This window comes from Somniosus microcephalus, chromosome 18 (genome assembly GCF_052327205.1).
Source record: "Somniosus microcephalus isolate GS21.2 chromosome 18, FLI_Smic_1.0, whole genome shotgun sequence".
Classification (NCBI taxonomy): Eukaryota; Metazoa; Chordata; class Chondrichthyes; order Squaliformes; family Somniosidae; genus Somniosus; species Somniosus microcephalus.
The window spans coordinates 46,945,282-47,206,651 of NC_141004.1; the positions used below are offsets into that span (position 1 = coordinate 46,945,282).

The following is a 261,370-nucleotide window of genomic DNA, read 5'->3' on the forward strand; positions in this document are numbered from 1 at the left end:
GCAATGCATTCACGATAACTAGAAATTTGATTAATTTCTGTAGATTTTGTCTCAGCAGAATACTGGAGCAAATACATGTGATTTTAAATAGTTGAGATGATACAAATAAAGTAAAAGCATTTAAGCTCACAGCAATTAATGTAGAAAACCTGTCAAAAATACACCTAAAGGAAATTAGCTGTACTTTCATTTCTCAGTAAGCACTTCTACAGTGCAGCAAATCCAGACATTGCTATTCAAAGTCACACTTGTATTACTGTCTTAATATTTACTAAACAAATTCAATTGCAGCAGGTGCAGGTGCAGCAGGCGGTTAAGAAGGCAAATGGTATGTTGGCCTTCGTAGCGAGAGGGTTCGAGTACAGGAACAAGGATGTCTTGCTGCAGTTGTACAGGGCCTTGGTGAGACCACATCTTGAGTATTGTGTGCAGTTTTGGTCGCCTTATCTGAGGAAGTATGTTCTTGCCATGGAAGGAGTTCAGCTAAGATTCACCAGACTGATACCTGGGATGGCAGGAATGATGTATGAGGAGAGATTGGGTCGATTGGGCTTATACTCGCTGGAGTTTAGAAGAATGAGAGGGGATCTCATTGAAACTTACAAAATTCTGACAGGACTGGACAGACTAGATGCAGGAAGGATGTTCCCGATGGCGGGGGAGTCCAGAACCAGGGGTCACAGTCTAAAGATAAGGGGTAAGCCATTTAGGACAGAAATGAGGAGGAATTTCTTCACCCAGAGAGTGGTGAACCTGTGGAATTCTCTACCACAGAAGGCAGTAGAGGCCAATTCATTAAATATATTCAAGAAGGAGTTGGATATATTTCTCAAGGGGCATGGGGAGAAAGCAGGGACCGGGTACTGAATTTGGATGATCAGCCATGATCTCATTAAATGGCAGAGCAGGCTCAAGGGGCCAAATGGCCTACTCCTGCTCCTATCTTCTATGTTTCTATGTTTCAATTACTGGAAAGCGATAATAAGTTCCTCGTCGGTCATGTGTAAAGACCTTGGGCTAGATTTTCAGTATAGACAGTTTTGGGGCGCTAACCTTAGCGCCCGCCCGAAGTTAGCGCCCGCCCCAAAGTAGCGCCCCGTTGCCGGAAATTCAGTGGCTTCACCCTAAGAGGTTGGTGGAGCGCTAAAAGAGGCGTTCCACTACTATCTTTAGGCGCTAAGCCGGCGGTACAGAGCGCAACACCCGAGCTCGGGCGCAGCGCACGGCAGACACTCTGGTGCCAGTGAGCTCTTAAAGGGGAAGGGTGCATGTGTTTTTTTCAAAAGAGAGGAGGAGGAGGAGGAGGAGGAGGAGGAGGTGGAGGTGGTGGTGGTGGTGGTGGTGGCCGGAAACATAGATACACCGTTCACAACTGGATCCTTCCGCACCGGCACATGCAGACTGCCTTGTATAGTGCCCTTTAATTTGCGCTCCCCAGGGTGTGTTGCGTTCCATTTTACAAACGCTCTGGATGCCAGCCGCACAATGGGGCGGTCCAACTGAAGTTTGGATTCGGGGCGGCCAAAGGGCGTTGCACGAGGATGTGATGTCATTTTTTCTGCGCGCGCATCCGGGCGGCCGCTAAACTTTGCGCCGGCGCTAACGGGCAACTTAATTTGGGGCGGGGCGCAAACTGCGCTGCGCCCGGGCGCTACACGCATAGCGCCCGAAAATCACTTCTCTTAAGGCGCTAACTGCTGGCGCAAGCAACTGAAAATCTAGCCCCTTAACCCCAGTGGGCAGTACTCCTGACTGCTGTACGAGTCGAAGACCAGCCTCCAGACATATTATCGAAGCAGTTTTGCCAGCACTCAGAGGTAGGTTCGGAAGTGGGTCCACTGTCAAAATTGAAATGATTGACCGCGGGTTGGGAGCCCGCTCTGAACGCGCCTCCATGTAAGTTTCCAGTGTCGATTCTGTGATTTCAGAACTGGCCCAACACCAAGCGGCGGGGGAGGCATTTAAGATAGTTAAATGCTTGTTAAACGCTTGTTACCTACTATTTTGCCAGCCTATTTCTATTTCCACACTTTTTTAACGGGCTTCACGTCATTCGGAGATCACGTCAGGGAAGTAGGTCGGGTTCTCTGTCTCCCCATTGCTGTGAATAGGTGACAGCTGCAAAAGTGTTATGAAAGCTATCATTTCACAGCTGGTCACTTTCCAATGTCAGTAGCTTGAGCCTTCAGGACTTGGAAGACACTTTTGAGCTGTATGCAGTTTGGAAGTGCTTGGAGTAAACTCTCTATCCACTGTCACCTCCTTGGAGCAAGCTCTCTCACCATTGACAGATCGCTTCTGTCATCTCAACTTCAGCTGACATCTATTCCAGCCCTTGAAAAAATCTCACCTTGGTCCTCCGAATCACTCCACGATCAGCCCCAGCACCAACATCGCCAGGCACACCAACATCAGTAACAACAATACCAACCTTCTCCGCAATCACCTGATGCTGCACAGGACACAGGGCATCAGCACCCGACAACATTGCTGCCTGAGAGGCCAGCGATGGCATCACCATGGCCAGATTTACTTCATTGACGCTGTACACCCTGGCTGTCACATGATGCGCCACCCCACACCAACACCACAAAGCATCCCTTTAATGTCCAAGCCATTCCTTTCACACTCATCATAATTGGGGTGGGGGGTGGAAATTATGTCTCAACATTCACTGGAACTCACTAAGACACTTCCAAAGGTGCGCACAGATCTGTCCAATAAGATAAAGTGTTAAAAATATAGATTTCAATGTTTGACAACGCATTAACAGAAACTTCACATGAACATTGGCTAAAACACCCAAGTGCCTACCTACCCTTGTGTGTTGTTAGTTCATACGCTTGCAGTAGGATGAGGGTGAGTGCGATGGATGGCTAGTGAGATGGGGAAGTGATAATGTAGATAGAGAGGAATGGGTGGAGGTGCAAGGTAAGTTGGTGTGAGTAAGGATATGCAGGAGTAGGGTCGGGAAGGCAGAGTGATAAGGATGTAGTGAGTGGCACAGCAGGATAAGGTTGAGTGTGGCTTTGCAGTAACATCTCATGATCTACTGAGATCATCGAAAGGTTTGCGCCACTGCAGCCTGGTCCTGCTGATGACATCCCTGCTTGTGTCCTCCTGTGCAATGTGCAACCAGGCTGCATTGGTCTTCTGGGGCGGTCTCTTCCGCCCATGGGAAGTGAAGAGAACCTCCCTGCGTATGCTTATGGAGGGAGTCATAGGAGAGCCTGGGTGCAGCCGTGCACCTTTGTGCAGTGCTTGTCAGTGTTTGCAGCACCTCAATGCTGTAGAACACTGACAGCACAAATGTCAAGATTAATTTGGACATGGCCCCTTTAAGGAAACCGGCTGATGACACATCATCAAATGGCGTCACCAGACCCGCTTCCTAGTAATTAGCCAGGAACCTTGCAGGGCAGGCTTAACAAGCCCAATCAACGTAAAATCGCTTGGAGAATGCGGGCTGGGACCGCGACACTGACCCCGGCTGCCCCAGACCCGCTTCGGTTGTCGAAATCACGGCCATCGTCTCAAAATAACTTTGCCTTAAATAACAAACACATTGGCCCAGAAATTCGGGTCGGGGGCTTCCCGCGGGTGCAAGCCCCCGACCTGCACTTACCTTGCGCGCCGGCCGTTGAGCTGTAGGGCCCCGTGGAATTTCGATCCGGGGCCTGGTCCAGCTGCCGGCGTGCAGTGCTTGCGTATCCCAGGGGCGCAGTTAGTTCGATGCGTCCCCTGGGATCACGTAGGCCATGGGCAGCCAATCAGAGCAGGGAATGTTCCATTCATAAGTCTTGACAGGAAGTGCTGTTAAGACTTATAAATACTACGGCCCCAAAATAGCACTAAACCTTCAAATAAATTTCTGGGTCGTAATTACACCTATTTTAATACTGATCATAAGTTTGTGTGTGTAATTTCTTCATTCTGGTGCCTCTGAATCATTATTTGAATCACTGCTTTCACCTGATGGATCCTGATTTAGTAATGAGTCATATGGTAGTTTAAACAATTAAATGTTTGACTCCCACTGAAAAACCATAAGTTTGAAACCCCTGCTTGTCTTTTAAACTTGCTGCTTCAGTTGGCTTGGTTTTCCACTGGACTATAAAATGAAACCTGATTTTTAATTATTTTTTGCATTTTTAGTGTTAGCACCAACAGAATCAGTACACATAACTGATGTGATTGTTGTAGAGTCCGCGCCTTAATAATACACAGACTGCGGGAGAACAATAAAACAGGTATTTTACTGAACAGAGAGTAAACATCAGACTGAAGTACAGAAGCCTGCTAGGGCTTTTTATACAGGTGTGGTCACTGCCGGTACTGCAGTATAAAATCAGTTCTTCTCTTAAAGGTACATACACAACAATTCCTCCCCTTTTAGATAAACAGTACATAACATTCATTTAACAACTAAATAATAACTAATTACAATTACAATTTTCTCGGTACTATATACATCAACTGAAATAATTATTTATAAGTTCAGTCTTTGAGGAGGCTTCCTGATCCTGACTGGATAGCACCTTTCTCGAGTATACTGTTCTTGCGGTGGAGTCGATTCTGGCTCATTGTCATTGGTTGGTTCGTCAGCTTCCAATACCACTGCTTCTAAGGTAGACGCAATCTGTACTTCGGGTTCATTACCAGGTGCACATGCTCATGGTATAGGTTTGGCTTGTTCCTGTGACTCTAGAATCTGGTCAGCATGGCATCTCACGATGCCCTCTCCAACGTCCACTGTGTGCATTAGTGGTCCCTGCTGTGTGCATATCGTTCCTGGCTGCCATTTTTCTGTTCGGTAGTCACAGGCCAAGACTGGTTGTCCTATCTTGAAGCTCCTGGTTGGCTTCTCGTTGATGTGCTGGAATTGCTTATCCTCAACATCTCGTCTTATGTTTGGTTTGAGCAAATCCAGGCGACATCTTAGCCTTCGGTTGAAGAACATTATGGCTGAAGCTTGGTTGGTGACTGCATGTGTCGCATTCCGGTAAGCAAACAAGAAATTATCTACCTTGTGTTGTAGTGGTATGTCGTCGTTATACATCGCCTTTATTGCCTTTTTAAAGGTCTGAACAAACCTCTCAGCCAATCCATTTGTGGCTGGATAATATGGGGCAGATGTGTAATATTTCACCCCATTATTCCTCAGAAACCTCCGGAAATCCTCGGACACAAACTGTGGCCCATTGTTGGAGCAAATCTGTTCTGCCAAGCCATTCCTGGTGAAGATGGTCCGTAGGACTGCAATAGTTTTCTCCGTGGTGGTGGAGGACATTTTGATGACCTCTGGCCATTTCGAATGGGCATTCACGGCGATTAGAAACATTGAGTCCATAAATGGACCAGCAAAATCAATGTGTACCCGTCGCCATGGAGATGAGGGCCACTCCCATGGGTGTAGAGGGGCCTGTGGTGGTGCATTTTGGACTTTCTGGCATCCTGAGCAGCTCTTGGTCAGGTCTTTGATTTGTTTATCGATTCCCGGCCACCACACATGAGCCCTGGCTAGGCTTTTCATTTTTACCCCTCCCAGATGACCCTCATGAAGCTCATTGAGCACTCTGTCTCTCAACTTGGGTGGAATTACCACTCGGGATCCACACATCAGGGTCCCCCGGCACACTGACAGCTGTGCTCGCCTTGGCGAGAATGCTGGCAACAGTGAGTCGCCATGTGCTGGCCATCCCTTCACCGTCAAATCATAGACCCGAGAGAGTGTCGGGTCATTTCGGGTTTCCTTCTCTATACTTGAGTTTGTAACAGGTAGACATTCGACTATGGTCGCATGGAATATCTCAACAGGGTCCACTGCAGGTGCTTCCTCTACCGTAGGCAACGGTAGGCGCGACAGCCCATCAGCGTTTCCATGCTGCTTCATACCCTTGTACTCTATGTCGTACTGATGTGTCTCTAGAAAAAGTGACCATCTTTGCAGCCATTGCGCCGTCATCACCGGAACGCCCTTCTTTGCGTTAAAAATGGAGACCAGGGGCTGATGATCAGTCAGTAGGGTGAATTTCTGCCCGTGCAGATAGTGATTGAACTTCTTCACCCCCCACACCAGGCTGAGGGCCTCCCTGTCAATCTGGGCGTAGTTACGCTCGGCTGAGGTTAACGAGCGTGACGCAAAGGCTATTGGCCTCTCTGAACCGTCAAGGAATTTGTGTGACAGCACCGCTCCAATGCCGTAGGGAGACGCATCACATGCCAACCGAATCGGTAGTGTTGGGTTGTAGTGGGCCAATACTTCTTTTGAAGTGATTAGGCATTTACATTTCTGAAAGGCACGCTTACACTCATCACTCCATTTCCATGTTACTCCAGTTTGCAGCAGGGTGTTCAGTGGGTGCAGAATTGTAGATAAATTCGGCAAGAATTATGGTAGTAGTTCACCAGCCCGAGAAACGACCTCAGTTGCGACACATTTTCCGGTGCTGGAGCCTTGACTACAGCCTCAATCTTGTCTGGCGACTTATGCAAACCTTCCTCATCAATCATGTGGCCACAATACGAGATTTGTTTCCTGAAGAACTCGCATTTGGGGCGGTTGGCTCGTAGCCCATATTCCTGCAATCTAGTGAGCACCTGCTCCAGGTTGGCAAGGTGTTCACTGTCATTTTCGCCTGTAACCAGGATGTCGTCCAAATAACACTGGGTCCCCGGGATCACTTGCAGGACTTGTTCCATCGCCCTCTGCCAAATAGCCGGGGCTGATGCTACCCCCGAATACCAGTCGATTGTACTGGTAAAGGCCTTCGTGAGTGTTTATCGTGAGGTATTTCCTAGATGCTTCTTCCACCTCCATTTGTAGATACGCTTGGGCCAGATCAATCTTCGTAAAGCGTTTCCCTCCAGATAGTGAGGCGAAAATATCTTCTATCCGTGGAAGTGGATATTGTACTGTGTGCAGGACTGGGTTCACAGTTACCTTGAAGTCCCCACAGATGCGGACCTTCTTCAGCTCCCCAGGCGTGCTGCTCAATGATTTCTTCATTACAGGAATGATGGGTGTGGCCCACTCACTCCAGTCCACCTTGGACAGCACACCCGAACGCTCCAGCCTCTCCAGTTCTGCTTCAACGGCTGGGCGGATCGCGTACGGCACCGGTCTGGCCTTAAAACATTTTGGGTTTGCATTATCTTCAATTTTTATCGTTGCCTTTACTCCTTTTAGAGTCCCAAGTCCTTGTTGGAACACCGCTTTCGCATCAGTTAGAATTTGTGACAGTCGTCCAGGTGTGACGTCATCATCCTTTTTGTCAGTCACAGTTAGCGCCTGAATGGAATGCCAATCCAATTGTATTTTTCGGATCCATTCACGTCCCAATAATGGTGGTCCTCCATCTTGTAGTATATATAGATACAGTTTCTGTGTTTCCTTGCCGTTGTATTTAACTGGCACCCTTATTTTTCCTCTGGGGTAGACTTTTTGCCCCGTGTATGTCTTCAATACAATGGATGTGTCCTTTAAGGGTATGTGTGAGAATAGCCGCTCATAGTCTCGTCGATTCATGACAGTTAGGGCTGATCCTGTATCCAATTCCATCTTTACTTGGGACCCTGCTATCATGAGGGTGACCCAAATGGTTCGGTGATCCTCTTTTGCGATCACGGTGTGTAACTTTAGACATCTTAGTCTCCTGCTCCCAGAGTCGTTATCACTCTCCTGATCTTCCGAACTACTGTCTGTCATTTTTTTTACTTTCTTGTACTTTTCCTTAGTAGTTCTTGTAGTGTTGGTTTTCTTTCCCGACCTGCAGACTCTTGCTATATGTCCCATTTTCCCGCATTGCCTGCATACTTTGTCCTTAAACCAGCAGTCCTTCTGATCATGGGTTGTTCTGCCGCAGCGATAGCACTTTTCTGCTCCATACGCCATTTCGTTAGTGCTGTATTCTTGTGGTTTCTGTTGTATTTCTGCAGCTCCCCGTGCTGCTGCTTCGTAGGATACTGCCACGCTGAAAGCTTGTTCTAGCGTCAGGTCCTTTTCCGAAAGTAGTCGTTTCTGGGTTCCTTCACTCTGGAGCCCGCAGACAAACTTATCCCGTAAGGTGTCTGCCAGTCCTGCTCCGAACTGGCAGTGCTTCAATAACTTGCGTAGTTCCGTAAGATAGTCAGCATTGTTCTCATCTCTGTGCTGGTTTCTTTTATGGAACTTGAATCTTTCTGCTATCAGCAGCGGTGTAGGGTTTAGGTGTTCCTGTAAGATATTAACAATCTCTTCAAAACTTTTCTCCATTGGTTTAGCTGGGGTAATTAAATTCCGCAATAGGCCGTACGTTCTCGCGCCCATTAAATTTAATAATACCGACGCCTTCTTTCCATTGGCCACCTCATTGGCATTGCAGTACACTTCAATTCTTTCCACATACATGGTCCAGTCTTCTACCTCTTTGTTGAAAGCAGTGATACTGCCACTCTTCGGCATCTTGGGTGATTTAAAATGGCGCCTCCCGCGCTTTTTCTTCTTCCCCAATGGAATAAAATGGCGCCTCCCGTGCTTTTCCTTTTTCCCCAATGGAATAAAATGGCGCCTCCCGCGCTTTTCCTTCTTCCCCTTGCTGCCACGCTGCTCCTAGCGTTCTACAGGGTAATGGTGGTGACCCGCGGCTTCGGCGCGTCTCACTTTTCCTTCCCCTCGTTTATTTTCTCTCCGCTGCCCGGCTCTTGAGCACCGACCGCGCCCTGTGCGCTCCACCCTCTCTCTCTCTCTTTCCTCCCGGCGACGCTGCGCGGCCCCTTTGCAGAGCCGCTCGATCGAGCTCGAGCCCGCCGCAGTCCGGAAGGGTCAGCGCACTACCTGCTACCAGCACGATTTGCTGGAACACCTTGACTGGGGAGCCAAGCCCAGCTCTCCACAGCCTCTCCCGCAATTCTCCGAACTCCGATGGATCCTTGGGCGGTTGCCCGCGGTCGACGCCCGTTGCTCTGACTTCGACCTCCAAGAAACTTCTTCTCAGGGAAAGATCCCCGTGAGGTGATGCAGTACTGCAGGTGAGTTCGAACCTGCTCTTCACCACTGTAGAGTCCGCACCTTAATAATACACGGACTGCGGGAGAACAATAAAACAGGTATTTTACTGAACAGAGAGTAAACGTCAGACTGAAGTACAGAAGCCTGCTAGGGCTTTTTATACAGGTGTGGTCACTGCCGGTGCTGCAGTATAAAATCAGTTCTTCTCTTAAAGGTACATACACAACAATTGTGAATTCAAGACATTACCTCCATTTCCTAATATCGCTTAAAACAAAGAAAATGGGAAAGAAGCTAAGAAGTACAATGGGACGTTCCAGGCTCATTTCATTTTCCCCTGTCAGAGAAATGAAATGTTCATCCCATCAGTCTGACTTTTCATTGGATCAACAGAGGAGGCAGTGAGGTAGACCTGGGTGTTCGCATGTAGAGGCTGGCATCATTTTGCCAGGTGATATTATCAAGATGTAATGAAGAATTGTAAATAAATAAGCAAGAACTAAGGATGTAACCCTATGACACACTGGTGCTGACCATATGGGCATAGGAAGAGAAGCTGTTGAAGATGATTAATCTTGCTTTGTCAATGGTATGAGCAGAAGGAAGGAGTGGTCCGTGATGTTGAAGGCAGTAGAGATTGAATCTTTATATATTTTTTTAATTTTCACTTCTGCACGCACATTATGGGCTGGATTTTGTCAGTGTGTGCGGGCTGGGGCGTGTCAGGTGGGAATCATGTCAGGACCCCGCCTCCTAAGTGAAGTGTTGAAAAAGTGGGATTTTCCCCTAATTGGGCAATTGTGGGAGCCACTGGCCCAATGAGACTTTTCATACAGAAAGTCACCTCCGATGATGTCATCAATGCTGCTGGATTTAAGACCTGCAAGCAGCCTTGCTTCTTCTGGAGGCTGCAAAGGCTCTGAAAATTGTATGAAGGGGGAGTTGATTTCCCGACAATGTCCACAATCAAACAAAAGTTGTTATCTGAACATTTGTGTTTGCTTTGACGTTTTATGCTAACTAAAATTATAAAAGCATTGATGCAGCCTGAAATGTAATTTAATGTCAAGTATCTCTTATGTTTACTGGTTTATTATTTCTTGATCGAGGACGATTCCCAAGTGGGGGATGGACAGGCAGGCGCATCGCAGCAAGCTGGTGACAGAATAGTTTGGCATCTCTTTCATTGACATTGCATGAGTCACTGATAATGAATCTGATGCTCTAACAGATTGACTTATGATCATCTGCACTATTCAATGTTCATGTAACCTTGACCTCACATCTCTAACTCTTTCCTTTACTCCCCCGCAGGACCATCGAGAGCCCCCATCCCCACTGTCGAGGGGGAAGAGCCTGAGCTTCCAGACTCCTCAGAGGGAGCTGCAACCTCTGAGGGCGCAGTGTCAGCAGAATTCAGAGCACCCAGCACCAGCGCAGACACTCACACCTCGGTGGGACCTTCGCGAGATAGAGGAGTGTTGTCACCTGGTGTATCACAGCTCACAAGTGAGCATCAGCAGATGCTGGAGACAGGGACAGCAGTGGAGAGTCCTCGTCGGAGGGCGCAGGACTCTGCCAGCTCAGCTCAGCTGCATGTCGACCCTGTGCCTCCGGCTCCATCCAGAAGGAGAGCGGTGCTGGAACTCCAGGAACAGGTGCAGGAGTCTCTGTCAGGTTTTGTCTCCAGGGTCGCTGCGAGTGTCGAGCGAATGGAGGAGTCCATCGCGAACATGAGCAGAGCCTTTGTGGAGGCATTGGCGCATGAACGCATCACCGCGGAAAGGATGGCAACCTCCGTGGAAAGGATGGCTACAGCAGAGGAGAGGATGGCTATGGCCATGGAGGAGCTAAGTCGCCAGAGTGTCGAAAACATGGTCATTGTTCAGAACAGACTGACATCTCTTGAGGAGCGATGGTCAACTATTGAGCATAGAAACCAGACCATCATGGAAGTCCTCTGGAGTAGGACTTCCAGTGCAGAAACGGGTCCTCATGGCCCCCCTGAAGTGCAGCAAGGTGCTGTCAAGCCACTTGCTAGCTCTGAAGTGGGGCTGACCCATGAGAGGGATGTTGGTGGCAGACAACAAGGAAGTGGGGGCTCCTCTCCAAGTGCTCACACGCCCATGCCACTGCAGAGCCCTCGGTCAGAGCCCTACCAGAGTCCTCACCCAACTGAGATCGGCGTCTCATCCCCTGCACAGCCGCAGGAGCAGCAGACTGTTGCCGAGCCCTCACAGGCTTGCTACCCCAGAGGACGCCCGCCAAAGGTGTCGAGACAGGAGCAGCAAGAAAGTGAGCAAGGGGCCTCCACATCTACTGAAGCCACAGGGGAAGCACCACATAGGAGCACGCATAAGAGGAAGATAATGCACAAGTAGTCACAAGGGTAGTCACTTGGGTGTTATATTGTGTTTATCTTTGAAATGCCACCAGTTGCTTGTTGTGATAAAAAAAATTCTGATGCTAAACTGTTGCAGTTATGGCCTGTGTCATTTCGCAAATGGGACTTCCACATTGAGGGCTTAGGACGACTTGCAATTATCATTATGGTGGTCAGAGTGATAGGAATCCGCAGGCTCTTGTCCATTGTTGATGCTCTGGTAAGAAGGTGCGAAGCAAAACTGTTTGATTGTACAGGCTAAGCAAATGTGACCAACATGAGTGTGTCCCTTGCATCTCGGGCAGCAATATGGTCGCGCTCTGGTGCCTTCTGGCCTGTGCATCTTCAGGTGGGTGAGCAGCAGCTTGGTGTTCCTGTTGATGCTCCTGCTGTTGGTGCTGCTGTTGTTCATGGTTCTGCTGCTGCCGCGGCTGGTCTTCATCCGAATCTGATGTCCAGGAGGAAAGGAATTAAATGGTCACCATGCTTCTGGTATATGCCTCCGTTGAAGAAGCGCTTAGTCAAGGTAGCAAGAGGGGTTTCCCAGGAGGTCACACTGGAGATGGGTGTCAGGCTCCAAACTTCCACAACAATGAGTAGGCCTGATAAAAGTTCCCCCAGACCTGAAACAACAAAGTTCTGCCACCTGCAAATGAACATTGGTGAAAACTCCTTTGTAATGGTGGAGCTGCAGCTGTTCGTAAGCAATCCACTAGTGAGGCCACCAGGATTACCTGGCGTGTTCCAGAGGAGGCGTTTAGGATGGGGGAAATGTGTTAAAATCGGAAAGGCCTCTCAAAACGGGATTATAGAGGCATTTTAAGTGGTTGTTAAGGGCCTTAAGGGCCTATCCCGCCTCTTGGAGGCAGGATGGAAAGTGGTTCAGAAAACACACATTTGGGAAAATTGCTTGGAGGCGAGATGGAGGCAGGATCAGGCCCGCCCGCCATTTTTGGCGACTTTAACAACTCACACGCCTCCAATCCCGCCTCCTCGGGCCTGGCAATATCGAGCCCTTTCTCTCTACAAAAGCTTACTTTCTGGTGGCATACTCCTGTGTCAACCTTTTCAATTATAAATGACCAGATTCACATTTAAAATGGAAAAAACCCTTTGCTCTTGTGGCTATGTAATTACAGATTCTGGCCACCAGATGGTGCCATATTATCTCTTCCCCATAAATCACTCAAAGTGCTTTCTGGAACGTTCTCACCTATAATTTTCAGTAAATAAAAAGTCTATGGCTTAGAAATGTTATTGCGCCTGAAAACCGATGCACAGTGGGTGGGGTGCGCGCACTGCACACGCCTATTCACGCGGGTGATCTCTGTAACCTCCTCCAGCCCGACAACCCGCCGAGATATCTGCGCGCCTCCAATTCTGGCCTCTTGAGCATCCCCGATTTTAATTGCTCCACCATTGGCGGCCGTGCCTTCAGCTGCAAAGACCCTAAGCTCCGGAATTCCCTCCGTAACCCTCTCCACCTCTCCATCTCTTTCCTCCTTCAAGACACTCCTTAAAACCTACCTCATCTGTTCTAATCTCTCCTTATGTGGTTCGGTGTCAAATTTTGTTTCAAAATGCTCCTGTGAAGTGCTTTGGAATGTTAAAGGCACTATATAAATAGCTTGGGGTGCTACCATTCAATTTTGGGCGTGGGGGCGCTAAGTTTTTCAGGGTGCTAAATGTAGCGCCAAAGGAGGTGCTAGCCAATTTTCCCCCCCAATCATTTTATTGAGCAGTGAGGACGAATTTTACATGCAGCCTAAAGCATTTGCACCTGGCACTAATTCTCCAACTTTTCTCCTTTAGGAGGATGCCAGGGTGGCTGAAAAATAGCCTGACCCAATTTTGGGTCGGACATTTTTCAAGTGACCTTGGGGCACAGGAATTTGGGCCCTAAAATTGGACCTCGCTGTGCCTGTTTTATGCCTGTGTACAATTTCTACCCCATCTCGTGGAAAAATCACCTAAACTAACAGAAAATGACTGGTTTTCTCTCCTTTCTTTTAAATGCTCTTGACACTTTCATGCTTGATGTCTGAAGTATATTAGGTGCACATCAGACACAAGACATATATAGATCCACATACAGAGGTTTATTGTATTTTTGTTTGATTCAATAATTACTGAGAAGTGGGGAAAATATTTTTGGTTAGCTTTTAAATGGAAAAATAAAGACTTCTATTATATGTTAATAAAGCATGTCTTACTGTGTTTCCATTAATACCTCCTAATTGTATTACAGTTTTGAAAATTATGAGGAAGTAATTTTTATGAGATTTCTGTCAATTTCTTTGTTAATCTAGACGAACTGAATAGCAACAAATATCTTAATGCTTAAAATCACCCATGCTTCTTTCAAAAGTGTAATTTTACATGAAACAATCCCTCTGATAACGCTACATTGATTAAAAAGTCAGTTTTTAAGTAGAGTTCACAGTGATTTGAAACTCTCTTTTAATTCTGGACCCTGTGTTAAAAATCCAGCCCAAACTAGTGCAAAGATTTTCTTTCCAGCTTATTCAATCTGTGTCAATCTACAACATCAGGTAACCCATAACAATACAACACCGGCTGCCATTTACCAGGTAATCTCCAGCAGATTGATCAAAAGACGGAAATGGAAATGTTATCCACTTTGGTAGGAAAAATAAAAAAGCAAATTATTATTTAAATGGGGAGAGATTACAAAATGCTGAGGTACAGAGGGATCTGGGGGTCCTTGTACATGAATCACAAAAAGTTAGCATGCAGGTACAGCAAGTAATTAGGAAGGCAAATGGAGTGTTGTCCTTTATTGCAAAGGAAATGGAGTATAAAAGTAGGGAAGTCCTGTTACAACTGTACAGGGCGTTGGTGAGACCACACCTGGAGTACTGCGTACAGTTTTGGTCTCCTTATTTAGGGAAGGATATACTTGCATTGCAGGCAGTTCAGAGAAGGTTCACGAGGTTGATTCCAGAGATGAAGGGGTTGTCTTATGAAGGAAGGTTGAGCAGGTTGGGCCTATACTCATTGGAGTTTAGGAGAATGAGAGGGGATCTTATTGAAACATATAAGATTCTGAAGGGGCTTGACAGGGTAGATGCAGAGAGGATGTTTCTCCTCGTGGGGGAATCTAGAACTCAGGGGCATAATTTCAGAATATAAGGGGGCACCCCTTTAAATCGGAAATGAGGAGGAATTTCTTCTCTCAGAGGGTCGTGAGTCTTTGGAATTCTCTTCCCCAGAGAGCTGTGGAGGCTGGGTCATTGAATATGTTTAAGGTGGAGATCGACAGATTTTTGAAATGTAAGGGAGTCAAGGGTTACAGGGAGCGGGCAGGGAAGTGGAATTGAGGCCAAGATCAGATCAGCCATGATCTTATTGAATGGCGGAGCAGGCTCGTGGGGCCAAATGACCTACTCCTGCTCCTACGTCTTATGTTCTTATTATGTTCTTCTGAGCAAGTAGTTATGGCACACTGTCAGGGCAGTGGTTAAGGCCTGAGCTGTGTATTCGAATCCCCAGGACCGACACCCCTTTGTTCAAGACTTCAAGAAAAAAAGTAAACCATCGATACATCTGAAACAAAGCATTCGCACATATATTTCCTCTTCAGATGTATTTGTACATATTCTACTGCGTCATAACTGATTGCTTTTGGTGTAATAATTCTTGAATGTTATGATCCGTGTAAGAGAACTTACAGAAATACTTTATGTAAATTAGAAACTTTTTTTTTTACTGTGCTTTAGGCTGTATTGGTTGATTCCACTGTTCATATTTAGAGCTTGGTCCCTCCTGTCCCATATCTATTAGCTAGAGATTTAGGGTTTAGTCATACTACCACTTTTGTGTAAATATAAAGTGGTTTTGGGGTGTGCATCGACTTGGCCCTGATTTTAACTCCAGGTGGATTCCCCTCTCAGGCCTAATTAAAATTACAGTCGAGTCCCAATGAGGTCATTAGGCCGCAACAAGCATATGTAAAGAAGGACCCTGTTGGCTCCAGGCGCGTGTCCTTGCTGCTTGCTCAGGAGAGCAGGTTAGAATTGCAGATGTTGCGATCATGGCGGCTTTCGGACAGGTAAGAACCAGGGCGATTTTAACTGCCCACCTGACAGGTTTCTGCTGAGTGAGTAGGGTTAAAGTCGCCCCCTAGTGATGGTACAACTTAGGTGTCAGTGCCCCATCTGAGACCCAAATTCATTTAAGTCAAGTGAGATCCCTTCTAGGAGACCTCTTATAAACCTACTTTTCATCAGTTACGTTATAACTCTGTTATTGGTCCCAAGCCACATTTCAAAAGTTTCCAGATGATCCACTAGACTGTCTGGGAACCTCTAAAACTTTGTATAGAATATTTTTAAGGAGAGTGTGCATGGGAGCATCCAAAACATTAAACATGATTTGGATGGGATTGGAGCTCTGTGTATGTATATCGAAACATACACGCTGCAGCCCCTTGGAGCCAGTCTCTTGGAGTTCGGTCTGGTGACAGTGCATCACCACTCTCATATCAGCAGCTGCAGTATACCTTTAGTCTGAGAGTGTTGAGGGAGTGACAAATATAAAATAGTCAGTATCCACTAATCGCTGGAGGTAATTTGATAAAGCTTGCTTCATATCTCTGACAGATTTGTTGGCAAGGTCCATGAAACGTTGGTATTTACTGAGGACTGAAGTGCGAAACCCTCAGGGATAAAGCACATTCATCCATTAAGAACCGAGCTGTGCACTTCAAATGGGAAAGGTACGTACGAGAGTATTAATGTATAATGAAAGCAATTGCATCTTTCAAACGCTACTGGTGGCAGAGTGAAGTAAAATAACATTGTGAGTTTAGCAAGTCGTTTGGTATATTGTAATCATTTCTAGTGGTATTTGGTTGTCAGTTCCAACGTAGGTCTTGGAAAGTTCCTTTAAGTGGCTTCCTTTAACAAATGATAGTTTCAGGTGATGGGTAAAATATTCTTTTACCAGAGCTGCAGTATTTATGTTACTGTTGCTATGGGTACAATTTGATTTTCTGCGATAATTTTTATCTTGAAGGAACATGAGCTTGTATGAGAAATAGGAGAAGAACAGCCATGAATCGGTTAATTATTGTAATCTAAATTGAAAATGTTTTAACTGTGCAAAATGATAGGATTGAGCAGGAGACCAAAGACACAGAGAAGAATCAGAAGGTAAGCTGCTCTTGCTCAGCCAGTTTATTTTCACAAAATATGATTTGTAAAAGATTGGTAACATTGGTGGTCAACAAATAAAAAGTTTCCTCTTTGGGCGCAATCGGCGATCCAGGCGCATATTACGCCCAAACTTGCTCTAGTTTTGAGAACTCACTTGCATATCGGCACACACAAAATCTGCCATGAACCAGCACAGATGGCAGTGTTTTAAAACATAATTTTAAAAAAAAGTTTGGCTTTAAGGAGTATTCCTTGATATATTTAAGAGTGGCAACCTGGTGCAGTTGGATTAATATCGCCGTAAATGGGTTTAATCACAAAAATAAACATTTTAATCAGTGTCTAATCCACCGCTTGTGAGTAACCCGATTTTAAATAACTGAAAATGACGTTTACAAACTATACAGAACCATTTGCTAGTTATATTGGGGCACAGTACAGGAAACTCTTTTTTATCCGGCACTGTGGCGTGGTGCCGGTTGATCAAAAAGTCCGGATTACAGAGAGGTATACTTACCAAGGTACGAGAGCCCCGTACATGGCCACAGGTACAGGAGCCCCGGTTACAGGGCACTTGTGCAGGAGTCCCGGTTACACGGCCACAGATGCAGGAGTCCCTGTTGCACGGCCACAGATCCAGGAACCCCGGTTACACGACCACTAATATATAGTAAAACTTACCTGAACCTACTCCTGAATTTTGCCGGTTAAGGGAGATTTCCGGATATTTTTTAAGTGCCAGTTAAGAGAGTTTCCTGTAGTCAGTTTCTTAGTAAATTTTAAAAATGCATATTCAATAGCTTTTAAAACATGCCTATTGGTGTCCTTGCACCTAAAAGAACCAGCTTAATTTTTAGAGCCTTCTCGAAAGCCTGCAAGCGAACGCATTTAGCAGAACCTCCCAATGGTGATTAATTCAATCTGAGGGCATGGGCAGATTTGTGGGCGGGGCCTGCTTCTAGCACGATGTTTTTTAAACTAGCGCAAAAGAAACTCTAAATGTAACTTGCGCTCAAAATTCCGTGATCTTTTCCGCTGGTTTTGCCAATTTCAGGCAAATTGCACAACTCCGGCCGACATATCAGTAATGTTAAATTTAAATGGCATAGCACTTGCTTAAAAAAAACATTTGCACCAATGGAAAGTCATTTCTGGCACTGAACATTTTGAAAAGTGGGGGAGCAACTGCGACCAGCTCCCGCCCAAATACGCAAGCTCAGTGAAGTCATTGTGAGACCCTCTTCCAGGAGACTGTCTCATATTGTTTCGAGGCTTGACCAGCTGCAGTATAACTCTGGTCGGGTGTCGAGCTGCATTCTAAAAGGTGCCTCAGTGAAGCTCCCAGGAACTTCCAAAGCTTTTTAAATGGTACAAAAAAAGTGGACAGTCCCATTCATTCTTCCGTAAGATTAAAGAAAATGAGCCACCTGACGAGACGAGCTCGCCATACCCGCTAAACACGTCTGCCATCACTGCTGTACCTTGACGATGGTCAGACTGCGGTCAGTCTGCAGTACAAGTCCAGTGGGCTGCCTGCACATTGCAGCTGGTAAATACACGATCTTAGATCAGTACTTGTAGTATAACTGTTTTCATATTGTGCTCCTGTTAAGTGATTTATCAGAATCGTTGGTTCTCAAAAAGAGATAAATTGCACTATTATGCAAAAAAATTAATCTCAGGAAAAAATATCATTTTATATTTACAATAAAACGACAGGTAACTACTTAAATCATCCTTGTACAGAGTAGACACCAGTTGGGAAATAAATAATGAACCGATTAACATTTGGAGTGTTGAGGATTGAGATATGGATAGTTATAGTTTCACAAGAAAATGACTGCACAGTTAAAAGCAGGATACTGTAGAAATTTCAATGAAGAAATTTGGGCTTAAAAGAAACATACTAGTGTGTACATGCCAGTAGAGTAGGCTCTGTTACCATTACCTCTAAGTAATCCATTTACAAAAGTGAAGAAAAACATAAAAGCAAATTATGTAAGTAATAATAAAACTGGACTGTGATTGAAAGGTGAAGATGATACACTGGAGTTTTGTACCTGTTTGCTGCCATCTAGTGGATAAAAGTTGATTTACATCTCACCCTCATAAAAAGCTATTGTATATACTGTAACTGTAATTGAGCCTCTATAATTCGGGTAAGTGAGTTAATCTTCTGAACTTTGTCTGGGCTCTGGTACCAGGTTACTGTTTTACTTTATACTAAAATGTATAGAAATAGTATTAGCCACAGATTCCAAAATAAGAGCACATCTTAATCTTCATACATCAATATAACAGGGGCACTGACCTTAAACAAAGACGTTTCAGGTGGTAAGCAATCGCTATCTGTGTGTGTCTCTGAATTTACACCTCTGTGTGACTGCCTGGGTTGTGGGTCTCCACTAATGTCATATTGACATAGAGCTCCAGAATGACTGGCTTGGTCAAAGAGCATCTGTTCTATAAATAGCTTGATGAATTATACTGCTACAGCACTTTAACAGTGATATATAGATAGACAGATAGATAGATATGATCCAGCTTGTCTGCAGTTTTATTACTTGCTTGACATCAAAAGATTCCTACCCTGTCCAAGCAAAATGTAATGAAATCTATCAATTTCCAACAAGGTTCACAGCTTAAAATATTTAGCGGCCCCATGCTGCTTAATATTTTTGGAATGCAGAAATGATTCTAGTTGAAGCGCAGGTCAAAATCATTCAATTATTTTAGTCATGGACATGAATAGAATCAACAGATCATTAAATGTTGTGGTAATGTGTGTCATTGCTTTGCAAGACCTCAAATTGTTAATTGTTAAATATGCTAATTCAATTCCTGGATTTTTAAGTTATTTTCTTATTGTGTAGATTGTTTTTCATTTGGCGTGCTTGTATTCAGCACAGGCACAATAGGCTGAATGGCCTCCTTCTGTGCAGTAAGATTCTATTCAATTTGGCCAACTCTGATTATTTTTATTGACAACAGCTAGAGCCTGTGCATGAAGAGATATTTACTAAACAGTAGAGCAATTTATCAACAGCTTTGTTTCTCAAAGATGCTTCATGAGTGTGCTGAAATTCCCACTAACTTACAATTACAACATACCACTTAGATTTAAATTTATTGTCATCATCCCACAAAATTCAAATATAATAATAACAATGGCCTAGAAATTCATTAAGGCGCTGCCAGCTTTGCGGCCAGTTACCGCCTAAAGAGGGCTTCTGCGCCAAAAATGAGTTTGCGCTGATATTCAGCGCAGCGGTATTGGCGGCGGTAGCCGTTAGCGCTGCGCCGGCACCGATGATGTCATCGGTGTGCGCAGTGCCCCGGTTCCGCCCCGATCCCCATATTTAGTAGCGGCCGCCTCCTCCGAAGCGGCCGCAAACAGCGACCAGAAAACGGGGCCGTGCTGTAGCCTTAGTGGGGCGCTTTAAAGGGGAAGGTGCGGCCGGCCGCTTCTTCGGCGGCCGCCTGCCCGCACCTCCTTCCCCGGCCTCCTCCACCCCCCCCCCCCGCAGCATTGCCGGCTGCTTTCCGCGAACCCAGCACTTCTCCGTGGTGCCGGGCTCATTTGCCGGCACTCTCCAGCGGCGATCTCCCCGTTGCAGGCAGCTCCCCCTTAAGAGGAGGAGGCCTGCAGTACCGCAGCCTGCCGCTCCGCAGCGGCTGGCGCAGCGGTGCCAAGAGCACTGAAATTCAGTGCCAGCGCCCCAAGTGGAGGCGGGCACACCCTGGTATAGCGCCCGGTTCCGAATTGGGGCGCAAACACTGAATATCTGACGATCGCTAATGGCTCCCCGCCCAGCGCTAACTTTTGGGCGCGAGCAAGCTGGCCGCCCCAAAGTGAATTTCTAGGCCAATATCTTTTAACAGATTCATATTTTCTTGGCACATTTCAGTGTCGTTTAATTCCCTACTTGCAAATCAAAATAATAAAATTAAATCAATTTAGTTGGTAGATTTTCTTTAAAAAAAATAATGTGGAAAGGTTGTATTTAGCTCCACTGAAAGTTTGAGAGAAAGGTTTCTGTGTTGCTGTCCTGCTGTTTGAACAGAGATGTAAGAGCTTTTACTAGTTTGTAAAAAGTAAGAGATTAGTGAAAGTAAACGTGGGTCCCTTAGAGGCAGAGACAGGAGAAAATATAATAAGAACATAAGAACATAAGAAATAGGAGCAGGAGTAGGCCAATTGGCCCCTCGAGCCTGCTCCACCATTCAATAAGATCATGGCTGATCTGATCCTAACCGCCAATCCACTGTCACAGAACCATCTCCTGAATCTAATAGAATTAGACACACGACATAGGAGCAGGATCAGGCTACACGGCCCCTGGGCCCGCTCCGCTACCCACAGGGCCATGACCGATCCGGACCTAGACTCATGTCCAAATTCCTGCCCGCTCCCTGTAACCCTTAATTCCCTTTACTTCTAGGAAACTGTCTATTTCTGTTTTAAATTTATGTAATGATGTAGCTTCTACAGCTTTTTGGGGCAGCATATTCCATGGACCTACCACCCTCTGAGTGAAGTAGTTCCTCCTCATCTCAGTTTTGAAAGAGCAGCCCCTTATTCTAAGACTATGCCCCCTAGTTCTAGTTTCACCCATTATCAGGAACATCCTCCCCGCATCCACCCGATCCAACCCCTTCACAATCTTATATGTTTCAATAAGATCGCCTCTCATTCTTCTGAACTCCAATGAGTAGAGTCCCAATCTACTCAACCTCTCCTCATATGTCCATCCCCTCATCCCCGGGATTAACCGAGTGAACCTTCTTTGTACTGACTCGAGAGCAAGTATGTCCTTTCTTAAGTAGGGACACCAAAACTGTACGCAGTATTCCAGGTGCGGTCTCACCAATACCTTGTACAACTGAAGCAATACCTCCTTATTTTGATATTCTATCCCCCTAGCAATGAAAGCCAACATTCCATTGGCCTTCTTAATCACTTGCTGCACCTGCATACTAACCTTTTGAGTTTCGTGCACCAGGACCCCCAGATCCCTTTGTACTTCAGTACTTTCCAGTTTCTTGCCATTAAGATAATAACTTGCTCTACGATTTTTCCTGCCAAAGTGCATAACCTCACACTTTCCAGTATTGTATTCCATCTGCCAAATCTCTGCCCACTTACTTAATGAGGGATAAGGAAATGGCAGTGATGTTAAACAAATATTTTGTGTCTATCTTCACAGTAGAAGATGCAAACATACCGGAAATTGTGGGAAACCAAGGGTTTAATGAGAGCGAGGAACTTAAAGTAATTAATATTAGTAAAGAAAAAGAACTGGAGAAATTAATGGAACTAAAAGCCAACAAATCCCCTGGACCTGATGGCCTACATCATTTTAAAAGAGGTGGCTGCAGAAATAGTGGATGCATTGGTTTTGATCTCCTAAAGTTCCCTAGATTCTAGAACGGTTCCTGTGGATTGGAAGGAAGCAAATGTAATGTTTAAGAAAGGAGGAAGAGAGAAAACAGGGATCTATAGGCCAATTAGCCTAACATCAGTAGTAGGGAAAAGACTATTATTAAGGACGTGGTAACAGGGCACTTGGAAAATCAAAATATGATTCGGTAGAGTCAACACAGTTTTATGAAAGGGAAATAGTGTTTGGCAAATCTATTAGAGTTTTTTGAGGGCATAACTAGCAGGGTAGATAAAGGGGAACCAGTGGATGTAATACATTTGGATTTTCAGAAGGCATTCGATAAGGTGCCACACAAGAGATTGTTACACAAGATTAGGACTCATGGGGTTATGGGTCATCTAGTAGCATGGATTGAGGCTTGATTAATGGAGAGGAAACAGAGTCGGACTAAACAGGTCATTTTCAGGATGGCAGGGTATAACTAGTGGAGTGCTGCAAGGATCAGTGCTTGAGCCTCAGCTATTTACAATCTACATCAGTAACTTAGATTGTTGTTGTTAGTTGAAGGGACCAAGTGTAATGTATCCAGGTTTGCTGATGATACAAAGTTAGGTGGGAAAGTAAGCTGTGAGGAGGATGTAAAGAGGCTGCAAAGGGATATAGACAGGTTAGATTTAATGAAGTAGATGCCCATGTCTTTCATTTTTATCAATAGTGTTTTTTTAATTTAATGTTTTAAATTTGTCATAGCATTTAAGAGGAAATTAGATAAGCACTTAAAGAAGAAAATGTTATGAGGAAGGAGCAGGTAAATAGGCTTTAATTAGATAGGTCTGTTGTGGAGCTGGAAAATGAGCAGAGTGATCTCCTTCTGTGCTGAAATTTCAATGTTTTAATCTGTGATTTTATATGGATTAACAAGAACACCCCATGCAAATGTATTGAGCAGCATGAAGTTCCTGTACTTGTACTGTAGATACAAAGTAAACGCACCACAGAAAGTTAAGTCAAGTCATTTCAAGCCTAAGTACCCTTTTAACGTGATAAGTGTTAATTACTGCCAGTCTGACACTGAAAATTAACTATTACATGTGGAGCCTCATTCCTTCAGGTTTTAGTTATTATTGGAACATAGGAACAGGAATAGGCCATTTAGCCTCATGGCTGATCTATGACCTAATTCCATATACCCGCCTTTGGCCCATGTCCCTTAATACCTTTGGTTAACAGAAGGCTATCAATCTCTGATTTAAAATTAACAATTGATCCAGCATCAATTGCCGTTTGTGGAAGAGAGTTCCAAACTTCTACCACCCTGTGTGTGTAGAAGTGTTTTCTAACTTCACTCCTGAAAGGCCTGGCTCTAATTTTTAGACTCTGCCCCCTAGTCCTAGACTCCCCAACCAGCTGAAATAGTTTCTCTCTATCTACCCTATCAGTTCCCCTTAATATCTTGAAAACTTTGATCAAATCACTGCTTAACCTTTTAAATTCCAGGGAATACAACCCTAGTTTGTGTAATCTCTCCTTGTAATTTAACCCTTGGAGTCCAGGTATCATTCTGGTAAACCTACGCTGCACACTATCCAAGGCCACTATATCCCTCCTGAGGTGTGCTGCCCATAACTGCTCACAGTGCTCTGTATATGGAGATTTTTAAAAATATATAGGCCCAGAAATTCAGGTCGGAGGCTTCCCGCGGGTGCAAGCCCCCGACCTGCACTTACCTAGCGCGTCGGCCGTTGAGCTGTGGGCCCCCGTGGATTTCCAATCCGGGGCCTGGTCCAGCTGCCGGCGATGCATCCCCTGGGATCACGTGGGCCATGGAGAGCCAATGGTAGCAGGGAATGCTCCATTCATAAGTCTGACAGGAAGTGCTGTCAAACTTATAAATACTACGGGCCCCAAAACATCACTAAATCCTCAAATACATTTTTTTTTAAATCACATGTTTTAAATAAACTATAAATTACATGAAATAACTATTTTAAACAATAATTTAAATTTTTGAAAAAAATAATGTTATTTTCTAATGGGGCTAAAAATAAACTTACCTTTCTTTAAAGTACTTAAAAATAATAAACCTGTGGAAAAAATGTTTTAATTTTAATTAATTCACCACTTACCTTGTAAAAAGCAGGCCTTACGCCTGCTTTTTACATGTCTAACTTCTGGAGACTTACCCTCCCGGGAAAACCTGTAAAAAAAATCGAACTTTGATGCGCACGCGCAGCCTCTCCCGCAAACGCGATCGACCTCTGAACCCCTGCTTTCAGGGGAATGGAAGTGCCGGTTTCCCGCACTTCCATTGGGCTTACGGGTGAGTACCCCGTGCGTACTCACCTGTGGAGACCCGAATTCCCTTTTTTCTCTCTCTCTTAGTCCAATATTCCTTTCCCTCTCTTTATTTCTCTTTCTGAACTTGATTTGACATTGAATTCACCCACTCTAAGTTACACTTCCTCTCAGTCCTTGCATTGTTAATTTCACAATCCTTCAATCTGATTGGTTGAGGAGATACACAGTTGCTGGCTCTGTTTACGCGCTGTAGAGGGCGCTGCGCCTTCTCCATCTCGCACTTCCAGGGCAAAATACCGTTGCCGTTAAATGGGCAAGGGCAAGTCTAACTAACGGCGGGCGCAGTTCGTTGACTGGTTACAGGAATTTTTGGTACAATACAAATGTACTAATAAATGTCCAAATGTCAGCACTTTCAGTATTAATTAAATAAAATGTAACATTGCCACTCCCTTTCACAGAGGCAGATGGTTAACCAAAGCTTTTCAGTACCTTGGTCCGACATGCTCAGTTGTCATGGTGCATTGCTGAGTTCCAGGTAACCGTGAGACTTTGGTACTTTAATGGACAGAATTAAACCATGTCTTGGCCTCTTTTGTGAGATAAATAGTAAATATTTCATTCGTGATGGAGTTCTGGCGGCTGCTTCACCAAGGCCCCAGATGTCGGGAGGTGTGGGTGTGTTATGTCATTTAACATGAAAAAGAAATGCTTGGAATCTTGCTGTCCCTTGTGAAATACTCTGTTTAGTCTCTGGGCACGTGGCTCCTAAAACAAGTTGAAGGACTGTTTAAATACTTCCAGGGCACCACACACTGCTGCTTACATTTCAGTGTAATTGTGTGTACATGTGTATTATGGGTTTGGATTTTCTTATGTTTGAAACAGCAGTCCTCTAGGTGGTGACCTTACTCATAGAATATTGTCAGTTAATGTTAAGATCCCCATGGTTATATATATTGCTTAACTTTAAGCACTAACTTCACTGGCACCAACTAGGAAGACATCTGATGAGTCTGGTATGGGAACAGACCTATGAACAACTGACTCCAGTGCGTGGCCTGGGATAACCAGGAAATGGGGAGAATTTAAAAAAAAGAGAAAGTCTTGCCCTCAAGCTAAATTTTAAAACATTTAACAAATCACTGAGTCAGTGGTTTTATCTGTACAGCAATGACTGGGGTAGAAGTGCAATGTGCTCTCAGACAGAGTAGTGCACAGTGATGATGGTGGATGCACTGAATTTATGAAGGCCATTAGTTATATAAGGTGATGTGCATTTCCACCTTGTAAACTGAAGAACTGCTCTCACTTACTCCCCATTAATGCTATGTACATTGCTGGGGAGTCCACAAGGGAGATTACATGGGGGGAAAATTTGGTTACTTTGCGCCTCCCGTTAGCGCCCTAAGAGGACGCTAATGGTCACAAAGCAACTAGCGCCCGGGCGCGGCGATGTATGCGCCGCTCGCGAAATTGACCAAACATTTTGCAGCAGCGCTAAACACGACTGCCACGATCTCCTGCGCACGCCAGTCAAGCGTGCAACGCCCCGGTTGCGCCCCGGACCAGATATTGAGTGGCGCCCCCTGCCTTACCACCTGCCGTTAGCAATGACAGGTTGAGGGGAGCGTTTTGCAGTCGGGAAGGGACTGGGGGAGCGCTATTTAAAGGCGACCGCTTCCTGCCTTTTTTTGTCAGTGACATTTTTGCACCATGCATTCTGAGAGAGAGAGAGAGACTTCTGGAGAGATTCAACGCTGTGTGAAGGAGTTTTGGGTACTGAGCAGCACTTTGCAGGTTTATTTTGATTTGACCTTTTTGCATCGATTTAGAAGAGACTATGGTGGCTGCACTCTGAGCTCTTTCCCTGGGCCTCTCCATTGTTTTTCCAGCAGATTTGATGTACAGGTCTCTCCAGGCCGAGATTCAAGGCTGCAATGAGCAGGGTGTGGATGGAGAGCAAGATCGACCGTCCCCTTTAAGAACTGGCCGGCGCCAGTGTGTCTGTGTTCCATTGCTGACTGGCATCACCATTGCTTCGCTAGCGCTCTGAGGTAGCGCCTCGCTCCTCAGTGTTAGTGCCTTAAGAGAGGTGTGTAGCACCTGATTTAGTGCTCCAATCTCCAGGGGGCGATCGAAGTCAAGTTTGCAGTCGGAGGCGATAATTAGCAGCAGGCGCTAAACTTTGCACCCGGCCGATAATTGCGCCCCAATCGGGGCGATACCAAATTTCTCCCCCCATATGTTTCACATTTTTTTATTCATTCAGGGTGTGAGCATCGCTGGTAAGGCCAGCATTTATCCTTAACAGCCCTTGGGAAGGTGGTGGTGAGCCACATTTTTGATAACTGAATGGTTTGCTAGGCCATTTCAGAGGGCAGTTAAAACTCAACCACATTGCTGTGGGTCTGGAGTCACATATAGGCCAGACCAGGTAAGGACGGCAGATTTCCTTCCCTAAAGGACATTAGTGAAGTAGGTGGGTTTTTACAACAAACTAGTAGTTACATGGTCACCATTACTGATGCTAGTTTTTTATTCCAGATTTATTTAACTGTATTTAAATTCTCTAGCTGCCGAGTTGGGATTTAAACCCTTGATCATTAGTTCTGGCCTTCTAGATTACTGGTCCAGTAACATAACCATTATGCTACCATTCCCTATCACATGTCTGAGATTACAAATTTTAGATCTCTATACATACATAGTGAGAAATTAATCATATTAGAAATGTATGTGCAATTATAAAAACAATTATATCTTCACTACAAACAGCGACCCATTTTAAGTTAACCTCAATGAATGACACTTCAAGGTTACATCAGAAACAGGTTCATAAGATGAAAAGCACAATATTAATCTGTATTATGTTCTTACAATTAACAGCTTTGACATCATAATCTTTTGAACAAGTGGAGAGTGAGAATCAAAACATGGATACGAAAGTGATCAATGAGCCAGTAAAAAGCTCCACACCAGGCAAGTCCTTTTTACATTTTTGGGAGCATGGGCAGGAATATCTGCTTTTTCTTCATCTTAAACAGATTGAACAACAAGTTTATAAAGTTTCCAGGAAGTACAATGTCACCCTTGGGCATTTTTAAAATGGAATTTTGCAACAGGCTGGAGTTACATTGAACAACAAGCAGTGGGACTACATACTGGAGACATTCTCCAATTTCTCAGAAGTCATAGGGCTGATCTGATTACAAAGTTATGCTGCCACCTTTGTAGACATTTTCACCTGAAACCGCTTTGCATCAGCACACGTGCTAGTATAACTCAGCCTTTATCATCTGACCTTCTTTCATAGACTATTAAATGGAAAAACATTGGCCCAGAATTTGCAGTGGGTAATAACAGTGAGCGAACAGCATTCGCCGTCATTCCCCCTTTGAAACTGACCGCAAGTTCAGGATTTTGTGTACGCGCGTCCTAATGCAAAAATCCTGAAGTTGCGGTCAGTCATTCACTGCTCCGACATTGGCTGCGCTGTGGCCCTCCCTACCCCCTCCCCCCCACCCGTAGCCAGCAATCAGTGTAATCAGGGAAATCAATGAAACTGATGAAAACTTGGCCTCTTCCATCGTAATATTGCTGTTAAATACCCCATTAAAAGTTAGACCCTTTTGGATTAGGTGTAACTTGGGTTTTAACAGCGTATTGACTGCTAAACAAAGGTTATGGCCCTGAAAAACTCATTTTAATTTAATTTTGTGGAGTGTCAAATTTATCCATTTTAATAAAATTTAAAATTAAGAAAAAAAAATGTTAAACTATTTTTATTAAAAAATTGTTCATCTTTCTTTCAAGTTTACCTTTTCCCCATGTGAGGGCCCCAATCTTTGTTTGGCTCTCTATAAAATTTTTATAAGTTAGAATAAAAGGAGCTCATTCAATCCCTGATTCCCTGTCTGTGAGAATTCTGCATTGTGATTGGCTGCTTAGACAGCTTTTTGACATCACAACAGCTCGCGTTAGGGATTCCCCATTAACTTACAATGATCGCAACTGAACTTCGGAAAAGCCGAACTTCTCGTCACAAAAATCATGAGAAGCTTACTTCGGCTCCAACAGCAAACGCCCTTTGCTTCGTCGCTGACCACAATTTACAGACCATCACCTTTCAAATACCTGATTTTCAGTAAATTCCATTTCAATAGATCGTAAGACAAATACAAATGAAGAAAACCATTCAGCCCCTCTTAGTAGATCCTTCCAGTAAAACTCTTATCACCCCATCTTGGTATCCAATTGTTTCTTAAATGATTCCATGGTTTTTGTCTACATTACCTTACCTGGAAGTCCATTCCATGTGTTTATCACTCTCTATGTGCAGAGCTTTTTGGCATCATTCCTAAATTTCCCTTTTGCTAACTGAAGCTGTGCCATTGTGGTTTAATTTGAAGATATTTTATCTTTCTATCTTTCCCACTCCATTCACTATTTTCTGAACTTCATAAAGTCACCTCTCAGTCGCCTCCTTTCTAGATTGAAAATCTCACGTTTCACCAGTCTCATCTCATAAGTGAGTCCTCTGACTGTGGGGGTCAGTATCATGGCTCTTTCCTGAACTAACTCCAGTGTTTGTGTTTCAGTGTCCTCACGGCTCCCCAGACACTATTGGGTCCAAGACAGAATTCCATGGCATCCACAAAGTCATCAGATTGTTGTATTTGTTGATTTACCAGCACTTTACTCCTGTTGCTATATACTAATGAAAAATGGTCTCTCCAATTAACAACATTTTCCTTTGGATAGCTGACAGTACCATTTGGAAATTAGGACAGGGATCCCAGAAGTACACCAATATTTGCAAAGGGGTTCCTGATAATTTGAAAATCACTGCCCTAAGGAAAGCAATTACAAGTGGAGCAAAAAATGACTGAAAGTCCTTTACTGAGACAAAGGGCAGGATTTTCATTGGGCCGTGGAGGCAGAATTGGAGGTGTGGGGGGGGGGGTTAAATCTTGAAATCGGGGGGCACGAACCCATCCCGCCCCCAACCTGCCTCCATGCCAGTTTCAAAGGAGATGGATACCCGACCTGTGCTGGGACCCGCCTCCCCGAGGCAGGAAGGAGATTAGTGCCAATTAACTGCCTGTTAACAAGTAGTTAACAGGCAGTTTTCAGCCTAATCATTATTTTTAGTCCTGAAGTGTGGGATTCCCGATGGCTCCAAACCACACCAAGTTAGCGAGGTGGACCGTTGGGCTAAAGGGCTTGGAGGGTTCGAGATGTCCAGTGTTCAGGTGAGTGATGGGTACATGAGTGCAGAGGTAAGTGTGTTTGGTGTGTGTAAAGTGTTTAAAGACATTTTACTTACATTTACTTACCTTTACAGCCTTCCTTCCTTCAGGTCTCGGGAGTCCCTCATCTCACCGGCACAGAAAGCAGAATGGCCGCGAGCTGTCAAAAATTGCAGCGTTCAGCTTTCTGTTCTGGAGAGATCTCTAAATCATCCTGAGAGGAAGGAATTAACTTGGAGTACAGATTGTCAGTGTTTGACAGCTTCAAACAGCTGTCAAACGCTGATATTTCATCTGTCAAAAGCTTTTGACAGATGAAATGTCAATCTGTAACGTCACCTGTTGCCGGGTGACCCTTAATTGGCCTGCTGAGCCCGCTGGGTGGGCAGAACAAGGTCAATCAAGTGAAAGTTGCGTGGATTGGCCACAACTCGATAGAGGCGGGACTACGACCCTGAAAGTTGTAGTCCCGCCTCCTACACGCCTCCTCAATGAAAACCTAGCCCCAAAACTCCATTTTACCTTCCTCTGTAGCAAAACTATTTTTGCTTTTATTAAAACAATCTAGGTGGCAAGGAAAAGAAATCATCAACTCCAGGAGTCAAAATAATAGAGTTCACAGAAAATATACCGCAAGGATGTAGTGGACCGGATATTGAACGCAGACCAATCCCACTGACCATCCAGGAGGGTAAGGAAATAAAAAGACGTCTTCTATCTCAACTGTACTTATATGCAATAGTAACCTTCAGAAAATCCTGCCCAAAATCTCTACTTACCTTAGAGTACGTTCACACTTCCAGTTTAGCGGTGGTGCAATGTGATTTGGAGATCATTACGATGTTAAACTGAGTATAAATCTGAATTTCTGGGCATCACCTGAAACCAGAGAGAAGTAGAGTGAGACTTTTCCGAGGAGGTAATCTCACACCACCTTCATCTGACGCTGCATAGAGTATGACAGACCATAGTGTATGGAGAGACTAGAGAAGTTGGGATTGTTCTCCTTACAGCAGAGAAGGTTAAGGGGAGATTTAATAAAGGTTTTCAAAATTATGAAGGGTTTTGAAAGAGTAAATAAGGAGAAACTGCTTCCACTGTTGGCGGGGGGAGGTGGTGGTTGGTAACCTGAGGACACGGATTTAAGATAATTAACAAAAGACCCAGAGGGGAGATGAGGTGACATTTTTTATGCAGTGAGTTGTTATGATCTGGAATGCATTGCCTGCAAGGGTGGTGGAAGCAGATTCAATAGTAACTTTCAAAAGGGAATTAGATATACACTTGAAATGGAAAAATGTACAGGGCTATATGGAAGGAGCGGAGGAATAGGATTAATTGGATATCTTTTTCAAAGAGCCGGCACAGGCACGATGGGCTGAATGGCCTCCTTCCGTGCTGTAAGGTTCTATAATTCTATAACACCAGTGCAGTGTCAAACCTGGATTGCAAAGTGATCAGGAGGTCTGTCACTAGCTGACCTCGTGGCTCTTACAAGTAGAGAGTCCCTTTATTGTCCAATGTCTAGCTAAGAATAGTGTGACCAGGCACCATAACAATGGGACCTCTTGTTGTATGTACTGGGTGCTGTGATCTCAGATGTGCCACCACATTAGTTCCCCTATCTTTCAGAAGGCGAAATGTAAAGCAGACAGAGCCAGTTGGAAACCAATAAGCCTGTTTGTTTTTACATGTAATATATGAATGCTTTCCATTGAAAGCAGCCTGGCACTGAAGGGGCTGATGAATTCATTATTTACACACTGTAATGAAACTTTAATAATCAATGTTTTTGTGGTTTGGAAATGGTTTAATTAACATTTATATGTTAATAATTCTTTAAAGGTAAACATGCTACTTTTAAAGCCGTTGTACGAGGGAATCCAAAGCCGACTGTGGTCTGGAGTTTTAAAGGGGAAAATCTCAGTAACGGTAACAGACGTAAGATCTGCTATGACATGATTATGGATGAATATATTTTGCAGGTATGCATAGTACTTCCTGTTTGGCATGTTCAACATCACGGTTTTTTATCAGCTTCTATTTTCCCAGTGTGACCCTTCCTGAAGAGTACTTCAGTAGAAAACAATTTGGGGGTGATTTTGTCACTGGGGAGCTTTTGGAGGTGCAACACCCACTTGTCGGGTTTCAGTCCTGCCTCCAACAACTTCTGGCCAACCCACACTATTTTCCCTTGATTTACCTTGTTAAGCCCGCCCAGTGGGCTTAGCAGGCCAATTAAGCGAAAGCCGATTGCAGAGAATGTCAACATATGATGTTTCATCTCTCAAAATTTTTTTACAGGTGAATTGTTATCATTTGACAGCTCTGTGAAGCTGTCAAACAGTGACTTTCTCTGTAGTTTGATGAGGTCTTGAATTCAAGACCTCATCAAACTTCTTTCTTTTACAGAAATGAGATGGTTGTTGCATCTGAGAATGCAACGGCCATCTGTCATCTCCAACACAGAGGTGCGAGACTCTCCGCATACACACCGACTGAAGCCTGCAGGAAGAAACAAAGGTAAGTACACTTTTACTAACACTTTGCACTTGCCTCAGATACTCACCTCGCCACTCTTGCACCCATCACTTACCTTCACAGCACACTTTTGCACCCCCCCCCCGACCCCCGCAGACGCCCTACTCGCCTCGCTGACCTGGCGGGTTTCGGAGCCTTCGGGAAGCCCGCACTTGTGAGGGCAAAAAGGGGATAATCCTATTTTCTGCCTGTTAACTACCTGTTAACAAGCAATTAATAGGCTTTAATCCCTTCCCATCTACAAGGAGATGAGACCCGGCGCTGGACAGCTACCCGCCTCCCGGGAAGATGGCATGGAAGCGGGTTGGGGGCGGGTGCCATTTTCCCAGCAGTCCCGCCTCCATACCCACCTCCCCAGGGCTGGCAAGATCATGCCCAAAGAGTAAACATTTCAGTCAGCCTAGAATGCTGATGTCTAACAGTAGTCCCTCTCATTGGGCATCCAGTAGCCAGCATTGATTTCTATTATAGTTGGTCTTTCAACAGGCTACGTATGCCCCTGTTGTGAGTCAGCAAAATAATCAACTATGGAAGTTAATTCTAGCTTACAAACACATATCTTTGGATACTGAAGCTCATTCAATCCCAGACAGTGTCTGTATTTTGGGTCCAAAAAGGGAAACTATCAACTAAGGAGCAATAGGAAAAAAAAGTTGTCAGGAAATAAGGATGGGAAACACAGCTGGATTTTGATACTGGAGGCGTGTAGGAGGCGGGACTACAACTTTTGGGTTTGTAGTCCCACCTCCATCGAGTTGTGGCCAACCCATGCGATTTTCACTTGATTGACCTTGTTGAGCTCGCCCAGTGGGCTCAGCAGGCCAATTAAGGGCCACCCGGCAACAGGTGACGTCACAGATTTACATTTAATCTGTCAAGAGCTTTTGACAGATGAAATATTAGCGTTTGACAGCTCTTTGAAGCTGTCAAACACTGACAATCTGTACACGAAGTTAATTCCTTCCTCTCAGGCTGATTTAGAGATCCCTCCAGAACAGAAAGCTGAATGCTGCAACTTTTGACAGTTCGCGGCCATTCTGCTTTCTGTGCCAATGAGATGAGGGACTCCCGAGACCTGAAGGAAGGAAGGCTGTAAAGGTAAGTAAAGGTAAGTAAAACTTATTTAAACATTTTACACACACTAAACACACTTACCTCTGCACTCATGCACACGTCGCTCACCTGAACACCGGACATCTCGACCCCTCCAAGCCCTTCAGCCCGACGGTCCGCCTCCTCTAACTTGCCGTGGTTTGGAGCCGTCAGGAATCCCACACTTCAGCAATAAAAATAGAGATTAGGCTAAAAACTGCCTGTTAACTACCTGTTAACAGGCAGTTAATTGGCACTAATCCCCTTCCTGCCTCAGGGAGGCGGGTCCCAGCACAGGTCGGGTATCCGCCTCCTTTGAAACTGGCATGGGGGCGGGATGGGTTCGTGCTCCCCAATTTCGCGATTTTAACCCCCCACACACCTCCAATCCCACCTCAACGGCCCAATGAAAATCGAGCCCATATAGTTTGTAAGTAGTTTAGATTAAAAGTAATTCATCCTACAGTTACATTCTTTTTTTGGTTCTGATTAACAGTATTGTTTCAAGGTATTCGGTTTGGTTCTTTCATTATGAAGATACATAAGGATGTTTCCGCTTGTAGAAACCTGGTTTAGTCTCCCCAGTTATTTGTTTATTTTAATAGCAACATGTAGAAATGTTAATTACTTCAGTTTTCTACTGGCTGAGTTTTGTTTTTTATAATTCATTAATAGGTACAGTAGCATAGTGGTTATGTTACTGGACTGGTAAACCAGAGACTTGGACTAATGATCCAGCAATATGAGTTCAAATTTTAATTCAGTTAATTAAATAAATCTGGAATAATCAGTAATGGTGACCATGAAACTACTGTCGTAAAAACTCATCCGGTTCACTAATGTCCTTTAGGGAAGGGAATCTGCCGTCCTTACCCGGTCTGGCCTATGTGTGACTCCAGATCCACAGCAATGTGGTTGACTCTTAACTGCCCTCTAGAACATAAGGACATAAGAAATAGGAGCAGGAGTCGGCCATTCGGCTCTTCGAGCCTGCTCCGCCATTCAATGAGCTCTTGGCTGATCTTCTGCCTTAACTCCATTCACCGGCCCAATCACCATTTCCCTTGATGCCCTTACTAGTCAGAAATCTGTCGACTTCTGTTTTGAATATACCCAATAACTGAGCCTCCACAGCCCTCTGGGGTAGAGAATTCCAAAGATTCACCACCCTCTGTGTGAAGAAATTTCTTCTCATCTCAGTCCTAAATGGCCTACCCTTTATCCTGAGGCTGTGGCCCCTGGTTCTAGACTCCCCAGCCCAGGGAAACATTCTCCCAGCATCCATCGTATCAAACCCTGTAATCATTTTGTATGCTTCAATGAGATCCCCTCTCATTCTTCTGAATTCAAGAGAATATAGGCCTAGTTTACTCAATCTCTTCTCATACGACAGTCCCGCCATCCCAGGAATCAATCTTGTGAACCTTTGTTGCATTCCTTCTATGGCAAATATATCCTTCCTTAGGTAAGGAGACCAAAATTGTACACAGTACTCCAGGTGTGGTCTCACCAGGGCCCTGTATAATTGGAGTAAGACTTCTTTACTCCTGTACTCAAATCCTCTTGTAATGAAGGCCAGCGTACCATTTGCCTTCCTAATGGCTTGCTGCACCTGCACATTCACTTTCAGTGACTCATGTACAAGGACACCCAGGCCCCTTTGAGCATCTGCATTCCCCAATTTTTCACCATTTAGGAAATACTCTGCCTTTCTGTTTTTTCTACCAAAGTGGATAACTTCGCATTTATCCACATTATATTCCATCTGCCATGTTCTCGCCCACTCACTGAGCCTGTCGAGATCCCCTTGAAGCCTCTTCACATCCTCTTCGCAACTGACACTGCCACCTAGCTTTGTATCATCAGCAAATTTGGAAATGTTACATTTAGTCCCCTCATCCAAATCATTGATATAGATTGTGAATAGCTGGGGCCCAAGCACCGATCCTTGCGGTACCCCACTAGTCACAGCCTGCCATTTGAAAAAGACCCGTTTATCCCTACTGTTAAGTATGTGTATTGTATTGAACAATTAACACAAAGACTTAAACGTATAACTCAAACAGGTCTTTACTGGTTGGAGGTAGGGACTATACATAGGTCTTTACTTCATGCCCACAGGCGGGAACTGAGGGGGATCAGTACCCACAGTACTATTTATACCCCTATGGCCAGGAGTGGTACTGCGTATCACTACGCCCAACAAGTAGTGCAGTCCTGTCCATAGGTTCAAAGTAGCACACATATTACATACACAACATTCCTCCCTTCCTAGCTTTACAGTCATCTCCCCATTTAACATAACGTAATAACATATATACATATATAACTTCAGGTTTACATAACAGAATAACATAGATACATAGATAACTTCATGTCAAAACAGATCACAGATTCAGTCTCTGCGGAAAACAGTTCACAGATTCAATCTCTGTGGTGTAGTCGGTTCACGTTGCTGGAGTGACTCATTCAATAGTCCTTCCATGGATTTAACAGTTTGAACTTCCGAACTGAATTGGCTCCGTTCGGAGGGACCACGTGTGTGATCTGGTAGAGGTGATAATGGTTCAGATGGGTCATCTTCTGTTTTTACTTTTCCTTTTCTGCTTCTTGGAGACTCTCTGGGCTCCATTGTCAGCTGCCACAGCTGCCAGCTGCATGCGCAGTTCCTCCTTCTCTTCCTCCTGTTTCCGTCGTAGAGCCAGCTTCTCCCGATGTTCCGTAGACTTTTGGTGCTCCTCCATGATTTCTGCACTTTGGGAGTTGAAGTTACAAGCTGGGCAGGACAGGACATCGTAATATTCGGTGTCGTCCTGAGCTAGACCAGTGAGAGGGTCGTCTATTTCCTCCATACCCAGCTGGACGTTAGCCAGCTCTTGTTCCAAATCCAGACATCTTTCCTGAAGAGACTTCTTCATGTGTACCTCTGCATCCAGCTTTTTCTGGGCTTTCAGCAAGTCGTTTACTAGTGACCTCATTTGTGATTTTAATACTTCGACTTCCTTTGGAGATTGATTGATCGGACTATGCAATCCCTCTACCGGAGCAGCTGTTTCAGCGGTCTGTTGTTCTACGTTGACGTGAGTCAGCGTACTTTTGGCATCCAAGGGCTGCTCTGTTGCAGTCATCTCAGTCTGTGTTGCCACCTCAGCTCTTCCAATAACCTTTGAGAGCTCCAAACCCCTTTCGTTTGAATATTGAAGTTCATGTTCAAGTTTTTCCCATTTCAGAGTCCTGTCCTTCAGCATATGCAGGAGTTGGCTGACCGTTAACTCCTCTGACATCAGACGTTTTGTGTGCTCCTGCTCCATTTTCTCCATCAGCTGCTTCTGTTGTCTTTCCAGATTCTCCAACTCTATATCAAAGAACTCTTTCGTTGCATTCAACTCTTGCTCAAAACGGCGAAGCATTTGTTCTAATTGCTGTTGTAGTTTGAAATGGAGTTGAGTTCGAGCCCGGTGTCCCTCAGAAATGGGCACATCAGTAGACTTGCCAGACTCAGAATCCACAGTTAAACTATGTTGTTGTTGCTCAGTGGAATTCTGTGCTGAAACTTTGTCTTTTGCACCTGAGTTGGGCTTACCATCATCCGTTCCAAAGTCTGGGCCGACTATCTTCACCGAGTTCTCACTCGTTATTGTTTGTAGGAAATGCCAGTCCATATTCATTTTCCTAATCCACTCCCGTCCTAGTAGTGGAGGACCTCCTTCAGATATCACATATAAGTCCATTATTTGACTGTCTTCGCCCTTGTGGACCACTGCAACCTCTATTTTCCCGATGGGGTACACTCTTTGCCCCGTGTATGTTTTCAATATAATCCCCGTATCCTGTAGGGGAATATGCTGGAATAACTTTCCGTAATCTTTCTTATTTATGACCGTCAATGCCGATCCAGTGTCCAATTCCAGTTTTACTTGGACTCCTTCTATCTGAAGAGTGACCCAAATTGTCTGGAGGTCTGCACCCTTACCAGCGTTGAGTACTCTTAAGCTAGCCAGTTCATTACAGCTTAAGCTAGCCAGTTCATTACTGCTAGCGTCTGAATCGGACTCCTGTTCGGTCACCTTGTGTACCGTTGCGTATTTTCCTTGCGGTGACTTCTTGTTGCTGGTCTTCTTCCCTGACCTGCATACTCTAGCTATATGTCCAAGCCTACCACAAGTTCTACATTCTTGGTTTTTAAACCAACACTGGTTCTGATCATGCGTTGTCTTTCCACAACGATAACATTTGCCAGAACTCACACCCAATTTGTGTGCACTGAGCTCCGGTGACCGTAGCTGCATTACTGCCGTGCCTCTCGCTGCGGCTTCGTGTGCTGCTGCCATAGTGACCGCCTTCTCAAGCGTCAGCTCACTCTCCTCGAGCAGTCGCTTTTGTGTATCCTGTTTAAATAAACCACACACAAATTTGTCTCGAAGTGCCTCTGTCAATCCCGTTCCAAACTGGCAATATTTCGCTAATTTACGCAATTCCAGCAAATAATCAGCATTGCTTTCATGCTGTAGCTGCCTTCTGTCGTAAAATTTAAATCGTTCCGCTAGCATCAGCGGCGTGGGGTTTAGATGATCTTTCAGGACAGTAACAATCTCATCGAACGTCTTATCCGCCGGTTCATCTGGTGATAACAGGTGTTTCAATTGCCCGTATGTCTTCGCACCCATTAAATTTAATAATGTTAGTGCTTTATCAGCCTCACGAATTTTATTGGCCTTACAATAATTTTTAACTCGTTCAACATATATGGCCCAATCTTCGATGTCACTATCAAAGTTGCTAATATTCCCGTGTTTAGGCATTGTAGTACTTTATCAGATTTGCAATTTCTCAGATTTTTTTTTTTTTACTGTTATCCAAGATGGCGGCTTCCCGCTCTTGCCGTCGTCCTCCGCCCACAAAATGGCGGTTTTCCCGCTTCTGCCTTCTTCCCCAGCGGTTTTCCCGCGAAAAATGGCGGCTTTCCCGCGCTTCTCGCTCTCCCCGCCCACTTCAATGGCGGTTTTCCTGCGCTTCTCGTCGCTGACTTTCAGCCCGACTGCGGCTCTTATCTCCTGTGCGATCGCTGGTGCGCCGCCCGCCCGAAACGGTTCTCAGCCCTTATCACCGGTGCGATCGCTGGCCCGCTAAGCGCCTCCCGCTTGAAGCGGCTCCCGGCCTCCGGCTCACCCGCTCGGCGGCTCTTGCTCGCTCCCTCCCGGGCTCTGGCTTACCCGCTCGCGCCCTCAGTGTCTGCCGACGCTGCGCCTTCCAGCCCGAGTGCGGCCCTTATCAGGGATTTCGATCGATTGCCCTTCTACCTCCGACTTCCCCCAGCCCTGTCTTTGCAGCCAACGCTGCTTGGCTTACCCACCACCGAGGTTGAAAAAGCTGCAGGATGTCTTCTGTCCTCCCGTTTTCAGTCGTTGATGGAGGCTTCAGGGTCCTAATGCCTGTCGCTTCCAGTCGCTGGAAGCTGTCAGGATTTCTGCTGCCCTTCAGTTTTCAGTGGGGTGTTGAGGATTGGAACCTCTCTTCAACGTCCTGTCTTTGGACGAAGCCGCTGTGGAATAACTGCCGCAGGGTTCGAACCGACTCGTCGCCAGTGTTAAGTATGTGTATTGTATTGAACAATTAACACAAAGACTTAAACGTATAACTCAAACAGGTCTTTACTGGTTGGAGGTAGGGACTATACATAGGTCTTTACTTCATGCCCACAGGCGGGAACTGAGGGGGATCAGTACCCACAGTACTATTTATACCCCTATGGCCAGGAGTGGTACTGCGTATCACTACGCCCAACAAGTAGTGCAGTCCTGTCCATAGGTTCAAAGTAGCACACATATTACATACACAACATTCCTCCCTTCCTAGCTTTACAGTCATCTCCCCATTTAACATAACGTAATAACATATATACATATATAACTTCAGGTTTACATAACAGAATAACATAGATACATAGATAACTTCATGTCAAAACAGATCACAGATTCAGTCTCTGCGGAAAACAGTTCACAGATTCAATCTCTGTGGTGTAGTCGGTTCACGTTGCTGGAGTGACTCATTCAATAGTCCTTCCATGGATTTAACAGTTTGAACTTCCGAACTGAATTGGCTCCGTTCGGAGGGACCACGTGTGTGATCTGGTAGAGGTGATAATGGTTCAGATGGGTCATCTTCTGTTTTTACTTTTCCTTTTCTGCTTCTTGGAGACTCTCTGGGCTCCATTGTCAGCTGCCACAGCTGCCAGCTGCATGCGCAGTTCCTCCTTCTCTTCCTCCTGTTTCCGTCGTAGAGCCAGCTTCTCCCGATGTTCCGTAGACTTTTGGTGCTCCTCCATGATTTCTGCACTTTGGGAGTCGAAGTTACAAGCTGGGCAGGACAGGACATCGTAATATTCGGTGTCGTCCTGAGCTAGACCAGTGAGAGGGCCGTCTATTTCCTCCATACCCAGCTGGACGTTAGCCAGCTCTTGTTCCAAATCCAGACATCTTTCCTGAAGAGACTTCTTCATGTGTACCTCTGCATCCAGCTTTTTCTGGGCTTTCAGCAAGTCGTTTACTAGTGACCTCATTTGTGATTTTAATACTTCGACTTCCTTTGGAGATTGATTGATCGGACTATGCAATCCCTCTACCGGAGCAGCTGTTTCAGCGGTCTGTTGTTCTACGTTGACGTGAGTCAGCGTACTTTTGGCATCCAAGGGCTGCTCTGTTGCAGTCATCTCAGTCTGTGTTGCCACCTCAGCTCTTCCAATAACCTTTGAGAGCTCCAAACCCCTTTCGTTTGAATATTGAAGTTCATGTTCAAGTTTTTCCCATTTCAGAGTCCTGTCCTTCAGCATATGCAGGAGTTGGCTGACCGTTAACTCCTCTGACATCAGACGTTTTGTGTGCTCCTGCTCCATTTTCTCCATCAGCTGCTTCTGTTGTCTTTCCAGATTCTCCAACTCTATATCAAAGAACTCTTTCGTTGCATTCAACTCTTGCTCAAAACGGCGAAGCATTTGTTCTAATTGCTGTTGTAGTTTGAAATGGAGTTGAGTTCGAGCCCGGTGTCCCTCAGAAATGGGCACATCAGTAGACTTGCCAGACTCAGAATCCACAGTTAAACTATGTTGTTGTTGCTCAGTGGAATTCTGTGCTGAAACTTTGTCTTTTGCACCTGAGTTGGGCTTACCATCATCCGTTCCAGAGTCTGGGCCGACTATCTTCACCGAGTTCTCACTCGTTATTGTTTGTAGGAAATGCCAGTCCATATTCATTTTCCTAATCCACTCCCGTCCTAGTAGTGGAGGACCTCCTTCAGATATCACATATAAGTCCATTATTTGACTGTCTTCGCCCTTGTGGACCACTGCAACCTCTATTTTCCCGATGGGGTACACTCTTTGCCCCGTGTATGTTTTCAATATAATCCCCGTATCCTGTAGGGGAATATGCTGGAATAACTTTCCGTAATCTTTCTTATTTATGACCGTCAATGCCGATCCAGTGTCCAATTCCAGTTTTACTTGGACTCCTTCTATCTGAAGAGTGACCCAAATTGTCTGGAGGTCTGCACCCTTACCAGCGTTGAGTACTCTTAAGCTAGCCAGTTCATTACAGCTTAAGCTAGCCAGTTCATTACTGCTAGCGTCTGAATCGGACTCCTGTTCGGTCACCTTGTGTACCGTTGCGTATTTTCCTTGCGGTGACTTCTTGTTGCTGATCTTCTTCCCTGACCTGCATACTCTAGCTATATGTCCAAGCCTACCACAAGTTCTACATTCTTGGTTTTTAAACCAACACTGGTTCTGATCATGCGTTGTCTTTCCACAACGATAACATTTGCCAGAACTCACACCCAATTTGTGTGCACTGAGCTCCGGTGACCGTAGCTGCATTACTGCCGTGCCTCTCGCTGCGGCTTCGTGTGCTGCTGCCATAGTGACCGCCTTCTCAAGCGTCAGCTCACTCTCCTCGAGCAGTCGCTTTTGTGTATCCTGTTTAAATAAACCACACACAAATTTGTCTCGAAGTGCCTCTGTCAATCCCGTTCCAAACTGGCAATATTTCGCTAATTTATGCAATTCCAGCAAATAATCAGCATTGCTTTCATGCTGTAGCTGCCTTCTGTCATAAAATTTAAATCGTTCCGCTAGCATCAGCGGCGTGGGGTTTAGATGATCTTTCAGGGCAGTAACAATCTCATCGAACGTCTTATCCGCCGGTTCATCTGGTGATAACAGGTGTTTCAATTGTCTTCGCACCCATTAAATTTAATAATGTTAGTGCTTTATCAGCCTCACGAATTTTATTGGCCTTACAATAATTTTTAACTCGTTCAACATATATGGCCCAATCTTCGATGTCACTATCAAAGTTGCTAATATTCCCGTGTTTAGGCATTGTAGTACTTTATCAGATTTGCAATTTTGTTCACCAACCTTGTGTGTGGGACCTTATCGAAGGCCTTCTGAAAATCCAGATACACCACATCTACCGGTTCCCTTTTGTCAACTCCACTAGTTACATCCTCAAAGAACTCCAAAATGTTTGTCAAACAGGATTTCCCTTTCATAAATTCATGTTGACTCTGCCCAATCTTACTATTAGTTTCTAAATGCCCAGTTATTGCATCCTTTATAATAGATTCCAGCATTTTCCCAACTACTGATGTGAGGCTAACAGGTCTGTAGTTCCCTGTTTTTTCTCTCCCTCCTTTCTTAAATAGCAGGGTTACATTTGCTATCCTCCAACCTGCAGGAACTGTTCCAGAATTCTGAAGTGACCTCGCAAGCCATTCACCACCACCTTCTGAAAAGCAATTAGGGATAGGCAATAAATGCTGGCCTTGCCAGCGACACCCACATCCCATAAACACATTAAAAGAAAGAAACTTGGTGAATTTTGAACAGCCACTTACTTGCTGGTCAGTTAACAGCCCTAGATGTTAACCCAGCTGCAACAAGCAGGAAACAGTAGGAAATTAAGTGGAGTAGCAAGTTTATGCAATCCACTGTATTAACATGATCATTTCTGAATTCTGAGACTGATTTATAAATCCACGGCGTTGGAACCAAAGTATTCACTTTTTTATACGTAATCAACCTTTACATTTTGAAATCAATAATAAAGAGTAAACTACAATTCAAGTTTTAAAAATTGTCTGTTTGTGTAATTTCTATTAAATTATATATACATTTTTAGTTAATTATTGTCTCCTATGTTTTTGTAATGATTTATTTCAAAATCCAAATCTTGAGATTTTTGATTTCCCCTGAGGGAGCTGAACGGAGCATTGAGCTTTTCAAAGGTTTACTATTTTTCTGCTTAAAGTGCCCCTGGGGGTCAAGTGCTGCACAGTTGATTAAGCGTCAGTTAGCCTATTGCAATAGACTGTTTAAAAGCTCAATCATAATTTGTGGGGTGGATGCTCCATCTCTTCTGCAGCCTATATTCTCTGCAACCTTCTCCCAGCAATAATGGCCCAGAAATTACGTTCGCAGGCCTCCTGCGATCTTGAAAAATCTGCGCCTGGACCGGAGGGCTCCCAGGAGGCGCAGAGTTCCACTGCTGGGCCTCTCCAAACTGCCGGTGCGCAGGGCCCACGTATCCCAGAGGCACAGGCGGTTCGCAGCATCCTTGGGATCACGTGGTCTATGGGGAGCCAATCAGAGAAGCGAATCTCCTTTCATACATTTGACAGGATGACCTGTCAAATATATGAATGGAAATCACCCCCAAAACATAGTAAAACTTTAAATAAGTTTTTTTTTAAATCACATTTTTAAAATGACTTTAAATTACATAACTTAAGTATTTTAAACAAAAATTTTATTTTTTGAAAAAAATAATTAAAGTTTTTAACAGGGCTAAAAATAAACTTACCTTTCTTTAAAGTATTTTTAAATGATATATCAGTGGAATTTTTTAAAAAACTTTTTTCAACTCTTATCCTGGTAAAAGCAGGCCTTACGCCTGCTTTTCCCGACGCAAGAATTGTAAGAGTTTTCTGCGGGCGGAGGGTCTCCAAAAAACGGAACTCTCCGCCCGCAGAGGCCCTTCTCCCTGGCAGCCGGAGGATCTGTCAAGAGCTTTCTTGACAGATTGGAAATGCCGGTTTCCAGCGCATGTGCTGTGCATGCCTAAAACCGGCATTTCCGTTGGCCCTACGGGTGAGTACACAGCGCGTACACACTCGTAGGGAACGGAATTTCTGCTCCACTAGCACAGAACCAGTTAATGCACCAACTACAGGCAAATCCATGTTGAACAGGTATCTGCCAGAGTTTAATTGCTCCATCATTGAATTAACTGCAACTCAGCAGGTGAGCTAGTTCCGGCCTGCTTGTTTTGAAATTGCCCTATCAGAAAAATGAAGCTCATTAACAAGATCTTAACACGTTGTAACAGGAAACAGCCGATTTTCCAAATCTTTTTTTTTGAACAATTTCACCCACCTATTTTGGGTGCAAACAGAATACACATGACAGGAACAAAATGGTGATTTCAGCTTATATCCTGGTTTTCTGACTTTTAACTGGTCTTTGCTACTGTCTTTTTTAATCAGCAACAGAAAATATCCTCCACAACAGCTACAACAGTATTTGTTTCAATTCATTATCCTGAATAATAGAGCAGATGTATCGAAAATGTCTTAACCAAAATTGCATTCAGTCAAACAAAAAATCATATTTTTTGCTTTTCGTAAAGAACTTCTGTTGAACAAACTAGATTTGTTGATTCAAAAATCATGAATCTCTGGATTGAATTTAATTTGCATAACATTAGTAGTAAGTAACGTTGGTGCCATATTATGCTCAAACACAATGTTGAATTTTGTTTTGTCTCATTTTTTGGTCATATATGTAAATTGCATGTAACACAGTATAAAACCAATAATGTTGAATATTGGTTCAGAAGTACATGGTCCTTACTATCTGGAGGCAGCCACAACCTATTTATAACTTTTATATGAAAGATAATATGCAATTTACAAAGGTGGTTTTACCGTCTGTGTTATCCTCCCTCATGGGCTACAACCTATGGGTTGAGAACCACCGTTCTAGTTGAAATGGAGACCATTTTAATAGGGAATATGATGTATGTAAAACGTTTCTGTTTTTGAAACAGAAAATGTATTAATTTATTTTTATTATTGTTTAAGATAAAGCAACTGACTACAGATGATGCTGGTTCCTATAAGTGCACTGTTTCTAATGAATATGGAGAGGCCATATGTGTAGCAAATCTTAATATTATAGAAGGTAAGAATCTATCACAATACCCCTGATGTTTACAAGTTACCACCTCAAAGGAATACTTAAAATACACATAAGTAATCTTCAATACTTTAAGCATTGTTCTGTTCAATACATTCAGCACTTTTACTGCCTGGAAATGTCTTGTGGCAACCAATGGAAGAAACATAGCATGAGAAATTATTATATGAGGGAAAGGTAGTACATACAGGAAATACTACCCAACTGGTAAACCCAACTGATTCACTAATTCCGTTAGGGATGAAAACCTACTGTCCTTACTTGGTCTGGCCTATATGTGACTCCAGTCCTACATCAATGTGATTGACCCTTAACTGCCCTCCGGAAGTGGCCGAGCAAGCCATTCAGTTGTAACTAGCGATGGGCAATAAATGCCGGCCTTTCCAGCGACACCGACATCCTGAGAATGAATATAAATAAAAATATTAAGAAAATATCAAAAATATATGGGTGCATCAGAACGAGCAGTCAGGTATGATAAATACCTCCAATTGTGAAGCTAATTCAATAACTCATGAATGACAAAGTTGGAAGTGAGTCATGGTCAACCTCACCACATCCTACAACTATGATCTGTGTTGCAAGTCAATTTCAATCCTACTCCCCAGTCACTACTTCACAGATTCATTCTTGAAATTTAAAATAATCCAGGAACTTCTGGACATTTCCAGGCTTATTTTTGCAAATATAACAGCTGGGGGAATAAAGTATAGTACATAATTAATTTGTATTTTTGTTACACTTCACTAGCAAAGAGATTCAGCCCATATTATATTTTGATAGTACAAAATTTAAGGCTTAAGGTAAATACTATTAAAATTCAATATGGCATCACTCCATTTGATTGATAAATATGAAGAAAGCACAGAAAGATGTGGATTTGTAGAAACCACAGCAATGCACTTAACTCATTTGAAGCAAAAAAAGTGGATAAATGAAAATACTCGTCAATGTGAATATTTGTGGCACTACAGATAGTTAAAAAAGTATCCTGATTTTGTCCACCTGAGCCTGATTTTTAGGCCCTGGATCCATGATGCTTCTACATGTTGAGATGTCTGAGTCTCACAAATGAAGTTATTTTGTACTGCTGGTCATGACATACCCTGTATTTGGGGAAGAAATCCCAGTCTTAATGTTAGTAAAAAAGTGAGAATGAGTGTGAGACTGGATTGATGTTTTGTGCCCACACCAACATTTTCATTGAAGCAAATGTCGCTCTCTGATAACCTATCATCCAATTTCAGAGGCTATTATTTCAATAAATAATATTTCAATAAATGTTACCACTTTAGCCCAACAAAATCAGAGAAACTTCCCAGTGTAATTGTCCACATTTAGAACTCCCACAGCATCTGTAGACAGCACGAATTTTATATTGTTAATTTATTTCAGTTGCAGTATATGATTGCAGGACACGAAACTATTTTTGTTTCCTTTGCCTCACCTTTTCTGTATTTCAATTAATGTATTAATCTTCTCTCTGTTTGGCACTAATATATTTTCTTAAATAGTTGGCTTCAAGAAGAAACTTATAAGGCCTGGAGAAGTACAAGGTGAGCATATATACGTAATAAAATAGTAGAATTTCTGTATATGTTGCAAGCTGACATTCGCAATTGTGCAGAATAGAAACTATGGGGAGAATTTTCCGGGGGTGGGGGGTCAGCAGGCGCGATCGGTGGCGGATCGGGTAGGGAAGTGTTTTTTTTTGACAGTGGGTCGGGACCCTGCTCTCAACCTGCCGCCACGCGCCTTTCCCAAATGTCAGGTCTGTCAGCGCTGAGCAAACCCGACACGCAGCGGTGGAGGAGGCAATTCAGATCATTAAGAACTTGTTAACAGAGGATTAGCAACAATTACCAGCTAGCCAACGGGGTCCACACTGCTCAGGGATCACGTCTGTTAAGCTGGGCGGGAGTTGAATGGCCATGGAATCATCTCATTACTTGACAACTTGAAATGTGCTATAAATGCTCCCATCTCACAGCTGTTTACTTTCCAAGCTCAGAAGCTGTTGCTTACTGCATTTAGAAGACAGATTGAGCTTTATGCAGGTTGCAAGTATTTAGAGCAAACTCTCTATCCAGGGTCACCTCATTGGAAGAACCTCTCTCACCATTGACAGATTGCTTCTGTCATTTCAAGTTCACCTGCGATCTATTCCATCAGCATGGGTACGGTTTATACTGTCTCACCTTGGTCCTCAGAATCTGACCATGATTAGCCGCAACACCAGCATCACCAGGCACACCAGCAGCACCAACTACAACACCAACCTTCTCCACAATCAACTGATGCTGCACAGGACACAGGGCATCAGCACCTGACCATATTGCTGCCCGGGATGCCAGGGATAGCCTCACCATGGCCACATTTAGTTCACTTGACGCGGCACACCCTGGCTGTCACAGGATGCAGCAGGTTGGCACCACCCCACACCAACACCATAAAGCATCACTACAATGTCCAAGACATTCCTTTCACACTCATCACCATTGCGGGGGGTACCGTTATGTCTCACCATTCCCTGCAACTCACTAAGGCACTTCCAAAGGTGCACACAAATCTGTCCAAGAATGCAAAGTGTTGAAAATAAAGATTTCAAAGTTTGACAGCACATTAACAGAAACTTCACATGAACATTGGCTAAAACACCCAAGTGTGTTGTTAGTTGGTATGCTTGGACTAGGATGAGGGTGAGTGTGAGGGGTGGTTAGTGAGATGGGGAAGTGATAATGTAGAAAAAGAGGGATGGGTGCAGTTGCAAGGTAAGTTGTGTGAGTAAGGATGTGCAGGAGTAGGGTAGGGAAGGCAGAGTGATGGGGATCTGATGAGTAGCACAGCAGGATGAGGTTGAGTGTGGCTTTGCAGTAACGTTTCGTGATCTATTGAGATCATTGACAGGTTGGCGCCACTGCAGCCTGGTCCTCCTGACGACATCTCTGCTTGTGCCCTCCTGTGCAATGTGCAACCAGGCTGCGTTGGTCTCCTGGGAGGTCTCTTCCACCCATTGGAAGGGAAGAGAACCTCCCTGCTTGCTGTGATTCCCTCCATAAGCAAATGGAGGGAGTCATTAGGAGAGCATGGGTGCAGCCGTGCAGCTCTGTGCAGTGCTTGTCAGTGTTTGCAGCACCTCAGTACTGTAGAACACTGAAAGCACAAATGTCAAAGTAAATTTTGCATGGCCCCTTTAAGGAAACCGACTGGTGACGTGTCATCAAATGACGTCATCTGACCCGCTTCCTTCAATTGGACCGGGAAACGCGCTGGGCGGGCTTAACAAGCTCAATCAGGGGAAATTCATTCTACAGAGCGGGCGAGAGCCAGCAGCGAGGTCGGGCCCCTCCACCGACATTGCCTGCCACGGATCCGCCGACGTAGGGAAAATCACGGCCTCTAGGTGGCCCAGATCACTAACAGAACATAAGAAGTTCTCCACAAAAAAGGTTAGCCAATAAAACAAATAGTAAAGAAAGAAAGAACTTGCATTTATATAACACTACATGAAGGGAGGACAAATCACTACTTATATATTTCACCTCCTGTCAATGGACCTCCTGTAGTCTGATTCTGGAATAGCACTGTTCACGATGATAGAGTAATGTGGGAGCAGAATTACACTTTCTCACTAGATGAGGAAAGTTATGCTGAGGTGACAAGTTTAGTCAGGGGAAAGCTGGCAACATTAGCCCTGTGTATATGACCATATTGTTATATAACATCCAATAATTTAAAGCCCCACTATTAAACACATTACGGCCTTTGTGTTCTATTCTCTGTAGAAAAAAATACAGACCCTGTGGATTTTCGGAAGATGTTGAAAAAATGGTAAGCATTTTAAGAATATAGTTTTGTAGTCAATGAAAATAATATTCGATTCTGAAACACAAGTGGTTAAACTTATTACATGACTGAACTGTGGCAGAAATTGGAATTTGCACTGAGAGCAACTGAGAGAAAAAAAGCGCCAAAACTGAATGAAGTTCACAATATGTACTGGAAAAATAATACATGCCGTGAAGTAATTCCAAGATTGCAATGTATCCTTTCAGTTAACATATTGATTATAACTACTTTGGTTTTACTGTGATGGGCTGTATCAAATTATTATCTTGTATTAACTTTGAGTTGCCTCATATTCCCGACATGAAGAACATACGAACATACGAATTAGGAGCAGGAGTAGGCCACTCGGCCCCTCGAGCCTGCTCTGCCATTCAGTGTGATCATGGCTGATCTGATTACTCCACATTCCCGCCTACCCCCGATAACCTTTCACCCCCTTGCTTATCAAGAATCTATCTACCGCTGCCTTAAAAATATTCAAAGACTCTGCTTCCACTGCCCTCTGAGGAAGAGAGTTCCAAAGACTCACGACCCTCTGAGTGAGAAAAAAATTCTCCTCATCTCTGTCTTAAATGGGTGACCCCTTATTTTTAAACAGTGACCCCTAGTTCTAGATTCTCCCACAAGAGGAAACATCCTCTCCACGTCCACCCTGTCCAAACCCCTCAGGATCTTATATGTTTCAATCAAGGCACCTCTTCTAAGCTTCAGCGGATGCAAGCCTAGCCTGTCCAACCTTTCCTCATAAGACAACCTGCCCATTCCAGAAAGAAAGACTTGCATTTATATAGGGCCTTTCATGACCTCAGGAAATCCCAAAGTCCTTTTCAACCAATGAAGTACTTTTTTTGACATGTAGCCACTGTTGTAATGTAGGAAGTGAGTAGAGAGCCCTGTTTGCCAGTCCATGGCACAAAGGTCAGTATTGCAGCATGTCTAGAAGGAGGTAAGGAAGGTATCAGGGTTCAGCTGACGGCTACTATCACAGGCTGTGCCAGCCCTATGCTGCAGGTGTCCTAGCAACAGATGCCACAGCTCTGTGCCTGGCTCTCTGTTGACCCAGATGCTCAGCCAGGTAGATGTTGTCATGCCTGCAGGTGTAGTTGGTAACGTCTTGGTGGGTAAGGCTAAGCAGGCTATGCTGGCATGACTTATTGCATGCAGAGCCACTGGAATGCACGATGTACTGTAATTGGCTCATTCCAAGGAAGAATTCAGCATAACAGTTAATCAGGCACTTGCATATTTTATTTGTGACATTGGTCTAACACCCTAGCTTCCTTTGGGAATAGGAGCACTAATTCTGATAAAAAATGAAGTTTGTGTACCTCTGTCTGCAGCTGCAGATGTGCAAGTACCAATTGAATGGACACAGAGCACCTCTGGTGCAGTTCAGCTTGTCTGCCTTCATCTGTTGCTCCTCCTCTTCTTCCTCCAATGGGCATTGCTGGCAGTAACTGGTACTGGTGGCAGAGACAAAAGATGCAGAACAATTGTCACAAAATCCAAAAATGAAGCAAAACAGTCAACTACTGGCTAGCAACCCTGGATACCCATTTCACGGTCATCTTATGCACACAAACAAACATCGGAAATGGTCAGGACATCCCTGCCTACATTCTAATATTTAAATAAAGCTGCCAGCTGTTATAGGAAGTTGCTTTTGTGTTGATTTTTTTAAGCAGCAAAAAACAATCGTGCATGTTGGAAAGTGGTGGTATAACGGATCTCTGCCCTCTTTACCAATCAGAAAATCCATCCTTTCCACCAGAAGGCCTAGTGATTTCTAAAATCTCTTTGCTTCTAAAGGAAGACCATTTAATGCTTACTGGTACAGTGCAGTCCATGGTAGCATTATGCTGACTGTAACAATACTGTTACAATTAGCAGACAGACAGGGACCCGGGATTATTGTGAATTATTGGCCGGAATTTTTACCTTCAAGACGGGTTGCATGGGTGCAGGTGGTGTAGCGGGTCAGGAGCCCGAAGATGTGAACAGCGCGTTCTCCACTGCGACTTTTAGTTAATGACCCTATTCGATGACTTATTTCCAGTGGGGATATTTAAAGCAGCCTTGGCCACATTGCATTTGAAGGTTGATGTAGGAGTTTGGAGGGAGTATTGTAGAGGATTGAGTTATTGCTGCAAGTGATAAAAATGAGTTCCCAAAGACAGAGGGCTGCACTCCACTTTTCGGATGCCTCGCTACATATTCTTGTGGCGGGAGTCAGAGCTCGCAGGGAGGTCCTCTTCCCTGCTGATGGGCGGAAGAGACCTCCCCAAGAGAGCAAAAGGGCATGGCTCGAAATTGCTGAGGAGGTCAGCAGCAGGGATGTCGTCAGGAGGACATGGGTACAGTGCAGGAAGAGATTCAATGATCTGATGAGATCTGGAAAGGTGAGAGCAAAGCCACACTCACCTTCATCCTGATGTGCCTGTCACCACATCCCCATCACTCTGTCTTCCTGAGGCCTCTCCTGCACATCATTACTCACACCAACATACTTTGCACGTCCACCCATCCCTCTCTCCATGTACATACTCACATCCCCATCTGACTAACCACCCCTCACACTCACCCTCATCCTAATGCAATCATAGCAAGTAACACCACAGAAGGAGGCCATTTGGCATTGGCACCCCACTCCCTCATAGTCACCCTCTACAGATGTAACACATCCATTCCTTACACTCATTCCTTCTCTCTTTCTTTCCCTCCTTGCAGGAGAAATGAGCCCACAACAACAGGGAGAGACGAAGAACCGGAGGTGGCCCTCCAGTCTTCAGTAATTTGATTGCAGCAGGGGAGGTGGCCCTGGAGATGTCACGAGTTGCAGAGCTGCTGGCGGTGGGAGACGGAGAGAGGGGGACCTCTCAGCAACCTGGTGACAGAATTACATCTCATACAGCCACATGGCATACAGCAATCACTCATATGGTGACTGATGTCAGCAGCCAGTGAATGTTCATCATGTGCATAATGGTATTGTTACCCATTCTTAATATAACATTTCTAAATCTTCTCTTTACTCTCCCACAGGTCCATCAAGAGCCCCTGCCACTGTCCAGCTGAAGGAGACACCAGCCTCTGAGGCTGAACTGCCACCAGACCCATGCGCACCCAGCACCAGTGCAGATACGCACACCTAGGTAGGTCCAGTGCGAGAAAGAGTTGTCACCTGGTGTTTCACACTTCACAAGTGAGCAAGAGCAGATGGTGGTGACAGGGACAGCAGTGGAAACTCCTTGCCGGAGGGCACAGGACGCTTCAAGCTCTGCTCAGCTGCATGCAGACACTGAGCCTCGGGGGCCATCGAGAAAGAGGATGATCCTGGAGCGGCAGCAAGAAATGCAGGAGGCTCTGGCAGGTTTTGTAGCCATGACGTCTGCAAATGTGCAGAGAATGGAGGAGTCAATCTCCAACATGAGCAGCACCATGTCGACAATGGCGACAATGTGCTGTTCCATGGAAAGGATGGCCACCTGCATGGAGCAGCTAATGTGCCACTCACATGAGCACATGGTAACTATGGAGAACAGATGACAGAGGCTCATTGACCTCCTCTCAAGGAGGGATCTAAACGTAGACTTGGGCCCTCATGGCCCCACTGCTGTGCAGCAAGGTGCTCTCCAGCTCCTTGCTTGCAGGGAAGTGCGAGTGGCCCATGAGAGGGATGCTGGTGAGAGGGGACATGGAAGTGGGGGCTCCTCTCAAAGCGCTCCCACTTCTCCCCCGTTGCCGCCCCCTCAATCAGAACCCCGATGCTTCCTCGGATCGCGACGGCCGAGTCTGCCCTTGCACAGTTGCAGGAGGAGCAGTCTTCGGAGCCATCACAGGCTCCAAAACCCAGAGGACGTCCATCAAAAGTGTCTAAGCAGTCGCAGCAGGGAAGTGAGCAGCTTGCCTCTACCTCTGCTGAAGCCACAGGGGTTGCACCTCGTAGAAGCACACGTAAAAGAAAAAAGTCACAATCCTAAATGCACAAGGGTATTCACATGGGTGTATAAAGAAGTGTTATTGTTAAGGTTCCGTTAATGTTATCACACCTATGAATGTATTTATTTTCACCACTCTTCGGTCATGCTCATTTTTGTCTGCTACCTTGGAAGTGGCTTTGTGAGTTGGAGTGAATGGTGAGACATAATGTTACCTCCAGCAATGGGGGTTTGTGTGAAAGGAATGGCTTGTTCATCATAGGGATGCTTTATGGTGTTGTTGGGGAGGGGTGGTGAACTTGGCACAGCATGTGGCAGCCATAAGGGTGCATTGCAGGAAGTAAAGTAAATCTGGCCCTGATGAGGCCATCCCTGGCTTCCTGGGCAGCAATGTGCTCTGCTGCTGCTGCCATCTCCACCTCAGGTTCCTCCTGCTCCTCCTCCTCGTCTTCCAGCTGTTGGTCCTCCTCCTCCTCTGAAGAGGCTGTGCGCTCTGTGCCTTGCTCCTCATGCCACTCTAATCCTCACTGCTGCACTATGTTGTGCAGCACGCAGCATACAACCATGATTCTGGAGACCCTGGCTGATGTGTACTAAAGGGCTCCTCTGGATCTGTCAAGGCATCTAAAGCGCATCTTGAGCATACCTATTGTTTGCTCTATGACACATCTGGTGAACATGTGGCTTTCATTATAACACTCCTCGACCTCATTGCTTGGCCTCCTCAAGGGTGCCATGAGCCACATCTTTAGTGGATAGACCTTGTCTCCAAGCAGCCAGCCAGTAAGTGTATTTGGCGGTGCGAAGAGCTGAGTGAGGGTGGACTGGCACAGCATGAAAGAGCCATGCCAGCTGCCAGGAAATTTGGCTCACACGTGCATGATGATTTTCCTATGGTTGCAGACCAGCTGCACGTTGAGGGAGTAGACTTTGTGATCACCTTGGACCTTGTGAGTGGACCTTGTGATCACCTTGTTCCAAATGTGATTATTCAGCTCTTTAAAGCTGAATTACCTTCCTATACTGAACAAATGGGAAAACTGCCTCAGCACTAACACAAATGGCTCAGCAAGCCAGGGAAGGGTCTCGCATGCAGCACTCCAGCTTTGTGCAGGGGGTCAACACTGCAAAACTGGCCCTCTACCCACAGGGGCCAGGAGGCCCACCAGAAAGAACAATGGGAGTACATTACCAAGGCCGTCACTGCCAACACTGTCGTCCCCACCACCTGGCTCCAGTGCCCAAAGAAGTTTTGTGACCTCAGACTACTGATCAAGGCCAGTGAATGCATCTTCAAAAGCCGTCTCCTACCAATTGCATCACTAGCCTCACATACTGCTCAAAGGGATATAGATAGACTAAGGATGTAGGCCATAGACAATTCAGCCACATGTGTTCAAAATTGACCTCGGATTTTAAAGTTTTTCTGCAAAAGGAAGAACCTCTAACAGTCCCTCTGACGGTTGGCAGGATTATCCTCCAACAAAAATTTCAGATGGGAATCTGTAATTGCATCCTCATTGCAATTCTGTGATATCTTGAGACACAGCATATATATACAACAGCACAATATGGCTTCCAGTAAGAACTGTACTGCACGTGGCTTTATTATTATATACATTAGTGGTCCACCAGGTGGCTCTATTGCAGTAAGTATATGAATTTCTCACCCAAAGTGTTTTAGGTTGTGTGTTTTGCAAAGGTTTGAACAGAAATAGAGAGATACTCAGGGGAAATTTAACTCTCACGATCGGGAGGAAAGGAGCAGGGGAGCAGTGAAACTGAAACGGCTCTACTTCCCACTCCGTTCCAGTCAATTCCCCACTTTAATGCTGTTGGTTCTGGTGGCAGATCAGGCTCCCACTGGACTCCGGCTGGAACCTCATTAATAAATGTAAATTGGAGTTCCATGATGTACATAGGACCCCAATGGCATTTTAATGCACCCCTGAGCTGCGGTTGCCTCACCAGGTCAAGCTATCAGGATGCCAGCGAGGCCCTCTAAGATAAAATTTTTAAAAACTTTCCTTTTTATGGCCAGAAGGTGCAGAATTGCCCCAGGTTGTCCCCTTCCCAACCACAAGAACCTTGCAACATGCCTCTCCCCTGGACTTAACTTGTTGCAAGGATGACCCCGAGCTTCCGGTCGCCTGTCATTTTAATTCACCGCCCCATTCCCACTCAGACCTCACTGTACTCGGGCTTTTGCATTGTTCCACGGAAGCTCAACGGAAGCTCGAGGAACAGCACCTCATCTTCCGATTAGGCACTTTACAGCCTTCCGGACTCAATATCGAGTTCAACAATTTCAGATCATAACCTCGGCCCCCATTACATTTTTACTTATATTTTTTATCCACACCTTTGTTTTGGCCCTTCCCCCCCCCTTTTTTTCTCTCCCACATGGCAGCTGTCTCCCATTCTGCCAGCGCATTTCACACCTAATCTAGAGCCGTCTTTTGCCTCCACTAGTCCTATCACCATCTGGTCTCGTTTTGAATACCTCTTAATGTCTCTTCTCTTTTGTTCTTTCCCAGCCCCCAAACTGGCCTTTTAATTTATTTCATTTCCTGTGCTTTTTCAGTCTTGACAAAGGGCTTCGACCTGAAACGTTGACTCTATTTCTCTCTCCACGGATGTTGCCTGGCCTGCTGAGTTTTTCCAGCATTTTCTGTTGTTATTTCGGATTTCCAGCATCTGCAGTATTTTGCTATCTTAACTTATTGCCTACCTTGGTGCCGGTGAGCGAGCAGCTGACTGGCGGCATTCAAATAAGTCTGTGCCTCTTAGACGTGAGCGAGCGAAGGTGGGGGAACAACTAAGATGGAAGTGAGTAAAGGTTTTGTTAGGGACAAGGCCAGCAGAGACGGAGGTGAGGGAGGAGCTGAGCAGATCAATGCCTGCAGAAGTATTGTGGCGAATGGAAGGCCAAAGGCTAAGCAGGAAGTAGTAATTTTTTCTGCATAGCAACATGATGAACCATACAGCAAATCACTATAATTCTGGACAATCTTGCGGGGCTGCATGTAGGATTCCATCCAACTTATTCTTTAATGGACAAAATGAGACTTCAGAATTGCAATGGTTTGCTCTATCACACATTAGTAGTCCTTTGGGCCATGTTATATTTGTTCATCCCTCTGTCTGAAGCCGCTATACCGAAGTCATTAGCCATGACTGCAGGGATATGCTTGATCACCAACCAACCATCCTAATACATTGTTTTGAGTAATGACGGGTGGTATAGCGGATTGTCATATGATAACAATGACATTACAGCTTCAAGGGTAATGGCGTTAGTGTGCAGAAAAAAGATGACTGGCATCACATACCAGCCGGATGTTAATGGAATTAACCCTTTCGCTATTAATGAAATTGAGATGGTTGTTATATGGGGCTTTTATATGGGGTTTTCCTCTTGAAATCCTGCCAGTCTAGGAATTGGATTGCTCATTCTCTTTGTTCATCAGGTTCCATTGAGAAGCTAATAATCTGTGAGGCCCATCTGAATAGAACACTTGTGAGCTTCTTTATACAATGGTCAGCTGCTGCCTGACTAATGTGACCAAGGCCACTCAAGGCTGCCTGGGAAAAGCCAATGCTACAGATAATGATCCTCATTAAAGTGGGCTGGAGGACCTAAGCCTGCAGCAAGCAGAGCTCCTCAATAGCCTCCGGGGCGAGGTGGAGTCTTCTGAGGCAAGACCTTCTAGGTCAACAAAATCTTGTTGAATGGTGTTCAAGTGTTGAAAATAAATGTATTCTGTGATGCCTTACTCTTAAGTTCCTCCAATCTAGCCTCTTCCATGTTTTCGTCCTCTTCCTCTTCATAACACGGCAAGAGAGAGCTTCTCGTTGGGAAATACAGTTGCCCAGTCTAAAATTCAAATTTGCCTCATACTCACTTTAAATGGTAGGCAAACTCTTCAGTGATGCTCCAGAGTACAAATCAACAAAAATTGCTGTCTGGGAAAGTTATAGGAAGCGGGAGTATTTTCAGCAAAGGTGGCCTCAGGGATACCGCTGTTCTGTTCATACCATCACTTATACAGTACTGGTGTTTCGCAAAGTCGGGTTAGAGGCATTAATTGGGGGAAATTGCAGAAACAATTTGGCCACATCCTCCTGCAACATGTATGTATGACAGGGTGGGCTCAGCGCAGATGGGTGTCAGGACTGGCAGCTTTTTATTGAGGATCATTTTTTGGGATGAGATTGTGGTGGTAAGCCACACCGCCCCATTTTACTCCTTTTTTCCCCACCTCAAAACCACCCAAAAACAGGCAATTTTTCAAAGGAAAATGTAGGGCCAAATCTTTATACAAGATATGATTGACTATAAGCAGGGAACTAAATGAAATCACCTTATCCATCATATCTTATTAATCATCAGATGTGTAATATTCTTTTGCTGTCAAAGATTAATTATCAAAGATTCACTTTTAGTGGATATCTTTTAATTTAAGGGCATTGGCAGAGGACTCAAACAGCTGTTGTTTGCTGACTTGTTCAATATATTAAATGTTAGTATTTTATGTGCCTTTTAGTTTTGCATATATAATTAAAATGAATTTATTAAATCATTCCATCTTATATTGACATAACCTGCAGTGATCCACCACCTGAGAAGAAAGAAGAAAAGGTTCCAGGTGAAAAGATCTGGGAAATTCTAATGCATGCTGACAAGAAAGACTATGAAATGATTTGCATGGAACATGGTCTCACTGATTTTCGAGGCATGTTGACAAAGCTGAAGCAGATGAAAATGGAAAGAGAGGAAAAGCAAGCAGCGGTAATGTATCTTTGTCACAGCTGGTGGCCAAGTCTACATATTGGTTTAGTTTAGATCTTTCCCCTATATTAACTTGTATTTGGGGTTAAACAAAATATGACACAGCTTAAACCATATTAGAGATTAATGTTGTCCCATGGTTACAGAAATCATAATTACACATTAGTGGTGCCACAATGAAGACTTTTATTACCAGACAATTTTCTCAGCTTTTTCAGTCAAAAAGAAACAATTGACTTGTACCCACTGATCTGCACCCATAATCGAATAAAATTTAGTATTGGGCCACCAGGAAACTTCTGGCTGTATCATTACATGCACTGTGAGTTATCTATATACATACATAGATTATAGATATATATGTTTGTGGGTAGTCAGTCTCAAAGGGGGTGATTTTCATTCAGAAGTCGGGAAGGAGGCGGGACTACAAATTTCGGGGTTGTAGTCCCGCCTCCATCGAGATGCGGCCAATCCACGCGATTTTAACTTGATTGACCTTGTTAAGCCCACCCAGTGGGCTCAGCAGGCCAATTAAGGGCCACCCGGCAACAGGTGATGTCACAGACTGAAATTTCATCTGTCAAGAGCTTTTGACAGATGAAATATCAATGTTTCACAGCTGTTTGAAGCTGTCAAACACTGACAGTCTTACTTCTAACCTGAGTCCTTCTACACAGACTCAGTTAGAAATCTCACTGGCACAGAAAGCTGCAGGCTGTCACTTTTGACAGTTCACAGCCATTCTGCTTTCTGTGCTGGTCAAATAATGGACTCCCGAAACCTAGAGGAAGGAAGGCTGAAAAGGTAAGTACAGGTAATTTAAAGTTCTTTACACACTTTAGACACACCAAACACCCTTACCTTTGCACTCATGCACCCATCACTCAACTGAACACCGACATCTCAACCCCTCCAAGTCCTTCAACCCGACGGCCCGACTCCTCTAACTTGGCGTGGTTTAGAGCCACCGGGAATCCCACACTTCAAGCTTTAAAATAGGGATTAGGCTCAAAACTGCCTGTTAACGACCTGTTAACAGGCAGTTAATTGGCACTAATCCCTTCCCGCCTCGGGTAGGCGGGTCCCAGTGTGGGGAGGGTACCCGCCTCCTTTGAAACTTTCATGGAGGCGGGTTGGGGCGGGTTGGTGTCGGGACCCCTGAATTTGGGACTTTAACCCCCCGCACGCCTCCAATCCTGACTCCATGGGCCAATGAGATCATACAATGAGATTGAGATCATACAATGGCAACATGTTCCCGTAAAGGTCAAGGGTGGTTCCAAAAACCACAGGGAACCTTGGATGTCAGGGGATATACGAGATTGGATTAGGAAAAAAAGGAGGGCTTTTGGCAGATACAAAAGGCTAAAGACGGAGGAAGCCCTAGAGGAGTACAAAAAGTGCAGGGGGATACTTAAAAAAGAAATTAGGAGATCAAGGAGGGGCCATGAAATAACACTGGCGAGCAAAATAAAGGAAAATCCTAAGATGTTTTATAAGTATATTAAGGGTAAGAGGATAACTAGGGAAAAAATAGGGCCCATTAGGGACAAAAGTGGCAATCTGTGTGTGGAGCCGGAAGATGTAGGAGGGGTTCTAAATGAATTTTTTGCATCTGTTTTCACTATGGAGGAGGACGATGTAGACATAGAAATAGGGCGGGGGGACTGTGATATGCTTGAACATATTAACATCGAGAGGGAGGAGGTATTGGCGGTTTTAGCAGGCCTAAAAATGGATAAATCCCCAGGCCCGGATGAAATGTATCCCAGGATGCTGTGTGAGGCAAAGGAAGAGATTGCGGGGGCTCTAACACATATATTCAGGACCTCTCTGGCCACAGGGGATGTGCCAGAGGACTGGAGAACAGCTAATGTAGTACCATTATTCAAGAAGGGAAGTAGGGAAAAACCGGGGAACTACAGGCCAGTGAGCCTAACATCAGTGGTAGGAAAATTATTGGAAAAAATTCTGAGGGACAAAATTAGTCTCCACTTGGAGAGACAAGGATTAATCAGGGATAGTCAACATGGCTTTGTCAAGGGAAGATCATGTCTGACTAATTTGATTGAATTTTTTGAGGGGGTGACTAGGTGTGTGGATGAGGGTAATGCAGTGGATGTGGTATACATGGATTTCAGTAAGGCCTTCGATAAAGTCCCACACAGGAGACTGGTCAAGAAGGTAAGAGCCCATGGAATCCAGGGTGCCTTGGCACATTGGATACAAAACTGGCTTAGTGGCAGAAGGCAGAGGGTGATGGTCGAAGGTTGTTTTTGTGACTGGAAGCCTGTGGCCAGTGGGGTGCCACAGGGATCGGTGCTGGGTCCCTTGCTGTTTGTGGTCTACATTAATGACTTGGATATGAATGTAAAAGGTATGATCAGTAAGTTCGCGGATGATACTAAAATTGGTAGGGTGGTAAATAGCGAGGAGGGTAGCCTCAGTCTGCAGGACGATATAGATAGGTTGGTCAGATGGGCGGAACAGTGGCAAATGGAATTTAACCCGGAAAAGTGCGAGGTGATGCACTTTGGGGGGACTAACAAGGCAAGGGAATACACAATGAATGGTAAGACCCTAGGCAAGACGGAGGGGCAGAGGGATCTGGGTGTGCAAGTACACAGGTCCCTGAAGGCGGCGGAACAGGTGGATAAGGTGGTAAAAAAGGCATATGGGATACTTGCCTTCATTAGCCGAGGCATAGAGTATAAGAGCAAGGAGGTTATGATGGAGCTGTATAAAACACTGGTTAGGCCACAGCTGGAATACTGTGTGCAGTTCTGGTCGCCACACTACAGGAAGGATGTGATCGCTTTGGAGAGGGTGCAGAGGAGATTCACCAGGATGTTACCAGGGCTGGAGCGCTTCAGCTATGAAGAAAGACTGGGCAGATTGGGTTTGTTTTCCTTGGAGCAGAGGAGGCTGAGGGGGGACATGATTGAGGTGTACAAAATTATGAGGGGCATAGATAGGATGGATACTGAGGAGCTTTTTCCCTTAGTAGAAGGGTCAATAACTAGGGGGCATAGATTCAAGGTAAAGGGCGGGAGGTTTAGAGGGGATTTGAGAAAGAACTTTTTCACCCAGAGGGTGGTTGGAGTCTGGAACTCACTGCCTGAAAGGGTTGTGGAGGCAGGAACCCTCACAACATTTAAGAAGCTTTTGGATGAGCACTTGAAATGCCATAACATACAAGGCTACGGACCAAATGCTGGAATATGGGATTAGATTAGACAGGGCTTGATGGCCGGCACGGACACGATGGGCCAAAGGGCCTCTATCCGTGCTGTATAACTCTATGACTCTATGACCCCAAAGTGTTTCCACACTTTTCTCTACTGTGCTACCCTCTGAACCATATAAAGTAGATTTTTCACTTGCACGCTCCCGCAACAGTGTCCAACCCATCTGGTGCACATGCTGCACAATTGTGTTTGCACAGCCCATAATTTTCCATCCAAGAAAATGAATGGGTGAAAAATTGTGTGCTGCATATGTGGGATTTCCTGATAGCCACTTCTGCTGAGCAAGGGTCTGCGCCGAGAGAGTGCAAGTGGGAAATTTACTGTTCAGTCGCCTGCAGCTAAGAAAGGGCAGCTGGACAACCTGTTTCCCAGGACCCTGGTCATCCCACTGTGAACCAGAGTACAAAATGACAATGGCTGTTGAAAGATACAGGCTATCTCCACTTTGAGGCATATTTGCATCTATTTTGCTTTGGCACCACCAACTCATACCATCATCACAGCACTGTCACAATAGAATTGTAGATGAGGAAGGCCACTTGGCTCCTCTTTGCTCATTCATCCAGAATAACCCTTTATTCCCCCATTGCAACATCCAGTTAGTTCTTAAATGATGCCTAGGTTTGTCCCTCCACCACTGTATCTGGGCATCCATTTTGTGCACTGGTCATTCTTTTTGTGAAGAAACACTTCCTGATATCAATGTTAAATTTTGCCTTTTACTGGTTTAAACTTCTGACCAAGGTCCTTCTCTCACAGTTTTTCTTGATTTACCTTTTCCACACCATTTACAATTTTGCATACCTCGATAAGGTCATCCCTCAGATATCTCCTTTCAAGGCTGAAGAGTTCAAAGTTTCTCATCACTTAGATCTCTAAGACTAGAGATCAGCCTGAGGTGCTTCTCTGCACCAACTCCAGGACTTGAATGTCTCCCTTGATTCTTAGCAACCAGAACTGGATGGCATACTCAAGGTGGGGTCTGACCAGAGCAGTGTCCAATTTGATCATGAGTTCCTCTGAGTTGCATTCACAATGTTGCACTGCACTGGGACTTACCAATTTAACTTTAATTTTTAGTTTACTCTGAAATGGATGCATATCATTAGATTATTCAATTGCCTATAATAACAGGGCGATTCAAAAGAATATGCCCTTCTTTACAGATTCAATTATTGAAAATAAAGATATTTTCTAGTATGTTGAAGCAGGTGCTGAGACTTTAATTTAACAGCTCTGGCTGATGAATATATTATTGATCGGTGTATCCTCTAATTTTTTTTCTTTTCTCTTATATCCTACTTCTAGTATGTGGAATCAATTGCTAATCTGAAACATGTTGAAGTAAAGGCAGATGGATCAGTTAGCTTTGGATTTGATATGGAACTCAAACGTCCAGATTTAAAAATGTATCTATACAAGGTGATTATTAGTTTTGCCTTAATGAAGTTGCAACAGTAATATATAGTGCAGTCAAGAACATTCAATCTGTATTTACCTGTGGCGCCACACTATTTTGCATCTAGAAATCAACTGATAAGATGTTATCTTGCCATGTACTGTAATACAGTTGCTGCTATAATTTGGTTACAGCGTTACTGTATGTTTTGTGACAGTAGTGATATATCTGGTACTTTCATTGCAGATAATCTTCCTTACCTTCAATCTGTCTGCCCCCTTCCAATTACCAAGAATAGTTAAAGGTGTGTCTACTCACATAGTTTACAGTGTAATAGATGGGGTAATACGTATTCAGTTCTTCTGTTTCAGGTGCCTGTCACTTTCTATTCTTTTGTTTCTGCTCTTTTCTGACTTCCACAAAATGATAGAATTAGAAATGCAATGGACGGGATGGACAATGACACAATTGGACAGTGGTTTCTCTTCTGTAAGGAAAGAATACACAGCACATTTAGTTTGTGATCAAAGTAGTCAAAGCAAGTTTACAGCCAAAAAACGTGAATGATCTTGCTTTCTATATACATATTTATTCAACAATGTGCTGTTTGTGATGTCCATTAAAGGATGAAAAACTGATCCCGCTTTCGCTGGATGAGGACAGAAAGCATTATCTTAAACATGTAGGCAAAAGATATACTTTCTGCATCAAAGATCTCCAGTATGAAGATGTTGGATTGTACAGGATAAATGTTGAAGATGCAGTTGTTTTTACAACAGAAGTAGACATCAGCTGTAAGTGCCATTATTTCCTATTACACAACCAATCCCTATATGTTCTGAATAAGTGCCTTCATTTTAATTGTTAATTGCACTGCTTGTTTTTTTATTGCAGTAATCCTTGTTGAGTTTAAACAGCAATTGCAAGAAGTCAAATGCAAGGAGACAGAAGATGGTGTCTTTGAGTGCACCATTTCATTACCCCTCCCAGTAAAATGGTCATACAAAAAGATACCACTGCAAAATAGTGAAAAATATCAAATTAAGGTCTCACCAGATGGTTTGACGCATTACCTGATTGTAAAGGATGTCCTTCCTGTGGATAAAGGAGTGTATACTATTTCAGCAGGAGCTGGATCCTCCAATGCATACCTTATAGTAGAAAGTGAGTCTCCTGTTTTATAAGATCATATACTATCTATGCATTCCAAACATGGACTTCTTTAAAACTTTGATAAAAAGTACCATAAGTACACATTTATCTTCAGAAAGAATGCACCAAAGTATAGAGAGCATGAGATTTTGAAGAGAGAGTTAAAAAAGCAAAACATTAATATTACAATTCTATCAGACAAACGACCAGCTAAACTTAAAAAAAAATGATCTGCAAAGGAACAACATTATCTGACCAGGGCTCACACTTCAGATAGACTGGGGTTGATTTGAACTCTCCTCGCCTAGTGGAAGACAAACCAGACTGGGAAGGCAGTTAAAATAGTGTGGGGGACATACCCACTCCTTTAAGAACATATAAGAACATAAAAAATAGGAACAGGATTAGGCTATATGGCCCCTCGAGCCTGCTCAGCCATTCAATAAGATCATGGCTGATCTTCTACCTCAACTTCACTTTCCCACCTTATCACCATATCCCTTGATTCCATTAGTGACAAAAATCTATTGCTCCCATTCTTGAATATACTCAACAACTGAGCATCCACAGCCCTCTGGGGCAGAGAATTCCAAAGATTCACAACCGTCTGAATGAAGAAATGTTTCTTCATCTCAGTCCTAAATGGCTGCTTCCTTATCCTGAAACTATGACCACTAGTTCTAGACTCTCCAGCTAGGGGAAACAGCCTCTCAGCATCTACCCTATCAAGCCCTCTAAGAATTTTACATGTTTCAATGAGATCACTTCTCATTCTTCTAATCTCCAGAAATATAGGCCGTTCTACTTGATCTCTCCTCATAGTACAGCCCTCTCCTCCCAGGAATCAATCTAGTGAACCTTTGTTGCACCACTTCCAAGGCAAGTATAACCTTCCTTCGGTAAGGAGACCAAAGCTGTACACAGTACTCCAGGTATGGTCTCACCAAAGCCCTATATAATTGTAGCAAGACTTCCTTACTCTTTTGCTCCAACACCTTTGCAATAAAGGCTAATATATCATTTGCCTTCCTAATTGTGTGCTGTACCCACATGTTAACATTCTATGATTTGTGTACAAGGACACCCAAATCCCTCTGAATACCAACATTTACTAGTCTCTCACCTTTTAAAAAATATTCTGCTTTTCTATTCTTCCTACCAAAGTGGATAATTTCACATTTCCCCACATTATACTCCATCTGCCACCTTCTTGCCCACTCACTTAACCTGTTTATATCCCTTTACAGCCTCTTCGCGACCTTCTCACAGCTTACTTTCCCACCTAGCTTTGTATCATCAGCAAACTTGGATATATTACACTCGGTCCCCCCATCTAAGTCATTGATATGGATTGTAAATAACTGAGGCCCCGGCACTGATCCTCACAGTGCCCCAACCTGAAAATGACCCGTTTATTTCTACTCTGTTTCCTGTCCATCAATCAATCCTCAACCCATGCTTATACATTACCTCCAATTCCATAAGCCCTAATCTTGTGTAACAACCTCTTGTGGGGCACCTTATCGAATGTCTTCTGAATATCCAAATATACTACATCCACTGGTTCCCCCACACTTACCCTGTTAGTTACACCCTCAAAAACTCTAATAGATTTGTCAAACACGATATCCCTTTCATAAAACCATGTTGGCTCTGCTCCATCATATTATGATTTTCTAAGTGCCCTGTTACCATGTACCTAATAATAGATTCTAGCATTTTCCCTGCAACTGATGTCAGGTTAACTGGCCTATAGTTCCCTGTATTCTCTCTCCCTCCTTTTTTGAACAACGGGATTACATTTTCTACCTTCCAATCCACGTGGACTATTCTAGAACCTAGAGAATTCTAGAAGATCAAAACCAATGCATCCACTATCTCTGCAGCCACCTCTTTTAAAACCCAAGGATGTTGGCCATCAGGATCAGGAAATTTATTGGCTTTTAATCCCATTAATTTTTCCAGTATATTTTCTTTACTAATATTAATTACTCTCATTAGACCCTTGGTTCCCCACTATTTCCATTATGCTTTTTGTGTCTTCTACTGTGAAGACAGGTACAAAATATTTGTTTAACGTCTCTGCCATTTCCTTATTTCCCATTATAATTTGTCCTGTCTCTGCCTCTAAGGGACCCACATTCACTTTCGCTAATCTCTTCCATCTTACATTCATGTAGAAGCTCTTACAATCTGTTTTTATATTTCTTGCTAGTTTACTCTCATATTCTATTTTCTCCCTCTTTATCAATTTCTTAGTCATCCTTTGCAGATTTCTAAAACCCTCCCAAATCCTCAGGCTTACTATTTATTTTGGCAACATTGTGAGTCTTCTATCAATCTAAAACTATCCTTAACTTCTCTAGTTAGTTACAGTTGGACAACTTTTCCTGTGGAGTTTTTACCCCTCAAGGGAATGTATATTCATTGAGGATTATGAATTATTTCCTTAAATGTTTGCCATTACTTATCTTTTAATCTAATTTCCCAATCTACTTTAGCCAATCTACCTTTCCCATGCTGATCTGGATAACTCCAATTTTAAATTGCAGGTGGCAAGGACACCTACCCCAAGCTGGTGGGGTCCTCTTTATATATGCAGATCGGCCTCCGATGACTTCATTGGGGCCTGATCTGCTATTTTAAGCTGAGACCTGAGCAGATAGCAGTGGTGGCTTTGCTGCCAGGCCAAACCTGCTGGGAACAGCATTCAATACAAAAGATAACCAGCAAGGTAAACTTTTAAAAACATTGTTTAGTTTCCTTATGGGCCAGGAGAGGCAGGAAAGCTCCTTCATGACCCATAAGGAAACCTTGGACTTCCCTGTTCCAAGCTCCCACCGCCACTCCTCCTCATGCCACCTGCTTCCTTACTGCTCCTGCATTTCACTCCCTTAATCTCACTGTCATAGAAGCAAGCGATGTCAGGAAGAAATATTTCGCTATCACTGGCATTAAGAATACTCGGAATAGCCAGCCCACCATTGCACACTGTCTCTTACTACATGAGAGAGGGTGAGAGGTGGAAAAGGGTGATAGAGGGAAAGGTAGAAGAAATTCTGGAACATGTGGGTGGGACTTCAGATTGATAGACAATGGGCAGAAGACAGGTTTTAAGCTGCTGACAGTGTATGTGTATGTGTGTGCGATAGAGAGAGAGGTCCAGTAAAACATCCTGAAATCTGAACCAATTAGTGTCAGCTTTCTTTGATATTTATAGTGTAAAACTTTCAAAATGTTCGAGTTCATTTTTTAAGCCTCTGCACTGTTTAAATCTAATTCTTTACACGTTTACCCTCTAATTCTTTAAAAATAGTTATTGCTATTCAAATAATTTCTATTTTTTTCTGATTCTAATATTTCTCTCTTTCTTTTATGTTCTTTAATGATGATGTCAAAATTATTACATTAACTAATAATGTAAACTAACTCTCATTTTAGAAAGTCTAGACACGACCTCGCCACCTTCAAGCAGTAACAAAATGACTAAGGATTCTGAACATAGTCAAGAGGACTCTTTAGACATTAATTTGAAACAAGGGTTGGATGACACAAAGAAAGAAGGCTTAAAGGGCACCACAGGCAGCTCATTCCATGATAAAGATTCAATGACTAAAGATGATCTGAAAGGAAAAAATGACTTCTCATCAGAAGATGACAGCACTAAGTTTGGTAGAGGAGGCTTGCTGAATTCCTTAACAGATGGATTGGACGGTGCTACCAAAAATGGCCGTGGTGGATATGACAGAATGGGAAAAGATGGCAGTGGTAGCTTAAATGGTGTTGGAAAAGATGGTTGTGTTGGATTGGATGGAATGGGTAAAGATGGCAAGGGCAGATTGGATGGAATGGGTAAAGATGGTAGTGACAGATTGGATGGAATGGGAAAAGATGGCAAGGGCAGATTGGATGGAATGGGTAAAGATGGTAGTGACAGATTGGATGGAATGGAAAAAGATGGTAAGGGCAGATTGGATGGAATGGGTAAAGATGGTATGGGCAGATTGGATGGAATGGGTAAAGATGGCATGGGCAGAATGGATGGAATGGGAAAAGATGGCAAGGGCAGATTGGATGGAATGGGAAAAGATGGCAAGGGCAGATTGGATGGAATGGGTAAAGATGGTAGTGACAGATTGGATGGAATGGGAAAAGATGGTAGTGACAGATTGGATGGAATGGGAAAAGATGGCATGGGCAGAATGGATGGAATGGGAAAAGATGGCAAGGGCAGAGTGGATGGAATGGGTAAAGATGGTAGTGACAGAATGGATGGAATGGGCAAAGATGACATGGGCAGATTGGATGGAATGGGAAAAGATGGCAAGGGCAGATTGGATGGAATGGGAAAAGATGGCAAGGGCAGAATGGATGGAATGGGAAAAGATGGCATGGGCAGATTGGATGGAATGGGTAAGGATGGCAAGGGCAGATTGGATGGAATGGGCAAAGATGGTAGTGACAGAATGGATGGAATGGGCAAAGATGGTAGTGACAGAATGGATGGAATGGGCAAAGATGGTAGTGACAGAATGGATGGAATGGGCAAAGATGGTAGTGACAGAATGGATGGCAGTGGAATAAATAACCTTGCAGGTTTGGATGGCAGTGGAAAAGGTGGCCAAAATGGATTGGACACATCAGGATGGAGAGAAATTCAAAACAACTTAGCAGATGGTTCCAATCAAGACAAAGATGGTTTGACAGGGTATGGTGACTCCACCAGGGTTGGAACAGGTGATAAAGGTAAACCTGGTCTTAATGGCATTGATGGCTTAAGTATGCCTGGAGGTCTGTCGAACATGAGTCGAAGTGATGGATCTGCAAAAGGTGGACGTGAATTATCACTGGGCAACCAGAAAGGTTTACTGGGGAAAGATCAAATGTCAAGCCAAAATGAATCCATGGCTGGAGGTAAACAAGACCTCTTGACTTCTGATTCACCTCAGAGACAACAGAGCGGTAGTGCTAGAAGAAGAAAAGGAAAACTTTCTGAAAGTGACATCAATGAACTTACAGCAGACCAGAACCTCAAGAACAAAGGTAAAAGAGCTGGAACAAATCTTTCAAGAAATGAGTCAAATGGCACATTTCTGTGATTATAAAGCACGGTGAAAGGGATGCATCCTGTAGCTGAAATTGCAGTTTTAGAAGAATACTGTGAAATTAAGGGGGAAAATTCAGTATCGTCCCATTTGGGGTGCCATTATCGGCCGTGCGCAAAGTTTAGTGCCTGGCACTAATTATCGCCTCCGACGGCAAATTTGGCTTTTATCGCCCCGGCGGTGATTGGAGCGCTAAATCAAGCGCTTCACACCTGTCTTAAGGCGCAAAGTTTGAGGAGCGAGGCGCTACCTCAGAGCACTGGTGAAGCAAGGAAGGGCAAATCAAAATGAACCTGCAAAGTGCTGCTCAGTACCCAAAACTCCTTCACACAGCGTTGAATCTCTCCAGAAGTCTCTCTCTCTCGCTCTCAGAATGCATGGTGCACAAATGTCACCAACAAAAAAAGGCAGGAAGTGGTCGCCTTTAAATAGCGCTCCCCTAGTCCCTTTCTGACTGCAAAATGCTCCCCTCAACCTGTCGTTGGTAGCGGCAGGCAGTAAGGCAGGGGGCGCCACTCAATATCCAGTCCGGGGCGCTAACGGGGCATTGCGCACTCGACTGACGTCACGATCTGCCGGCACAAGAGATCGTGGCGGCAGTGTTTAGCGCCGCCGCAAAATGTCTAGTTAATTTCGCGAGCGGCGCAAACATCACCGCGCCCGGGCGCTAGTTGCTTTGCGCCCCATTAGTGCCCTCTTAAGGCACTAACAGTAGGTGCAAACAACTGAATTTTTCCCCCTAAGTCTCTAACCCCTTTTTACCTTTGGTTAAAGTATGGTTCTTAACAATTGAGCTTTTAGAAACTTTATCCTACTAAATGGATAATTTCTGCAAATTAGAAATATAGGCCTGGAGTTTTCGCTGTGGGCGCAATCGGCGATCCAGGCACAAATTGAGCCCAAAATTGTTCTTGTTTGGAGAAGTGATTTTTTTTTTCTCATGTTTCCGCTCGAAGTCATTTGTATACCACCAAATGCAAAATCTGCCATGAACCAGTGCAATTGGGCAATGTTTCAGAATGTAATTTTTTTTAAAATTGGTTTTAAAAGAATATTCCTTGATATATTTAAGAGTGGCAACCTGGTGCAGTTTTATTAATACAGCTGAAAATGGGTTTATCACAAAAAATAAACATTTTTAATCAGAGTGTCTGGTCCACCATCTGTGAGCAATCCAATTTTAAATATCTGAAAATGACTTTAAAAAACGACAGAATTATTTGTTAGTTATATTGATGTATAGTAGTCAGTTTCTTAGTAAATTAAAAAGAAATTATATTCAAAAGCTTTGAAAACATACCCAAAAAAAGCTTAATTTAAAGAGCCTCCTGTAAGGCCCACAAACAGGTGCAATTAGCAGAAACTCCCAATGAGGATTAATTGGATCTGGGGGCGTGGCCAGTTTTGTGGGGCTGGGCCAGCCTCCAGCACGCTGTTTTTTGAACTGACGCATTGGGCCGGATTCTCCGATCGGAGGCTTCCTGCGTGCGAATGCCTCCTATCAGGAAAAATCTACAAACTTACCTGCTGGCTCCGTAGGTCCTGAGACTTCTGATCCTGGGCCTCTCCTGATCCGCGCGGGCAGAGGCCCAGGTATCCCAGGGGCGCAGACAGTTCACAAGCGTCCCTGGGATCACGTGGGCATGGGGAACCAATCAAAGAAGGGAATCGCCCTGCACACTTTTGACATGTCTCTCCACATAGACCTGTCGAAAGTGTGAATTGGGATCACTCAAAATACACTAAAACATTTAAAAAAAAATTTAAATCACGTATTTAAAATTAGTTAAAATTACACTATATATTAAACAAAAATTTAATTTTTTGAGAAAATAATTAAAGTTTTTTACGGGGCTAAAACTAAACTTACCTTTTTTAAAAGTATTTTAAAATTATAAATGAGTGAAAATTTTAAAAAACTTTTTAAAACTCTTATGCTGGTAAAAGCAGGCCTTACACCTGCTTCTCCAGGCGTAAGATTTTTAAAGGTTTTCAGCGGGCGGAGGTTGTGCAGAAAGCGGAACTCTGCACCCGCAGAGGCCCTTCTCCAGGGCAGGCGGAGGATCTGACAGTAACTTTGGAGTATAAATATTTGTTTCATCTGTATAGCTGTCATAAAGCTTCGACCTTAACTAGAATTTTGCTAGAAACCAGATATTGCCAGAAGACATGCATGTTTTCAACATGCACAGAGAATGTGACTGAAACTCAGAATTGAGTTATATAATGAGCTAACCTACTGCAATGCAAAAATATGCTATCACATTCAACATGTGTACAGATTAATTTCCAATTTACACCAAACATTTCACTTGTGTATCACATTTTCTTGTGCATTATCACAGAGCCAGCTCGACGTTTCAAAAGTGGTCTTTCAGATGTGAGTGCTCGAAAGGGTGAGGCAGCTGAACTTTGCTGCGTGGTGGTGAACGGAAAGACACAAGGCTCCTGGTTTAAGAATGGTGAAAAGGTAGCTCAGTTATTTCTACTGAAATGTTTTAAAATTGAGTGAGTAAATTTAAAGCTATTGTCTACAATAGAAATAAACAGGGGCCGATTTTGGTCTCTTGCCTGCCCGATTTGCAGGGATAAATGGAGTGGGGTTCGGTTCCCTGTCACTGGCACCAGTTTTCAGGGCCACCCAGTTTCCCAGGGAGGAGAACTTCCAATCCAATCCAAAACAAGCAGGAGCTCATTTGTTTATGTAAAAGGTGTTCCAGCTGTTGTTTTTGCCAGATGTCATTTTTATTGTCCTTGCTCCTTTTATTAGCACTGGAAGATTGGTCAATAGGCATCCTCCAAGCTGATGTGTTCAGAGGAAGAGGAGGAGCTGTGGAGGGATGCCAGGCAGATCAGGTTGCCTGAGAGGTGCTCCGTGCCCTCCCACGGGCCTCCTCACACCCACATCTGCAGCGAGAGAAAACATACCTCACTTCAGCAGATGTTGCGTTGGCGGCGGCTCCTCAAAAGAAACTGTGCCAGCCGACTCCTGTGGGCATAACTATGAGTTATGAATGCCTGCCTAATCACTCTGCTGTAAGGCACTTCAGAAGCACTCCAATCACAGCATGTCTTGCTTCACATGGCACTGACTGAAAGAAGTCATGCCAAAGTAACCAGGAACCAGCATTACCCAGTTCAACCGCACCTCCCAAAATGCCACCGACTATTTCTGCAGGCCCTGAAAAACCAGAGAATGACTGTGGGAATCTGCTTTCTCAGGGTCTGGGTTACCAGAGTAGCAGATGCCCAGCTTCACCACCTGCAGCATAAAGCTGGCACAGGTGAAGGGGCAGTAATGGTCAACTGTGGCCTGAAACTTGGCTGCAGGCATGTTGATGTGCTGACCTCTGGAATGGTGCCGTGGAGTGTCACAGAGGGCAACTTTCCTCAAGAACTTCTCCCGTAGTGTCTCTTCTGCACCTCAGCAACTATCAAAGAGGGGATTGGGTGCTAGTCTGTGCTATCGCTTGGCGGCAGAACCATGCCTGCATCTAGGACTCCATTTCCCTTCATCTTGGCCCGCGACTTCTTAATTCCCTGCCTCTTCAGCCTTGGCAAGAGCTGCTGATGGATTTCGATGAACTTAAAGCCTCACCAGAAGCTTTTGAGTTTTTGCCTCCACCCACCGCCCAGTATTGTGAGGCTGCCCTTTAATTGTCACCATCCCTTTAAATTTTCCTCTTCTGCCAGTGTTGTCATCCCCTAAGCAAGCCAATCTGAGTTTGCACCTGCCCCTACACCAACACATATCCCACCCTATCCCCGTAACCCCACGTATTTAATCCCCCTAACACTAAGGGTCAATTTATCATAGCCAATCAACCTAACCTGCACATCTTTGGACTGTGGGAGGAAACCGGAGCACCCGGAGGAAACCCACGCAAACACGGGGAGAATGTGCAAACTCCACACAGACAGTCACCCGAGACCGGATTCAAACCCGGGTCCCTGGCGCTGTGAGGCAACAGTGCTAACCACTATGCCACCGAGGGGTTACGGGGATCGGGTGGGATATGTGTCGGTGCAGGCTCGATGGGCCGAAATGGCCTCTATCTGCACTGTGGGGTTTCTGTGATTCTGTGAATTGTAAATTAATATGCAAATGAGATTAGTCCAGAACATGCACATGTGTGTGCTTTTTACACATGAGATTTAAGCAGGTCTTACATCAATGCAAACCACATTAGAACTAACTTAAACCGAATCATGTAAATCAGCCTTGGAGAAATATTTTTCAAAGCTGGGTTTAATAAAAACATACAAAACACATTAATGAGAAATTCCTTTGCTTGTTGAATCAATGCCTTCAAAAAAAAACGTTGTTAAAACAACAGACAAAATAATGTTCTTTATGCTAATTATGATGATTTCACTCCATTGGTTCCCAGGGTGTCACTAATGTCTCTGTGGTTAAATGCACTGTTTTTTGAATGGGACTGGTTCATGCAAACCAGCAAGATTCGATCAGTGGGCTCCTCTGAATTCGCAGATTGTAGTCAGGGCAGCTGTGAGGTTGTACAACAGACAAGGCAGTAATACATCAAATTGAGCTGATATCAGAAGCCCAGAGAACAAAGCCCAGGTTTTTTTTAATATTATGTGCTAGTTTCAGTTGTGGCCAGTTACATTACAGATTCAGCAACAACAGGGCATTGCCCGTGGAGTTTGGCCAAGACCTTCCCCAATATCAGAGGATGATCCAAAGAGGCCAGCAATGCCAAAAGTGCATTCTGGCCTCCACAGGCAAACCAAGAGACCATATTGCACTTGTTGAGATCTCAAATTACCAAACCTGACCTTAATACTGCCACAAGCATCAGTTCATATTTGCTGCCACCTGCAGTTGGAGTCAGAAGCACCTGGAAGGCATTGTTGCTTCTGACAGCAAGGGGAAAAATTGGGTTGATTTGCGCCTCTCGTTAGCGCCCTGGGGGGTGTTAACAGGGTGCAAATCCCCTAGTGCCCGGGCGCGGCACCGCTAACGCCTCCCGCGAAATTCAACGGGAGGTTAGCTGTGGCAGTAGCCGGTAGTGCCCCGCTCCGCTGCACTGCCGGCAATGGCGTCATCGCCGTGCGCATCGCCCTGCTTGCGCCCCAGCCGCAAACTTCCCTTGCGCCCCCTGACCTATTGCCGGACGATATGTCTGACAGGGTCAGGGGGCGTTTTTGCAGCGGCGCAACTTAAAGGGCGTGAGTGCCGGGCTGTTTACACGGCACCCCGCTCCTCGGTGGTCTAATAGGGTGCTGTTGCATGTAGTACGACGAACTTCAGGAGCAGCGCCCCAAGAAGGAGGTGGAGCGCTTCCAGCAGCTCCCCACCTCCGACTTGGGGCGCTTAAACGGAATTTCCGGCGGTGGGGCGCTAACTTTTTTGGGGCGCTGAAATTAGAGCCCCAAAAGTGGCGCCACCCAATTTTTCCCCCCAAGTGTGTGGATCATTAATACCATAGACCTCTTGCTACTGTAGGAATCAAGCCCCATCTCAATGCTGCATGTATCAATGCCTTGAAGCTGTTGCTGGAGTATGTTGTTGTGTATAAAGGGTAGAAATATAAGCCCTGAAATTATGCTGTAGGATACTGGTGTAAATTCAACCACGTAGCTCATTTCCTAATTATGCCCTAATTTCTAGGCCAATGTTTTTATCTGGAACTCTTCTTACTATTTATCAGCATAGTTAGCCCAGTTATAACATAGATGCAATTAAGGGGAAGCTAGATAAATACATGAGGAAGAAAGGAATAGAAGGATATACTGATAGGGTTAGTTGAAGTAGGATAGGAGAAGGCTCATATGGAGCATAAGCTCTGGCTTATACCAGTTGGGCCAAATGGCCTGTTTCTGAGCTGTTAAATCTATGTAATTCTAGGTTATTTAAAACAAATAGGTTAATGCCGCCACTAAAATAGTGAAGGAAAGAGATGCAGATGATTTTTTAATGGAATTCTTTGGGATCTGGGCATCGCTAGCAAGGCTGGCATTTATTGTCCATCCCTAGTTGCCCTTGAGAAGGTGGTGGTGAGCCACCTTCTTGAACCACTGCAGTCCTAATGGTGAAGGTACTCCCACAATGTTGTTAGGGATGAGTTCCAGGATTCTGACCCAGCGACAATAAATGCATTAAGAATTATTAAGCTGATTCCCGCTGGTGCAACTTAAGGGCATTAGTGATATCTTACTATTTTCAGACCTGTGCTGGTGGGAGTGTCATGATTGATAGCTGAGAGAGAGAGACTGTGGGTGTGTAAAAATGGGACTTGGTAAGCAGTTACATTGGGATTTAGTTCAGGAGAATGTTGTGCATTATATGATAGCAATTTATAAATGAGGGGGTGCAGGAACACCAAAGTTCCTTTGTTCTTGTTTTTGGAAGTAAACTTGTCTCTACATGTGTGACTATAGATTACTTCAGGAGATGGAAAAATAATTACTAAGGAGGGAGAAGTACAAAAATTGACTTTACCCAGTGTCCAGGAGGAAGATTCAGGGATATATACATTTGAAGCTGATGGAGGGAAAACTGAAGCCTCCCTGTTTGTTGAAGGTAAATCGTAATGTTTATGAAATTAACATTAGCTTTTGTGGCACCCATTCAATTCAAAAGCACAGTAGACCAACAAATACTCACAACAGTAGGAGAAAGGAGAATTTGAATGTACCCTATTCCTTTAACAGAAATCCTCCACCTCAGTATATTTAGTTTCCCTCCATATGAAATAATCAACATCAGAAGTGCTGAATATTAAATTTGCAGGCTGTACAAATCTTAGAAAACATAAATTGCTTTACAGCGCGACTCATAGGTCACCGACATATTCATAATATCTGATGGATGTGCATTTCATGCTCCAGATTTTCCTTTTTTACAAGCTGCTTCCTAAAATCTTAGCATCCCGAAAAGAAAATGAAATTGCCTTTATGTTTCCACTGAGCTTTCAATCAGTCATTTAAAGCTTTCATGTATTGCTTAAATGCATTGCCTGGAGATTAGCCAGCACTGTAGTTATTAGCTTGGTCTTGCAAAGTGGCTAAGAACAAATTGACAGCTTTTTGTATTTGATCAATTCGGTGAAGCGCTCTTTAATTTTTCACTGAAGCTTGCAACAAGTGATTTCATGTGTGTTGACGCCTTGGAACATTTAAACCTGTTACTTTAGTGTTGCCTGAATGCCAGATAAAGTATGGTATTACTAATCAATTCAGTTTGCTCAGTTATAAGTATGTTGTTATCCAATTCTTTAGTAAGATATCATTTGCAGACACCCCATCAGTGTACTCCATATGGGTTTATATTTTGGAGGTAGACTATTTCATTTTGCATTGCCTATCTATTATCTCAGTTTTGATCATGGGAACAGGGTGGGAAGAGGTAATTAGAGTGGGAGGAGACTCATGGCATAGACTAGTTGGGCCATACAGCCTAATTCTGTGATATAAATTCTATATAAACTGACAGCTGTCAAATTTAAACATCTCGTATGTACATTCCAGAAATCACTTGCATTTATATGGCACATTAATGTGCCTCTTCGGACATTTTGAAGTGCTTCGCATTGAATGAATTATGAAACAAATAACATAAATAAACTATATGTTGGTCCTATAGAGTGCTGATACAAGTTCTAATGAACAAACACAATGCAATCTCCTCCAGACAGCATCATTAAGTTCACTCATCTAGTAGTTAATTAGTGTACATGCCCTTATTTTTTTCCACATAAGTGCACATAGTAAAATGGTAGCAATAGGAACTGATCAGAGAAACACATAATAGAGTCATAGAGTCATAGAGTTATACAGCACAGAAAGAGGCCCTTCGGCCTGTTGTATCTGCGCCGGCCATCAAGCCCCGTCTATTCTAATCCCATTTTCCAGCACTTGGTCCATAGCCTTGTATGCTATGGCGTTTCAAGTGCTCATCTAAATGCTTCTTGAATGTTGTGAGGGTTCCTGCCTCTACCACCCTTTCAGGCAGTGAGTTCCAGATTCCAACCAACCTCTGGGTGAAAAAGTTTTTCCTCAAATCCGCTCCAAACTTCCTGCCCCTTACCTTGAAACTATGCCCCCTTGTTATTGACCCCTCTACTAAGGGGAAAAGTTCCTTTCTATCTACCCTATCTATGCCCCTCATAATTTTGTACACCTCAATCAGGTCCCCCCTCAGCCTTCTCTGCGCTAAGGAAAACAACCCCAGCCTGTCCAGTCTCTCTTTATAGCTGAAACGCTCCAGCCCAGGTAACATCCTGGTGAATCTCCTCTGCACCTTCTCCAATGTAATCACATCCCTCCTATAGTGTGGCGACCAGAACTGCACACAGTATTCCAGCTGTGGCCTAACTAGCGTTTTGTACAGCTCCATCATAACCTCCCTGCTCTTATATTCTGTGCCTCAGCTAATGAAGGAAAGTATCCCATATGCCTTCTTAACCACCTTATCTACCTGTCCTGCTGCCTTCAGGGATCTATGTACATGCACACCAAGGTCCCTCTGATCCTCTGTCCTCCTAGGATCCTACCATTCATTGCCTTGTTTGCCCTCCCAAAATGCATCACCTCACACTTTTCAGGATTAAATTCCATTTGCCACTGTTCTGCCCATCTAACCATCCCATCTATATCGTCCTGTAGCCTCAGGCTTCCCTCCTCGCTATTTACCATTCCACCAATTTTCATGTCATCTGCGAACTTACTGATCATACCTCCTACATTCATATCTAAATCATTAATGTACACTACAAACAGCAAAGAACCCAGCACCGATCCCTACGGTACACCACTGGACACAGGCTTCCAGTCACAAAAACAGCCTTCGACCATCACCCTCTGCCTCCTGCCACTAAGCCAATTTTGGATCCAATGTGCCAAATTGCCCTGGGTCCCATGGGCTCTTACCTTCTTGACCAGTCTCCCATGCGGGACTTTGTCAAAAGCCTTACTGAAGTCCATGTACACTCCATCAACTGCACTACCCTCATCCACACACCTAGTCACCCCCTCGAAAAATTCAATCAAATTGAATGTGCATAAGCTGCAACATTTTAGTGCAATTGAATTTGTAATTATTAGATGATTGTAATTTATTGTCTTTAGTGCTCATTAGTGCTACTGTTCAACATCAGATCCTCCAGAGTTTGATCAGGATGTGCTTGACCAACTGGGAAAGAAACTCATGCTTGTTAAGGCTGGTCATACTGCAACAGTGAAAGTGCCATTCTCAGGAAAGCCGCCAGTAAAGGTGTCTTGGTACAAGGATGGGGACGAACTGTTTGACGACAAGAGAATCAGCATTGACAACAGTGGAAATTTTACACAATTATCAATCTCCAACTGTAATAGAAAGGACAGTGGAAAGTTGACAATTAAATTGAAGAATGAAAGTGGCATAGCAAACGCAAGCATTAGCCTGGCTGTCACTGGTAATGTATCCATTTCTCACTGTTTTCTTTGACATGTTATCATTCCATTTTTATACACAAATTACATTTATATCCTATTCAAGATTGTGTAGGGCTTAATAACATCTCTGTTCATACAATCACTTTATTTAGGTTATATATGCAGCTTCTTATGATGATGATGATGTGTTACCCTTTCTTCCCACAAGTCTTCTCTTACTAGTCCCCTCCAGGCGGCTCTGTGTTGGCTGTCTGTCTGGCTGGTAGGAAGGAAACAACAATGGGTCAGTGGAGACTTCCCAGTCAATGGTTCCTTCACCCAAGGGGGAAAAATAGTCTTCATTCAGCATGGCTGAGATTGGAAACTGAACGGAGTGGTGGGTCAAACCTGTGCCCATGGTTTCATGTATTGGCGCCTCAATCTGTTCTGCTATGTTTTGATACCTCCTGTCTAGAGAAACAATGCATCGTTTTGTTTTGCAGAGGTTTGAGCTCCGTTGAACAAACCACTTGAAATGAAAAGGCCACATTTTTATGAATGGACTATTGAGGCCAAAATTCTACAGCCCTACTGGAACTTCCAGTCAACCCTTCCAAGGGCATCCATCTCTGAGGGGGTGAGGGGATTCCCTATGCTGTGCCCATGTCCCCATGTCCTTTCTCTCACAAGAACCTAGTGGATGATCAGAGATAGCCATACAGGCCTCTTCAGGGGTGCAAGTAATAACCTCCATGGGGCCAGGGAAGTAACCGGGACACCAAAGACTTAACAATGGATGAATTTATTTTTAATGTTATTGCAGTCTCCTTAGAAAGGGGATCACTTGAAGCTAATTTTCATGTTTCTTGTCGGGGGGGCGGGGAGAGGAGGCAACCCCTGACATCTTCGCTGGATCTGGCAGCAGAGGCCGGATCTCCCAGCAGCTTGGGGTAAGTGGGCACTCAAGGTGCACCCATAGTGGTGCAGATACCCTGCAACCCATGCTAACAAGGTGCCCTCCCCCTAAATACTCCAAAGGGTCAGTGCTGGAGGGCATCTGTTGCCATGACCCTGGTACAAATGCCACAATTAGGGCCCATGGCATTTCAGGGCCATTATGTGTATTTTTTTTTTATCCTTGGTGTGTTGAATCAACAAGAATTCCAGCTAAGTATTATTAAAGTGTTGTACTTATGTAATTATATAACTCGGCATTACAAAAAGTCTTTGAATTTTAGAAACATTCACAAACTACTGAACCTTAGTTGACATCACCTGAAGTCTTTAACACCAGGAGGTTAATTGTTATGCCAGAAATATTAGTATTTAGTTTGATTTGAAATAAATCATTGAAGGTTTTATTGATGGCCTATTTCAGATAAACCACAGGCACCTCAGGGGCCTATAGAAGTTCTAGAAAGTTCTGAAAGTCGTATTTCCTTTAAATGGAAACCACCCAAAGATGATGGTGGGAAATCTATAGAACGTTACACAGTCGAAAGACAACAAGTTGGAAGAACTACGTGGACCAAAGTTGGTGAAGTGGACAAGTCAACAACAACATTCTCTTTTGACAAAGTGGAGCATGGAAAGAATTACAAATTCAAAGTTTGGGCAGTGAATTCAGAAGGCACAAGTGAGGCATTGGTATCAGATACTATCACCGCTGGTAGAAAAGGTAAGTTCTTGTATTGTTAAACAAAATCCCAGCCATAGTATGGTTACATCTATATATATAAATAAGTATGTCTCTCTGTCTGTCTCTCTGTCTGTCTCTCTGCCTGTCTCTCTGTCTGTCTCTCTGCCTGTCTCTCTGTCTGTCTCTCTGTCCGGCTATACAATCAAAAGTTATAGAGCGTACCTACACATATGTTATATCAAAAGAAAGCTTATCATTAGGGGACTCTCATAGGCATATTTACTTTTTGGTTGGACAAAAATTGTGCCGCCGGTATCCAAAAAACGTTCAAAATTCCGCTCATTATCCGCTCATTAGCATCGAGTCACGTGAAGGTTGACCAATCATACAGTCGGGCGACCCGACGGTCGACCAATCGCTGCGTCATGGGGGCGGGTTCATTGAGTGTGCAGGCGGGCTATCCCAGAGTTGAGTGACGTGACGATTGACCAATCCTACAGTTCAGTGACCTGACAGTTGACCAATCGGTGCATGTGTGGGCGGGCCTAATGCTTCTGAGTTGAGGTGAGTGGCCGCCATCTTGACCCAAACTCTTCATTTCTTTTTCCCACTTCCTGCGTGTTTCTTTTCAAATCTAGATTTCCAGCAAAAAAAAAGTTGCTTTTAAAACACAAATTGTTTTTAAAAAAAGCTAATGAATTTGTAAATCTTTTCTCTAACCTCTATAATTTTCCTACCTTTCACCGTTTTTGCAGCAGGCCTCGAAGCCTGGGCCTCTGTTGCCCAGCCACACCCGAGCTACGCACCTCCCGTCCCGCTCAACAAGTGGCCCGCGATCGCCGCCATCTTTCTAAAGGCTGGCGGCGTGGGACTGAGGCAAGCGTAGCCATCGCCGCCATTTTAGTAAAGGCGGGCGGGGCGGGAGTCAGCGCGCGCATCAACGTCGGCCCGAAGTGCGAGCGAATCGGCGGTCTTGAAGCCAGCTCGGGCGGGGGGCGGGGCTCAGGAGGGCGGGAAGGGGGGGGAAGGGTTACCCCGGCAACCGGGCCCGGCCGTCTCTCACAGCCCCAAGCCGGCTGACGCCCGTTCCCGGGGCTTGGCTCCATTTGCGGCCGCGGGCCGCTCACCCTCTCTCGCTCCTTCCCTCTGTCTCTCTCTCCTCCCCCCATCCCCTCTCCCCGCCCCCTCTCCCCCCTCCCTCCCCCCCTCTCCCCTCTCCCGCTCTCTCTCCCCCTCTCTCTCCCTCCTGCCTCCCCTTCTCTCTCTCCCCTCTCTCTCTGCCCCCTCCCCCCCTCTCTCTCTCCCCCCTCCCTCCCCCTCTCTCTCTCCCCCCTCCCTCCCCCTCTCTCTCTCCCCCCTCCATCCCCCTCTCTCTCTCTCCCCCCTCCTTCCCCCTCTCTCTCTCCTGTAAAGTCCACGCCTCAATAATACACGGACTTCGGGAGAACAGTTTAACAGGTACTTTACTGAACAAGAGGCAGCTTGAAACTGAAACTACAGAAGCCTGCTAGGGCCTTTTATACAGGGGTGGTCACTGCCGGTACTGCAGTCTAAGACCAGTTATTCCCTTAAAGGTACATACACAAGAATTCCTCCCCTTTTCGATAAACAGTACATAACTGATGTGCCTCAATAATTCCGAGACTCGAAGGTAGCAGAACAAAACAAGGCTTTTATTAACTTAGAATGAAACACGTAAGCGAGAGAGATGTCGTCCTTCTGGAGACTGGGGCTAGACTGAAGCTAGCTTACAAACGGGGCCAGGTATGGGCGGAGCCCTACACACAGCACATTCCAGCACATTCCAGTATACAATACAGCACATTCCAGTACACAATACAATGAGGTCTGGGGGAAGGGAAATGACACTGAAACCGATCTCAGTCACAGGCAGTGATGAATGGAAATATTTCATCACATTCACCCCTTCTATAGATTTAGTCTGTTCGGGGGTTTGATAGTCCTCTGCGACCGACGTGGCTGTTGCGGTGCCGCGGGTGTCGGCTGGGTGTCCCCGGTAGCCTCCTGGGTCTCTGCCGGGGGTGCCGCCAGGGTTGTTGAAGGGGTAGTTGGTTGGGATGCCGTTGGTCGGTGTTCTTCCGGGGGTGATGAAAGAGTAGTGGGTGGGTAAGAGTTGCTGTGATCGTCGTTGCCGCTATTGCCGTGGTTGTTGTCGATGCCGGCTGGGGCGACGTCTTTTATGGACACGGTGTCCTCCCTTCCGTCGGCGTGCCGGACATATGCGTATTGGGGGTTGGCGTGGAGTAGGTGTACTGGCTCCACGAGAGGGTCCGTCTTGTGGCCCCTCACATGCCTTCGCACGAGTACCGGACCTGGGGTGGAGAGCCATGACGGCATGGATACGCCTGAGGTGGATTTCCGGGGAAAGACAAACATTCGTTCATGAGGCGTGGTATTAGTGGCCGTACACAATAGCGACCGTATCGAATGGAGCACATCCGAGAGGACTTCCTGCCAGCGGGAGATAGGGAGGCCCTTGGTCCTTAGAGCTAGAGTGACTGCTTTCCATACTGTCCCGTTCTCTCGCTCCACTTGGCCGTTACCCCGGGGGTTGTAGCTGGTGGTACGGCTCGTGGCGATCCCACTGGACAGCATGTACTGGCGTAGCTCTTCACTCATGAAGGACGCCCCCCTATCCGTATGGATGTAGCTCGGCATACCGAACAGGCAGAACAGGCTGTTGAGGCATTTAATGACCGTGGCGCTGGTCATGTCTGGGCAGGGGAAGGCGAATGGGAACCGGGAGTATTCGTCCACAATGTTCAGGAAGTAAACATTGCGGTTGACGGACGGGAGGGGGCCCTTGAAATCTAAGCTGAGCCGCTCAAAGGGCCGTGTAGCTTTGATTAAGTGGGCTCTATCTGGGCGGTAGAACCGAGGTTTGCACTCAGCGCAAGTGCGGCAGTTCCTGGTCAGGGACCGAACTTCCTCAATCGAGTAGGGTAAGTTACGGGACTTTATGAAGTGGAACAGCCGCGTGACCCCTGGGTGGCAGAGGTCGTTGTGGAGGGTCTGTAGCCGATCCCCGGTGGCGCTGGCACACATCCCTCGTGAGAGGGCGTCAGGGGATTCGTTAAGGGCCCCTGGCCAGTAAATGATGTCGTACTCGAAGGTGGAGAGCTCGATCCGCCACCTAAGAATCTTATCATTTTTAATCTTCCCCCTCTGTTTATTATTGAACATAAACGCTACCGACCGCTGGTCGGTAAGTAGGGTGAAGCGTTTGCCGGCTAGGTAGTGGTGCCAGTGGCGCACTGCCTCCACGATGGCTTGGGCCTCCTTTTCCACGGAGGAGTGTCTGATCTCGGGCCCTTGGAGGGTCCTCGAGAAGAAAGCTATGGGCCGCCCCGCCTGGTTGAGGGTGGCCGCCAAGGCGAAGTCAGACGCATCACTTTCCACTTGAAATGGAGTGTTCTCGTCCACTGCCTGTAGCGTGGCCCGCTCAATATCCTGCTTAATGCTTTTGAAGGCGGCGTGGGCCTCAGCAGAGAGCGGGAAAGAGGATGCTTTCAAGAGGGGGCGGGCTTTGTCGGAGTAGTTGGGGACCCATTGGGAATAATAAGAAAATAACCCCAGGCACCTTTTCAGGGCTTTGGGAGTGTTGGGCAGGGGCAGCTCCCGTAGGGGGCGCAATCGGTCGGGGTCTGGTCCGATTTCCCCATTCTCCACCACGCTGCCTAGTATGCAGAGGCGCGTGGTGTTGTAAACGCACTTGTCCTCGTTGTAGGTGAGGTTGAGTTTTTGTGCGGTTTTCAGGAACCTCTCGAGGTTCGAGTCGTGATCCTGCTGGTTGTGACCGCAGATGGTGACGTTGTCGAGGTAGGGGAAGGTTGCCTGCAAGTGGTGGTCATCGACCATGCGGTCCATCTCCCTCTGGAAGACCGAGACCCCATTCATCACCCCAAAGGGGACTCTGAGGAATTGGTAGAGGCGTCCGTTCGCCTCGAAGGCGGTGTACGGGCGGTCCTCTGGTCTGATAGGGAGCTGGTGGTACGCTGACTTGAGGTCGATGGTGGAGAACACCCGGTATTGGGCGATTTGGTTCACCATTTCTGATATGCGGGGTAGCGGGTAGGCGTCTAGTAGGGTGTACCTGTTGATCGTTTGACTATAGTCGATCACCATCCGTTTCTTCTCGCTACCCCTTACCACTACCACTTGGGCGCGCCACGGGCTGTTGCTGCGTTCAATAATACGCTCTTTCAGGAGCCTGTCTACCTCGGTCGCGATAAACTGCCTGTCCTCCCAGCTGTACCTCCTGCTTTTGGTCGCTATTGGCCGGCAGTTAGGGGTAAGGTTCGCGAATAGCGAAGGCGGCTTTACCTTCAGGGTAGCCAGACCGCACACTGTGAGGGGCGGCTGGGACCCACCGTACTTGAGCGTGATGCTTTGGTGGTTGCACTGGAAATCCAGGCCCAAGATCACGCTCGCACATAGGTTCTTCATGATTAATACTTTAAAATTATCATATACAGTTCCGTTAACGCACAATTGTACCGTGCAGTAACCCAGAATAGTCGATGTCTGGGTTTTGTCAGCCATAGAGATGGTACCCTGAGTAGGGACCACCTTTAGGGAGAGTTGTTGTGCCAGTTCTGGGTGGATAAAGCTCTCCGTGCTTCCGCTGTCAATTAAGCATTTAACCCGGCACCCGTTTACCTCGATGTCCACCATTGATCTGGATAGCGGGTGCGGCCTGGTCTGGTCCACTGTGACCGATGCCACTGTAGGGCCCTGATCGATACAAGATGGCGTCCACGCTGTCTGCTCACAAGATGGCGGACCCCACGAGGTCGGGCAAGATGGCGTCCAAGATGGCCGCTCCCACGGCGCACACGCGGCGGTGGCGGGTTTTCCGGCGGTTGGTTTTCCGGCGGGGTTCCCTCTGCACACCTTCCCGAAGTGCCCCTTCTTACCGCACTTAAAGCAGGTGGTGCCTTTCGCCGGGCACAGGTTTCTGGTGTGCTTTGGCTGCCCGCAGAAGTAGCAGTTGGGTCCCTGACGCGTCGCGGCTGTCGTAGGGCTTCTGGGGGGAGAGCGGGGCCCAGCCGGTGTCGGGCTGTCAGGCGGGGAAGATGCCTTCCAAGATGGCGGCGCCCTCGGTGCACACGTGGCGGCGTGGATGGTGCGGGCTGAAGAGTAGGCGTCCGAGTTTCTCTGGGCCACATCCAGGGATCGCGCGGTGTCCGCAGCCTGTTTCAGGTCCAACCCCGTTTTTTCCAGCAGTCTTTGCCGGATGTAAGTGGAGCTGAGGCCTGTGATGAAGGCATCGCGAACAAGCTCGTCAGTGTACACTGCGGCTTTTACATCTCGGCACTTGCAGTCTTTGCCAAGCATTTTCAGGGTGCTTAGGAACTCCTCCACCGATTCCCCAGGTCGCTGTGTGCGGGTGGCGAGCAGGTGCCTAGCATACACCTCATTCGTAGGCTGCTGGTAATGCGCCTTTAAGATGTCGCAGGTGGCCAGGTACGTCTCGGCGTCTTGGATGAGGGGGTAAACCCGGTGGCTTACCCAATTCCGCAGAATTCCGAGTCTCATCCTTGCAGCGTCCGTAGCGTCTTTGACGGCTGTGGAATTGTCCAGGAAGAATTCCATACACTCAAACCCGTGTCCGAAGCATGCTGATGCGTCCGGAGCATGTTGATCCAAATCCAAACGTTCGGGTTTCAGGAGTTGATCCATAGTGTTGAAAAATAAGTTAATAAAATTGATGTGCCTCAATAATTCCGAGACTCGAAGGTAGCAGAACAAAACAAGGCTTTTATTAACTTAGAACGAAACACGTAAGCGAGAGAGATGTCGTCCTTCTGGAGACTGGGGCTAGACTGAAGCTAGCTTACAAACGGGGCCAGGTATGGGCGGAGCCCTACACACAGCACATTCCAGCACATTGCAGTATACAATACAGCACATTCCAGTACACAATACAATGAGGTCAGGGGGAAGGGAAATGACACTGAAACCGATCTCAGTCACAGGCAGTGATGAATGGAAATATTTCATCATAATAACATTCATTTAACAACTAAATAATAACTAATTACAATTACAATTTTCTCAGTAATAGATACATCAACTGAAATAGTCATTTATAAGCTCAGTCTTTGAGGAGGCTTCCTGATCCGGATTGGATAGCGCCTTTCTCGAGTATCCTGTTCTGGCGGTGGAGTCAATTCTGGCTCATTGTCATTGGTTGGTTCGTCAGCTTCCAATACCCCTGCTTCTGAGGTAGACGCAATCTGTACTTCGGGCTCATTACCAGGTGCACATGCTTGTGGTACAGGTTTGGCTTGTTCCTGTGTCTCTAGAATCTGGTCAGCATGGTGTCTCACGATGCTCTCTCCAACGTCCACTGTGTACATTAGTGGTCCCTGCTGTGTGCATATCGTGCTTGGCTGCCATTTTTCTGTTCGGTAGTCACGGTCCAAGACTGGTTGCCCTATCTTGAAGCTCCTGGTTGGCTTCTCATTTATGTACTGGAACTGCTTATCCTCAACATCTCGTCTTATGTTTGGTTTGAGCAAATCCAAGCGACATCTTAGTCTCCGGTTGAAAAACAGTACGGCTGGAGTTTGGTTGGTTACTGCATGTGTCGCATTCTGGTAGGCAAACAGGAAGTTATCCACCTTGTGTTGCAGTGGTATGTCGTCATTATACATTGCCTTTATGGCCTTTTTAAAGGTCTGAACAAACCTCTCAGCCAATCCATTTGTGGCTGGATGATATGGGGCAGATGTGTAATGTTTCACCCCATTATTCTTCAGGAACCTCCGGAAATCCTCAGACACAAACTGTGGGCCATTGTCGGAACAGATCTGTTCTGGCAACCCATTCCTGGTGAAGATGGTCCTTAGGACAGCAATAGTTTTCTCCGTGGTGGTGGAGGACATTTTAATGACCTCTGGCCATTTCGAATGGGCATCCACAGCGATTAGAAACATTGAGTCCATAAATGGACCAGCGAAATCAATGTGTACCCATTGCCATGGAGATGAGGGCCACTCCCATGGATGTAGCGGGGCCTGTGTTGGAGCGTTTTGGACCTTCTGGCATCCTGTGCATCTCTTGGTCATATCCTCGATTTCTTTATTGATTCCCGGCCACCACACAAACGCCCTGGCTAGGCTCTTCATTTTTACCCCTCCCAGATGACCCTCGTGAAGCTCATTGAGTACTCTATCTCTCAACTTGGGTGGAATTACCACTGGGGATCCACACATCAAGGTTCCCCGGCACACTGACAGCTGTTCCCTCCTTGGCGAGAATGCTGGCAACAGTGAGTCGCCATATGCTGGCCATCCCTTCACCATCAAATCATAAACCCGAGAGAGTGTCGGGTCATTTCGGGTTTCCTTCTCAATACTTGCGTTTGTAACAGGCAAACATTCGACTATGGTCGGATGGAATATCTCCACCGGGTCCACTGCAGGTGCTTCTTCCGCCGTAGGCAACGGTAGGCGCGACAGCCCATCAGCGTTTCCATGTTGTTTCGTACCCTTGTACTCTATGTTGTACTGATGTGCCCCTAGAAAAGGTGACCATCTTTGCAGCCGTTGCGCCGTCATCACCGGAACACCCTGCTTTGGGTTAAAAATTGAGACCAGGGGTTGATGATCAGTCAGTAGGGTGAATTTCTGCCCGTGCAGATAGTGATTGAACTTCTTCACCCCCCACACCAGGCTGAGGGCCTCCCTGTCAATCTGGGCGTAGTTACGCTCGGCTGAGATTAGCGAGCGCGATGCAAAGGCTATTGGCCTCTCTGAACCGTCACGGAATTTGTGTGACAGCACCGCTCCAATGCCGTAAGGTGACGCATCACATGCCAACCGAATCGGTAGTGTTGGGTTGTAGTGGGCCAATACTTCTTTTGAAGTGATTTGGCATTTACATTCCTGAAAGGCACGCTTACACTCATCACTCCATTTCCATGTTACACCAGTTTGAAGGAGGGCGTTCAGTGGGTGCAGAATTGTGGATAAATTCGGCAAGAACTTATGGTAGTAGTTCACCAACCCGAGGAACGACCTCAGTTGCGACACATTTTCTGGTGCTGGAGCCTTGACTACAGCCTCAATCTTGTCCGGCGACTTATGCAACCTTTCCTCATCAATCATGTGGCCACAATACGAGATTTGTCTCCTGAAGAACTCGCATTTGGGACGTTTGGCTCGTAGCCCATATTCCTGCAATTTCGTGAGCACCTGTTCCAGGTTGGCAAGGTGTTCATTGTCATTTTCGCCCGTAACCAGGATGTCGTCCAAATAACACTGGGTCCCCGGGATCCCTTGCAGGACTTGTTCCATTGCCCTCTGCCACATAGCCGGGGCTGATGCTACCCCAAATACCAGTCGATTGTACTGGTAAAGGCCTTTGTGAGTGTTTATTGTGAGGTATTTCCTAGATGCTTCTTCCACCTCCATTTGTAGATACGCTTGAGCCAGGTCAATCTTTGTAAAACGTTTCCCTCCAGATAGTGAGGCGAAAATATCTTCTATCCGCGGAAGCGGATACTGTACTGTGTGCAGGACTGGGTTCACAGTCACCTTGAAGTCCCCACAGATGCGAACCTTCCTTGGCTCCCCAGGCGTGCTGCTCAATGCTTTCTTCATTACAGGAACGATGGGTGTGGCCCACTCGCTCCAGTCCACCTTAGACAGCACCCCCGAATGCTCCAGACTCTCCAGTTCAGCTTCCACAGCTGGGCGTATCGCGTATGGCACCGGTCTGGCCTTGAAAAATTTTGGGGTTGCCTTTTCTCCTTTTAGAGTCCCAAGTCCTTGTTGGAACACCTCTTCCACGTCAGATAGAATTTGTGACAGACATCCAGGTGCGACGTCATCATCTTTTTTGTCAGTCACAGTTAGTGCCAGAATGGAATGCCAATCCAATTGTAGTCTTCGGATCTATTCACGTCCCAATAATGGTGGTCCTCCATCTCGTAGTATATACATGTATAGTTTCTGTGTTTCCTTTCCGTTATATTCAACTGGCACCCTTATTTTTCCTCTGGGGTAGAACTTTTGCCCCGTTTATGTCTTCAATACAATGGACGTGTCCTTTAAGGGTATGTGTGAGAATAGCCGCTCATAGTCTCGTCGATTCATGACAGTTAGGGCTGATCCTGTGTCCAATTCCATCTTCACTGGGGACCTTGCTATCATGAGGGTGACCCAAATGGTTCGGTGATCTTCTTTTGCGATCACATTGTGTAACTTTAAACAACTTAGTCGCCTGCTCCCGGAGTCCTTATCACTCTCCTGATCTTCTGAACTACTATCTGTCAGTTTCTTTACTTTCCTGTACTGTTCCTTATTAGTTCTTGTCATGTTGGTCTTCTTTCCCGACCTGCAGACTCTTGCTATATGTCCCATTTTCCCGCATTGCCTGCATATTTTGTCTTTAAACCAGCAGTCCTTCTGCTCATGGGTTGTTCTGCCGCAGCGATAGCACTTTTCGGCTCCATACGCCATTTTGTTAGCGCTGTATTCTTGTGGTTTCTGTTGTATTTCTGCAGCTCCCGTGCTACTGCTTCGTAGGATACTGCCACGCTGAAAGCCTGTTCTAGCGTCAGGTCCTTTTTTGAAAGTAGTCTTTTCTGGGTTCCTTCACTCTGGAGCCCGCAGACAAACTTATCCCGTAAGGTGTCTGCCAGTCCTGCTCCGAACTGGCAGTGCTTCGATAACTTGCGTAGTTCCGTAAGATAGTCAGCATTGCTCTCATCTTTGTGCTGGTTTCTTTTATGGAACTTGAATCTTTCTGCTATCAGCAGTGGTGTAGGGCTTAGATGTTCCTGTAAGATATGAACAATCTCCTCAAAACTTTTCTCCATTGGTTTAGCTGGGGTAATTAAGTTCCGCAATAGGCCGTACGTACTCGCACCCATCAGATTTAATAATACTGACGCCCTCTTTCCATCAGCCACCTCATTTGCCTTGCAGTACACTTCAATTCTTTCCACATACGTGGTCCAGTCTTCTACCTCGTTGTCGAAAGCAGTGATACTGCCACTTTTCGGCATCTTGGGCGATTTAAAATGGCGCCTCCCGCGTTTTTGCTTCTTCCCCAACGGGATAAAATGGCGCCTCCCGCACTTTTGCTTCTTCCCCTTACAGCCACGCTGCTCCTAGCGTTCTACGGGGTAATTGCGGCGACCCGCAGCTTCGGCGCGTCTCGCTTTCCTTCCCCCCCATTTAGTTTCTGTCCGCTGTCCTGTTCTCGAGCACCGACCATGCCCTGTGCGCTCCACCCTCTCTCTCTTGTTTTCTTTTCCCGGCGACGCTGCGCGGGCCCGATTTGCAGAGCCGCTCGATCGAGCTTGAGCCCGCCGCAGTCCGGAAGGGTCAGCGCGCTACCTGCTACCAGCACGATTCGCTGGAACCACAGTCTCTCCCGCAATTCTCCAAGCACCGATGGATTCTTTGGGCGGTTGCCCTCGGTCGACGCCCGTTGCTCAGACTACGACCTTCCAGGACCTTCCTTTCAGGCGAGATCCCTGTGAGATGATGCCACACTGCAGGTGAGTTCGAACTTACTCGTCGCCACTGTAAAGTCCGCGCCTCAATAATACACGGACTTCGGGAGAACAGTTTAACAGGTACTTTACTGAACAAGAGGCAGCTTGAAACTGAAACTACAGAAGCCTGCTAGGGCCTTTTATACAGGGGTGGTCACTGCCAGTGCTGCAGTCTAAGGCCAGTTATTCCCTTAAAGGTACATACACAACATCTCCCCCTCTCTCTCTGCCCCCCTCTCTCCCCCTCTCTCCCCCTCTCTCTCTGCCCCCTCCCTCCCCCTCTCTCCCCCGCCCCCTCTCTCCCTGCCCCCTCCCCTCCCCCTCTCTCTCTCCCCCCTCTCTCTGCCACCTCCCTCCCTCCCTCCCCCCCCTCCCTCCCTCCCTTCCTCCCCCCTCCCTCCCCCTCTCTCTCTGCCCCTCTCTCTCTGCCCCCCTCCCCCTCTCTCTCACTCCCCCCCTCTCTCTCTCTCTCCCCCTCTCTCTCTCTCTCCCCCCTCTCTCTCTACCCCCCTCTCTCTCTCCCCCCAGTCTCTCTCTCCCCCCAGTCTCTCTCTCTCCCCCAGTCTCTCTCTCTCTCCCCAGTCTCTCTCTCTCTCGCCCAGTCTCTCTCTCTCTCCCCCAGTCTCTCTCTCTCTCTCTCTCACCCCAGTCTCTCTCTCTCTCTCTCCCTCTCTCCCCAGTCTCTCTCTCTCCCCCAGTCTCTCTCTCTCTCTTCTCCCCCCAGTCTCTCTCTCTCTCTTCTCCCCCCAGTTGCTCTCTCTCTTCCCCACAGTCGCTCTCTCTCTTCCCCCCAGTCGCTCTCTCTCTTCCCCCCAGTCACTCTCTCTCTTCCCCCCAGTCGCTCTCTCTCTTCCCCCCAGTCGCTCTCTCTCTTCCCCCCAGTCGCTCTCTCTCTCTTCCCCCCAGTCGCTCTCTCTCTCTTCCCCCAGTCGCTCTCTCTCTTCCCCCCAGTCGCTCTCTCTCTTCCCCCCAGTCGCTCTCTCTCTCTCTTCCAACAACAACATGCCCTCAAAAAAGCCTCGGCACCGCCGGGCACTCCAGCTAGTTGATGTATAAAGCAGTGGGACAATTCAAATAGCTTTCATGCGAAATAGCTACCAAATATAATATTTAATGCAAATATTTTTTCCAGCTGTTCCAGGAGCTCTAGCTAAACCAAACATTCTGAATGCGAGCAGCAAATCTATTACATTGGCATGGACTCCACCACGTAACACCGGCAGCTCCAGAATAATTGGATATGTTGTAGAAAAGCGCAAGAAAGGTAGCAACACCTGGAATGCTGTCACTGACACTCCAATCACAGGTAATATCAATACTCGGCCACGTAGAGGCTCTTAAACTGTTTGCAGAATTTACCCTAAAATTATTAATAATTTAAATGCGTGGTACAAAATAACTAACATTTAAAATCTAATTTCACATAGCTGGTCATCATTTTATGTAAGAAAATGGCATTAATACTCAAAAAAAGCCTAAATCAAAAAGTTTAATTAGGCTTTATCTTGCATGTAATATAGCCGGTCCAATAAGATTACTGGAATTAGTCCTAATACTCCAAACTCTTCAATAGGAATGAAACTGGTGTCTCCAGCTAAACTGTTAAAGGATTATTAGAAATTACTGATATTTAAAGTCCCTTCCTCTAAAAATCACTTTGAAGAGTAAAATGTTCACATTTGTAGGTGTTATTTTACTAGAACAAAATTTGTGCCATAGTTTAAGTCTGAATGCAACTATCGCCCTGCTTTTGATTTTTAGCATGTTTTTAAAAGAATTTTGAATAAAAAATGATTGTCAGTGTATTAAGATTTTGCATCCATATACAAAGAAAAAGAGTTCAATTGTATGGTTCAGTTTGATGTGCATGGCGTGTATAACCATGTCTGTGTCTAGAAATTCCATTTTTTATGATGCTGCAATGGTAGAACCTAATAAAGATTGGCTCATTTAAATACACAATGTTCACAGAGCTCCATTCATGTTGTAGATGCTGGCATACAGACAAATAAAGAACACTTATCTGAATGTTTAAAGTCTGAAAGTTTACAAATAGTACATCCAGTTACTTAGCTGAGCTAAACGTTAACTGAATGCTGCAATTGCTGTGATTTCTAAAATGATTGAACCCTTTTTTACGTAGCTAAGAAGTGGACGGTCACTGATGTTGTCCGAAGGGCTGGAGTATGAATTTCGAGTGATTGCAGTGAACTCCTCTGGTCCAGGAGAGCCCAGCTGTGAATCTGAAGCAGTGTTTGCCCGGGAACCCATAAGTATGTACTCTCGGTGTACTTTACACATAAGGAGAATAGCTCATAACAATAATATGCAGCAATGCAAGAAGTAAAGACAAATTAGATTGTACAATAATGAGAAAAGAATGAAAAATATAACATACCAAGAAGTGAAATCCGTAATCATCCCTACAAGTGAAGCTAATCAGATACGAGTGACAAAAATGTTATGAGTGTTGGTAATCTTATGAGTGAAGCCATGTTTCATTCCTCACTAATGGACAGGTCCAAAGTATAGTATATTGTTATAAAAATTGCACTTGTTCTCCACTGGTCAAATTTAATTTTATTCAAAATGTTTATAGTTCCTTTTACGCTCAAGATGATTGGAAAAAATGTTTGGTGATGTCGCCTTGTCATTGTTAAATCTTACCAAAGATGAGGGGCTGGATTTTCTCAATGAGAAGCCTTTGGAGGCGGGACTGCTGCTTGCCGGCTCTCAATCCCACCTCCATCAGCTTCTGGCCAACCAGCGGGATTTTCCCCTGACTGAACTTGTTAAGCCCGCCCAGTGGGCTCAGCAGGCCAATTAGGGGGAAGTCACTGACAGATCACGTCAACGTCTGACGTGCCATCTGTCAAGGTTTCTTGAAAGAAGAAATGTCAGCGTTTGGCAGCTCTGTGAAGCTGTCAAACACTGACATTCTGTGTAGTTTGAAGAGTCCCTGGGCTCGAATTTCCGAGCCCCGTGGAGGTGGGTTTGGAGGCGGGAGTGGGGGGAAAAATTGCAGAATTGGGGGGCACGAACCCTTCCCGCCCCCAACCTGCCTCCATGCCCGTTTCCCAGGAGGTGGGTACCCGACCTGTGCTGGGAGCCGCCTCCCTGAGGCGGGAAGGGGATTAGTGCCAATTAACTGTCTGTTAACAGGTAGTAACAGGCAATTTTTGGCCTAATCCCTATTTTTAGCCCTGAAGTGTGGGCTGCCCGACGACTCCAAACCACGCCAAGTCAGCGAGGCGGACCGTCGGGCTGAAGGGCTTGAAGGGTTCGAGATGTCCGGTGTTCAGGTGAGTGATGGGTGCATGAGTGCAGAGGTAAGTGTGTTTGGTGTGTGTAAAGTGTTTAAATAAGGTTTACTTACCTTTACTTACTGATGCAGGCTTCCTTCCTTTAGGTCTCAGGAGTCCCTCATCTCACCGGCACAGAAAGCAGAATGGCCGCGAGCTGTCAAAAGTTGCAGCATTCTGCTTTCTGTTCTGGAGAGATTTCTAACTGAGTCTGTGGAGAAGGACTCAAGTTAGAAGTCAGATTGTCAGTGTTTGACAGCTTCACAGAGCTGTCAAATGCTGATATTTCATCTGTCAAAAGCTCTTGACAGATGAAATGTCAATCCCTGATGTCACATGTAACTGGGTGTCCCTTAATTGGCCTGCTGAGCCCGCTGGGCGGGCTCAACAAGGTCAATCAAGGGAAAACCGTGTGGTTTGGCCACAAATCGATGGAGGCGGGACTACAACCCAAAAAGTGGGGGTCCCGCCTCCATCACGTCCCCATTGACAATATCCAGCCCCTTGTGTTCAGGGCTCATCAAACCTTTCAACTTTGCAGAAATCACCTGGCTGTTGGTTCGGAGGATCCAACAGCCAGTCTGTGAAATCTACAATGAAGATGTCGGGCTTCCGGATCCACAGCGGCTGAAGGCTGTCGGCAGAAACAAAGGTAAGTGAACATTTTATAACACTTAACACTCACCTTATATACTTACCACTCCACACTTGCACACATCACTCAGCTCTACATCTCACTTTCAGACCCCTCCGACCCCCGCAGACCTCCTCTTCACCTCCTACACCCTGACGGGGTTCTCCGAGGTCAGGAAGCCTGCACTTGGAAAGGTAAAATGGGATTAATCCTATTTTCTGCCTGTTAACTACCTGTTAACAGGCAGTTAATAGGATTTAATCCCTTTCCCGCCTCGAGGAGACGGGACCCGGGGCAGGACGGCTTCCCGCCGCCTGGCAAAATGGCACGGAGGCGGGATGGGGGCGGGTTTGCCAGCCAACCCCACATTCTGCAACTTTACCGGCAGTCCCGCCTCCATACCCGTCTCCTCGGGGCTGACAAAATCCAGCCCGAGGAGTTTCTTGGATGTAGTGAAATCTTACACAACTTATAAAAAATGGATTTGTAATTTTGTTACACAAAGGACAGAAGTATGATTATTCAAAGTTTTTTGTAAGCTAGTTATTAACCTCTGCCCTTCTACATCTCTGCCTCTCATCATCCCAGATCAAGAGTGTGGTTCGTGAGGATGCCCTACTCCCGGCCTTGTGCTAAAATCACACTCTCAGCAGCCAGTAGGTGTATAAGAGCTGCATTGTGTGTCTCTCCTTTCTATTTATCCCTCTATTCTTGAGGGAAAATGCTGTGCCTCCATTCAATACCTCAATATGGTAGCATAACTGAGGGCAGAGACTCTGGGGGCAATTTTCCCAGCCCTGGGGAAGTGGGTATCGAGGCGGGACTGCCGGGAAAATGGCAGAATCTGGGAGCGGGTACCCATCCCGCCCCCAACCCGCCTCTGTGCCATCTTCCCAGGAGGCGGGTACCCAACCCACGCCAGGTCCCGTCTCCTCGAGGCAGGAAGGGGATTAGTGCCAATTAACTGCCTGTTAACAGGTAGTTAACGGGCAGTTTTTTGGCTAATCCCTATTTTGAGACCTAAAGGGCTGGACTTTCCAAGCCCCGAGGAGGCGGGCATGGAGGCGGGACAGTCGGTAAAGTCGGAGAAAGTGGGGGCGGCTGGCAAAGCCACCCCATCCCACCTCTGTGCCCTTTTGCCAGGAGGTGGGAAGATGTGCAGCTTTGGTCCCATCTCTGGAGGTGGGAAAGGCATTTAATCCTTTTAACTGCCTGTTAACAGGTAGTTAACAGGCAGAAAAAAGGATTAGTGCCATTTTACCTTCACAGGTGAAGGCTTCCCGACCTCGGAGAACCCTGTCGGGTTGGAGGAGACATGGAGGAGGTCTCCGGCTGTCGGAGGCACTTGGACGTAAGGTGTAGAGGTGAGTGATGGGTGCAAGTGTGGAGTGGTAAGTATGCAAGGTGAGTGATAAGTTTAAAAAAGTGTTCACTTACCTTCTTTTCTTTCTACAGCCTTTAGCCGTGGTGGATCAGGAGAGCCGACATCCCACTTGTCAATTTCACAGACTGGCTGTTGGAACCTCCGTTCCAACAGCCATGTGAAATTTACAAATTTGAAAGGTTTGCTGAGTCCTGAACACAAGGACTCATCAAACTAAAGAGAATGTCAGTGTTTGACATCTTCACAGAGCTTTCAAACACTGACATTTCTTCTTTGAAGAAGTCTTGACAGATAGCACGTCTGACGTTGACGTGATCTGTCAGTGACTTCCTCCCTAATTGGCCTGCTGAGCCCGCAGGGCGGACTTAACAAGGTCAAACAGGGGAAAATCCCTCTGGTTGGTCAGGCGAGGATGGAGGCAGGACATTGACAGGACAAGTAGCTGTCCCACCTCCAACTCGCCTCCATTCACAAAATCCAGCCCAGAGTGTGGGCTTCCCAACGGCTCCGAACCTCGCCAGGGTCAGCGAGGAGAGCCGTGGGTCTGCGGGGGTCAAGGGGCTGAAATGTCCAGTGTGCAGGTGAATGATGAGTGCAAGTGTGGAGAGGTAAGTGTGTGAGGTGAGTCTAAAGTGTTTTAATAATATTACTTACCTTTGCTTCTTCCTCCAGGCTTCATCCCTTTAGGCTGCGGAGCTGCCTCATCTCATCGCCAGAGAAAGCAGAATGGCCGCTGCATTCTTAAATGCAGCAGCCTTCTGCTTTTTGCTCAAGAAAGCTTTCTAAGTGAGCCTTGAGTAAAGGACTCAACTTAGAAGACGGATTGTCAGTGTTTGACAGCTTCACAGAGCTGTCAAACAATGACAATTCATCTGTCAAAAAATCTTGACAGATGAAACGTCATTCGCTGAAGTCATCTGTCACCGGCATTCCCTTAATTGGCTGGTTAAGCCCGCTGGATGTACTTAACAGGGTCAATCAATGGAAAATAGCATGGGTTGGCCAGACGTCGATGGAGGCGAGACTAAAACCCGACAAGCAGCTTTCTCGCCTCCATCACGTCCCCATTGATAAAATCACCCCCTCTGTTTTAAGAATCAAACCTCTAATGGTGCCACCAGGGCTTGGATTATTCTAGTCCCATTTTTATAAATAAATCTCTTGGGCCAAAAAAAGACACGAGTACAAGCTCCAATGAGTAAAAGTGACTCAATATTTAAAAGTAAATCAATTAATCTTGTGCATTTGCAACCCTTTTGAAAATCATTTTATAATTTTCAGAAACGTAGGGTGATAACGGAAGCTTAGTGTATTTGAAACATTTTTTTGATTTTAGCAATTAATTTTAAGTCAACCTCAAACTATGGTAGAGATGTGTCTTGATAATTCTACGCTACCTTCTGCTTGCAGAGCCACCTGGAACTGTGAGAGACCTCAGAGTAACAGACTCTACCTACTCAACCATATCTCTAGCATGGACTCCACCAACATATCAGGGCAATAATATTCCTAAAGGGTACATAGTTGAAATGAAATCTTCTGGAAATACAACTTGGACTAGATGCAATACTGCTGCTGTGGGAATGACTTCATATACTGTGAAAGGCTTAAAAAAAATGGAAATGCATTTTCTACGCGTGAGAGCGATCAATGATGGTGGATTGGGGGAACCCATAGAATTGGACAATTATGTCCTTGCCATGCCCACACCAGGTAATTATATTTATTGTTTAACCTTATTGTTGTATCTGTAGACTCAGGAAAGGTGAACCAGAAACTCTAATGGTTTATTAGTCCTGAGTATAAAGGAAGAATTAATAGAATCATTCTTTAGATGAATATGTTCTGTATGCTAATATAGGAAAATGCTGAGGATTAGAATGCTTCTCCTCTGTGTGCATGGTAATACATGGACCCATGGACACCTGGAAGTAGACCAATACTGGTCAAAGTCATAAGACAGAGGGGGTGAAATTGGGTATCGCCCCGTTTAGGGCACTAACTTTTCCAAATTTGAAAATTTAGTGATTGAGTGGCTGCCTCCTCCATCACTGCTGTTCGTTCTCTTCTTCCTCTTCCTCCTCCTGCTCCTCGTCCTCGTCCTCGTCCTCCTCCTCTTCCTCCTGAGGTGGTGGAGTTATGCCTGGTGGCATTGGCTGCACCCTCATAATGGCCAAGTTGTGCAGCATGCAGCAGACGAAAATTGACACAGCTCAGTCGAGTACTGGAGGGCTCCTCCCAAGCGGTCAAGGCAGCGGAACCATTGCTTGAGCACTCCGATGGTCTGCTCAGTGATGTTCCTGGTGGCAGCATGGCTGTCATTATATGAGTGCTGGGCAGGAATGTTGGGTTGCGGAGGGGAGTCATGAGCCAGGTGGAGAGCAGAAAGCCCTAGTCTCCCAGCAGCCAGCCGCAAGCTTGATGTGGTAGCTGGAGTAGAGCTGGCACATCGGTCTGGCGCAGGATGAAGGCATCATGGCTGCTGCCAGGATAGCGGGCATTGACGGTCAGGATTTGGCGTGTGTGGTCGCACACCAACTGCACATTAAGTGAGTGATAGCCTTTGCGTTTACGGAATATCTCAGGATTGTTATGAGGTGCCCGCAAAGCAACGTGGGTGCAGCCAATGGTGCCCTGCACCATGGAGAAGCCCGCTATCCTGGCAAAGCCACATGCATGCTCTCACTGCTTCTCTCTGGTCATGGGGAAGGAAATGTAGTCCCTTCTCCTTCTGTGCAGAGCATCTGTGACTTGGCAGATGGAACAATGGACGGCAAACTGGGAGATGTTGGAGATGTCTCCTGTTGCACACTGGAATAATGCACTGGCATAGAAATTGAGGGCAACGGTGACCTTGACAGCCACTGAGAGAGCCGTGGTGGTCCTGATCTGAGGCTCGAGGTCTGGTTGCAGGAGGTGGCAGAGCTCGGTGACCACGTCCTTGCTGAAGCGGAGCCTTCTAACACATTGGTCCTCAGTGAAATTCATGTAGGAGAACTGCTGCCAGAATACCTTGGATGGGTAAGGCCTCCTGATGAAAGCCCTGTTGGCTCTCCTACCTCTAGCCACATTTTGCACTCTTTGGGCTCGATTTTGCCAGAGCTGAGGAGGTGGGATTGGAGGCGTGTGAGGTGTTAAAATCGCAAAAAATGGCGTGCGGGCCCGATTCCGCCTCCATCCCGCCTCCGAGCAATTTTCCCAGAATCGGGGTTTCAGACCCCGTTTCCATCCCGCCTCCAAGAGGCGGGATAGGCCCTTAACAACCAGTTAATTGCCTCTATAAACCAATTTTGAGAGGCCTTTCTGATTTTTAGACATTTCCCCCATCCTACATGCCTCCTCTGGAACACGCCAGTGAATCCTGGCAGCCTCACAAGTGGATTGCTTAGTAACAGCTGCAGCTCCAACATTAAAAAGAAGTTTTCAGCAATCATCATTTTCAGGTGGCAGAACTTTGTTGTCTCAGGTCTGGGGGAACGTTTAGCAGGCCTACTCATTGTTGTGGAAGTTTGGAGCCTGACACCCATCTCCAGTGTGACCTCCTGGGAAACCCCTCTCCCCACCTTGACTGAGCGCTTCCTCAACTGAGGTATATAGCAGAAGCATGGGAACCATTTATTTCCTTTCCTCCTGGATATCAGAATCAGATGTAGACCAGCCGCGGCAGCAGCAGAACCCTGAACAACAGCAGCACCAACAGCAGGGGCAACAACAGGAGCGCCAAGCTGCTGCTCACCCACCTGAAACTGTACAAGCCAGAAGGCGCCAGAGCGCGACCACATTGCTGCCTGGGATGCAAGTGATGCACTCATCTTGGCCAGATTTGCTTAGCCTGCACAATCAAATACTTTTGCCTCACACCTTCTTAACAGAGCATCGACAATGGACAAGAACCTGCGGATTCTTATCCCTCTGACCACCATACTGACAATTGTAAGTCTCTCTAAGCCCTCAATGTGGAAGTCCCATTCAGGAAATGACACAGGCCACAACTTCAACAGTTTGCCATCAGCAATTTTTATCACAACAAGCAACTGATGGCATTTCAAAAATAAACACAACATAACACCCAAGTGACTACACTTGTGACGACTTGTGCATTATCTTTCTCTTACGCATGCTCCGACATGATGCTTCCCCTGTGGCTTCAGCAGATGTGGAGGCCCCTTACTTTCTTGCTGTTCCTGACTCGACACCTTTGGCAGCCGTCCTCTGGGGTTGTGAACCTATGGGGGCTCGACAACAGTCTACTACTCCTGTGGCTGTGCAGGGGATGAGACGCCCATCTCAGTTGGGTGAGGACTCTGGTGGGGCTCTGACCGAGGGCTTTGCAGTGGCATGGTCATGTGAACGCTTGGAGAGGAGCCCTCACTTCCTTGTTGTCTGCCACCAACATTCCTCTCATGGGTTAGCCCCACTTCAGAGGTAGCAAGTGGCTTGACAGCACCTTGCTGCACTTCAGGGGGGCCATGAGGACCCGTTTCTGCACTGGAAATTCTACTCCAGAGGACTTCCATGAACTTCCACCAACGCCCCCCTAGAACCACCTTCCCCGTTATTTTCCTCTGATCCCATCCCTTCTTCCAATCTCACCCCCTGCCGTGTTTTCACTATCCCCTCTGACCTTCCCCTCTCTGACCCCGAACGATCAGTCCTCAGCAAAGGCCTGAGCTTCATCCCCTTACGCCCCCATCTGAATGAATTGCGAGCTCGGCACAATGTTGAGCTCTTCTTCCGTTGCCTTCGTCTCCGTGCCCACTTCTCTGACCAGGAGTCTTCCCCCCCGCATGGCTGATCCTTTCTCCCGCTTTCTAAATTCTCGTTCTACCTGGACCCCTCCCTCTGGCCTCTTACCCTCTCTAGATCTTTTCATTGCTAACTGCCAGCGTGACATCGGCCGTCTCCATTTCTCTGCTCCCCTCTCTCACTCCAACCTACCTCCCCCTCAACTTGCAGCACTCCGTTCTCTCCGATCCAACCCTAACATTATCATTAAACCTGCTGATAAGGGTGGTGCTGTTGTTGTTTGGCGAACCGACCTCTACCGTGCGGAAGCTGAACGCCAACTCTCCAACACCTCCTCCTACCTCCGCCTGGACCATGACCCCACTAGCAAACATCAAGCCATTGTTTCCTAGTGTGTCACTGACCTCATCTCCTCTGGAGATCTTCCCTCCATGGCCACCAACCTCATAGTCCCCCAACCCCGCACAGCCCGCTTCTACCTCCTTCCCAAGATCCACAAACAGGACTGCCCTGGTAGACCCATCGTTTCAGCCTGTTCTTGCCCCATGGAACTTATCTCTTCTTATCTCAACTCTATTTTTTCTCCCCTTGTCCAGTCTCTTCCCACCTACATTCGCGACTCTTCTGACGCCCTCAGTCACTTTAACAGTTTCCAGTTTCCTGGCCCCAACTGTCTCCTTTTCACTATGGACGTCCAATCCCTCTACACCTCCATCCCCCACCAGGACGGCCTTTGGGCGCTCCGTTTCTTCCTTGAACAGAGGCCCAACCAGTCCCCACCACCACCCTCCTCTGCCTGGCTGAACTTGTTCTCACATTGAACAACTTCTCCTTTGACTCCACTCACTTCCTCCAAATTAAAGGTGTTGCTATGGGAACCCGCATGGGCCCTAGCTATGCCTGCCTGTTCATGGGATATGTGGAACATTCTTTGTTCCAGTCCTACTCAGGTCCCCTCCCTCACCTCTTTTTCCAGTACATCGATGACTGTATTGGTGCCGTTTCCTGCTCTCGCCCTGAACTAGATAAGTTCATTCACTTTACTTCCAATTTCCACCCTTCCCTCACCTTCACATGGTCCATCTCCGACTCTTCCCTTCCCTTCCTTGACTTCTCCGTCTCCATTTCTGGCGATCGGCTTTCGACAAACATCCACTACAAGCCCACCGACTCCCGCAGCTACCTGGACTACACTTCCTCCCACCCCGCTTCCTGTGAGGACTCTATTCCATTCTCCCAGTTTCTCCGTCTCTGCCGCGTCTGTTCTGATGATGCCACTTTCCATACTAGTGCTTCCGACATGTCTTCCTTTTTCCTCAACCGAGGATTCCCCTCTACCATGGTTGACATGGCCCTTGACCGTGTCCGTTCTATTTCCCGCATTTCTGCTCACCCCTTCCCCTCCCTTCCAGGACCACGATAGGGTTCCCCTTGTCCTCACCTTTCATCCCACCAGCCTCCACATTCAACGGATCATCCTCCGCCATTTCCGCCACCTCCAACGTGATCCCACCACCAAACACATCTTCCCCTCACCTCCCCTTTCAGCATTCCGAAGGGACAGCTCCCTCCGCGACACCCTGGTCCACTCCTCAATCACCCCCAACAGCCCTTCTCCTTCACCTGGCACCTTCCCGTGCAAGCGCAGGAGATGCAACACATGCCCTTTTACCTCCTCCCTTCCCACTGTCCAGGGCCCCAAACACCCCTTCCAGGTGAAACAGTGATTTACTTGTACTTCTTGCAATTTAATATACTGTATTCGCTGCTCATGATGCGGTCTCCTCTACATTGGGGAGACCAAATGCAGATTGGGCGACTGCTTTGCGGAACACCTCCGTTCAGTCCATAAGGGTGACCCTGAGCTTCCGGTCGCCTGTCACTTTAATTCACCGCTTCACTCCCACTCTGATCTCTCTGTCCTCGGCCTATTACATTGTTCCAATGAAGCTCAACGTAAGCTCGAGGAACAGCACCTCATCTTTCGATTGGGCACTTTACACCCTGCCGGACTCAACATCGAGTTCAACAATTTCAGATAATTATCCCTGCCCCCATTTTTCATGCAGTATGATTTTTGCCATTCCCATTTGCAACATTTTATCTTTCCTGCCTCTTACAAAAGTACAGGGTGTTCTTTCAATTCCTTCCTCCCCTCCTAACCCCCACAACCCCCCACCCCCTGTCTCTGCACCTGCTTAATATCTATTACTTACATCTCCAGTTTTTTCCAGTTCTGATGAAGGGTCCCAGACCTGAAACATTAACTCTGTTTCTCTCTCCACGGATGCTGCCTGGCCTGCTGAGTATTTCCAGCATTTTCTGTTGTTATTTCAGACTTCCATGAAGGTCTGGTTTCTATGTTTAATAGCTGACCATCGCTCCTCAAGAGATGCCAGTCTATTCTGAACAATGACAATGTTTTCAACACTCTGGTGACTTAGCTCCTCCATGGCCATAGCCACCCTCTCCTCTACCACAAGCCATCCTTTCCACGGAGGTTGCCATCCTTTCCATGGTGATACGTTCATGCGCCAATGCCTCCACAAATGGTCTGCTCATGTTCGTGATGGACTCCTCCATTTGCTCCACACTCACAGCGACCCTGGAGACAAAACCTGACAGAGACTCCTGCACCTGTTCCTGGAGTTCCAGCACTGCTCTCCTTCTGGATGGACCCGGAGGCACAGGGTCAACATGCAGCTGAGCCGAGCTGGCAGAGTCCTGCGCCTTCCGACGAGGACTCTCCACTGCTGTTCCTGTCTCCACCATCTGCTGATGCTCACTTGTGAAAGTAAATACTCAGGGGTTAAAAGAGGAGGGGGTGTCGCAATATTAATTAAGGAGTCAATTACTGCTGTAAGGAGGGATGATATATTAACAGGTTCCTCTAATGAGGCCATATGGGAAGACAGAGGATCAGAGGGACCTTGGTGTGCATGTACATAGAAGGCAGCAGAACAGGTGGATAAGGTGGTTAAAAAGGCATATGGGATAATTGCCTTCATTAGCCAAGGCATAGAATATAAGAGCAGGGCGGTTATGATGGAGCTGTACAAAACACTGGTTAGGCCACAGCTGGAATACTGTGTGCAGTTCTGGTCGCCACACTATAGAAAGGATGTGATTGCTTTGGAGCAGGTGCAGAGGAGATTCACCAGGATGTTACCTGGGCTGGAGCGCTTCAGCTATGAAGAAAGACTGGACAGGCTGGGGTTGTTTTCCTTGGAGCAGAGAAGGCTGAGGGGGGACCTGATTGAGGTGTGCAAAATTATGAGGGGCATAGATAGGGTAGATAGAAAGGAACTTTTTCCCTTAGTAGAGGGGTCAATAACAAGGGGGCATAAATTCAAGGTAAGGAGCAGGAGGTTTAGAAGGGATTTGAGGAAGAACTTTTTCACCCAGAGGGTGGTTGGAATCTGGAACTCACTGCCTGAAAGGGTGGTAGAGGCAGGAACCCTCACAACATTCAAGAAGCATACAAGGCTACGGACCAAATGCTGGAAAATGGGATTAGATTAGACAGGGCTTGATGGCCGGTGCGGATGCGATGGGCCGAAGGGCCTCTTTCTGTGCTGTATGACTCTATACACCAGGTGCCAACAATACTCTATCTTGCGAAGGTCCCACCGAGCTGTGAGTGTCTGCGCTGGTGCTGGGTGCGCTGAATTCTGCTGAGGCTGCGCCCTCAGAGGTTGCAGCTTCCTCTGAGGAGTCTGGAAGCTCAGGCTGTTCCTCCTGGATAGTGAGGATGGGAGCGTTCGATGGTCCTGTGGGGGAGTAAAGGAAAGAGTTAGAGATGTGAGGTCAAGGTAACATGAACATTGAATAGTGTAGATGATCATAAGTCAATCTGTTAGAGCATCAGCTTCATTATCAGTGACTCATGCAATGTCAATGAGAGAGATGCCAAACTATTCTGTCACCAGCTTGCTGTGATGCGCCCGTCTGTCCATCCCCCACTTGGGAATCCTCCTCGATTCCGGCGATCTCCAGGGCCCCTCCTCCCAGGCGGTGAGCTGGGCTACTGTGGATGGCCCTCCTCCTGTCATAGCTCTTTCCCTCTTATTGTGGGCTCTCTTTTCCTGCAATGAGAGACACAAGTGGGGTTTGAGTGAGAATGAAGGAGTGAGTGTAGAGAATGCATAGCATAGCTGCTTAGAAGGGGACAAAGGGCCCTCCCTGTGTCTTGTAAGTTGTTGCTTTTGTTGCATCACAGTGATAGGAAGTGTGAGGGCTACATTGTCAAATAGCTAAGTGAATGTGACCATAGAGAGAGAGGCAATGGGTAAGGGTGCAGGGATGTAAGTGTCTAGTGGGATGTGATGGAAGAGGTTGGCAAATTATGTTATGGTCGCTATCGCCTAATGTTTCTCCTATTTCTTTCCTAGCTCCTTTCACATCCTCAGACATCCCAGCCAATTAAGTACTTTTGATGAGTAGTCACTGCTGTTATGTAGACAAATGTGGCAATCAGTTTGTGCACAGTGTTGTCCCACACACAGCAATGTGATAAGTGACCAGAGTGGTTTGTGTGGTTTGGTTGAGGTATAAATGATGGCCAGGACAATAGATGTGTATAGCATTCCATTTTGGTCTTAGCCTTCTATCCAGAAACTCTTATCTAACCCAGTCATGCACATACAGAACCAAGTCAACAAAGGTCACCTGCACATCTGTACTTCATCCCTGACTGTCTATTATTGTAGATACACCAATGACGTCTTTCAAATTCGACAGATTTATATTTATCTCTGTTTTCTAGAAAGTTATGCTTTTATTTATTTCTTACATTTCAGTGTGCCCCAAGTTTATATTGGATGGAACTGTAAAAAGTTATATGATCATCAAAGAAGGAAATTCAATTCGAGTCCAAATGCCATTTGAAGTGAGTTTTTATAAATTGGTTTATCTATTTTTTGTATTTAAAATATAACTTACAAGTTTAAAGCTTGGGTTTTCTTATGTACATTTTTAGGCATCACCTCCTCCTGAAGTGATTTGGCTAAAAGATGGATTACCGCTGTCAAAGAAAGCTACAGTAACCAGTACTAGTGATGGCACTCAGCTTTTTATTCCAGTTTCCCAGAGATCTGACTCTGGAATTTATTCTATAACACTGAAGAATCATTTTGGACAAGAGTCATTTAGCTTTGAGATAAGAGCTACAGGTAATTAAGTGCACTTTGAATCTTAAATTTACCTATAAAAATGAAAGAACTTGCATTTACAGAGCACCATTCACATTCGCAGGATGTTCCAAAGCGTTTCACAGCTAATGAGTACATTTAAAGTGTATTCACTGTTGTAATATGGAGAAATGTGGCAGCCAATTTAAACACAGCAAGGACTCCCAAACAGCAGTGGGGAAAGACATTGTCACCACTGAGTCAGTGGGCTGGATTTTACCAGCCCTGAGGAGGCGGGACTGCTGCGAAAGTCCCAAAAAATGGGAGCGGGTCCCAAACCCGCTCCCAACGCACCTCCAACCAATCTTCCCGGGAGTCGGGTCCCCGATTTGCGCAGGGACATGACTCCTAGCGGCGGGAAAAGGATTATAGCCGCTTAACTGCCTGTTAACAGGTAGTTAATAGGCAGTTAAGAGGCTTTTTCCAATTTTTTGACTGCTGCTGCGGGCTTCCCGATGTCGGGGAACCCCGCCAGGGTAAGTGAGGCGAGCTGTGGGTCTGTTGTTATGTTGGTGTTTGGATGACAGCTGCAGTATTGGTGTGAAGCATGTAATGGGACACAGGTTAGTATCGGAGGTAAGGAAAAGTTGTGGAAGTAATTTTTAATGTGGTTAGATGTTCCTGCTGTGAAGTGTTTGTGTAGCCTCATCTCATCAGGAGAAGTGACAGATGGCTTCTGCAATCTCAGCTGCAGCTGCCATCTGTTTTATCCTATGGAGAGAGTAATTGGAGAGTCTGGGTGCAAGGGCTCACCTTTGGACAGTGATTGTCGGTGATTGACAGCACCTCAATGCTGTCAAATCATCTGTTAAAAATTTATGATTCATGTGCCTTTAAGAAAACTGGCAGATGAAGCGTCATCCACTGACTTCATCTGACACCGGCTTTCCCTTAATTGTCCAGCAAGCCCGCAGGGTGGGCTTAATAAGGCCAATCAGGGGAAAATAGCGTCTCTGCGTTGGGCGTCGCTGGGGGCGGGACCAGAACCTGGAAGCCAGCAGTCCCACCCCAAACACGTCTCGGTGAGTAAAATCCAGCCCAGTGTCTTATCCCATTCTTAGGTCATCCAAAAGCACTTCACAGCCACTGTTGTTTTGTAGGTAAACATGGCAGTTCATTTGCACACAGCAAGCTTTCACAAACAATTGAAAAAATGACCAGATAATCTGTTTTTGGTGATGATGGCAGTTAAATCTCTGTTGATTATTTAAATTTATATTGTGATGATCAAATACTTGCTGTTCTGATTCATAATCGATGACATTTGCCATGAATGTAGAAGTTGTGGAGTTTTTCAAAAAGAAAATAGTCAGCTTCCTGATTATGGAGAGATTGTAACAATATAATAATTCAACTTTATTGTCATTGCACAAGTACATGAACAACAAAATGTGATCTTGCAAGCTCCCATGACTGGGAGAAGCAAAGACGCTGTGTGCCGCCATTCCATTTCCACCATTCCTCCTGTCTGACAATCTTCAGCCCACCGCCTGGGCCTGCTCACCAGCCACTCCTCCTGTGGCTCCTTCCGTGACCTTCTCACCAACTGCCCCTCCTCGGGGCTCCTTCCGTGACCTTCTGCACCTGGTCTTCCCTGCTGGTCACCCCTCCAAGGTACTAACCAGGCCTGGCTCTGCTTAGCTTCCAAGCCTTGCCAGTGACCCTGTCCCTAGTCCCAGGATCAGGGATATAGGTTTGCTATAAGGCAGGAAGAAGATTTGCTATACGAAATTAAACTATTTTCAAAGTACGCTGTCACCATATATTGACAGAAAATTACTCCTACACTTCCTTCTTTTCTTCATAGTATCTTTGTCAGATATCTTTGTCATACTTCTTAAGATTGTTTTATCTCAAATTAGAATTAATAAAACAAAGAGGCTCATTGTGAAAATGAGCAGAAAGTGATGATACTGATTCTTAGAAAACAAACTAAATTAAGTTGCAGGTACGTGCTGAGGTTGTAGCGAGGAATATGTATAGTCGTAATTTAAAGCAACATTACACAATCTCATCTGAATTGTAAGAATACATTGAGGCATAATACACAATTAAATTCTAACACTGGGGAAGCAGCTTTGCTTAGCTTGCCCTTCTTGTGCTATTGAACCATGAGGCCTACGTTTACAAGTAAATCTTAATAATCTGTAGTTTGTGTTGCTGAATGTTATTGCAAGGTAATTATCTTGAACCTTCCAACTTTTATTGTAAAATTGATTAAATGTCTCGTATCATTTTTATGCTTTCTGTAACACTCTGCCATCCATTATTTTGCAGCTGTCCCCAAACCTCCAGGTCCAATAACATTGAATGAAAATGTCCCTAACACAGTGACGGTTTCTTGGGAACCATCCAGAGATGAACCTCTAGATGACCATTTGCATTATGTTGTCATGAAAAGAGATTCGAGCAGACTGACGTGGCACACAGTGGGAGATAACATCTTTAACAACAAGTTCACAATCATAAATGTTGTTCCAGGGTGTAAATACTACTTCAGGGTTCTGGCAAAAAATGATATGGGCTATAGTGAATGTTCTGATACACGAGAGCCATGGTGCATTTCAAAGCAAAGAGGTGAGGAATTTTTGTAGCCATTTTTAAGTATTGCTAACTGTAAGAACACTTAAAATAAAGAACCCACCTTTGAATTTCCTCAAAATTTCATGCACCTTTCTTAACCCAATTGTTGTGCACTTGATAAAGATAGGTGACAGCATTTAAAAACTTTATCCAACAATAACATTAAACACATCTCATGTGGAAGAGGTGAAGAGTAGTATCAAACTACTCTGTGTTTACTCAACAATGTATCTAAAGCCCAGCCTCTGAAATGCAAATATCCCTCTCCAAAGCTCTGTTGTGACTTTTCCACTTCCCACTGTACTCTGAGTGAGGCTGTTTAATTAACACCAGGTCTGATAGGAGTTTTGTGCTTTGGGATCATCTCCACGAAGAATAAAACTAGTTCCTAGTTCCTGATGCTAGTTAGTTCAGTTTTAATATTAAAATTAATACCTTTCATTCCTAACAGTTAACCTGGCTATAAACATTAACTCCCCTTTCTGTCCAACATAGAATCAGGACAGAATCAGAACTCAAATCTGCTGTTACTTGCTTAGTCTTGAAAAATCTTTGTGCCAAATTTCAGGAATTCACATTATGCCATCACAGAGGGAACCTTGGTGTAATATGTATGATAAAAATGCTACTATTGAACTAAACATAGCATTCAAGGGGTTAAATGCACAGGACAGCAGGGCAGGGAGATGTAGAGTATAATCAGCATATAAGTTTTAATCAGCTTGCTGAGGACAATGAAAGATGATCTGAAATTTTCCTGTTCATTCACACGCTGTTGTGATAACTATTTGTTTGAACTCAGCAGATCTAATATTTTAGTGTTCATTAACACTCATTGCTGTTGTGACAATTCTAATCATTTGAACTCAGTGGGGGGTCATTGTCAAGTTGGGCTGTGCTCACCGGCACTCAGCTCAGGGGCACTCAGTTCAGGGGCACTTCAAACCGATGAGCAGTAAACTGCTGAAGAATCTTGGTGCCTGTTCAACTGCATATTTCATTCTCCCTCACTGGAAATGTAAAATCTCATGGTTTGAATGTTTAAATACATCATTACAAGTACAAAGAAGGCTAAAAACAAATCAAGAAATTATTATCTAGATATAATTTTCAATGCAAAATACATGAGAAAATGGTGCACAAAATGTTTAAAACTTGCACTGTGGTTTACATTTTATTTCTGATTTTAAAATTCATGAGTTAACTATACAAAACAAAGCAAAATGTTTTGGTTCTAGCACCATGGATCTGTAAATAAGTCCTTCTAAATGCTGTGTCAGCTGTCTGAAACTGGGATAATATCCTTTACTTGGCTAGTTAGAGGCGCAAAATAAGCATTATTGCAGGCACGTCCTCGTTGACCAGATTTCTGCTAGTCAGGCTAACATAATCCTTTTGAAGAAACTCACCAACTGGAAAACTGAATCATTAGTACCTCAACAGTTACTGCTAAAATGGGTAAACCATAGCAAGACTCACCAGCCAGGCTTCTAAAACCGGAAAGCATCTCATTTTCAACTTCCGAACCTTCGTGGATGTGCAACAAGTAAATTATGCTGTGCAAAGGCATTACAATTTGGCAATAATATTCACATATTTAGTTTAAATATTCAGGCATTTGGTTCCCAATAATGGTCTCCAGCCACTACGCTTTGCCCTGCAAGATGGAGGCTTCCAACCTCTGCATTCTCCAGGCACATTGTCAATGTTATGCAATGACTGACTGACACAAGATGTCCTTTTCCAGCTGTGAGTTGCAGCTTTATGCTGTTCCATGAGAACTGGCAACACTTAGCCTATAAAAGTAGCCAGACTTGAAAGAAACTGTTTCTATTTTGATATGGTTCAAAAATGTTGATGTCACAGCTCTGAAATAGTGCAAGGAATTGTTTTTGATAGCAATTAATTTATTATCCTGTTTCTTTTTACAGATCCAATTACTTCAAAATTGCCAAACTACAAGGCTCTGAACAATATGAGAGCCCCTGAATTCAGTGTGAAGTTAAAGAGTCACATTGCACCCAGTGGATCCGACATCAACATGAGCTGCGCTGTTAAAGGATTCCCTCCACCTAAAGTGTCCTGGTTCAAAAATAATATAAATATAATGGACGATGCAAACTTCTGGTCAACAAATGTCTGTGGGGTTTGTTCCCTTTGCATTTTTGGTGCAAGCCCAAAAGAAACTGGAGAATACACGGCCATTGCAGAGAATTCAGTTGGAAAAGCTATCTGCTCAACCACATTAATGGTTACAGGTAATTACAGGCATTTCAGAATCTTTATTTATATAAGGACAGCCTGTGAGTGTTGAAGATAAGATGCCTGTCGAATGAGGTAATAGGTTCAAATGCTAATTTTGGCTCATGATTGAATCCTGAGACTATAATTGAATTCATTAATTTGAAGGAAATCCATGGCCGGGGGACAAGGGAATGGGGATTTGCTGCATTAAGAGAAATCGAACAGTCCAACTCATTTTGTGTTAAGCAGGGCAAAGAGGCCTACAACTTGTAATGTATATACCTTTAAGGGGAGAACTATCTTTTACAGCTCACGTATACTGCAGTACCGGCAGTGACCACACCTGTATATAGCACTGAGTAGTAATCTGTACAGATCAGTACCAGTGTGAGCCACGTTGAGAAAACACCTGTTGTACCGTTCTCCTGCAGTCTGTGTCTTATTATACACGGACACAACATTGGCGACAAGGCAAGTTCAAACCTACCTGCAACTCTGCATCACCTTCCGGGGATTCGTTCCTGGAGATCAGTGGATTGGAGGTCAAGGCCAGAGACCCGGGCGTCGACCACGGGCAACCGCCCAGTCATCCAGCAGAGACTCGAGAATTGCGGGGGAGGCTGTCGAGAGCCAGGCTTGGCTTTCCAGTCGAGGTGGTCCAGTGAAACGGGCTGGCAACAGGTAGTGCACAGACACTTCCCGGACAGCGGTGGGCTAGAGCCCGACCGAGCGGCACAGCAAAGGGCCGAGCAGCGTCGACGGGGGAGAGAGAGAGAGGCCAGAGCGCACAGGGCACAGCCGGTGTTCAGGGGCCGAGCAGCGTCGAAGAGAGGGAGAGAGAGACGCGCAGAAACCTGCGAGGCGCCGCCATTGCCACGAGGACTGCCGAGAGCAGCGTTGGCAGCAATGCAGGAGAAGCGCGCGAAACCTACAGGGCACCACCATTGCCACGAGAACTGCCGGGAGTGGCGTTGGCAGCAGCGGGGGAGGAAGGAAAGCGCGGGAGACGCCATTTTAAGCCATTGGGAGACGCCATTTTAAACCACACCCAAAATGCCGAAGAGTGGCAGTATCACCGCATTTGACAATGAAGTCGAAGATTGGACTACATATGTCGAATGAATAGAGGTATACTGCAAGGCAAATGAGATGTCAGATGACAAGAAAGCGTCGGTATTGTTAAATTTAATGGGTGCAAAGACGTATGGTTTATTACGAAATCTAGTAACCCCAACGAAGCCAATGGAAAAGAGTTTTGAAGACAAAGTAATGATACTACAGGAACATTTAAACCCCACACCGCTGCTGATAGCAGAAAGATTCAAGTTTCACAAACGGAACCAGCATAAGGATGAAAGCAATGCTGATTATTAACAGAACTGCGCAAACTATCGAAACACTGCCAGTTTGGAGCGGGACTGGCAGATACCTTAAGGGACAAGTTTGTGTGTGGGCTTCAAAGTGAAGGAACCCAGAAACGGCTTTTATCTGAAAAGGACCTTACGCTGGAAAAGGCTTTCAGCATTGCAGTATCATATGAATCAACAGCATGGGGCGCTGCAGAGATACAACAGAGACTGCAAGAATATGGCACAAACGAAATGTCATATAGAACAGAGAAGTGCTATCGCTGCGGCAGAACAACACACGACCAGAATGATTGCTGGTTCAAAGACAAAGTGTGCAGACAGTGTGGAAAAGTAGGACACAAAACACGAGTCTGCAGGTCGGGAAAGAAAACCAGCAATAGGAAACCTACCAAAGAAAAGTACAAGAAGGTACATAAGATGACGGAGAATAGTTCAGATGAACAAAAGAGTGATAACGACTCCGAAAGCAGGGAACTGAGTTATCTGAAACTACATAATGTGATCACAATGGAGGATCACCGAACCATTTGGGTCACTCTCAAGATAGCAGGAGTCCAGGTAAAGATGGAATTGGACGCAGGATCAGCCCTAACAGTCATAAACTGACAGGACTACGAGCGGCTATTCTCACACATACCCTTGAGAGACACAAAAATTATTTTGAAGACGTACACGGGGCAAAATGTCTACCCCAAAGGAAAAATAAGGGTGACCGTTATATATAATGGTAAGGAAACACCAAAACTAGACCTGTATGTATTGCAAGATGGAGGACCACAATTACTGGGACGTGAATGGATCCGGAAAATACAACTGGATTGGCATTCCATACAGGCACTGACTGTGGCTGACAAAAAGGATGACGAAGTCACACCTGGGCGACTGTCAAAGATCCTAACTGACGTGAAAGAAGTGTTCCAGCAAGGACTCGGAACATTAAAAGGCATGACGGCAACAATTAAAATTGAAGAAAACGCAAGCCCAAAATTTTTTAAGGCCAGACCGGTACCTTATGCGATCCGCCCAGCTGTCGAAGCAGAGCTGGAGAGTCTGGAACGTTCAGGTGTACTGTCCAAGGTAGACTGGAGCGAGTGGGCTACACCCATTGTCCCTGTGATGAAAAAGTCGTTGAGCAGCACGCCTGGGGAACCAAGGAAGGTTCGCATCTGTGGGGACTTTAAGGTAACAGTGAACCCGGTCCTTCACACCGTACAATATCCACTTCCGCGGATTGAAGATATTTTCGCCTCGCTATCTGGAGGGAAACGCTTCACTAAGATTGATCTGGCCCAGGCGTATCTGCAAATGGAGGTAGAAGAAGCATCAAAAAAATACCTCACAATCAACACCCATAAAGGTCTCTACCAATACAACCGGCTGGTATTCGGGGTAGCATCAGCTCCGGCTATTTGGCAGAGGGCAATGGAACAAGTCCTGCAAGGGATCCCAGGGACCCAGTGTTATTTGGACGACATCCTGGTCACGGGCGAAAATGACAGTGATCACCTTGCCAACCTGGAGCAGGTGCTCACTAGATTGCAGGAATATGGGCTCTGAGCTAACCGCCCCAAATGCGAGTTTTTTAGAAAACAGATCTCGTATTGTGGCCACGTTATCGATAAAGAGGGGTGTTACGTTCATTAATAAATAGACATTCTTATTATGAACACAGCTAGCTTTTGCTAGTTACTTTATTGAGCCACGTGGACTTGGTACAGTATCTGTAGAGATGCAGCCTTGTGCTCCTGTGTGCAGGCTGCCATCTTGACTGTTGCCTTGTGGGTAGCCTAGCCTCATGGGTAATGTAGTCTTAATATCTATACAGCTGGGTAGTGTAGTTTTATACATACAGTTCTATACAGCTCTACTGCTCCACCTAGTGTCCACCACAGAATGACATGTTATTGATCACTACAGTATTGTGGCCACGTTATCGATAAAGTTAAGGGATAGAGTGCTCAATGAGCTTCATGAGGGTCATCTGGGAGGGGTAAAAATGAAAAGCCTAGCCAGGGCTTATGTGTGGTGGCCGGGAATCGATAAACAAATCAAGGACCTGACCAAGAGCTGCTCAGGATGCCAGAAAGTCCAAAATGCACCACCACAGGCCCCTCTACACCCATGGGAGTGGCCCTCGTCTCCATGGCAACGGGTGCATATTGATTTTGCTGGTCTATTCATGGACTCAATGTTTTTAATAGCCGTGGATGCGCACTCGAAATGGCCTGAGGTCATCAAAATGTCCTCCACCACCACGGAGAAAACTATTGCAGTCCTACGGACCATTTTTGCCAGGAATGGCTTGCCAGAACAGATTTGCTCCGACAACGGACCACAGTTTGTGTCCGAAGAGTTCCGGAGGTTCTTGAAAAAGAATGGGGTATGGCATTACACATCCGCCCTGTATCATCCAGCCACAAATGGATTGGCTGAGAGGTTCGTACAAACCTTTAAGAAGGCAATAAAGGCTATGTACAATGACAACATTCTGCTGCAGCACAAGGTGGACAATTTCCTGTTCGCCAACCGGAATGCGACACATGCAGCCACCAACCAGGCCCCAGCCATGATGTTCTTTAACCGATGGTTAAGATCTCGCCTGGATTTGCTCAGACCAAACATACGAAGAGATGTTGAGAGTAAGCAATTCCAGCACATCCATGAGAAGCCAACAAGGAGCTTCAATGTAGGGCAACCAGTCTTGGCCCGCGACTACCGAACAGAATAATGGCAGCCAGGAACGATATGCACACGGCAGGGCCCACTAATGTACACAGTGGAAGTTGGGGAGAGCATCGTGAGACGCCATGCTGACCAGATCCTAGAGTCACTGGAACAAGTCAACCCCATGCCTCGCCCATACGTACCTGGTGATGAACCCGACGTACAGGTCGCATCTACCCCAGAAACAGTAGCATCGGAAGCTGATGAACCAACCGACGACAGGGGGCCAGAATCGCCTCCGCACCAAGAGCAAGACACTCGGGAAAGGCGCTATCCAGAAAGGATCAGGAAGCCTCCCTAAAGACTGAATATATAAATAGACTATTTTCAGCTAATGTTGCATGTTAAAAGTGTTAATTGTAATTAGTTTGATATTTAATTGTTAAATGAGTGTTATGGTACTGTTAATCTAAAAGGGGAGGAATTGTAATGTGTATATACCTTTAAGGGGGGAACTATCTTTTACAGCTCATGTATACTGCAATACCGGCAGTGACCACACCTGTATATAGCACTGAGTAGTAATCTGTACAGATCAGTTCCAGTGTGAGCCACGTTGAGTAAACACCTGTTGTACCGTTCTCCTGCAGTCTGTGTCTTATTATACACGGACACAACACAACTTATTTGCATCTTCATTCCAGTTGACAGAAGGATTTGTGAAAATATTTTGAAGATAATTGAAAACTGTAAAATGTCAATTATACTAGTAGATCTCCCGTGCTGTTGCTCACTAGTACTCTGAGTGCGGCTTTTGATGTTTAGCGAGGTGCTACTGAATCCTACTCACAATGCCATTTTGTTCATCGCTGTAATAGAGTAATGCATCCCATGATTGATTTCCGGTCATAATATTGCACGCTGATTCTGAAAGATATTGGCCTTACAGATATATTTTATTTGTAATACCATTTACCTGCCCCATTGCAACTTTGCTTAAGGTGCAAATAACTTAGTTTGTTCTTCCCTCCCCAAAACCTCTTATTTCCAGTCATTTAGGTTACATAAGTCCTTCATTCTTTGTCTCAGATATATGAGTATAAGATGTATATTTTCTCCCTCATACTTTCCATGGTGGATTTGTAGTTCTTACTGAAACCATTATTGATGTAGCATTGCCCAGTTATTCCTAATGTCAACTCTTCATTGACCAGCACCTGAACAGTCATTCATCATGGTTCAGGTCTGACTGACTGGGGTAGATCTCAACTTTGTGCGATATTGTGAAACGGGTGATAGTGAGTCAGCAGCCTGTTATACATCTCTCCTGATTTTTATTTCAATTGATTTCAATCGAATTAAAAATCAGGAGAGAGGTGCTGCCGACTCGCCATCACCCATTTTACACTATTGCACAAAGTCAGGCTCTACCCCACTGACTCCAGACACAATGTCCAAAGGCAGCATCAAATATTCCCCAGTGGACCCAGTACAATACAGTAAACCTCATACAAAACCAACACCATTGGCTCAGAATTTTATTCAATAGCTTAAACTTTATATAATGCTAACCAGCTAGTGCCATAAAATTGCATAATTCAACTTTGTTTCAGTACAGCTTTAAGAAACTGCTCAAATAATTTTCTCATGCTGTGTTGGCTGCCATTTTCCTTTCACATGCAGTATGCATTTACCATTGTGTTAATTAAGCAAGCAAAGAAAATATGCTTTTTGATTAAAAATCTCATACAATAATATTTGAATATACTGATGCATGTGATATAATGAATAATATCAAAGAGATGGCACATAAAGTGATTGTTTCACTTTTCTTTGTTTCACAGAATGAAGCAACTTCACAAAGAACATTGGCGTTGCTTTTAGATAAGCAGACCATGTGGAAGAAACAGTTTAGATCAAATCATTACCACAGGTCAAAGTAAACTCCCATTTCTGACTGACATTACAGTTTGATATAGAGTGAGCTGTCCGTGAAATGAATGGACACGTCTGCAGAAATGATAATGAAACATGCAGAAATAAAAATATACTACACGGGGAGGATTGCAAAATGTGATTTAAGTCTAATTATAAAACTTTGCTTTGCACTTTGTTGTGGCATTTGTATTGAATAATAATCAGACACTGACTTTTTTTTATCATAGATGTTCAATATTCCTAATAAACCAGGTTTTATCTTCAGTTGAGTTAAGTTGCCATACCAAATTCTTCCGGTGGTCACTAGTGTTTCCTTGAAGCTGTGCAGTGCCGTTTCTATTGTTTCTTCAAACCAGAAATATATGCAGGGCTACACTGGATAGTACTTTTTGATATTTTACTGTGTTGAATGATACAGTCTGCTCTATTTCATAAACAGTTATAAAGCCAGTAATTTGTTAACTTCTGGCCACAAACTAGCCATAAATTAGGTCACCCTGTCACTATAATATTATGTTATTGCACAACATGTAACTTAAATACATCATCCAGAACTCTGTTTCTCGTCAATGTAGAATAATAGAAATTGTAAAGGATTATTTTTTAAAGGATTTTGATTTTAATATATAATTAATCAACAACATTTTATAATTATATAAACATGATGAGTATGGTACATAAATTAAAACACCATTAGGAATGTGTGGAGAGTAATGTTCTAGAGCAATGATTTTCAAACTTCTCTGTGTGGGGGAACTCCTGCTAATATTAACCCCTTTCCAGGCATCCCCTAATATCGAAAGTACATTGCCAACTACTCATAGAAAAACCACAAAATGCAGAATGTTCCATGTATCACTGCTCACTGCATGTGAAATACCTAGCCCCGTCAGAAATCTGATGGTCTCACAAATTCCTTAGGAGCCCCTCACTGACGTTTGTGGTCCATGGAAGCCAGTTTGAAAACATATGTTCTAGAATTTTACCCGTTAAAATTGGACATTGACTTAAGATGCTTCTTTTGAATACTAACTGCAGTGAAAAGCTTAAAATTTGAAAATCTGAAGTTATGCCTTTGCACCATCTCTCAAGCACAGGAAATTCACAGTGGAGTGCTTCAACCAATGTTATTTTCTCACTTTTAGAATTGTCCAAACGCGTGTGCTGAGAGTTGAAAACTATCTCGCATAATTCTGACCAGTCCTCCATCTGAATAGTACCCTCTCATTAAAACGAAACAAAAAATAATATAAAATAGGCTCTTGAATTGAAACAAAATACTCAGTGGGTAACTGTGGGATACATGCTAATCTTACCCATGAAGATGACCTTCCAAAGTCACTTAGAATATGTTACTTTTAGGATAAAAAATAATATTTTATAGTTATCATTCAGAAGCCTCCCTTCCCCTCTCTATCTATAATAGTGTGTCCACCAAGCATTTATAGATACTATGGAATAAATGGCTTTCAGTATCGCAGTCACCTGATACACATTTAATGCATAAATAATGCAATACTTGGAGGTACAATAACTGGAAGTATATTGTGAAAAGACTGTAGGATTTGAGGATGGGAAGGCAATAATAATGTGTTGGTTTCAGCTTTAAAACAATTTTGTAATGCTACTTTAATCTCAACACAGTGACTACAAGGGCTGGATGACAGTGCAGTATAAAACTAGAAACAGCCAAAATATCAGTTTACTTTGAGAAATAAAAATATATTGAGGTTGAAATTAGTCTCTGTATTATTTTTAGCTAACTGATTAACACATTTGCTTTTAAATTCTTATGTATGGTATTGTAATGAAATTGTTCAAAACACAAGCCCTAAAAGATGGTATTGCCCTTTTTTGGACTGTAGCATGCTATTTAAAAAAAAACATATTGTCTTCATGTGTGAGAAAAGAATGAAAGTGCAAATAAAAATACACAGACTGGTTAACATTTATTCAGATTAAAGAGAAATGTAGTTATAAATTGTTATGAGCTGGTTTGTGATGTGCAAACTGCACTAACGTAGATCTTCCAGGACAGATCAAGATTGCTGGAAGCATTATGCTCACAGAAGTATTTAAACGCTGCTGCTGCAATACAAAACTCTGTTAAAGTTCTTAATTTGCCTTTGCTGAATGCATACATAAAACATTAAAAGTTGCAATGTTGATGTCTATGGCTGATATATGTTTTCATTGTGGTGAAAGCTATTACAGTAGATAGAGCTGCATTAAGGTGATACAGATAACCTATTTATTTTCTTCTGTTACCTTAATATTTTGCTACACATGCTGTAATAATGGGATTTTTTTCATATATATATATAGGGTAACATGTATCTAGAGTGCGTTAGATGCAGTGGCACATCTAGAGTTTCAGAGGACCTTAGAAACTGAGGACGAAACTGGAGAAAATGATCAATGTCTCTTTGAAGTGGAATATCTGTTGTTATCGAGGCAATAGTGCAAATCAACCATGGGGTGGAGGGGATAGGGCAAAATGATAAATATTTTATAATAGAAAATCTCCCACAACTTAGTTCACAGTGATCCAAAAGAATCATTAAAGTGTGACAGCTGCAGTGTGATGGCCAAAATGTGACAGAAAGCAGGTTTGATACTTACAGAAAGTCCATACAGTATGAAAAACTTTAAAAAATATTATAGATAAATAGCTGAAATTAAGAGGATTTGGAGAAGGACAAAATTGTTTGCATCTTAAGCAAGTCTTATAAAATGGTAGGTAAATAGTATTACAATAATATCTATGAGACCTATATCTTTCAGTATCAGGAAGGTGCATAATAGTTTTATCTCAGTCAGTCAAGTGATAAGTTGAGTTGGTAAATTTGTATTGCAGTAATGGGTAAACCACTATCATGGTTAGGTTTCAGTGGGATCACAGCAAACATTAAAAACTGTACTCCAAGTCATAGACTGCCAGTGAGCAATGCCATGGAAGATCTACTAATCTGAATTAAGAACAAAATAAATGATAGTCAAGTAATTTTGGTCTTGCTGGATAGAAAATAGCATAGTTTTGTTAAAGAGCTAGATTAGTAAGATGATGTTTACTGGGCAGAAGTGTCCGTCTGGTCCATGCGTGAAGCCATGTTAACACTGTGTTACTATGGAATCCCTGGGAAATAGTGCCACGAGCAGTCCCTCTTTAAAATTGGCTGGAAATTGACAACCCATTTGAAATAGATGTTGGGATAGACATATTGACTGCACTCTTGCCTTTAAGGCAGAAGGTTGTGGGTTGAAGCTCCCAAAACAGGACTTGAGGTAATAATCTAGACTGTCACTGCAGGACTGCTGCTTGTTGACGGTTCTGGTGGTTAAACAGCCAAGAAGCAGAACCTGGCAAAGAAACGAGAGAGGGAAAAAACAGATTGGAGAGAAGCAGCACAGGAAAGATAATCAGAAGAAGAGAACAAAAAAAGAAAGGAGCAGAGGAAGAGGAAGGCTGGCGGAAGAGGAAGAGAGAGACAGCAAGATTATAATGACAGAGAGGGGTAAATAGAACATGTCATCAATGATTCGCATTTATGTAGCACTGTTAACGTAGAAAAATTCCCCAGGCACTTCACAGAGGCACAAGGGAATAAAATACTGCCTTGCATGAACAATGCCTAGCACGCACATCACATTACAACAAAAAAAGCTTGCATTTTTATAGTGCCTTCCTCACCCTCTGGCGATCCAAAAGAACTTTAAAGCCAATGGGTTAAAATTTCGGGGGCTTAACGCCACCCGTTACCGGCAAAAAGTTGCAAAAAGAGGGCAGCCGTCGCTCTTTGGCCAGCTGGTGGCGGGTCCTGCGGCGTCCTCCATTTTCCCAGGCGCTGCCGGTAAGATCATTGGCCTGCAAATTAAAATGAGGGAGAGGTGAGTCAGTCGGTGTGCAACGCCGACTTAACATCACCATGGCAATCTTGGACCTATGTGCTGAGTTCAGCGCTGGGTCCTAAGATCGACATGTAAACCAAGCGTTCAGCAGACTGGCAGAGGCGCTGTCACATCTTAAAGGGACATAGAAAAAACATAGAGATAGGAACAGGAGTAGGCCATTCGGCCCTTCGAGCCTGCTCCGCCATTCAATGAGATCATGGCTGATCTTCGTCTGAGATCATAGCTGATCTTACCAGCTCAGTACCCCGTCCCCGCCTTTTCTCCGTAACCCTTAATCCCCTTAGCCTTCAGAAATATATCCAATTCTCTCTTGAAAATATTTATTGAATTAGCCTTCACAGCCCTCTGTGGCAGGGAATTCCACAGGCTCACCACTCTTTGAGTGAAGAAATTCTTCCTCATCTCTGTTTTAAATGATTTGCCCGCTATTTTTAGACTGTGGCCCCTGGTTCTGTGCTCCCCGGCCATTGGAAACATTCTCTCTGAATTCAGCCTGTCCAGGCCTGCCATAATTTTATATGTTTCGATGAGATCCCCTCTCAATCTTCTAAACTCCAGTGAGTACAAGCCCAAACTATTTAATCTCTCTTCGTAGGTCATTCCCGCCATTCCAGGTATCAGCCTGGTGAATCGCCGTTGCACTCTTTCCATGGCAAGAACATCCTTCCGCAGATGGGGCGACCAAAACTGTACACAATACTCCAGATGCGGTCTCACCAGCACCTTGTACAGCTGTAGTAAGGTATCCCTATTCCTATACTCGAACCCCCTTGATATGAAGGCCAACATACCATTTGCCTTCTTAATCGCCTGTTGCACCTGCATGCTCTCCTTCAGTGACTGGTGCACAAGAACACCCAGGTCCCTCTGCACTTCCCCATCTCCCAATCTATTGCCATTTAGATAATAATCTACCCTCCTGTTTTTACCCCCAAAGTGGATAACCTCGCATTTATCCACATTATAGTGCATCTGCCACGTATCCGCCCATTCCCCCAACCTGTCCAAATCGCACTGTAGCCTCCTGACATCCTCATCAGAGCCCACCCCTCCTCCTAGTTTAGTGTCGTCAGCGAATTTGGAAATATTGCATCCAATTCCCTGATCCAGATCATTTATATATATTGTGAACAGCTGGGGTCCCAGGACAGATCCTTGCGGCACCCCGCTGGTCACTGCCTGCCACTCCGAAAACGAGCCGTTTATTCCAACTCTCTGTTTTCTATCCGCCAGCCAGTTCTCTATCCACGTTAATACTTTGCCCCCAATCCCATGAGCCTTAATTTTGCATGATAATCTTTTGTGTGGAACCTTATCGAAGGCTTTCTGGAAGTCAAGGTACACCACATCCACTGGCTCTCCCCCATCTATTTTACCAGTTACTTCCTCAAAAAATTCCAGCAGATTAGTCAAACACGATTTACCCTTTGTAAATCCATGTTGACTCTGTCCGATCCTTTCCCCATTTGTCAAGTGCTCCGCTATTTTATCCTTAATAATGGACTCTAGCATTTTGCCCACAACCGATGTAAGGCTTACTGGTCTATAATTCCCTGCTTTCTCTCTACTCCCCTTTTTAAATATTGGGGTAACATTAGCTACCCTCCAATCCACGGGTACTGTTCCCGAGTCAATGGAGTTCCGGAAGATGATCCTTAGAGCATCTGCTATCTCCAGGGCCACCTCCTTAAGTACCCTAGGATGTAGTTTATCAGGCCCCGGGGATTTGTCGGCCTTCAGTCCCCTCAACTTACCCAACACCATATCCCTAGAGATACTAATTTCTGTCAGCTCCTCCCTCTCATTAGTCCCTATGTTTGCCGATATTCCTGGGAGGTTATTTGTGTCCTCCTTTGTGAATACAGAACCAAAGTATGAGTTTAATTGGTCTGCCATTTCCTTATTCTCCATTATATATTCTCCCGAATCGGACTGCAAGGGACCGACTTGGGATTTTACCAGTCTTTTCCTCCTGATATACCGATAAAAGCTTTTGCAGTCTGTCTTTATGTTTGCTGCAAGTTTACTTTCGTATTCTATTTTCCCCTTCCTGATTAATCCCTTTGTCCTCTTTTGCTGTATCCTGTACTGCCCCCAATCTTCCGGTCTGGTGCTTTTTTTTGCCAGTTGATATGCCCTTTTTTTTGATTTTATGCTGTCCCTAATTTCCCTCGTTATCCACGGTTGAGTCACCTTTTTAGGTTTATTTTTATGCCAAACCGGTATAAACATGTTCTGGAATTCTTCCATTCTATCTTTGAATGCTTGCCATTGTCTCTCCACTGTCAATCCCCCCAGAAACACCACCCAATCAATCTTACCCAATTCCCGTCTCATACCCTCGTAATTCCCTTTATTTAAGTTCTGGACCTTAGTCTCTGATTCAATTTCCTCACTCTCCATCTCGACTGAGAGCTCGATCATATTATGATCGCTCTGACCCAAGGGGCCTCGTACAAGAAGATTGCTGATAAGTCCCTTCTCATTGCACAATACCCAGTCTAAAATGGCCTGATCTCGAGTCGGCTCCTCGACATATTGGTCCAGATAACCGTCCCGAAAACATTCCAGGAATTCCTCCTCCTCAGAATTTTTACTAATTTGGGTAGTCCAATCAATATGTAAATTAAAGTCACCCATGATGACAGCTGTGCTCTTATCGCACGCTTCTCTAATTTCCCTTTTTATGCCTTCCCTCACCTCCATATTACTATTTGGAGGCCTATATATCACACCCACTAACGTTTTCCTCCCCTTGCTATTTCTCATTTCTACCCATACAGATTCCGTTTCATCCGAGTTAATATCCTTCCTTTCCATTGCATTAATCCCCTCCTTTACCAGCAATGCTACCCCACCTCCCCTACCTTTTTGCCGATCCTTCCTAAATATTGTATATCCCTGGATGTTAAGTTCCCAGCCTTGCCCACCCTGCAGCCACGTTTCTGTAATCCCAATCAAATCATACTTGTTTACCTCTATTTCCACAACTAATTCATCCACCTTGTTCCTAATGACACACACATCTTTCAGGTAAGTTTGTATTTAAGCTTTTGGGCTGCTTTTTTTTTATTTTGCTGAAGTAGTGGCTTGCTGTAATACATGTTAAAAGTTTTTTAATCGTGTAGGGAGTGCTGCTGAATGCTTGCAAGGCCTTGAATGGTAAAGGAAGGCCTCTGAGAAGAAAGAAAATGCTGCAAATACTCAGCAGGTCAGGCACCATCCGTGGAGAGAGAAACAGGGCTGGATTTTGTCAGTGTGGGCGGGCTGGGGCGTGTCAGGTGGAAATCGTGTCAGGACTCTGACTCCTAAGTGAAGTGTTGAAAAAGTGCAATTTTCCCCTAATTGGCCAATTGATTTCCTGCTTGTGGGAACCACTGGCCCAATTAGTCTTTTCGTACAGACAGTCGCCTCCGATGATGTCATCAATGCTGTTGGATTTAAGGTCTGCAAGCAGCCTTGATTCTTCTGGAGACTGCAAAGGCTCTGCAATTTATATGAAGGAGTTGAATTGTGGAAAATGTCAACGATCAAGCAAAAGTGTGCACCTCAGTTTGATGAGCCCTCCCTCCAAGCTCTGGTGCATGGAGCCAGCTGTAATAAAGAGGTGCTGTTCCCTTCCTCAGGGAGAAAAAAGCCACCCTAGCAGACAAAAGCTGTGTGGCTACAAGTGGCCCAGGTTGTCAACTCCATTTCGCTGAGCTGCAGAACTTGGCTGCAATGCAGGAAGGGGTTTCATGACCTTCCCCACACCGGAAAAGTGAGTATGACTTTCCCATTACCCTCAATCTGATCCCCATCGCCTCTCCTCAACAGCACTCTGCTTTGCCAACCTCTTCCTCCACATCCCACTTGACACTTACATCCCTGCACCCTTACCCATTCCCTCTCTCTCTATGGTCACATTCACTTAACCATACGACCATGCAGCCCTCACACTTCCTATCACTGTGATGCCATGACAACAACTACTTACAACACACAGGGAGGGTCCTTTGAATCCTTCTAAGCATCAATGCTATGCATTCACAACACTCACTCCTTCCACTGATGGGTGAGATTAGAACTAGGGGGCATAATCTTAGAATAAGGGGCTGCCCTTTCAAAACTGAGATGAGGAGAAACTTCTTCACTCAGAGGGTAGTAAATCTATGGAATTTGCTACCCCAGAGAGCTGTGGAAGCTGCAACATTAAATAAATTTAAAATGGAGATAGACATTTTCCTAGCAGATAAGGGAATTAGGGGTTACGGGGAGAGGGCAGAGAAGTGGACGTGAGTCTAGATTTGGATCAGCCATGATCCTATTGAATGGCGGAGTAGGCCCGAGGGGCCATATGGCCTACTCCTGCTCCTATTTCTTATGTTCTTATGTTCCATGATCCATGGAGGAGCTTAGTCGCAAGGGTATTGAAAACATGGTCATTTTTCAGAATAGAATGACATCTCTTGAGGAGCAATGGTCAGCTATTGAGCAGACAAAGCAAGTCCTCTGGAGTAAGACTTCCAGTGCAGAAATGGGTCTTCATGGCCCCCCTGCAGTGCAGCGAGGGGCTGTCAAGCCACTTGCTACCTCTGAAGTGGGGCTGACCCATGAGAGGAATGTTGGTGGCAGACAACAAGGAAGTGGGGGCTCCTCTCCAAGTGCTCACACGACCGTGCCACAGCAAAGCCCTCGGTCAGAGCCCCACCAGAGTCATCACCCAAATGAAATGGGCGTCTCAGCCCCTGCACAGCCGTAGGAGCAGCAGACTGTTGGCGAGCATGCACAGGTTCGCCACCCCAGAGGATGCCCGCCAACCATAGAAACATAGAAACATAGAAGATAGGAGCAGGGTTAGGCCATTCGGCCCCTCGAGCCTGCTCCGCCATTCAATGAGATCATGGCTGATCATCCAAATTCAGTACCCTGTCCCAGCCTTCTCCCCATATCCCTTGATCACTTTAGCCTTAAGAAATATATCCAACTCTTTCTTGAATATATTTAATGAACTGGCCTCCACCGCCCTCTGTGGTAGAGAATTCCACAGGTTCACCACTCTCTGGGTGAAGAAATTCCTCCTCATCTCTGTCCTAAATGGCTTACCCCTTATCCATAGACTGTGACCCCTGGTTCTGGACTCCCCTGCCATCAGGAACATTCTTCCTGCATCTAGTCTGTCTAGTCCTGTTAGAATTTTATAAGTTTCAATGAGATCCCCTCTCATTCTTCTAAACTCAAGCGAGTATAAGCCCAATCGACCCAATCTCTCCTCATACGTCATTCCTGCCATCCCAGGTATCAGTCTGGTGAATCTTCGCTGCACTCCCTCCATGACAAGAACATCCTTCCTCAGATAAGGCGACCAAAACTGCATACAATACTCAAGATGTGGTCTCACCAAGGACCTGTACAACTGCAGCAAGACATCCTTGTTCCTGTACTCGAACCCTCTCGCTACGAAGGCCAACATACCATTTGCCTTCTTAACCACCTGCTGCACTTGCATGCTTACCTTCAGCGACTGGTGCACATGGACACCCATCTCGTTGCACGTCCCCTTCTCCCAATCTATTGCCATTCAGATAATAATCTGCTTTCCTGTTTTTGCCACCAAAGTGGATAACCTTGCATTTATCCACATTATACTGCATCTGCCATGCTTCTGCCCAATCACCCAACCTGTCAAAATCATACTGGAGTTTCTCTGCATCCTCCTCACGGCACAGACGCCCACCCAGCTTTGTTTCGTCTGCAAACTTGGAGATATTACATCTAGTTCCCTTGTCTAGATCATTTATATATATTGTGAATAGCTGAGGTCCTAGGACCGATCCCTGCAGTATCCCACTAGTCACTGCCAGCCACTCGGAAAAAGACCCGTTTATTCCAACTCTTTGCTTCCTGTCTGCCAACCAGTTCTCTATCCAAGTCAGTACCTCGCTCGCAATCGCATGTGCCTTAACGTTACATGCTAATCTCTTATGTGGGACCTTATCGAAAGCCTTCTGAAAGTCCAAATACACCACATCCACTGGTCCTCCCTTATCTATTCTACCAGTTACATCCTCAAAAAATTCCAGTAGATTAGTCAAGCATGTTGACTTTGTCCAATCCTGTCACTGTTTTCCAAGTGCTCTGCTATTAGTTCTTTTATAATGGACTCTAGCATTGTCCCCACTACCGATGTCAGGCTTACCGGTCCATAATTCCCCGTTTTCTCTCTACCACCTTTTTTGAATAGTGGGGTAACATTAGCTACCCTCCAATCCATGGGAACTGTTCCAGAGTCTATCGAATTTTGGAAGATGACCAGCAATGCATCTACTATTTCTAGGGCCACTTTCTTAATTACCCTAGGATGTAGATTATCAGGCCCTGGGGATTTATCGGCCTTCAATCCCATCAATTTTCCTAACACCATTTCCCTACAAATACTGATTTCGTTCAGTTCCTCCCTTTCATTAGACCCTATGTTCCCCGACAACTCTGGGAGGTTATTTGTGTCCTCCTTTGTGAAGACAGAACCAAAGTATGTATTTAATTGGTCTGCCATTTCTTTGTTCCCCATTATAAATTCCCCTGATTCTGACTGCAAGGGACCTACGCTTGACTTCACCAATCTTTTTCTCTTCACATATCTATAAAAGCTTTTACAGTCAGTTTTTATGTTCCCAGCAAGCTTACTCTCATACTCTATTTTCCCCCTCTTAATTAATCCCTTTGTCCTCCTTTGCTGAATCCTAAACTGCTCCTAATCCTGAGGTTTACTGCTTTTTCTGGCCAACTTATATGTCCTCTCCTTGGATCTTATGCTATTCCTAATTTCCCCTGTTAACCATGGTTGAGTCACCTTTTTTGTTTTATTTTTATGCCAAACAGGGATGAACAAATTCTGTAGTTCATCCATGCGATCTTTGAATGTTTGCCATTGCCTATCCACCATCAACCCTTTGAGTAACATTCCCCAATCAATCCTACCCAACTCGCGCCTCATACCTTCGTAGTTTCCTTCATTTTAATTCAGGACCCTAGTCTCTGAGTCAACTACTTCACTCTCCATCTTAATGGAGAATTCTATCATATTATGATCGCTCCGACCCAAGGGGCCTCGCACAACAAGATTGCTAATTAATCCTTTCTCATTGCATAATACCCAGTCTAAGATGGCCTGATCTCTAGTTGGTTCCTCGACATATTGGTCCAGGAAACCATCCCATATACACTCCAGGAATTCCTCCTCCACAGTATTGTTACTAATTTGGTTAGCCCAATCTATATGTAGATTAAAGTTACCCATGATAACTGCTGTGCCCTTATTGCACGCGTCTCTAATATCCCATTTAATGCCATCCCCAACCTCCGCATTACTGTTTGGAGGTCTGTATACCACTCCCACTAACGTTTTCTGCCCCTTGGTATTTCTCAGTTCTACCCATACAGATTCCACATCATCAGAGCTAATATCCTTCCTTTCAATTGTGTTAATCCCCTCTTTAACCAGCAATGCTACCCCACCTGCTTTTCCTTTTTGTCTATCTTTCCTGAATATTGTATACCCCTGGATTTTGAGTTCCCAGCCTTGGTCACCCTAGAGCCATGGTTCCGTAATCCCAATCATATCATATCCGTTTACTTCTATTTGCGCAGCTAATTCATCCACCTTATTACGAATGCTCCTCGCATTAAGACACAAGGCCTTCAGGCTTGTTTTTTTGACACTCTTACACCTTTTAGAATTATTATTTACTGTGGCCATGTTTGATTTAAACCCTTGATTTCTCTGACTGCCACCTTTGTTTTTCTTCTTCCTGTCAAAGGCGTCAAGACAGGAGCAGCAAGAGTGCAAGCAAGGGGCCTCCACATCTGCTGAAGCCACAGGGGAAGCAACATGTAGGAGCACATGTAAGAGGAAGATAAAGCACAAGTAGTCACAAGGGTAATCACTTAGGTGCTGTGTTGTTTTGTTTTTGGACCAGCCATCATTGTGATTGTATTATAAAGTGTTTTGATGGCAAACTGTTGAAGTTGTGGCCTGTGTCATTTCGCAAATGGGACTTTCACATTGAGGGGTTAGGGTGCCTTGCGATTATCAGAATGGTGGTCAGAGTGATAGGATTCCATAGGTTCTTCTCCATTGTTGATGATCTGGTAAGAAGGAGTGAGACTAAAGTGTTTGATTGTGCAGTCTAAGCAAATCTGGCCAGGATGAGTGCATTCCTTGCATCCCGGGCAACAATGTTGTCGCGCGCTGGCACCTTCTGGCCTGTGTAGGGTTTGGCCAGTGCCAACATCAGTGGGTACATGTGCCTCAAAGATTTGGGGACTTTTAATATGTATATATACCCTTTTAAAATGGAGACACACATGGGCTGCGTTTTAAAAATGGAGTTTGGACTTTTGAAGGGACTGCCTGTTGGTTTCCGTGAAGATGAACTGTCTGCCTTTTGGGTTGCCATGGAACCTGTCTCAATGCTGATGTCATGAAAGGCAGGAGCCTTTTCATATTCGAACTTGTGAGATTTGGGGAAAACCACCCTTTGTCCATGGAGCTGGGATTTCTGGATGGACAATGAGGTTTGGAGGCCAAAAGTAACACCTCTGGACTCTTTCAGTGAAGGAGCAGTCAAGAACTTAACAAACAGTTAGCAATTCAAGTACTGCTCATCTACAATAATGGCCTAACATTGTTTTCTTCAAGATGACCAATCCAGGACAAGAGACATCACCAGGTAAACCAACTAACATTTCTGCGACCATGGTAACCAGGACCCGTCCAGCCAATTCTGTGTATTGCACGGGGTATAACCATGCTGAACTTTGGGGATGCAAGGCTTTGCTTTTTGGCTTGCTTTTTGGCTGTTGCTTGCCTGCTTTTCTCTACCATCTGTAACAGGGGTGCTCCGCGTAACTACACGTCCGCCAACTCTCCAAGAATGCCCGAAGTGAGCGCCTCGTTGTACCGCCTGAACGTAACTCTCTAGGCCTCATCGCATGTATTATGTCCGTGAATGATTGAGACACGGACAGCAGGAGTTGAACAAAACAAGTCTTTACTGAATGAAGTCAATCGGGAAACTGAAACTACAGAGGCTCACTAGCGCCTTTTATACAGGGGTGGTCACTGCCGGTACTGCAGTCTGAGACCAGTTATTCTCTTAAAGGTACATACACAACAATTCCTCCCCTTTTAGATAAACAGTACATAACATTCATTTAACAACTAAATGATAACTAATTACAATCACAATTACGGTTGCTAGATACATTGGTTAAGTTTAAGCAATTATAAGTTCAGTCTTTGAGGAGGCTTCCTGATTCTGTCTGGATAACGCCTCTTTGGGGTATCAGGTTCTTCTGGCAAGGTTGAGTCGGGATTAATGTCGTTGTTTGGTTCATCTGCTTCCAATATCACCGATTCTGCGGTAGCTGCAATTGGTACGTCGATTTCATTGTCAGGTGTATCAGATCGTGGTGTGGAGTTGACGTTTTCCAGTGACTAGAATCTGGTCAGCATGGCATCTTACAATGCTCTCTCCAACGTCCACGGTATACATGAGAGGTCCTTGCTGTGTACAAATCGTTCCTGGCTGCCATTTCTCAGTGCGGTAGTCCCGGGCCAAAACTGGTTGACCTATCTTAAAACTCCTGGTCGGCCTTTCATTCATATTCTGAAACTGCCTGTTCTCCACATCTCTTCGGACATTTGGCTTAACCAAATCCAAGCGGCATCGTAGTCTTCGATTGAAGAACATCATGGCTGGAGTTTGGTTGGTAACCGCATGTGCCGCATTCCGGTAGGCAAACAAGAAGTTGTCCACCTTGTGTTGTAGGGGTATATCTTCATTACACATTGCCTTGATAGCCTTCTTGAATGTTTGAACAAACCTCTCGGCCAATCCATTAGTGGCTGGATGATATGGGGCAGATGTGTAATGCTTAACACCATTGTTCTTTAAAAACCTCCGGAACTCTTCAGACACAAACTGTGGTCCTTGTCAGAGCAAATCTGTTCAGGCAGCCCATTCCTGGCGAATATGGTTCGTAAAACTGTGATAGTTTTTTCCGTGGTGGTTGAGGACATTTTTATTACCTCTGGCCACTTTGAATGTGCATCCACCGCAATTAAAAACATCGAGTCCATGAAGGGACCAGCAAAATCAATGTGCACCCTTTGCCATGGAGATGAGGGCCACTCCCATGGATGCAAAGGAGCTTGTGGTGGGGTGTTTTGGACCATCTGGCATCCTGCTCAGCTCTTGGTCATCTCTTCGATTTCTCTATCGATTCCTGGCCACCACACAAACGCTCTGGCTAAGTTCTTTATTTTTACCCCACCCAGATGACCCTCATGAAGCTCATTGAGCACTCTATCCGTCAACTTAGGTGGAATTACTACTCTGGATCCACACATCAAGGTTCCTCTGCACACTGACAGCTGTTCTCTTCTCGGCGAGAATGCTGGCAGCAGTGGTTCGCCATGTGCTGGCCATCCCTTTACCGTTAAATCATAGACCCGTGATAGTGTCAGGTCATTCCGTGTTTCCTTTTCTATGTTTGCATTCGTCACAGGGAGACATTCGACTATGGTTGAGTGGAATAACTCCATTGGATCCACTGCAAGGTCTTCTTCTTCCACCGTCGGCAACGGTAGGCGTGACAATCCATCAGCATTCCCATGCTGTTTAGTTCCTTTGTACTCGATGTCATATTGGTGTGCCCCTAGGAAAAGGGACCACCGCTGCAGCCGTTGCGCTGTCATTATCGGTACGCCCTTCTGAGGGTTGAAAATGGAGACAAGAGGTTGATGATCGGTTAGTAGAGTAAATTTTTGACCGTGCAGGTAGTGATTGAACTTCTTCACCCCCCACACTAGGCTGAGGGCCTCTCTGTCAATCTGGGCATAGTTACGCTCGGCAGAAGTTAACGAGCGTGACGTAAAAGCTATCGGCCTCTCTAAACCACCAAGGAATTTATGTGACAGTACCGCCCCAATGCCGTAGTGAGACGCATCACACGCCAGTCTGATCGGCAGTGCTGGGTTGTAGTGAGCCAATACTTCTCTTGAAGTGATTAAGTCCTTACTCTTCTGAAAGGCCCGCTTACAGTCATTGCTCCATTTCCATGCTACTCCCGTTCGTAGCAGGGCGTTCAGTGGGTGCAGAATTGTCGACAAATTCGGCAAAAACTTATGGTAGTAATTCACCAATCCGAGGAATGACCTCAGTTGCGACACATTTTCAGGCGCTGGGGCCTTAACAACTGCTTCAATTTTGTCAGGGGACTTATGTAACCCCTCTTCATCAATCACGTGGCCACAACACGATATCTGTTTCTTAAAAAACTCGCACTTGGGGCGGTTGGCTCGTAGCCCATGTTCCCGTAGTCTAGTGAGCACCTGTTCTAAGTTGTTAAGGTGTTCACTGTCATCTTCACCTGTCACAAAGATGTCGTCCAAGTAATACTGAGTCCCCGGAATCCCTTGCAGGACTTGTTCCATCGCTCTTTGCCATATCGCCGGAGCCGATGCTACTCCGAATACCAATCGATGATACTGGTAAAGACCTTTGTGAATGTTTATCGTGAGATACTTCCTAGAGGATTCTTCAACCTCCATCTGCAAATATGCTTGTGCTAGGTCAATTTTTGTAAAACGCTTCCCTCTTGGCAGTGAGGCGAAGATGTCTTCTATCCTTGGAAGAGGATATTGTACTGTGTGAAGGACTGCGTTCCTGTCGACGGTGCTTCAGCTAATCGGGCTGGTGGCAGGTAGTACACTGATCCTTCCTGGGCTGCGGCGGTCGCGAACTCGAGCGGGTGGCTTGCAACGGGGCCGAGCAGCGTTGTCGGGAAGAGGAGAGAGAGAGGGTGGAGCACACAGGGCGCGGCCGGTGCTACGAAGCCGGGCTGCGTATAGACCCGAGAAGAGGGAGGCAAGAGTCCCACAGGGTTGTTCCACGATGGGAAAATAATAAAAAAAAGAAATATTAAACGCGCAGGAAACCGCGAGGAGCTGCAGGTTACAACGGAAACCGCGGAAAGCAGCGCTAGCAACAGCGGGGAAGAAGGCAAAGCGCGGGAGGCGCCATTTTGTTAAATCGGGAAACTGAAACTACAGAGGCTCACTAGCGTCTTTTATACAGGGGTGGTCACTGCCGGTACTGCAGTCTGAGACCAGTTATTCTCTTAAAGGTACATACACAACAGCATGCCTCTGTTAGGCACGGTTTTGTCTCTGGAGTCGAACGGAGCCGGGATCATGTGAATCAATGACAAGGGCTGGTAATTATATCCAGCATACACCTCTAGAAATCCTCAGGACCGCCCGCGTGTTTTGCTGCTGAGGAACTGCAAGTGTCCAAGATGCAGGCTAGCACGGGTGTCGGTGTGAAGAGGCTTCCAAGTGTGGGTTCTGACCAAACCGGGAGAGGGGTTTAGTTAGAAGGGTTTTCCATTATCTAAGCTTAGATTCTGGGAAGGGGTTGGTTCGGCGTAACCAACAGGGTGGGTATTTTAGTCTAAGGTTATAAGCTAGTGTCTACGGTCACCTACTCCCTCTGCCGTAAGCGAGAGGAGTAGGGATTGTCATTTTTGTGAGTGTAATAAAAGGAATTGATCTTTGACCAACCTGAACCGCTTTGTTTTGTCTGAATCATTTATAATCTATCCATAGTAACTCCTTGGGTCCAAACTTAGGGTTAGTGGGGCTTGTGGTTTGCGGTATAATTCGGAAGACCAACCAGGTGGCATCCGGTCATGGCTGGGTTACACAGTAATCCCGCTGGGAACGCTGCACACCGGGCATAGGAGAAGACCTATCTGGCCTTGGTCTCTCTCTCTCTGTGGGATTACCCGCTAATCGATGGGCTGGGCAGGGGCTATTGGCATAAGCTCCTGCCATCCAAGGGAAACAACCCAAACCGGGGAGTTTTTGTGGCATGGGTTGACTCAAGGGAGAGCCATAGAAACATGGGGCATGCAAAAACACCCTACACCTGTGCATCTTCAGGCGGGTGACTAGCAGCTTGGCGCTCCTGTTGATGCTCCTGCTATTGGTGCTGCTGTTGCTCATGGTTCTGCTGCTGCCGCGGCTGGTCTGCGTCCAGATCTGATGTCCAGGAGGAAAGGAATTAAATGTTCGCCATGCTTCTGGAATATGCCTTAGTTGAAGAAGCGCTTAGTCAAGGTGGGGAGAGGGGTTTCCCAGGAGGTCACACTGGAGATGGGTGTCAGGCTCCAAACTTCCACAACACTGAGTAGGCCGCTAAAAGATCCCCCAGACCTGAAACAACAAAGTTCTGCCACCTGCAAATGAACATTGGTGAAAACTCCTTTGTAATGGTAGAGCTGCAGCTGTTCGTAAACAATCCACTAGTGATGCCGCCAGGATTACCTGGCGTGTTCCAGAGGAGGTGTGTAGGATGGGGGAAATGTGTTAAAATTGGAAAGGCCTCTCAAAATGGGATTAAAGAGGCAATTAAGTGGTTGTTAAGGGCCTTAAGGGCCTATCCCGCCTCTTGGAGGCGGGATGGAAAGCGGGTCAGAAAACACGCACTTCGGAAAATTACTCGGAGGCGGGATGGAGGTGGGAATGGTTCCGCCCACCAGTTTTGGCGATTTTAACAACTTGCACGCCTCCAAACCCGCCTCCTTGGGGCTGGGAAAATCGAGCCCACAGAGTTCACATCTCAGGTCAAGATGCTGCCTGACCTTCTGAGTAGTTCGAGCATTTTATGCTGTTATTTCAGATTTACTGCATCTGCTCACAGAGGGAAGGGGAAATCACAGAAGAGGGTGATGCAGAAGAGGAAAAACATAAGAACATAAGACATAGGAACATAAGAAACAGAAGTGGAAGGAGCTGAAGAGGAGTAAACAGAAGAGGAGGAAGCATAAGGAAGGATGCACCACAGACAGCCCCTTTCTGGATATCCAGGATGGAATCATCCGCCTGTGGTACCAGTGACCACAACCCCAATTCCCCTTTCAACATTAGTCCCACACCTTACCTTCCCTCTGTTACTGACTATCACAGCAAACTCTTGGCCATGATGCTGAAATTAAAGGCACCACAAAGCAAACTTTCCAATCCAACTTTATACATCTATCCAACCAATATGACATCAAGAAATCAACTCATCACCATTATGCATTCTCTTAGTGACTGTCTTGTGTGTACCTTTGCCTATCCTACTGATGTCATGCAGTGCTACCCCAGTGACTGCAGCATTGAGCAGTGTGTGAGGCTAGTGGTGCAGTCGGCAGGGGACAGCTTTTGAAGATGCATTCACTGACCTTGACCTTGACTTTGTCTGAGGTCATGAAGCTTCTTTGGGCACTGGAGCCAGGTGGTGATGGTGACACTGCTGGCAGTGACGGCCTCGGTGATGTGGTCCCACATCGTTCTTTCTGGAGGGCCTCCTGGCCCCTGTGGGTAGAGGACCTATTTTGCAGTGTTGACCCCCAACACAAAGCTGGAGTGCTACATGCGAGACCGTGGGTGCCACTTCCCTGGTTTGCTGAGCCATTTGTGTTAGTGCTGGAGCACTTTTCCCATTTTTTGAGGTTCGGAAGGGAATTCAGCTTTAAGAGCTGAAGACTCCCATTTGGGACTTCATTTTAATGTTAATTTTTTTTTAAAGTAAGGGCTGAAAAAATGCATTTTTTCACTTCATTTTTATTAGTTCAGAAGGCATTGCCCTTTTAATGCATTGCCCTTTTAGTTTCCCACAATGCCTAACGAACTCGATTGCCTGGCTTCCAGAGGCTGTTGGAAGCTGGAACGCCACTTCTGGATGCCAACTTCGACTCCCATGCCTGCACTAACACCACGGGGAGGGTGTTACACGGTCTGTTAGTGCTGGGCTACAAATCTTTAGCCTCCCCAGCACAATTTTTTCTCTTGTCCATTTTCAGCAGCTGTTAACCCGAGGCCGTGGTAACACTGACAACTCTTGGGGGCGGCCACAAATGTTTAGCCCAATTAATTACTTTTGATGTTTAGTCATTGCTGTGTAGACAAGTTGTGCACAACAAAATGATCACTAAACCTCAGCAATGTAAGGTTTGAAAATTTCTGCAAAACCCCAGAACAGAAGGAAAACCTTATTTAAAATGATTTTGGAACATCACAGAAGAAATCTGTAAAAAGGGGTAAAAGTGTGGTTGGGCCTAACAGAAAATTTCAAAGAGTTAAATTACACATTTTCCCTAAGTGTGAGGAAGGAAGAAATTTTGGACTGTTTTAAGGAATTATTGGGCCAAAGGGATTTAAAATTAAAATCCCAGGAAGATTTGGCTGGTTTAAAAAGACATGTTTAGGCTTGCAAAAGGCTGCGACACAGGGGAGGTGGGGTGGGCCCCCGAGTTTGGATATTGGACAGTCTGAGAATGTCCTGGGCCACCCCAGCTTTACATAAAGACAATGAATCCTGTTCCTGCCAAGAATTCGCAGAGCCAGGTACATGAATAAACAGGACATGTCCCCAGCAACACAAAGGAGAGACCATAGCCCTACAGGATACAACAATTAAAGCAGCAGTCCAAAACCAATTAAAGAGATTGACAAACGTTTTGAATTTTTTAACTGGTTTCAAGGCAATCCCGAAACCAGTTAAAGGCCGATTAAGAGTTAGATGGACCATCCCCTAAACTCGTTAAGTTTAGATGGGCCATCCCCGAAGCTTGTTAAAGTTTTAAAACCTATTAAAAATAACGAGCCCGCCAAATTAAACAAAGAAACCCGAGATTTGGTGGTCAGATAAGCCAGGCCCCAAATTAGTATAATTGAGGCCTGCTTTTTCAGAGAGTCAGTCAGCTCAGAAGTCGGTCAGTTTGAGTTCAGCTCAGAGTTCAAGTTCGAGAAACAGCACAGTACAGTTCAACGGATCACCAAGACCAGATCGGAGATGTGAAGGAAGAAAGAAGAAACGGAGATCGCGGCAACCAAAGGCCTACAGAAACCAACAACCACCAATATTACCACCAACCAGGTAATATTGGGCCACCGCAACCAACAAGGAACCAACCACCGAAAAACTCACGAACCAAAGACTTGTTTCCATTCTACAGGCTAGTCTGACTTACCCCTGGGTAAGATTTGGACACAAAAGACCATAAAACTAGCCCTAACCAAAGAAAATCAGGTACTCACCTGATACATCCAACAGTGCGACTAATCGCATCTGCGGACAAAACCAAACTGAAGACCCAACGCAGGTGCAGTCTTCTACCACGTCCAGGGTACGGCAGGCCCCAACCACCACAACTAAGGAGAACCCCGAAATCGCGAACCTCTACAATCTGTCAAGAAAGTCGTTTTGGTGAGCATTTCCTGGTCCTCTGGATTCCAGCCTAGCTAGTGTAGTGGGGTTGGGAGGGTAAGGGATTTTGTGCATTGTAATTCTCCCTCGCTTATTCTGAGTGTTCCCCACCCTTTTAGAGTATAAGTTTTATTTTATTGTATATTTTCCTGTCTCAAAATAAAGATCTGAATTCTTTTGACTAACCTAGGTGTCTGTTGCAAGTTTATTACAACCCCCAAATAAGTCCAAAGTTAGAACAAAAGGGAGTGGGAATGATTCGAACTGCTCAAAGGAGTCAGAGGTGAAGCTGACAAATGACCCACACCACCACCCCTTACAGCATGGCGACCGCGGCAGGACTTTGGCAAAAGGGAAGTAATGCAGTAGACCCTATGTTTGATGAGAGAGTGAAGATGGAAGAGAGGATTTCCTCTTACGTTTTTGAGATGGTGAATATCACCAAGAAGTGGGTGACCAGTCTGTTGCGTGCTGGGCGTCCCATGGACACTGCAGCCAAATGGAATGAGAGACAGTATCATAAGAAGCCGGTAGAGAAGGCCATCTAGTTGGTCTGTGCCCTACGACAGATCCAGCTTTTAGATCAGCAGGTTAAAGCTTTGACAGCAGAGCTGCAGGAGGCAGCCAAACTGTCTCAGGCAAGAGCTTTAGCAGGGGAGGAACTATTGCAGGAATTACAGGCACAGAATCAAGAGAAATTACAGCTAGTAGAGAAATACAGAAACAGGCATGAGTATTTTCGGTGTCAAGTCACCGAGGCAAAAGGAAATGAGCTAGTACTGAAAAAGGAGAACGCTTGCCTAACCAGACAGTTAAGGGAACAGGAGGAGCAGTACAGGAAGATAAAGTCAGGTTATCAAGTAGCAAGCACTAGGGATTTTGAAGCGAGAGATCACGGCCCCTATCAAAAGCAGATAGAAAGTTTAAAACGTGCTCTGTCCAGGGCAAAAGGCATGGTATGCCTAGTAAGCCCGGGTGTGGCCCAGCTAGACCTGGAAGTAGAAGTATAAACTGTGCAGACGTCACCTGTGGTGCCGGGGAGCAACTCAGTTGGGCAGCAGGAGGGACAAGCAATCTGTAGAGAAGACAGAGAGGAGTGCACACCACCACCACCTGTGGCACCGGGTTTTGATTCGGTTTGGCAGCAGGGTGAAGTGGGCAAACAAATGCAGGAAAGGTCGGAGCCGGGGCCGATGTGCCCAGCTCGACAGCAAAAGTTTGGCCCACCTGGGGTAGGTGGGGGCCAGGGGCCCCTTGAAAGCCAGTTTGTGATTCCCCATGGGACCCAACAGCTTAGGGCTATAGTAAGCCACTTGAGTATGCTCACCCACAAGTGAGATCCCTCAGTCCACTTTATGGAAGTGGAACAAGTGTAGGGGGTTTTGTGTGTGGCGTGTGCCCAGTCAGCTCCTCCCCTGACTGTCTCTGAGCGGTTTGAATCGCTCCACACCCCCTGGGTTCTAGGCACCGGACTTAGGTACAGGCGGCGATACAGAAAAACGAGTAGACAAGTGGTTCGGTGCAAGAAAACCGTAATTTTTATTAAAGACAGAATAAAACACAATACTGAGAATTACCAAGATAATTACAGGCATATAAAAATAATACACTTATATGAGAATGGGGAACACATGGCACATCGAGGGAAACAAATACATTAAAATCCCCTTATCCTTATGCCACCCCCTATACCTAACTAGATTAAGCTATGAGTGGCCAGGGATTTATGCTCACCAATTCGAAACCTGTTGACCTTTAACGGTTGTGATTTTTGGGGTCCGTTCTTGCTGTCCTTTGGGGTATGCTGTCACCACGTGGTCACAGGGCACGGCGGTGGAGTTGTTTATGCGAATCACCCTCCTTTTCCTCAGCTAATGTCGCGTCGAGTCGCGTCTTCGTCTTCTTCTTCTTCCTCGGGCGGTTTAGTCGCTGACGAGTTTTTAAAACGGTTGGGGCTCGGTTGGCGGTTTATATTGTTAAACTGATTTTACTACCCATGCTTCGAACACCAGTTTATTCGTCATGGACGCTGCTGTCCATGCTTCAAACGCCAGTTTATTCGTCAAACGCCAGCTTATAACTAGGCGTTTGGCCCCCAACGCGTCTTTTCGCTGCCCTTCTGTGCCTTTATCGGTTTACCGTATTCTTCGTCTCGTCTCATCTCATCTGCCCGTTTGTAGTCTGTGTGTCCTGTGTGTTTTTGAAATCGGGTCTCGTTCTCCTCCCACGTTCGGCCCTCGGTGTAGTAATGGGTGTCCTTGGTGTTGAGCGGCGCGGGGAGCGAGAAGAGAGCCCGCCATGAGGCCAGGGCACGAGAACGAGAAGCGGGAGGCCAAAAGCCAAGCGATAAGAGGCAAAAGCAAGAGAGCGATCACTACCAATGGGCCTACAATTATACCCGGTTCTTCATTCCTTATCTGCACACCAAATCAGGTCAGTCCTTTGTCTAACTTTTGGCGGGCTCGTTTAAAATGATTACAGCCATTTACTTTAACGACTTCTGGAGTGGTTGTCTCCGTGTTTAATGGCCTCGATGTCCTGGCTGTTTGTCATTTATGAAACGTAATTGTCCTCATCCTGGCTTGATGGCTACTGTGAGCTGTTACCGAATAAATATGCAGAAACCTAATGGCCTTGATTTAGGCCCATTCTAACCTGATCTGTTCCAAGGTGAATGAATGCATATTCTGTGTTTGCTTAGCTGTCTGGCCCCACAAACTCTCTTCACAGATTCATGCATTTTAGGTTTCGTTTTCAGGTTTTGAAAAGTGCCTGCCTGTTTGCAAGGCCTTGCTTTTTAAAATCCTGTACTTTTGGTCATGAGGTTGCAGAAGCCATTTTGGGTACCCTTTTTAACAACTTGTCCATACAGGGTCCCTTTAGCCATCACTTTTGGGGAATGTGGGAATTTTGAGAACCCTACACAAGCAGCGGGCATTAATGAGTGCGACGACTCAGAAATGGCCAAAATGCTCCTGTTCACCTTGGATGGCAAGCTGTACCAGTCCCTCTCTGCTGAGTGCAAGAAGGGACAGGGAGGGTACGCTGCCCTCCGGGATCAAGTTCTGGAGGCGATGGGAATGAATGATGGTAGTCCGTTCTCCCGGGTGGAGAAGACTACACAGTTAGCAGGGGAGACCCCACAGGCTTTTGCAGACAGGCTGTGGCCTGTGTACAGGAGTGCCTGTAATGGGGATCTTGACTGGGCTAACTTGAACCAGGATGAGCTGGCTCACTGGCTCCGAAGTCTAGTGGCAAACAGCTTGCCACGGATCAGAGCCAAGACCGAGCTGTGGTTCGACCCAAAGGGCCCCCAAGTCACCAAGGAGACAGTGGTCAGACAACTGACCCTGGCTTACCATAACGGTGGGGGGGTAGAAGAACCACAGACTAAAGGGAAAGTGCACGAGTTTAAACCCAGCCAGGGTAAGAAGGAATGGCACCAGGAAGGGGGTATCCCTTCCGATGTGAGGCGTAACTGCTTCGGGTGTGGGAAGAGTGGGCATTGGAGAAGGGACTGTAAAAATCCTTGGAAGGATAGTGCAGGAAAGAATGCCGCAGCTCCCGCCCGAAAGGCAGAAACACAGACCTCTTCCCCCACAGTAGATTCGATAGTAGCTGCACTTCGAGTTTTGTTGGCTGGCCCAGGGAAGGTAGCCACAGCCACGGGTGCTTTAACTACATCTGCCCCCCCCAGTTAACACAGACTTATGACTGGAGCCAGCGCAGCCTGTCTATCTGTGTCCCCTTGAGTATGATGTATGGTAAAGACCGCTTGTTAGGATGGAGGTGGAAAAGATAAAAGGGACCTATCTGTTGGATACGGGAGCTCAAGCACCATAGTCTACTCAGATAACCCCGCTGCCTCACCTCTGTCTAACGGGGTTCCATACAGCTTAGTGGGGTTCACAGGTAACGAGCAGGTTGGCTCGTTCTCTGTCCCGCTGTCCATTCATTTAGGAGCACTCCACACCAAGTGGACTTGTGTTTTAATGAAGTGGGAGCAGGAAGGGAAGGGGATCCTGGGGGCTGATTTTATCATAGACCACCGGATCCTAGTGGATCTTAGGAACCACTGTCTGTGGGGAGCATGCACCGGCAAAGAGAGTGAAGTGACAGTTATCCCAGGGAAACAGGGCAAGGGGACATTGTGTACCCTAAAACCCAAGGAGGGTTACGACCTCGAGCAAATGGTCAGTAACACTCCAGTGGAGTACCAGGCATTTGTGCGAGTACATCTCGGCGCATTTGCCACTCACAAGCATGATTGTGGGAGGGTGAACGGGGTAGAAGTGAGTGTAGATGGGGACCCCATGACCCGACCACAAAAGCAGTATAATTTCCCCAAAGAGGCAGAGAAGGACATGGAAACGGCCATGACCTCTCTGGTCAAACAGGGGGTATTGAGACCAATAGCCACCCATGTAAACTCTCCATTATGGCCAGTTAGGAAACCGGACAACTCCTGGAGAGCCACGGTGGACTATCGGGTGCTCAATAGGAACATCCCCGCCTGTGCACCCACGGTCACAGCTGTCGCCGACCTCATAGGAAGTATTCCAGTCTCCGTAACCACCTTCATGGTGCTGGATATTTCCAACGGGTTTTGGTCCGTCCCTCTACGGAGAGAGGACCAGTACAAGTTCGCCTTTACGTTCAAGGGCCAACAGTACACTTGGAACTGCCTACCACAGGGGTTCCACAATAGCCCCAGCATCTTCCACCAGTGTATGGCAGATTGCTTAAAATGCTTCAGCCGACCCCGACAGTTAGTCCAGTATGCGGATGACCTGCTCCTATTCACTGATGAAGGAGAGGAACACGGTCCACTACTGGCTGAACTGCTGGAGTTGCTCAAGCAGGAAGGTTTTAAGGTAAACTCCAAGAAGGTACAGATCGGCCAAAAGGAAGTAAAGTTCCTAGGGCTGGCTGTACGAGCAGGGGAGAGAGCCATAGATAAAGCCAGAAGGGAAGCAATGCAGGAGTTACCAGCCCCCAAGAGGGAGGGTAATCAAAGGGCAGATGAACTAGCCAAGCAGGGAGCTAGGGAAGGAGAGTTTTGGGACCCCTACCAGACAGGGTCGGTAGCCGCAATCCGGGACAAGGGAGGTACACAAGAAGTAGCCTTGGTCCCAGACCTAAAGCAGGCCCAGGTATGGGATCCCATCCTCAGAGCCGACTTAAACGCGCTAACAAAAGGGGAGAAAGTAGAGGGCAAGGCGGAGAGTGGAGAACGGTCAGCAAGGGTTAACCACACTAAGGCTAGAGAGCAGCCGCCTGCAGCTGTGGCTGACTCACAGACCGCAAAGGTGGGGGTAGTGAGTTGTGTGACTGGAGAGGCCCTCCCACCAATTAAGTGGGACTCAGGTACACTCCCAGTAGTCGGAGCCTTAAGAAGGTCTCCTCGCACACCACAGCCTAGACTACCTTGGTCACCTGAGTGTTATTTTAGAGTACGGTCCAGCCCCAGGAGAACCCTTAACAAAAGGGGAAAACCCAAGGTCAGGGACAAGTCTAAGGATACGGATCACCAGCCTACAGCCTCCAAAGGTGAGGGACTCACAGGAGAGGTAGCGTTGGGCAGAGAGAGAGAGAAGGGTCCCCAGCCTGTTGCATCAGGCTGCGGGGAACCCACAGGACAGGACAGGGACTCGGCAGCCACTCCGAAAGGGGTAGTGTGTTGCAGCACCGGAGGACACACTACCCTGGTTAACTGGGAGTCATGGAAACTCCCAGTTGTTTTAAGAAGGACTCTCCGAGTCTGGTGGCACAGGTCACCTTATGCCCAGGCGTACAGGCTGCCCAGATTCCACAAAAGGTACAGGCCAATCAAAAATTAGCCTGGCCGTCCGGAGATGGGCGGCGGATGTATATAGCTTTCTGAAGTATTTTAAGTGTGTTTTTACAGTTTGGAAGTTTTGAATTTTAATGGTTTAATTTTGGTATAGTATAAGTTTAAGTTTTGAATTTTGATAACTGTGTCAGGCCAGAGAACCTTCTCGGGACATGGCTATTTTGTTTGTGTGTCCCTACAGAAAGGAAATCGGGATGAGGAAGGTTCTGCTCCTGCTCGCCCTGGTAGGGGTAATCATCGGTGATCGAGGAGACGTGGAGAACTCTCATATCTACGGGTGTTCAGGAGAGAGAGCACCGATCGTTACCGCAGGGGGTGGTGAACGGGGTGTGGAGGAGCTCGCCATTTACTTCCACGAGGGAAGGTGGCCAGGGTGGCTGGGGTCTAACTCAACTCAGTACTCCAGCCAGACCGGGTTCACGTACGGGGAGGCCTCCCTCCCGTGCCCCAGGGTACAGGTCGTTGCTACAAGGGTCAGTGTCACCGTGGGGAAACGTGTGTGCCTGACATGCAAGGGACAGATTCCTTTGGATAGGTGGTGGTGGCTCAGGAAGCTGAGCAAGGATATAGGAAACCCCGCAATCGATTGGGAACGATTGGGAAACAATACCCATCGGACGATTACAGGGACCCGAGGGGGATTGAGTGTGTGCTGGGACAAGTGGTGGGAACCGGATCAGGGGATTTATGTTTGTATGTGGGGTTCAGAGAAGGTCTGCCCCACAGGCATATCCATCATTTTCCACCGGCAATGGCAAGATGCCGGGGAGGGGATGGGGTGGGATTCCAGCCTGCATGCGTGCGCGGTCCCACACTCCCCGATCCCAGCGAATGCCACTGAACTTGTAACCCGCCCCTGAAAGCCCCTGCCCACGACCACAACATCACGGACTATAGTCCAGTGGTGTCCTACCACCACCAAGGGACCAGGGAATGGTTTAATCCTAGTACCAACAGATAAGCTGCTATACCAGGTGGTGCACTATGCAGTGGCCTCAGTGATCCTGAACCTGACCGAGGTGCACTTACCTGAGTGGTGCCCTAAAGAGACAGAACGGTTGTACCAAGCCCTGTTGAAGGAAATGTTGAGAAAGTTTTATGAATTCGACTTTGCCACGGTAGACAAAGCGAAACTGTACAGTTTACATCCTGAACATAATATGGGCACAGGGAGACAAAGAAGGGGGACCTGGAATGACATTTTTACAGCTTATAGTACAGGGTCCTCAGTAATAAACAGCCTAAACGATATAGAGCTGCAAACCCAGATAAATGGTTTGAAGATCCAGTTGAGAAAACTCCTAACAGAGGAGAACACAGTGGTGGGCTCAGAGCTGCATGAGGACCAGGCCATGACGGTCCATTTAAAGGAGATAATAGCTGAGCTGGAGAGACACGCTAAAACAGTAAATGCACTTATACGGGAGGACAGAAATGCTTCGGATCAAGCTGCACAGAATAAGGTGTGCGTGCTATACGGGGCATGGTTTCTGGGCGAGGGCCACAGCAACCTGGAGGATTTAAAACAAGGTTTAGTCCCCTCCTGGATTAGCAACAAGCACCTCGCAGCCCTCCACCCGTTTAGTAATTCGCTGAGCCCATGTCAACTCCGGCTAGCTTCTGAAGCCTACCCTGTCCCAGTGGATTGTGGACGTTCCAATCGCACTATCATGGAGATAGTAGTGAGGATGCCGGTCATGGGTGGGACAGCCTGACCCGCACCGGTATACAGGGTGGAGAACATTGGGATCATGCAAGGGGGTGCACATGTCCATTTTGCAGAGGTCCCACCTTATGTCATAAAGTGGGAGCACGCTATGACAGGTACAGACCTCTCCGGGTGTCGGAGCCGGGGAGCACACATAATACTGTGTCCCCAGCACTTGAATGCCTATTTGAGACCACAGTGCGGGTTTAAAGCTGCTGGTGCACAACCTGTGAACTGTACCATGGAGGTAATGGCAAAAGACCATATTTCCCCTCAGGTAGCATTCATAGGGGGTGGGACATATTGGCCCCGATTTTCCTGGAGCCGTCAGGCGGGGTTTCAGGCGTGTGGGGGTTGAAAATCGCAGAAATAGGAGGTCGCGACCACCCCCCCGCCCGATTCCCCGCCCCGTCCGACTTTCGCCCCGGTGTTTCAAGGCAACCCGAATCAGTCCCGCCCGCAGCAGGCGGGGCTGGTCGTCGGAGCCTAATCAGCAATAATTCGCATCTGTAATCCAATTTTAAGGGGCCCTTGCAATTTTCAGCCTTTCCCCACGTAAACCACGCCTGGTGGGAACACCGCTGATGAAACCTGGCGTGAACAATATTGGCTTCCTTACTTTCAGCTGCAGGTCAATCAGGAATGAAGAGATTTAATCAGACAGCATTTGTAGGCTGCAGGACCTTGTTGCTCCAGGCTTGGGGCAACTTGTTCAAGGCTTAGGCACAGCTGTGGAAGGTTGGAGCCTCACACTCTTCTCCAGTGTGAGCTCCTGGGAAGCCCCTCTCACCACCCTCAGTCAGCGCTTCCTCAACGGAGGCATCTACCAGAAGCATGGGAGGCCTTTTGTTCTTTCCCTTCTTGGCATTAGAGGATCTCCAACAGCAGAGGAGGCTGCAGCAGATCCAGCAACAGCAGCAGCACCAGCAACAGCAGCACCAGCAACAGCAGCACCAGCAGGAGCGACAGGCTGCGGCTCAGCCACCTGAGGCAGCACAGGCCAGAAGGGGCCAGCGCATGGAAGGCCGTCGGCGCAGGAGATACCCCCAAACAGGGTCTACAGACACAGGGTGAGCTACCTCAACATGACTGAGCAGCAGTGCCAAAGGTGGTTCCGGCTTTCGCGAGAGGTAGTGACTGACATATGCGCAATGCTATAGCAAGACGTGGAGCCCAGAGCACCAGGTCGACACTCCTTACCAGTGACCATCAAAGTCACCACCACACTCAACCTTTATGCCTCAGGCTCCTTCCAGGGATCAGCAGCAGACATCAGCGGCATCTTCCAGGCGGCCGCACACACTTGCATCAAACAGGTCACCGATGCCCTCTTTGCCCTCGCGCACAATCACATCCATTTCACCAGGGATCGCACAAGTGTGAGGGTGTGAACGCTTGGATTAGCTCAGTTGGCAGACTTTCCAAGGATGCAGGGCGTCATTGACTGCACCCCATCGCAATCCAGGAGTTTTTGACAACCGCAAGGGCTTCCACTCCCTTAACGTTCAGCTGATGTGTGACCACAAGAAGGTGATTTTGCATGTTTGTGCCAAGTACCCTGGCAGCTGCCATGACTCCCTCATACTACGCCAGTCTACTGTGCCTCCGCTATTCAGTCCACCAAACGAACTTCAGGGATGGCTACTTGGAGACAAGGGATATCCCCTGCGGACTTGGCTAATGACGCCGTTGAGGAGACCAGCCAACGAAGCTGAGGAGCGCTACAACTCCAGCCACATTTCCATCAGATGCATTATCGAGCAAACCATCGGTTTGCTAAAGATGCGCTTCAGATGCCTCGATAGATCAGGTGGAGCCCTACAGTACTCAGCAGCCAGGGTCTCCAAAATCATTGTGGTATGCTGTGTGCTTCACAACATGGCACAGCGTCGTGGCTTGCCAATTCCGCAGGACCAAGAGGCTCCTCACAGAGCCGCCTTGGATGAGGATGATGCTGAGGAGGAGGAGGGGGAGGAGGAGGAGGACGGAAACGAGCATCCTGCAGAGGCCCGTCAACCAGCGGCACCAGTGCGCGAGAACATTGCTGGGCGGAATGCAAGGAACGCACTCATCCTAGCCAGATTTGCGTAGCCTGGTACATCAAACACTGTAGCCTCGCTGCTTCTTAACTGACCATGGACAATGGCCCATGCCTGCGCATTTCTACCTATTTGACCAGCTTGCTGACATCCTAAGGCCTCAATGTGAAATCCCCATTCGCCAAATGACAGACGCCACAACTGCAGCAGTTGCCACCAGATTTTTTATGTACAGGAAACTGATGGCATTAAAACTATATACAAGACTTTTCACCCAAGTGACTACCCTTATGATTAGTGGTGCTTTATTTTTCACTTACGCGTGCTCCTACGTAGTGGTACCCCTGTGGCTTCAGCAGATGTGGAGGCCCCTTGCTCACTTTCCTGCAGTCTGCTGCTCCTGCAGCTGTGCAGGGGTTGAGACTCCTATCTCACTTGGGTGTGGAGTCCGGCGGGGCTCTGACCGAGGGCTCTGAAGTGGCATGGAAGTGTGAGCGTGTGGAGAGGAGCCCCCACTTCCTTGAGGTGTGCCAACAACCTCCCTCTCATGGGTCAGCTCCCCCTCAGCGCCTGCAAGTGGCTGGAGAGCACCTTGCTGCATATCAGGGGGGCCATGGGGACCCGTCTCTGCACTGGAAGTCCTGCTCAGAGGGACTTCCATGAAGGTCTGGTTTCAGTACTCAATAGATGCCCATCGCTCCTCAAGAGATGTCATTCTATTCTGAGCACTTACCATGTTTTCGATACCCTGGCGACTAAGCTCCTCCATGGCCGTAGCCCTCCTCTCCTCGGCTGCAGCCCTCCTCTCTTCGGCGGTAGCCAGCCTTACCACGGAGGTAGCCATCCTTTCCGTGGTGATGCTTTCATGCGCCAATGACTCCAATAAGGCTCTGCTCATGCTCGCCATGGACTCCTCCATTCGCTCCACACTCGCAGCGACCCTGGAGACAAAACCTGCCAGAGACTCCTGCAGCTGTGCATGGAGATCCATCACCTCCTCTCTTGCAGATGGACCCAGAGGCATAGGGCCGACATGCAGCTGAGCTGAGCTGGCAGAGGCCTGCGCCCTCCGACGAGGACTCTCCACTGCTGTCCCTGTCTCCACAATCTGCTGATGCTCACTTGTGAGCTGTGAAACACCAGGTGACAACACTACTCTATGTCCCAAAGGCCCCCCCGAGGTGTGAGTGTCTGCGCTGGTGCTGGGTGCGCTTACTTCTGCTGACGCTGCACCCTCAGAGGCTGGAGCTTCCTCTGAGGAGTCTGGCTGCAAAGCCTCTTCCTCTTCGGCAGTGGGTCAGGGGCTCTGGATGGTCCTGTGGAGGAGTAAAGGAAAGAGTTAGAGATCTGATGCCAAGGCTACTTGCACATTGGATTTGGCAGATGCTCATAAGTCCAAATGATGTAGCTTCAGAATCATATCAGCGACTCATGCTATGTCAATGAGAGAAAAGGGAAACTATTCTGTCACCAGCTTGAGGGCTTGCTCCTGTCTCTCCTTCCCCAGCTTCCGCAGCCACGTCAGCCCCAGCAATCTTCATCACTGCTTCCTCCCAGGGGGTCAGGTGGGCTATTGAGGGTGGGCCTCCTCCAGTCCTCGCTCGCTCTCTCCTATTGTGAGCTCTCTTTTCCTGCAATGAGGGAGACAAGTGGAGTTTGAGTGAGAGTGCAGGAGTGAGTGCAGAGATTGCATAGCATAGATACTTAGAAGGAGACAAAGATGTTGTGAGGCTGCAAGACCAAGGGCCCCCCTGTGTGTTGTCAGTTGTGTTCCAAGCATCAGAGTGAGAGGCACTGTGAGGGCTGCATGATGGAATAGTTATGTGAATGTGAGCATAGAGAGAGGGAATGGGTAAGGGTGCATAGATGTGACTGTGAAGTGGGATGTGGAGGAAGAGAGTGCTGAAGCTGAGTGCTGTTGGGGAGAGGCAATGGGGATCAGGCTGAGGGTGATGGAAACTTCATACTTACTTTTCCTGTATGGTGAAAGTCATGGAAGCACTTCCTGCACTGCATCCAGGTCTGTCGGGTGACTCCCTGAGAGTTCACCTCTGCAGCCACCTCCATCCAAGCAGCCCTGGTCTCTTTGGGAGGCCTCTTCCTCCCTGAGCTAGGGAAGAGGACCTCCCTGTGGGCCCTAACCCCATCCACCAATGTCTGCAATGAGGTCTCATCAAATTTGGCGGCAGCTCGGGCTCTGCCGCTGGCAGCAGCTGGTGCAGGCTCCTCTGCCATTCTGTATGACTGGTTGGGAAGCCTGCAGAGGTTGAAAAGCTTGCTGGAGACTTTAAAAGCACCACGAATTATGACATCATACTGTGGGGCTTTCTGACTGGAAATGGACAATTAGCAAGGGTGCCCACACGCTGGAAATTAATTGGCCAATTGAGGGAAAATTGCGTCCAGCTGGCAGACCCATTTAGATTCATGTCGGAACCCGAAATTCGGGAAACCCGACAATTCCCCGCACCTGCGGGAAAATCGGGCCCATTGTGTCACCACATGTGCACCCCACTACCGGCATGGACAGTACATCTGGTGTCCGGTGAGTGACAGCAGTTTTTGTTTTAAACCCGAGGCAGAAGTTCAAGTGGCCCAGGAATGGATTGTACCCATCCCTGAACCCTCGACTGTTCACCTCACTGTCAGGGAAAACATTAACAACCTGCAAAGTTATGTAACACATTTTGGCTATGAGATTCCCCCTCTACCAGAACATCTTACAGCCCTATTAAAAGCAGTGGTCATCTCACAGAAACATTTCTATACATTAGAGCAGAAGACTGTCAAGATAGGGGCCAAGATATTGGATGTTGTGGTTCCACCCTGGTGGGACATTTTTGTGAATATAGAAGTCCCCTCTTGGATTAGGCTGCCTTCACACATTTTAGTGGTTTGCCAGCTGGGAATAGTTTTATACATGCTGTGTACCAAGTGCAAAGGAAGGGACCAAATGCTCCGCTCTCAGCATGAGGGAGCATGGGACAAAAACAAAAATAAAGTCTATGACCAGGTATAAAACCAACCGTGAACATTATTAAAAATAAAGTTTGATGAGTGTGTGTGTCAATTTATTTTTTCTGCGTGTGATTTTTCCAAGTGATGCAGGGGTGTTGGACCCCCTCCGTGCTTGGATGTGAATGTAATAAAAGTTTTTACTTTGTCTATTTTGATAAACACTACACCTAAAGGAAATGGGAGAGTGTTTTCGTTTTGGGTATTATTAGTTTAGATAATACAGGGGAAGGTTGGCTCCCGAGGATCAGAAATTTTGCTCACACCTGCATGATACTATAGTGTTATAAAGTATCACAGGGGGGTGTGTAAGGTTCAAAAATTTCTGCACAACCCCAGAACAGAAGGAAAGCCTTATTTTAAAATGATTTTGGAACATCACAGAAGAAATCTGTAAAAGGGATAAAAGTGTGGTTGGGCCAAACAGAAGAATTCAAAGAGTTATTTACACATTTTTCCTAAGTGTAAGGAAGGAAGAAATTTTGGACTGTTTTAAGGAATTATTGGGCCAAAGGGATTTAAAATAAAAATCCCAGGAAGATTTGGCTGGTTTAAAAGACATGTTCAGGCTTGCAAAAGGCTGTGACACAGGAGAGGTGGGGTGGGCCCCTGAGTTTGGATATTGGACAGTCTGAGAATGTCCTGGGCCACCCCAGCTTCACATAAAGACAATAAAACCTGTTCCCGCCGAGAATTCGCAGAGCCAAGGTACATGAATAAAAAACAGGACATGTCCCCAGCAACACAAAGGAAAGAACATAGCCTTACAGGATACAACAATCAAACCACAGTCCAAAACCAATCAAAGAGATTGACAAACATTTTGCATTTTTAAACTAGTTTCAAGGCTATCCCAAAACCAGTTAAAGGCCGATTAAGTTTAGATGGGCCATCCCCGAAACTCGTTAAGTTTAGATGGGCCATCTCCGAAGCTCATTAAAGTTTTAAAACCTATTAAAAATAACGAGCCCACCAAATTTAACAAAGAAACCCAAGATTTGGCGGTCAGATAAGCCAGGCCCCAAAGTAGTATAATTGAGGCCTGCCTTTTCAGTTAAACAGTCAGTCAGTTCGAGTCAGTTCAAGATCGGAGCACTTCAAGTTCAGCCAACCAGTTCGACAGAGAGAGATCATCATCGGAGACTTGAAGAAACAGAAAGAAGAAACAGAGATCGCGGCAACCAAAGGCCTACAGAAACCAACAACCACCAATATTACCACCAACCAGGTAATATTGGGCCACCGTGACCAACAAGGAATGAACCACCAAAAAACTCACGAACAAAAGACTTGTTTCTGTAATGTATGTACCTTTAAGGGGGGAACTACTTTGTACAGCTCATGTATACTGTAGTACCGGCAGTGACCACTCCTGTATATAACGCTGAGTAGTAATCTGTATAGATCAGTTGCAGTCTGAGCCACGTTGAGTAAACACCTAGGCCTAGAAATTCACTTGGGCGCGGGCAGCTCGCTCGCGCCCAAAAGTTAGCGCTGGGCGGGGAGGCATTAGCGCATGCCATATATTCGTCTTCTGCGCCCCAATTCGGAAGCGGGCGCTATACCAGGGTGTGCCCGCCTCCGTTTGGGGCGCTGCAACTGAATATCGGCGCGCTAGTTGCCGCAGCGCCACCCGATGCGGTGCGGCAGGCTGCGGTACTGCAGGCCTCCTCCTTCTCTTAAGGGGGAGGTGCCTGCAACGGCCGGAGCCCCGATCGCGAGTGCCGGCAAAAGAGCCCAGCACAACGGAGAAGTGCCGGGCTCCACGGAAACCAGCCGGCAATGCAATGGGGGGGTGGAGGAGGCCGGGGAAGGAGGTGCGGGCAGGCGGCCGCCGAAAAAGCGGCCGGCCGCACCTTCCGCTTTAATGCGCCCCACTATGGCAGCAGGACGGCCCCGTTTTCTGGTCGCTGTTTGCGCCCGCTTTGGAGGAGGCGGCCGCAAATAAATATGGGGATCGGCGCGGTTTCGGGGCGTTACGGGCCACCGCGCACACCGATGACGTCATCGGTCCCGGCGCAGCGCTAACGGCTACCGCCGCCAATACCGCTGCACTCAATTTCCACGCTACCACCCCGCCAGCGCAAAAGACCTCTTTAGGCGCTAAGTGGGCGCAAGGCCCACTGAATTTCTAGGCCCTATTGTACCGTTCTCCGCAGTCTGTGTCTTCTTATACATGGACGTAACATTGGCGACGAGGCAGGTTTGAATCTACCTGCAACTCTGCATCACCTCCTGGGGATTCGTTCCTGGAGTTCAGTGGATTGGAGGTCAAGGCCAGAGGCTCGGGCGTCGACCACGGGCAACCGCCCAGTCATCCAGCAGAGACTCGAGAATTGCGGGGGAGGCTGTCAAGAGCCAGGCTTGGCTTTCCAGTCGAGGTGGTCCAGCGAAACGGGCTGGCAACAGGTAGTGTGCAGACCCTTCCCGGACAGCGGCGGGCTGGAGCCCGACCGAGCGGCACAGCAAAGGGCCGAGCAGCGTCAACGGGGGAGAGAGAGAGGGCAGAGCACACAGGGCACAGCCGGTGTTCAGGGGCCGAGCAGCGTCGGAGAGAGGGAGAGAGAAACGCGCAGAAACCCGTGAGGCGCCGCCATTGCCACGAGAACCGCCGGGAGCGGCGTCGGCAGCAGCGGGGGAGGAAGGAAAGCGCAGGAGATGCCATTTTAAGCCAGTGGGAGACGCCATTTTAAACCACACCCAAAATGCCGAAGAGTGGCAGTATCACCACATTTGACAATGAAGTCAAAGATTAGACTACATATGTCGAACGAATAGAGGTGTACTGCAAGGCAAATGAGGTGTCAGATGACAAGAAAGTGTCGGTATTGTTAAATTTAATGGGTGCAAAGACATATGGTTTATTACGAAATCTAGTAACCCCAACGAAGCCAATGGAAAAGAGTTTTGAAGACATAGCAACGATACTAAAGGAACAGATAAACCCCACACCGCTGCTGATAGCAGAAAGATTCAAGTTTCACAAACGGAACCAGCATAAGGATGAAAGCAATGCTGATTATTTAACAGAACTGCGCAAACTATCGAAACACTGCCAGTTTGGAGCGGGACTGACAGATGCCTTAAGGGACAAGTTTATGTGTGGGCTTCAAAGTGAAGGAACCCAGAAACGGCTTTTATCTGAAAAGGAAATTACGCTAGAAAAGGCTTTCAGCATTGCGGTATCATATGAAGCAGCAGCACGGGGCGCTGCAGAGATACAACAGAGACGGCAAGAATATGGCACAAACGAAATGTCATATGGAACAGAGAAGTGCTATCGCTGCGGCAGAACAACACACGACCAGAATGATTGCTGGTTCAAAGACATAGGCCTAGAAATTCAGTAAGGCCCCGCCAGGTCTTCAGCGCCCGAAATTTAGCGCTCGCCCGGATTACCGCAGCGCCCACCTGAAATTCAGTTGCGACGGGCCAAGACGGAGGCGGGCGCTACTGCAGGGTTTGGCCGCCTCGCTTGGGGCGATGAAAGTCTATTTCAGGCGTCCAGCTGCCGCTGCACCACCCGATGCGGTGCGGCAGGCTGGGGTACTGCAGGCCTCCTCCTTCTCTTAAAGAGGAGCTGCCTGCAGCCGTGAGATCGCCGCTGGATTCCCCCGGCAAATGAGCCCGGCACCACGGAGAAGTGCCGGGCTCACGGGAGTCAGACAGCAATGCCAGGGGGGGGGGGTGGTGCAGGAGTCCGGGGAGGGAGGTGCGGCCATGCGGCTGCCGGGAAAGCGGCCGGCCGCCCCTCCACCTTTATGCGCCGACCTCTCGGAGCTGCAAGGCCCCGTTTTCCAAACGTTGTTTGCGGCCGCTGCGGGCGAGGCGGCCGCAACTGAATTTGGCCTCGGAACGGAATCGCGTTGGAACCGGGGCACTGCGCACACCGATGACGTCATTGGTGCCGGCGCAGCGCTACCGGCTAACGCCGATGTTAGGGCCCAACTTAATTTCGGGCACTAAAAAACTTCCGGCGCAACCCACTCTTTCGCCCCTAAGTGGGCGCAAACGCAACTGAATTTCTAGGCCAAAGTGTGCAGACAGTGTGGAAAAGTAGGACACATAGCACAAGTCTGCAGGTCGGGAAAGAAAACCAGCAATAAGAAACCTACCAAAGGAAAGTACCAGAAGGTACATAAGATGACGGAGAATCGTTCAGACAAACAAAAGAGTGATAATGACTCCGAAAGCAGGGAACTGAGTTGTCTGAAACTACATAATGTGATCACAATGGAGGATCACCGAACCATTTGGGTCACTCTCAAGATAGCAGGAGTCCAGGTAAAGATGGAATTGGACACAGGATCAGCCCTAACAGTCATAAACCGACGGGACTACGAGTGGCTATTCTCACACATACACTTGAGAGACACAAAAATTATTTTGAAGACGTACACAGGGCAAAAAGTCTACCCCAAAGGAAAAATAAGGGTGACTGTTATATATAACGGTAAGGAAACACCAAAACTAGACCTGTATGTATTGCAAGATGGAGGACCACCATTACTGGGATGTGAATGGATCCAGAAAATACAACTGGATTGGCATTCCATACAGGCACTGACTGTGGCTGACAAAAAGGATGACGACGTCACACCTGGGCGACTGTCAAAGATCCTAACTGACGTGAAAGAAGTGTTCCAGCAAGGACTCGGAACACTAAAAGGCATGACAGCGACGATTAAAATTGAAGAAAACGCAAGCCCAACATTTTTTTAAGGCCAGACCTGTACCTTATGCAATCCGCCCAGCCGTCGAAGCAGAGCTGGAGAGTCTGGAACGTTCAGGTGTACTGTCCAAGGTAGACTGGAGCGAGTGGGCTACACCCATCGTCCCTGTGATGAAAAAGTAGTTGAGCAGCACACCTGGGGAACCAAGGAAGGTTCGCATCTGTGGGGACTTTAAGGTAACAGTGAACCCGGTCCTTCACATCGTACAATATCCACTTCCGCGGATTGAAGATATTTTTGCCTCGCTATCTGGAGGGAAACGCTTCACTAAGATTGATCTGGCCCAGGCATATCTGCAAATGGAGGTAGAAGAAGCATCAAAAAAATACCTCACAATCAACACCCATAAAGGTCTCTACCAATACAACTGGCTGGTATTCGGGGTAGCATCAGCTCCGGCTAATTGGCAGAGGGCAATGGAACAAGTCCTGCAAGGGATCCCAGGGACCCAGTGTTATTTGGACGACATCCTGGTCACGGGCGAAAATGACAGTGATCACCTTGCCAACCTGGAGCAGGTGCTCACTAGATTGCAGGAATATGAGGCTCTGAGCTAACCGCCCCAAATGCGAGTTTTTTAGAAAACAAATCTCGTATTGTGGCTACGTTATCGATAAAGAGGGGTGACATAAGTCCCCAGAGAAGATTGAGGCAGTAGTCAAGGCTCCAGCACCGGAAAATGTGTCACAACTGAGGTCGTTCCTCGGGCTGGTAAACTACTACCATAAGTTCTTGCCAAATTTGTCTACAATACTACATCCACTAAACACCCTACTGCAAACTGGCGTGCCATGGAAGTGGAGTGATGAATGTAGACGAGCTTTCCAGAAGAGCAAAACACTAATCACATCGAAAGAGGTATTGGCCCATTACAACCCAGCATTACCAATTCGGTTGGCATGTGATGCGTCACCCTACGGCATTGGAGCGGTGCTGTCGCACAAATTCTCGGACGGCTCAGAGAGGCCAATAGCCTTTGCGTCACGATCACTAACCTCAGCCGAGCATAACTACGCCCAGATTGACAGGGAGGCCCTCAGCCTAGTGTGGGGAGTGAAAAAGTTCAATCACTATCTGCACGGGCAGAAATTCACCTTGCTGACTGATCACCAGCCTCTTGTCTCCATTTTTAATCCGAAGAAGGCATTCCGGTGATGACTGCGCAACGACTACAAAGATGGTCACTTTTTCTAGGGGCGCACCACAATGAGATTGAATATAAGGGCACGAAACAGCATGGAAATGCTGATGGGCTATCACACCTGCCACTGCCTACTGCGGAGGAAGCACCAGCAGTGGATCCTGTCGAAATATTCCATTCAACTATAGTTGAATACCTATTGGTAACTAACGCTTGTATCGAAAAGGAAACCCGAAATGACCCGACACTGTCTCGGGTATATGATTTGACGGTGAAGGGATGGCCAGCACATGGCGACTCACTGTTGCCAGCATTCTCGACAAGGAGAGAACAGCTGTCAGTGTGCCGGGGGACTTTGATGTGTGGCTCCCGAGTGGTAATTCCACCCAAGTTAAGGGATAGAGTGCTCAATGAGCTTCATGAGGGTCATCTGGGAGGGGTAAAAATGAAAAGCCTAGCCAGGGCTTATGTGTGGTGGCCAAGAATTGATAAACAAATCGAGGACCTGACCAAGAGTTGCTCAGGATGCCAGAAAGTCCAAAATGCACCACCACAGGCCCCTCTACACCCATGGGAGTGGCCCTCACCTCCATGGCAACGGGTGCATATTGATTTTGCTGGTCCATTCATGGACTCAATGTTTTTAATAGCCATGGATGCGCACTCGAAATGGCCTGAGGTCATCAAAATGTCCTCCACCACCACGGACCATTTTTGCCAGGAATGGCTTGCCAGAACAGATTTGCTCTGACAACGGACCACAGTTTGTGTCCGAAGAGTTCCGGAGGTTCTTGAAAAAGAATGGGGTAAGGCATTACACATCCGCCCCGTATCATCCAGCTACAAATGGATTGGCTGAGAGGTTCATACAAACCTTTAAGAAGGCAATAAAGGCTATGTACAATGACAACATTCCGCTGCAGCACAAGGTGGACAATTTCCTGTTCGCCTACCGGAATGCGACACATGCAGTCACCAACCAGGCCCCAGCCATGATGTTCTTTAACTGAAGGTTAAGATCTCGCCTGGATTTGCTCAGATCAAACGTACGAAGAGATGTTGAGAGTAACCAATTCCAGCACATCCATGAGAAGCCAACAAGGAGCTTCAATGTAGGGCAACCAGTCTTGGCCCGCGACTACCGAACAGAAAAATGGCAGCCAGGAACGATATGCACACGGCAGGGCCCACTAATGTACACAGTGGACATTGGGGAGAGCATCGTGAGACGCCATGCTGACCAGATCCTAGAGTCACAGGAACAAGTCAACCCCATGCCTCACCCATACGTACCTGGTGATGAACCCGACGTACAGGTAGCATCTACCCCAGAAACAGTAACATCGTCAGCTGATGAACCAACCGACGACAGGGGGCCAGAATCGCCTCCGCACCAAGAGCAAGACACTCGGGAAAGGCGCTATCCAGAAAGGATCAGGAAGCCTCCCCAAAGACTGAATTTATAAATAGACTATTTTCAGCTAATGTTGCATGTTAAAAGTGTTAATTGTAATTAGTTTGATATTTAATTGTTAAATGAGTGTTATGGTACTGTTAATCTAAAAGGGGAGGAATTGTAATGTATGTACCTTTAAGGGGGGAACTACTTTGTACAGCTCATGTATACTGTAGTACCGGCAGTGACCACACCTGTATATAATGCTGAGTAGTAATCTGTATAGATCAGTTGCAGTCTGAGCTACGTTGAGTAAACACCTATTGTACCGTTCTCCGCAGTCTGTGTCTTCTTATACACGGACGTAACAGTTTCCACTCTACAGGCTAGTCTGACTTACCCCTGGGTAAGATTTGGACATAAAGGACCCTAAAACTAGCCCTAGAAATTCGGGTACTCACCTGGTACATCCAACAGCGTGACTAACCGCATCTGCGGACAAACCCAAACTGAAGACCCAACGCAGGTGCAGTCATCTACCACGTCCGGGGTATGGCAGGCCCCAACCACCACAACTAAGGAGAACCCCGAAATCGCGAACCTCTACAGTCTGTCAAGAAAGTCATTTTTGGTGAGCATTTCCTGGTCCTCTGGATTCTAGCCTAGCTAGTGTAGTGGGGTTGGGAGGGTAAGGGATTTTGTGTATTGTAATTCTCCCTCGCTTATTCCGAGTGTTCCCCACCCTTTTAGAGTATAAGTTTTATTTTATTGTATATTTTCCTGTCTCAAAATAAAGATCTGAATTCTTTTGACTAATCCAGGTGTCTATTGCAAGTTTATTAAAACCCCCAAATAAGTCCAAAGTCTAGAAAAGGGAGTGGGATTGATTCCAACCGCTCAAAGGAGTCAGAGGTGAAGCTGACAAACAACCCACACACCACCCCTTACAGCAAGCAACATTTTATGTCACATGTTGATTTCTACTGTGTTCTCAAACAGGGTTCAGCGGGGCTCAGATTAATTCATATAAAAAGTTAAAATACATGTGGAGAAGACCCTGACTTTTTACGCTAAGCAGAATCGCAGTCCGGCGATTGGTGCACTGATCTCGTTCTAAAGCCCGGGTGTCCGGGTGTGATTGGTTCCGTCAACGCTCAAATGGTGTCTCGCCTCTGATTGGGCGAGCCGAATTGGGGCAGCCTATCGCGGGCTTGGAGCCGCCTGTCAATCACGTCAATTTCTGCTCCAGGGTGGAAGTTGGAGGAAAGTTTTTTTTTGGAGAAGTTTACAACAATGAGAAGTCGGAAAGGAAAAAGCGGCCACCGGGGCGAGGACAACTCCAGCCGACCTGACAGCAAGGATGCGTCCGAATCTCCCTCCGCCCCAGCCAGTGTGTTCTTGCTGTGGGCCTTCCTCCTGCTGCTTGTCGCCGGCTGCGGCATTGGCGGCTGGTACATTCAGCAGCAGCTCCAGACCATCGGCAGCCTGGATGAAACCATCCGAATCCTGCACCAGAAACTGTCTCAGCTCGAAACGATCGAGGCTCAAGTGAATGAGCTGAACCAGAAGGTATGCACCTACCCCGGGAGACAACCCCCCTCCTTAATTTTGCAATGAATTGTCAATGTTGGGCTGGTAGGGGTTTAACACATTGCGATCCGCAGTAGTATTAAGCATAACCCGATTACTGCTACGGAGGGAGGAGGTGTTACAAGAGATTATAAACTGGAAAATGTTCGCGCATATGCGTTTATCATCATAATTGTAATAGAAATTTGTAATTTCCCGGACGTTGGGCTAAAGGTGTCCAGATTTTGAAACTTTGAGTATTTCAAGTTTTCATATCGAATAATCGTTTCCAAAGCATGCCGGATTTACCTGATTACTATAAAACACTTGTCTTTGTGACAATCCATGCAAGATGTGATAGCAGTTCCACTATGGTGTTCATTGCTGCTACAGTACACGCTGTGCTTTTCATTAATTGGTTTAGAGTTTGAGGGAAATTCACACCTGTGACTTTCACCCAGCCTGTGCCATATTTCTATAAAGTGATGTCAGTTCACAGTAACATTTCAGTATAAGTGTAACCAAACTACCAGGTTGAGCTGATGGTCAAACTCCTAGAAAATATTAGTTTCTCTTTCCTCTTTCCCCCCCCCCCCCCCCCACTATGAAGATTTATTTAAAACTTTATCTGTCCAAGGGTTGGGGTGAACACAAGTTTAAAGCTGATTTAAATTTTGGGTTACTGAAGATGAGGTAAAACTTTCTGTTCAAGGAACAGTTTCATTTTTGATCCAACTTGGAGACGGTGACTGAGCTGAGTTTTCACATTGCAATTTTGCTTCATAAACTTGGCTCCAAGCTTGATTCACTTTGTCGAGTTGGCTCGAATCTCACCCCCCTGTTGTCTGATGTAAACATGCAATAGGAATGCCTCCCATCAATAATCGCTCAACAGTACCTGAACCACTCTACTGATAACAATGGGAGATATCTTGACCCTTGCCCAAACATTAACCCCTACCTTTTCATCTTAGAAATAATTCTAATAAACAATGCAGGCAGTAACATTTTCTTGATTTTTTTTCCCCCTCTAGTTTGCAACCCATAATAGTGCTGATGACTCCCCCATCGTGGCAGTTGTCAGTGCAGTTAACACACACATACAGTATTATCAGGTAGTGAATAAAGAAATAACTTGCTATACACGAGAATATTTCTGTTGTTTTGAGACAAGGTTTTAAATCCATTCCAGAAAGACGAGATGGAGGCCTGTTTTTACTGATAAGTGTCTCAATTGATTCCATTACTCCCACACCAAAAGACAACTTGGGTCCATTACAATAGTAGAAAAATAAGTAAATCGCAAACCTGCTGTTCAACCACAACATTTTGTGCTGTCTTCTTTTCCCCTCTATTTCTCTGCAGCTTCCTTGGAAGTGGGTCTGAATTTTAAAGTAATTATCGGGGGGGGGGGCGATATACGAGATTAAGGAGCAGAAAATGGGAGTGGGAAAGAATTAGTTATAATTGTTTAGCTGGTCTATTGAGTTTTTAGAGAAATGCACAGAAAATCATTGAGGAAATATTCAGTATGATGTTGATCTGAAGTGGGGATGCAGTTGGGAGCACAGTACAAAAAATTTTACTCTTCAGCATTGCTTGTGTCTCATTCATGGAGAACAAATTCATACAAAAAAAAACAAGCACGTAATAGTTACCTCTGCTGAAAAAATATTTTTGCTTTTATTGCAGTTGCTGAACACAGAAGAATATGAACAAAGGTTGCTGAATCTCGAGGTTGCTCAGTCTGATTCTGAACATAAAATGGATAAGGCAACAGCAGCTGTGGCACAGATTCAGTCCTCCGACCTGGATAATAAGTTGGCTGCACTTCAGTCAGAGATGAGTAGAAGCCTGAGTGAGCTCAGGAAGGACTTGCTCACAAGGAACGACTTGCAGTATGTGGAGGATACAGTGGAGGTTCTTCGAGAAATTGAATTTGCAAGGACTGAGCAGCAAGTTGCAAGTATGAAGTCTGCAAGTTCAAAACTGGAAGAAAGTGTAAATTTACTGTCTGCTTCTTTGTCAAGTTTAACAAGTCGTGTTGCAAGCCTAGAAGTAGAGAGACAGGACCTTCAAGCTCTTCAACAAAGTGCTGAGGACATCAACACGGTCAAAGAGTTCATGGACCATAGTCTTCCCTCCCTCTCCAATGGTGTGATTACATTAACAAAACAATTAAATCAGACAACTCTGATGACTGATGCTATGCAGTCACAGGTAACGCAGCATGGCAAAGAGCTACTGGGACTTAAAGAGACTGCATCAGCCCAACAAGCAGAGCACCTCTCCAGTAAAGAAGAGTTGGAAAATATCAGGTTTAACCATGTTTATAACCATGTTTTCATCAGGGGGTGGGGAATTGTGACTGAATACACTGAAAAGTAAAATAGAATGTTGAGAAGGAATTTAATGGCTGCTGTATTCCTACTGATTTGTCCCAGCTCTGATTTGTTTGAGATTTTCTTTGTTCTGCGTAAAATGAGTATACTTGGATAATACCATATTCCCACTTCTATCCATTTCAGGGAACTGGCCTATCGGCTACAAACGGAAAAGATCTCTGTGGAAGAACTGGAGAATGCTGTTCGAAGCACTGTAGCTGATGATGTCAGCGAGCTGCAAAACAGAAATAGTAAAATGGATGAAATGGTAGCCAGTCTGCAGAATCACATTACAAAGGTAAAACGCTAGAATCCAGGTCATTCAGCTTCAATAAACCACCTTTTTTGTTTGATTAGCTACAACAGAAACTGTTGAGCAGCCACTCACTTAACAACAGGTTGGTCAACATGCTTATTTCAGTACTGTGCTCGGATTACCTGACCTTCAGTTGAATGTTGTCTGATCCAAGCTACGATGAATACTTTTGTATTTCACCAAAACTAAATGGCATCATAGAAAGTGGGCAATTTGGACTTTCCATTACCTGATACTTGAAATATTTCGACTTCTATATTGTCAGAACAGAGGCAAGAAAAACAAGTCTTTACAGCCACTTAATGGGTATTGGAATATTTTTATGTAGACCATTTGATGAATTGTTCTTAAGTGGCATAAAGAAATTTTGTTGCCATAGCAACAAAAACCTGGCTGATTTTAGCACACAAACACCCATGACCATCCCCACCCTCAATGATGGCAGAGCCCAGCACATGAGTACAAAAGACAAGGCTGAAGCATTTGTAACCATTTGTAACCAGCCAGAGGTGCCGAGTGGATGATCTTTCTCGGCCTACTCCTGAAGTCCCCACCATCAGAGAAACCAGTTTTCAGCCAATTTGATTCACTCCACGTGATCAAGAAATGGCTTAGTGCACTGGATAAGAACATCAGGAGTGGGCCATACGGCCCCTCGGGCCTGCTCCGCCGTTCAATAGGATCATGGCTGATCCGAATCTAGACTCGCGTCCACTTCCCTGCCCTCTCCCCATAACCCCTAATTCCCTTATCTGCTAGGAAACTGTCTATCTCTGTTTTAAATTTATTTAATGTTGCAGCTTCCACAGCTCTCTGGGGTAGCAAATTCCATAGATTTACTACCCTCTGAGTGAAGAAGTTTCTCCTCATCTCAGTTTTGAAAGGGCAGCCCCTTATTCTAAGATTATGCCCCCTAGTTCTAGTCTCACCCATCAGTGGAAACATCCTCACTGCATCCACCCGATCAAGCCCCCTCACAATCTTATATGTTTCGATAAGATCGCCTCTCATTCTTCTGAACTCCAATGAGTAGAGGCCCAACCTACTCAACCTTTCCTCATACGTCAACCCCCTCATCTCCGGAATCAACTGAGTGAACCTTCTCTGATCCGCCTCGAGAGCAAGTATATCTTTTCATAAATATGGAAACCAAAACTGCACGCAGTATTCCAGGTGTGGCCTCACCAATACCCTGTATAACTGCAGCAAGACTTCCCTGTTTTTATGCTCCATCCCCCTTGCAATAAAAGCCAAGATTCCATTGGCCTTCCTGATCACCTGCATACTAACTTTTTGTGTTTCATGCACCAAGACCCCCAGATCCCTTTGTACTGTAGCACTTTGCAGTTTCTCTCCATTTAGATAATAACTTGCTCTTTGATTTTTTCTGCCAAAGTGCATAACCTCACACTTTCCAATATTATATTCCATCTGCCAAATCTCTGCCCACTCACTTAGCCTGTCTATGTCCTTTTGCAGGTTTTTTATGTCCTCCTCACTCACTGCTTTCCCTCCCATCTTTGTATCATCGGCAAACTTGGATATGTTGCACTCGGTCCCTTCCTCCAAATCGTTAATATAGATTGTAAAGAGTTGGGGTCCCAGCACTGACCCCTGCGGAACACCACTAGTTACTGATTGCTAGCCCGAGAATGAACCATTTATCCCAACTCTTTGTTTTCTGTTAGATAGCCAATCTTCCACCCATGCCAGTATATTACCCCCAATCCTGTGATTTTTTATCTTGATCAGTAATCTTTTGTGTGGAACCTTGTCAAATGCCTTTTTGGAAGTCCAAATACACTACATCCACTGGTTCCCCTTTATCCACCCTGTATGTTACGTCCTCAAAGAATTCGAGCAAATTTGTCAAACATGACTTCCCCTTCGTAAAACCATGCTGACTCTGTCCTATTAAATTATGTTTATCCAAATGCTCTGTTACTGTTTCCTTAATAATGGACTCCAACATTTTGCCAACCACAGATGTTAGGCTAACTGGTCTATAGTTTCCAGCTTTTTGTCTACTTCCCTTCTTAAATAAGGGTGTTACATTAGCAGTTTTCCAATCTGCCGGGACCTTTCCTGAGTCCAGGGAGTTTTGGAAAATAATCACCAATGCATCCACCATCCCTACCGCCACTTCTCTCAAGACCCTAGGATGTAGGCCATCAGGTCCTGGGGATTATCCACCTTAAGTCCCATTATTTTACCGAGTACCATCTCCTTAGTGATTTTAATCATGTTTAGCTCCTCCCCCCGCCCCCCCCCCCCCCCCCCCCCATTGCCCCCTGTTTGTCCAGTGTTGGGATATTTTTAGTGTCCTCTACTGTAAAGACTGATACAAACTATTTGTTCAGCGTCTTTGCCATCTCCATTTTCCCCACCACTAGTTTCCCGGTCTCATCCTCTAAGGGACCAACATTCACTTTTGCCACCCTTTTTCTTTTTATATAGCTGTAGAAACTCTTGCTATCTGTTTTTATATTTTTTGCTAGTTTACTTTCATAATCTATCTTCCCTTTCTTAATTAATCTTTTAGTTATTGTTTGGCTTTTAAATGCTTCCCAATCTTCTATCCTCCCACTAGATTTGGCTACTTTATATGCCCTTGTTTTCAGTCGGATACTATCCTTTATTACTTTACTAAGCCACAGATGGCTGTCTTTTCTTTTTACTCCCCTTTTTCCTTATTGGAATATATTTATCTTGAACGATGTGAAATATCTCCTTGAATGTAGACCACTGCTCTTGTACTGTCTTACACTTTAATCTGTTTTCCCAGTCCACTTTAGTCAATTCTACTCTCCTACCTTCATAGTCTCCTTTATTTAAGCTCGGTACGCTGGTTTGAGATCCAACTCTCTCACCCTCAAACTGAATTTGGAATTCAACCATATTATGGTCACTCATTCCAAGGGGATCCTTTACTGGGACATTTTTTATTAATCCTGTCTCATTACACATGACCAGATCTAAGATTGCCTGCCCCTTGGTTGGTTCAGTTACATACTGCTCAAGGGACCCGTCCCTAATACACTCTATGAACTCTTCCTCAAGGCTGCCCTGCCCAATTTGATTAGTCCAGTCAATATGAAAGTTAAAATCCCCCATGATTATAGCTGTTCCCTTATTACAAGCCCCAACTATTTCCTGATTTATACTCCGACCAACAGAGTTGCAACTGTTAGGAGGCCTATAGACTACGCCCACTAGTGACTTTTTCCCCTTATTATTCCTTATCTCCACCCAAACTGTTTCACTATCCTGATCCTTTGACCCAATATCATTTCTGACTATTGCAGTGATTCCATCCTTGATTAACATAGCAACCCCACCTCCCTTTCCTTCCTGTCTGTCCTTCCTAATTGTCAAATACCCTTGTATGTTTAGTTCCCAGTCATGATCATCTTGCAGCCATGTTTCCGTAATGGCCACCAGATCATACACATGTGTAGTTATTTGTACCGTCAACTCATCTATTTTGTTACGAATGCTGTGTGCATTCAGATAAAGAACTTTCAAATATGTTTTCTGACAATTTATTCCTGCTTTTACCCCTTTTACTACTTTACCTTTATCATTATACATTCTGTCCCTTCCTGACACGCTCTGGTTTTTAATTCCCCCACTGCTACCTTGCTCTATTGCCTTCTCTGCTGTCATTTTTATTTTTCGCTCTCTTAAAACCTCCCCCCCACTAATTAGTTTAAAGCCCTCTCTACAGCCCTAGTTATTCGATTCGCCAGGATTCTAGTCCCAGCACTGGCCAAGTGAAGTCCGTCCCAACGGAACAGCTCTCTCCTGTCCCAGTACTGATGCCAGTGTCCCAAGAAGCAAAACCCATTTCTCCCACACCAGTCTTTGAGCCACGCATTTAACTCTCTAATTTTATTTACCCTAGCCAAATTTGCACGTGGCTCCGGCAGTAATCCAGAGATTATTACCCTTGTGGTTCTGCTTTTTAATTTGGCCCCTAGCTGCTCAAACTCCCTCAGCAGAACCTCTTTCCTTGTCCTATCTATGTCGTTGGTACCAACATGGACCACGACAACTGGATCCTCCCCCTCCAAGTTTCTCTCCAGCCCAGAGGAGATGTCCTTAACCGTGGCACCGGGCAAAGCCTTTGGGCCCCGACAATATCCTGGCTGCAGTGCTGAAGACTTGTGCTCCAAAACTAGCTGCGCCGCTAGCCAAGCTGTTCCAGTACAGCTACAACACTGGCATCTACCCAGCAAAGTGGAAAATTGCCCAGGTATGTCCTGTCCACAAAAAGCAGGACAAATCTAATCTAGCCAATTACCTCCCCACTCTCGTTCATCAGCAAAGTGATGGAAGGGGCTGTCAACAGTGCTATCTGCTCACCGATGCTCAGTTTGGGTTCCACCAGGACCACTCTGCTCCAGACCTCATTGCTGCCTTGGTCCAAACATGGACAAAAGAGCTGAATTCCAGAGGTGAGGTAAGAGTGACTGCCCTCGACATCAAGGCAGCATTTAACTGAGTGTGGCATCAAGTAGGCCGAATAAAATTGAAGTCAATGGAAATCAGGGGGAAAATTCTACACTGGCTGGGGTCATACCTAGCACAAAGGGAGGTGGTTATTGGAGGCCAATCCTCTCAGCCCCAGGAGAGCGCTGCAGGAGTTCCTCAGGGCAGTGTTCTAGGTCCAACCATCTTCAACAATGACCATCCCTTCATCATTAGGTGAGAAGTGGGGATGTTTGTTGATTGCACAGTGTTCAGTTCCTTTCACAACTCAGGCAATGAAGCAGTCTGTGCCCACATGCAACAAGACAACATTCTGGCTTGGCTGATAAGTGGCAAGTACCATTTACGCCACACAAGTGTCAGGCAATGACCATCTCCAACAAGAGTGTCTAATTACCTCCCCCCTGATATTCAATGGCATTGCCATCGTCAAATCCCCCACCATCAACATCCTGGGGGTTCACCAATGACCAGAAACTTAACTGGACCAGCCACATAAATACTCTGGCTACAAGACTAGGTCAGAAGCTGGGTATTCTGTGGCGAGTGACTCCACTCCTGACTCCCCAGCCTTTCCACTATCTACAAGGTACAAGTCAAGAGTGTGATGGACTACTCTCCACTTGCCTGGATGAGTGCAGCTCCAGCTACACTCCAGAAGCTTGATACCATCCAGGACAAAGCAGCCCACTTGCTTGGCACTCTATCCACCATGTTAAACATTCACTCCCTCCGCCACTGACTCACCGTGGCTGCAATGTGTACCATTTTAAAGATGCACTGCAGCAACTCGCCAAGGCTTCTTTGACAGCACCTCCCAAACCTGCGACCTCTACTGCCTAAGGCAGCAGGCGCATGGGGAACACCACCACCTCCAAGTTCCCCTCCCAAGTCACACACCATCCTGACTTGGAACTATATTGCCGTACCTTCATTGTTGCTGTGCCAAAATCCTGGAACTCGTTACCTAACAGCACTGTGGGAGTACGTTCACCACACGGACTGCAGCGGTTCAAGAAGGTGGCTCACCACCACCTTCTCATGGGCAATAAATGCTGGCCTTGCCAGCGATGCCCACATCCCATGTTACCATTGTCACAAATATAGAATCCATTCGATAGAGCATGCATGTCTGCAGTTTGGCAGTATTCGTGTGAGGGGAACAAGATGGGAGAAAAATGTTGGTCAATATAAGTAAAGTTTTTGTCTTGCTTTATATTTGACAAGTAATCCAAGAGAACCCAGAAGATCCCTTTAGCAGTTTGTAATTTCCACTCTCCAACTCAATGTGAAAGGCTTGGTATTTTGATAGATTTTAAGTTAGAAATATTGGGGGCTAATTTGTATAGCCCCCGAAAATGGGCATGGGGGTCGCAATTAACCCACGCCTGTTTAGAAATGCAGGCAGCACGCCATCTTCATGCTGCCTGCTCATTTACATAATTTCTGTGTGCAGTCAGCGCTATCGCATTGCTTATTGGCTACGTGCATGAGCAGGGGGGGCCAAAATCACAGCACTTCTTAAAGCTAGCCTGCACCTCTTAAAGGGGAGGTGCATTCTAGCTGGAGCTCTGCAGGATGTGAATCTAGCCTGCAAAACCGTGAAGAATGGCATAACCTGGGAGAGAGCGGGCTCAAAGGTTTTCCGACGCTGCACTGGAGGTCTTGGTGGTGGAGGTGGAAAGGAGCAGAGATGTCCTGTATCCGCAGGAGGCCCTCCAGATATACGGTCAAAAGGCAGTGGGAGCAGATAGCCATGAAGGCCAATGCCAGGAGTCTAGCCCCGAGTCCTGCAAAAAGTTGACTGACCTCACACGAATTGTCATGGTCAGTGAATCCATCTTTAAATGCCATATCCTACCAGCTGCACCACTAGCCTCAGCCACTGCTCAATGCAACACACCCCCATCACTCACACACCAATAATCTCTATCAATCATGACTCATACCTAACATTCATATGCTTCACTGCACCCTCACACACTTAGCACTGCTGCAAGCCTCACACTCACATCCTACAACTTGCACACACTGCCAGCTGTTCAACCACGACAGCCACATCACACAAACAGATTCCAAGATATTCACTGACACACTTCCCCCTCTCCTGCAGGACAAGGTGGCGCGCAACTAGAGGCAGTAGGAACTAACCAGAAGGGACAGGTGTGCCTGCATGTCCTAACCTCCATGGAGGAAAAGGTGCTGACCATTATTGGAACAGCCATTGCTGAGGCTGTGGCCAGTGGCGGAGCTGAAACCATCGAAGATGACGGCGTCCTAATACATAATCATTCTTCTCACATCCCACTTCCCTCTCATCCCACAATCTCTTCTGAGTTACAAGCTTCAGATGGTGTTAGCATACACCTCTTACTTTCTGCCCCCTCCCCTCACCACAACCATACACTGGTGTCTTTACCTTTCGTGGCCCATGAACTGCAACCTGGCCAGGCAGTGGAGGAACACCAAGAAGTCAGTGATGATGAAGACACACCGTCACTTGATTTCACACTCGCAGTCACCAGCTCTGATACTGACACTGCGAGTAACTTAGAGGGTAGCATAGAGGCAGGATCTGCACGTGGTGAGACACCGGGCATGAGTGACCTGCAGCCAGGGTAGGGGTAAGGATAGCGCAGGTGCTAGCTTACCAGAGGGCGAGGTCACACACGAGTTCTGCTGCAGAGGATTCAGACGAGGACTTCGATGGGGCATATACAATGAATTGCTTGGTGCATTGAGAAACCTGCCAGAAAGCCTGTTTTCAATGTCGAGGAGCATGGAGAAGTGTGGCACCAACTTGGCACTGGGCTTTGCGCAGAGCTTGGAGCCCATCCTTTCCAGCATGGAAGCGGTGGCCAACTCCATGAGCACACTTTTATGGCCCCAACCGTGTTACAGCGTCTGATGGTCGATGTCTCAGCTTCCATTGCAGCACAAGCAGCATCCACCCAACGTCGAGTGCTGCAGTAGAAGCTCAGACTGCTGTCATCAGGGCTCTGGATTCCAGTGTGCAAAGGGGCTTCCAAGGCTGCACAGCACTCCTGCAATCTGTTCTCCAATGGATCTGCTCCCTAAAGACCCTCTGCAGATATGGCCTCCTGCTGAGAGCCCTTCTCTCCCTCCTCCTCCTCGCTTGTCCTGCTAGAGGCCGACAACAACCTGGCCCTTAACACCAAGAAAACAAAGGAAATAATCGTGGACTTCAGGAAGTCCAAAGGCGGAAGTCACACCCCCATCCACATCAATGGGGCGGAGGTGGAAAGGGTGGCCAGCTTTAAGTTCCTCGGAGTCCACATCACGGAAGACCTCTCCTGGTCCCTCAACACCTCCTCTCTGGTGAAGAAGGCCCAGCAGCGCCTATATTTCTTGAGGAGGCTGAAGGGATGTAATCTGTCACCCCCGATCCTCTACTTCTACTGCTGCACTATAGAGAGCATCCTGACAAACTGTATCACGGTATGGTACGGCAGCTGTAGCTCCCATGACCGGAAAGCCCTGCAGCGGGTAGTCAAAACTGCCCAACGCATTACCGGCACCCGGCTACCGACAATAGAACATATATATCAGAAACGCTGCCTACGGAGGGCACGGTCCATCATCAAAGACCCTACCCACCCCAGCCACAGTCTGTTCGCCCTCCTACCATCTGGAAGACGCTACAGATGCATTCGCACCCGTACGACCAGATTTAGGAACAGCTTCTTTCCCAGGGCTGTCATCCTACTGAACTCCACAAATAAACACTAAAGCCTGCACATCTGCCGATGCACTTTATTATGGTCATATTTATGCTAATATATATGTACAAATGTATGTTGAAATGTTTAAGTGTCCTAATCCAAATTGTACACTCTCGGGAGCCGCAAGCCTACATTTCGTTGTACTGCACTTGTGCACTAACAATGACAATAAAAGTTGATTTGATTTGATTGCTCTGCGTAGCTTCTGCTCATTCTCCCAGTCATGCTCAATGCCAAGATGAAGCCCTACTAGGTCACCCATGTCTGGGTGCAACTGGTTTGTGCAGAAGCTTTGAAGTCAGCAAAAAGTCCTTCAGCACCTGCCACACCACTGCCTGTAGACTTTTGCAACTTGAAACAACTTCAAACACTTGTAGAATTGTACCAGCAGCCAGAAGAAATCAACCAGCAACTAACCTGTAGGTAGTTGATGATTCCTTTAAATAACACTGGTGGAGGGTCCTTCCTGCTGCTGAGTGTCTGTTCAGCTCTGTGAGTTTAAAGTGAGGGCATCGACTGGAGCATGGAGCTCCAAAATGGCAGCGAGGTGTCAATTCAGCGTTGTACGGTGATTGATGTCATGATCTGCCTGCATACTTCTGGCAGCCATTAGCTTTACGCGTGCTAACGCCTTCGCCAATATGGCGTCCGGTGCAATTTATAGCAGAAGTGTGCATAGGCACAGCGGACGCTATTTTGGTCCCCAGAAAGCACCCATAGCGCCCAAACAATGGGCGTTGCTGAGCCCAATTTTGTACCCATTTACATTTCACAAGTTCTCTTGAAATTATTTTCTAAATCCACTTTTTGGAATTGTTTGGGATCCAATTCCACTAACCTGGGATGTTCAGCTTGTATCCGTTCAAAATTTACAAAAACGAAATATAGTAATCTGGGATGTAATGTTTAAGTTATCCACCAGATGGAGCCAAATATTAAGGGTTCACATTCACCAGTATTTAAGGTAATGGGTCATGTATTCAATGACCTGGTACACCAGTTTATATGGTAATGTGGCACTGCATTATGGGTATGACTCAGAGGTTCATCTTCCATCTTGGCTCGTGCAGTAAGAAATGTGCCTGGCCTCCAGCTAGTAAGAGATATGTTTCTCTGCTACACCATGTAAATAAACAGTTGGGTTTGTTCCTAATATCTCGCTTCTCTCAGTTTCTGACCTTACCACTCGGATATCACACTAAACATTTTAAAGAGTAATTAGGGAATCCTTAATGTCTTTTGTTGTTATTCCATAAAGATTCTGCTTATATTGTTTTAAGTTGAAATCTCTTTGGAGTCTACCATATGAAACTGGAATTTATTATGTGTCACGTTTGGATGTCACGCACATTGATCTCTAAAAAGTGTTAGCTGTGAGAAAGTCCTGGTTTGGTTAATCAACATGATTAAAGAAATCATTCTTCTGTTTTGAAACTCACTGGAATGGAAATTCACTTCCTGACTCCTTCCCATGTCAATGGCTAATGTGCCTCAAGGGCAGGCAGCACTATGCAGTTGTTGATATTAGAGGCCATTATATCGCATTCTGCGTGACAGAACTCTCACCATTCTAGTTTATTGTGCCTTTGCTTGTTTTTTTAAAGTAGCTTGCCAGATTTGCAGACTTCTGTTGGGTTGTGTTACGTTGTAATAAAGCTATTGTGTAGCTTTGAGCAAAATGGCTCCTGGATTTAGGTTTGTGATTGAAGTTTTGAGCCTGGTGTTTGAACTGAGGAGAGTTCTGTAAATGATCACATGACCGAGAAAGCTCCAGAAAGACTGAATAAAATTAAATAATTTTGTCCTTTTACACACTGCCAAAACTTTGTGCCGACAGCTTTTCCATCATTTCAGTGAGCTATTAGGAGGAACTAAACCTTTTTTTGAAGTAATTGTTTAAGTCTCCTTTGACACAACATAGTAATTAACCTACAAAAACTGTTCTGTGGATGTGCTTGAAGCTGTGATGAGTTGGGTCTTACAATTCAAAGAGAGTTTATCAATAAGAAATGCTTAACCAATGGTACATCTTTTTCAGCATTTAAAGATTAGAAATTCGGTACCTTAGTGCCTCCTGTTAGTGCCCAGGTGGGGCAATTCCACCGCCGCCCGCGAAATTCAGTCGGCATTTAGCGCCAGTACTAACACTTAGCGCCTGGCTCTCTAGCGCCACTCAGATCGTGACATCAGATGCGAAATTCTGTGGTTTTCCCCTGACTTGCAGCCTGGTGCTGAGAACGACGGCAATAGCAGACGTTGATACCTGGGATTGCCGCTCCTGGGGTGCTATTTAAAGGGATCACTTACCAGTTCACTGGGAGGTCAGATTCATTGCTGGCTTGTCAGATAGCGTTTTGGCTGCTTTCACATTTTCTCCACTTTGCTTTGTTGCTGCTCTAACAGTTTCTTCACTTGTATTGCTCTGAACATTTCTACGTTCTTTCTCTCATTTATGGGGCCGTACTGACACTCCACCTTGCTCTCCGGCAACTATGTCAGAGGCAGCGGATGCAGAGACAGATTGCCAAATTTGGCCAGAGGTAGGAGGGGGGCCGACAGACCTCACAACAGGAGGCCTGACCCTCCCAGGGTTTTCCGGGAGCACTTCTACTACATTCATCTCTCAGAGGAGCAGTGTTTTAGAAGGCTCTGCTTCAGCAAGGAGGTGGTCAGAGCTCTACCACCTCCTGCAGCCAGAACTCCCGCCTCAGCTCAGGACCAGGACGTGTCTCTCAGTGGCAGTTAAGGTCACAGCCGCTCTCAATTTCTGCGCCAGCGGCTCCTTCCAAGCTTCAACAGGGGATATTGCAAAGATTTCGCAGTTCATCATCCATTGCTACGTCCGGGAGGTAACAGGCGTTCTCTACAGAAGGAAAAGGGAGTACATCTCATTCCCCATCACCAGAGAGAAGCAGGATGAACGTTCATGTGGCTTTGCAAGGATAGTGGGCTTCCCCATGGTTCAGGGCACCATTGACTGCACCCACGTGGCATTGCGGGCACCTCATCACAATGCAGAGATGTTCCATAACCACAAAGGCTACCACTCTCTGAACGTGCAGTTGGTGTGTGACCACAGACAGTTCATCCTCGTCATCAATGCCCGCTATCCTGGTAGCAGCCACGATGCATTCATCCTGCAACAGACAGTCCCAGCACTCTTCCACCCACCACATGAAGCTCGCGGCTGGCTGCTCGGAGACTAGGAATATTCATTTGCCACCTGGCTGATGACACTGCTCTGTGACCCCAACACTCCTGCTCAGCACGCATACAATGAGAGCCACCAGGAACCTGATCGAAAGACTATCGGGGTGCTAAAGCAACGGTTCCGCTGCCTTGACCACTCTGGAGGAGCCCTGCAGTACTCCCCTGAACAAGTCTCTCTTTTCATTGTTGTGTGCTGCATGATGCACAACCTGCCATTCTGAGGGCCCAGCCATTACCACCAGGGATTGCAGGTCATTCTCAGGAGGAGGAGGAGGAGCAGCACCAACATAGGAGGCAGTCACACAATGTTGCTTCTACAAGGGCCGTTCGTGATCGCCACATTACACAGTGCTTCCAATAAATGAGATAGCACATGGCCTTTGCGCAGAACAACCACATCATTACAGCCAGCTCGCAGCCCCTATCACCGGGCAAAGCTCAAATGAGAAACATCATAAAATGTGCAACTTCAAATTAACAATTTATTAATATTATTGTGCACAACTCTCTCTTATGAAACACAACTATTCATAAATGCAACCATTTATCAACAAACACAACTTTCTTCACAAACACAATATATTTATAAACACATCAATTTATTAACACACTACCCCCATTTTGCTACTAAAGTATTCTTTACTCCCCCTTCAATGATTTCCCTCCCCTTTTTGAGTTCCCCCCCCCCCCCCACCCCTGTAATGTGGCCCCAGTGGCTGCAGCAAGGCTGGTGGAAGGCTGCTGAGTCTAGGAACCAGAGCGCGCAGATGGCCTTGCAGGATGCCCTCGACCAGCTCTGGGCTTGAAAGGCCTGGCTGCAGACTGTACCAACCCTGCATAGGCGTCTGCAGTCTGAGATGGCTGGGTTACAGGCTGCGACAAGTGCAATGGCGGAGTGGCAGTGTGGGAGCAGGAATGCCGTCATCCTGAGCAGCAGAACCTGCGTGCAAACTCACCCTCTGTGGAGATAGCCCCCGAGCTTCCCTTTCCCCGTGGCATTGTTGCAGCCCACTGGGTCCTGGAGCTTCACCCACATCAGACCCATCTACTAGGCTCCCCTCCAGCGACCATGTCGCCCCATTATTGGACCTCTCTCCCTCCGGAGACACTGGCAGTGAGGCTCTGGCTTCTTCTTCTTCCTCCTCTTTCGAGTCGCTGCCACTGGGAGGCTGAGGGACAAGCTGGTCATGTGGTGGCTGATTATCTGAAAGCATAAAGGCACAAGAGTGGGGTTAAGGTCAGGGGAGGGGGGCAGGAAGGGAGCAAGGAATGAAGGCAGTATACTTAGATGGAAAGTGGGAAAGGCTTGTGGTGTGAGGGGGAAGTGGTATGAGAAGAGGGAGAGGTGATGAACATACCATTGTTGTCCCCAAGGGGGTCGATGTCTCCAATGGCCACAGTGCCCACGACCTGGGCCCCAATGATGCGCACCACTCACTCCTCCAGGTCTGTAAGGGGGTGCAGGTCCGCCTCACCAGCTCCCATTCGAAGCTGCTCCCTCATGTTGTGAGCAAGCTCGGCCTCCAAGAAAAAGGACAGCGTGTGAGTGAGTGTGCAGCTGTGTGTTTGGCACATGTGCCGATCATAGTTGAATAGCTGTTAATGTATGCAAGGTGTGAGATATAGATGTGACTTTTACTAAGTGGGCATAGTTGGTGGGTGAGTGTTGGGGATGTGGCGGTTTATACAGTGTGTGCACAGAGTGAGATTGAGATGGTGGCATGTAGAGGTTTTTGAAGCATCTACTCACCCTGACCACCCGAGTGAGGTCGTTGAATTTCTTCCGGCACTGAGTAAGAGTTCTGTGGACCACACTTCTGGGAGACCTCCCTCCACATCCTCCTAAAGACCTGTGGCAATGGCCTCCTGCCAGTGTCCAGGAAGAGCACTGCCCGTCGGCGTTCCATGACCGCAACCAAAGCCTGGTCGCTGAACCGGTTCTCTCTCTCTTTGGGCCTCTGATCAGCCATGACTTCTTTGGTGAAGGCTTGCAGCTCTTTGCAGGCCCAGTTCACAAGCAGCAATGATCAGTGTGAGGCTGTGCAACATGATTGACCCTCCCCTTTAAGAACTGGAATGCACCAGCCTGTCTGACTACTTTCTAATTGACCGCGCTGGAACTTGATTAGCGCTCTGAAGATAGCGCCCTGCTCTCCGACGTTAGCGCCCTAAGAGAAGTGTGTAGCGCTTGACAGAAACATAGAAAAATAGGAGCAGGAGTAGGCCATTCGGCCCTTTGAGCCTGCTCCGCCATTCAATATGATCATGGCTGATCTTCTATCTCAATACCATATTCCTGCTCTCTCCCCATACTCCTTGATGCCTTTTGTATCTAGAAATCTATCTATCTCCTTCTTAAATATATTCAGTGACTTGGCCTCCACAGCCTTCTGTGGTAGAGAATTCCACAGGTTCACCACCTTCTGAATGAAGAAATTTCTCCTCCACTCAGTCCTAAATGTCCTACTCCGTATCCTGAGACTGACCCCTCGTTCTAGACCCCCCAGCCAGGGGAAACATCCTCCCTGCCTCCAGTCTGTCTAGCCCTGTCAGAATTTTATACGTTTCAATGAGATCCCCTCTCATTCTTCTAAACTCTAGTGAACACAGGCCTAGTCGACCCAATCTCTCCTCATACGACAGTCCTGGCATCCCAGGAATCAGTCTGGTGAACCTTCGCTGCATTCCCTCTATGGCAAGTATATCCTTTCTTAGGTAAGGAGACCAAAACTGCACCCAGTACTCCAGGTGTGGTCTCACCAAGGCCCTGTAAAACTCTAGTAAGACATCCTTGCTCCTGTACTCAAATCCTCTTTGAATGAAGGTCAACATACCATTTGCCTCCCAAACTGCTTGCTGCACCTGCATGTTTGCTTTCAGTGACTGGTGTACAAGGACACCCAGGTCCTTTTGTACATCAACATTTCTCAATCTATCAGCATTTAAATAATACTCTGCCTTTCTGTTTTTCCTACTGAAGTGGATAACTTCACATTTATCCACGTTATACTGCATCTGCCATGTATTTGCCCACTCACTCAACTTGTCTAAATCACCTTGAAGCCTCTTTGCATCCTCCTCACAACTCACAATCCCATCTAGTTTCGTGTCATCGGCAAACTTGGAAATGTTACATTTGGTTCCCTCATCCAAATCATTGATATATATTGTGACTAGCTGGGGCCCAAGCACTGATCCCTGCGGTACCCCACTAGTCACCGCCTGCCACCCCGAAAAAGACCCATTTATTCTTGCTCTGTTTCCTGTCTGTTAACCAATTTTCAATCCATGCCAGTATATTAGCCCCAATCCCATGTATTTTAACTTTGCACACTAACCTCTTATGTGGGACTTTCTCAAAGGCCTTCTGAAAATCCAAATACACCACATCCACTGGTTCTCCCTTATCTATTCTACCAGTTACATCCTCAAAAAACTCCAGTACGTTTGTCAAACACGATTTCCCTTTCATAAATCCATGTTGGCATTGTCTAATCCCGTTGATATTTTCTAAGTGTCCTGTTATCACATCCTTTATAATAGACTCTAGCATTTTCCCTACTACTGATGTTAGGCTAACTGGTCTGTAGTTCCCTGTTTTCTCTCTCCCTCCTTTTTTAAATAGTGGGGTTACATTTGCCACCCTCCTATCTGCAGGAACTGTTCCAAATTTCTATAGATTATGGAAGATGATGACCAATGCATCCACTATTTCCATGGCTATCTATTTTAGTACTCTGGGATGCAGATTATCAGGCCCTGGGGATTTTTCGGCTTTCAATCCCATTAATTTCTCCAGCACTTTTTTTACTAATACTAATTTCCTTTCATTCCTCCTTCTCACTAGACCCTTGGTTCCCTAGCATTTCTGGGAAGCTATTTGTGTCCTCTTCCATGAAGACAGAACCAAAGTATTTGTTTAATTGCTCTGCCACTTCCTTGTTGCCCATTATAAATTCTCCCATTTCTGGTTGTAAGGGACCTACATTTAACTTCATTAATCTTTTTCTTTTTACATACTTATAGAAGCTTTTTCAGTCTGCTTTTATTATCCTTGCAAGTTTACTCATACTCTCTTTTTCCCCTCTTAATCAATCACTTGGTCCTTTTTTGCTGAATTCTAAACTGCTCCCTATCCTCAGGCTTGCTACTTTTTCTGGCAACTTTATATGACTCCTCTTTGTGATTTAGCACTCCACTTCCGTCTTGGGGCAATAAAACTCAAATTTGCGGTTCTCGGCACTAATTAGCGCCCAGGCGAAGTTAGCGCCCCAAAATGGTCGATACTGAATTCTTCCCCCTTTTTTAAAAAAAAAACAAAACACCTTTTATCTGTAATTCACATAAATTCTCTATTTGGCCGATTTTGGTATTGTAGAGACTGCAGTGAAGAACTCAGGCTGATAAAGGGAAAAGCGATTTGCCGTGCCACATGTTGGTGGTATTGATGTATTCGGTCTCTTTGGAAGTCACTCCCTTTTCTAAATACAATGGCCTTTTTAAGAATTGCAGTTTTTCTTTTTCAAAAATTTATAGCTATCTGCCACATGTTTTCTGAAGAGTGCAACCAGCTCAAGATAACAAATATTGAAATAAAGACATTTGAACGTTTCAGAACTTTGTGAGTGGAGCAGATACGTCACCCGAGGGTCTATTTAGGTATTTTTGTGTGACTGTGCAGAGTATTTTCCACCAAGGTTGGAGTGCATCTGTGCCCAAACTGCAAGCTAACAGACAGTAGAAAAGTGCAGTGCACCTGCATATTGGGAAGGAAATAGGCTGGAGGGTCGGGGGTGGGGATGTTTTTTGCTATGTTGCTGCCGCACCAAATGGTTAGAGAGCAGGGTCCACAGAAAAATCTCTGTAAATACAAATTTTTTTACTAGCTTTAAACAAAGACAACGAACAGGTAGGAATAGACAAATTGGAAGCTTAACTTCAAGCGTGCGTGATATCCCTGATCTAAGGATCCGAATTGTGTGTTTGTTTTTTAAAACGTGCACTGTAAATGTTCTTGATGTTGTTGTAATTGAATAATAAAATGAGACCAGGAGCTTTGACCAAGTTCCTCTTCATTCACTATAATATCTGCTATTTGGTAAAACCTGGCACTCTGCAGTGTGCTTGGAATGAAATCAGTTGGTTCGGAGTTAATATAATCTGGCATTATATGGGTTTGGTCGATATTCAGATAGTTTGATTGACTGCAGTGCACATTGTTAAACAATAGGCAATGTAAGAGCATAACTGCAAAGCTAATGGTTTTTGTTCTCCAAATAATATAAACATCACAGTAAACTATTTGTGTTTTCAAATTACCTATTTACATTTCATGCAAAATCCTCTTTCGCAGATTTTTGCTGTCTTGTACAGACTATAAAAATCATGCTACAGACATCTCTGCTTTTGCATGCACATTTCAGTGAGTCCCTGCCAGAATTGAAGCTCCTCCCACTGACTGTACTAATGACTCTATCCAAATATGTCTGTAGGCATGTGAAACATTTTCCATCCAGGTCCAAGCCAACCACAATTTGGGCTGTCATTTTTCTTTAGCTTTCACAGAATCGTGCAAGTTATACCGTGGTTGACTTCACTTGACGAGTCTGGGGTACAAGGTCTCTAGGGATGTTCGGACACTTGAGATCTTTGCTGATTTTACGTGGGTTTTAAAACCCTCTCGGTGACATTCTCATGAGTAAACGTTTGAAGTAATTTTGCTTCAACTTTTGTAGCCCTTCTTTTCTGCACTCTGATGTTAACTTCAATGGGGATAATGGGAAGACTTAGAAGTAGAAGGAGCAGTGTAAAATATCACCCAAATGGAAATATCTCAGCAGTGACAGTGGAATATTAAAAACTTGTAAGTTCAAACATTAAAACCTGAATGGCAAAACTTAAAGGACAAACTGAGAACCGACTGAAATGTTGTACACATTCCATAATATAACTGAATATTGTACAAGTCAAACACACTCAGATGTTACTGATGATGATCAACAACAACAACAACTTGTATTTATATAGCGCCTGTAACGTAGTAAAATGTCCCAAGGTGCTTCACAGGAGTATTATAAGACAAAAAATTTGACACTGAGCCACAAGGAGAAAATAGATCAAGTGACCAAAAGCTTGGTCAAAGAGAGAGGTTTTACGGAGCATCTTAAAGGAGAAAAGAGAGGTAGCGAGGCGGATAGGTTTAGGCAGGTAATTCCAGAGCTTGGGGCCTAGGCAACAGAAGGCACGGCCACCAATGGTTGAGCGATTTATAATCCGGGATGCTCGAGGGCAGAATTAGAGGAGCGCAGATATCTCTGGGAGGTTGTGGGGCTGAAGGAGATTAGAGATAGGGAGGGGTGAGGCCATGGAGGGATTTGAAAACAAGGATGAAAATTTTGAAGTCAAGGCATTGCTTAACCGGGAGCCAATGTAGGTCAACGAGCACAGGGGTGATGGGTGAACGGGACTTGGTGCGAGTTAGGACATGGGCAGCCGAGTTTTGGAGGACCTCAAGTTTACGTCTGGTAGAATGTGGGAGGCCAGCCAGGAGTGCCTTGGACTAGTCAAGTCTAGAGGTAACAAAGGCATGGGTGAGGGTTTCAGCAGCGGATAAGCTGTGGCAAGGGCGGAGACGGGCGATGTTGTGGAGGTGGAAATGGTCGGTCTTGGTAATGCTGCGGATATCTGGTCGGAAGCTCATTTCAGGGTTAAATATGACACCAAGTTTGCGAACAGTATGGTTCAGCCTCAGGCAGATGTTAGGGAGAGGGATGCAGTCAATGGCTAGGGAACGGAGTTTGTGGCAGGGTCCAAAACAATGGCTTCAGTCTTCACAATATTTAATTGGAGAAAATTTCTGCTCATCCAGAACTGGATGTCCGACAAGTATTCTGACAATTTAAAGACTGTGGAGTGCTGAGAGACGTGTTGGTGAGGTAGAGCTGGGTGTTGTCAGTGTACATGTGGAAACTGACGTGTTTTTGGATGATGTTGCCAAGGGCAACATGTAGATGAGAAATAGGAGGGGGGCCAAGGATAGATCCTTAGGAGACACCAGAGGTAACGATGCAGGAGCAGGAAGAGAAGCCGCTGCAGGTGATTCTCTAGCTACGATTAGATAGATAAGAATGGAACCAGGCGAGTGCAGTCCCACCCAGCTGGAGGACGGTGGAGAGGTGTTGAAGGATGGAGTGGTCAACCGTGTCAAAGGTTGCAGACAAGTCGAGAAGGACGAGGAGGAATAGCTTATCTTTGTCACAGGCACAAAGTATGTCATTTGTGACTTTGATGAGAGCCGTTTCGGTACTCTGGCAAGGGCGGAAACCTGATTGGAGGGATTCAGACATGGAGTTGCAGGAAAGATGGGCATGGATTTGGGAGGCGACAACACATTCAAGGACTTTGGAGAGGAAAGGGAGGTTGGAGTTGGGACAGTAGTTTACAAGGATGGAGGGGTCAAGGATTTTTTTGAGGAGAGGAGGTGATGATGGCAGATTTGAGGGGGACAGTACCTAAAGGAGAGAGAACCGTTAACGATGTCAGCTAACATGGGAGCCAGAAAAGGAAGTTGGGTGGTCAGCAGTTTGGTGGGAATAGGGTCGAGGGAGCGGGGGGTGAGGGGTGGGAGTGAGTGGAAGGGGTCTCATGGACAAGATGTGCGTGGAGAGGTGATGAGGGGAGATTGGAGAGAAACTGGAGAAAGATGTGAGTTCAGGGGTAGGACCTTAGAGGAAGTTTGGCCCGGTGGGTTAGGGGAAGGAAGGGAAGTGGCAGAGGCAGCTGAACGGATGGTCTCAATCTTAGAGACAAAGAAGTCCATGAGCTCCTCACACTTGTTGTCAGAGGTGAGGGTGGAGGAGACCGGGGAGAGAAGTTTAAGAATACGGTTAACAGTGGAGAATAGAAGCCGGGGTTTATCTTTGCATTCCAGAATGATTCTGGAATAGTCAGCAATTTTGGCAGACAAGTGCAGGACCTGATCATGCTTTAGATAGTCCAGCTAGATCTGGCGATGAATGGCTAAACCAGTTGTCTGCCATATCCATTCAAGTCTGTGTCCCTTGGACTTAAGGGAGCAAAGATGAGGTCCATACCAGGGGGAACGGCCAGGGTGCGAGAGAGTAATTGTTTTAATAGGGACTAGGGCATCAAAGGTGGTGGTGAGGGTGTGGTTGAGCAGATCGGTAGCTGCAGAAATGTCATGGTGAATGGAGGGCCAAAGGCTGGATAGTTGGGATTTCATAAGTGCAGTTGCAAGGGAGTTGGGAGAGTTTTTTTCCAGGGGCGGACACAGAAGGAAGTAGGGTTGGCAGGGCAGTGGGTTGGGGGGGGTGGGTGGGAGTGAGTGGAAGGGATATGTGAGCAATACGAGGAAGTGGTCAGAGATGGCCTTATCTGTGATTAACACGATGGGAGTAGCGAGGCCATGAGAGATGGTAAGGTTGAGGGGTGGCCGTGAATATGGATTGTGGAGTTTACATAGAGGGAGAGATTAAGGGAGGATAGGAGGCTAGTGAACTCGGAGGTGAGCGAGCATGATATGGAGGTTGAAATCACTGAGAATGAGAAGTCATTCGGTGCAGAGGGAGGAAAGCAGTGAAGATATCTCGGTAATAAAATTTTATGGTACTTGGGTGGGCGGTAGAGAACGAGAATTTTAATGAGAGATGAGAGGGGTGGAACAAGGTGAGATGCTCAAAGGAGGAGAAAGTGCCAGAGAAGTAGGGGGACAGACCAAGCTGTGATTTGACGATGAGAGCCACACCTCCACCATGGCAGTCTAAGTGGTGGAAGGTATAGCCAGGTGGGGAGGCTTCATTTAAGAGTAAGGTGTCATCACCCCTCAACCAAGTTTCTGTCAGGGCCATGAAATCGATGTAGTCATCCACGATAAGTTCATGGATGGCAAGGGCCTTGTTCGTAAGTGAATGGACATTCTGGATGGAGATGCGGAGAGGGTCAGTGATGGCTGCCCCACTGCCAGCATCCACAGGGTCAGCGCTGGGGGGGATGGGGAGGAGATTGGCAAGATTTGGCCCCAGTGGGCGGGCTGGGTGGGAAGGTCGATGAGAGAGTAGGATGGGACAGTTGGAGTTGCTGCTCGTAAGGAGGCAGCAACGAGTGCCTCGATGGGCTCTTTGTAGGATGCTAAGAGAGCTACAGAGGGAAGCTGTGGGCTTATCTAAGAGGGAGTCAAGCCTAGTACAGCGGCAGGAGAGTAGGAAGGTCAAAGTGTAATGAAGGATTGGGGTAGGGATTTGGGAAGGCAGAGTATCCGAGAGAGGAGAGATGAAAGGAGGCATGACGACAGGAGAGCGTGGTCAGGGAGGGATAGAGAGAAAAGGGAAAGGGGGAGAAAAAGTGGAAAAGTATTGAATGGCTCAGGTCCAGAGCCCTTCAATTTCAATTTCAATTTTATTTGTCACATAACCAAATACAACAAGTGAAATCCAGTCAGTGAAATGCTTTTTTCTTAACGAGCCGAGCGCACCAATCAGCAAAGGACACTTAGCTGCCTGGTACGCAAGGACGGCAGCCATCTTCATTGGCGCCATCACAATAGGGTCCGCTTTCGCCTTGCTCCGCCTTTCCCGCACTCCTGCCCGGCAATCTTCAGCCGCCGTGGTACCGACGTCCCGGGGCCTGCTTCTCCCTGGCTTTCCTTCCACCTGGTCTGACCTCCGAGCCTCCCGCGGTGTCCGACCTTCCAGGGCCTGCTTTTCCCAACCTCGGTATGCTGGCCGCATTCCCTCCTACCAGTTCGACCTCAGAGCCTCCCGACGAGGAGCTGCCGGCCGCCGTGTTACAGCGGGTCGTCGTGGCCTCCATCGCTGCTTCTGCTGACTCACCGCCGACTCTCTTTCTTTCTAGGGGGACTCTTTTTGCACGGAGTTGAAGTCTCCGAAAGCGGCCACGGTGCCTCTCACCGCCGACTCTTTCTTTCTAGAGGGACTCTTTTTGCCTGTCACGGAGCTGAAGTCTCCGAAAGCGGCCATGGTAACACAGCCTTCATCAGCTCATGCTCTATACCTAGTTGACTCTTATTATATGGCTGTAGGCAACTGAAATATTTCTCAAATTTGATCATGTACACTATTGGGGGCTGTGGTACCAGTGCGCAAGTAACAAAGTGGGTGGCACAATGGGTTAGACACTGGCCTTTCACCTCTGGGACCTGTTGGCCAAGCTTTCTTTAGGATTTCCATTCTTCAATCAGCTTTTCCAGCTGTCTTTACACTTGTCCAAGTGGGGATAAGATGTGATTAAGAGCTGAATATTTGTAACTGTAGAGAGATTGTAATCTTAATTAATTTTCCTCCTACCTACCATATACACCCTGTTAAGTTGTGTAGGTCCACACATGTAATATCATGGCCTATGTAAATATGTAATAGCACATCCACTCAAAATGACTGGGGAACTGAGAGTCAGCAGAACAAACTGGAATGGGATGCATACATTGATCATAGCATGTGAGTTCCATATAAATATTGCACCATTGACATTGATTTTTTTGTGAAATTCAGGTTGAAAGTAATGGGATCAATCAAAGTAAACAGCAAGCAGATGCCTTGGAGCAAGCATTTCATACTCTCCAAAAAAGCTTGGGAAAAATTGAAACCGATCTCAAGAGCACCGTAGAGCAGTGTAAGTATTGCCATCTCCGAGAGTAAAGGAAGTGTTACTGGTCATAAATAATCCAGTGACACTTGTCTCAAAATGTCTTGTTGGCTTAAAAAAAAAAAAATTATTGCTAATTTTCTCTCTTCTGCTAAAGGTACATTCAGGGGTGGTTCTATGGGTCTGTTCTCCCTCCGGTACCTTACCCAGATGCCCATTATTCATATGTGGGCTGTGACTCTGACTATTGATTAGCTATTCACCATAATAGAATTGATAGTCAAGCCCAATCCTTTCTTGAGCCCAACATCTATCCATCCACAGGGGTTGCTGGATAATGATCAGGAGTAGAAATCCTGTGGGTTTTTTTTTCCCCCACCCAACTCAGGTGCTGAAGCCAATTGTAGCAACCCAACCATTGCACTGCCCGAGATCCGCTAACTCCGCACAGATCTAGGGCCTTCTTGGTATGAATGGCTTGGCTCCTCACCGGATATACCCCTTCAGTCATTGGGGGAGCTTCGATCGGTGATTTTTTTTTTTTAAAACAACCTTTGGTAGTCTTTCCATCCTTACCACTAACTTAAAATGGGAATTTTAATTTTAATTGTAATGAAAATTTGTTTAAAAAACATTTTGCATAACATGAAGTAGAATTAATTTTAGAAACTTTAGTAGCAAACGTGAGTTAGCACAGGAGGGGGAGCCACCTGTGTGGCTGAAAATAATTCTTCACAATGTTGCTTCTCTTTTTTAAACAGGTCTTTCAGGAGAAGTAAGAACTTTCTGTGAAACTTCAGAGAACTGTGCTTGGCCACACATTCGGGAAGTTAATTTTCCTCATCGCATATTGAAGGATCCAGCAATTGTGCTGAGCTTGGCTGAAATCAGCTCCGTTGATTCAGTCGGAGTAACAGTAAAAACTGTTGATGTTACGGACTCTGGTTTTAAGATCCAAATTAATAACATTGATAATTATAATCTGTCAACTGTGAGAGTAAACTGGATGGTATGTGCATAGTTTAAGTGGCTTGGAAAATCCGCAAATTGCTTCAGGAATAGAACCCATTTGACTCACTAACTGTTCAAGGAAAAAGTTGAGAAGAAAACCTTGGAACAACCACTGCTTTCAGAGACTGATAATCAATGCAAGATCGTAAGGCTCTGCTTTTCAAAGCTTACTGAGCTAATTCAACACACAAACAATTAACTTGTTTAGTATTGCCATAACTGTTATGACATTCTACCAATGCAAATGGACCAAATGTTGAGATGTTTTTCATCAGAATATTGGAAAAGTGCCACATTTGAGAGGAACAAATGCTCACTTTACAAAATTCCAATTTTAAAACAAGTACACGCAACTCGACAGTACAGAAATAATAGAATAACTGCACCATGCTATGGATTACTTAGGGTAGTTATGTTTGAGTTTACAAACCAATAAATTGTTCCATATATTAATGCAGAGGCCACAGGGTGAGGCCTTCAGTTTGCGTTGAGTGATCTCCAATGTATATTGTTATTCTACTCTTGTTTCTTTGGGAGCTGAAGTAAATTGAAATTATAACACAAATTACAGAAAACTTATCCAGATTTCTTCAGTGTTGATGCTGGAATTTCAGGTTCCGGTGTGGGGGCTCATAAATGAGCACCACTGTAATGGACACATTTTCATAATGAACATAGGAATATTAGGGACAGGCGTTCAGCCCTCGAGCCATTCAATTAGATCATGGCTTATCTGTACCTCAACTCTCTTTACTCGCCTTTGCTCCCTTACCTAACAAAAATCTATTGATCTCAGTCTTGAAAGCTCCAGTTGTCCCAGTGTTCACAGATTTTTAGGGGAACAGAGTTCTAGATTTCTACTACCCTTTTTTTGAAAAAGTGCTTCCTAATTCTGCTCCTGAATGACCTAGCTCTCATTTTAAGATTATGTCCCTCTGTTCTTGTTTCTGCCACCAGAGGAAATAGGGTAGATTCGGAGAAACTATCAAATCCTTTTAACTTTTTAATCACCTCGATCAGATCACCCCTCAATCTTCTATACTCAAGAGAATACAAGCCAAGTTTATGCAACCTGTCCTCATAATTTAACCCACTAAGCCTTAGCATCATTCTGGTGAAACTGCGCAGCAAACCCCTCCAAGGCCAGTACATCGTTCCTGAGGTGCAGTGAACAAAATTGAATGCAGCCCTACAGATGGGGCCTGACCAAGGCTCTATACAACTGAAGCATACCTTCCTCCCCTTTGTACTCCAGTCCACTTGAGATAGAGGCCAAAACTCCATTAGTGTTTTTGATGCTTTTTGTACCTGTCTACTAGCTTTTAATGATTTGTGAATTTGGACCCCCAAATCTCTTTCCTCATGTAAAGTTCCTAGTTTCTCACCATTTAGAAAATACTGTGATTTATCTTTCTTGCATGCAAAGTGATCTCACACTTGCCCACATTGAACTCGTTTTGCCCACTTACTTAATCTGTCTGTCCCTTTGCAACTTCCTGCTCCCACCTGCACTACTTACTGTCCCTCCTTTCTTAGCATCATCTGCAAACTTGGATATACATCTCTCTCTTCCTTCATCCAAGTCATTATAAATATGGTAAAAACTTGAGGCCCCAGAACACATCCTGGGAACACCACTTGTCACATTCTGCAAATCAGAGTCTATACCCTTTATCCCCACTCTCTGTCTCCTACCGCCCACCCAATTTCCAACCCAAGTCAAAAGGCTACTTCCATTGTTGTGTGCTCTTATTTTTGTTAATGTAGATAGTTTCTTCAATCAATTCTGAACTATTCTACACTTTTTAAAAATTAAATTATGAGCAATATTTGTTTTGGCAACTTCATTTATTGATCTATATGATCAATACTTCTAGATGATGTATAATTTTGATTGGTTGGTGTAATACTATGATAATCACATGTCTGTGATTCTGTCCCATCAGTTGCCTGTTGACCAGCTCTGACTGGCCATGACATACTTTGTGTAGTAGTACATATATTATAATTATCTATAACATTGTCTATTAACTTGATCCCCTTCAGGATAATGGACGTAAAACAAATGGAGAAAAATTTGTGACTATACTTTATTATTTTCTACATACATCTAGAATATGTCGCAAGTAATATTAATTCTCTGGTTCTGTATGCACACAATTAATTTGCCTACCTATTGAAGCATCCAAATCAGTCTCTGTTTAAAATTCAAAAAGGAATTTAAATAGCTCAGGCCTGTAGATAAGGTGTATTTACACGTAACCTGGAAATCCTTTCACAATGTTACATGCTAATGTGAACTAGCTTTTCCTCCTGTGTTTTCTGGATGTTACTTTTATACACATATAATAGAAAGTATGCAAATAGACATCGTCCAAGCTGACTAAGTTGTATTTCTGGGTGTGAAGTTAAATGCAGTGCTAAAGGAAAAGATACAGGAACAGCAGAGTCAGAAAGAGCAATTCTTTCTCACAGGGCTCAACTGTGCCAAAAAAAAACTAGCATAAGTTCCATTGTTTAGAAGAGAAACATTTATTAAAAAATCCATCCTATGCATCAACCGTTCACCTGTAGTGACCAAACTATTCGGCTCTAAACATTTTATACTCTATACAAAGTTGGTTTACTCCCCTAAACTGTGTCCTTTAGATTGAAGAATACTGCTCACTGAAATATATATTCAATGTTTAATATAAATTATAACTTGAGGTATCAGTATCTTAAAAGTTGTACGATAGATTTCCAATGTCTGTTTTATACATCAAGGTAGGACAAACAATTAAGCAACTGATAAGTAGCATAGAATTACATAGAAATTGCACCATTTGTTTAGATTAATTGGCATATTGGTTAATTATGACCATACAGTTTACATTCTTAAATAACATGGAGATGAAAGAATTACAGAATGTCAAATGTAGACCATTACACTAAACACAAAATGTATAGAATATTTAAGATTATCTCCTCTTCCGTGCCTAACGGCACATGAGGCAACCCATTTCTTTCACTGCTGTCCTATCCAGCAGATCATGCTCTAGATCGTTTCCATAACAAAGACCACTTTTTATTTGGACAGGTCATTACCCAGAGGGGACTGGCTAAATACAATGGGAGTCATCAATCCAATCCAATTGAATGTGAGTACCCCGCTGGGTACCCAGTACTCTGACTGGAACTCTCGTCTCCGCTCACCAGGGCTAAGATTATTTTACAACCATAAAATATCAAGGAAAACTTGTTTTAGTTTACCAAACGGTTCATCAAATACAAATGGGTTGCCTTCACTTGCCTACTTTTAGTTTTAAGTGGAAGAAGCACATCATTTTTCCATAATTGAAATCAACTTGAAGGTGCACGTGCTGCCCTCCTTGGAAAGATTATAGCACTGCCTATGTTTTGAGATATCTGTGAGAGGGAGGCAGGTGAGAAAAATCTGCCAAATAGCCTGGTGCTACAAGGCTTCTAAAAGTAAGTGCTGCAGATTTGATTAAAAATGCTGCAATATCCTATCCAAAGATAAGTGTGTGCTGCTGTGCACAGTTAGATTGAGTACAGGAAACTTTGGATTATCTGGAGGTTAACTGTCCGGAATGCTTGAGCCACCGGCAAAAATCAGGAGCCGTTTCGTTAGGTTTTTTTCTTTTCGTTGCTTTTTTCTCAACAGTCAAGCTCTGCAAGGTCTCGCTGAAGCTGTTACTAAGCTACAGAGACGCTTGCAAGGTACGGCCAACTGTTTAGAAGCTGTTGCTAAGCAACAGGGTTTGTTGCCAGATACAGAGCTCAAAATCTCCGTATGTTTCAACATTAACGCTGGTTTGTCCGACAGTTTTGAGGGAACGGCAACAGCTCGGTCCCGTCGGTGCCGGATAGCACAAAGTTTCCTGTACATGGTTTTTATGTATTATAGTGTTGCTCTTGGGTGTAACAGTATTGGGTAGAAAGCCTGAGTATTGCATCTTTGCTTGTTAATTTGTAGGACGGGTCTGCATTCGGGTGTAGAAAAATGTTTTAACTCTAATGTTGAGATGTGTATCTTAGATCCAGTTTCTAAATGATATATTGTTTGCAGCTTTTCTGTATGTTTTAAAATTGGTAATAACTATTTGAAAGTAATGAGGGGGGAGGGGGGTATGAACTGGATAATGAAATAATGTCCGTGGTTCCAATTTATTTTCAATAAAACCAAACTACCATTGGTGATTTCATGAATATATTATCCATTCTATATTAAATTCAATATGCGGGGCTCCTCTTGCATTGAAAACTCATGAAATACCTATCTCCTCTGTATCTTGGTGCCAGTTAAGAAAGGTAAGTGCCAATTGTTTATGCTTTGAGGCAGCAAGTCTAATTGCTAGCATCTGTGTGACAGAGAGACAATGGCAATGGGCTGGATTTTCCTGTTTCCCACCCGCACGGTGCGGGGGGACTCTGGAGACAGCGGTAAACCCCAAAGTTTTTAACTCCACAGAGGAAGCACACTCGCTCCCAGCCCACAAGGATCGCTTCCACCCGCACCCCCCCCCCCCCCCCCCGAGACAACTTTAATTTCCCCCCCCCCGCCCCACACACACTTCCGACCCACCCATTCTTTCCTGTGTCAATTCCGGCCAATGTCTTTCCCCATTCTAATTTGATTTATTTTAATTTTAAAAAACACACATTGAACTTCAAAAGCAAACAAAGCCTCTTTGAGTGAAACAGTTCAGAAGAGGGGAGGGGAGAAGCGAACAGCTTGAGGGTGAGTGGTACTCTGGCTCTTGAAGCCTACCCTTGAGGCAACAAGTGGGAATGGTGAGAAGTAGATGGTGATTTGGTGAGGGAAAGTTGAGTAAGGAGAAGGTATAGGGATTGAGTGGGTAGATAGAGGTTGAAGTTGGGGCAGTGTTGAGAGTGAGGGTGTGGTAGGAAGAGGACAAGATAGTGGGAAGGGAGATTAAGGATGGGACGAGAAGGGAGTTTCTTTAAGGGAGTTCTTTAAGGGCAGTATTATCTCTTCAAGCTTCAGCCTAAATGTAGCCCCTTGCCATTGGCAGCTCCTTTCCCGGACACGCCGCATCCTACCACATACTGGCGTAGAAATTGAATCTTGTTCCTGGTTTTTTTTTGAGCAATAATTAAGATTGGGGAGACCAATTTGAGGCTGTGATCTCTTGTGCTTCCAAGTAAGTAAGGTGCCTGAAATACCACGGAAGATCGACTAGCATGTAGACTTCAAATCCTAGGTTTACTAGTTGTAAATTCGACAGTAACCAATTTAAAATGAATGGGTTACCATTGGTATTATGATTGGGAGGGATGGGTTCGAACTATCCTTGAAGCAAAGGGAGAAAAGAGTTCCGTACAAGTAGTAGAGGAATGGTTAAATAGTAGTGTAGTTCAAAAGAAGGTTAAAGCGATATGCATGTTAGCTCTAGTACAACAAGTGGATAATGACAAGGAGGAAATAGAGAAATTAAAAAAGGAAATAGCAAAACTCAAGACTGAGGTAAGTAAGAGAGAAGCAGTAGTGAATAGGTTAAAGGAAAAGTATCAGTATGATGCAAATGTAGAGATGAGAAGAACGAGAGAGGGGCTGCAAAGAAACAGTATTTGGAGTAAAAACAGAAAATGCTGGAGACACTCCAGCAGGTCAGGCAGCATTTGTGAAGAGAGACAGAGTTAACGTTTCAGGTCGATGACCTTTCGTCAGAACTGGAAAAAAGCAGGAAATGGAACAGATATTTAGCAAGTGTAGGGGCTGGGAAATGGGGGAGGGATGAAAGAACAAAAGGGAAGGTCTGTGATAGGATAGAAGGCGGAAGAGGTTAAGAGACATTGAGAGATATTCAAGGCAAAAGGAGATGGTAATGGGACAGGTTAAGAAACAAAGGATGGCTCTAGATGAAGTGTAAATTGCGCTGGCAGAATGAAAGACAGCTGCCATGTGGGGGAGAAGAAAAAAAGACAGACAAAGCAATTATGTAGAGTAATGGGCCACAGCAAGGGTAACCATTTAAAGCAATAACAGCCATTGTGCAAGAAAGTAATGTGCATCCGTCGGTATTGGCTGACCGGTTATGGCTAACGTACAATACGGCCATGGGAAGCGCCTTAGACAAAGACGATCTTCAGGGCGAGCCACTGAATCACTGGCTCCAGACATTGGTCAGTCAGTCCCTCCCATCCATCCATCCATGGAAAGATGTCTGACTTTGACCCTGAAGGTACTAAGGACGAGACTAGGATCCTAAGGAAAATAACCCTAATATTTGAAGCAAATAGGGATTGCTCAGAAAACAAGCCCAAGGACAAGGTGTGTGAGGTCAAAGGGTCAAGAAAGGGATCTGAGTTTAAGACGTGGCAACAGGAAGGAAAGGGAAAGTCAGTCCCTAATTCCGCCCCTAAGAAAGATTATATCTGTTATAACTGTGAGGGGAAGGGACATTTCGCCAAAGAATGTAGGAAACCAAGGAAATATGAACAGCGGGGACCCGATCCGTGCAAAGGAGAGGATGAACTCGAGGAGCTTTTGCGGGAATGGAAAGAATGGAGTTCCAGTAGGAAGCAGGGAGAAATGAATGTGGGAACTAACACGAATTCCGATTGACGGGGCCGCGCCCAGCCTCAATGTATGTCCGCCAGAATATGACCAGTATGATAGACCATGGGTGAAGGTGGAAGGAAGGAAAGGAAAATATTTAGTGGATGCGGGGTGTTCCAAATCCCTCCAAATCACCATGGAGGAGCGGGGAAACATACATATTAGGAGGATGTACGGGCAATACAAAGCCTGGGACAGTATCTAAACCCCTAGAAGTAAAGTTAGGGAATCTCAAAACAAAATGGATGTGTGTCCTACTTAATTGGGAACAAGCAGGAGATGGCATATTGGGATCAGACTGGATGTTGGCAAATAGCGTGATAGCGGACCTATATAACAACGGTTTATGGGATGGAGTGGATAAAACTGATGAAGTATTGGTTATCCCACCCCAACATGGTGAAGCATGGGTCCTAACTTCAATGGGGCCTTACGATCTGGAGACTCTGAAGAGTCGAACCCCCGAGAACTATAGGCGGATGGTGGAAGAGAATAGGGAGGTCTTTGCCACACATAAGCATGGTTGTGGACGGGTAACAGGAGTGCCGGTCAGGATACAAGGAGAACCTATGTGCCAAACTCAGAAACAGTACACGTGCCCCAGAGAGGCAGAAAAGGACTTGGAAAAGGCAGTGATATCTCTAGTGGAACAGGGAGTCTTGAGACCCTTAGCCACGCACGTGAACTCACCTATTTGGCTGGTTAAGAAACCGAATGAGTCATGGCAAATGACAATAGATTACCGGGTCCTGAACAAAGCAATTCCAGCTTGTGCACCCACGGTAGCAGCTGTGGGAGATCTAATAGGGAACATACCCCAGTCAGCCCAGGTGTTCTCAGTGTTGGAGATTTCCAACGGATTCTGGTCAATCCCTGTCCATCCGGAAGACCAGTATAAGTTTGCCTTTACATTTAAAGGACAATACACATGGACCTGTCTTCCCTAAGGATTCCACAACAGTCCCTCCATCTTCCACCAGTGCATGGCAAATTGTCTGAAGGGATTCAGTCGCCCAGATTGACTGATACAGTATGTGGATGATTTGCTTTTGCTCTCTGAGAATGAGAAAGAACATGGGAAGTTATTGGAATTACTCCGAACAGCGGGTTTTAAGGTTAACCCAAGGAAGGTGCAGATAGGGCAGAAGGAGGTTCCGTTTTTGGGACTAACAATTAGACCCGGAGAGAGAGCAATAGACGAGGCAAAAAGGAAAGCTGTGCAAGAGCTTCCTCGCCCTGGATCTGTGACCGCACTCCGACCATTCCTGGGACTAACAGGGTTTTGTAGGGAATTCATCGAGGGATACGCAGCCATGGTAGCGCCACTGTTAGCATTGCTATGGAAAGAGGTAGAGTGGAAATGGACTGACGCATGCCAGAAGGCATTTATTTAGTTAAAGGAGGACTTGCAAACAGACTCCGCATTAGGAGCAGCACATCCGGACAAGGACTTCTCTGTGGAGGTAGCCACTACAGACACTAGTTTGAATGCAATTCTCATGCAAGAAACACACAAGCACCACAGACCACTAGCCTACGCTTCAAGAGGCCTAACCAAAGTAGAGAAGGTGTACTCAGTCTGTGAGCGACACCTGTTGGCAACTTTCTGGGCTGTTAAGCATTTTGGGATGTTCGCAAATTTCAAATCCAACACACTCTTGACCCACCACCCATCCATTCGACTATCGATAGACGGACGGTTTAAGGAAGGTACGGTGTCGAGCGCTAGGATTGCTAGGTGGACGCTTTTGTTACAAGGAGAAAACTTAAGGGTACAAAGGGTGGAAGACCCTAAGTTAGCTGGTAACCTTATTTACCAAGGGGAATCTCATATGTGTACGGTAGAAGGAGTTTGGGAAGCTGACGGATCCTTTAAGGCTGGTATACACCCAGAAGGGAGAGACACTTACGTAGACGGAACTAGGGGCAATGCCACTCTCGGCCCGATGGCCTTGCCCCAGGGCACCACCCGGAAGGTTGTACTCCAGTTAATCACGGGCACGTGCGAGACAAATTGCACGGGGACGGTATGGGTCAACACTTATGAGGACCCAGAGAGGAAGAGGATATGTGTAAAATATTAAGGAGGTAGTGGAACTAGACTGCCAGTAATATGGTTTGTTAAGGCTGAGGAGAATAAGGCTGGGAGGCACTGTCAGGTGGGAAACCCCTGGGAGAATGAAAAGGGGAAGAAACCGACCCAGTCGAGAAGTGGAGATTCCGGCAAGGACGCCAACTTATGCCGGGAAAATTTCTGGGAAATGGATGAGGGAATTTATGGGTGTGTGCACGGCTGTGCACAACACAATGTCGGAACATATACAGGGCAATGCGGCATAACTAATGTCAGTGATCCTTATCCGTGGTACATAAGTGGGACTGGATGTTATGGTAGAGTGGGGTGTGTCGATACCTACCATGTGCGGGGATGCAGTGATGCATGCAATAGAGTTGAAGGTTCGCTGAAAATCTCCTTTGAATAAGACACTGGAAAAGCAACAGGAAACCCAGATAGTTTATGCCACCCACACCTAAGAATAGTTTAGTTGTTATCCCTACTCATATGATTCTGTACCATGATGTCCATCACGAGGTAGTACCGGTAATGTTGAATTTAACTGACATGGGGTTGCCAAATTGGTGTAAACCGAAGACTACTCTCCTGTTTAGGGGGTTGTTGCAACAAATTATGGACGATTTTTGGGCTAGGAACAGTTATGGATATCATCATGAGGATCACATTTACCAAAGTTCAGAGAGGAATGAATCTGAAACTTGTGGCAGGAGAAGAAAGCGTAATTTGATAAATGATGCAGCGACCGTTTTTAATATGGGGACTTCACTTGTAAATAGTTTAGATTTAGCATCTTTGGATAAAGAGATTAAGGATACTAAGGCACCACTTAAGAAAATTCTGCAGGAAACAAATACTAATCAGGACCAGGAACTAGGCGAAGACCAAATTATGACGATACATCTACAAGGTGTAGTCACACAATTGGAAAAACATGCAAAAACGATAACTTTATTGATTAAGGAGGATACAAACGCTTTTGATCAAGTGGCACAAAATGATGTGTGCGTAATGTATGGATCCTGGTTGGTAAAACACGCACGAGATAACTTGAGATTGATTGAAGAAGGGACGATTCCCACTTGGTTGGGGGCAAACAGCTCAATGCTTTGGTTAAGTATCACAGTAATATCACCATGTGCGAATTAAGGGATTTAACACAAGTTTATCCGGTGAGACATGTGTAAAACAGGATCAAATTTGACTATATGGGATTGGTATTATACTTTCCCGTAATTCCAAAGGGAGGAAAACCTATCCCAGTCTATTGATTAGAAAATGTTGGAATTATGCGAGGGGACATGCACGTAAAATACGATCAACACCACACTTACCTGGTGAATATTATCGGGACCCTGGTGGGATGTAAGAAGCCTGGACAAATGATTGTATATCCCTACAAGAGCCAACAACATGACCATTCACTATGTGGGCTCAATAAAACTAAGGGAACAATTAATTGTACGATGGATGTATTCGGAGTGGAGTTTTTCCACATCACGATAGTGTATCGAGGGAAGGGTGAGTATTGTGTAACCACTGGTGAGACACACTCCTAATATGGGACTAACACCACATGTCAGATTAAACAACTAAGTTTTTATTTTACCCCAACAAAACCAGTCAGAATAGGAAAGCAAGAGTTAGTGAACGTATACCAACACAAAGAGGTCACGGGAATGAATGTAATAGACGGAATTAAGTCTGAACTACATAAGTCTGTTACTAGATTTGGTTATGACATCTCACCTTTACCGGAGTACCTAACCAAACTAAGGACAGAAATTGAACGATCCAGGAAACAGTATTATCAGTTACAACAACACAATCGGGAAACTCGGCAAAAGATTAACAACATAAAAACCACTAATTCATGGTGGAGTCTGGGTGTGAATGTTGAAATCCACCCCTGGATCAGGACAATATCTCCTGCCTTAGCAGTCATACAATTGATCATTGTTGTGTATTTGCCTATTCAATCTTGTAATCGTTGTAAAAGGTGAAAAGTTAAACGCATGCTCCAAATGTTAAAGAACAGAAACTGTTGTAATCGACCCCAGCGGAAGGAGGCTTTATTGCGCCGTATATGTATGGTTACGTGGTCAGGTTTGGGAGGCTGTAGTTCCCAATTGTTGGAATGATTGTGGCTATTGATAATCATTCACTGACGGTTGTGGGCCTCACGTATGAAGCACTTGAATCAACAAGTTTCTCCAGGCGCTTGAGGGGGAAGATGTAGAATCGATCTACATCAAAGTGAATAATAGTATAATAGGAGCTGAAAGTTCGTTAAAACTGAACTCAGAAATTGACCGAGCCTGCTGTGGGCAATTAAAGAAAAGGCCCTCTGAGAACCTTTTAAAACATGAACTTGAAGGTCCCAGCTGCAAGATCGCAGCTAACAAGGTTTGGGATTCAGTGGGCTGTATATTCAACCTTGGGAGGCATGTCTGGCTAACAAGATAACAACCGGCCGTTTTAACACAAAAAGGAAAGCTCACAGACATCAGAAGCAATGAAATGCATCAGTAAACGAAACCGCCTATCAAAGGGGCTGCGGACATGTCTGCAAGAGTTTCGATAAGGAGCTAGCAAAGTGCGAAACCACAGGAAATGTCTGGTATCGGGCAAGAAGGTGTATTCAGGGGCTAGCCCCTATGGTCGACAGGAAGGAACTGAAGGAGAGCAACTCGAGTGGTTGGGCTCGAAGTCTCGTGGAGCAGAGGCCTGATCGGCTTCCTGACGGCAATCGGTTGCGATCTGATCAACCCCAGCGTGATTGTCAATAGCCCAGTGAGTATATCCCCTGCCACTTAATCCAAGTAATGCAATTAGGCTTTAGAAAGTAAAACATTGTCATTGTTAGCGGATAAAGTGGTGAATAAACACCGTTGTATGGATCTTGTTGCTGTCGACTCAGTTTGTATTTTGTAACTTGAGAGTCACGAGTCAAAGTATTCAGACAGATGTTTGGCTTACAAGTGTATCCTATCTACAGGATGCACTGCAACAACTCACCAAGGTTATTTCAGCAGCGTCTCCAAAACCCGTGACCTCCAACACCGAGAATCATAGAATGGTTACAGTGTAGGAATTTGGGTTGACCTCAGCAGGTATTGAATGAATGCCTACTAAATAATCGAGTTCGACTTCAGGAGAACAATAAATAAGTTCTTTAATGCAGGAAGCAGAGGAAATGCAGCAGGTAAGTGAGATGGTTGCAGGAGAGCCGTAGAGTAGGTCTTTCCCCAGCGGGGACGCCACGAGGACTGAGCTCGCAGTCCTGTGGATAGCGTGATGACGTCATCACGCGTGGCTGTGTTTTCCCGCGCTTCGGGCATCACATGACCGCGTCGTGATGTCAGCGCGTTCGCCCGCGCTTGGGGCGGTCACGTGACCCGCGCCGATACATTGACGCGTCTACCCGGCACTGAGGCTGGCCGTTGCGGCCGAAGTCGCGGGAGCGGGAGAGGCACCCGGCACTGTGGCTGGTCGTTGCGACCGTCGAGGGAGCGGACGGCCGAACTAGGCCGGCGGCCGACGCGTTTAGGTACATCACGTGATACATGACGTGACGTCAGCGCGCTAGGGCGCATCTTAAAGGGGCAACGGCCCAAACAGGTAAGTTAAAGGGGCAACGGCCCAAACAGGTAAGTAATATACATACAGTTGGGTTAAAGTGAATTATGTACATTATATATGTAAGGGACACTCGGTAGTACCACCACAACAGCACAGAAGGAGGCCATTCGGCTCCTCGAGCCTGTGCCGGCTCTCTGCAAGAGCACTTCAGCTAATCCCACTCCCCCACCCTTTCCCCATAGCCCTGCAATTTTTTTTCCTTCAGGTACTTATCCAATTCCCTTTTGAAAGCCACGATTGAATCTGCCTCCACCACCCTCTCAGGCAGTGCATTCCAGATCCTAACCACTCGCTGCGTAAAAAAGTTTTTCCTCATGTCGCCTTTTTTTTTTGCCAATCATCTTAAATCTGTGTCCTCTGGTTCTTGATCCTTCCGCCAATGGGAACAGTTTCTCTATCTACTCTATCTTGACCCCTCATGATTTTGAATACCTCTATCAATTCTCCTCTCAACCTTCTCTGCTCTAAAGAGAACAACCCCAGCTTCTCCAGTCTATCCACATAACTGAAGTCCCTCATCCTTGGAATCATTCTTGTAAATCTTTTCTGCACCTGCTCTAAGGCCTTCACATCCTTCCTGAAGTGGGGTGCCCAGAATTGGACACAATACTCCAGTTGAGGCCAAACCAGTGTTTTATAAAAGTTCATCATAACTTCCTTGCTTTTGTACTCTATGCCTCTATTTATGAAGCCCAGGATCCGTATGCTTTTTTAACCCTTTTCTCAACCTGCCCTGCCACCTTCAACGATTTGTGCACATATACCCCCCAAGTCTCTCTGTTCATGCACCCCCTTTAGGATTGTACCCTTTAGTTTATATTGCCTCTCCTCATTCTTCCAACCAAAATGTATCATTTCGCACTTGTCTGCGTTAAATTTCATCTGCCACGTGTCTGCCCATTTCACCAGCCTGTCTATGTCTTCTTGAAGTCTATCACTATCCTCCTCACTGTTCACTATACTTCCAAGTTTTGTGTCATCTGCAAATTTTGAAATTGTGCCCTGAACTCCCAAGTCCAAGTCATTAATATATATCAAGAAAAGCAGTGGTCCTGGTACCGACCTAGAAGGACAAGGGCAGCAGGTGCATGGGAATGCCATCAGCTCCAAATCCCCTCCCAAGTCACATACCATCCTGACTTGGACGTACACTGCCGTTCCTTCATTGGCACTGAGTCAAGATCCTGGAAGTACCTACCCAACAGCATTGTGGGAGCTCCCTCCCCACACAGAGTGCAGCGGTTCAAGAAAAAGGCTCACCACCACCTTCAAGGGCAAGCAGGGATGGCCAATAAATGCCGACCTTGCCAGTGATGCCCACGTCCTAATGATGCCCACATCCTGAGAATTAATATTAAAGAAACACTGATAGGCACACCCAAGGAAAAGGTGAGAAAAAGGGAAAAATTGAAAACCCAAAAAGCCAACAGATCGCATTTAAATGAAAGCAGCAAATATGACTCTCTGCTCCTAACTCCCCAGAGCACATTGGGAAAATCCTGCCCCACCAGCCACCATCCCTTGCCCAATTCACAGCCAGTTAGCTTCGTGACAGCTAGTTTGTGAGTGAGTTTTGCCTAAAATGGTGGCGACATTGCTTATTTTGTTATGAAAATAGAGATACATCTCATTCGTAAACCGTATTTTGTTCTTTCATGTATTCTATGTAAAATAAGCTAGTTTGGTGGCTTTGCAATCAAGTTTATTTCACTAGACTGCTTTTCAGTCCACCTTCTTCAAAGAAAGGAAAACACAGGTAGCAGCACGTGCAAGATCGTACACAAAAAGGCAGTTTGTGTTATCCCCGGGTCTCACTATTGTTTAACTCCATACAGCAGTAAAGGTGTAGTCCTAATCATAAGGAACATGTATCCAGGGCACACAAAATGCAGTCTGTGTTATCCCCGGGTCACTCTATTGTTTAACGGCAGTAAAGATGTAGTCCTAATCATAAGGAACACGAGGGGCTGGATTTTCATTCAGGTGCTGGTTGGTGTCGTGTAATCCGCATTTCGTGTTAGCCACACAAATCTAATTCGATGTGGGAGATTGATGCTATTTTAACTTAATTGCCCAATTGAGTTCCAGCGTGTGGGAACCCATGGCCCAATGAGTTTTTCCAGTCTGAAAGTCGCCTCCAATGATGTCATCATTGCTGCTGCATTTAAGGTCTGCAAGAAGCCTTGCTTCTTCTGCAAACTGCCAACCTTTTGGCATTTGCTGATACACTGAGCTGGAAGCAGAATGGCCAGAGAAAGACCGAGGTCTGCACCCCATTTTGACGACTTTGCCCTGCAGGCTTTAGTGGCGGGAGCAAGAGCTCATAAGGAGGTGCTCTTCCTTTCATCAGGGAGGAAGAAGCCTCCCCAGCAGACAAAGGCTGCGTGGCTGCAAGTGGCAGAGGAGGTCAACTCCTTATCGGCTACCCGCAGAACCTGGATACAGTGCAGGAAGAGATTTCATGACCTTCAGCACACTGGAAAAGTGAGTATGAATTTCCCATCACTCTCAATCTGATCCTCATTGCCTTTCCTCACCAGCACTCAGCTTTAGCAATCTCTTCCTCCACATCCCACTTGACACTGACATCCATGCACCCTTACCCATTCCCTCTCTCTATGGTCACATTCACCTAACTATTCGACTATGCAGCCCTCACACTCCCCATCACTCTGATGCTATGACAACAACTGACAACACACAGGGAGGGCCCTTGGACTTGCCACCTCACTCCATCTTTGTCTCCTAAGCATCTATGCTATGGATTCTCTACACTCACTCCTTCATTCTCACTCAACCTCCACTTGTCTCCCTCATTGCAGGAAAAGAGAGCTCACAATAAAAGAGAACAAGCGAGGACAGGAGGAGGGCCACCATCAGTAGCCCACCTCACCCCCTGGGAGGAGGCGGTCCTGGAGTGGAGGATGATGCGCAAGTGGGGGACGGACAGATGGGTGCATCACACCAAGCTGGTGACAGAATCGTTTTCCATCTCTCTCATTGACATTGCATGAGTCGCTGATAATGTTTCGGAAGCTCTAACAGATGGACCAATGATCATATGCAATGTGCATCTAACCTTGGCATCATCACATTTCTGACTCTTTCCTTTACTCCCCCACAGGTCCATCGCAAGCACCCGTCCCCACTAGCCAGGAGGAACAGGCTGAGCCTCCAGACTCCTCAGAGGAAGCTGCAACCTCTGAGGGCGCAGCGTCAGCAGAATTAAGCGCACCCAGCACCAGCGCAGACACTCACACCTCGGTGGGACCTTTGGGATATAGAGTAGTGTTGTCACCTGATGTATTACAGCTCACAAGTGAGTATCAGCAGATTGTGGAGACAGCGACAGCAGTGGAGAGTCCTAGTCGGAGGGTGCAGGACTCTGCCAGCTCAGCTCAGCTGCATGTCGACCCTCTGCCTCTGAGTCCATCCACAGTATCAGCGGTGATGGCACTCCAGGAAAAGATGCAGGAGTCTCTGGCAGGTTTTGTCTCCAGGGTCGCTGCAAGTGTGGAGCGAATGGAGGAGTCCCTCGCTAACATGAGCAGAGCCTTTGTGGAGTCATTGGCGCATGAACACATCACCACGGAAAGGGTGGCTGCAGTAGACGAGAGGATGGCTTATGGCCATGGAGGAGCTAAATCACCAGAGTGTTGAAAACATGGTGAGTGTTCAGAATAGACTGACATCTCTGGAGGAGCGATGGTCAGCTATTGAACAAAGAAACCAGACCTTCATGGCAGGCCCTCTGAGTAGGACTGCCAGTGCAGGTACGGGTCCCCATGGCCCCCCTGATGTGCAGCAAGGTGCTCTCAAGCCATTTGCAAGCGCTGAGGAGGACGTGACCCATGAGAGTGAAGTTGGTGGCAGACATCAAGGAAGTGGGGCTCCTCTCCAAGCACTCACACTTCCATGCCACTACAGAGCCCTCAGTCAGAGCCCCACCAGAGTCCACAACCAACTGAGATCGGCATCTCAACCCCTGCACAGCCGCCCGAGCAGCAGACTGTTGACGAGCCATCACCGGTTCGCCACCCCAGAGGACGCCCGCCAAAGGTGTCGAGACAGGAGCAGCAAGAAACTGAGCAAGGGGCCTCCACATCTGCTGAAACCACAGGGGAAGCACTATGTAGGAGCACGTGTAAGAGAAAGATACTGCACAAATAGTCACAAGTGTAGTCACTTGGGTGAAATTTGATGTTTTATGTGTAAAAGCCATCATATGAATCATGTACATAAAAACATCTGATGGCTACTGCTGTAGTTGTGGCATATGTCATTTCGCGAATGGGACTTCCACATTGAGGGCTTAGGATTACTTGCAATTGTCAGTATGGTGGTCAACTTGCTAGGAATCAGCTGGTTCATGGCCATTGTCGATGCTCAGGTAAGAAGATGCGAGGCAAAAGTGCTTGAGTGGCTAGGCTAAGCAAATCTGGCCAAGATGAGTGCGTTCCTTGCATCCCGGGCAGCTATGTTCTCGTGTACTGCTGCCGCTGGTTGATGGGCCTCTGCAGGATGTTCGTTTTCGCTCTCCTCCTCCTCCTGCTCCACATCTGCGGAGGATATGTGAGGAGCCTCTTGATCCTCAGGAATCTGCAAGCCACGACACTGTGCCATGTTGTGAAGTGCACAGCAAACCACGACGATTCTGGAGACCCTGGCTGCTGAGTACTGCAGGGCTCCACCTGATCTATCCAGGCATCTGAAGCGCATCTTCAGCAAACCGATGGTTTGCTTGATTATGGCTCTGGTGGACATGTGGCTGGAGTTGTAGCTCTCCTCAATGGCGTCATTAGCCACGTCCTCAGGGGATAGCCCTTGTCTCCAAGTAGCCATCCGTTAAGTTGGTCTGGTGGACTGGTGCAGTATGAAGGAGTCATGGCAACTGCCAGGGTACTTGGCACAAACATGCAAAATTTCCTTTTTGTGGTCACACACCAGCTGAATGTTAAGGGAGTGGAAGCCCTTGCGATTGACAGAAATACCTGGATTGAGATGGGGTGCCTTAAGGGCCACGTGTGCACTCAACGACGCCCTGCACCCTTGGAAAGCCTGCCAGATGAGCCAATCCAACCGCACACGCCGTGACACTTGCTCGATCCTTGGTGAAATGGATGTGAGGGCATCGGTTACCTGCGTAATGCAAGTGTGTGCGGCCGCCTGGGAGATGCCGCTGATGTCTGCTGCTGATCCCTGGAATGAGCCTGAGGCAAAAAAGTTGAATGCGGTGGTGACTTTGATGGCCACTGGTAAGGGTTGTCCACCTGGTCCTCTGGCCTGCAGGTCTTGTTGCAGCATTGCGCAGATGTCACCCACTACCTCTCGCGAAAGTCGGAGCCGCCTTTGGCACTGCTGCTCAGACATGTTGAGATAGCTGACCCTGTGTCTGTACATCCTGTTTGGGGGGTATCTCATGCGCCAATGGGCTTCCATGCACTGGCACCTTCTGGCCTGTGCAGCTTCAGGTGGGTGAGCAGCAGCTTGGCGCGCCTGTTGTTGCTGCTGCTGCTGGTGGGGCTGCTGCTGTTGTTGCTGCTGTTGTTCGGCCTCATCTAATATCCAGAAGGGAAGGAAAAAAGTGGCTCCCATGCTTTTGGTAGATGCCTCAGTTGAGGAAGCGCTCAGTCAAGGTGGCGAGAGGGGTTTCCCAGGAGGTCACACTGGAGATGGGTGTCAGGCTCCAAACTTCCACAGCTGTGGTTATGCCTTCTAAAAGTTTCCCCAGACCTGAGACTACAAAGTCCTGCCACCTGCAAATGATGGCTGATCAAATCTCCTCTTTAATGGTTGACCTGCAGCTGATGGTCAGCAATCCAATTGTGCTCCCGCCAGGTTTCACCGTCGTGTTTCAGAACAGGCATGTTTCACGTGGGAAAAGGGTTAAAATTGCAATGGCCATTCAAAATGGCATTATAGAGGCAATTTAGTGCTTGTTAAGGGCCTTAACGGCCTATCCCGCCTCCAAGAGGCGGGACGGAGACGGGACCATAAGACACGAATTTTTGAAAATTTCGTGGAGGCGGGATCGGGCCCAGCCGCCAGTTTTTGCAATTTTAACCACCCACCGCCTCCAATCCCGCCTCTACGGCCCAATGAAAATCCTGCCCGAGGTCTGCTTAAGAGATTGCTGGTGACGTATAGCCCAAGAGACTATCTACTGTAGACCTGTGAAGTTTGTAAGAGACAGAAATCTGTCTTGCTTTGGGCATTACTTGGATCAAGGCTAGATTTTAGAATACTGTCTAAATATTCTCTTATCAATTTTAACTCCAACACACTTCCTTCCCCTCCCATTGAGAGGAGATTCTTGTATTTGCCATTGCTACATGTATTCCTTCAGATAGAGTTTTTACATATCACCACCAGTAGAGGGTGCAGTAGTCCTTCTAAATATCGTCTGAGCTGCGTCATTGCTACTTGTACATTTATTGTAACTACTTACAGTAGTGATGAACTTGCATCCTGTAAGAGTTTTATTAGCTCAATCTTAAGTTGAATATGAAGCATTATTCAATGGCATTTCAATATTATCTATAATATTGTGGATGTTAACATTTACAGATTAACTTACACTGGGGTTTGGTTATACATTCTAAATTGTTCTCCTTTTCCTACCAATTTCCTCCCCAAAATCTCACTGAAGTGATGGAGTGAAGGACGCATACTCACCCGTACACCCCAAGGATTGAGCTCCTTATTCCAACCAGCCTGCCATAGAAAATTGATGCAAACTTTAGGAATTAGATGCCACCGTCCCCCTCCCCAACCCTTAATGTACTCTTAATGTAAAACCATTACGCCACCAGTTGGATGCAGACTGCCAGAGAATGGATACGTGACTCAGGAAGTCAAAGCAATAGCTTAAAATGTAGCCTGAAAGTAAATTTATTAAAAGTAGCACTCCAGTGACAGCGTGTTGCTGCAATAACTATGCCACAGAGTGGTAGCGTGTGGGTAGTGCCTGTGACAGTCCCCACACAGTGAGCGCCCAATTAGAATTCCACAGTCAGTGAGACATGCCAAAGGAGGTTGGGCTCTTTCTCAGAGGGAAGGAGGGAAAATGGGAGGGTGTGCTAATTTATATTGGCCCAGAAATTCGGGTCGGGGGCTTCCTGCGGGTGCAAGCCCCCGGCCTGCACTTACCTAGCGCGCCGGCCATTGAGCTGTGGGCCCACGTGGGATTCCGATCCTGGGCCTCCTCCAACTGCCGGCGCGCAGTGCTTGCGTATCCCAGGGGCGCAGTTAGTTCGAAGCATCCCCTGGGATCACATGGGCCATGGAGAGCCAATGGTAGAAGGGAATGCTTCATTCATAAATTTGACAGGAAGAGCTGTCAAACCTATAAATACTATAAGCCCCAAAACATAACTAAAACTTCAAATAAATTGTTAAAAAACATCACATTTTTAAAATAACTATAAATTACATGAAATAACTATTTTAAACAATAATTTAAAATTTTGAAAATATTAATTACATTTTCTAACGAGGCTAAAAAAAAACTTACCCTTTAAAATATTTAAAAATAATAAACCTGTGGAAAAAATGTTTTAATTTTAATTAATTCACCACTTACTTTGTTAAAAGCAGGTCTTGCGCCTACTTTTTAAAAGTGTAACTGCTGGAGACTTACCCTCCCAGAGAAACCTGTAAAAAAAAAACGTAAGTTTGATGCACACGCGCTGCCTCTCCGGCGCACGCGTTCCACCTGTCAACCCCTTCTTTCAGGGGAACGGAAGTGTCAGTTTCCCACGCATGCGCAGTGCATGCACGAAACCGGCACTTTCGTTGGGCCTACGCGTGAGTACTCAGTGCGTACTCACCCGTGGGGACCCGAAGTTCTGGGCCAATACCTTTGATGCAGCTGAATGGCTTTCTCCTGTTGCTATGTTCCTAAACTGTTTGTCCCATATACACTTGAGTATAAGACAACAGGTTGCTAGGAAAAACTGGCTGACACCTGTCAAAAAATCCCCAGACCCACCCTTCAGCTTGGAAAGTATGTTTGCTACAGGAGAAGGATTTAAAAAAATATATAATTGAAATACTTAACCCTTCCTCTCCTAAACGTATTGTGTGCAATGCGCATTCTATTGCTGAATATCTGAAAATATCAAGGTGCAAACCACTGTTGTGTTTATTTTATCAACAGAGTTAAAGGTAGAGTTCTGCAAAATTGTAAAAGATACTCCAGACGGTAATGATGAAATAGTGTAATAATGAATTTTCGTGTTGTAATTAAATAATTAAGGTTACAATGAATAATCTCCAGAAAAGTATCTTTGAATAGTTCTATGTTAATAGGTTTGTTGAGAGCTTTAAACTGTAATTAATTTCTAACAATTAGAATTGCAAAATATTTTTTGATAGTTTCACGCACCCATTACTACAACCACCCCCCAGCCTCTGAAGAAATGTATCTTGTGTTTTTCTCAGTCTTCTCCCTCACCACCCCACCCCCCCAACTTCCTTTATAGTCCCTCTGTTTTTGTGTGCACCTATGATCTAACTTGCACCCAATGTACAGGAATAAAGCCATTGTGGCTTTGGTAGTTTTGAAGAGGTCGGTTTGGCAGTGCATGAAGTGGTATAGATATGTTCAAACTCAGAACATTGGAGCAAGGATGTGAAGGATTACATATATCTGCTTTGGAAATATTAATAATTAAATGTTGATCTGAAATGTTGACAACAATATAAAAAACAGATTTTCAGACATATTTTTAAATTTTGTTCTATTGGCATAAATCTAAAATCGCATTATTGTAGAATATGCATCTAAAAACAAAATCACTACAACACAACAAGCACCTTTATTAAAGTACGCTTATCAATTTCTCTCTGGAAAATCAGTCTTTGGATTTCCAGTGAAGTGATTTCATTATAGGATTCACCAGTCCAATTATCATGCTCTTCAAATTTGAAATAAAGTTAATATGATCAGATAAATCGAGTCCCATTACATTATATGGAGAACATAAGCTTTTTATCTTTAGTTATGGCGTCATGCCCAATTATAAATGTATATATACAGTAGTCTGTTGTCTAGTGGTTACATACTTAGTATTACAAAGTATTAACAGCACAGAAACAGGCCATTCGGCCCAAGCCGGTGTTTATGCTCCACACTAGTCTCCTCCCACCCCTCGTCATCTAACCCCATTAACATACCCTTCTATTCCTTTCTCCCTCATGTGTTTACCTTTTTTATTTATTCGTGGGTGTCGCCAGCAAGGCCAGCATTTATTACCCATTCCTAATTGCCCCAGAGAAGGTGGTGGTGGTGTGCCAGCTTATACAACTGAATGGGTCTGGAGTCACATATAGGCCAGACCAGTTAAGGACAGCAGATTTCCTTCCCTAAAGGACATTAGTGAACCAGATGGGTTTTTACGACAATCCGGTAGTTTCATGGTCGCCATGACTGATACTAGCTTTTATTCCAGATTTATTAACTGAATTTAAATTCCCCAGCTGCTGTGGTGGGGTTGTGAATTCATATCTCCAGATCTATTAGTCCAGGCCTCTGGATTACTAGTCCAGTGACATAACCACTATGCTACCATACTGGCTTCCTTTTAAATGCATCTATACTAGTTGCCTCATCTACTCCTTTGTGGTAGCGAGTTCCACATTTCTAACCACTCTCTGGATAAAGAAGTTTCTCCTGAATTCCCTATTGGATTTATTAGTGACTATCTTATATTTATGACCCCTAGTTCTGGTCTCTTCTGCAAGTGGAAACATCTTCTTTATGTCTACCCTATCAAACCCTTCCATAATCTTAAAGACCTCTATTTGGTCACCCTTCAGACTGTTTTTCTAGAGTAAAGAGCCCCAGCCTGTTCAATCTTTCCTGATAGGTATAACCTTTCAGTTCTGGCATCATCCTAGTACTGTAAATCCTTTTTGCACATTCTCCAGTACCTCTATATCCTTTTATAATATGGAGACCAGAATTGTTTACAGTACTCCTAGTGTGGTCTAACCAAAGTTCTATACAAGTTTAACATAACTTCTCTGCTTTTCAATTCTATCCCTCTGGAAATTAACCCCAGTGCTTTTTTTTTTTTAATGGCCTTATTAAGCTGTGTCGCTATTTTTAGTGATATTTTGGATCTGTGCGCCCAGATCCCTGTGCTCCTCTAACCCCATTTACACACTTACTTTCCAAGGCGTGTGAGGCCTCCTTATTTTTCCTACCAAAATGTACCACCTCACACTTATCTATATTGAAATTACTTGTGCATTCTGCAGGTTTATTAATGTCTTCCTGTATTTTGTCTTCACCCTCCTCTGTAGTAACTACACCCTCCAATTTGAAATTGCGTTTCTGATTCCCGAGTCCAAATCGTTTATGTAAATTATCAACAACAGTGGTTCCATCACCGATCCTGGTGGAACACCACTTCCCACCTTTTGCCAGTCTGAATAACTGGGCGAAAAATTTGGGGGCTTTACGCCACCCGTTACCGTCAAAAAATGGCAGAAGAGCAGCGTCCACCACTTTTTCGCCAGCTGGTGACTGGTCCCGCAGCGTCCTCCATTTTGGACCTCCCCGTAGCGTAAGTACGAGCACCCTGCAAAAAAAAGTCGTGCAACGCCGACTTAACGTCACCATGGCCAACTTCGGCCCTGGCGCTGAGTTCAGCGCTGGGTCACAACCACGCCAGGGAAACCCAGCATATGAAGAGACTGACAGAGGCACTGTCAGCACCTCTTAAAGGGACACACACATCTTTCAGGTAAGTTTGCATTTAAGCTTTTGGACTGGGTTTTTTGATTTTGCTGAAGTAGTGGCTTGCTGTGATAGATGTTAAAGTTTTTTAAGTGTGTAGGAAGTGCTGCTGGATGCTTGCAATGTCTCGGACGGTAAAGGAAGACCTCTGAGAACATAAAATGCTGGAAACACTCAACAGGTCAGGCAACATCCGTGGAGAGAGAAACAGAGTTCACGGCCGGAACTCTGCCTACCTCAGCGGATCCAATGCGGCCGGTGTACGTGGCGGGTCGCGACCCCACTGCTGGCTCCATCCTGCTGTTGAAAATGAACTTACCTTAATGGGGCCTCTTAAGCCCCGCCCAGCACGTTACCCGGCCTAATGAGATGGAGTGGATCTGCTGACATCATTCATGACACGTTTTCAGCCGGGATCCTTAAAGGTACCATGGCCACATTAGATTTGTAGTTTAATCTAACATAGTGCTGTCAGTGCACTATAGCATTGGAGTGCTGCAAACACTGACAATGACTGCACAGAGGCAGAGGGCTGCACCCAGGTTCTCCCATGACTCCCTCCATATGCTTATGGAGGGAGTCACAGTACGCAGGGAGGTCCTCTTCCCTTCTGATGGGCGGAAGAGACCTCCACAGGAGACCAAAACAGCCTGGTTGCAGATTGCAGAGGAGGTCACAAGCAGGGATGTGGTCAGGAGGACCTGGGTGCAATATTTCAATGATCTGAGTAGATCAGGAAACATTAGTACAAAGCCACACTCAACCTCATCCCGCTGTGCCTCTCATCACATCCCCATCATTCTGCCTTCCCTACCAACTTACCTTGCACCTCCACCCTGTAAGAATAAAAATATATGTTTTGTATGTGTGATGGACTCGAGACTATTAATATAAGATGTATGTAATAAAGATGAATTTGATGTGTATGGATCTCCCTGCTCAAGGCAATGGCACGAAACTTAACAGAGGAAACCGGCATAACAGGATAACCTGCAGCAACTTGCCGAGGCTTCTTCGGCAGCACCTCCCAAACCCGCGACCTCTTCCACCTAGAAGGACAAGGGCAACAGGCGCATGGGAACACCACCACCTCCAAGTTCCCCTCTAAGTCACACACCATCCTGACTTAGAAGTATATCATCGATCTTTCATCGTCGCTGGGTCAAAATCTTGGAACTCCCTACCTAACAGCACTGTGGAAGTACCATCCCCACACGGACTGCAGCGGTTCAAGAAGGTGGCTCACCAGCACCTTCTCAAGGGCAAGTAGGGATGGGCAGTAAATGCTGGCCGTGCCAGCGAAGCCCAGATCCCATAAACAATTTTTGTTTTAAAACCACAGAGACTCACCATCGAAACTCAAGCTACTAAAAGGTGTTAACAAACAATTAACTTAATCAAGAAATAGCACCAGCCACTACAGACAGACTCATTTTCAAAGGAAAGCCAATCAAGTACTGCCATGAAACTAAGACCCAATCCTGGGATCTTAGCAATTCAGACTAGAGACAATGGATTTAAAAAGATATAAAATAAGGAACCCAAAGGCTCTCTCTCTCTCTCTCTCTCTCTCTCTCTCTGGATAACCACGTGGAAAAGCAAAAAGCCCTCCCTCTGCAGACCAGACCAGACCAAGAAGCAAGGGAAAAGGCTGCGTGCATTGCTTGACTCAGGGAGGTACGAGTCTGTTTAAATCTAATCCATTACTTTACCTATTGTAATCGAGTAGAGTCATTAGGATACCAGTAGGCTATTGTTTTGATGTGCATGAGTGTGTGTGTTTAATAAACTTATTCCAAATTGTTTCAAAAGAACTGATCTTGCTGTCAATTTAATGCCAGTCAAAATAAAAAGCTTACAAAACTGGGGGCTCATCCGGGATCTGACGAGGCAGCTTTAGATCATTCTTTTAAACAATTGGAAATTTCGGGAGTTGTGATTCTAACCTGTGGTGCAAAGTTTAAAAGTAAATTCAAAAGACACAAGATGAAGGGATCAGGGGCATACCTTCTTCTTAGGCAATCCCTCGGAACTGAGCATGACTTGCTTCCACATTAAAGGAGCATACAAAAAGCCAGCAAAAGACATAGCTATAGCCTACCATGAGAAAATATATGAAAAGGTGTCCATAAGGGACTTACAAGAGTTACGGGCATGATGCATTTGTAAGGGCCAACATGCGTCCTTTGGGGAGCTCGTGGCATTTACCCAGGAGAGGATAGATGTGGGAAAGCTAAGGCCCAAACAGGCAAATGGTCTCTTGGCATTCAGGGCACATTACTGTGCTCGGAGAGATGAGGAATTAATGAGGCAGGATGCAAAAGAAATAGCATGGCTAAAGAGTAAATTAGGGCAGTAACAGGCTCTAGTATCTGAGATTCAAAGGGAGAGATACAAGATTTAAAAGAACTAAAAGTCAAAGAGATTCAACTAAAAGAAAAAGAAATTCAAAGTATGAAAGAACAGAAAGAAGAAGGCATCCAGCTTGTTAGGCAGTTAAAGGAGGGAGAAATCCAGCATTTGAGACAAGAAATCGATCGATTAAGCCAAAGTATCAGGCAACTAGAAAGAGGAGCCGAGCAGGCAGCTTCATTGCTACAGCAACAAAGCCTCTCAAATTTAAATGTAGGAGCAGCCATCGCTGCAGCAAATGAAACAAGGTTAGAGCTCAAGAAATATAAATTGGATAACCTGGGGCTCCGGCAGGAAGTAGAAGACATTAGAGGGTTATTAAGGGAAGCTATTAAGAAGCCACATAGGGAGGCAGACCACTCCCAGTGCCATCTAGAAATAGCGTGGCTAAAGAGTAAATGAGGGCAGCAACAGGCTCTAGTATCTGCAGTAACACGGGGAGCCATAACAGAGACAACAGAAGGGGACGAGGGGGAGACAGATTTGAAAGAGGAAGGCAGTCAGTATAATCCCCAGGAGGGCGGTGAAGGATAGGATACCTTGGAGACACAAAGGCCAACAGTAGCAGTAGTGACCACCTCTTTACGGCGTAATGTGCACGGTTACATCACTAGTAACTATACCGACTCACGGCCCATATCTGGTGCTGACGCCACGGCATGTAGCCACGAGTTGGGGCCCATTAATGATAGGGACGACCCACTGGTAGTTAATAGGTGGGCAGATTTCAGGAGTGGTCACCCCGAGTTAGAAGAGGGAGACATGAGTCCTCCTCTTGGCCTGTTCCACGTCTTTAAAGAATAATCTGCCAGACACAATCCTACAGCATGGCACAGCGACCGATGCAGTCGTGACCGAGATCCTAAACCATTTAGGAATCCAAAACTTAAACTTAGTGGCTATGCTTAGTCAGACCAAACAGCGCCCAGAGGAGACCCCAACAGCCTTCAGTAATCGCCTGTATGATATCTATGAACACACTCAGAACCAGGCACCTGCAAATGCTGCAGCAGGAAAGAATCAGGAACAACTCAAAATGATGTTCCTGACCCAACTCCACTCTTTAGTTAAAACCACCCTGGGCATAGTCGTGAGGCCCACCGATCAGTGGACAGATATAGAGACTAACGTTCAAAGAGCCTGGGAGATGGTAAAAGACCAGTTAAAGGTGAAGTCACCACCCACCGCAAAGAAACCAGTGTCAGCAGTGGAGAGATCTAGGTACTACCCCTTTAGGGGACAGTGCTTTAATTGTAAGAAGGAAGGTCACCTCGCAAAACACTGCAAGAGACCCAGACAAGCACGGGACCATGAAGCAACGCATAGGTATCTCCCGAGGGATGAACCCAAACCCTCTGGGATGGAACAACAATTGGCTCAGTTAGTTACCTTTCTAAAAAAGGACGAATCCAAGCCCTCTGGGACGGAACAACGATTAGACCAGTTGATAACCCTCTTGAAAGCCCAAATTGTCACGGGGGGGGGGATGCAAAATCATTTACCGGTGCACGCAATCACCATTGCACATCCATTGGGAATGCAAAATCCTATCGCCAATGCACACCCATTGGAGGGACCCCTCAAAGGATCTACCCTATGATGGGATTTGGCCATCAAAGATTGGTCGGAAGTGGGGTTCCGACGTGATGGTAGCGGGAGACCAGTAGTCCTTGTTGTCTTAAAAGGGGGCCGGCAGCAGATTATGCTTATAGACACTGGCTCAGCCGTTACCATCATCCACACCCCATACCCTGAACGCCATGCAGCGGTGGGCAAGGGTTGTATAGCCCTTAAAGGGTTTAATGGTGATACAACCACCACGTATACAGGGAAGGCCTCTGAACTTCAGTTGGGAGGCCTCACCTGTAAGGTCCCAGCGCCAATGCTGATGACCAGCCCCGACGGAAGGGGAATTTTAGGGACTGATGTGTTGGATCAGTATGGCGCGGTAATAGATTACAATCGGGACTGTGTTTGGATGGGATTGAGAAATAATGCAAGAGTGATAGAAATTTCAGATGCTCACTCGGTGCTTTTGCTATTAAAAATCCATCTGAGTATGACCCTCCGGGGGGCGAAAATGAAGCTGTGACAAAACTAATTCAGGAACACCTAGCGGTGTTTGCCATGTACAAGCACGATTGTAGAAAAATGGCAGGTGAAGAATCTATTGAAAGACCCCCCCCCCCACTCATTCACTAAACAGTACCCCACCACCCTTACATCCGAGACACCATACAATCCCTAGTCGAGCAGGGTTTGTTAGGACAGGCACTTTCACAACCAATTCACCCACATGGCCGGTTAAAAAGCCTGATGGCTGCTGGCGACTGACTATTGATTACAGAAAGTTAAATTCTGTAAACGCCAGCCTGCTCACTGGTAGTAAGAGAAGCTCCCACCACATTATCTCAAATTCCTGCTGTTTCCAAGTACTTCTCGACCCTTGACATCGCCAATGGATTCTGGAGTATCCCTGTTAAAAGGGAGGACCAGTACAAATTCGCGTTCACATTTGAGGACCAGAGCTACACCTGGACATGCCTGCCTCAGGGGTTCCACAATGACCCCATGATCTTCCACAAAAGAATGGCTGCAGTTTTAAAAGACTTTTCCCGCCCTACCTGCTTGCTACAGTATGGAGATGATCTACTGCTGGCAACCGATAACATGGAGGAGCACCTGTCCCTTTTGCACCAACTGTTGACATTGTTGGCTCAGGCGGGACTAAAGGTGAATCCCCGTAAGGCCCAGTCAGTAAAAGAGCAGGTCACCTTTCTGGGAGTGTCCATTTCTCCAGAAGGATCGTCCCCCGACTCCCACAAGGTGGAGATAATACAGCAACTACCATTACCCACTTCCAAAACAGCCCTACGGTCATTCTTGGGTTTGGTGGGGTACCATAGGAACTTTATCCCAGGTTTTGCAGAGTGCGCAAAGCCCCTGTGTGATTTGATAAAACTGCAGGATGATGCCCGGCATGAACTGATGCTCACACCCAGTCCGTGGCCAAATTAAAAACAGCAGTGATACAGGCCGCATGTCTGATTCCTCCGGATCCCACGCAGCCCTTCCACTTGGAGGATAGCAAAATACTGCAGATGTTGGAAATCCGAAATAACAACGGAAAATGCTGGAAAAACTCAGCAGGTCAGGCAACATCCGTGGAGAGAAATTTGAGTTGACGTTTCGGGTTGGACCCTTCTTCAAAACTGGAAAGAAAAGAAACTAGATCGAAGGCAGGGCTGCGATCGGACAAAAGAATAAAAGAAACAAAAGAAGTAAAAGAGATTAGAAGCTAGACGAGATGGTAATAGGCTGGGATTAGGTGTAAAGTGTACTGGCAGGGCAAAAGATAGCTGCCAGGTGTGAGAGAGAAACAAAAGGAAAGGGGGGGGGGGGAAAGGAGTGGAACAATTGCAAGAGAAAATGAAATGGGGGCCGAGGTTATGATCTGAAATTGTTGAATTCGATATTGAGTCCGGAAGGCTGCAGAGTGCCTAATCGGAAGATGAGGTGCTGTTCCTCGAGTTTACGTTGAGCTTCCGTGGAACAATACAAGAGGCCAAGGACGGTGAGGCCCGAGTGGGAATGGAGCGGTGAATTAAAATGACAGGCGACCGGAAGCTCGGGGTCACCCTTACGGACTGAACGGAGGTGTTCCGCAAAGCGGTCACCCAATCTGCATTTGGTCTCCCCAATGTAGAGGAGACCGCATCGTGAGCAGCGAATACAGTATACTAGATTGCGAGAAGTACAAGTAAATCGCTGTTTCACCTGGAAGGGGTGTTTGGGGCCCTGGACAGTGGGAAGGGGGGAGGTATAGGGGCAGGTGTTACATCTCCTCCGCTTGCACAGGAAGGTGCCAGGCGAAGGGGAAGGGCTGTTTGGGGTGATAGAGGAGTGGACTAGGGTGTCTCGGAGAGAGCGGTCCCTGCGGAATGCTGAAAGGGGAGGGGAGGGGAAGATATGTTTGGTGGTGGGATCACTTTGGAGGTAGCGGAAATGCCGGAGGATGATCCGTTGAATGTGGAGGCTGGTGGGGTGAAAGGTGAGGACAAGGGGAACCCTATTGTGGTTCCGGGAGGGAGGGGCAGGGGTGAGGGCAGAAGTGCGGGAGATAGAACTGACATGGTCGAGGGCAGTGTCAACCACGGTAGAGGGGAATCCTCGGTTGCGGAAAAAGGAAGACATGTCTGAAGCACTGGTGTGGAAGGTGGCATCGTCGGAGCAGATACGGCGGAGGCGGAGAAACTGGGAGAATGGAATAGAGTCCTTACAGGAAGCGGGGTGGGAGGAAGTGTAGTCCAGGTAGCTGTGGGAGTCAGTGGGCTTGTAGTGAATATTGGTCGATAACCTATCCCCAGAGATGGAGACGGAGAAGTCGAGGAAGGGAAGGGAAGAGTCAGAGATGGACCATGTGAAGGTGAGGGAAGGGTGGAAATTGGAGGCAAAGTGAATGAAATTGTCAAGTTCGGGGCGAGAGCAGGAAACGGCACCGATACAGTCATCAATGTATCGGAAAAAGAGGTGAGGGAGGGGACCCGAGTAGGACTGGAACAAAGATTGTTCCACATAGCCCACGAAAAGGCAGGCATAGCTAGGACCCATGCGGGTACCCATGGCAACACCTTTGATTTGGAGGAAATGAGTGGAGTTAAAGGAGAAGTTGTTCAATGTGAGAACAAGTTCAGCCAGGCGGAGGAGGGTCGTGGTGGATGGGGACTGGTCGGGCCTCTGTTCAAGGAAGAAGCGGAGTGCCCTCAGGCCATCCTGGTGGGGGATGGAGGTGTAGAGGGATTGTACGTCCATGGTGAAAAGGAAGCGGTTGGGGCCAGGAAACTGGAAACTGTTAAAGTGGCGGAGGGCGTCCGAAGAGTCGCGGATGTAGGTGGGAAGAGACTGGACAAGGGGAGAAAAGATAGAGTCAAGATAGGAAGAGATAAGTTCTGTAGGGCAAGAACAGACTGAAACGATGGGTCTACCAGGGCAGTCCTGTTTGTGGATCTTGGGAAGGAGGTAGAAGCGGGCTGTGCGGGGTTGGGAAACTATGAGGTTGGTGGCAGCAGGGGGAAGATCTCCAGAGGAGATGAGGTCAGTGACAGTCCAATTCCAATTCCAATTAAAATGCTTTATTGGCATGAAAGTTTACAGAGAACCATATTGCCAAAGCTTACATAGCAAAAAGGTACAGTTTTCCAACATTCTGTAGGTGTCAATCGATTTGACATTTGTTGGGTACATACAATATTACTTTTAAACAATATTAATTTTAAACCGTCTTTGTACTTCATTTGGTACGTTCAATATTAATTTTAAACAGTCTTAATTTTAAACAGTCCTCAGGTTGTGACATGTTGTTACATATTTGGCCCCAAGGTATGGTCTGTCTCCTTCTCCTAGGACTAATCTCAATTTTGACAGATCATCCAATTCCTTGAAATCTGGGGTTGTTTGGCTTAGCTTGTTGAATAATATGTTTCTTGATGTGTTGAATTTTTCGCATTTTAGGAGGAAATGCATTTCTGTTTCAACCTCGTCTTGGAAATGGTGGTTTGATGTTCGGTAGTGGGGTCATGGTCCAGGTGGAGGTAGGAGGAGGTGTCGGAGAGTTGGCGTTCAGCTTCCGCTAGGTAGAGGTCAGTACGCCAAACAACAACAGCACCACCCTTGTCAGCGGGTTTAATGGCAATGTCAGGGTTGGATCTAAGAGAATGGAGTGCTGCAAGTTCAGAGGGAGGTAGGTTGGAGTGAGTGAGGGGAGCAGAGAAATGGAGACGGCCGATGTCACGGCGGCAGTTAGCGATGAAAAGATCTAGAGAGGGTAAGAGGCCAGGGGGAGGGGTCCAGGTAGAACGGGAATTCTGCAAGCGGGAGAAAGGGTCAGTTGTGCGGGGGGAAGACTCCTGGCCAGGGAAGTGGGCACGGAGACGAAGGCGGCGGAAAAAGAGCTCAACATCGTGCCGAGCTCGAAATTCATTGAGATGGGGGCGTAAGGGGATGAAGCTCAGGCCTTTGCTGAGGACTGATCGTTCAGGGTCAGAGAGTGGAAGGTCAGAGGGGATAGTGAAAACGCGGCAGAGGCTTGGAGGTCGGGGCCACAGAACAAAGCTTCGCCGCAGTCCTGTGCCAAACGTGAGCTGATCGACTACAGCCCATTGCATATGCGTCTCGAATCCTGCAGGGGGCAGAAAAGATGTATGCTGCGTGCGAGCGCCACCTGCTGGCCATCTTCTGGGCGGTACATCATTTTACCTTTATTTCTGGGCTGCAAGTTACCACCTTTCACAGCGCTCACACGCCTCTGAACCTACTGATGAAACCTGGAGATTCGCTAGTTTCCTCGCAGCACCTCAGCAAATGGACATTGGAATTTATGGAAAGAGACATTGGTATCATTTCCTAACCCACCACATTGCTGCCACAATTTCTGGTTAATGAGGGGGAACCACATGAATGTCTGCTACCCCTGATTAACTTTGAGACCAATCCTGTGTAGAAAGAGCCCATACAGGGAGCCCCAGATGTCTACATCAATGGGTCCTCATATCACATCGAGAGATCCCCCCACACCGGGTATGCTGTGGTATTGCCAGAGAGAACCATCCAGCGACAATGCAACCGACAGTCCTCACAATATGCTGAAATCACCGCACTTCTAACCTCCGTGAAAGAAACCTCCGATAGACCCGTGAATATTTGGTCCGATAGTGCCTATGCTATAAACACCATGCTCTCTTTGCCCCTATACCACAAAAATGACTACAGGAAACTTTCTGGTATCCGGCACTGACGGGACCGAGCTGGTGCCGTTCCATCAAAACTGCCGTAGAAACCAGCGCTAATGTTAAAACATACGGAGCTTTTGAGCTCCGTGTGAATCAACAAACCCTGTTGCTTATCAACAGCTTCAAAACAGTCGGCCGCAGCTTCAAAGCATCTCTGTAGCTAAGCAACAGCTTCAGCTAGACCTTGCAGAGCCTGGCTGGAAAAAAAAAAGCAACAAGAAGTAAAAAAACTTATAGGAAACGGCTCCTGAATTTTGCCGATAGATAGAGCTTTCCGGACATTTAACCTCTGGTTAAACGAAAGTTTCCTGTATTGTACAATCGACGGTAAGGCCCTGGTCCATGGGCCCTGGTTCTACCTGCTCTGGTCACACCTTAAACAGCGATCCCAGCCCTGCTTCATAGGAAAGGTAAAGGGGGCCCACATAGTGAGGGAAATTCCAGAGCAGCCAAGGACGCTGCGATTAATGGGGAGATAGAGGATATAGTTGTTGGGCCCTGCAATGCTGTTAGCAAGGGCTCCCCAACAGATCACCTAGATTTAAAATCCCTGCAGCAGCAATACTGGCCATACGCCGTTGTAAGCGCCTGGCACGAGGAAGGCAGACCCCTTCCCCAACCGACAGCCTGGGACCCAAAACCACACTAGGCACTGCCCCTGACAGACCCCTTCCCCAACCGACAGTCTGGGCCCCCAATACCACATTAGGCACTGCCCCTGACAGACCCCTTCCCCAACTGACAGCCTGGGCCCCCAATACCACACTAGGCACTGCCCCTGACAGTCCCCTTCCCCAACCGACAGTCTGGGACCCAATACCACACTAGGCACTGCCCCTGACAGACCCCTTCCCCAACTGACAGCCTGGGCCCCCAATACCACACTAGGCACTGCCCCTGACAGTCCCCTTCCCCAACCGACAGTCTGGGACCCAATACCACACTAGGCACTGCCCCTGACAGACCCCTTCCCCAACCGAGAGCCTGGGCCCCCAATACCACACTAGGCACTGCCCCTGACAGACCCCTTCCCCAACCAACAGCCCGGGCCCACAATACCACACTAGCCACTGCCCCTGACAGACCCCTTCCCCAACCGAGAGCCTGGGCCCCCAATACCACACTAGGCACTGCCCCTGACTCAGCGGAGCAGTTGCTGATGTTCAAAAGGAAGCCACATGCCTGCCCGGTGGTGTGTGTTCCACCAGAGGTGGGTCAGGAACTGCTCTCCCTCTTTCACTCCCACCCCACGGCAGGGCACTAGTCAGCCCTGGTAACCTTCTATAAGGTAGCATCCACAGCTTGGTGACCTTCCATGAGGGAAACAATCAACCTTTATGTGACACGATGCCTATCATGCCTGAAGCACAATCCTCCCACGTGCACTAACCGAACCTTGCTTCAAAGCGTGCCCCACCCCAAGGGCCATTGATTTACCTCCAGATAGACTTCATTGGGCCACTTCCACAGGCGTAAGGCAATTTTTGGCATCCCTCAGTGGTGGTGGATCAATTCACTAAATGGATCGAAGCATTCCCCTGCTGCTCAAACACCGCAATCACGGCAGCCAAAACACTATTAAATCATGTGTTTTGTAGGTGGGGAGTACCGGTACAAGTGGACAGTGATCAAGGTTCGCACTTTACCAGTAATATTTTTACCCACCTGCAGGAAATGTTGGGGATAAAACACAAACTACATATTGCTCACCACCCCCAGTCATCCGGAGGGGTCGAAATGGGGAACAGGACCCTCAAGTTAATGTTAAAAAAATTGTGTGCAGACCACCCCACTCAATGGGCTAACATGCTGCCAACGTGCTTAATGGCAGTGAGGTCCACACCTCATAAAACAACAGGAGTCTCCCCATATCAGGCCATGACGGGGAGACTCATGAGAACGCCAGGCCAGCAAACACTAAAGGGGAGGAACCCCTTGACAATGGAATCATGTAGTTCCAAGTGGCTGGAACAAGTGGTAGATCACACCGATCAGATGAATCAATTTGTGGCCACGAAATTGGGGAAGTCAAAAAGACAAATTAAAAGGCACTTTGACAAGAAAGTACGTCCCTTTGAGTATCAGGTGGGGGACACCGTAATGATTCCAAATTATGGGAAAAAGAAGCATGTCTTTGAGCCCAGGTGGTGGGGTCCGCGTACGATTATAGACCGATTGAATTCAGTTACTGGGGAAAAAGGGTGTTAAGTACAAGAAATGGTATCATATTAACCAGTTAGAAACTGCCAAAGAGTAAATGCTACACTGATCTTGTTTCCCACAGGGCCATAATATGGATACAGATGACACAGAACAATGCCATAAATAGCAGAGCTATACAAAAGCTAAGAGCCAGTCCATGGTGGGAAACAATGTATAATGTAGGACAACACCCTCAGAACCCTCTCGATGCTTATGATACTGGCACAAGCCATAATTGTAGTGGTGGGGATTACCATGATCTGCTACCTGAGAAAACTCCTTAGAAAACTGAACCACCATATGCGAGCCCTGAGGAGATAAACCAAATAAGGGGTCAATAAGGATATTTCCCCCTCAAGGCGGGGAATCTGTAAAAATAAAAATATATGTTTTGTATGTGTGATGGACTCGAGACTATTAATATAAGATGTTTGTAATAAAGATGAATTTGATGCGTATGGATCTCCCTGCTCAAGGCAACGGCGTGAAACTTAACAAAGGAAACCTGCATAAAAGGATAACCCCCACAGAAACTCACCATCGAAACTCACTATCGAAACTCAAGAGCCACTACAAGGTGTTAACAAACAATTAACTTAATCAAGGAATGGCACCAGCCACTGCAGATAGACACATGTTCAAAGGAAAGCCAATCAAGAACTGCCATGAAACTAAGACCCAATCCTGGGGTCTTAGCAATTTAGACTAGAGACAATGAACTTTAAAAGTTATAAAATAAGGAACCCAAAGGCTCTCTCTCTCTGGATAACCATGTGGAAAAGCAAGAAGCCCTCCCTCTACAGACCAGACCAAGAAGCAAGGAAAAAGGCCGTGGGCATTGCTTGACTCAGGAAAGTACGAGTCTGTTTAAATCTAACCCATTACTTTACCTGTTGTAATCGAGTAGAGTCATTAGGATACCAGTAGGCTATTGTTTTGATGTGCATGTATGTGTGTGTGTTTAATAAACTTATTCCAAATTGTTACAAAAGAATTGATCTTGCTGTCAATTTAATGCCAGTCGAAATAAAAAGCTTACAACCCATTCCTCTCTATCTACATTATCACATCCCCATCTCACTAGCCACCCTTCACACTCACCTTCATCCTAGTGTAATCATACCAACTAACAACACTCAAAGATAGCTACTTGGGTGTTTTATGCAATGTTTATATAAATTTTCTGTTGATGTGGTGTCAAACATAAAAATCTTTATTTTCAACACTTTCCGGTCTTGGACAGATTTGTGTGCACCTTTGTAAGTGTCTTAGTGAGTTGCAGTGAATGGTGAGACATAACGGTACCCCCTCAATGGTGATGAGTGTGAAAGGAATGGCTTGGTCATTGTAGGGATGCTTTATGGTGTTGGTGTGGGGTGGTGCCAACCTGGCGCATCATGTGGCAGCCAGGGTGTACAGCGTCAAGTGGTAAATCTGGCCATGGTGAGGCCATCCCTGGCCCCCCGGGCAGCAATGTGGTCGGGTGCTGATGCCCTGTGTCCTGTGCAGCATCAGGTGATTGCGGAGAAGGTTGGTGTTGTTGTTGGTGCTGCTTGTGTGTCTGGTACTGCTGGTGTTGGGGCTCATCGTGGTCCGATTCTGAGGACCAAGGTGAGACAGTATAAACGGCACCATGTTGATGGAATAGATGGCAGGTGAAGTACTGATGACAGAAGCATTCTATCAATAGTGAGAGAGGTTCTTCCAGTGAGGTGACACTGGATGGAGATTTTGCTGGAAACACTTGCAGCCTGCAGAATCTGTGCTGAAAATGGGCTGAGAAACAGCTTCTGCCTGAGGAAAGTGATCATCTGTCAGGTGGGAGCTTTCACTGAACATTTGATGCTGTCAAGTAATCAGCTGGAGTAATGGCCACGGAACTCCCGCCTCAGGTTGACAGACGTGGTTCCCGAGCTGTGTGAATCCCGTGGCCATGCAGGGAAATTTAAAATGTTAGTGAAAAAATGCTCTTAAATGCCTGTAACCTATCTGATAATCGTCTCAATTCAGTCCCCCGCTGCTGTCGGTCGGGTCGGCTCCGCGACGACAGCGGCTTCCCGTTCCACTGTCAAAAATAACAACTTTCCCGCCCGACCCGCCACCGATCGCGCCCGCTACCACCCCGGAAAATTCCGGCCCACGTCTCCGGTTGAGATGCTGCTTGACCTGCTGAGTATTTCCAGCATTTTATGTTGTCATTTCAGATTTACAGCATCCGCTCACAGAGGGAAGAGGAAGACACCGAAGAGGAGGAAGCCGAAGAGGAGGAAGCAGATGGAAGGATGCATCCCAGACAGCCCCTTTGTGGCCGGGATATGCAGGATGGAATCATCCGCCTGCGGTCCCAGTGACCACAACCCAAATTCCCCTTTCCACATTTGTCCCACACCTTACCTTCCCTCTGTTACTGACCATCACAGCAGCCCCTAGGCCAAAATGCTGAAATGAAAGCCACCGCAAAGCAAACTTTCCAATCCAACTTTATACATCTATCCATCCAATATGACATCAAGAAATCAACTCATCACCCTTATGTATTCTCTTAGTGAATGTCTTGCGTTTACCTTTGCCTATCGTGTGCTGTCAGTCAGCCATGGAACACGGCGCGGCCAGTTCTTAAAGGGGAGGGTCGATCTTGCTCTCCAGCCACACCCTGCTCATTGCAGCCTTGAATCTAAGCCTGGAGAGACCTGCACATCAAATCTGTTGGAAAGAACAATGGAGAGGCCCAGGGAAAGAGCTCAGAGTGCAGCCCCCATAGTCTCTTCTAAATCGATGCAAGGACAAATCAAAATGAACCTGCAAAGTGCTGCTCAGTACCCAAAACTCCTTCACACAGCGTTGAATCTCTCCAGAAGTCTCTCTCTCAGAATGCATGGTGCAAAAATGTCACCGACAAAAAAAGGCAGGAAGCGGTCGCCTTTAAATAGCGCTCCCCCAGTCCCTTCCCGATGGCAAAATGTTCCCCTCAACCTGTCGTTGCTAGCGGCAGGCGGAAAGGCTGACGTCACAATCTGCAAGCGCAGGAGATCGTGGCGGTAGTGTTTAGTGCCGCCGCAAAAATGTCTGGTCAATTTCACGAGTGCCGCAAACATCGCTGCGCCTGGGCGCTAGTTGCTTTGCGACCCATTAGCACCCTCTTAGGGCGCTAATGGGAGGCACTAAGCAACCAAATTTTCCCCCCTATGATTGGTGCAGATTGTTGGTAGGTGAGTGCTTGCGGGGGGGAGTTTGCATGGAAAAGTGTGTGAGGCTAGTGGTGCAGTTGGTAGGAGATTGCTTTTGAAGGTGCATTCACTGACCTTGACCAGTGGCCTAAGGTCATGAAGCTTCCTTGGGCACTGGAGCCAGGAGGTGAGGGCAACACTGGTGGCAGTGATGGACTCGGTGATGTGGTCCCAGATCGTTCTTTCTGGTGGGCCTCCTGGCTCCTGTGGGTAGAGGACCCCTCTTGTAGTGTTGACCCCTGCACAAAGCTGGAGTGCTATGTGCAAGGTCCTGGGTGCCACTTCTGTGCCATTTGTGTTAGTGCTGAGGCAGTTTTCCCATTTTTTGAGGCTTGGAAGGGAATTCAGCTTTAAGTGCTGAAGAATCCCATTTGGGATTTCCTTTTAATGGTAATTTTTTATTGAAAGGCAGTAAGGGCTGAAAGCTGCATTTTTTCACTGCATTGTCATTTTTATTAGCTCTGAATGCATTGCCCCTTTAATTAATAGCCCCTTTAATTGCCCACAATGCCTTGCGAACTCCACAGTCTTGCCCCCATCAGGCTGTATTAAGCAGCAACGCCGACTGTAGATGGGAATTTCAGGTCGGAGGCCTCCATTAACACCACCAGGAGGGCTTTGCATGGTAAGTATGTGCTGCGCTACACATTGCCAACCCCCAGCGTGAATTTTTCAATGGTAGCGCTGTGGCCAATTTCAGCAGCCGTTAACTCGGCATACACAAATTTTTCCCCCACTATCTTTAGCCCCTACTCTCTGTTTTCTGTTTTGTAGCCAGCTTGCCATCCATTCTGCTACTTGTCCCCTGACTCCATATGTTCTGACATTAGTCATGAGTCTACTATGGTCTACTTTCAAAGGCCAAATACATTACATCTATTACATTAGTCTTGTTTTCCCTTTCTGTTACTTCTTCAAAGAATTCAATAAGTTCATTTGTGTCTTTCTGAAATGGGCAGGTTCAGACACACAGATCAAAGCCAGACTTCTGACTCAATTGTAACACACATTTGATCTAATGAATCACAGAAGCCACAGAAGAAAGTTTGTTTGGGAGTTACGAAGTCATGTAAAAACAATGTGAATGCTCGTAACGTGATCTAATGGACATCATCAATGATTTTAAATGCCCTGGTTTCTCTATATCCTTTGTGACTAATTTATAATACACTGTGTGTTGATTCTCATCTCTCATTCCCTCCCTCGCCTGTCCCTTGTTTTCATTAAAACTTCACATCGCTTGTACCTTCACTAATAAATACTTAACTGAAATAATAACATAATTTTGTGGGCTTTATTTTTCAGGGATTAAAAAAAAAGTGAAATATCTAGTGATTTTCTGCAGTCAGCGTGGAGCTGGACAGAGACAGCTGGACAGTGACCCCTCGCCCACACCTACCTCCAACCCCCCTCGCCCACACCCACCTCTAACCCCCCTCGCCCACACCTACCTCTAACCCCCCTCGCCCACACCTACCTCCAACCCCCCTCGCCCACACCTACCTCCAACCCCCCTCGCCCACACCTACCTCCAACCCCCCTCGCCCACACCTACCTCCAAACCCCCTCGCCCACACCTACCTCCAACCCCCCTCGCCCACACCTACCTCTAACCCCCTCGCCCACACCTACCTCTAACCCCCCTCGCCCACACCTACCTCCAACCCCCCTCGCCCACACCTACCTCCAACCCCCCTCGCCCACACCTACCTCCAACCCCCCTCGCCCACACCTACCTCCAAACCCCCTCGCCCACACCTACCTCCAACCCCCCTCGCCCACACCTACCTCCAACCCCCTCGCACACACCTACCTCCAAACCCCCTCGCACACACCTACCTCCAACCCCCTCGCACACACCTACCTCCAACCCCCCTCACCCACACCTACCTCCAAACCCCCTCGCCCACACCTGTCCCCAACCCCCTCGCCCACACCTACCTCCAACCCCCCTCGCCCACATCTACCTCCAACCCCCTCGCCCACACCTACCTCCAACCCCCCTCGCCCACACCTACCTCCAACCCCTCGCCCACACCTACCTCTAACCCCCCTCGCCCACACCTACCTCCAACCCCCCTCGCCCACACCTACCTCCAACCCCCCTCGCCCACACCTACCTCCAAACCCCCTCGCCCACACCTACCTCCAACCCCCCTCGCCCACACCTACCTCCAACCCCCCTCGCCCACACCTACCTCCAACCCCCTCGCACACACCTACCTCCAACCCCCCTCGCACACACCTACCTCCAACCCCCTCGCACACACCTACCTCCAACCCCCCTCGCACACACCTACCTCCAACCCCCCTCGCACACACCTACCTCCAACCCCCCTCGCACACACCTACCTCCAACCCCCTCGCACACACCTACCTCCAACCCCCCTCGCACACACCTACCTCCAACCCCCTCGCACACACCTACCTCCAACCCCCCTCGCCCACACCTACCTCCAACCCCCCTCGCACACACCTACCTCCAACCCCCCTCGCCCACATCTACCTCCAACCCCCCTCGCCCACACCTACCTCCAACCCCCTCGCACACACCTACCTCCAACCCCCCTCGCCCACATCTACCTCCAACCCCCTCGCCCACACCTGTCTCCAACCCCCTCGCGCACACCTGTCCCCAACCCCTCTCGCCCACACCTGTCCCCAACCCCCCTCGCCCACACCTGTCCCCAACCCCTCTCGCCCACACCTACCCCCAACCCCCCTCGCCCACACCTACCTCCAACCCCCCTCGCCCACACCTACCTCCAACACCCCTCGCCCACACCTACCTCGAACCCCCTCGCCCACACCTACCTCCAACACCCTCGCGCACACCTGTCCCCAACCCCCCTCGCCCACACCTGTCTCCACCCCCCCTCGCACACACCTACCTCCAACCCCACTCACCCACACCTAGTATTTTGGTAAAGAGAATTTTAGATTTCTACAACCCTTTGTGTGAAAAGGTGCTTCCTAATTTCACTCCTGAATGACCTAGCTCTCATTTTAAGATTGTGTCCCTTTGTTCTTGATTCTCCCACCAGAGGGAATAGGGTAGATTCGGAAGAAATAGTTTCTCTGTATCTACCCTATCGAATACTTTTAACATTTTAAACACCTCGATCAGATTGCCCTTCAATCTTCTATATTCAAGGGAATACAACCCACATTTATGCAATCGAGCCTCATAATTTAACCCTCTCAGCCCCGGTATCATTCTGGTGAATCTGCACTGCGCCCCTTCCAAAGCCAATGGCCCAGAAATTCGGGTCCCAACGCGTGAGTACGCACGGGGTACTCACGCGTGGACCCGATGGAAGTGCCGGTTTCTTGCATGCACTGCGCATGCGCGGGAAACCGGCACTTCCGTTCCTCTGAACGAAGGGGTTCAGAGGTTGAACGCGTGCGCGCGGGAGTCTGCGCGTGCGCTTTAAACTTACGTTTTTTTTACAGGTTTTTCCATGAGGGTAAGTCTTTAGATTTTAGAAATGTAAAAACCAGGCGTAAGGCCAGCATTTTAAAAGGTAAGTGGTCAATTAATTAAAATTAAAACATTTTTTCCACAGGTTTATTATTTGTAAATACTTTAAAGCAAGGTAAGTTTATTTTTAGCCCCGTTTTTCTTTAAAATTATTTTTTTCAAAAATTTAAATTATTGTTTAAAATAGTTATTTAATGTAATTTATAGTTTATTTAAAAAGTGTGATTTAAAAAAAAAATTATTTGAAGGTTTACTGTTATTTAGGGGCCCGTATATTCACAAGTTTAGACAGGTCTTTCTGTCAATCTTATGAATGGGCTTTTCCTTCCTCTGATTGGCTGCCCATGGCTCACGTGATCTCAGGGGACACATCGCACTAACTACGCCCCTGGGACATGCAAGCACAGCGCGTCGGGAGTTGGAGCAGGCCCCGGAGCGGAATTCCATGGGAGCCCAGAGCTCAACTGCCGGCGCGCAAGGTAAGTGCAGGTCGGGGGCTTGCACCCGCGGGAAGCCCCCGACCCGAATTTCTGGGCCAATATATTATTCCTGAGATGCAGTGCCCAAAGCTGAATGCAGTGCTGCAAATGGGATCTGACCAAGGCTCTAAACAACTCTTCTCTCCACCCATCTGCTGTTTCGCCCACATTTGAAAGCTATCTTCTCCTGGAAGAAGAACAGTATTCACTGAACAAGAGTGTTGGTGTAACTGTGCCACATCTTACCTGTGACATTGTGGTTGATTCCAGACAATTCTAATTGCTTTGCTATTTGCAGTACTAAAACACTGCAAGCTACAATGATGTTATCACGTCTTGTATGAATACTTATTAATGCACTCTGCTTTGTAAGCTGTGAATTACTTTCCTATGCATATTTGCCTTTATATTGCATTGTAACACCGATAATTAGGTCGTGATAAGTTTCTAAGCTGTTCCCTTTAACAGGTCTTTAACTCAGGTGCTACTTTTTAGTTCACATATATGGCATAGTCAGCTCATTCACAGTAGCAGGAGTGATTTACCGTGGTAACTATCCTAACATCCGATGTTCCTAACTTCTACCTACAATGGGTACAAAACACTGCTCTGATGTCTCAGTTATGAACATGATCTCCTTGTTTCCAGGGGCTGCCATGAATCAGGGGCTTGTGCTGCTCCATTGGCACTGTCATCAGATCTTTCCTTGCTCTATCAGAATGTGTTCTGCTTCATTTGCACAGATAGCTTCTCACACTGCATTTCGATTGAGAAAGAAAGAGCTTTTGCATGTACTGTATGTACAACATTCCCTTTTAAAGCCTGTAAGAGAACTGACTGAATTCTATTACAGCTGTGATCTAAGTGGTTGTTTTTGCATTCCCACAACAACACTGTTACAAAGACATAAATGCACTTTAGCCCACAAGTAATACAAACAATTCACTCACAGCACACATTTACCGCACAGTAAGAAATGTCTAGATTCATTATTTGTGTGGGTAGCTCACATAAATTACCGTGGGCTTGACTTTAATGGAAGAGGCGGGATGGAGTCGGGTTGCCTGGTGGGCGAGTTTCGGACCCGCTGCCGGTTTCAGCCGCTCCCGATGTCCCATTTTGGTTTAATTGGACAAATTAGTCCCGTCGTGCGCGCTGCCTAATGCAATGACTGGGAGCGGGTCTGTTGGTCTGCACTGATTGCTGCCCTTGTTTTTAAGGGCTCCATGTTGCCTCAGCCTCTTATTTCTTGTTACTGCTGCATCTTGAATGGGCCAAGGTGACCATGAGTGCTGCCAAAGCCAAGGCTGCTCCCCGATTCACTGAAAGAAATCAGTATTTGTAGGAAAATGGTGTTAGGAAAATTGATGGGACTGAAGGCCGATAAATCCCCAGGGCCTGATGGTCTACATCCCAGGGTACTTAAGGAAGTGGCCCTAGAGATAGTAGATGCACTACTGATCATCTTCCAGAACTCGATAGACTCTGGAACGGTACCCATGGATTAGAGGGTAGCTAATGTTACCCCACTATTCAAAAAAGGTGGTAGAGAAAAAGTGGGGAATTATAGACCGGTAAGCCTGACATCGGTAGTGGGGAAAATGCTAGAGTCTATTATAAAAGATGTAATAGCAGAGCACTTGGAAAGCAGTGACAGGATCGGACAAAGTCAACATGGATTTACAAAAGGTAAATCATGCTTGACTAATCTACTGGAATTTTTTGAGGATGTAACTGGTAAAATAGATAAGGGAGAACCAGTGGATGTGGTGTATTTGGACTTTCCGAAGGCTTTCGATAAGGTCCCACACAAGAGATTAGCGTGCAAAATTAAGGCACATGGGATTGGGGGCAAGGTATTGACTTGGATAGAGAACTGGTTGGCGGACAGAAAGCAAAGAGTTGGAATAAACGGGTCGTTTTCCGAGTGGCAGGCAGTGACTAGTGGGGTACCGCAAGGATCGGTCCTAGGACCCCAGCTGTTCACATATATATTAATGATGATCTGGATGAGGGAATTGGATGTAATATCTCCAAATTTGCAGACGACACAAAGCTGGGCGGGAGGGTAAGCTGCGAGGAGGATGTCGGGAAACTCCAGTACGATTTGGACAGGTTGGGTGATTGGGCAGAAACATGGCAAATGCACTATAATGTGGATAAATGTGAGGTTATCCACTTTGGTGGCAAAAACAGGAAGGCAGATTATTATTTGAATGGCAATAGATTGGGAGAAGGGGAAGTGCAAAGAGACCTGGGTGTCCTTGTGCACCAGTCGCTGAAGGTAAGCATGCAGGTGCAGCAGGTGGTTAAGAAGGCAAATGGTATGTTGGCCTTCGTAGCAAGAGGGTTCGAGTACAGGAACAAGGATGTCTTGCTACAGTTGTACAGGGCCTTGGTGAGACCGCACCTTGAGTATTGTGTGCAGTTTTGGTCACCATACCTGAGGAAGGACGTTCTTGCCATGGAGGGAGTGCAGCGAAGATTCACCAGGCTGATACCTGGGATGGCAGGAATGACGTATGAGGAGAGATTGTGTTGATTGGGCTTATACTCACTGGAGTTTAGAAGATTGAGAGGGGATCTCATCGAAACCTATAAAATTCTGTCAGGTCTGGACAGACTAGATGCAGGAAGGATGTTTCTGATGGCCGGGGAGTCCAGAACCAGGGGTCATAGTCTAAGGATAAGGGGTAAGCCATTTAGGACTGAAATGAGGAGGAATTTCTTCACCCAGAGAGTGGTGAACCTGTGGAATTCTCTGCCACAGAGGGCGGTGGAGGCCAGTTCATTAAATATATTCAAGAAAGAGTTGGATATGTTTCTTGAGGCTGAAGGGATCAAGGGATATGGGGAGAAGGCAGGGACAGGGTACTGAATTTGGATGATCAGCCATGATCACATTGAATGGCGGAGCAGGCTCGAGGGGCTGAATGGCCTACTCCTGCTCCTATCTTCTATGTTTCTATGTTTCTATGTTTCTATGTAGGACACCCTGCAAGCTCTTGTGCAGGGAGTAAGAGGACGCAGGCAGATTCTGTTCCCTCCCGATGGCCGGAGGAAGCCTCCTCAGCAGACAAAGGCAGCCTGGCTGGAGTTTGCTGAGGAGGTCAGCGCAAGGTCGCTATGTGCACGCACCTGGGTCCAGTGCCGAAAACGCTTCAATGATCTTCTGCAAACATCAAAAGTGAGCATCACATCACACATACCTTCAATCTGCTTCCCTACTCTTCTCATCACCAGCACTCTGCATTGTCAGCCTGCTCCTCCACATCCCACCTTGCCCTTACTTCCCTTGCACCTTTACCTCCCTCTCTGTCTCTGTGCTGAATCACGTCACTGTTCTACTATGCAGCCCTCACACTCGCTCTCAGTGTTATGCAATGACAACAACTAACAATGCACAGGGAGGCAGCTTCCTCTTGCCACCTCACTCCATCTTGGTCTCCCTCTAAGCATCTAGGTTTTGGATTCTTCACACTCACTCCATCAACCTCACTGAAACCCCACTCGTGTCCCTCCTTGCAGGAAAAGCTAGCCTACAATAAGAGGGAGAGAGCAAAGACAGGAGGAAGCACAGCATCCCTGGCCACATTAACAAACGCTGAGGAGGCTGCTCACGACATCGTGAGAGGTGGAGAGGAGCTGGAAGTGGGGGAAGGAGAGACGGGCACAGCTGAGGAAGCTGGTGACAGAATGCATTTTCATCCCTCGCATTTACAATTTATGATTGACTGCAATGGCATATGATGCTCATAGAGATTGACTTCTGATCACCTGCACAAAAGGATGTGTCTGCTACCTGAAAACCTGATGTCTAACTCATGCCTTTAATCTCCCACAGGACCATCGAGAGCCCCCCTCCCCACTGTCCAGGAGGAAGAGCTGGACGACTCCTCAGAGGAACCTGGAGCCTCTGAGGGAGCAGCGTCACCAGGACTCAGCGCACCCAGCACCGATACGCACACCTCGGTGGGTCTTTAGCGAGATAGAGTAGTGTTGTCACCTGGTGTATCACAGTTCACAAGCGAGCATCAGCAGATGGTAGAGACAGCAGCAGCAGTGGAGAGTCCTCATCGGAGGGCGCTGGACGCTCCCAGCTCTGCTCAGCTGCATGTCGATGCTGTGCTTCTGGGGCCATCCAGAAAGAGAGCGGTGCTGGAACTCCAGGAACAAGTGCAGGAGTCTCTGACAGGGTTTGCATCCAGGGTAACTGCGAGTGAGCAGAGAATGGAGGAGTCCATCTCTAACATGAGCACTGCCTTTGTGGAGACAATGGTGCATGAACGTTCTGCCATGGAAAGGGTGGCAACCTCCATGGAGGACATAAGTCGCCAGACTCACAAAAACATGTTGACTCTTCTAAATAAATTGTCCGCTATGAAGGAGCGATGAGCATTTATTGAGGAGAGACACCAGAGCTTCACGGACGTCCTTGTTATGAGGACTGTCAGTACAGAGATGGGTCCTCATGGTCCCCCTGATGTGCAGCAAGGTGCTGTCCAGCCACTTGCTAGTACTGAAGTGCGGCTGACCCATGAGAGGGATGCTGGTGGCAGGCAACAAGGAAGTGTGGGCTCCTCTCCAAGCGCTCACATGACCATGCCACTGCGGAGCCCTCGGCCAGAGCCCCAGATTCCACACCAAACTCTGTTGGCTGTCTCAGCCCCTGCACAGCCGCAGGAAGAGCAGACTGTGGAGGAGCTCTCCCAGGCTCCCCAACCCAGAGGATGCCTGCCAAAAGTGTCTAAGCAGGCGCAGCATCAAAGTGCCTCTACATCTGCTGAAGCCACAGGGGAAGCACCATGCAGAAGCACGAGTAAGAGGAAGTTAACACACAAATACTCACAGCGTTAGTCATTTGGGTATTTTATTTGCTGTAAAGTATCGAGTGACCTCTTTTTGTGATGTCATTAAACAAAAGTGATGGCAAAGAGTTGAGGTTCTGGTCTATGTGTTCTGGGAAATGGAAGTTGCATAGTAAGGGCTCAGGGCTAATTCCATTTATAATGAAGGTGGTGACAGTGATTGGAAAGCACCATTTATTGGACAGATGATGTATGGTATGTTAAGAATCTCAACCTTATATTCATAGCCACCTGTGTTTGAAGTGTAAGCTTACGCGAATCTGGCATGCATGAGTGCATCCCTTGCCTGACGGCCAGCAATGTGGTCATGTGCTGCTGCATTGGCCACATCTGGCCCCGCAAGACATGGCTCCTCGTCTTCCTCCTCGTCCTCCTCCTCTTCTTCTGAGGAGTGTGTGCGCTGAGCCACTTGGTCGTCCGGCAGCACTAAGCCACGCTGCTGTGCGATGTTTTGCAGGGCACAGCAGACAACAATGATTCTGGACACCCAGGCTGGTGCGTACTACAGGGCTCCACCAGATCTGTCCAGGCATCAGAATCGCATTTTGAGCAAGCCGATGGTTTGCTCTATGATGCTTCTGGTGGAAATGTGGCTCACATTGTACCGCTGATCAGCCTCATTTGATGACCTCCTCATCGGTGTCATGAGCCATTTTTTCAGGGGATAGCCCTTGTCGCCAAGTAGCCATCCGGAAAGTTGGGTTGGCGGATGGAAGAGCTGAGGCACAGTAGACTGCTGCAGGATGAAGGAGTCATGGCAACTGCCAGGGTATTTTGTGCAAACATGCATGATGATCTTCCTGTGGTTACCACCAGCTGGACGTTCAGGGAGTGGAATCCCTTGCGGTTAACAAATACAGTTGGGTTGTGATAGGGGGCCCTAATGGCTACATTTGTGCAGTCTATTACGCCCTGCCGCATTGGCAAGCCTGCCATAAACACTCACAAGTTCAGTAGAGTAGCAAAATCTTTGCCAAAACATCAAACAACAAAATTGTGGCATTTAAATGTCAGCCACGTTGCAGGAGCACTTTTAAGCTGCTGCAGCAACTGACACCAATTCATGACCTCGAGAACCCCGACTCATTGCAGCTGGCGTGTTTCTGGGAAGATGGGAAACAGGGAAAAAATGCACCAAAACCGGAAATCCCTATTAAAATAGGATTAGAAAGGTGGTTAACAAGCAGTTAACTGCCTTAATTGCCTTTCCCCGCCGTTTGGTGTCGGGTCAGTTCGGGAGCGGCTGACCAGACACTTGCAAAAGTTGCGTGGAGGCGGAACGGAGGCGGGAACACATCCCGCCGGCGGTTTTTCTGATTTTCGCTGCCAACCGCCTCCAAACCCGCCCTCTCAGCTGAATTAAATTCGTGGCCCATATCTCAGTTTTGTTATCACAAATTTTTCCACAATTATCATGTTTTACCATATTTTTGAGATTATGCTTAAACAGTAGACGTGGTCACAATTAGAATGTATCCTTTTTTCCAAACCTATTTGTGTCTGAGTGAATAACATTGCTTTGTGCGTGAAGCACATTGACTTGCATGTGAACTTTCACACGTGACATACTGGTTTTGGAACTGCCATGTGCTAAATTGTGGTGCAGGTTAATTTGTGGGTAAATCATCCTGGAAAGGACAAGAGGCATCTGGTGCATCATAAGTAATGTAAATATACTGGTTTTCAGGGTGTGACAAACCAAAATCTTTGTAGATGTTGAAGATATATTTGGGTGTGCCACCCAAAGTCAATCTGAGATTAATTTTTTTTACATGGAACTTAATACAAGTAGTCCTTGGGCTAAATGTTCCACATCATAATTACCAATTTTTGTTGCAAGGTATATTTTCCACTGATCTGTGTGTGTGTGAAGACATTAAAAGGGTAGAATTTACGTGGGAGTTCTCTTGATCTCCCAACATAACTTTGGCTGTTTACGTCATTTCGCCGGAGATTCTGCTAAAGTTACAACGGGAGTTCGAGAGAACTGCCATGGAAATTCTGCTCCAATAGCAGCCATTGAGTTAGTTGGACATGGAATGCAGGATAGTCCCACCAGACTGACAGATATTGGCCCAAAATTTGCAATCGGCGGTTTCCCGCGGGCGGATGCCTCCGACCTGTAAAAAATCTATGAATTTACCTGGTGGTCCATGAGGTACGGAGACTTGTGATCCTGGGCCTCTCTGGGTACACGTGAGCGGAGGCCCACATATCCCAGGGGCGCATGTGGTTCGCAAGCACCCCTGCGGTCACGTGGGCCAGCCCAACCAATAAAAGAAAGGGATCCCCATTCATACTTATGGGAGTTCTGTATGTACGGAAACCTCATAAGTACGAATGGGGATCTCTTAAAAAATTACATATTTTAAATTAATTAAATTAATTAAAATGCCATTTAATGAAATATTTTAAACAAAAATTTTATATTTTAATTTTTTTTACATGTTTTGACGGGGCTAAAAATAAACTTATCTTATTGGACAGGGTTTTTAATGTATAAATGAGTGATAAAATTTTATTTTTCTGTTTTGTAAAACTCTTATGCTGGTAAAAGCAGGCCTTACGCCTGGGCATTCAGTGGGCGGAAGCTGGGCAAATAGTGCAACTCTCCACCCGCAGAGGCCCTTCTCCCAGGGATGCAGATGATCTGCCAAGAAGATTCTTGACAGATCACAAGTTCTGGGTTTTAGCCTTTGTAGATGTTAAAGATATACTTGGGTGTGCCATCCAATGTCAAACTGAGATTGATTTTCCTGGAACTTGCATAAACCGTAGGGGGTCGCAAAATATTTGTGATCTGTGTTCATAAAATAAACTGCAGGCTGCTTTCCCAACACAGAAGTAGAAGTTCCAGCTAAAAGCAATAAAATATTGGCCCATATCTTGCTGAAGCGGGGCATCTCACAGTGCACGCCCTTAGTTGGGCTTTTTCCTGACTCCTACAGCTCGAATTTTTTTGCACCATAACTTGCTGCAAGTGCGAGCTGATAACAACAGGGTGAAGGCAACGGCATCTCAATGAACAGCAGGACCAATAGTCTATCTCCTTAACCAATGAGATTTTAAGATTGAAAAAGAAACAGAGGAATGACACAGAAGGGTGGTGAATTAGAGTGGGTGAAGCATAGTCAAATCTGGCAGATAAAGAGAAATAAAGAGAGGGAATGAAGGGCTGGATTAAGAGAGAGAGAAAAAAAGTACAAAAAGGAAATGTAAGAAAAAAATTTAAATTTAAAATCTCTAACAATTTACTGCATGCAGGAATGAGATTGAACCGTTAAAATTGTTCCCTTTCTGGGCCAGAGAGATTGATTGGCATTGCATTAACACTTATTCCGTTGTTAAAAAGGTAATTACACTGTTAAGTTCCAGCCCTAACCTTCTGAGATGAGTTTAGTGGGTGATTAATGTGCAAATCTAGCAATATTAAAAATAACTGAGAGGCAAAGGGCGAAATGCCATTTGTGCGAAGCAAACGATGGAGTGGTGTAAATGAAGCAGCATGTTCCGGAGATTCACAACTCATGCCGTATCTCTTAATCCCCTGAACTTGTTGGCCAATTTGCGCAGTAATAACAGCATGCATCGTTAACATGTCATTACTTTTCCAGCAAGACACGGCCCAATAAGAATGATTGCAATTGCAAATAAAGAAGCGTATGATTGACTGGGTGGTACAATGGCTTTTCACCTTTGGGAACTGAATCCAATCCAGCCCAGACTGATGGAGTGAAATTCTCCTCTACCTGCTGCATCATTGCCAACAATCCCTGATTTGCGCAAACGGTCAGCTATTTTAGTTCCTGTTTGCACCAATCTCAGGAGGGCCAAGAAATGTGTTGTTTTTAGAAGAAAAGGGGAAGCGTACAGCCTCAACATTTCTTGGCCATCAGCTCTGGCTTCAGAAACATAGTAACTATAGGCCCAATTTTAGACCCCCACGCCCCATGAGAATGGGGCGCGTGGTGGGGGGGAGGCTAAAATATCGGCAGCATGGCACTTATTGGAGCCATGCTGCACCCCCACCCTGGGCCATTTTAAATGCATGTTTTGGGCAGTGTATGAGGCATTCATCCAAAAGCCTCATTGACATATAAAAATCGAGGTCTGATGACACTAATCAGACCCCAATGCTATTTAAACTGGCAGCAGCAAAGTCATCAAATGGTGCCAGTGAATCCCGGCACTGAGGATCAGCAGGCCCAGAAGAGGACCAGAAAGGTAAAATAATTTTATTTTGTTAGCTGAAAGCATGCATGGACAAGCACAGTTAGACTGTGTTTAGTCTGTGTGATCTCATGCAAGACACTGAACTTGCACTGAATCAGAGGGTCAAACCTTTTGTTTAGGACAGATTGACAGTATTCAAATATTTCATCAATTGTTTTACTAAAGCCATTCACTGGGTGAAAAATACTATAAATACTGTTTGGATTAATTTAAGATTGAGTTTGTAACATACACTGGGTGAAAAATACTGTAAATACGGTTTGGATTAATTTAAGATTGAGAAAGAAACAGGAACGACAGAGAAGGAGGGTGAATTAGAGTGGGTGGAGTATAGTCAAATCAGGCACATGAAGAAAACTAAAGAGAGAGAATGAAAGATTGCATTAAGAGAGACAAATACTGTAAATACTGTTTGGATTAATTTTATGTGGCGCTATGACACTACTGTGCAAGCCACAAAACTCAAAGGGAGCCAGGGAAATGCATCTGCAGGCAATGGATAAATGAACATAATACTGAATGAAAAGAGTAGCATTTATTGTGTGTTTCAGTGCACTGGAAACTGTCCTGTTATGCAGTTATAAAGTTGAATGACAAACTAGAGCTCTACTCTGCATCTAACCTGTACTATACCTGGCCAGGGAGGGCTTTATGAGAATCCTGGTTGATAAAAGTGGGAATGTATTCAATTTCATTGTGTTAATATTCCTCTCCTTAATGAGGATAAAAAATATTGACACATTCAAAAAAGTGTATTGAACAAATGATCATCATTTCAGATTATCCCTGATAATTGTGTATATTTCACAGAAATATTTATAGCACAGGATACACTGGTCAAAATGAATAACATATCTTACATAAAGCATGATCATTTTTAATATCTGTTCACAATGTTAGTTAAAATGAAAAAAGGGACATATTGGATTATATTTTCCTCTGTTCACTAACGCTAGCAAAATAGATGCTGTGAGCATAAATGTTTATATTCAAATCAGTATATATTTTCCACTAACATTAGCAAATGGTGGAAAATATTCCCTGCTGGTCAAGAAGTTCAGGACAAAGCAGCCTGCTTGATCGGCACCTCATCCACCACCTTAAACATTCAGTCCTTCAATGTGGCTGCAGTGTGTAGCATCTACAAGATGTACTGCAGCAACTTGCCATGGCTTCTTCAACAGCACCTCCCAAACCTGTGACTTAGACCACCTAGAAGGACAAGGGCAACATGCGCATGGGAACACCATCACCGCCACATACTCCTCCATGTCACACACCATCCTGACTTGGAAGTATATCACCGTTCCTTCATCGTCATTGAGTCAAAATCCTGGAACTCCCTACCTAACAGCACTGTGGGAGCATCTTCACCACATGGACTGCAACAGTTCAAGAAGGTGGCTCATCACCACCTTCTCAAGGGAAATTAGTGATGGGCAATAAATGCCGGGATGGGCAATAAATGCCGGGCTTGCCAGTGAGGCCCACATCCCATGAATGAGTAAAAAAAAACCTTGTGAATCTTGCAATACAACACCAAATTTGAACCACCACGATGAGACCATAACTATTTTTATATTATGATCAGCAATATGCCAAATAATCTGCTGAAGTTTCATTTGATTGGAACTGTCTTACACTTAGATCAAATTGATTTAAAGATGAAAGTTACTTAATGTCATCATGAGAGATAATTTTGTCACCTAATTGTCTACACTATGAAATATAAAACCAATGTGCATTCACTGATGAAGTGAATACAGGAATCCCGCCCCAACCACGGTTTTGCCATACGTGGATTTCAAGTACAAACGGTTTCCTCTCTGCGACAACTTTTGCCGACCGCGGCAGTGAATTTTGCGTATATGCGGTTTTTAATTTAGGATTAAGGTAAATAACATGATTTTATTGCTTTTATATTCTTTTTTATTGTGTTATTTGAACATTTATACTGTATTTGCCAACCCACGGTTTTACTAACCATGGGGGTTTTTGGGGTGGGATATCCCGCGGTTGGGGAGGGATTACTGTACACCCAATGTGCCACACAAAATTAGAAATTAAATATTCTACACCTTAAAAACCAGTGTGACTAACTGCAAGAACAACCTGTAAGTATTTGTTTCCTTGTATAAATGATTCACAAAAATGCCAAGGAGATTCAGCTCATAAAACATCACTGTTTTTTTTGCTGATTCTGCCACCCTATAAACTCCCCATCTAAAAGGGAAGCGGCAACTTAATCACTGCAGGTAGGCACAAGCAATATTGGGGTTTGTACCAACTAATGGTATGTTATCTTCAGGGCTGAGAAGACTGAGTCAATTACTCTGAGAAAGGTGGAACAAAATGTCTACTTTTACTATACAAGGCCTGGAAACTATTCAGCTACAAGCATTCAGCTCTTTTGGAATGGTAATCACCTGTGCCGCACCAAGCAAGTGGTAAAGATTATTGGAAAAGCTAGTGGGACTAGGGGAATCCTCAAGAACCTCAACCCTATCTCTCACTTTTTTATGCCAACCAATGCATATTTCAGATGTAAACTAATTTACACTGTGGAAATGGAAGCTAAGTAAGAAAACTGAAATAAAATGAAGGAGTCACCATGTGTAAGGGATAATGGATAAATAATGCAGAGGTTCAGGGATGTTCTGAACAGAGGGCTCATAGGTAACCTCGTCAGACACGGGTGAGGTCACTACAGACGCCAGTTAAATGAAGTAAGATGTAAACTAATCAAGGAGATGACAGGATGTGGAACAGGATAAACTAATTATCAGGGCGCAGGAAAAAAGGGACAAATGTGTAACCAAAGAAATAGGACAGATTATAGGATAATATAAGCCAGGAGGGAAAACCCCAGATAGAGAGCGAGAACCTGGGAGCAAGACCTAGGAGCAACACTCGACAGCAGGGACCTGGGGACAGAAACCCTACCTAGAGGTTTGGACAGAGATTGATCACCTCGGACCAAAATTGGGTAATATCAATATAAGTTGTGAGTCTTATATTTTGGAATTGTACTTTAAACTGCGAACGGTGTCTGTTAAGCATTTATTAAAGATAAATCTTTGTACGCGAAATCTGTTGCCTGTGTGTTTGTTCAGACCAAAACTTATATTTGAACCCTAAAAGGGAAATTGCGAACCTATTTGTTCGATCTTTCGAACATCTAGCGAAATCTGAGCAACAACGCACACAAATCCGATCACTCTCCGTAGATATATGCTTATTGGACATTATTTGGAAAAGTACAAGTCTATATGAACATAGCAGCTCGCAGTCAAAATCAAAAGAAGACTGAGCTTAGAAATTACAATGGGGCAAAATTACTCTTAGGCTTAGAAATTCAGCTACACCCAAAAACAGGTGCGCATTGGGTGAGGCGTGTGCTGCAAGTACCTGATAAACATGGTCACAGGAAACTGCCTTCTCATTATAATGGGTCAAGTGGGCAGCCAGCACTACCCATGCTATTCTTTGGCAGTGAACCTGTTTGGGAGTGGGAATTCAGGCTTCACTACTAAAAATCAGCCAGCACCTCTCAAAGGGGAGGTGCACTTTGGCTACAGACACCAGGGAATGCCTGTAAAGAGAAAAATGACCTGAACTTTGGGCCCACCGGTGCTCTGATATCATGTTGGAGGCCCTGGTCTAGGCGGTGACATGAGCAGCGAAATCCTGTTTCCAGAAGGCTTCCAGGTAACACCTCCGCCACCAGTGGGAAGAGGTAGCTGATGAGGTTAATGCCAGGAGAATAGACTGCAATGACCTAACCAGAGTTGTCAAGGTTAAAATCTTACTTCCCACCTCAATTACTCTCTCCTCACACCTCCACCACCTGCAGCCTCATTACTTACAATGCTCTCCTCCCCTGCTACCCTTCTTTCTCTTACAATCGGTGCACCACACTTCACTTTACTACTTAAATGAAGGGGGTGATTTTGCTAGCCCTGGGGAGGTGGGTATGGAGGCGGGACTGCCAGGAAAATGGCAGAATTTGGGGAGCGGGTGCCTAACCCGCCTCCATGCCATCTTGCCAGGAGGCGGGTAGCCGTCCCGCGCCGGGTCCCATCTCCTTGGAGGCGGGAAGGGATTAACAGGTAGTTAACAGGCAGAAAATAGGATTATCCCCTTTTTGTCCTCACAAGTGCGGGCTTCCCGAAGGCTCCAAAACCCGCCAGGTCAGCGAGGCGAGTACTGCGACTGCGGGGGTCGGGGGGGGTGCAACAGTGTGCTGTGGTGGTGAGTGATGGGTGCAAGAGTGGAGAGGTGAGTATCTGAGGTAAGTGCAAAGTGTTAGTAAAAGTGTACTTACCTTTGTTTCTCCCTGCAGGCTTCAGTCGGTGTCTATGTGGAGAGTCTCGCACCTCTGTGCTGGAGATGACAGATGGCCGTTGCATTCTCAGATGCAACAACCATCTCATTTCTGTAAAAGAAAGAAGTTTGATGTGGTCTTGAATTCAAGACCTCATCAAACTACAGAGAATGTCACTGTTTGACAGCTTCACAGAGCTGTCAAACGATGACAATTCATCTGTCAAAAATTTGATCAGATGAAACATCATACGTTGACATTCTCTGCAACCGGCTTTCTCTTAATTGGCCTGCTAAGCCCACTGGGCAGGCTTAACAAGGTCAATCAAGGGAAAATAGCGTGGGTTGGCCACAAACCGATGGAGGCGGGACATCGATTCGCCAAGCAGCTGTCCCGCCTCCAACGCACCCCCCATTAACAAAATCACCCCCGAAGTGTCTGCTAGCATTAGTGCTGCTCAACAGAAAATTCTTCAGTTGTAAAGTGGATGGAGTTCCAATGCGTCCAGATTTCAGCCCATTTTTTGATTCCTGCCTCCTGCATATGACTTGGTTTTCATAGAAATAGAAACATAGAAACATAGAAGATAGGAGCAGGAGTAGGCCATTCGGCCCCTCGAGCCTGCTCCGCCATTCAATGCGATCATGGCTGATCATCCAAATATCTAGGTTTGGATGTATTATAACTAATGCACAACTAATGCCAGTTGTAAGTCACCTGCAATAATAGTGCAAGTTCACTCAATAAGGAGCCAAATAGCCAATTATCTGCTGTAAATAGTGCAGAGTGGGACAATCAATCTATAGAGTGCACTAATTTAAGTGTCCCGAGTGAGAATATAGATCACGCAAAAAGCTTACTGAGGATAATTGTAGGAAATGTGAAGTGCAGTGCTCTTTTCAGAGAGGAAGACTCATTAATAAGTGAAGGGTACAGCATGTATCAGAGGTCATTTCTTAGATGTTGAACATGGGTGTCGCCATACTACCATAAATGGTAAGGTTATTTTTTTGTTATGCACAAGGAAATATCTGATCTTGATAAAGTGCATCAATGAACAATGGAGATGAATGTGAATAAACTGAGCCTATCATATTCCATATTAAATAAATACCAAATGCCAATTCTGTTTGTTTGACTATCTTTATTAGCAATATACATAACCCAAGTGTATCTGGTAATGCGGAGCAAGTGCAGCATAAAGGAAACTAGTGGACCACTTAAGGTAACCATATGAAGTTACAGGTGAGAAAAATTGATCCCTAACCATTATTAGAATTGATAAATCATATGCACGCAGACATCTTTTAGGTCAACTATTGATATATTTCAAATTCTATTTTATGATACATAAAACCATATAAATTGTACTGCAACCATAGCTTCTCACTGCATAATATCTGTTCAGTCAATACATAGTGTTTTTTTCGTTGAAGCAGACACCAGTTCAGAGATACATACTTTGGATGATTTTAATGATTTAGAGTAAGTATATCATACATCACAGATTTGGAAGGTGCAGAACCGGTGGCTTTGCAATTTTAATGTCACATGGTCTCCTATGAAATGCAGGATTTTTTTTGAATACCATTTACTACAGTCACTTGTGCACTTGAAAAACATGATGGAAACAGGTTTGGTTAGTACTAGTAGAATCTACTATCCAGTTATACACTGTTGTGGAGCAACTATTGGGCAGCATGAACAGTGTGCACAACCCCCTCGGGAGAGGCGTGTTACCAATTAACATATGTCAATTAGAGCAATGTTGACATCAATTTTTCACTTTAACTTTGGGTCTGTAAGCATCAGCGCAGGCCCCAAGGATTCTTTGTATCAGACATTTTGTATGATAGTTATTGCTGATTGACCAGCAGCCTGTTTGGAGAAGATGGGAGGGGCCCAGGTGTTTGTGATGGACAGGAGATTCCAGCCAGGCCTACAAACTGATTACGGGAGAATGTCTGAGCAGACAGAGTTCTCTGGGAATCAATGGGCCCGAGTAGGTGACTCATACGGTAATGGACAGAAGATGGAGGGCCATTGGAAACTGATGGGAAACCACTTAACCCGGGATCGGGTGAGAAGTGCAGCCCATCATCTGCCTTTAACACTAGCACCTAGATGGGATAGTCCCGAAAGGCAGGAAACCAGACAAAGAAGGGTGATTAAAAAGACATCACTGCAATACACAGAGCTTAATGAAATTTTAGGGTATAAGAGAAGGCAACTTTGGCCATTCTCGCTCTCTCTCGCTTGCTCTCGCCTTCGCGTGCCCTCATCTACCAAGAACCGAGCACTCCGTCCGGGACGGAGAGAAGAAACCACCACGAGCGACAAGAGCCTCACCTTGCTCTTCGACTGTAGGAACGAACCTCGAAACTGGGATTTGGATACTGCATCGGCGATACGGAACCAGGAGACACGTTCTACACAGGGGAGCAGCCAGCAAGAAAACTGACAATCGGGATGGGCATTGTCCAAGCCCACGCATCCTTAAGACCACCGGTACTGTGTGACGGGGTGTTGTGTGTCCCAACCAATCCAAAGGGGCTTAATGGGGAGGTTCTGTGTGTATTATATAGTGTATGTTCCGGGGTTTGTGGGACAAGTCCATGTTATGCTCTGTATGCAACACAGTGTGATTTTAGGCGTCTTAATATGAGACAGGGGCCTGTTCGACGGGCCAAGTTGTATTGTTGTACTGATTGTTTTACGCCACCAGGCATTTTACGTACTGGAGGCGGGTGTGTGTGTTAACCTTATTAAACACCATACGGCTGAGTCTGAAAAGCTTGTCTGTGTCCCAATCCTGTTCACCGTAATTCCTGTCGTATAGAACTGAGTAGGAGAGGTGATTCGAACCACCAAAGCAAACCAGCGACAGAATCGGTGACCGCCGGCAGGACGATAGGTTGTGTGAACAGGATCATGGAAAGTTTAGAGGGCAAGAGATCTGCGATGGGGGACAGAATTTCCTCCTATGTGTTTGGTAAAGTTAATGTGTCTCGGCAGTGGGTGCTGGAGATGTTGCGTTCTGACAGTCCTCAGGATAGGGCTGCGGAATGGACAGGGAGCAAGGAGCATAAAAAGTCTAAGGAAAAGGCGATTTGGCTCCTGTGCCTGCAGAAACAGGTCCAACTGCTCAGGGAGCAGGTTGGAAAGCTGCAGGCCGAGCTCGGGGAATCAGAAGAAAAGTCAGACGCAAGGGGGATAGTCGGGAGTAGACTAGTGGAGGAGTTGCGCGAGGAAAGACGGGAGAAACGCGCACAGGAGGAAACTTCCTGTAACACCGGGGAATAACTGCAGTGCCAGGTCACCTATCCCAAGCTCAATGAGCAGGCTGTAAGGGAGGAGAACGCCCGCTTAATGGGTAAAGTTGATGGGCTAGAGGGGCAGCTTAGAGACATAAAGGCAGCCTACAGGGTAGCCAGGAGCAGGGGGTATGAGGATTTAAACCACGGGCCCTGTGAGGAAAGGATAAAAAGTCTCACCCAAGCCCTGTCCAAAGCCAGAGGGATGGTTTGCTTAACTACCCTGGGGGAACCCCGGGTGGACTGGGAAGAGAAAAGACGGGGGTCTGAGGATTGGGCCTGAGATAGGGAAGCCCGACCGGCGCCAGAAGCACCACCGGGACCGATGTGTCCTCCGCGGCAGCAAAAGTACAGTCCGCCCGCACAAAACGGGGCTCAGGGCCCGCTGCAGAGCGATTACGTGGTCCCGTTTACCACCCCACAGCTGCAGGCTATGATAGCAAGCATGCCCAAATTAAGAAAAGAAGGGGACCCCTCTGTTCACTTCATGGAAGTGGAGCAAATTGGGGGGATCAATGGGTGTAGTGAGGGAGAAACTCACAGGCTGTTACTATTTTCCCTGGATGGAAAATTGTACCAGGCCCTGTCTGCAGCCACCAAGCTGGGGCAGGGAACCACGGCAGGTTTAAAGGAGGAAATCCTGAGAGCCATGGGACATACCCAGGGTAGTCCGTTCTCCCGAATGGAGAGAACGCTGCAGCTGGTTGGCGAAGCACCACAGGCATTTGCAGACAGGCTATGGCCTGTATACGAAAAGGCCATGGGTGGGATACTAGACAGGTTACAGCTGCAAGGGGGCCCCAGGAATCACTGGCTCAGGACCCTCGTGGCAAACAGTTTGCCACGAATAAGGGCAAAAGCAGAAGCCTGGTTTGACTCCGAGGACCTCGCGAATATGGAGGCCGACGTGCTCCGTAAGATGAACCTGGCCTTTAAAACTGGTTCAGAGGAGGAGGTCAAACCCAATAAAGGCAAGGTACATGAGATAAAGGCCAGTGAGGGTAGCAAGAAGGAATGGCGTCAGGAAGGGGAGAGTGCAGAAAAGGCAAGGACATGTTTCGGGTGTGGGAAGACGGGACACTGGATGCGAGAGTGCCCGACCCAGGAAAAGGGGCAAGGCCGAGGGGATCCTCCGGTGCAAAAGGCACAGACTGTCGAGGCGAATGGGGCGACCGGGGAACCGTTTGACTGCCCATCGGACGTTTTTTGTGCAGGAGAAAGGGAGGGTAGACGCTGCCGCGAGCAGTGTGATCCCGACCGCTCCCGTGTGCCCAACATCCTGACTAGAACGCGCCCAGCCTGAGTACCTGTGTCCGCTCACGTACGGTGAGTGAGGCAGACCTTGTGTGAAGATGGGGGTGGAGACGGTACACGGGAAGTACTTGGTGGACACCGGGGCCTCGAGCACGGTGATCCATTCAAGGAACCCGACCAACTCACCCTGGTCTAGTAAGATCCCATTCAGTCTCGTGAGGTTCACAGGGAACGAGCAGGCGGGGGCAATGTCCAAACCTTTGACCAAGTGGAAATGCATCCTAATAAAGTGGGAACAACCAGGGTCAGGAGTCCTGGGGGCCGACTTTATGTTGACCCATCATATAATAGTGGATTGAAGGAATCACTGCCTATGCGGGGCAGCGGATTCAGATAAAGCCGAGGAGGTGCTAGTGATCACAAGAGACAAAGGAAGGGGTAGTGTGTGTACTATGAAGCCCAAGGGGAGTTACGACCTGGAGCAATTGGTCAGTAATACCCCAGCCAAGTATCAGGCGAATGTGAGAGACAATCTTGCATCGTTCGGCACGCACAAACACGACTGTGGCTGGGTGACAGGGGTAGAAGTCCGAGTACACGGGGACCCCATGTCACGGCCACAAAAGCAGTATAATTTCCCCACAGAGGCAGAAGCCGACTTGGAAACAGCACTGGGATCCCTGGTAGAACAGGAGGTGTTGAGGCCGATAGCCACCCATGTGAACTCACCACGCTGGCCGGTTAGGAAACCCGATCAGTCGTGGAGGGCCACCGTGGATTATCGGGTGCTCAATAAAAACATCCCAGCCTGCGCGCCTCAGTCGCGGCTGTTGCCGATCTGATAGGGAGCTTCCCAGTGACCGCAACCACTTTTACGGTGCTGGATATCTCCAATGGGTTTTGGTCGATTCCTCTAAAAAGGGAAGATCAATACAAGTTTGCCTTTACTTTTAAAGGGCACCACTACACCTGGACATGCCTTCCCCAGGGTTTTCATAACAGCCCTTCCATATTCCACCAGTGTATGGAGGACGTCTTAAAGGGTTTTAGCCGACCTCAGCAGCTAGTACAGTATGTGGACGACTTGCTTTTGTTCTCCGTCGAGGGGGAGGAGCATAGGCCACTGCTGGCCGAGCTTCTCGAGCTGCTGAGGGAGGCCGGGTTTAAAGTAAACCCGAAGAAAGCCCAGATCGGCCGCGAGGAAGTCAAATTCCTCGGGATGATGGTAAGGGCAGGGGAAAGGGCCATAGATGAAGCGGAAAGAAAGGCAGTACAGGAGTTACCAGCCCCCCCAAGGATATAACAGGGGTAAGATCCTTCCTGGGACTCACAGGGTACTGCAGGGATTTTATTGAGGGTTACGCAGCCACGGCAGCCCCTCTGCTGTGGCTCCTCCGCAAGGGAGTCTGGTGGGAGTGGGACCAGAACTGTCAGGAAGCGTTCACACGCCTCAAGGAGGAATTGCAGACAGCTCCCGCACTGGGGACCATCAACGGTGGGGAGGAATTCTTTTTAGAGGTGGCAGCCAGCGGGGATAGCTTGAGCGTGGTGTTGCTCCAGGAGCGACACGGCAAGCTACGGCCCGTGGTCTACTCATCCTGGGTTCTCACCAAGGTAGAACGGGGATATTCCAACTGCGAGAGGCATCTCCTGGCCATGCATTGGGCTGTAAAGCGCTCACAGCTCTTTACGGGATGATCCCTGATAGTTCTACTCACCCACCATACCCCCACTCAGATGTTGTTGGACGGGAGAATAAAGGACGGGACAGGGAGCAGTGCTCGCTTTGCTCGCTGGACATTATTACTCTCGCAGATGAATCTAAGAGTGCAGGGGTTGACCGAGCCCAAGTTGGCAGCGAACATGATTCATCCAGGTACGGCCCACACATGTACGGTAGAAGGGGTATGGGACGTCGATGTCGGGTTCCGGGCCGGGTTACACCCGACGGGCCACAACATTTATGTGGAAGGGTCCAGTTCGGTAGCAAAGGGGGAGCGCTTCACCGGGTGCGGGATTTATGACCCCACAGCTAAGATAGCTAAGGCCCTTAAACCCCCCAGCACCCTGAGCGCTCAGCACACCGAACTGGCGGCGGTGGTGCATGTGCTCACCCACCCCGACGAGTTCCCCACCCCCTACACCATCTGCACGGATTCCATGTTTACATGTAATTCGTGCGCCGAGTACCTGGCCATCTGGGCTCGGCACAGTTTTAAATCCACGGATAGGAAGCCCCGAGCAACAGCACCACTGCTAGGGAGGATTTTGGAGGCCAGAGGCACCCGGGGAGATCACTATATACATAAGGTCAAGGCACTCTCTTAGGCAGAGCCCAGAGGGGAAGGTAACCAAAGGGCTGATGAGTTGGCCAAGCAAGGGGCCAGGGAAGGAGAGATCTGGGATCCCTATGAAGTAGGCCTGGAAGCAGCAATCCGGGACAAGGGAGGAACACCGGGGGTAACTTTGGCCCCGGACTTAAAACAAGTCCAAGCCCAGGATCCCGTCCTTAAGGCTATCCTGGGGAAGAAGGAAAAAGGCGAACAGATAGAGGGTCCGTTCGGAACAGTGGACATTACCGTTAAAGAGGGGATGCTATTTAAAGGGGATCAGTGGATAGTTCCCAAGCGGTACCAGAGGGAATTCCTCCAGTTGGCCCATGGGGGCCCAGGAGCCGGACACCCAGGGCCGGAAACTACCTGGCGGAGGGTAGAACAGGCACGGTAGTGGCTGCAAGTCAGGGAGGATATCTGCGACTTTTGCGCAGCAAACAACCCCGATCCTCAGCATAGGAAAATCCCCATAGGAAACACAAGGAGGGTAGAGGGACCATGGCAGTCCCTCCAGGTCGATTACATCGGACCACTACCCACCACACAGGCAGGTAACAAATACTGCCTAGTCCTGGTGGACGTGTTCTCCAAGTGGGTGGAAGCCTTATGTTGATGAGCAGCCATGGCTTTGGCAACGGCAAGGATTCTGGTAAAGGAAGTGTCCTCCCGATGGGGACTGCCACAGGTCGCGGAGTCCGATCAAGGGAGTCATTTCATGGGGCAAGTAATGCAGACCACCTTGAATCTTTTAGGGATTGACGGGAAGTGGCATATGGCTCACAACCCTCAGTCATCGGGAGTTGTGGAGCGCCTTAACCGAACGATTAAAGAAAGACTAAGGAAAGAGACAGGTTCGTCTCCGAAAAAGTGGGATGAGGTCCTGCCGTTGGCTAACAAGGGAAATTAGGGATAGCATAAGAATCCAAAGATCCGGTGGCATAGATCCGGTGGCATAGTGGTTAGCACTGTTGCCTCACAGCGCCAGAGACCCGGGTTCGAATCCAACCTCGGGCGACTGTCTGTGTGGAGTTTGCACATTCTCCCCGTGTTTGCGTGGGTTTTCTCCGGGTGCTCCGGTTTCCTCCCACAGTCCAAAGATGTGCGGGTTAGGTTGATTGGCTATGATAAATTGACCCTTAGTGTTAGGGGGATTAAATACGTGGGGTTACAGGGATAGGGTGGGATATGTGTTGGTGTAGGGGTTACGGGGATCGGGTGGGATATGTGTCGGTGCAGGCTCGATGGGCCAAAATGGCCTCTATCTGCACTGTGGGGTTTCTGTGATTCTGTGATTCTGAGGACATATAAATTGGCCAGAAAAAGCAGCAAACCTGAGGATTGGGAGCAGTTTAGGATTCAGCAAAGGAGGACAAAGGGCTTAATTAAGAGGGGGGAAATAGAGTATGAGAGTAAGCTTGCAGGGAACATAAAAACTGACTGTAAAAGTTTCTATAGATATGTGAAGAGAAAAAGATTGGTTAAGTCAAGCGTAGGTCCCTTGCAGTCAGAATCAGGGGAATTTATAATGGGAAACAAAGAAATGGCATACTTTGGTTCTGTCTTCACAAAGGAGGACACAAATAACCTCCCAGAGATGTTGGGGAACATAGGGTCTAATGAGAGGGAGGAACTGAATGAAATCAGTATTTGTAGGGAAATGGTGTTAGGGAAATTGACGGGATTGAAGGCCGATAAATCTGCAGGGCCTAATAATTTACATCCTAGGGTACTTAAGGAAGTGGCCCTAGAAATAGTAGATGCATTGCTGGTCATCTTCCAAAATTCTATAGACTCTGGAACAGTTCCCATGGATTGGAGGGTAGCTAATGTAACCCCATTATTTAAAAAAGGTAGTAGAGAGAAAACGGAGAATTATAGACCAGTAAGCCTGACATCGGTAGTGGGGAAAATGCTAGAGTCCATTATAAAATATGTAATAGCAGAGCACTTGGACAACAGTGACAGGATCGGACAAAGTCAACATGGATTTACAAAAGGTAAATCATGCTTGAATAATCTACTGGAATTTTTCGAGAATGTAACTGGTAGAATAGATAAGGGAGAACCAATGGATGTGGTGTATTTGGACTTTCAGAAGGCATTCGATAAGGTCCCGCATACGAGATTAGCGTGCAAAGTTAAAGCACATGAGGTTGGAGGTAAGGTACTGACTTGGATAGAGAACTGGTTGGCAGACAGGAAACAAAGAGTTGGAATAAACGGGTCTTTTTCCAAGTGGCAGGCAGTGACTAGTGGGGTACCGCAGGGATCGGTGCTAGGACCCCAGTTATTCACAACATATATTAATGATCTAGACGAGTGAAGAAGATGTAATATCTCCAAGTTTGCAGACAACACAAAGCTGGGTGGGCGTGTGTGCTGTGAGGAGGATGCAGAGAAACTCCAGTATGATTTGGACAGGTTGGGTGATTGGGCAGATGCATGGCAGATGCAGTATAATGTGGATAAATGTGAGGTTATCCACTGAATCACTTAGATGGTAAAGAGACCTACATCAGAATGCTGTTCATAGACTACAGCTCAGTATTCAACACTATCGTCCCCAACAAGCTGGCCACCAAACTCCAAACTCTTGGCCTGAACACTTCCCTCTGCAACTGGACCCTGGACTTCCTAACAAACAGACCCCAGTCTGTCAAATTAGGTAACCACACCTCCCCCCCCGACCCTGAACACGGGGGCCCCACAAGGATGTGTGCTGAGCCCCCTCCTCTACTCCCTCTTCACCCACGACTGTGTGGCTGTTCATGGTTCCAACACCATCATCAAGTTTGCGGATGATACCACGGTAGTAGGCCAGATCACCAACAATGATGAGTCAGCCTACAGGGAGGAGGTCCAGCATCTCGTGAAGTGGTGCGCCGATAACAACCTGGCCCTGAACATCAAGAAAACCAAAGAAATCATTGTGGACTTCAGGAAGTCTAAAGGCGAAAGTCATACCCCCATCCACATCAATGGGGCTGTGGTGGAAAGGGTGGACAGCTTTAAGTTCCTCGGAGTCCACATCACGGAAGACCTCTCCTGGTCCCTCAATACCTCCTCCCTGGTGAAGAAGGCCCAGCAGCGCCTATATTTCCTAAGGAGGCTGAAGGGATGTAACCTGTCACCCCTGATCCTCTCTAACTTTTACCGCTGCACAATAGAGAGCATCCTGACAAACTGTATCACAGTATGGTATGGCAGCTGTAGCTACTATGACCGGAAAGCCCTGCAGCGGGTAGTCAAAACTGCCCAACGCATTACCGGCACCCGGCTACCGACCATAGAGCACATATATCAGAAACGCTGTTTACGGAGGTCATGGTCCATCATCAAAGACCCTAACCACCCCAGCCACAGTCTGTTCGCCCTCCTGCCATCTGGGAGATGCTACAGATGCATTCGCACCCGTACGACCAGATTTAGGAACAGCTTCTTTCCCAGGGCTGTCATCCTACTGAACTCCACAAATAAACTCTAAAGCCTGCACATCTGCCAATGCACTTTATTATGGTTATGCTTATGTTAATGTATTACAAGCCAAATGTATGTTGAATGTTTAAATGTCTTAATCTAAATGTACACTCTCGGGAGCCGCAAGCCTACATTTCGTTGTACTGCACTTGTGCACTAACAATGACAATAAAAGTTGATTTGATTTGATTTTGATTTTGGTGGCAAGAACAGGAAGGCAGGTTATTATCTGAATGGCAATAGATTGGGAGAAGGGGAAGTGCAACGAGACCTGGGTGTCCTTGTGCACCAGTCGCTGAAGGTAAGCATGCAGGTGCAGCAGGCGGAATAGAAGGCAAATGGTATGTTGGCCTTCATAGCGAGAGGATTCGCGTACAGGTGCAAGGATGTCTTGCTGCAGTTATACAGGGCCTTGGTGAGACCACACCTTGAGTATTGTGTGCAGTTTTGATTGCCTTATCTGAGGAAGGATGTTCTTGCCATGGAGGGAGTGCAGCGAAGATTCAGCAGACTGATACCTGGGATGGCAGGAATGACGTATGAACAGAGATTGGGTCGATTAGGTTTATATTCGCTAGAGTTTAGAAGAATGAGAGGGGATCTCGTTGAAACTTATAAAATTCTAACAGGACTAGACAGACTAGATGCAGGAAGGATGTTCCCGATGGCAGGGGTGTCCAGAACCAGGGGTCATAGTCCAAAGATAAGGGGTAAGCCATTTAGAACTGAGATGAGGAGGAATTTCTTCACCCAGAGAGTGGTCAACCTGTGGAATTCTCTACCACAGAAGGCAGTTGAGGCCAATTCATTAAATAAATTCAAGAAGGAGTTAGATATATTTCTTAAGGCTAAAGGGATCAAGAAATATGGGGAGAAAGCAGGGACAGAGTATTGAATTTGGATGATCAGCCATGATCTCATTGAATGGCGGAACAGGCTCGAGGGGCCAAATGGCCTACTCCTGCTCCTATCTTCTATGTTTCTATGTATTAATGGGTGTCTGGGCCAGCCTCTCCAGAAGCATAGGGTATTCCCCGCATGAGCTCATGACCGGGAGGGTCATGCGCAACCCCACCCACGTTTTGGCACCGGTCCTAATGGAAGCCCAGGTCAGGGAAGTGAACCGGGACAAGTTTGTACAGAATCTGTATGATAAATTAAAACAGAGTCACTGGCAGACAGCCAGTAACATGGAGAACCAGCACCAGAAAAATCGATTGCTGCTCGAGCCCCAGAAAACCCACGAGTGGAAGGTGGGAGACCAGGTAATGATACGGAACTAGGCCCGGGTAGGGGCATTTGAGCCACTATACATGGGGCTGTATAGCTTAGTGGACAAGGCAAGCCCCATGGTGTACGTGGTTAAACTCTCAAAATGCACGATGTGGTTCCATATTAACCAGTGCAAGCGGTTTAACCCAGGGGAGAGAACAACAAAAGTTAAACGACACCAAGGCCCAATAATGAGCATGGTGGACGCGGGTCTTCCTCCCATGATTTGGGACGACGATGACCCGGTGGTCGGGACCGTAAGGAGGAGCAGTAGGGTCCCGTGGCCGAGGACGCTGTGGACGCCTCCTTACACGCCGACCGTGAGCCGCAAAAGGCCCCGGCGAGAAGAGCCTTAGCGGGGACACCTGGCAACATGGGTAGTGATGTACATAGTTCTTGTATATAATGAAGCCAGACCTGTGGAGGTAAACCCTCCCACAGAACGTGATTGTTGCTTTTTGTTTCATAGGAAGCTGAGGACGGAATGGAGACAGCCCTGAGACTGAGTGTGATCTTGAGGTTGGCCGGAATGGGTCACAGCAGGAGAGGGGACACTGAGTCGTCCCTCCTCTACGGCTGTACTGGGGGGGGGGCCACTGTGACTAAGGGGGGGAGGAGGGGGGGGCACAGACGGGATGGCAGCCTACTTCCACGAGGGAAGATGACCAGGGTGGCTGGGGTCCAATTCGATGAAATACTCCAGCCACGCCGGGTTCTCGTACGGGGAGGCTTCCCTACCACGTCCCCAACTGAAGATCACAGCCACACGGGTTAGGGTGACCGAGGACAAGCGCATGTGCTTAAGATGCAAGGGACACATTCCCATGGGATAGTGGTGGTGGCTTAGGAAGTTGAGTCAGGACAAGGGGAACAGGTCAGCGGACTGGGAAAGACTGGGGAACGACACGTACCGACAGATCACGGGGACGAAGGGGGGAGTGGAAGTGTGCTGGAACAAGTGGTGGAAGGAGGAACAGGGGATTTATGCGTGTGTGTGGAGGTCAGAACGGATCTGCCCAGCGGGTGTGTCGATTGCTTTCATACGGCAATGGCAGGATTCCGGGGCCGGTATGGGATGGGATCGGAGTTTGGATGCTTGCGTAGTCCCAGACCCTCCCAACACAATAAATTCCACGGAACTGGTAGTGCACGATAGGAAGCCCCTGCCCACAGCCCCACTGGTACAGGAGACAGAAGTTAGGTGTCCCGCCACCACACCAGGCTCGGGGAATGGTTTAGTTCTAGTCCTGACCGGGAAGGTTTTATTCCAGGATGTACATTACGCGGCCGCATCGGTCATCTTAAATTTAACCCGGGTGCAGCTGCCCGAGTGGTGTCTGAAGGAGACTGAGCAGTTTTACGAAACCCTTATGAAAGAAATGGTTCCGCCAATTTTTCGAACTCAGCTACGGGGATGTGAGGCGGGAGAAACTATATGGCATGGATGCGCACGATAGAGGCAATCCGGGTAGACAAAGGCGAGGGACAGTTAATGACATGGCCACGGCTTTCAGCATGGACACGTCCCTTGTCAATAGTATGGATGATACCCAGCTGCAGATGCAGATTAATAGTTTAAAGGACCAGCTGTGAAAGTTACTTGGGGAAGGGAACGAGGTGGAATGTTCGGAGCTAAAAGAAGACCAGGCGATGACCATTCATTTAAAAGAGGTCATCGCTGAGCTGGAGACACACGCCAAGACCATCAACGATTTGATACGGGAGGACAGGAATGCCTCGGCACAGGCAGCGAGAAGTGATGCGTGTGTGTTGTACGGTGCATGGTTGCTAAACGAGGGACGCAGTAATCTGGAGGACATACAAGGTCGCGTCCCGTCGTGGGTTAGCAACCGACACCTCACAGCGCTCAGCCCGGATCATAATTCGATGAGCCCGTGTCAGCTCCGATTAGCTTCCGAAGCCTACCCAGTCCCAGTTGATTGCGGACGGTCCAACCACACGATTATGGGGATTGTACTGCGGATGCCGGTAATGGGCGGGTCACTGCAGCCAGTGCCAGTATACCGGGTCGATAACATTGGCATCTTGAGGGACGGGGTGCATGTGCGGTATCATGGGGCGCCACCGTTTGTTATAAAGTGGGAGCACGCCATGACCGGCACTGACCTCAAGGGGTGCCAGAGCAGGGGCGCACATGTGATATTGTGTCCCCAGCACCTGAACACGTTCAATCGAACAGTGTGTGGGTTTGAATCAGAAAGTGCAGAGCCCATTAATTGCACCATGGAGGTGATGGCCCAGAGCCACGTTCCACCTCAGGTAGCATACGCGGGCGATGGGACGTACTGCGTCATGGAAAGCGTGGACCAGTATTGGGTACACAACGATACTTGGTGCCCGGTCACCGATTCGACTTTCTGCTTCAAACCCCACACAGAAGTTCAGGTGGCGCAAGAGCGCATCCTTCCCATTTCAGAGCCATCCACAGTACACCTCATGGTTAACAACACGGTACAGAATCTGCAGCAGTACGTTACACAGTTCGGGTATGAGATACAGCCTCTGCCCGAACACCTCACAAAATTAATAAAAGCCGTTGAGCAGTCACAAAAACATTTTTACATGCTCGAACAGTGAAACCGGGACATGGGAGGAAATTAAAGGGATGATTTCCCCACCCTGGTGGGACATTGGGTTAAATGTCGAGATCCCTCCGTGGATCCGGATATATTCGCTCGCTCTTGTAATTATACAGAGTTTGGTGGGATTGTACTTGTTACGGCTCCCCTGTAAAAAGCGAAGTAAGGCACTCCGAAGTCGTTGGCAGGCCCTGATTAAAGGGTAACCAGGAGTTTTGTTCTCTGTAAAAAGTTGTATAAGTATGTATTTGTGATTAAAGAACAGGACCTGGGGATTTTAAAGGTAATGAATGGCTTGGTTGAGGCTCACGATGCTTCTACACAATGGAAGAAGACAAGGATGCTTGATATTCCAGTGGGGACATTGAAATATCAAAGGGGGGTCTGTAAGCAGCAGCGCAGGCCCCAAAGATTTTTTTTTTGTATCGGACATTTTGTATGATCGTTACTGCTGATTGATCAGCAGCCTGTTTGGAGAAGATGGGAGGGGCCCAGGTGTTTGTGATGGACAGGAGATTCCAGCCAGGCCTACAACCTGATTACGGGAGAATGTCTGAGCAGACAGAGTTCTCTGGGAATCAATGGGCCCGTTAGGTGACTCATACGGTAATGGGCAGAAGATGGAGGGCCATTGGAAACTGATGGGAAACCACTTAACCCAGGATCGGGTAATAAGTGCGGCCCATCATCTGCCATTAACACCAGCACCTAGATGAGATAGCCCCGAAAGGCGGGAAACCAGACAAAGAAGGGTGATTAAAAAAACATCACTGCAATACACAGAACTTAATGAATTTTTAGGATATAAGAGAAGGCAGCTTTGGCCATTCTCACTCTCTCTCGCTTGCTCTCGCCTTCGCGTGCCCTTATCTCTGAACCAAGAACCAAGCACTCTGTCTGACATGGAGAGAAGAAACCACCACGAGCGACAAGAGCCTCGCCTTGCTCTTCGACTGTAGGAACGAACCTCGAAACTGGGACTTGGATACTGCATCGGCGATATGGAACCAGGAGACAAGCAGCGAGCAAGAAAACGAACAATCGGGGTGAGCATTGTCCAAGCCCATACATCCTTACGACCACCAGTACTGTGTGACGGGGTGTTGTGTGTCCCAACCAATCCAGAGGGGCTTAGTGGGGAGATTCTGTGTGCATTATATAGTGTATGTTCCGGGGTTTGTGGGACAAGTCCATGTTATACTCTGTATAGCAACACAGTGTGATTTTAGACGTCTTAACACGAGATAGGGGCCTTTTCGACGGGACAAGTTGTATTGTTGTACTGTTTGTTTTATGCCACCCGGCATTTTACGTACTGGAGGCGGGTGTGTGTGTTAACCTTATTAAACACTGTACGGTTGAGTCCGAAAAGCTTGTCTGTGTTCCAATCCTGTTCACCGTAATTCCTGTTGTCTAGAACTAATCAAAAATCAAATCAACTTTTTATTGTCATTATTAGTGCACAAGTGCAGTACAACGAAATGTAGGGGAGGTGATTCGAACCACCAAGGCAAACCACCTACAGGTCCACTAGTGTCCCGGGCTCCCTGGAACTCGTCAGTGAAAGCAAGGCAAGAACACAGCGGCAATTGAGATACTGAAGTAATCTCAGGGAAATATGCCACTAAGTACTCAGTACTCACAGCTGCTTTCTTACCTGCTTGTGGAAAAGGGGTTGCTCATCATACTTTCGCTGAGAGGTTACTTTACCCACTTTGGAGGTTTCTTCAACACTTTGGAGGTTTGGAGGTCTGAACTGCAATTTGGAGGTTTTCTCTATCAGATCAGAATGGGTGCCACTTATGCTGCCTTAGATTGGACCTCAGAGGAGGAACAAGATGACCAGCAACAGCACCAGGAACAGCAGCCTGCTGGTCACAGACCTGTAGCTCCACAGGAGAGAGACGAGCAGCAGAGAGGGAGCAGCAGAGAGCAGCATCAGAGAGGTGCAGCTCACAGGAGGCCATACCCAGCAGACAGGGTCTACAGGCAGAGGATAGGCTTCCTCGACACGTCTGAACACAAGTGTCTCAGGAGGCTCAGGGTGTTGCGACAGGTGGTGGCAGACATTTGCAGCCTGCTGGTACAAGACCTGCTGCCAACTGGACATGGTAGCCACGCTTTTTCAGTGTATGTCAAAGTCACCACACCCCTCAACTTTTCTACCTTTGGATCCTTCTAGGGCTTTGCCGGAGACATTTGCAGGATCTCGCAGTTGGCAGCACACAAATGCATAACTGACAGGTGACTGACAGCTTGTTCGCTGGCAATTATGTCAACTTTGCCTGTGATGACACCAGTCAGAATGAGCTGGTGCTTGGGTTTGCGGCTCTGGCTGGCTTCCCACAGGTGCAGGGCATCGTCGACTGCACACACATGGCAATCCGGGCACCCCCAGAACAACCAGAAGTATTTGTCAACTACCACTCCATCAATGTGCAGCTGGTAAGCAACCACAAAAAATCTTTATGCAGGTGTTCACAAGATTCCTGGGCAACTGCCATGATGTCTTCATTCTGCGGCAGTCCATCCTTCCAAACGTCTTCACACCTGGAAGCAGAGTTACCAGCTGGCTGCTCGGAGACAAGGGATATCCACTTAAAACGTGGCTGACGACACCTCTCAGAAGCCCAAGGAATGGGGGCCAGGAGCGCTATAATGGATGCCATATGACCACCAGATGTATCAGCGAACAAGCCATCGGCATGCTGAAGATGCGCTTCAGATGCCTGGACAGATCTGGATGTGCCCTTCAGTTTGCACCAGCCAGGGTCACCAGAATGGTTGTGGTGTGCTGTAATTAGCACAACATTGCCCAGCAGCGAAGTTTGAACCTGCAGGAGGACCAAGGTGCTGAGCGCAGAGCCTCTTTGGAGGATTCCGAGGAGGAGGAAGAGGAGAAGACGAGGAGGAGAAGGAGGAAGACAAGGAGGCGGAAGGTGATGAGGGCAATGCACCACCAGTGGTGCACATTTCTTCCTGGGATGCCTGGAATGCTCTGATTATTGAGAGGTTCACTTAGGTTCCACCAGTGTACCCATCTTACAATCTCATGCAAAAACCACTTTTCACCCCTTACCCCCACCCAATGCCACTAACACAAAGCAGTCCTGCAAACAACTAAGCATCCCTTTCACATCCACCCATTGGTCGGTGTTAAATTAGGTCTTCCCATTCATCATCAGACAACTGAAAAGGCTACTTGCCAACCAACAACCAAGAATGGGCAAGAGGGGAAAGTGTTGCAAAAGAATAATATTTATTTGCTTCAAATGAGGAAAAGAACCTTTACAATATAACAATGTGTATACCCTTGAGCAACTACAAATCTTTACTCTTCTTTTTCCTAGTGCTTCTACATGGTGCAATCCCTGTATATTGAGCAGAGGTACAGGCAGCCTACTCACATCCCTGCTCTGATTGCGGAGATGTTCTTGGCCGACGTCCTCTGGGTTTTGGTGCCCGTCAGGACTCCACCAAATACTGCTCCACCTGCACTTGTGCAGAGGCAGACTCGGCCATCGGGTCACAAGGCAGCTTGTCGGGCTGAGGTGGAGGAAACGGGTGAGAAGTGGGAGCGCTTTGAGCGGAGTCCCCACTTCCATGTCCCCTTTCGCCATCATCCCTCTCATGGCCCAGTCGCACTTCACTGCTAGCACTGTGCTGGAGAACACTTTGCTGCAGATCAGTCGGGTGCTGCAAGGCCAAGGCTAGGGTATCATTCATTATTTAAGGTGGCATTCAGAGTCTGAATGCCCTTGTCCAAGGCCTGCATGCATTCATTCGATTGCCAGGTTTGATGCTCCATGTAGTTGTCCACTCTATCCATGGAAAAAGACATCATAGCAATGGCCTGTGATAGCATCCCACTAATGCTTGAGGCGGACTCCTCCAATCTCTCTGCAATTGTGAACCGTGTGCTTGGAACTCCTGTCAGTACATCGCACATTCACTGCTGCTGCTCAATGATTCTCCTCTTCATCGATGGCCCCAGGGACACTGTATCTGCGTCCAGCTGAGCAGAGCTTGGAGAGGGCTGTGCCCTCCGACGTGGACTCTCCACAGCTGTCCCTGACTCCACCATCTGCTCTTGCTCACTTGTGAAGTGCGAGTCACCAGGTGAAAACCTAACTGCCTCTCTTCCTGGTCCCACCGAAGTATCTTAGTTTGCAGAAGTCCTGTGATGGTGCATCCTCAGAGGGACTGAGCTCCTCTGAGGAGTCGCTGGTGGGGAACTCGATCAACTCCTGCTGGACATGTGAAGGCCCTGTGGGAGATAAAGGACATGAATGAGTACTGTCAAGGGAAGAATGTTGGAAGTTATCATTATGAACATGATCATATTTCACTCGCTGTTGAAATCAAGTCAACCTGACTGAATGTTGTATGCCATGTGGCTGTCTGATATTTAATTCTGTCAGCGGGTAGCTGGGAGGCCTCATCTCTCCATCTCTGATAGCCAGGCATGCTGAGACTCCACTGATCTGCAGCTCCTCCTGCTCTGCTGCTGTTAATTGTGAGATGGCTGGAGGACCACCTCCAGTTCTCTGACTCTCCCTGGTGTTCTCTGCTCTCTTCTGCAAGGAGGGACAGAACAGATCTATGAGTAGCTGTAATGGCATGTGTTCACCTGATGGATGGAGAGCATTTGGTGAGGGTGAAAATGAGGAAGAGGCATGACATTGCATAAGGATGAGGGTGAGTATCAGTGGTGGATGGGTAGATGGAGATGTGAGGAAGTGCATAGACAGAGAGGGATGGGTGCACCTGCAAGGTAAGTTGGTGTGAGAAGTGATGTGCTGGAGTAGGCTTGAGAAGGCAGAGTGAGGGGGATGGGGTGATGCACACACTCGGATGTAGGTGAATATGCCACTGCTCTCACCTTTCCTGCCCTGTTTAGGTCATTAATCTGCTCTCTGCAGGACATGGCACTACGCTCCTGCTGCTGAGCTCCTCCGCTACCTCCAACCACGTCTTCTTGGTTTCCCCAGCAAGCTTCTTCCTCCCACTGCTAGGGAAGAGTATCTCTCTCCTACTCCTCACAGCCCCCAGCAGCACATCCAGGGAGGCGTCTGTGAAGCAGGGCGCAGCCTTTGCCCATCTGGACTCCATTGCAACACCTTCAGTTCTCTGACAGCCAACTCCAACTCCTTCAACTTGCATGTTTCGATTGTCCCTTTAAATACTGGAGTTGAGATTGCATCATGCGAGTCATCGTCCTGCCCACTGCCGCTGATTGGACGGGAAACCCGGAAGGAAAATGATAATGAGGCGGCTGTGTTAAAAAGCCACTGAGAGATGCGCTTAACATATTTTCAGTTTTCCCACACGTTACCGAACCCCCAACTCGCTCCTGGCGCGACTGCATCTTAAAATCTAGCCGAAAGTTCAAAAAAAAATTCTACCAGAACATTTTGGATTTATACAACATCTTTAATGTGAAAAAAAACACCTCACAGTGCTTAACTCGGGTATGAAGAAAAATTTAAGCCGAGCCCAACAAGAAAATATTAGTGACAAAATCCTTGTGCAAAGAGTCGGGGTTTAGGGAAGAGAGGAAAGTGAAGAGGCAGATGAATTTAGGGAAGGAATTTGAAATAATATGATCTAGATGACTGAAGCACAACCACCGAGGATGTGGAACAGGCTAGAGTTAGGGATGGAGAGTGGGGTAGGGTGGGTGTAGTGGCTTAAGGTTAGAGATATGCAGGGATAAGGTTTAAAATTCTAGATAACGTAATTAGTTTTCCCAGAGTTTCTTGTTTTTAAAAAAATATTACTTTATACTGCAGCTCTCCTCTCCTCAAGGCAATAACTTCTTCAAGGTAAGGAGTGTAATTTTGGGGATCCAGCTCATTTTAATAAGCCTGAAATACTGGGATCCTATTTAAATAGACAGAAATTGCTGGAATTACCTACCAGGCCAGTCAGCATTTGTAGAGAGAGAAGAAATGGTAATGTTTTAGGTATATCACAACACAGCTTGGTGTCTTTTTCTCTCTGCAGACCTGCTGTGTATTCCCAATGTTTTATGGTATGTTTTTATTTTAGATTTCTTGCAATTGCAGTTTTTTTCCCCTTTTATCCTAGAGGAAAGGGGTGACACTGTTAAAATTCAAGAGTGTGGCCCATTCAAATTGAATCGTAAACAACAATTACGCCTTTAAATTACAACTGAGTTGGTAGAAACTAGAACCAAAATTGCATGCAGTGCCCACTGGTCCCAGAAGGCAATCCTGATCCAATGCATCCTGAAATGTTGTGATCCATTTGTTTTCAGCTGGTGCAAATGTGAAGCCAGGAAAACCTGATCCCATAAGGACACAAATGGGTGTCCCTAGCCTTAAAGAGGGGACATTACAGGGTATCTCAAGGAAGGGTTGGCTTAATCAAACTGATTGTATCTGAATGAACAGTTAAATCAGGGAAAGTAACAAACTTCTTCCAGTTCCCATTGGTCATGGAAGACATTGAACGAACAGCATTTAAAATCATGAAGGGTTTAGATAGAGTAAGTAAAGAAAAACTGTTTCCAATGGCTGAAGGGTCGCTAACCAGCGGGCACAGATTTAAGGCGATTGCCACTGGTTCTTTTGCCAATGTGAGAAAAAAACCTCTTTTTGCAACGAGTGGTTGGAATTTGGAATGCACTGCCTGATAGGGTGAGGGATACAGATTCAATAGTAGCCTTCAAAAGGGAAGTGGATAAATACTTTAAGGAAAAAAAATTGCAGGGATATGGGGAAAGAGGGGGGGGGGATTAACTGGATTGCTCTTCGAAAGAGCCAGTGCAGACTCGATGGGCCCAATGGCCTCCTTGTGTGCTGTACTAATCTATGATTCTATGACGGAGGTAGTCATTCAGAATTTTTTACTGTTATACTTAGCCTCAGCTGCAATGCTTTTTTCTAGGTCTCTGGCATAGATCTTGACATTGTGCGATAGTGCAAAATGGGTGATCACGAGTCGGCAGCCCATTTTATAATCAGGAGAGATATAAACAGGGCTGCCTATTCGCTCTCGCCCGTGTTACACTATCACATATAGATACTTTTTTTAAAAAAAGTAACGTACTGGAAATGGAAGTTTCACTGCCTGGTTACTGTAAGACACCAACTGTAACAATAAACTTGAATCAGTTTCATCATAAAATGTTTGGAAAGTTGCTGACAAAGTTACTTTCCAGAAATTTCACAAGATAAATTGCCTGTAACAGGTTGCTCTAAACACTTTGGAGCTATGAACCTGGCAGGAAAGTCTGTGAGCCCCAGCAGAGCAGATATAACATTCTTTGTCTTACATGCTTTTGCATTTAATTTGGACCCTTCTCTTTACTCCCTAAACATTTGTACAGGCCATTTTTTTCTCGTGATCTCATTTTTAATTTGTTTGCAAATTCATTTAGGGTCAAGTTAAGTTTAATCTGAGCTTGTTGGTGTTGGGAATGCAAGCTCAGCATTATACCTTTGAAAATGCAGCTGTTTAGGCTAGACAATTCTTCAGCTGAAAGATTTATGATAAAGCCCAACAAGTGAGTCATCTCAAATAACAACAGAAAATGCTGGAAAAACTCAGCAAGTCAGGCAACATCCGTGGAGAGAAATTTGAGTTGACGTTTCGGGTTTGACCCTTCTTCAAAACTGGAGAGAAAAGGAACTAGATCGAAGGCAGGGCTGCGATCGGACAAAAGAATAAAAGAACCAAAAGAAGTAAAAGAGATTAGAAGCTAGACGAGATGGTAATAGGTTGTGATTAGGTGTAAAGTGTACTGGCAGGGCAAAAGATAGCTGCCAGGTGTGAGAGAGAAACAAAAGGAAAGGGGGGGGGGGAAAGGAAAGGAGTGGAAAAATATGAGTGAAAATGAAATAGGGGCCGAGGTTATGATCTGAAATTGTTGAACTCGATATTGAGACCGGAAGGCTGCAGACTGCCTAATCGGAAGATGAGGTGCTGTTCCTCGAGTTTACGTTGAGCTTCCGTGGAACAGTACAAGAGGCCAAGGACGGTGAGGTCCGAGTGGGAATGGAGCGGTGAATTGAAATGACAGGCGACCGGAAGCTCGGGGTCACCCTTACGGACTGAACGGAGGTGTTCCGCAAAGCGGTCACCCAATCTGCGTTTGGTCTCCCCAATGTAGAGGAGACCGCATCGTGAGCAGCGAATACAGTATACTAGATTGCGAGAAGTACAAGTAAATCGCTGTTTCACCTGGAAGGGGTGTTTGGGGCCCTGGACAGTGGGGAGGGGGGAGGTATAGGGGCAGGTGTTACATCTCCTCCGCTTGCACGGGAAGGTGCCAGGCGAAGGGGAAGGGCTGTTTGGGGTGATAGAGGAGTGGACTAGGGTGTCTCGGAGAGAGCGGTCCCTGCGGAATGCTGAAAGGGGAGGGGAGGGGAAGATACGTTTGGTGGTGGGATCACTTTGGAGGTAGCGGAAATGCCGGAGGATGATCCGTTGAATGTGGAGGCTGGTGGGGTGAAAGGTGAGGACAAGGGGAACCCTATCGTGGTTCCGGGAGGGAGGGGCAGGGGTGAGGGCAGAGGTGCGGGAGATAGAACTGACACGGTCGAGGGCAGTGTCAACCACGGTAGAGGGGAATCCTCGGTTGCGGAAAAAGGAAGACATGTCTGAAGCACTGGTGTGGAATGTGGCATCGTCGGAGCAGATACGGCGGAGGCGGAGAAACTGGGAGAATGGAATAGAGTCCTTACAGGAAGCGGGGTGGGAGGAAGTGTAGTCCAAGTAGCTGTGGGAGTCAGTGGGCTTGTAGTAAATATTGGTCGATAACCTATCCCCAGAGATGGAGACGGAGAAGTCGAGGAAGGGAAGGGAAGAGTCAGAGATGGACCATGTGAAGGTGAGGGAAGGGTGGAAATTGGAGGCAAAGTGAATGAAATTGTCAAGTTCGGGGCGAGAGCAGGAAACGGCACCGATACAGTCATCAATGTATCGGAAAAAGAGGTGAGGGAGGGGACCCGAGTAGGACTGGAACAAAGATTGTTCCACATAGCCCACGAAAAGGCAGGCATAGCTAGGACCCATGCGGGTACCCATGGCAACACCTTTGATTTGGAGGAAATGAGTGGAGTTAAAGGAGAAGTTGTTCAATGTGAGAACAAGTTCAGCCAGGCGGAGGAGGGTCGTGGTGGATGGGGACTGGTC

General features: G+C 46.4%; 2 protein-coding genes and 2 pseudogenes across 2 annotated transcripts; all 4 read left to right on the forward strand.

The window, feature by feature from the left end:
• Positions 1-16,003: 16,003 nt before the first annotated feature.
• LOC147105252 (immunoglobulin-like and fibronectin type III domain-containing protein 1) lies at positions 16,004-117,627 on the forward strand. The gene is given in 25 exon segments (XM_086011418.1): positions 16,004-16,110; positions 27,121-27,213; positions 30,052-30,174; positions 31,329-31,468; positions 44,253-44,352; positions 45,882-45,923; positions 48,153-48,198; positions 56,766-56,946; positions 61,503-61,616; positions 62,219-62,387; positions 62,488-62,757; positions 66,187-67,788; positions 70,196-70,320; positions 74,256-74,397; positions 76,973-77,269; positions 78,607-78,906; positions 90,534-90,707; positions 91,545-91,573; positions 91,575-91,674; positions 96,132-96,434; positions 104,267-104,355; positions 104,446-104,638; positions 106,934-107,233; positions 109,171-109,497; positions 115,362-117,627. Coding segments are annotated over 24 exon segments (5,217 nt in total). The 5' UTR covers positions 16,004-16,110; positions 27,121-27,167; the 3' UTR covers positions 115,367-117,627.
• Positions 117,628-156,753: 39,126 nt separating this feature from the next.
• On the forward strand, positions 156,754-187,110 carry LOC147105253 (uncharacterized). The gene is made up of 5 exons (XM_086011419.1): positions 156,754-157,123; positions 158,816-159,441; positions 159,652-159,805; positions 181,794-181,914; positions 182,649-187,110. The coding sequence occupies exons 1-5, from the start codon at positions 156,848-156,850 to the stop codon at positions 182,906-182,908; spliced, it is 1,437 nt and encodes a 478-aa protein (XP_085867545.1). The 5' UTR covers positions 156,754-156,847; the 3' UTR covers positions 182,909-187,110.
• Positions 187,111-214,971: 27,861 nt separating this feature from the next.
• Positions 214,972-217,030, forward strand: LOC147105254 (protein NYNRIN-like; annotated as a pseudogene).
• A 34,228-nt stretch (positions 217,031-251,258) lies between these two features.
• On the forward strand, positions 251,259-252,206 carry LOC147105255 (uncharacterized; annotated as a pseudogene).
• Positions 252,207-261,370: the final 9,164 nt, after the last annotated feature.

Bases quoted from the DNA above. Each gene is read 5' to 3' on its own strand.
- LOC147105253 (XM_086011419.1), top strand. From the start codon at position 156,848: ATGAGAAGTCGGAAAGGAAAAAGCGGCCACCGGGGCGAGGACAACTCC. The intron at 157,124-158,815 runs GTATGCACCTAC...CTTTTATTGCAG, and splicing joins TGAATGAGCTGAACCAGAAG to TTGCTGAACACAGAAGAATA. The intron at 159,806-181,793 runs GTAAAACGCTAG...TGTGAAATTCAG, and splicing joins TGCAGAATCACATTACAAAG to GTTGAAAGTAATGGGATCAA.